This window comes from Lissotriton helveticus, chromosome 7 (assembly GCF_964261635.1).
Source record: "Lissotriton helveticus chromosome 7, aLisHel1.1, whole genome shotgun sequence".
Taxonomy (NCBI): Eukaryota; Metazoa; Chordata; class Amphibia; order Caudata; family Salamandridae; genus Lissotriton; species Lissotriton helveticus.
The window spans coordinates 1,146,781,842-1,147,070,199 of NC_136068.1; the positions used below are offsets into that span (position 1 = coordinate 1,146,781,842).

Here is a 288,358-nt window from a genome sequence, read left to right on the forward strand (position 1 = left end):
ACAGTCTAAGCGCCAGGATGCCCGGCGGGTGACAGTGATAGCGCTTTACAAGAACGTCTATACATACAACAGTCTTTCACCTCATATGCTCGACCACTGGTGTCAACTGCATGCACTAAACATTCTCCTGGAAGTAACTCTCCTCATTGAAAAATGGCTCACAACTTGAACTGTGCATCCATTCTCCAGAAAAAACTTTACAAAAATTAGTCCGATTAATTACTCTTTTCCATCTACTGTTTTATTTGAAAACATCAATTGTCTTGTTAAGTGTCCTAATTCTATTGATTATTAAAATAAATATTTTTTTCTTAACTTCAAAAGCCTGATCAACAATCTTCTCTATATTTTTCTTTTTCTTATAAAAAGCAGATCTCTGTTTACCTTTTTTAATATTTTTTAACAAATTTAAAACCACCCTATTGCGAAACATTTGTTTACGAATGTCCCTAAATTGGTTTTGCCTTCTATTCCTATACATATTATTCTCTCCTGCTCCAGTAGTAACATTTTTGGGGGGCCTCTCCTTCCTTTTCAAATTTGCTCTCTCCTTCTCTTTTTCTACATTCTGTCCAACATTTTTTTTTTATCTACATATGTTCCGTAAGAAAGACTTAGTTGTCTTACCAGGAGCTTTTTTCCTGTTTTTTGAAGCATTTGTTGTAGAGGAGTACTGTAATTCCGTTGCTGTTTTTGATTTTTTCCGCTTCGCATCTTTTCTTCTCCTCTGCCTTGAGGGCATATTTCCTTACTATTGAAATCTTGATTTCAAGCTGTGGTAAAGAAACAAATAACACATTATAGACCACTATTACCAAACAACAAAGCAATGACAATAAGCAAACGGTCTATTCAGGGTTACACATGAGGTGAGGATTGTCCAGGGGTGCAGAGGAGGTGAGGTCTGTATTGAAAAGCGTAGTGTAAGAGAGATCTGTCTAGGGGTACAAAGGAGGTGAGGCCTGTGTCTAAGAGTGCAGTGGGGGATAGGCTTCATGAAGTCTAGTCCACTGCACTCTTAGACACAGGCCTCACCACCTATGCTCCCCAGGAAAGGCCTCTCTCCCACTACAGTCTTGAACACAGGCCTCACCTCCTCTGTACCTCTGGACATGCCTCACCTCATCTGCACAATCTACTTCCTAATCTGACATAACACAGGTGACATCATTGTGAAAGGTTGAAATATATTTATTTAATCATGCAGACACTATTTATTCCTTCTCAAAAATCTAAAAGCCATTGATTTGCCCCAAAATCGTTTTTTAAATAACATTTTAGACACAGAGCACAGGTCCTATGTACAAGCATTCAGTGTCCAGGAGTACAGTGGAGAGGACTAACCTCCTCTGACCCTTGGACAAGCCTTACCTCATCTGTGTCCTCTGGACAGGCCTCACTGTATTGAGTATAATTCATGGTAACTGGGTGCAGATGAGGTGACGCATGTCCAGGGGTGTAAATAAGCTGAGGCCTGTCTAAGGATGCAGATGAGTTGAGGTCTATTCAGGGTTGCAGATGAGGTGAGGATTGTCCACGGGTGCAAAGGAGGTGAGGCCTGTATTGAAGAGTGTAGTGGAAGAGATGTTTGTCCAGGGGTACAAAGGAGGTGAGGCCTGTGTCTAAGACTACAGTGGGGGATAGGCTTCATGAAGTCTAGTCCACTACACTCTTGGACACAGTACTCACCACCTATGTTCCCCAGGAAAGGCCTCTCTCCCACTACAGTCTTCAACACAGGCATCACCTCCTCTGTACCTCTGGACATGCCTCACCTCATCTGCACAATCTACTTCCTAATCTGACATAACACAGGTGACATCATTGTGAAAGGTTCAAATATATTTATTTAATCATGCAGACACTATTTATTCCTTTTTCAAAAATCTAAAAGCCATTGATTTTCCTCAAAATCGTTTTTCAAATCAAATTTAAGAAACAGAACGCAGGTCCTATATACAAGCATTCCATTTCAGTACTGAAAACTCACTATTTTACAAAATACATTTCCTCTCTCTTGCAAACATTCCTACCAAGCATTACCAAAAAAATGACACAAACCAACAGCAAAGAAGCTCAGTCTGCTTCCTAATCTGAGGTGACATGATTGTGAAAGGTTTAAATATTTTTATGTAATCATGCACACACTATTTATTCCTTCTCAAAAATGTAAAAGCCATTGATTTGCCCCAAAATCGTTTTGTGAATAACATTTTAGAAACAGAACACAGGTCCTATGTACAAGCATTCCATTTCAGTACTGAAAACTCACTATTTTACAAAATACATTTCCTCTCTCTTGCAAATATTCCTACCAAGCATTACCAAAAAAATGACACAAACCAACAGCAAAGAAGCTCAGTCTGCTTCCTAATCTGAGGTAACACAGGTGACATGATTGTGAAAGGTTCAAATATTTTTATGTAATCATGCACACACTATTTATTCCTTCTCAAAAATGTAAAAGCCATTGATTTGCCCCAAAATCGTTTTTTGAATAACATTTTAGAAACAGAACGCAGGTCCTATTTACAAGCATTCCATTTCAGTACTAAATACTCACTATTTTACAAAATACATTTCCTCTCTCTTGCAAACATTCCTACCAAGCATTACTAAAAAAATGACACAAACCAACAGCAAAGAAGCTCAGTCTGCTTCCTAATCTGAGGTAACACAGGTGACATGATTGTGAAAGGTTTAAATATTTTTATGTAATCATGCACACACTATTTATTCCTTCTCAAAAATGTAAAAGCCATTGATTTGCCCCAAAATCGTTTTTTGAATAACATTTTAGAAACAGAACACAGGTCCTATGTACAAGCATTCCATTTCAGTACTGAAAACTCACTATTTTACAAAATACATTTCCTCTCTCTTGCAAACATTCCTACCAAGCATTACCAAAAAAATGACACAAACCAACAGCAAAGACACTCAGTCTGCTTCCTAATCTGAGGTAACACAGGTGACATGATTGTGAAAGGTTCAAATATTTTTATGTAATCATGCACACACTATTTATTCCTTCTTCAAAAATCTAAAAGCCATTGATTTGCCCCAAAATCGTTTTTTCAATAACATTTTAGAAACAGAACGCAGGTCCTATTTACAAGCATTCCATTTCAGTACTAAATACTCACTATTTTACAAAATACATTTCCTCTCTCTTGCAAACATTCCTACCAAGCATTACCAAAAAAATGACACAAACCAACAGCAATCTGCAGTCTGCTTCCTAATCTGAGGTAAAATAGGTGACATGATTGTGAAAGGTTCAAATATTGCATTTTCAAAAAGCATCTCACAAACCAACAGCAAGAAGCTCAATGTGCTTCCTAATCTAAACTCTCTATCTATATTGAATGAATCATAACTCACCTTTACAAATGCTTTGGGAGATTGAGAACAGTGTCAGATACACACACCAATATTTCTTTAGCAGAGCAAAAGGTATGTACGGCAGGCACTGCAACCATGAATGGCACAGAAACCCTCTAATTCTATACACATATTCCTCATGGTAACCAATCAAAACTCTTCCCTCTCTATTTTCAAACCAACACCCTTCCCCCCCCCCCCTCAGCCCTTTCTACCTGTTACCATAGCAACTCCCTCCTCACTGAGCTCTCAGGGTTAAAAGGTTATTCTACAATGTTGCAAATGAACTCAGCAAGGATGTTTGACCTCTCAATACACCAGCTTATCAGGTGCAATCTTTCTTTTAATGACTTTTTCTTAACCATTCAAATTACTTCTTTTACAGAACAGAAACATGTACCCTAACTTTCAGTTTTCAACTATCTGAATCCACCAATCATTGCTTGCAGCACTGAAACTCCACAGTTTTTTTTTGCAAACTCCTACTGTTCCAACTGCCATTTTATTCCTACACTTCATCTGACTGCACCAGAACGTCCTCTCACCATGTATTCTGTCTGGATTATTGGACATAGCTACATCCACTGGGCTCAAAGGTATGCAGCTCTCAGAAATGTTCACAACCTTGATTTACCAAATGTGCACATCAAATGGATTGGCCAAAGAGGATTGAGATGACATCAATTGATACCATTGGGGAAAACCTTTCACCATCTGCCACACCCTGACCGTATAATTTTGCACTGTGGTGGAAATGACCTAGGCACTTTGACTGGGGTAGGTCTGGAAATGGTTTTAAAGGACACCTTTGGGCAATTGATGACACTTTTTCCACTAACTGCCTTGGTATATTCCAATATATGCCAAAGACAGAAATGGAAGTGGTCCAACCAATTTTGTCCACAATTTGAGAAAGCACGGAAACATGTGAATAAATCTGTTTCTGCTTACATGAGAGACTATGGAATGGGTTCAATATACAACAATAACTTGCGTTACAACATGCAAGATATCTACAGAGGAGATGGTGTGCACTTCTCAGATGAGGGGAATAGAATATTCCTTCTGAATTTAAGACTGTGCATTGGAACCTACTTGTAGGTACCTAAATCATCCACAGAACCCAAAAGCTCTTTTCAGGGCTACCCTACCTCTGATCACTCAAAATGATTACTTTTCTCTAACTTTTTTCACTGTTTTTCACCAAAGTACGCTCCCCGGTACGCGTACCGCTGCTCCCCCTGCGAAAAATAAATTATTTTTTTTTTGGGCCTATATGGGCCTCCTAAGCCCCACTCAGAAAACGTAGGGGTCAGGGGGTGTCTACCGTGCCCCCTTTTACCCATTCCCGCGCCCCGGTAAGCGCTCCCAATTTTTTTTTTAAGTTACATTACATGAAAACCACTGAAGAGACTTTCACCAAATATAGCATAGGTCCTACTACATACCAGTCCCTACCATTTTCCCAAATTTGATGGAATACCATTGAGCCATTTGGGCTGTAGCCCTGTCTAAATATCCTGAGGTAAATTACATGACAAAAACACATATGAAGTGTTAGAATTTACAACCAATTAAAATGTTACTTTCATTTTCTACTTTTATTTCCTGACATTTGATTGGTTATGTACATGAATATAAATGAAAAAAAGAGAGGGAAACACGGCCATTTTGGTTACAACTACCTGAGGTACATCTTGAAAAAATGTTCTCCATTTATCTTCATCACCTTTTAATAAGGTAAGTTGTTAATTTGTAAGGGGCACTTTAAGATAATTTGTAAAAACGTTTTCTGATAGTTATTTACTGTCCCTCTGTTATAGTTATAGATTGAGATAGGCTTCTCTGTTATAGTTATGGATTGAGTTAGGCTTCTCTGGTATAATTATGAAATTAATTAGGCTTCTTCACATACACTTTTTTGATATTTCTACTTCCTGCCTGATACCATACACTACCCAAAGATAACTTCACTGTTAAAAACTCAGAAGTACCTGTCTAAACTTAAACCCAACACTGCCCTAACTCTACTGATATATTTATTTTTAATGCAATTTACAGCAAGAAAATGGAAGGAGAAGCAAATATTTCTTTCGAAATAGTTCTTCAAAACAATCCTGAGGAAGACTTTTACTTTATGGATTAGTCTCTAGACGAAGAGTTAGTTAATTGTGTGGAAGAAATGGAATCATGGACTGAAAATGTGGACATTCCTGACGATATAATGTTGGAAGTTTTATTAAATTTTGAAAAATCAGAGCAATACATTTTTATTTAATAATTAAAAATTGTTCGAGACATTATTCATGTTTATATGTAATTCATGAAATAGTACCAAAATGAATATAATATAAAGTGAGACTTACAGTATACTGTCCAACTTTTTTGTGTTACATAGTAATTCTGCTCATAGTTACTTCCTTTCTCCCACTATATTATCTCCAATGTGTATTTGACATCTCTTTTTCATCTCCTGCCTCCATGTTGTTTCTGCTTTCCTGACAGACTATGCTATGGATTCCATATACCACAATAACTTCTGTAACAACATGCAAGATATCTACAGAGCAGACGGTGTACATTAAATTTAAGACTCTGTATTGGTACCTACATGCTGGTACTTAAACCACCCACACAACACAACAACTCTATGCAAAGCTACCCTACCTCTAAGCACTTTAAATTAATATTTTACTGTTTCACTGGGTTTTCCCCTTGGTACGCTCCCCGGTACGCTCCCCGGTGCGCGTACCGGGCGCTCCCCCCGCGAAAATCTGATTATTTTTTTTTTTTTGCCCCACGGGGCCCTTTTATGGCCCCCACTCCAAACCTAGGGGGTCAGGGGGCTCTACCCTGCCCCCTTTTGGTAATTTCCCCCTTTGTTTTTGCCACCTCTTGTGTCTCGATCCTACCGAGACACAAGATGGTGGCCGCTCCGGACTGTTTGGAATGTTGACAGACACCCGAAAGCCAATCAGCTTTCCGCGCGCGAACTCGTGGTGCGCGCCCTGTGTGCTCCCCGGTGCGCGTACCGGGGCGCACTTATAGATATATATATTTTTTTAACCTAAATTACTCAAAATCCACTGGAGCACATATCTTGAGACATAGCAAAGGCACATCGGGCTACCAGTCCCTACAATTTTGCCAAGTTTGGTGGAAATCCATTCAGCCGTTCGGGCTAAAAGTGAGTCCAACCGCCCTTATGGAAATTAACATGGGAAAAACACGTTTTGGGACCCCCCTTTTATCTCGGCCCCCGCTTGACGAATCCCCCCCAAACTTTCAGGAAAGGAGCGGAGCGCAGTGAGGCAAATGCGAGGAAAATTACAGGCAGATCCCTCAATCTGCGCCAAAGTTATTCCCAATAGAATGTTGCGGAATTCCTATGGAAAACAATCCTAACTATAACTACCTACTGGCGACCGCCAGTAGGTTATATATATATATATATTGGGACGTTAAAGTTAGGAAATAGAATTTTAAAAAAAGATATTCGCTGAAAAAAACAAAGGTAACAATGACAGTATACTTAAGAGATAGAATTTGAAAACCTTAGCAACCTTAGAAATTGAATGACCATGGCATGAGTGATGTGATATGTTGATATGTGAGGTCATAAGCAGTGCATTACGGGTGTAAGTTATAGTTAGCTCAAATAACTATAACTGCTGAATTTTCATGGTTTTATGTGAGTGAAATATGAGCCTAAATATAATGTCCCAGTAATTATAACTTCCCTGTAATCGTTGTTTGTTTCAGTGAATTTCTAAGGATTTTTAAATTCTGTTTCTAATCTAGAACATCCCTGTATCTTTTGATTTTCTAAGTATTTTTTCAAGTTTTAGTTACAAACGATAACATGTAACATTTGTGAGTGGCTGTATGGAGAGCTGAGTAGCTGTGTGGATCTGTGAGTGGATGTCACAGTGGAAGGATGGATGGATATGTGGTTCTCTCAGTGTCTGAGTGTGTGTATAAATGTTATGTTATGTTAAAAACACTTATTGAGCGCGCGTACACCAAACGGTTTCATGGCGCTAGAGTCACAGCGAGGCAGCGGCAGGGAGCTAGCTTAGTCATCATATGCCTGGGAGAACAACCAGGTCTTAAGCTGTTTTCTGAACTGTGCAAGAGTGGTCAAAGACCTCATCTCCACTGGGAGGGACTTCCAGAATTCTAGGGCCAAAACTGCAATCCTTAAGCCACCTTGCTTCTTACGTGTAAAGGAGGGGGTTGCCAATAGATTCAGGTGCGAGGACCTAAGGTCTCGAGAAGGATTGTAGCGTTGAAGTCTAGCTGATATAAAAGCTGGCCTATTGCCATGAAGAGGTTTAAAAAATGGTGCATCCCTGCTTAAAAGCACAGCGCTTGATCACTGGAAGCCAGTGGAGGCTTTTCATTAGTGGTCTAACGTGATGCCACTTTGGTTGATAAAAAAGTCAACCTAGCAGCTTGGTTCTGACCCAATTGAAGGCGTCTCAGATGTACGCAGGGATGCCAACATACAATGAGTTGGCATAGTCCAGTCTGGAGATTACCAAGGCTAAAGGGGCAAGGATCATGGCTTCCCTACTCAAGAATCTACTAATCTTCTTTATTTTCATCAGTTGGAAGAAACCGGCAGAGACAACTGAACTGATCTGTGCTTTCATGGACAAATCATTACTGATTATTACACCCAGGCTTACAGTGGAAACAGCTGGCACAGGGGGATTGCTCAGTTGGGGGGGCCAAAAGTTGGAGTGCCATGGATTGGCTGACCCACCTGTGAAAATCAGTTCAGTTTTGTCAGGATTCAGATTCAATTGGTTATTATTCATCCAGTCGCTTATAAAAATCACAGTGGCTTGAAAGTTAGACACTGATGATGCTGATGAGTTAGTGTCAAACACCAGTTGAAGGTCGTCGGCATAGTTAAAGATTCCAACCTTTCTTTCTCTCATGGAACAGATTAGAGGAAGAAGATACAGGTTAAAGAGAAGCGGAGAGAGAGAGGAGCCCTGGGAAACCCCACAGGTTATTTCTCTCTTGTTGGATGAGAAGTTGGCAAGACGCACCCCTTGAAACTGGTTGCTAAGAAAAGAGGAAAGCCACTTTAATGCCAGACCCTGGATTCCGGCATTGCTGACACTGTCAATCAAGATGTCTTGATCGATCGTGTCAAATGCTGCTGACATGTTCAGGAGAACTAGGACCTGGGTGATGCACTTATCAGCCCCCCCTCTAAGTACGTCCGTGACAGTAAGAATAACAGACTCCGTGGAATGTGCGGGTCTAAAACCGGCCTGATGGGAGACCAAAACCTCGGAGTGTTCAACTAAAGAACTGAGGCAATTTGCTACATAAAACTCTAAAACTTTACCCAGGTCAGGCAGTAGAGAAATGGGGCGGTAATTACTAAGGACCAATGGGTCTGCACCCGGTTTCTTCAGGATTGGAATCATTTCTGCCCTTTTAAATGAGTCAGGGACAATACCAAGCTTAAGCGAGTTGTTGAGAAATGAGAGGGGAGGGTCCAGGCAAGTAGGGAAGGCTTCTCGGAGTATGTGAGGGGGACAGCAGTCAGTGGGGGAACCAGAGCCAACCTTTTTTAGTAGATCCAGAAAGATCTCCGCAGGGATCGGTTGAATTTGATCGAGACAATGTGGATTCTTACCAATATTCAAATCCTGTATGGGAAAGGCAAGGGGAGGGATACTAGCCTTAATGACTACAATGAAATATGAATTGAGGGAATCACATAAGGACTGTGATGGAGCAGGTTTCTTCATAACTCTATCTGGTTTAGAGAGTTCATTGACTAAAGAGAAGATCTCTTTAGACTTATTTGATGAGTTAATAATTTTTTGGGAAAAGTAGATCGCATTAGTTTGAATAATCAAGTTTTTATATTCTTTCAACAAGGTTAAGTAAGGGACCTTTTTATCTGGGAGATAATGGTGTCGCCATCAGCGTTCTGCTTGTCTTAATGCAAGTTTCTTCATTTTTAAATTGTCAGAGAACCACCGTTGGGCATCGTGGGGTCTCATGATCTTTGTTTTTTTGAGAGGAGCAACGCAGTCGCTGGCCGATTTAAGCCATGTCTTAATACTCTCTGCCTGAGACTCGAATGCTTCCAGTGTGGACGGGGATGTGCTAGTTAAAAGTGAACCAAGTGGTTGATGTCCTCATTTCTACAATTTCTTGTCATTTGATTCTTTATTGGTTGAGATTTGGAGAAAGGAGCACATGAGAGAGTGCATCTAATCAGATGGTTGCCCGACCAGACACACAGAGCTATCAGGGGAGTGGAAATCTTCAAATTTGATGTCTAAACTTGATCTAAAATATGCCCTTTTATGTGGGTAGCTTCACTCACATACTGGGCACAGTTCATCCCAGAAAGAAGGTCAACAAATTCCCTTGAGCTAGCGCTCTCCCGTTCATCATTAGGCCAGTAGTTGAAATCCCCAATTACAAGAATTCTTGCATGATTGATGACAAGGTGGGATATCATCTCACCCAGGGCCTGGGGAAATGTAGGCATATTACAGGGAGGTCTATAGAAGAGGGCGAAGATGAACGACAACTGAGGAGATTACAATTTTAAGACTAGGTTATCAACTGAGGACAAAGGGGGGGCGTGGCTAGCAGGCCATGATGGCGGACGGAGTCTGCTAGAGCTCCGGTGCCGCCGGGAGAAAGAAATCCTGAAAGCCGCGCCTGGGGGGCAACAAACACCAACACCGGAAGAACGCTGGCTCTGTAGAGCCCCCCGACGACTCGGCAAAAATTTGGAGGTCCTGAGAGCCCGGAATACCGAGCAGACGGGAGACGGAAGCCTGAGGCCTAGCCCCACGCTACAAGCCGGGACCTCGAGTGGCGGACGTGTCCGGATCGCTGGGCGCTGCCCAGCGCTGCTGCCTGGAGCTGTCCCGGAGAGATCGCCTGAGACACAGCCCTTAACGACGCCGGAGGCAGGGACAGATACGACGGTGCCCACCTGCGTCTCTGGGGAGGGATTGAGACGGTCTGCGGGCTGAGACTTCGGGAAGAGATCCGGGCTGCTGAGGTAGGCTCTGACCGGAGGAGGCCTGACTGCCGCACCAGCTCTACGATCCTGACCGGAGGCCTGGTGGAGTGCCGGGAGGTGAGGGGGCACAGGGGGTGCTGCGGAGGGGCGAGCCTGCTTTTCCCTTCTTCCCCCCTTGAGGCAACTTGAGGTGAAGGCCGCGGCGGGCCGGGGGACCGAGGGTCGCCAGACCGAGTGTAAGGCCCGGGGGCATGGAGGAACATCATTGCCGCCCTGTGCCAGAAGAAGACCGCCAAAATCACGGCTCTGCTGTGCTGCGGGGGACGGGGAAGAGACGGCCAGTTATACACCTTGCGGGTGAGCCCCCCCGTGACTCCTCGGGACGACGAACAGTAAGTGCTGGTCGCGGTCCACCAAGAGAAGACCTGCGCAGACCCTACTCTGTGGGACATCTACCCACCGACGACACAGAGGGACACGAGACTAGGGCGGGGACCCGAGTGGGAGTGACATAGCGGTTGAGGGGCGCCTGCCCCGGGTCCCGGCCCTGGATACTGATCGTGATCGGAGACGATAACCATGGTCCGGAAAGGGGTGAAAGCAATGGACGGCAAGGATGGAGCACCGGCGGGACACATTCTAGAAGCTGGTCAGGGGGGTTCTGCACAGCTACAGCCGAACTCTGCCCTTCCTGATGACCAACAAATGGACAAGCTGGACCTGATAATCAAAGAAATCAGGGACTCCAGAACCGCAATGGAGGCACAGATGGGTACCCTTGCCACTAATCTTTCGCTGTTAAAGGCCGATCACGACAAATTGGCAGACAGAGTTAAAGATCAAGGAGCAACACTGACGGACCTCGCCCCGACGGTGGCGGAGCACACCGGCTCCATCCAACAAATACAACAACAAGTGAAGTCCCTCATGGAGCGGGTGGAGGATGCGGAAGGCCGCAATCGACGCAACAATATCCGCGTCATTGGGCTTCCGGAACGGAGCGAGGGAGCCCATGCAACGGAATTCATGGAGCAGTGGTTCCGGATCACGTGGCCGCGGAAGGCCTGTCGCCGTTCTTCTGCGTGGAGAGGGCTCACCGGATTCCCACTGGGCAACCGAGACCAGGACAGCCACCACGACCACTGATAGTTAAAATCCTCAATTACCGGGACAGAGACATACTGCTTCAAAAGGCCCGGGTAAAGTCCCTCATTGAATATTGTTGGAAGGGGCGATGTCCGAGGGCCAGGTTGGGCTCACCCGGTCACCCCAAGATCCACCTCTCCCACAGAACTTGCCGAGTCTTGATTGGGGAGGTCCCCCACCGGGGAGGACTTCGGGTCTAGGATCGTACACACTGAGCGCACACCACACTACAAACAGACACCACACCGTTGGATTCTAGTAACAAGTTCTTTATATAGCAAATAACGAAGGAAGCACTCTTATATACACAGTGGTCAAGGGACCCCAAAGTCTTGGAGGATTCGGGAAGGGGGAAGCGGGACAGTCTTTTAGTCTCTGGGTCAGTACGCGGCGTACCCTACGCACAGCTCTCAATCCTCGAGCCGGGGGGAACGGGATGATGGTCGTACTGGCTGCCTCACCTCCGTCGAGTCGGCTCGGTCGGGATGGTGGTCTCGATGGTCCAGCCGGACCAGAGTACTCCTCGAGCCGCGACAAGGTCAGCAGGGCTCGATCTGGAGAGGTTCGTGAGAGCCGCGACAGCGTCAGCAGGGCTCAGGTGGTCTTAGAGGTCGAGCCGCGACAGCGTCAGCAGGGCTCCGATGGTTGCAGGTTCAGCTTGAGCCGCGACAGCGTCAGCAGGGCTCCGATGGTTGCAGGTTCCGCTTGAGCCGCGACAGCGTCAACAGGGCTCCGATGGTTGCAGGTTCAGCTTGGGCCGCGACAGCGTCAGCAGGGCTCAGATGGTTACAAGTTCAGCTTGAGCCGCGACAGCGTCAGCAGGGCTCCTAGGTTCCGGATGAGTCTTCTTAGGGTCAGCCGCGATCAGATCAGCAGGGCTTCAGGTCCAAGATACAACTGCCCGCTAGTTGTCGGGCAGGCCCAGTTATAGTCCTTTTGCTCTTTGATCTCCGGACCCTCGCAGGCAGAGGTCTCTGGCCCTGGGGGCTGGTCGTTGGCGAGGTCCGGCGGTTGGCTCTTTGATCCCTTTGAAAGATGGGTCTGGGAATTCCCAGACGCCCAGCGGGTCTGGAGCCAGCCCTCGGGGAGGCCAGAGGGGTGATCGAAACTGGCCCACAGGGGAGGGCCAAAGGTGTGACAGAAACCAGCCCCTCAGGGGAGGCCGGAGGTGCCATCGAAACTCCCTGGCTTATCTCACTCGGGGAGCCCTTTACCCCACAGCCGGGACTGGCGCGCCTTTGGAGTCTGGGTTTCGCTGGGGCCGGGGTCACGCTCAGCCCAGGGAGACAGGGATGTCGGGAAGGGAAGATGGCGTCCGGGCCTTGTGGGGCATGCAAGGTTAGGCGCTCGGAGCTGGGCGTGGAGCGGGAAAGGCAGGCCTGGTCGAGGTTCTAGGGGGATCTAGGTTTAACTGGAGTAGGACGACCAGGCTCGGGGTGCAGGCTACACTAACGGGGAGGCTGCGCAGGGGACTCGGGGCACAGGCCTACGCTCACAGGGTGTGGAGGGACAGAGGCGAACCACGCCACGAGGCCGGGTCCAACAAATATGAAAACAAGCGTATCTCACTATACCCGGACTATACCAACCTGGTGCAGAAACAACGGTCCTCCTACTACGAGGTAAAAAAGAGACTCCAAAAAGCCAAACTCCGCTATGCCCTGCTGTTTCCAGCCCGCCTTAAGGTGATACATGACAATAAAACTCACTTTTTTGAGAGCCCCACCGATGTGGAGGAATGGCTAGAGGTGATGGACATCGAGGAGAATTCAGGACAGACTCAAAGATCGACAGCCAGCGGCTCCAAGGACGACTCAGACCACACAGGAGATATGTCCACCACGCAGATTAAGGAATCGAAACGGCGTAAACCTACTAAATTCCAGCAGAAAGAAGGCCAGAAAGACGCTGTTGCGATGGTGGGCTCTTTTCAGGACGAGCGAGAGACACTCAATACAGACACTGAGGACAGTACACTGCACTCGGACTCGGAACACAGTATGGTATTGTTCCCGACTGTGACACCAAGAGCAGCGGATGAACTTCTAGACAATGCCCAGGAGTAACTGTTGGAACGGATAGGGCCAGAGACCCTGAGACCTACTGATATCCTTTCTATTGTATACTGATTGAAAAGCTGAGTTAAGGAGAGGGGAAGGGGACCTGATGCAGGAGAAACTGAATTTGTTACAATATCTGTATGTTGAGGTTCGGTTTGACCATGATCTGTTTACCACATAATAGCTACGATTGAGGGACCACACAACTTACACTCCTGCGGAGAAGTGAGGCACAGTGTTATTGACGTGGAGCAAATTCCCCCCCCCCCAGGGGCTATCAGTAATAGATGTTTGTAGAATAACTTTCCTGGCGGCGCCGTTGAGCCGGCAGCGCAGACAGGTATGACTTTCTGGACACGGCACATGCTTAGTCGACCCCCCAAAGGCGTATGCACCGTAGATTGTTTGGTTATGTTTTACACTTTTTGGTTCGGCACAGCAACGTTCCTATGCTGCGCCTATAGAGTTCGAGTTTGGGGAGGGGTGGGAAACGTCTTCTGGCTAGCATTGATAATACACACATCAAGACACGAGGTGATACCCGTTGTGACACTTGTACTTGGGTATGGCTGATACGAAAGGGAAATATAGACTGGCTACCTGGAATGTACAGGGGCTTGGAACAGTACAAAAACGACATAGAATACATGCCTTTTTACTTCGCCAACAGGCTCAAATAGTATTCCTACAGGAATCCCACCTAACACTGTCTGAGGCACACACTTTGCGGAAAAACTGGAGGGGGACTATATTCTCCACAACGTACTCTGCCTTCTCCAGGGCGGCCACCATATGGGTGCGACACAGCACCCCTTTTGTGGAACTTGAGAGGAAGGTAGACAACCAGGGACGGTATATACTGGTGAAGGGCACATTGGACGGTACGATGATGGTTCTGGGCAGCATCTATGCCCCGAACTTTGATCAAGACAGATTCCTTACAAATGTAGGCCGGGCTTTAACTGACTGGATAGACATTCCCTGGATTTTGGGGGGATTGGAACATGGTTCTGGATGTTGACCTGGACAGATCGCACCCCCCCTCCAGACGACAGGAGTACACAAGATAGCCGACTCCTTTGGAACCTGGCTTCAGGGATGGGGACTGACAGACGTATGGCGTACCCTACATCCAACACACAAAGAATACTCATACTACTCCCCAATGCATAACCTGCATACTCGCCTAGACAGATTCTTGTGTACCAACTCCCTGATGTCTAAATGTACGTCCTCAGACTACCTTGCTAAAACCTTTTCGGACCATAGACCATTGACACTCGATCTACATTGGGGGAGGGTGCCATCACCAGTGCCCACCTGGAGGCTCAACCCCTTGCTCTTAGAGGATGCCCCGTTCCTCAAGCACCTATCAGACACTCTAACTAATTACTTCAGCGAAAACTGGGACTCTACGTCCTCGAACCTATTGGTGTGGGATGCCATGAAGGTTGTGATAAGAGGGGACGCGATCGGCCAGCTGGTGGGGGCAAGACAGGAAATACACAGAAAACTCTGTGAGGTCGAGGACCGCCTGAAAGATCTAGATACGGCAGCGGGAGTAGACCCGGGGCGTAAGGGAGACTTACAGTTATGCAACATAGAACATGCGGAACTCCTGGAAACACTGAGGGTCATTGATTACAAGGACTATTTGAGGCGCCAACAGGTGGAAGCGGATAGATCTGGGGCCCTGCTGGCTCGCCTGGTCCGAGACAATCCCGAAGTCCCTGTGATTACGAGCATCAGAGACGAAACGGGTAGAGAAGTGGCCACACAGTCGTAGATTAATACTGCATTTAGGGTTCATTTGGAGAGGCTATATGCCCCTCCCCCCGAGGGCGATGGAGTCGGTATGATAGAATTCCTACGAGACCTGCCGTTCCCAACCCTGACCCGGGAGGTACGGACTGAGTTGGACGGACCGATAACACAACAAGAAATAAAAATAGCCATCCACTCCCTTAATCGAGGCAAGACCCCTGGTATGGACGGGCTGCCTGCGGAATTTTATCAGACTTACTCTGAAACGCTAGTACCCGTTTTAGAGAAAATTTACAAGACAGCCTACGAGGTCGGTCATCTACCTGCCACGACAATGCAAGCTTCTGTGATATCCATACCAAAACCCGGGAGGGATACCCTTGACTTGAATAACTACAGACCCCTCTCAATGCTCCCCACGGAGTATAAAATACTTAGCAAAGCTATCGCTATGCGCATACAGGCCCACCTCCCTGCCCTAATCCACCCAGACCAATGCGGCTTCCTACCAGGGAGGAGGACCTCCCAGAATACGAGACGGCTCCACGCCCTCATGTCAGCCACACCAGGGGACCTACCTCGGGCCGGCTGCATCGCCCTGGACCTCCGACAGGCATTCGACTCCCTAACATGGGGTTTTATGTTTGAGGTCATGAGACGCTTCGGCTTCCCTGACACCCTGATAAAGTGGATTCGCCTACTGTATACGAATCCGACGGCTAGAGCACGTACAGGCAGGTATACCTCGGATAGCTACGATATCTACAGGGGCACCTGACAAGGCTGGCCGCTATCACCATTGCTGTTCGTACTGACACTCGAGCCTCTGGCAATCGCGCTCCGGGCCCGAGCGGCTGAGGTGGGCATTTCCATTGGGGGTACACATAATTTGATATCAATATACGCTGACGATATTTTAGTGTACCTTCGGGATTTGAATGGGAACCACTCACAATTGGCAGTCATCTTTGACCGTTTTGAGACCGTCTCTGGCCTGGCCATTAACCCGACGAAATCCCTAGGCTTCTATTTCCGAGAAGGGCAACGACCTTCTCATATACAATTTGGTGATTACTGGATACAAATAGCGCCAACCACATTTAAGTACCTGGGCATTAATGTTTATAGAAGACAGGAAGACCAGATTGAGGGTAATGTATGGAGGGCAATCAATGGTCTCCGAGGTAGTGTGAACTTTTGGACATCCCTGCCCCTATCTGTCATGGGTAGGGTAGCGATTTCAGAGATGGTCATGCTCCCCCGTTCTCCTTCCACAACACATATTTGCCACGCTGAACACGCTCCTGATTACTCTCATATGGGGTCCTGGGAGACGGCGAATAAGCCTCAAGAAACTACAGTTGAGCACCAGACAAGGAGGCCTGGGTGTGCCAGACCTGCGAAGTTACTATTACGCAAGACAATTACAATGGCTGACAAGATGGTTGGCGGGTAAGAATTTACACGAGATTGCTTTTACACAGGACCGACTAGCACGTGGAGAATTGCACTCCCTTCTGTTGCCCGAAGCCAAGATTCCCCGAGATTGCCTCCCCCTGCTGCACACTGCTTCGCGTTGCTGGCGAAAGGCACTGGCATACCCAGCGGGGACCACTCCCTATGCGGATAACATCCCCCTGTTGGTGCTCCCACCACCGCAGGGACGTCTGACACAAAGCAGGTTACAGCCTTGGGCGGAGGTGGGAGTAGTTAGAGTGGGTGACCTGTTTGGGGACGACACACTGCTAGATCACGCCTCCTTTGCACAGTCCACAGGAGCCCCACTGCGATTGTACCTCTTACACACCTCAGTGATACACTACGTACGACGTACATGGGCTCCACAGCGCACCAAACCAGAACAACATGAACTAGTACATCTCCTCCACTATATGGGGTCGGGAGGACACCTGGTATGATGGCTCTATGTGGGCATTAGGGAACACGCTGCTCTGCCCCTCACCACACTCAGAGTCGCCTGGGCTCTGGACACGGGAGAGGCTATGGCGGACAGAGAATGGAAGATTGTCCTAGAACATCACAGGAGAGTGTCCAGAAACGTCAAATTCAAATTCATACAGGCTATGATACTACACAGGGCGTATCTCACCCCGAAAAAAATTCCATAGGATGTTCACCGCTTCCTCCCACAGTTGTCCCCGGTGTCAGGGGGATGAGGCCGATATCCTCCATATGCTGTGGACATGCCCGAGAATACGCAATTACTGGGGGCCAGTCCGCCATACACTACACACTGTCACAGCCCTGCAGATTCCGGAGGGGGCACTGCCTTGCCTGATAGGGCACTGAAAGAGACCCAAGACCCATAAAGCACAGTTGAAGTTCGTAGATCTAGCACTCTTGTTGACACTCAGAGTCATAACTATGAGGTGGAAGTCGGCCAGACCCCCGGGTGTAGAGGTACGGCGATCTGATTTGCTAAAATGGGGCAGAGCAGAAAGTGTGGTCCTGCGTAGGGAGGAGGAGAAAGGGCTCCGAAAACAACCCATTGCGCAAGACTGGGAGCGGATGCTGATAGAGATAGAGGGTGTGGACCTAGAGCTCTCACAGGGGAATAACGCATGATCAACCATACAGGGTGGAGAGCAATGGAAATCGGGGGCGGGGATGGAAACGCCGACTATACAGGTTAAGCCAGCCAAACGCTAACACAATCTCTGGACAGGATAAGGTCATTATGCCAAGGAATGCAGTGTGTACACAATGGAGAAGCTGGGAGACGGGAAGGGGTGGGGGGAGTTGGGTGGGACGAGGTTTAGTCATAAGGCGACAATGTAATGCGAATGTAACATGATTACTGATGTACTAGAATGGAACACCTGGGATTTCAGGGACAATCGGACAGATTACATGTTAATTAGCCGACAGTTAATGGAAGAAAACGAGAAAAGGCTGATGGAGGATAATGTATTCAAATGCAAAATGTAATATCTGATACAGTCATGAATAAAAAGTTTTTAAAAAAAAGAAAAATCAACTGAGGGCAAACCAGTGACCCCTTAAACTGATGTTCCTTAAACATCTTGTGGGTAATAGCTGCAACCCCGCCTCTTGCTTTCCCTGAGGATCAGGACCGGTTAGCCTGAAGGATGTAATAGCTATCCGGAACTGCTGCTAAAATATCCGGGACAGATTCTTCAGGAAGCCTTGTTTCGGTGAGAAGGAGTATATAAGGGTTTTCAGATTGTAGGAGCAGGAAGATTTCAAGCTGGTGTTTCACCATTGAGCGGGTATTCAGATAGCAGACTGTAAGTCCCATTAATTCTTGAGCCTTGCGAGTATCAAAGGTGGAGGAGAACGTGTTGTTGGGAGAGGGGATTTTAAGATAGATTTCAGGGAGGGTATGTTTATATGTTAAGATTCCTGCCTTGTCTAGGTTGACTTGGGTATGAGCATTAATTTGAAAGTTACCCTGCAACAATTTCAACTCGGTGGAAGTGTAGCGAGAAAATTGGGCATAAGGGGTGGCTCCAGGCCAGTTCGGCCGTGGACGGGCGCAGATGGGCTTGCCTTTGGCGCGCCGGCAGCATGCCCGCTGCGCGCGATCACTGCGCGTCCGGGAGGGCATCTTGTCTTTATCCCTTCTGAGATCCCGCCACCAGCCCGACAACCAGCCGGAAGTGGGGGTAGGCTGGGTGCGTAGGGGGTATGGTCTAAAGAGTTTCTCCGTACAATCAACACGGGGATGCCACGACAGACCGGAAACACTGACAATTACAAGTAAATAGGTGAGCAGTGCAAGGAGTAGAAAGACACTAGTATGAGTGATTTAAAAGTTAAAAAAATATCCAGACACAATTAAAAGATTTCTCAAACATAACCCAGCCCTGCCAAGCAGACCTCGATCCGCTCGATCAATAGCTCAAAGTGATTGGAGGAGAATGAAAGCTTACCTGTTCCTTTATTCAGGAAGAGTCTACAGCTTTGCACAAACTGTGTACCCAACTGGAGTACTTGCAACTGGTTAATTAGTAATTGCTATCTGGTAGGGTAAGTATGTAATGCATATGTTACAGTACAGCTGTGTAATGGACTAGGATAAAATGTCTCCAGTGACATGGTGTGCATTCCATCGAAGTGATTGTTGTTCATACATCTTTATCCTGAAACGCATGATAACATCAATTTTCCTATAGAGAAGACAATGAGAGTACAAACAGGGGTTTCACCCTCAGACATGGGTATCTCGTCTCAACTACATAATCTAAGTGCATCTCTGTTTGGTGGATATGTCATCATATTCTTTGGCATCAAATAAACAACAAAAAGTAAAGAAAATGTGCTGAAAAGTCATTTGTTTAGCTGTTCATTATCATGGGAAAAAGTTGGAAGAACCTTCTTTGCTACTAAGGTAGATGGGGCACGGCCAAACGGCCGATGCCTTCTGGGGTTTTTCAGTATCTATATACTTGTATAAATATTAAGGGTTAAACAGTTATTCTCTTCTCATTAGACGAGGACAATAAACAATGTACTTGTCATGGTCACTACAATTTGCACTCTGATAAATGAATGATTTTGTTCATATCGATCCTACTACTTGAAATCATTTTTCAATGTAGAATTTTGACATAAAACACACTTACTTTGCCATCATTAAGCCCAATATGTCAAGACCACAGGAATACTCGGGACCTGGGCGATGCTCAAAGGGGTCCACCTCCTGACATCCCCAACTCTGACTGAAACATATCCAGAGTATTGAGGCGATCAAACGAGGGATAGGGAAGGTGCAGCGTGGGAATAGGGATACCTGTAACAAAATAAACATAGAATTAATAATAATAAACAAGTCTAACTACACTCAGTATTTTCTCGCTAACGTCATTTCCATACCTTCATCACTTCTTCACTTGACTATCAAGAAGCCTCAATGTCAGCAAGATACCTCTCTCATCACAGGACAAAAATGGATAGGCATCTAGGAATCAAGCACATGCCCAATAATACTTTGTCAACCTTAGGATACCTGAATACCTCAAAATCATCTAGTTCTCATACATACCCTATTCCATGCACCCAAAAGAATAGAAGAAGAAAAGATAGCAACTCCAGAGAACAAATAAAAGTCACGGCTGTAGGCAAAGGGAAGGTCCCTTTTCTGAGCGATCCTGTAGACTTCACAAAGATCACTCTTCTCGATAAGATATCTAGCAGGAACCAAAACAAACTAATATTCCAAAGAACACAACCCTCTTGTGATCATCAGAGGATTCCACAAAGTCAGGAAACAACAAGAGAATGGTAACTCATAGTCCAGCACTTCTCTGTTAGTATGTCTTCCTGCACCTGTAAGATTATCCCCCAGCCGGAGAACTTCACAGATCCTTGAGACTTCAGGAACCCTGTGAACCTAATCCAGTATTGATGGAGTGTTTCCCTCTGTATCTGCAGACAGGGAAAACCTGCCTGGGAAGTCAGCGACTGACTGCGCAGTGAAAATCCCCAAGAATAGAGGATTGGAAAAGCAGTGTTTCCCTCTGTGCCCGCAGACAGGGAAACGCGAGTGAGAAGCTAGCGCTCGTCTGCGCTACGGCTCCTCTGATCACAGCAGTCTGTAGAGGTTTCTCCTGTCGCAGCCGCAGGCGGGAGAAACGGAGTCCTTCTTGCAGGAGAACGGGTCCCACAATTGCCAAGCAGAACAGTCCGTGCCTCGGGCGGAGGCGCGGAAACAAATCCTTTGGAAACAGATCCCGTCAGATGCAGAGCAGCCACTCTGTTTCAGTACTTCCGGGTACTGACTCAAATCACGTATAACGTTGTCTGCGCTGTGCATGGTTAAATAGGCCTCCCTTCTCCCAGAAGGACGGCCTTCTGGGAGTTGTAGTTTTTACCTCAGGTAGGCTCTCTTCGTATGTCAGGACCTGACACAATAGGTTAGAATCAGTTATGTTTTACTGAAATATTCTGTCTTGGAAGAAGCAGATGTACCTAGAAGGCTTTTTTTTTTTTTCCTAATTTTTTTAATCTTCATGAATTTGTCACAATAACGTCTGATACATATATTCTGGTATCGTAGTTATTCACGAAATCGGTGTGATTTTTAGAAAGTATAAAAAACATATATACATATATTGTAATTAATGATTGTGGTCAGCAGTGTTGGAAAACGAGGCAGCATATGTGAGGCCTGCACAAATAACATGACTACATTTGTCCTTCACTGGGAACTAAACACCCAATTGTAGCGCCTGACTCTCAGAGGATAGCGTTGCAGAGCAGTCTGAGGCTTACTCAAGGGAGGTGGTGTGGGCTAGTAATCGCCATTTGCAGGTGCGCAAAAATAACACTCAATAATTGATTGTCCAGTCTGTACTTTGCTTTATAAAAGTAAGAGTCCATTTATTAAACACACACACTACTCGATACTATGCACCAATTTACAATTATACATAAGCTGTTGGAATTACTTTATGCCACTGCCGAACATCTCCACCCCTCCTGTGGGGGGTGGGGTCTAGTACCACCACTCCCATGTATGCACATCATGTATGCACATCATCTTGCCCCCAATGCAGTGAATTAGACTTAACCTGGAGCGAGGGCCCTGCGCACTGGCATCATCCCTGTGGTGACCCCCCATTACCTCAACAAGCCTTAAACAGGGGTACACCTGCCTAGGTGACACATGACCCTGACTGAGCATCTCCTACTGACCATACAGTATGCACTTATTCATCGCAAGGGCCAACAATCTGGGGTTTTCACCTAAGCGTAGCAGTAAGAATACAGGTTTACTCACACTTTAGAATGACAGTATTCAACACATTTGGATATCATTAAAAATGCAGTGCAATTACAGCCCCTAAAGGCATCACAGATGATCACAGGATTAAGTTATAAATACATTCAGAAACCCTAGCAGGAGTGTCTAGCCACTTAAATCCACTTTACTTATGACATCACCTCACACCAATACTTCACATTGAAGTCAGTCCCTCTAAAAGAATGTTAGTAAAAGCATTTGTGGTGCAATTACACCTCTTCACCTCCAAGGGATGCCTTCTTCCAGACATCCACCACCTCAGCCTTTCACTTCCACAAGCACATTTCAATCACGCTCAGCTGAAGAACAAAAGTTCCAGGCCAGACAGTTTAAAATGCATGCTGAGCACTTGAGGGGTTATTCTCTCCATTTCCCCAAGACACTTAGGGTGGGACTTTTCTTCTTTGGGCTGGGGGAGGCTGCGTTGCTACTGCAGCTCCCCCTGCCCCTCTTTCAACAAATGAGGGTGACCCCCCTCCTCTGGGGGCCACCAGCACCAGAACAGCAGACTTCCAAATGCCTGGCAAGGCAGTATGGGCCGATTGTGCTCCTATTTCTGCATAATAGATGAGCAGCTCTCCTGCTGTGCCTAGGAGAGCCGTGATATGTGCCCCACGCTGCTGCGGACATTGGTGGGAGGGTTCAGCCCCACCTGGACCCTCAAGTGAGTCATTCGGCTCGGGGAGCCCACCCCCAGCCAATCCGCCGATTTTCAGGGGCACGGTCCCGCCCAGGCCCCTGGCACCTCTCTCACTCCTCTTGGGGTGGGGCCCGTTCCCCTCCGAGACACCCGCATGCCCAATCATTGGGGGGCAACCTGGGGAGCCCACCCCGGCTGCCCTCGCCGGCTCCCTGCCCGGCCAGCACCCTCATGTGCTGCTGCGGGAGCCGGCCACTCAGTTCTGGTCTCTTCTTCTGCGCACTGGTCCTGGGCTCTTCTTCTGGCATGGTTAGGGGCCTGGGGGGCAGTCAGGGGTGTCCTCCTTCCAACTGGCCATTGCGCCAGGCTCTAGCACCTTTCACCTCAGCAGACCACACCCCAGAGAGAGCTTCTCTTCCTGTGCAAGTACTTTTTAAAAGTTGAATAGGGGGCTGGCAGGAAGTCTCTGTGTGTCCTATCAAACAGCGACACATCACATCCCTGCCCCTGCTTCCTCCTTCTTGTCCAGCCCCTGGGTTTGTTCAAAATGGCGGCGGCCCGTGTCTCTGGCCACATGGCCTCTGAAACCCAACTCCTTTCCCCTCACTGCCCTCACTGTGGTTAAGGTTGGTGCCTGGCACCCAGCGACAGCAGTTGATGGATTGGCTTGTAGCTCCACCTATCTTTTTTCTCCTTGGAGGGAAGATCTTTGCTCTTGGAATTAATCTAACCTACCAGTGCCAGACCCCAGCCAGGGACTCAGAGAAATATGACATTTCTGGACGACCCAAAAGCAGTACAAATATAACTTTGCAGACTACTCATTTTCACATCCGCTACACTGGACATTAGTGCGTGTCTGGAATCTGTAGGCTTTGTGGAAGTCATTTTAGCCATGGGCCCCACATCCCCATAGGGGAATAATGAAGTGAAAACACAGTAAAACACACTGACTATCCCTGGCTTGTTCCTTCCCAGGGTATAAAGCCTATTCCATGTCACCACCCAATACTGCATAAGTCCTGCCGCACCATTCAATTTGTACCCGCTCCTGGACTGCGCATGCTAGGAATCTCCCCTGCGCAGCCCCTACACGTGTGCACACGCATGTACACCTGTGTCTGCATGTAACCAGCACGGTGTCCCATACTCCAGCTGCTGCGCAGCGGCCTAGTCAAGCCAAGGGTACACTAGTAAAATCTCCATGCAGTCTCCTTCATTATGAGTTCACTGTGGGTGAGGCCCAGATTATGAGGCTCCCCCACAGTAAAAGCTCAACAATTAAGTGCTCAAAAAGCGAAAAATCCGGGCGGCCCATAGTGTCAGAACCACCTTCTAACAAGTAGTTTACTAATATATCATATAAAGTGAGATTTTTATAAGTAATTTTATGGTTCAACACTGTTTTATTCTATTTCCTGTTTTCGCACATACGTTGGCATTTGCGACAACGCCGCATTCACGAATATCGCACGACTACAGAAGAAATGTCTTTCATTGAACAAGACACTTTTTATTAGTCTAGTAAAGAAGTCCCCACCCAGTTTCTATTTGTTTTACACTTCCAGTGCTCATATTCCAGCACCTGCTGTTTTCCAATATTGAAAAATCATTATGGAGTTTTTTAGGTTTCCTTTTAAAATAAAATGGCATCTGGTTGTAGTGGAGAAAGGGAGCCTCACCCAGCAGAGGGAAATTTATCAGAGGAGGAACCCCTGGTGAAGTGCCAATCCATCGCATTGAAAATTTTGACCATCCCCTCTGGGGAAAAGAAAATGGTGACAAAGCACTTGAAGACACTCTCCAAAGTTACATCAAAAAAATAATTGCGGGCACAAGTATACTGACCCACCTGAAGACATGACATACCATTCCGAGCTGTTACAATTCGAGCTTCTTTTGCCCTGAACTGGTGTAACTGTCTCTCCAAAACTACAGGTCCCACAATGCATCTCATTTAGAATACTAAGCACAGCAAGTCAAATCCATTTATCCTTCTTTTTGTTATCGCCACTAGGCTCATATGCTTGCAATTAATGCTGGATTGGCTTGTATATAAGCCCTGGTAATTGGACCGGGCCCCTGCTTAGTTTCTTGCTGAAAAGAAATCAACCTGTTTATACTACAGAGCCTCCACAACGCTTGGATACATCTTTTGCACTCTGAGACTTGGAGCGCAGGAGGTCTCATCAGACTATACACGTCAGTTTCCTTTATAGAAACTAACATTGATTTTCCTTTCTCCCTGGCATTCCAAGGAGCCCAACTTTGTTTCAACAATTGGATTCCCCTCTTTAAATCAACCCAGCTCTCCTGGAGCACTGGCAGCTGCTCTCCATGGGGATACTTTGTATCAAGTTGTAAACACTAGTCTGAAACTGACAGACATTTCCAGTTACATGTCTTTGCTTAGTTTACACCTGGGACCGGACTCGATCAGTTTCCTGTAACACCAGTTCCCTTCAAGAAAGAGGATACTTTGTTATCAATTGAATTGTGGCAGACAAATGTCACACTTCTCTTCACGGAAAGAAGGCTTATGTTTATTTAGGGTCATTACCTGGACTGACAATTAAGTCTTTGGATTTAAACAGTAAAGAAAGTTCCTACTTGTTGGGAGTATCGTTAACCTACTCCTGAAGACCAGGCATGACGCAATACCTTTATTTAATCTTGTGAGTATATGGTGACACATGATTTAAGTTTTTTTTTAACGTTTATTTTTAAGTTTTTTTTTTTCATAGTTAATTAAAACCATTACTTTCAGTAAAACCAAATCAAATACACAAGATAAAAGATATAAAAGGTAAAATTATGAACGTCTCAGTCTGGCTCTAAAGTCCTTAGCTTTTTTTAACATTTTTCGGTGTGTTTCTAGGTTTGTGCAAAAGATCCTGCGATTAAAAGACTTATACAAAAAAAAGGTTCTGTACAGTCGGTCTTAAAGTTATTGTATGTTCTTTAGAGGTAGCCCACAGTGGCCTTCGCATCATAGCACATCGGCCAGAACCCAGATCTTAATCATAGTTTAATTTAAGGTGCGTTTACATACAGCATGTATGGTCCCAGTGCGATTAGAGATGAATCCGAGAGGATGGTCTTTTTTGAAAATTGTTCCCAGAGATAGGTAGAATGAGAAGGCTTAGCCTTGTTTGTCTTACATGTTCTTAAGCAGTTTTTGTTTGGCTATCGTTAGGAATTTTACTAGACGGCAATTTAGCTGGATATTTTCTGTATTTAGACAGGCTAACACAGCTTGCCTCCTGGTGCGAATGCTTTTTTCATTGAATAGTTTTTTTAGGAAATTGCACTGTGCTTGAAGCATTTCTTTGCATAGGCAGATTAAATGTAGTATGTCGCCTGATTTAGCGTTGCACAGACTGCAGGTGTTTTGTGATGCTTGCCTTTGCCATGGTGGAAGGTGCTGAGCACAAGGCAGAATTCCCAGTCTGTGCCTCATAAATCTCATTTGTGTTGCCTTGGGGTACCCCTGATTGAAGTATGTTTGAGGACCGAATGCTTTATATGTGTTGAGGGTCATCCATGCATGAGCTCTGTTTGAAAAGGTTGCCTTGTCTTTCACCAATGAGGTTTGTTTGATGGTCTTCCAGACCAGTTTTTTGAAGTTATGATAGCCAATTTGAGCATCTTATAGCCCCTTGAGTTTGTTACGTTCCAGGGCTATATGGAGATAATCTCTGGCTTGGGAAACCTCCCTATGCTGTACATCATGCCACAGCAGATGGTTAAGCAAGTGAGTGGGGGCGCTTTTGATCTTGAACTAGCAGATGATATATACCCCATGCCTTGCAAGATCTTGTCGTAGAAGCCCAAACTCCAGCCTTATTTGGGCTGGGGAGGTGTAATTCGGAAGGCAGAGCATTTGTCTGTAGGCTTTAACCTGTGTATTGTCCAATTCCTTTGCATCTCTGCCCCGCATGGCTTCGCTACCATATGCAATTGAAGGCAGTAGTTTGGCCTGGACTACCTTTAGTAGAGGAGTCAGAGTCAGCCCGGTTAGTTTGTTGGCAAGATTTTTCATTGTTAGAGCCATTAACACACCCTTTCTTCTTGTTTCCTCCATCTGGGATTTGAACGTCCCTTCGTTGTCCAATGTGACTCCTAGGTACTTATATTCCTCAGCTGACTCGATTTTTGTGTCACCAAGGAACCCGTTTCTCTGACATTTCTTTTTGTTGTTGTGTATTGACATTGTGCGTGTCTTCTGTAGATTTATTTTTAAATTGTTTTCTGTGGCGTAGTTCTGCATTGCCGTCAGTAGATGCTGTAGGCCGACGTAAGTATGACTTAGCAGAACTACGTCGTCTGCGTACATAAGATTGGTCAGTGTTTTACTGCCTATCCTTGGTGAGTGTGAGTTGCAAGCATCCAGTACCTTTGGGAGGTCGGCCATATACAGATTAAACAGGGTTGGTGCAAGCACACAACCCTGTTTTAAGCCTTTTGTCGTAGGTATTTTCATGGACACGTGGGTGCCTCCTCCTAGTTTCACCTGCACCCAGGCGTTTGTATGTAGTAGCTTCAGCAGGTTTAGGATGGGCTGTGGTATTCCCCATTGTGCCAGTTTCCCCCACTGTCTGCCTCTATCCACATTATCGAAAGCAGCACTAAAGTCAATGTAGCATAGGTGTACAGGTAGCTTGGAGACTTTGGCTGCATCGATTATTAAGGACATTGTGAGGATGTTAGTGGTTGTACTAGTTGGTTTGCGAAACCCAGTCTGATTCCATGGTATAATAAAACTCGCCTCAGCCCAGGTTGTAAGTATTGTGCCTGCAAAGTATTTTGCCTCATTGTCTATCAATGCTATTAGGCAGTAGTTGTTGGGATCTGCTTTGTCCCCTTTTTTATGGATTGGGGCTATTATCAAACCCTTCCAGGAATCAGGTATTATGTTCAGCCGCCTGACATCCAGAAATAGGGAGTGCAAAATTTCCGCCCAATCTTCACTCAGTGCCTTAAATAGCGCAGGATGAATGCCGTTTGGACCCAGGGCCCCTCGGTTCCTCCCTTTTGCGATCTGTTTTTTAGTTGTTGAAAGTGAGGTGTAACTAGCGACACCCAATAATCTGTTTTTATTGGATGAAAATCCCTGATCGCTCTTCTCAGTTGGGCTTTGTCTTGTGTGTGACCCAATTCCTGTGTGATGTGGGCGAATGATTCAGTTGACTGTAATCCAAAAGCGACTACTGTTATTGCAATTTATGTCGCTTAGCAATTTTGCCCAGCGATCGTTCTCCCATTCTCTGGTGATGTGCCATTTCAACTTTTTAATTTCGCCCTTTGTTTTTTCAAGGTCGCTCGCTCAGTGACGTTCCCGGGGAATCTCCTTAGGTTGCGGAGAGCTAGGTTTATTCTTTTTTTGAGAGTCTTTATCTGTGCTCGGTGATCTTTCGTGATTTTATTCTTTTTCCGAGTTTTCTGTATCCTGTGTTTTTTGTCGATGGGGTCTGCATATTGTTCTATTAATTAGTCTGTCAATTGTTCCCAGATTTTAATTTTGTTATCGAGACTGTCAGCTGACTGGTTGAAAAGTTGAATTGCTGTTTCGGCTTTGGTAATTGTATTATTAGTAGGGCATCTAATTCTCCTGAGGTTCAGAGTATGTATAGACCCCAGAGATACGTCAGGCCTGATCGTTCTTGTTGCCTTAGCTGTTATGTGGAATTCTTGGGGACGGTGATCGCTGTCACCTTTGTCCCCCATTCTGTATCCACCAATATGTTGGAAGAGGCCAAGACTTACGAATGTGTAGTCCAAGATTGAACTAGTTCTTATAGAGTAGTGCGAATCGACTGGTGGAATGTCATCCAGGAATCTACCATTTAATGCTCAGAGATTTAAATGTTCCAGGTCTTCTAGTAGTCGGTTGATCCGGCATTTCTTCTTCTTGTGCTGAGGGGCGTACTATGTCGGAATGTTGTAGATTCCCGTTTGTACCCCTGCGTCTTCTCCCTGGGACGAGCCAATGAGGTATTGATTTAAGTCCCCTGACAAGATTAGCAGCGGACTTTCCAGCTCCTTAGCAGTGTTTAGCACTTGGTTGACAAGCTCTGTGGCGTCTTTTGTTTTTCGTTTGGGATGAATGTATGAGTTAAACAGGGACACCTCTGTTTCTTCGTCCTCAATGATGATCGAGATTTTAACTGCTAGTGTTACATTTGATTTTGGGCCCATCAGGGTTGCTGCTGCTATGCTTGTAGTTGAGACGAAAGTTGCCAGCCCCCCACTACTGTGGCCGAATCTGCCAGTCCTTATATCTGATGTGGCAAAGCACATGTAACTTTCAATTTGTATCAGGTCCGTGAGCCAAGTTTCCTGAAGAAGGATTATGTTGTGGGCTGAGATGTAGTTTAGGAAGTCTGGGTCGTCTAGTTTGGCTGCTAGACCATTTATGTTCCATGAGCAGACTCTAAGGAGGGACTTTATCGGTCTGCCTTCAATGATGACTTTTGGATCGGGTCACTCCTGCTCTATGCGTCTGATTATGGTGCGTGTTATTACTTCTTTGTTGTGACCCTGATTTACTATGACGGATGAACGTGCTGTTAATTCTTGTTGTTCCCAGCAGTTGTCGGATCTCCTTTCACAAGATCTGCCACGTGCTCCTTTGAGGATGCATTTTTTTACCTTTGTTTTCGTTGATTAGTAGTGGGGATGGGTAAGCTAGATTTTGATATGGGGATATTTCAATACCCCATTTTTGGAAAGTGCTCAGTTCTCCCAGGATTGATTTTGCAATTCTGCTAGAGCTCCACGCGGTTTTTTGTGGCCTCGGGGTTGTTGGTAGGTTTGAACTCTATTGATATGAGTTCTGATGATCTTATTTCTGCAAGTTTGGGATGACTTTTATCAGCTTTAGGATGTTACCACGGTTGAGTATGTCCTGGGGGCCCGGGAAACATATGTAGGATGAAATACCAGGACCAGTGATTATTGCTTTATTGTTCGTGTTTCCAAGTGCTGGAGATTTGTTGTCTCTTGTTTCTGTTTGAGACTGACCACTTGGTGTTTCTTTACACTGTGTATCCCCATTTGAGCTTGGTACCGCTGCCTTGTAATGGACTACAGTAAACTTGGGAGTTCTTACCGTGGGGACAGTCTGTAATTGTGCTTGCCCCCCAGAATATGCCTTGTTGGCCGGAGGCCTGGGACTAGTTCTATCATTTATTGGTATTTCAGAGCAGTCGAGTTCTCTGGATTGTGACTCCTTAATTGGCCTTTCAGACCTGGCTACGGATTCCCTGACTTCCTTTCTTTGCCCAGGGTTTGGTGTCAGGTTAAGTGTATTTAGGTTTGTATTGACCTGCTTGCGTGCCTCAGAGGTGCATGCGTATCCTTTCTCTTTGTTTACATATACAGATTTGTTTGGTGTAGCTCGGAGTGTTTTGCTTTGTTCGTGGTTCTGTGATTGTTGTTGATTTAGTCTGGTCGCCAAGTTTGATATTGTTCGTTGATCAGTTATTTGTCTTGTTAGTTGATCAGTTGTTGTTTTCCCTTCATCCTGTTGTGGTTTTAATGTGGTTGGGTTTTTATTTCGGTTTGACTCTTCTTTCTCCTCGTGTGCCCTAGTTGGTAACAACTGGTTTTGGGCACGTTCAAGGTCCGGACAGTACTTGGAGGTTGTTGGTGGAGAACATTTTTGAGTTGGTGGGGTTCTTGTGATCCCTGGATGGATTTCTTGAGTGTTGTGAACATTTGTGAAGATGAGAAAATAAGATGTTGTATTGGTGTAGGGCTTTTGGTTGCGACCTTTCCTTTTTTGTTGGCGGCGTTGCTTTGCATTGAGTTTTGGTATTTCGCCATTGCCAGGGACTCTCGTAGCCACTATGGCTTTGTTCAGACTGCCTGTCTTGGGAGTGTGTGCAGGGGAATTACTCGATATGCCCTCTACTGTCTTTGGGATTTGTTGTCCTGTTGGCGTTGTCTGTGTTTTAAATTTAAATTTGTTTTATTGATTTCAAAAGCAAAGACAGGCAATACATTGCAATAGGAAGGCATCATGTAAAGGAAGCGTCCGAGACAGACATATAAGGCTTCCCCACAAATCGAAATGCAAGCAAGGTACATGAGCCAGGCTATGAGCGCGGTACAAGAATCATATTTGCCGAGCTTAGCCGAAAAGCAAAACTTCAAGAATGAAACCCCAAAACTCCCATCCCCCAACCCCCCCCACCCAGCCAGTGTGCCATAACAGAAAAGCAATCGCCAAGCCACTCGTAATGGATATAGTGCGCCCTGCCAAGAGGTCATGGAGGATCATGAGGGACCTCTGTGAGGCGTAGTAAGCGGAGATACCTGGGGCATGTGATCTCATTGAATTCAGTGGAGAGGAGGGACAGCAGTGGTAACCATACTTTCCGAAACGTGGCTGCGGACTGTGTGAGTGTAGCCTGAATGAGCTCCATGCCCAATGTAAACCAGAGCTTGTGCAGCCATCCCGTATGGGTGGGTTTGGTGGAGGATCCCCAGAGTGACAAAATGTGTTGTGTCGCCGCCTGTATAGCAATCCCCATTTGACACCCTCGGACTGATTTCAGGGGGAAGGTAAGCACATTGGGAAGGCCTAAGATAGCATAGGCAGGGAACCGTGGGATTTCAGTGTGGAAAGTTTTATCTATATCATCTAAGACCGCTGTCCAATAGTCCTTGACTTCCCGACAGTCCCAGAGGAGATGAGTCATGGTGCCCTGTTCCCCGCAGCCTCTCCAACAGAGTGCACTACGAGCCGGATTCCCTTTGTTGAGCCTAACAGGGGTAAGATGCCAGTAAAGGGCCAGTTTCACCGCTGCCTCCCTACCCGCTGTGTTGCGTGTAGTGTGGGAAGCCCTAAAGTATATGGAGCCCCATTCCCGGGTCGTCAAGGTCCTCCCCAGCTCTGCCTCCCAACGCCTCTGTCCCGCCGCTCGACCTGGGGCACTTGGGGGTGTGAGCATTTTGTAAAGGTCCGAGATAAGATGCTTGTCCGATTCCTTTGTCACCAGCCACCGCTCAAAATTTGTCATACGTCTGCTCACCAAGGGAGCATAATCTGGGTGCGTGAGCCAGTGCCGGAATTGAAAGTATTGGAACCGGTGGGGGGAGACAACATCATAACCTTCTGACAGATCGGGGAGAGAGAGAAAGCCCTGCATGTCAAAAAGATGGCCCGCCAACCTGCAGCTTGTGCCGCGCCACTGCGAGAAGGCGTGGGGGGCAGTAACCGGTGGGAATTCAGGGTTGTCCAGGAGGGGGGTGAGCGGGGAGGGGTAGGTTGTCAGTTCTCTCTTAACAGCAACCGTGTCCCAAACGCGTAGGATGGTGCGAGTGATGGGAGATTTCTGGAGATATTTCAGTCGATCATGGCGGCGAAGGAACGGGATTTTCCAAAGAGATGTCTGGGCCATCGCCCTGTCTATAATAACCATCTCTTTTCGAATTCCGGTCTATACCACTCCACCAGATAACGGAGTTGGGAAGCCTGGAAATATTGCTGGAGATTGGGGATCCCGAGGCCACCCTCGTCTAAGCTGCGATATGCCAGTTGTTTTCCCCCCCAGATGAAATGGTGAAGGGCAATCTGCAGACCTGTGAGAGCACCAGCCGGGGGAGTTACCGGAATGGTTTGGAACATGTACAAAATCCTAGGCAGGGCCGACATTTTCACTGCTGCGACGTGGCCCAGCAAAGAGAGCGGTTGTTTAGACCACCGCACAAGGTTGGCTCGAATCCGGGAGGCGAGGGTCGCGTAGTTGAGGGTGACCATCGAATCTGTGTAGGAGGTGAGCGTGATGCCCAAGTAAGGGAGTTGTGTTGTCGTCTGTAGGCCTCCGCCATCCTGTGGCGCGCCTTCCAGAGCTTGGGCATTCCTGCCTAAGGGCAGTAACAACAACTTCCCCCTGTTAATTTTGAAGCCAGATATGGCGCTAAAGGTGTCAATCTCCTCCAAAAAAGCAGGGATCGAGCGGTCCGGGTAGTCGAGAGCAGCTATAATGTCGTCAGCATAAAGGCCGATCGCATGGGGCTCCCCGCCAAAAGTGATGCCGTGGATGTTGGGGTTGTCGCAATTTTTTTGCGCCAACGGCTCAACATACAGAGCAAATAAAAGGGGCGAAAGTGGACACCCTTGCCTCGTGCCCCGTTGGATTTGGAAGGGGCTGGAGTGGAAGCCGCCTAAACGGACCCGCGCTAAAGGACGATGGTAACAGCTCGCGGTCCAAGATTGAAAGTGATCCCAGAGCCGGAACCGAGCCAGGAACCGCTGCAAAAAGGTCCAATCGACGTGGTCAAACGTTTTTTCAGCGTCGATGGCAACGAGAGCCGAGTCTGATTGTTGGAAGTGGGCCTTATCCACCAGGTGGAGGATCCGCTTGGTGTTATCGCTACACTGGCGGCTCGGGACAAAAACAGATTGGTCGGGTTCTAGAATCCCAGGCAGGCACGGCCCGAGGCGAGTGGCCAATACTCCGGTAAAAAGCTTCAGGTCTAAATTGAGGAGAGAGATGGGGCGGAATGCCGAGCAGTGTGTGGGGTCTTTGCCAGGTTTAGGCAGCACCACGATTTCAGCCACCAACATATCTGGGGGATGGAGCCTGGACCAGTGAATGAGTTGAAGAGCCGAGTGAGGATAGGAGCGAGAAGTGAGCTGAAAGTCTTATAAAAACCGGCTGAGAAGCCATCAGGCCCCGGGGACTTAAGAGGGCGGAGGCGTGAGATAGCTGCCAACACCTCCTCCAAACGGATGGGAGCTTCCAGGGAGTCTGCCGTAACTGGGGAGAGTGCGGTAATCTCCGCTGTCTCCAGATAGCTATCGATATCCCCGCTCGGGACAGTGTCAGCGCGGTATAATGAGGTGTAGAAGTCCCTGAACGTTTCCGCGATCCTCGTCTCCCCCTCAACGGTAACGCCATTGTCATCCCGAAGGCCGGAAATCTTCGAGCGCTGGGATTTGGCTTTCAGCGCGCTGGCCAGGAGGCGGCCAGTTCTATTCCCCCCGACTTAGTACGAATGGCGCAGTCGGAGAGCAGCGAACTCTGCCCTGTCTGTGTCTAGGCTGGCCAATTGGGCCATGGCGGCCTTCAACTGCTTCCACACCCGTGGAGCCCCAGTGCGGCTGTAAACTCTCTCGAGCTCAGAAACCTGGGCGGAGCCCACTGGTGGTGCATCCTCTACCATCTCTATGCCCAGTAGTGCACAAGTGTCCTTGAGTGAACGCAGCTGTTGTAGGGCTCCGTTCCATTTGAATATCAGGCAGAACGGGTGTCCCCAAGAGTAGGGAATCTCTTGTTTACGCAGGAAGTCCGTAGCCACCTTGAATGCCTTCCTCCTCTGGAGAGTGATAGCCGAAAGATCTTGATACAAGGCAATGGGATGACCGCGGAATTGAAGGAGCTGGTTCCGCCGGGCTTCACGGAGAATCCTCTCTTTGAGCGGGAAGTCAGGGGGGAACGCTAAAATGTCCGGTGGTGGGGCAGGTGAACGCCTAGGAAGCCCCACTCTATGTGCCCTGTCTATCCTGATGACAAAGTCGGAGGGTTCTCCCAGGATCTCACGGAAAAGATCTTGTAGATAGCCAGTAACGTCTGTCCCCTCGATTTTCTAAGTCCTCCGCATGGGCCTGGAGGTCTACCTGTTGATCTTTGAGCCGTAGGACCTCCTGCTGAAGTTGCTGGACCTCCTCGCTTCTCGCTTGATCGGCGTCCTCAATGGCGACCACGCGCTCTCCAAAGCCCTCCTTATCTCTCCTGAGCTCTCGAACCTCCCCGGCAACCTCCTGCTTCAGCGATTTGAAGTCGTCTCTAAGAGAGTTAAACAAGGACTCCAAAAAAGATTTAGTGATGGGCACATGGTCGTCGGAGGGCACTGGTTGTGATTTTGTGATCTCGGGGGAGGGTGGCCCTTTGTCGGGTCTAGTGTGACTTTTCGCAAGCATCTCAGGAAGCATGCGGTCCCCTTTCTTCTTGAGGCTCGCCATGTTGTCCACTGCGCCTCTTCCAGGCCTACGTCCTAGACTGTCATGGCTCTGGGGCAATGTTGTGCATTTGTGTAGCCCCAAGCGTAGTCTTCCCTGGCATCGCGGTGGGTATCAGCGCTGCCCAAGTATGGGGTCTTTGTATCTCTAACCCCAGTGGCCGGTGAAGGGTGGCCCCGACTTGAGGCCACCGACACAGGGTTACAGCTACCTCTGCTTCGTGTACGCAACTATCCTCTGGCCAGGGGGCGGCAGCAGTCGGGTAGGGCTCCGATATAGATGTGGCCCCCCAGGCCCTGCCACGAGAAGTTTTGCGAGGGGCTGATTGCGCACACCAGGGCAGACGGTCACTTTGTCATGGGCAGATTCCTCAGTGTGGCGCCCAGGGCCCTCCCACTTCGCCTCCGTGGTCGCCTGGCAGTCGTTTGTTGGGGCCCCGCCGTCTACGGCCCCTGTGCCTCCGTGCAGTGACCCCGCTCTCAGGTGTGTGTCCCCTTCGCTCCGCCAAATCCGCGCCGGAAGAGTGTGGCCTGTGGGTCCTGCTAGGCCTGACACCGGGGGCTCGATTATGCCCCCCGAGCCTTCTGCTCCCACCAGCCCCAAGTCGCTCTCCTCACCTCTGTGTGGGCCCCAAGGGCCGTTGCTCAACCGGCTCTTCTAGGGGCCACCAGAAGCCATGCGTGGTTCTCTTCCCGCCTTCCGGTGCCTCAGAGGGCTCCTACTTCGGCTCCCGTATAGGCCCGGAGCTGGGACCTCGATTACCGCTCCTCCCGGCCGGCTCTGCCTCACGCCGCCGGGAGTGTCGCGATGGTGGGTGCTCGCTCCGTTCGCTGCTTACACTCTCCTCTGGCCCCAAGCAGGCGGGCTGGGAGCACAGCCGGCGTCTTGCTGCGGGAAGACCTGGCCGACAGCCGGGAGTCAGATTGGCCGCAATTACTCGGGGGGACCAGCCGCCATTTCGTTCACCTGCGAGCCGGCAAGTGTCTCACGGCTTGGAGGGAGCTCGGGGGCCACACGGGCCAGGTCGCGGGCACACCGGAGCAGCTGCAAGGTGCCCCCACGAGGCAGTCAGGTTTTGAAGTGCTTGGGGGGGGTTAAACTGCGATATAAAAGGCGTTAATGGGGATCGGGACGGGGAGCCACAGAAATCACCGTCTTCTCAGGCCGCCATCTTGGCCACGCACCCATTGTCTGTGTTTTGATCGTTACATTTGTGTTCTCCTTTAGGATGCCGCTAAGCATGTGAGGCAGGGTGAACAATTCATCAACGACCTGATCGCAGCTGCATTTTGGTTTTGAGTGTGCTTAAGCTCTTGATATCAGGCCGTTCAGGTTTCCCAATTTTTCATCTATTCCGGCAGTGAAAACTGCCAAGGTGTTCAATAACATTATCTGAATTTCCATCTTTTCTGATTGGAATTGCAAGGCGTTAACGGCCAGTTGGATTGTGTTGAGGAGAGAGGGCCAAACGCCAGTACTTTGATCCACTGTTAGCTCGCTGTTGGTAGGGCTATTGTTAGGCTGATCTGAAGGGATTGATTGATTGAAGGGTGCTTAGGGGCTAAGCACCCTGTGTTCTTGCGCCATTTTTTGTTCTTTATCATGGTCTTGATCTTGTAAGTAGACTTCCAGCATTTCCTCCCAATCTTGGATGTCTAATTGTGACGTAGTTGCCCTCATTTTGCCTTTCTCGCCTACGTCCGTTGTACCTGGATCCTCTGTTCTACCTCTTTGGTGTGAGGAGAGATTCCCTTGAGTATGTAGTGGGAGGGCTTTTATTGCGTCGTCGTTTCTTAATTCGATTCCCTTATTAAGATTATTCTTGTGGTGGTTGTTGTGGTAGCCGTTATACATGCTGTTGTTTGCACTGATGGAATTGTCGGCACTAATTTGTTCTTCAGCCGAGGACCTGGTGTGTTCTTTAATAGGGCTCTCAGTGGTGCTTTTGTTGTTAATGAAACCTCTGTCACTGGCTTCATATTGCGGTAGTAATTCAGAAGTTTCTGGAATTTCTGAGAGATCTTGTGGCATGCGCTCTATGGGCTGACTTCCTGGAGACCTGCCTTGTTGGCTGGATGTCGCTGGGGAGGATCCTGAACTCCCAGACATGGCTACAGTTATTATTCCTATCATAGGCCCGCCTCGGGTTTGAGGGGTGTTTAGGGATTTGTGTTTTTCCTGCTTCTCCAATTTGGCATCCCTAATTTCTCCGGTTAGAGCGAATACGTGTGGCTGTAAAGGCGACATTGGAGATTATAGGCCTGATAGAGCAGCATTACTTGAGTAGAGAGCCGACCCAATATTCTTTAGGAAATGGAATTTTGTGTAGATCTTGGGCTGGTTGGAACACATGGCACTGATTGGTCCTGTCCGCACTACAGTCTCACTGTGATCCTGGTCAGTGGAAATGAGATCTGGTTCCGGACTGTGCTGAGCATCGGAAATTTGCTTTATTGATTTTCTCCGCTTTGGCCTGGGCGGCATGGGCTCTCTTATTCTCCCAGATCTCATTTGGTGCTTTGCCTCTCTGGTGTGGTTTTATGACGGGCTATTGAGCCTGTTAGGCCACTCCTTAATACAGCTGAGGCCACGTTCTGACCACGTTATACTTGGGTGGAGGGTGATGGTTCAATCTGGTTCAGTCCGGTCCCTTGCTTCCTCTACTTGCTTCCTCTACATCTTTCCTCGGCTGCAACCAGCTCTAGTTCCTTAGTAAGGGGTTATGAGGGATTATTATGAGGGGTTTGCAGCTCCCCGCTGCTGGTGTGGCTTGTCTCCCTCTGGATCCGCTGTGCGCCATGCCCTTCTGATGTCCCCCGCTAACCTCTGCCAAGCGGCGTCAGGGAAGAGCATGACAGGCAAAATCACCTCGGGAGTCACCACAGGAGCCACAGGAATAACAAGGGCAGGAATCTAGAGGTTTTGGTTCTGGTAATGTGAGCAGGTTGCAAGCTGTGAGGAGGCTGTGTAAGTCTGTAAAGGCTGTAAGGCTGGGTAAGTCTATAAGTCTGTAAGGCTTGGGGGGTCTGTGGGAGGGGCCAGGAAAGGCAAGTTCTGGGGCCTCTCTTGCGTCGCTTGCCTCTCTTGCGTCCAGCACTCCTCTGCTCCCACCGCCGCTGCGAACCCAGCCATACAGGGGATAAGGGGACAAGGGGCAGAGGAGCAGAGACGAGGTGGAGATGGTCAGAGAGCCTGCAGCAGCTCTGCGCCGCTAGATGCACCCTCGCTCACCTCCTCTGATGCCCCGCTCCGTTCGCCTGGTCGGCCCAGGTGTTGGCAAGACTCCCGCTGCTCCCCTACCAAAATCCTCGGGGGCACGAGGGGCACGAATGCAGACGCTCAAGGCTCAGGATTTGTTTGCATCTCTTGGTGGCGTCTCGCAGTGTCTCTGCTGTGCTTTCCCTCCCGCTCCTACTCTGCTCTGGCTACTGCAATCGGTGGGTTGCGGCAAGATTGGAAACCCGAACTGGATTCGCTTCCAAACGAGTCAACGGATGGTGACACATGGAGAAATGCTAAAATGAACTTGCTAATCCCTTAGTTAAGACTTTGTTAGTTATTTTTCCTGGAGATAGTTGAAGTAATCTTATCTTTTCTCTCCTCTTTTTGTTATTTTTTCTGTTTATGCAGTGTGGGAGAAACAGGATTAGGGAAACCCTTGCTGTCCAGAGAGATCACTTTGCCTTCATTCCCTGGTTGTCCATTCCGTGGTCCCTTCACCCCCTAGAGGGAGTAGCCATTACTAGAGTAATACTAAATACTCAGTTTGGTACTCCCTAGGGGTGGAGTAGGGGTACATCTTTGCTCCTGTGAATGCAAGCTCTTCTGTAAGTCTAAGTTAAGTCTTGACACAATACATGACCTGAGAGCAGAGGAAGGGCTGTCCAGCAGATGCATCAACATCAGGTGCAACACCCGCTGCACCAGGGGACCCCACACCTACCAAGGTCAAGCAACGTCTTCCTGAGAAGTCCCCAAAGCTGCTAAGAATCAGGACATTGTATATGGACTACAAAAAAGTCTTCACTGTAGGGGAAAAATTGGTTCAAACAGTTCTGGAGGCAGCAAAACACCACAAGTGTTAATTTATTATTACAATTTTTTTCATATATAATGACACTTTTATTCCCAGTTCTGAGTTTTTTTAGTTAATACTTTTTCCAGTTGCCATTTTATCAAAATGTTAGAACCGCTTTTCTTGGTTTGAAAAAGACAAACTGTATGGGTTTGTATCTTTAAGAAAGTACAGGTGAGTGAGTTTCTGTGTTAGTGAGTGAGTGGGTGGGTGGATGCATGATTGAGTAACTGGATGTGTAAGTGTTTGAGTGAGTGGGTGAGTAAGTGGGTGTGACAGTGGCTGTTTGGTCTAATGAATGAATGTGTAGTGTTTGTATGGGTAAGTGAGTGGGTCCATGAGGGACTGTATGATGAGTGAGTGGATACATGAGTGGCTGAATGGGTAATTAAGTGGGTATGTGAGTATATGTCTGAGTGCCTGAATGGGAGTATGGGTGGCTTTATGGGCGATGTTTGAATGTTTGTATAGGTAAGTGAGTTGGTGTATGAATGGCTGTAAATGGTGAAAGAGTGGGTATATGAGTAGTTGTATGAATGGGTGAATGGGTTGTTAGTAGTTGTATGAGTAAGTGATTGGGTTTGTCAGTGGTTACATGGGAGTGTGGCTGGGTGTGTTAGTGATTGTATAGGTGACTGAGTAGATGCATGAATTAATGTATGGGAGAGTGAATGGTTGTGTGAGGGTCTGTATAGGTGAGTGGGTGTGTGAGTACCGGAACAGGTGGGTGAGTGACTGTATCAGTGACTGGATGAGAAACTGAGTGTGTGTGTGTGTGTGTGTGTGTGTGTGTGTGTGTGTGTGTGTGTGTGTGTGTCACTAGCTGTATTAGAGACTGACTGGGTGTGTTAATAGCTGAATAGGTGATTGAGTAGGTGTATGAGTGACTGTTTGGGTGAATGAGTTTGTAACTGTATGGGTGAGTGATTGGGTGTGTCAGTAGTTACATGGGGGAGTGACTAGGTGTGTTAGTGATTGTATGGGTGACTGAGTGGATGTATCACTGACTGTATGGGAGAGTGAGTGATTGGGTGGATATCTGTATGGGTGAGTGAGTGAGTGAGTGGGTGTGTGTGTGAGTGCCTTTACGGGCGAATGAGTAACTGTGTCAGTGACTGGATGAGAGACCAAGTGTGTATGTCACCAGCTATATGGGTGATTGACTGGCTGGGTAAGTAGCTGTATAGGTGACTGAGTGGGTGTATGAGTGACTGTTTCAGTGTGTGAGTAGATTTGTTTGTATCTGTATAGGTGAGTGATTGGGTGTGTCAGTGGTTATATGGGAGAGTGACTGGGTGTGTTAGTGACTGTATAGGCAACTGAAAGGATGTATGAGTGTCTGTATGGGTGAGTGAATTGGTATATGAGTGCCTGTACAGGTGAGTGAGAGACTGTGTCAGTGACTGTATAAGAGACTGGGTGTGTATGTCACTAGCTGTATGCATGACTGATTGGCTATATTGGTAGTTATATTAGTTACATACTAACTGGGTATATGAGTGACTATTTGGGTGAGTGAGTGGATGCGTTTGTAACTGTATGGGTGAGTGATTAGGTGTGTCAGTGGATAAATGGAGAAGTGACTGGGTGTGTTAGTGATTGTATAGGTGTTTGGCTGGATATCTCAGTGGCTGTAGCAGGCTCCCCTTGGTGTGTACATTGACAAAGTAAGTTTGTTGAACTACACAAAAAGAAGTAATTAGGAAATTAATTTACTTTAATGAATGGTGTCATTCATCTGTTTAAAAAAATATATTGCGGTATTACTTTTTACAAAATTTCTCAATTAAGTTTAGTTTCTGCAATGCATAAATTCATATTAACAAAACAGTAAATATTTTTATTGCAGTAGTAATATTTCACATTATATAATAAAGCATTTCCTTTTCCCTTTTGTACTGTTCTCAGATTTTGTACTCGTACATCATAAATAACACACTGTATAAAATTCATCCTAGAACAGTGGGGAACAAACATTGTTGAAAAAACACTGTTCTCAATTCAGAAACTGCTGTTTTCTTCTTCCAAACTGAAATTTGGTGTTTTTGTTTATAATAATTTGGAAATCAAAGTGGATTATGTGGCAGGGAGGATCAGCAGACACGCCCTGTTGAACACAGTTCTTCAGAGGTGCAACTCCAAGCAAAAGGTATAACCCCCGGCAAAGTGGCAATTAATTACAGGAAGATTTTCACCATCCCTTCTGGTTAAAAGAAAGTGGTGGCAAAGCATGTCAAGTATGTTGATATATCTAAAGAGGTATAACTCCAGCCACTGTTGAAAAAGAAAAAATAATTATATTTAAAAAATCCTGAAACAAAACCGTACATATTGCTTATGCTGTAACAGTATATCACATTATCGTAAAACATTGAATTTTCACGTTCTTTTGTTCTCAGCTTTTATACTTGTACACCATAAACATTGTACTGTTTCTTCATCATTGAACAGTGGGGATAAAACAATTGCATTGATGGTAGGAAAATAACTGCATAGTACATCACTACAAATAAGTAACACTGTGCATTGGACACACTACAATTAATTAATTGATTTTTTTACCTACAGTTTTGAACTAATCTAAACAAACATTTGGTAAAAATAACTGTTTTGTTACCATATAACTGGTACTATACTACTAATAGATATAAAGCACACTTGAATTTTGGAGATCCTTTTGAAACCATTACCCCTGATAGGCCAAAAGATGTCTTAAACACTGGCGATCCACATTGAAGAAATAACGTACACCACTTTTTTAATCAGAATTCCTCCTTAGAATGTTGGTTGAAGAAACAAGAGGTAAGAATTTAGAACTTTGAAAGGCAGTTTTGTTTGAATTCAAGGTTGCTGTCGTAGCATTCTGTCCATCCAGTCTCACTCTTTACATAGACTGTATAGTGTCCAGATGTTACATTAAGTCCTTTGTGAAAGATGATAGCCAAAGTATTATAAGTTCTTACAGAAACTGATATTTGTCCAGCTTTGAAGTTTGTAAATTTGGTTTCCAATTTAGATCCATATGCTCTGTATAGTTGTAACATTAATATAATGTATTTCCCACTTCTCCATACATGCAATGTAGACAATGAGAGGAGATCCCTCTGTCAATCTGAAAGAATCTGGAGACAGCAACCCTCTGCCACTCACCTAAAACTTCTCCGCCAGGCCAGAAATACATACAACAGGAACATCCTCAACTCAAAAAAAAATTCTTCAGATCAGAACTGGGGAACGCCCAGAATAGACCCTGCAAACTCTTCAAACTGGTCAAACACCAATCCAACAAACTGGCCAAAATATCGAAAGAAAACCCCAAGTCTCTAATTTCATCCGAGGAATTCTCGTTTTTCGCGGGCAAAATCAAAGCCTTAGACAACAAACTTAGTTCCGCCTCATACTCTCTATCCCCCTTGACTTGCCTCCTCCCCCATGCCGCCCCTACAGGCTTCACCTAAGAATCAAGCACACTGGACCGACTTCACACTCTACGACGAAGACTCCGTTTCCAAAATCTTATCTACCTTAAACCCCAACAACCATTTTAACGACCCGCTCCCCTCTAACTGCCATTATTCCTCGCTGGACTGCAATAATTAACGCCTCTCTCCGGCAGGGATCAATTCCTGACTCTCTAAAAGTGGGTCAAGTCTCCCCATTTTGAAAAAGCCATCGCTGGATCCAGCCGCCCCTGACAACTTCGGACCTATTTCCAACATCCCTCTCTTTGCTAAATTGCTGGAGAAGTGTGTGCAACTGCAGTTAAGTCATCACATCAACAACTTCCACCTACTCCATGACTTCCAATCTGGATTCAGACCGGGACACAGCACTGAAACTACCATGCTCCACATCATCGATGATGCCCTCCAAGCCCTTGACCAAAGCAAAACTTGTCTTCGGCCTTCGACACGGCCAACCATGGGAAGCTACTCGAACGTCTCAAAATCAGGATGGGATTAGATGGCTCTGTCCTAGAATGGTGAGATCCTTCCTCCAAAACCGATTTCTAATTAACGTCAACCTGTCCGCTCCCTCTTCGGTCACAGTTGGAGTCCCTCAAGGATCAACGCTGTCCCCCACCCTCTTCAAACTTTATTTAGAACTTTTGCCAAAGTCCTTTGCACAGAAAATATCTCCTACCATGTGTACGCTGACCACACTCAGATCTACATCAAAATCTCATCTCTCGAAGAGATTCTCTCTCTGAATGAGGCCCCGAAGCTGATCGTCCAATGGCTCTCCTCCAATCAACTCAAACTCAATGCAAAGAAAACAGAATTTCTTCTAATTTCCCCTCCAAAAACCGACCCTGAGATTCAGATATGGATTAAGGCCATCACAGCCTTAAATTGTCCACCGACCATTGTTTACTCGGCCAAATCACTGGGAATAACCTTGGATTGCAACTTGTACATGCGGGACCACATCAACTCGATGGCCAAATCTTCCAGATTCCACCTGAGCTACCTATGGAAACTGAAACCCTTCCTTGACGCTCCAGACCGAAAAAACCTGACAGTCCAAGCAATAGTCATTTCTAGACTTGAATAAGGCTGTTCCACCCCCTCTGGTTTACCCAAGATCTCCCTAGCACCTTTAAAAGTCTGCCTCAATGCGAAAGGAAATTTGATCACATTTCTTCACACCTGAAAGAGCTGAACTGGCTTCTTCTCGAGGCCAGAATACAGCTTAAGCTGGCATGCATCACACACAAGGACTTATACTCAAACTCCCCTGCATATCTTGCACGGAAACTTGTGGTATCTAGAGGAGTCAGGAACTCACGGTGCGCCAGAGACCTCCTGCTCCAGCCTGCACGCTTTCGGGAAAAAAAACGTATAATCGGGTGTTTGCTGGGGCTGCGCCAAGAATATAGAACTCCCTCCCACCCGCCATTAGAAGAATCCCCTCTCTTACACGTTTCAAAAAGGAGGCCAAATCCTTCTTTATGGGTAAATCCCTTGTCTAAACCATTAACTTCAACCGCCACAGAGACTATTGCCTCCCTCGGATGACCTTTCACCCCACCATGGAACCTGGGGCCTGTCTTCAGCAACTGTAATGTAAAATGTACTTTGTGTCCCTCCATCCCTCTTTTTCCTCCGCACCCCCCTCCCAATTCATGGTATACTCTTGTGATTCCATGCCTCTTGTACAACTCTATGACACTGTAAAGCGCTCTGATACCCTAATGGGTCAAGTTCGTGTTCTATAAAAAACAAATAAATAAATAAATATTCTACAATTTGGGAAGGTCGTATTTTGGACAGCCTATTTGATCAATCTGTCAAAAGACACGCTTTCGAAATCTGGTAGGGTTAAGTACTGAAATCGCTCACAGTTGATTTGATTGATAGATCAAAAAGAGCAGTTTTCACACTCATGGTTCCATGTGTAACTGAGTCCAAATAAGTCAGAAATACTTATGTCTTCTTCTTCGGATTACCTTTATAAATATAAATTCCTGAGCATCTTGTTGACTGTTGTGAGTAAATAAATACTACTGTTCTACTACATATCTAGATCTCAAATGCCTGATGCACAATGTATTACAGACCTATCACTATGTAAATGTGGCAGCAAGCCATATATTGCACAATGTAATCTCTTCTGTGGTTTCTGCTCTATTGCATTTCTAAGATGTGAGAAATGTAAGAGTACATTCAGAACAACAATAACATAGCAGTTGACACCCGTAGGATTTGACAACTGGTAACCTACAATATCTCACTCATTCCCCAGTTTTTTCTTCACAATACCTTCCTTGTACTTGTTTTCCTTCTTTGCAGCAGCATCGGTCGGTTCTTTATTAAGTTTCTGCTTTGGATAGATTATCCATTTTTCATAAGTGGGTAACTTTCCTAAATGAGGAGCGTATACGCGTCTTAACCAATTGTAGGCTCAAGGTTCAAGAAAAGCTTTATTTGGCTGCTATTTAGAGTCAATCATTTTTATTATGCGGGAAGGCATCTTGATACACAGCCCAGCTGCCTACATCAACTCGCCGGCAGGGCGTATTTGCATAGCAATGACACAGCATCTGGGCCTACACCCCGGAGGGCAACCCTGCGTAAATAAAGCAGCTCTGCCGCCCCGCCTGAGCTATAACCACCGCTTTTATAAGGTACAACCATGGAAAGCAAAACATGAAATCCAAAACCCCCCTGACCCACCACCCTCCCGTATCAACCCACCACCCAATCCCACCCCGCTCCGCATCAGCTTCTACCTATACCCTCCACCCTCCAGGGTCCACCAGCTCTACCCAATAGCAGTCAAACAGCAGGCGTAGCCCCCGCAGGTTCCAGAGGGATAAGTTGTAATATTTGCAAGTATTTCGGGCATGGCACTTCTCGAAGGTCCTTGGACAGGAGCTGTAGGAACGGGCCCCAGAGCTTAGCATACTCAGAGCCTTTCCCGTCCATGCCTAACGAGAGCCGTTCCATGGCTAGGATGTGCCAAAGCCGCTGGATCCAATCTCGGGGGTCAGGCACCGCCGGGGAGCCCCATTGCGCCAAGAGGACCTGCCTCGCAGCTAACAAAGCCAATGCAATCTGTCTGCCCCTCAGCGAGCGCATAGGAAAGAACTTAGGATTGGGAAGCCCCAACAGCACATGCTCAGGCATCCGTGGGAATGTAATCTGAAATGCAGCATCTAGCTCATCTAAGATCATGTTCCAGTAACGCTCCAGTTTCGGGAAATGCATCAGCAAGTGCACCAGTGACCCTGAAAGCCCACACCCACGCCAGCAGAGGCCTGACTTCATGACATCCCAAGCCTTGACGCGCGCAGGGGTATAGTACCAGTACACCGCTACTTTATAGGCTGACTCGGTCCCCGCAGTGTTAGAGGCCGTGTGCTATGCTCGATAGAAAACATGCTCCCACTCTTTTCTCGTCAGGAGGCGTCCCAGCTCTGTTGCTCAGCGAATTTGCGCTTTCTTGCGCAGCTTCCGTGGATGGCGTATTATCATCGCATACAGCTCTGAAATGAGCCTCCGGTCGTCCTTTTTACAGACCAACCATCTTTCAAAGACTGTCAGCGGCCGAGACATGAGGGCCACGTTGGCTGGGTGGGTCACCCAATGCGCCACCTGTGCATGATGAAAGGCGTCAGCCCTGGGCAGCTGGAAGTATACTGCACACAATCTAGGGAACAGAATCAGAACCTCCAGATCAAAGAGAGAGCCCACCCTCTTACAGCCTTCCTCTCGCCAGCGATGGAAGACTGAGGACGCGCATCCCGGCCGGATGTCCGGGTTAGCCACGATAGGGGTCATTGGAGAGGGGAAGGTGGTACACCCCTTACCCTGCACCAGTTGGTCCCATGCTTTTAGTGTCAGAAGTCACTGGGGAGGAATACAAACACCATGCCCTGCGCTTGTGCGGTAACCACAACTCCCGCAATATGTTACACCCCGCCACCGTCTGGTCCATAAAGTTCCAATGTTTACTAGACAGCGGTCTATTCCACTCTACGATGTATCTAAGGAAGACGCTTGAAAGTATGCTGTAAGTAGGGGTAAGCCTAACCCGCCTGCCGCTTTCAGGATAGTAGCTACGGCTAACGCGAGTCGCGGCCTTTTATTTATTCCATAAGAACCTATTGAGAAGCCCCTGAAGCTTATGCAGCGTACCCAGTGGGGGACTCAAGGGCAGCATTTAAAAGAGATACAATATATGGGGGAGTAAGAAAGAACTTAGGATGGGGAAGCCCAACAGCACATGCTCAGGCATCCGTGGGAATGTAATCTGAAATGCAGCATTTAGCTCATCTAAGATCATGTTCCAATAACGCTCCAGTTTCGGGCAACGCCACAGCAAGTGCACCAGTGTCTCTGAAAGCCGACACCCCCGCCAGCAGAGGCCTGACTTCGTGACATCCCAAGCCTTGATGCGCGCCGGGGTATAGTACCAGTACTCCGCTACTTTATAGGCCGACTCGGTCCCCGCAGTGTTAGAGGCCGTGTTCTGTGCTCGATAGAAAACATGCTCCCACTCTTTTCTCGTCGGGGGGCGTCCCAGCTCTGTTTCCCAGCGAATTTGCGCTTTCGTGCGCTGCTTCCGCGGATGGCGTATTATCATCGCATACAGCTCCGAAATGAGCCTCCAGCCGTCCTTTTTACAGACCAACCATCTTTCAAAGACCGTCAGCGGCCGAGACATAAGGGCCACTTTGGCTGACTGGGTCACCCAATGCGCCACCTGTGCATGATGAAAGGCGTCAGCCCTGGGCAGCTGGAAGTATTCTGCACACAATCTAGGGAACTGAATCAGATCCTCCAGATCAAAGAGAGAGCCCACCCTCTTACAGCCTTCCTCTCACCAGCGATGGAAGACTTAGGATGCACATCCCGGCCGGAAGTCCGGGTTATCCACGATAGGGGTCATTGGAGAGGGGAAAAAGCAACAGGGAGAGGGGGCAACCCTGTTGCGTTACCTTGGTGATGGGAAAAAGAGCAGACCTACAACCATTCACCATGTAGGAAATTGTCCCCCACCCCGAAAGCTCTCAGCACCTCAAACAGGTAGCCCCAATCTACGCGGTCAAAGGCTTTCTCCGCGTCAATAGAAAGCAAGAAGGCCTGCATCCTAGAGCGGTGCAATAGATCCATAAGATGGAGAAGCCGCTTAGTATTGTCCCCCCTTACCGCGTTGGAATAAATCCCGCTTGATCGAGCTCAATCACTCCATCCATTAGGGGGCTAAGCCTCGCAGCCAACACTCCTGCGAATAATTTGGCGTCAATGTTGAGGAGCGAGATAGTCCTATACGAGCCACACTCTGCAGGATCCTTCCCGGGCTTCAGAATGACTGTGATTGCTGCCTCTGTCATGGACGGAGACACCACTCCCGTATCAAGAAAGGAATTAAAAAGGCGCGTTTAACGAGGAGCCAGCTCCATGCAGTACGTTTTATAAAACATGGCTGAGAAGCCGTCTGGCCCAGGTGATTTAGCTAATTTCAGACGCACAATAGCAGATATAACCTCCTCGACGCGTATCGCTGAATCCAAAGCTTCCGCCGACTCCCGAAAGAGGGGCGCGATACCACACGACGCAAGATACTCACTATCCCTCCCCGGAGCCGCCTCCTCCCTCGTATATAGAGTTTGATAGAATTGGCGAAAAGCGCCAACAATGGCAGCATCAGTGGTGTGCTCCGCTGCCTGAGGGTCCCTGATGGATTGGATAGTGGTTAAATGAGTGCGCGCCCGTAACCTGTGTGCAAGCATCCTACCCTATTTATCCCCGCAGAGGTAAAACATGTGCCGCAGGCGCAATAAGGAATGCGCCGCCCTGTCGAGGTCAAGGTGTTTGAGCATGCGCCTTTTCGTTTCCAGCTCCCTCCATACCCTCGGGCCCCAGTCCGCTTATAGATCGCCTCCAGGCCACTAACCTCCCTCTCCAGCTCAGCGCGCTTCTCTTTGCGCAGGTGAGAATATGTTGCTGCCAGCGCTATCAATTCTCCTCGCACCACCAGTCTCAAGGCCTCCCAGATCGATGCCAGGGGAGTCTCCCCCACCTTATTTTCAGTTAGGTAGTGGGTAATAGTGTCACGTATCTTCGTAACCACTGAATCCGTGTGGAGCATGGAATAGCGCAGGCGCCAACCGGCCGGTGGCGGCCGAGCGCCGCTGGAGGTAATTAGCACAGAGATAAGAGCATGATCTGATAGGGAGCGGTGCACAATGTCCGCCGCTGACAAATGAGGCAAGAAGGAGGACGTGGCCAGGAAGTGGTCTAAATGCGCATATGTCTTGTGGGCTGCCGAGTAGTAGGTGTAGTCGCGCTCCTGGGGATGCTGAACATGTCATACATCGTGCAACCCACCCTCTAGAAGCCACTGTTCCCACCTTGTGACATTGCCCTCGCCTGATGTGATCTCTGTTCCGACCTGTCCACTCCACCATCCATCACTATATTCAGGTCTCCCCCCACCAGAATCTGGGCATCCGGCGACGCCAATACCTGCAAGAGGGCTGCCCATAAGAAGGGCTCCTGCTTGACATTGGGGGCATAAATGGACCCTATTGTGAATGGAATCTCCCCCATTGCACGGGCACAGCCAAGAATCTGCCCTTAATGTCCACCACCTGAGAGATGACCTTGCAATGCGCGCGTGCGCACTAAATAGAATAGCCATCCCATGTTTCTTGTTTGGGCATGAGGACCAAAGCTGAAGCGGAAAGCGCTTGTCTGCCGTACGCTTGACATCTTTAGAGAGGAGGTGCGTCTCCTGCAAGAGGCACACACCACCCTCTGCATTCTCCAGGAGGGAGAGAATAGCAGCACGCTTCACCGGGCTATTTAGGCCCCTAACATTGAGGCTCACCACCTTCAGGTCTCTACCCACCATACCAAGGAAGGAGACAGGTAGCTGATGCACGACCCGTCACCAAGGCCCCTAAAAGATTGCATTGCCCCAACGAATCCCTGGATCCTCACCTAATGCCCCCGAAAGCTGATGTGGAGCCCCCAGAACAAGCCCCGACCCCAAACCCTGCCCCAAACCCCCCTCCTCCATCCCAGTCACTTGAAACCCCAAACAAGTAAAAGGCACAAAGTTCACAGTAGAGAAGCAAAAAACAACAGTCTGTTAAACAGGCCCCCATAGCAGGGGAACATGGCCCCAACATCACACTTTGCCAATTCCTGATACAGGACACAGGACACACCACCGCCCAAGGACATAGGAGATTTACCACACTGCAACGGAGAACCGTCCGCCTCCGGCACCAGCTACAGGCCCAGCCAGTGCCATGCCGCTGAGTCTCAGGCAACCCCAGAAGTGTCCGTGACCAAGGCCACAGAGGTCACCACATCCCCCCTCTCCAGCAGGCTCATTGAGAGATCAGGTTTTGCCACGGAGGAAAGCTTCCCAACCCACTGCCACTCCGCAGAACGTCTACACTGCCTGGTAGGCGACCCGCCTTGTCTAAGAGTGGAAGCAGGTTGCTCAGCCCAAAATATCAAAGGCCGATTCCAAGGAGCGAACCTGGACTAGCTTGCCCTTGAACTTATAGATGAGCCAGAACGGGTGCCCCCAGGAATAGGGAATTCCCTGCTCCCTCAAGTGATTAGTGATGGGCTTGAATTCCCTGCACTTGACAAGAGTGGAGGCCACCAAGTCCTGGAAGAGCGCCGGGTGGTGGTCACGGAATTGAAGGGGATTGAGATCCTCCCCTTGAGCTGAAAATCATGCACACACACCAATATGTCTGAGGGAGTGGCACTGGCCCCCGGAGGCAGCCCCACACGATGTACACGGTCCAGTTGAATATCTTGTAGGTCCTCCTCATCTAGGATCTGGTGGAAAAGGGCTCCTACATACTCACGCAGATCATCCCCCTCTCCTTTCCACAGAATCGCCCTAATCCGAATATTATTACTCCGAGATCTGTTCTTTAAGTCCTAGGCGTGTGCCTGAAGGTCCAGGTTCTGTTCCGTGAGGCGAATCACATCTTGTTGGAGTTGATGGATGTCCTCCACCGTGCCCAGGTCATGTTCCTCAAGGGTCACCACCCTCTCCTCCACAGCGCCCACATCGCGCCTCATCTCCCTTAAGTCTGACGTAAGTTGTGAGCGAAGCTCTAAAATGTCCTCTTTGATGGCAGAGAACAATTCTAGCATGAAGGCCTTGGTTGGTCGGCGCCTCGTCATGGTCAGAGCGCGGGGATTTGTCAGCCGCCGGTGAGGTAGGTTGCCAAGCCACCTTCTGGGGCATATCTTTCAGGGGTTTACCTTTTCGATTTCTGGCCGCAGTCATCTTGCCCCTTGAGGGGGCCGTGCCCCAACACACCAAGCTATGAAGGGGTCGCTGCCAACAAACAAGGGCTCAACCAAGAGCCTATGCTTTCGCCCCAAGACAAAAGCTCAGCGCCACCAGAGATCTCCAGAAAGGGGGGGCGGAAGAAGGCTGGACCACCCCGTGCCCGGAAGATCGGTCAGTGTCCCAAAGGCCCAGCGGTCCACCCAGGCTGCAGTGTCCTGTCGCTGGGGGGGGGGTAGCACAGCCCAGGCCAGCTCACTAGCAATCCTCCATCACAAAGGTACAAGCTATGGGTGGGCCCTCTGCACCCCGCCGCTCAAAGCTGCCGTCCCCGGGCCAAAAGCAAGGGCGAGGAGTACACTGCTGCTGGGATCTGACCAAAGCTAAATAACGGTGATGGATCAAGCCCTGATCTTTGGACTGGGTAAGAGTGGTCTGCTTAATTCAGACACTCTGTTCATCACCACCCCCTTTTCTGAATCGTTTTTGGCCACTATAGGTGTGGCAGGGTATACTCAGACATGAGTCCCTTGCTCACTGCTCCATCAGGATTCAAGCAAGCCGGGCCGACGAGACTGAAATGCCAGAAACCGGTCCCCGGTAGCTTGTATCCTTTCTGGTGAAAAATTGGCTTGGTAGTTTGGTCTGGCCTGTTCCCATGATGCACTGGGCCAGGGACAGACTAATTGGCATATAGCCAGGTTCTGAGCTGGGATGGGGCAGTGAGCTAAATAACGGTGATGGATCAAGCCCTGATCTTTGGACTGGGTAAGAGTGGTCTGCTTAATTCAGACACTCTGTTCATCACCACCCCCTTTTCTGAATCGGATCTGACCAAAAGCAGGCCCCAATCTCACTGCCCGACAGCCGGTCACTCCAAAGGGCTAAAGCTTGTCCTCCGCCTGCACTAGCGCTCTCCTGATGCACCACAGCTCCGAGGGCCAAGCTGTTACGAGACTCCCGAGTGGCACCCAGGCCCATGCACCGGAGCAGCCGCTCCCAAAGCCGCCAAGAGACAAGGCCCCCGCCGAAACGCGAATCGATAAGCGGGTGATCGGCCCAACAACCCCTGGCAGGGCCTCTCCCAGACTCCCAGAGATTCACAGTGCACAGGCGCCCAGGGGGGGAAGGAATAGCCGTCCGCTGCTAGTCGGGCCTGCCACCAACCTCCAAAGCAGCCAACCTCCTCCAGGCAACAAAGCACTGAGTCCAATGGCAGCCTGGATCGCTAATGACAGGCCGCAATACCGGGGTCTCAGCGCCTAGCCCACTCACGCAGGCCCGCACCGTCCTCCGGCATGCGGACCGAGCCTCAATTCTCCCGGAGGCCGCCCCCTTGCTCCTCACCTCACTCGATGTGGGTCGGGATGGAAGGCGCCGTCAGCCTCTGCTTGGGGCCTCGCAGAGCGGGAGCACTCGCCCGCCCTGCGGGGTCCCAACTGCTGCTGCCGCAATGGACGTCCAGGCCGCCCTCGTTCCTCCCGGTCAGGCTGCAGCCCCACTCTCCTGCGGGCGCTGCTCCCAGTTCAGCTGCGGCCGCCCGTCTCCTCTGCTGCAATAGCCTCAGCGCCACTCTCCGCATCTCTTGCATGGGGCCAGCAGCACGGGGCCAGCAGCGCGCGGCCACTGCAGCGCTGCTCCGGAAGACACAGGCTGCCACTCTCCTCCCACCACAAGCAGCGCAATGCCCGCACAGCTTACCAAAATAGGGGCCCCAGTGGCGTCAGGACAGCTTGGGGACACAGGAGCGTACCGTTGCCAGCGCAGATGGGCACTAGTCAGGGTGATATACAAAGCGCAATGTCAGGGGGCGCCGGAAGGACAAAGAAGCACGTCCTACTCCGCCGCCATCTTGGCCACGCCCCCGGCTGCTATTTAAAACAGACATAAAAGCACAGAACAATTATATACAAATTTCAATACAAATTCTATACAAAAGTTTAAAAAACACACTCCATTTACTGTTAAAAGTAGAAGAAACCAATTGCAGCCATTAGCATTCCACAATATTTCCTTTCCTGATATAAAACACAGCTTTCAAAAATTGCGCTAGTCTCCATGCTATATGTTCATTATCTAATAGCTGAAGTACAAACATAGCTTGGCGGCATTGTCTGAGCCCTACATTTTTTTTAAGTGGAATAATCCTAACTTTCCTCTGTTCCAGGTAAAATTTACAAAACAATACTACATGCATAGTAGACTGATCAGACATTTTATCGCAATGGCACAATATTAAATCACGTGACCAATCATTTGGTTTTGGAAAGGACAGGAGTCTATGTATGATTCCCAGTCTGAACTTAGTTAAAAGGAATCTATGAAAAGTGCCTGGTACAAATGTTAAGTAGGGCTCCATCCCCATAGTGGTTCCTATTAACAGGTGAAGTCTCACTGTGATTTTTCCTGAGATTTCCTCCACCAATCTATTTGTTTCCAGATGCTGGAGACCAGCTTTCTTTAAGGCCTTTCTTGAGATCTCCATCATGGATATGGGCTTTAGAAAGTATTCTGGGTGGCCCAGATCGTTTCACAAAATCGTGAACAAATTTGAGCCAGGGTATTGTAAGTGCCCTCTCAAATTTCAGAATATCTTTTAAAATTGCCCTATTTAGCTTTGTCTGGTACTTGCACCAGACTCTATGAAATGAAATGAATTTGTACTTGTAAAGCACACTGCTGCCCCAGCAAAGGGGCGTCCTGGCGCTGTACTCATACCGCTGTGGAACCCTTCCTGGCTTTTCCTTGTGAAATGTCCACTCCTGGGCACCCCCAAGGCATCACAGCACTGTTGGGGCCGTTGTGGAGATTAAGCAAGCTATTGCCCAGAGTTGCAGAGTGGGACCCATGATTAGAATAGTCACCGAGGCGAGAATTATCAGGTCTGAGGAAATTGAGCCCAAGACCCGCCGAGGCGGGAATTGAACCCTGGTCCCGGGCCAGACCTCTGCATCAGGGTCTGCCGCTCTAACCATTGAGCCACACTTCTCCACACTATGCCACAATAATATAGGCTCAATGTTTACAATATCCGCAATGTAATGTTGCGCTACCTCATCATGAAAAATAAAAGAAGTACTAGGTGGTACGGAAAGAATGTGCCTTAAAAAAATATTTTCGACTGTTCGTATGGCGGTAGAATCTGGGAAGCCCCACTCCCCTACCCCGTAAGTGTCCATGGTCACGCATTTTGCTTTTTATATATGTAGCAACTCCGGGGGAGGTTTCCTACCTAATTGTTTAGCAAACGATAAAGTCGTTGTGGATCTAGAGAATGCCCATTTTTTGGCAGATACAGCTGCCGCCCACGAGTCGTGCTAATTAAAAAGTATGCCTAGATAGGATTTTTTTTTATAGATGATAGCCTCTCGCCATCAATATACATTTCACGAGTCCTCTGGGTCCCTTGCCTACATCTCATGCCATAGGTCTTGGCTATATTAGTTTTGAGACCTAGATCCCTCATGAACATACAAAAATCATCCAGGGCGCATTGAAGGCCGTTTTGAGTACCTGCCATCAAAACAGCATCATCCGCATATAATAATGCGGGGATAGGGCGGCCCTCTACCTGGGGGTAGTCTTTACCCTGGAGAAGGAGTGCATCTTCAAGGCCGTTGATATAGAGCTTAAACAACCTTGTCTGACCCCTCTCCTGACTGGGAAGGCTTGAGTGCATTCACCCTTCTGACCAAACCGGACACTTGCGGAAGCCCCGCTGTACAGCCGCCTTAAAAACAATAATTTTATGGTCGACCCCTATCCTTTCAAGGACCTCCCACAGCCTATGGTGTCTGACTGAGTCGTACGCTGCGGTGAGGTCGACAAAGGTCAAGTATAAGCTGCCTTTTTTTGCTCTTGTATACTTGCCTATCAATAATGAAAGGTTAAGGGACTGATCAATGGTTCCAAGACCATTGCAAAAACCATATTGGAGGTCAGATAGTATCTGCTGTCCTGTGCCCAATCAGAAAGGCGGGCCAAGGATGACCCTCCCTATCACTTTAACTGTGGCATCCAGAAGGGAGATGAGTCTATAACACTCTGGATCTTCACAGTCTCCCTTTTTGTAGATTGGAATTATTATAGATTGTGCCCTGGTCTGGGGAAGGGGAGATTTTATATTAGCATTATTAGCCTGGGTTAATATAGGCCCCCACAAAAGAACATTATGTTTAAACATATCGACCGGGACCCCGTCGGGTCCAGGGGCTTTACCGCCCAGACTTTGTGCCAAAGCCCTTGTCACTTCCTCCAGGGTAATTTCTACATCAATTTGTTCAGCTATGTTGGTGTTTTCAGCTATGGGGTACCTAACAGGATTCCCCTGCTCATTGTAAAACTTTGCGAAATGGGTAATCCAAGTTTCCTCTGTGATTGCTGTTTCCACAGAGGGGTCATTACAAGGAGAAAGGAAAGGGGTCCTCAGTACCTTCCAGAATGTAATATTATCTTTCTGCTGTGCAGCACTATGTAGAGAATCCCAGGCTTCATTACGCAGGGTTCGTTTCCTATCTTTTATTGCCCCATTATAATCTATTCTTGCTTGTCTTATTTTGGCCGGTGATCTGGGTTGTGTATGCAAAACCTTTTTCAGGTTGGTGTAGGCCCTAGTGCATTTAGCGTTAAACCAACCAGAGGATTTCACCTTATTACTAAATTGAACAAATTCAGCAAATTTTTTATCTCCCTCGTGATATCTATAAAGGAGTTCACAATGACTTCATCCGAGGCGGCCTCGCTCAGGCAGATGTCCAGCATGGGCCTACATTTACCTATAACTTTTTCTATTAACAAATCTGGTTCCACTTTATCCAACTTTAGTGAATAGCCATTGGTTTTGCTCAGTACTACATCCCCCGTTATTCGAGTAGATTTCTCTATTTAATTAAAACTGAAGGAAGGTAGTTTAAGTTTTAAGAGAAGGGGGAAATGGTCACCTAGGGCTATTTCACCCGCCTCAAATAATGAAACCAAATGCGAGTGAGAGCGTGAGATCCAAATAAAATCAATGATAGTAGCGTGTCCTCTTCCATTGAAGGTGGGGGGCGTATAAGATGGATTAGTTATTAATTCATTGGCTAATCCAAGGTCCAGTTTAAAAATGAGCTAATTGAAGAGTTCTCCCATCTTTGAATGATTAACATGGCTACTATTGTCTGCTTCATTAAACAGGCCGCACAATTGCATGTCCATATGGCTACATAAACCAAAGTTAAAGTCACCCAACAACAGAATTGACATATCTTTAGTTTTCCAGTTGCATATTTTCGTAACCACCTCCATTATGCTCTTAACCAGTAAGTATAGCTCATTTTGGGTGGCATTATTATAAACATTAATCAAAATAATGCGATACTTAGCGCTGAAGGTTAATTCTACTAACTGGTAAAAGGTGCCCCCCTCATGGAACACTGTGTTACTTAAAGGCAGCTGGTTTGAAAAGTAAGTGGAAATACCACCTTTGGGTCTACCTCCCAAACCCTTAACTTAACTACTTTGGTGTGGTAGGTCTTATAACCATTTATGGTGATAGGTTCAATTGCCCATGTCTCCTGCAAGCCAAGAATGTCCATGTTCTCAACAAAGGCTTCCCAAACTGGATTTTGTAGCTTGGTTCTTAAGCCCGAAATATTCCAGGATGCCACAGAAGATATATTAGGATCAATTAGCCTTGAGGTTTGGTAGGGGTCGATCTCTCAGCCTTGTGGGGGTCAAAAATGGGTGTCATGGGTGGCCCCGACATGGGCTCATGTTGCTCCAGAGAGACTGCTGGAACCCCGCGGGGACTATTCCTGCTTATGTATTCCTCTAAACTCTCCGGGATTAAAACTTCGAGTGGAACCTCATTTGGAATTGTGCCTATTTGCGGAGTAGGGTGCGGAGTGCTGGTAACTCTTTGCGCTCCTCTGCTACTTAGGGTATCAAAAGGTAGCCGCAGTCAATCAACCCCATCTAGGCTGTAAAGAGGATCATAGAAATTAAAAGTTGGAATAGTGTAGCTACGTGGTGCAGAGTTACAGGTGTTACTGAATACAGGGGCCTGTTGTAAGACTGAGGTAGGTTGATAGAAAAAGCTTAAAGGTATAACGCTTACACCCCTTTTACTGACCGGACGGTAACCAGCCATTTCCAAAATGCTTCTAACCAAACCCGTGGACCTAAATGTGATCACTACGCAATCACCTGCTACTGTTTTCAGAGAGCAACCAATCCAGGAAATCCGACGGACCATCTTAAATTCAGTAAACAGATCATTAGTGTAACCTGACTTATTAGACAATGTGTGAAGTGCATTGTTTTTCTGGGAGGACCAGTGTTCAAGTTCTCTATTTGAAAGTGTGGGTACATTAGTTAAAACAATAGTATAAGGCGTAGCCTCTGGGGGAGATGTATAAACCTTGGCTCTGGTATATTACTGCCATACTGCCTTCCGCCGTTCAACCTGGCTGACTCCCTATGTAAGGATACCCGTTTGGCCTGTGTTGGGGCATATGCAGGATGCACTTCCCCTCTGTTATCACAGCTGTCATTAGCTAAGGGTGCCTGGTGTGACTGACGGGGGCCGAGTACTGCAGGCCGGGGTCTCTGTACCCCAATGTGGATTAACTATTGTATTGCGTGTGGACTGGGTGTCTAGCATTTGCGTATAGGCTGAAGAGCATAAACTAGTTACACCCTGGGAGTTATTATCCGGATGCTCTCCTCTAGAGCTCGTCACTCCCTCCCCACCCCTTTTCTGGGAAGAAATTTGCGGGGGCATGAGGGAGTGATGGACTGCCCCTTCCAGCCCTAATAGCTTTTCTTCAATGGAGGACAACTTAGTTAGTACAGGTCTAATAAGGGCTAATATGGCCCCCTTTAATTTTTCCCAGAATTCCGATTGGTTAATGATAGATAGTCCCCCATTTACAGGAGTATCGGCTGTTGACTTAGAGTTCTCCTGTTAAGTGACCACGCTTCCATTTTCCATGTCCTCCCTTGTTGATTCTGCCGGGGGAGTGACGCCCTATGTGTGGGCGCCCCCTGTCCTCGCCTTTTTTTAGGTGGAGGGACTGATCCTTTGCACTGGCTCATCTTCATTTTTTAGCCCCTTGTCTGGACATTCGGTTTGGTAGCAATTTTTGGGCGTGGTAATCCCTGTGAGTCTGATGATATAGACAGGGGGGGTCAACAATACTTCTCTCTCCATGGGGGGTCTTGGCAAGGGGGTCCCATCGGGTATCAGAGTGTTGGATATTTCTGCTGCAGTGGGGTTTGATAACTCTGGGACTTGTTTATGTGTTCGTGATACCCCGGGTAGCGGCTCAAGTGATAATCTTCGCTCGGCAATAGCAATTTCATGCATCAAGACTGATTCTGCCCTCAAGAGGAAGGCATCCAGGGTCCCCACCACCCCCTGCCCTGTTAAGGATTTTTTCTTATTCATCGTGCCCACCTTCTATAGTTGTTAGCAGAAAATTATGCGGCAATTATCAAGTCTCTGGGAGTCTGTTGGAAAGAGAATTAAAAAGTAGTATAAAGCAAATATAACAAAATGTCAATACTGTGGCCCAGCCCAGCCTCCGACAGGCTCAGTCAGGCCCGCCCTTGGTCTGGGCTTCTTCCGGGCTGTGTCACACGCATGTCCCGAACCACGGGTGGAGAGGCAGCCTTATATGCGCGGTAACCACGCCTCCCCCTCACTGGCGGCAGCTGGACCAGAGAAGTGGCACTCTGGGAGTTGGAGTCCTCTCTCAGAGTGATGACAGAAGCGGTGGAGCAAACGGAGTGAAAAGGGAGCCCTGGGACCTCGTCCCACCAGGGTGCCTCGCCCAGCAAGGAAATGAAGAAATGCAGTCAACAGGATGCAGGGCACAGCAGCACACGATTTGGTAGCAAAGAAACCAATTGTACTCTCTGACACAACTTTCATCGCCACTAACTTTCCTGTCATAAAAATCAACCAAAAACAAACTGGACAATTATCTAACTCAAGGCAATGCTACATATGACATATCTTCTTTAAATACAGTGCTAACAATATTAATAAAAGCTGCATGTACACTTAAACCATGTGGTTTATGGATAGTTTCAGCATACGCTAGGGAGAGTGGTAGCTACTGCTGTCAGACAGATACTCTGTACAAGCAAAAAACGTTGCCCAATCTGCTTCATGCCATCAATCTGATCGAATTTTATAGATAGTATTCAGCCTGATCCCTATTTGGAAAATGAATGAAATCAATCACTTTACCCATTGTCCCATTTACTAACCCTTCCTCAACATCTAAATTACCCCGCAAAATTACTCTAAAGGTATTTGCATACGTGTAAACACTTTTCTAATCATGCAGTCCAAGATACAGATTTTTCCAATGAATCTAATTTTGCTTGTAGTTTTCCACTTAGCAGTACTGTCACCCCACGGTGTTCCGTTTTTTCAGTTTCTGTAATTTACAAAATGTGTTCTGCCTTCAGTTTTAGTAAACTGGAGCATTCCTGAAGTGCAGGCAATAAACAGACTATGGATTTCCCTTTTTCAATGAAATTTAACATTAGCTGTGCTACTGTGTTGTTAGTGGAAAATAGTTTCTTGATAAGAAGACTTACTAAGGAACGTTTCCCCTCCTTTGTTAGAACTCCTACTCTAATGTCTTTCAGAATATTTCCGTATTGCACGTCAGATGCTTGATGCATTTTTTTAAGTAGTGCCTTGTACTGGAAGTTTAGGTAAATGTTTACATTTCCAACACTTTCCAAAGAATTCCGTGGTTTCCTATTGGAGAAGAACCTTGAAAACAGGGTGTGTTTTGACGGGCGTAAGTTGCAGTAGGTCACCGAAGACAATTTAATGGTTCCCCCAAACACCAAGTCAAACTGTTATTAAAATCTGTTTCATTGTCATGTGTATGAAGGCGAGCATTACGTTTGAGACCATGCTCAACTCATCGATAATCAAAAGGTTCAGTTTCTTCAGTACTCTTGAGACTTCATAACAAGCCTCATCAGATAACCTCTGGTATTCCAGTATATTGTCATGTTCAACAGGTAACATAAGTAGTCAATGTAAAGTAGGTCCTTTAATGTTGTGTGCAGCTAATACAGTTGATGCTGTTACTACACACAATAAATTTGATTCTGTATTCCTCTGTAAGTAAACGTTGAGAACTTTAACAAAAAAGCTTTTCCCACTGCCAGCTTTAACACTGATGTACATTTACATTATTTCTTCTTGTGGAGAAATCCATGCTATATTTTCTCTTTTACCTCCATATACAATTCTTTCTGTTCATTGTTCACTTGTCAAACTAACTGTTCCAAATTAATACTTTCCATTTCACTTTCCACCTCTTACATGGCTATTGCAGCTTCCTTTTCAATAATTGGTTATCCAAGAGGATTGACTCAGGGGCCCAGAGCTTTGGCTGCTTTGTGAACTCTCCGTAGCTATCTCAGAAATAATTGTTTCTTCCTCTTCAGTTCCATCATCTAACATTTGAAAATAGTTTGGAAATACTGTCTTTCACAGCATTGAAAGAACCTTCGTAGCATTCATAGTCTCTGAGTAAATCTGATTCAGCATGCCAAGGATTGAAGATTTTTAGAAGTGGCAAATAGGAAAACTCTCTTTTGTCTGGAGTTTGGCAACTACGCTTTCTGTGGTTAATGCGATTTCCTTTTGCATGTCTGATCAAACAACCATTACATCCAACTAATGTATATTTCCCTTCTTTTTTCTATTACATTGCTTCTATATCTGTATTTTTTAAGTACTTCATGAAGGAACCTGTTTTCTATATGTGGACTCCTTCTTGGATAGTATATATCTAGCATATTTGATTTCACAATGTCTGTACTTTCTGTGTCAAACTCTGCTAGGTTCTGCAATTTCCGGGAAAGAATTCAATACTCTATTTCACGTGTTTGCTAGGCCTAGACCTACCTAAACAATTCCCTGTGACTTCAAGAACAAACTGGCCGACCGCAACCGATCACAGTACTCTTCAGACTCTAACTCTCAATGGGAAAGCATTTCCAAGCTGAAGCTCTACAATTTCTTGGTTAGAAATCTACTCCCACATCTCCTTCATCTCAGTCTTCTCTAATTTATAGTATGTGAAGTGACGAAGCGAGCAACAATGGTGGAGGTGTCTGCAACAAATTGTATATCATTACTAGCATTCCACATTTTGAGAATCGCAGCTTCACAGTCATTAATATACTTGGAGGCCTCTGCTCTTCTGAGGATGTAGGAGTTCCTCTGTGATTTCTGTGTCAGTGTATATCTAACTGCAGATAAAAAGCTGTTCCCTCTTCCTTGGGAAATGACTGGTCGTGGAAATCCAGACCGACATCATCCAGACCGACATCTTGTGTAAAATGTTTCCTTTGCATCTGCATTTTCAACAACTGTACATCCACATCTATGTGTTTGAAAGTGCAGAACTTGGTGTCTCAGGCCTTTTTCACCTCTATCTTTTGGGATGGTGCATGTCACATATTGTTCTATGTAAGACAGTACAGACTCATCACTGTTTGCCCCAGTACATATTTTATCCATAACAGCATGTGAATATGAGATGGACCTCTTGCTTGACATTCTTTACGGCACAAGAAATCAGTTGCTTCACCAAAATGAGGATTTGTTTTGCTGCAAATGAAAGACAGCATGGCTTGAAACCTGTGGTTAAAATATCTACAAACATTAGCAGTATCCAAAGAGCAAAGGTTGCTATGTTCATACTTGATGTCCTTAAAGTTTGAGCTCAGTTCTCTCAGAAAATTCAAGCAGGTCATCCTACACATACTCAGCACAACTGATTGTCAGAAACCAAGTAGGTGCATCTAGGTTTCTCAGCAAACATTTCAGTTCTCCGTGGCAATGATACCAATATTCAGTGCCACGTTGGCATGCCATCAAATTAATCAAGTTGTATTCTAGATTTTCATCCTTTCCATGAACTTTGTCAACAGATTCCTTTGCAGAGAGATTTTGAAGATTAACTCCTGTCTTCAGTATGTGGTTTAGAGCATTTGATAGTCCAGACAAGTCACTCTCAAACAGAAGATGGAATATGTATGGAATAAACTAGCAAAATCTAGGATCCTATTAATATAATCTGGTTGACCGGTATTCAGCTGCTGGTATTTGTACGAGGCATGATCATAGCCGCCAACTGCTCAAGTGGGAAACAGTTGTGGAAAACAGCGATCCCAGGCAAGTGTACCAAGCAAACCTACTGAAGAGGCTAGGGGGTGGGGAGGTTTAATGGAGGCGTACTGAAAAAGGGAGGGGTGGGTAAAAGGGGGCCACAGCTGTAAATAGTTCCCCACACCTTTTTCCCTCACGCGGGTGACAACGCAAGCTGGTGAAGGTAGCACCCTTAGAGAAAAGCCCATACAGCAACCTGACATTTGTTTTCTTCTTGTGTTTTCTCCTCTCCCCTGTGACGGCAATACCACACCTACACCCCAGAAAAGAAACCCCGGGATGAAGGGCACCAGAGAGCTTAAAAAGACAATCTCCCACTGTGTATAAACCCTCTTCCCCAGGACTGCTTTTGAGTTTTCCTGATATAAATAATTATTTTCATGACCTTGGACACCTGTAATTGTCTGAATAAAAGACTGGCAGGTGTGACCTGCCTCCTAAGAAAGTGAACCTAGGTAGTCTCCTTTTTGGGAACCTCTATGCAATACCCCTCCCCCCCCCACCCCCCAAGACCCCGGCCCTTCCATAGACAATACTACAGAAATGTACATAGGAAAACTCTCAATATATCAATTGATTACTGCCGAACACTGAAAATACTACTACAGTTTCATTTGCATACAGGGGCCTGTCTAGGCCTTCCCTGTTCCTCTTCAGCTATCACTTCTTCAACATTCCTAGGAACCATCTCCTCTTTTGGAATGGGAGTACCATCCTTCACCTCATAACATTGAGCAGTTGTTTCAACTGCATACACTAATGTGTTCACTTTAAAGTAGGTTTCTTCATTAAAGAAAGGCTCAGTACTGGAATTATGCTTCCATTCACCACTGAAAGGTTTACAGAAATTACTTCTATGCACTATTCTTTTCTTTTGGCTTCTTCTTCTAATATACAACATTGTTTTATCCAGTGTTCTCATTATGCTCAAAATAAAAATAAATAGCTTCCTCTTCGGGGAAAATGCCTCATGAACTATAGCATCAACACGTTCCTTTTGTTTGACTGCTTCTCTTCTCCTTTAAACTACTTCATAGTTCTTATGAGATTCAGAATTACCCTACTATTAAACATTCTGACTCTAGTTTCTTTGAACTGCCTCTGAATCTTGTTAAATTATCTGCTTTATACTCTTAGTACTCTTAATGGCACTTACTTTTTGTCCTTTCTTAGCTGATTTGAAGCCTTGCTTTTGCTTACTTTGCCTTTTTTCATATACTATTTTAAGAAACCTCTAGGTTTTCTTACCAGCAGCTGTTTTTTCTTCAACCACATTCAGTCCCTTTTGTTTTTCTGTTGTAAGGAGATACTATACTTTCTTCTGTTTCTTTTTTCATTCTTTTTTTGGGCAGTGTAACTCACTGTCCATAAGTAGAACTAGTGTCTGGGAAAAAAACAAATTAATACATTTAGCCTTTCCTTATAATGTAATACATTACATATTCGACGCATTTAGTTGCTGACATAAAAAGTTGTCTTACTACATTATAACCACTCTAGGTCTATTAATTTTCAAGTTTATATTTGTGTATCTTTGCCTGTGTACGAGTATGCATCAGTGTGTGCCTGGGTATATCACTGTATACATCAGGTTACTGTATGGAGAAGTGTATGACTGGGTCTGTCAGTGTATGCGTAAGTGTGTCATTTGGTGTGTTATTGTATGCATGTGTACCTGGATATACAAGTGTATCCATCATTCTCTGCTTGGGTGTGTATGTGTATATACCACTGTGCGCCTGGGAGTGCCATTGCATGCATCAGAGTGTACATGGGTCTGTCAGGCTCTTCATCAGTCTCTACCTGGATTTCTTACTGAATTGGTTAGTGTGTCACAGGTGTGTTAGTGAGAGTACCAGTATGTACCTGGCTGTCTTATTGCATACATGAGAGTGAGTGTGGCTGGGTGTTACAGTGCATGCATCAGTGTGTCAGCATATGCATCAGTGTGTGCTTGGGTGTCTCAGCATATAAATCAGTGTGTGCCCGACTGTATCACTGTGTGTGTGTGTAAGTGTCTGCTAGGGTGCTTTAGTGTATGGGTCAGTGTATGCAAAAGTGTGTAATTTGGTATGTTAGTGTATGCATGAGTGCATACCTGGATATCTCCATCACTGTCTGCTTGGGTGTGTATGTATATATATCAGTGTCTGCCTGGGTGTGCTACTCTATACATCAGAATGTATATGGGTGTGTCAGCATATGCGTCACTGATTGACTGGGCATGTAAGTGTAGGGATCAGTGTGTGCCTAGGTATCTTAGTGCATGGGTCAGTGTGTGCCTGGATGTGTCAGTGTATGCATTCATGTATGTTTAGCTGTGTCACTATATATATATCAGAGTGTATCTGGGTGTGTTAGTGTGTGTGTGCCGGGTGTCTTAATGTATGGGTCAGTGTATGACTGGGTGTGTTAGTATGTGCATCAGTGTATGCCTGGGTGTGTCAGTGTATGCATTAGGGTACATGCGGCTGCGTCACTATATGCATCATAGTGTACCTGGGTGTGTTAGTGTATGCATCAGTGTGTGCCTAGGTGTGTCAGTGTATGCATAAGTGTGTGCCTGGGTGTGTTTGTGTATGGATCAGTGCGTTCTTGGGTGCATCTGTGTATGCATCAGTGTGTGCCTGGGTGTGTCAGTGTATGCATAAATATGTCCCTGGATGTGTTACTGTATGCATCAGTGTGTGGCTGGGTGTGTTAGTGTACCCATAAGTGTGTGTTTCAGCGTGTTAGTGTATGCATCAGTCTGTACCTGGGTGTTCTACTAAATGCATTAGAGTGTTTCTGGGTATGTGAGTGTATGCATCAGTGCAAGTCTGCCTACATTAGAGGTCACTTATATGTAGAAAAAGGAAGGTTTATGTCTAGGCATGGGGTTTTAAATGCCTACTCAACCTGGCAGTAAAATTACACACACAGGCTGTGCAATAGCAGTCCTCACACATGTTTAAAGAGCTACTTGTCTGGATGAGTGACGTAGAAAGTAAAAACATCGACCAAAATTACGTTATGTATGTTTTTATGTATTCTTTTTTTCTCAATGTAAAATTTTTGAAAACAAATGTATGAAATAACCAAAGAAAGAAGAAAAAAATAATGTACAAAACAATAATTTTCTTATAAAAAAAATACATCAATAATAAATTATATTTCAAATTCATATTGTACTTATCATGTGTTCTATTTAAACGTCATCTGTTATATGTAAATGATACATGGATCACATTAGGGCAGTAGATATTTTAGTGCTTGCTAATTAAGTTCTTTACTTACCTGTTTAATTAGTCCCTACAATTAGCAAACTTAATAATACGTAGGGGTCCCCTGTTTATAAAACAGTAGAAAGTCACTACTTCAGTACTAAATACATCAGTACCTCTCTGAGTGCGTCAATGGATGTGTAAGTAAACATGTCGCTATATGACTAGCTGTCTTAGTATCTCTATAGGTCTGAATATGTGCATGTAACTGGTTGTATTATTTACTGGCTCTGTTTCTGAGTATTGGGGTATATAACTGTGTGTGCAACTGACTCTGTTACTACTGGATACTTAAGTACAGTATAGGCTTGTGACTTAATATTTCAGTGTCTCCATCTCTGTCTGACTGGGTAGAACAGTGCCTATATGCTTTTGGAAATATGTATATGGCTTGCAGTAAGGGGAAGACTGGATCTATAACTGGGTGTATGAGACTGTAAGTTCATGTCACTCAGTGAAAGTTAAAAGTACAGGTTTTACGTTTTAAGTACATAGCATCCTGCCCTATGGACAATCTATGGCCTACCTTAGGGATGACCTACATATAGTAGAAGGGACGTTTAAGGCTTAGCAAGTAGTTTTAAATGTCAGCTCAACCTACCAGCAAAACTGCACACTCCGATTCTGCAGTATCAGGCCCAAAACATGTTTAAAGGTATTTTCTATATTAAAAGATTTAAACCATAAGTTATTTTCTGGATGGGTAACTAGGAGTGTGAAACGTTTAGTACATATGTAAATAAGTGTGTTAGTCCCTCTCTAGGTGTGTCACTGGATGTGTAAGTAACTATCTTGCTATATGACTGCCTGTCTTACTATCTGTTTAGGTCTCTATATTTGTGTATAAGTGGCTGTATATATTAATTACTCGCTCTATTACTGAGTGTTGGGGTTTCTGATCATGTATACAATTGGCTGTTACTGCTGAACACATAATTGCTGTGTGGGCATGTGACTAAATGTGTAAGTGCTTCTGTCTCTGTCTGAGTGGATGGGTGAGTGAGTGCCTCTATGCTTTTTTTAACAGGTATGTGAATTGCAGTATGGGTAGAAGACTGAATGTATAACTGGGCATATGGATCTGGGAGTGCATGTTTGACTCACTGAGACTTCAAAGTATGTCTTAACTTCTAAGCACATATTGCCCTGGCCAATTACATACATATACCCTACACTAGGAGGACTTTTATGTAGTAGAAGGAAAGAAGAAACCTTGACAAGGAGTTTTAAATGTCAACTTAATTTGGCAGTAAAACGCCACACAGTAGTAGTAGCAAGCAGACCACATCTTTAAAGGACTACTAGTCTAGATGAGTGACTAGGAGTATCACTACTTCAGTACCAGTCGTCAGTCTTCTCAGAGCCACCTTATTTCACTAACACTGGTTCATTTCCATATTAAAATCTCATCTCTTAAAGTTATTTTTCAAATTTGCAAATGTTTTGCAGATTCATAAAACAAAAGCAGACATTAAATAGACACCAGCACATTTAAAATTTGTAACTACATAAGTGACTCCCAGCATCTGACTGGGTGAGTTAATGTCGGACTAGGTCTGGGACTTTGTGTAATAGTGTCTGAGTGAGTCTGTGAGTGGGTTTGTGACTGTCTGAGTGGGTCTGTGAGTGAGTGCATGAGTCTTTGAGTGGATCTGTGAGTAGATGCATGAATCTCTGAGTGGTTTTTTTAGGGGGTGCATGAGTCTCTAAGTCACCCTGTGAATAGATATCTAAGTGTTTATGTGGGTCTGAAAGTGAGTACTTGTGAGTGGATGCGGGAGTATCGGAGTGGGTTTCTGAGTGTTTGTATGAATATATGAGTGGATGCATGAGTGTCTGAGTGGACCTGTGAGTAGGTGCATGAGTGTCTGAGTGGGTCTGTGAGTGGGTGTGTGAGTAGGTCTGTGAGTGGGTACATGAGGGTCTGAGTGGGTCAGTCACTGGGTGCATGAGTGTCTGAGTGGATTAGTGAGTGGGTGCATGAGGGTCTGGGTCTGTGAGCCGGTGCAGGAGTCTCAGTGGGTCTGTGAGTAGGAGTGGGAGTCTCTGGGTCTGTCACAGAGAGTGACAGACCCACTGAGTATCTGAGTGGGTCTGTGAGTGCGTAGGTAAATGAGTGTATGAGTGTTAGATCCCAAGCATCATGCACAGTTAGTTAGTGCCCTTAAGATTACAATTGCCTGTTCTGTTGAAAGAAAGAGCTCTTTTTAGAGATCCCCTCACCGGCTGAGGGAGACGTGGAATTCATAAGCGCTCCCTTTACTTTAAATACAGGCCAACCGATGAAGCCATTGCTTGGCTTTCGGTTCATGACCTGACTCCACGCCTCTTTCTTCCTGGCATCCTAAGGCATCCGCTCAAGCGTTTCTGAAGAGAAGATTGAGACGCTTCTTGCCCTGCCTCGCTGTTCTCCGAACAGCTGATTTCCGAAGAATCTGACTCGTGGCCACGTTTGCTTTGGTTACACTTCGCGGCCGCGTTCAATCTCAAATGCCCCTACCCCATTCTCCTCACCTTGCTCAGTCTCCTTGTGTGTCCAAGGAGGCTCGCATTGATTTCCTCGCTGCCTTTCCAGTCATTGCATTAACACTGACGAAATTGACTTGCGGGCACGTTCTATTCTCCTGACATACGTGGCTGCGTTTATACTCGATCCCTGATTAAACGCCTCTAGATGCATTGTAGCAATGCACACGCACGGTGCGCGTTTAACCCATTTGTTTAACTTATACGTGCAGTGCGCGTTTAACCAGTTTATTTATATTTCACACGTGGTGCGCGTTTGAGTGCCTTGAGCTCCAGGATTTGGGCGACAGCAGTATTTCCTTTTGTTTTCTTTCATTTATGACCACACACACGCAATTAGGGGACTGTTTATTAAGCTGCCCTTCCCCAGTTCTTACTTGTATTTCTTCCTGGAAATCAACCTCAACTGCTGGTGCTTGTAAACACATTATCACACCCAAGGACAGGCGAAAAAATTCCACTCTACCATACGTCTGATTGCAACACTGAGTCTATTGTCTACTCCATTAAATGTCCTAGTGGACTTTTGTATGTAGGTAAGACTATAAGGAAATTCAAAACAAGACTATCTGAACATAAAAGTCGTATACGCAATCAAAACAGTACATCACCATTGGCAGTACATTGGAGTGACAAAAAACATACGGTGGCGCAAATCAAATGTCAGATCATTGAAGTAATACCCAGGCATGAAGGCAGAGACAATGATCAGACCCTTCTCCGGAGAGAGGCTTTCTGGATTAAAAAACTTCAGACCTTGACCCCATCAGGGTTAAATGACAAATTTGAAATTAGTTGTTTTCTATAAACACAGCTCAGCTGGCTTAGATGACAGTGTCAGCATACCTCTACGAATCCTTCTAAAATACACTAGAAGTGACATATACTATATCACACCAATTGTTCATAGCACAATAAACAGGTGTTTATTCACACTTGGGAAAGCTTCATGTTTGTATATACAGTAGGTGTAAATAGCAGGCAGGCGCAATTGTTTTGATGCTTTACAATGAATGATAAGGTGTAAATAGCAGGCAGGCTATTTATTATGATTTATTGTTGAGTTTAGTATGATTTTACAGACTGTTCCGTTATTCCGCAACAACTTAGTTCAAATAACTGTGATATTCACAGTATTCCTTCATAAAGCTGTCACTAAGATTACTAGTTACGCAACTGGGGAAATCACATTGTCCAGTTCGGATGTTGTTCGTTGCATAAAGTTGTTTTTGTGCCGCTTGATGACGCTCGATTTTCCTTTTTTTAGTAACGCTTTTTTCGTCTTAAATACACGTGTTAAATAAAAAGAGAGACATGATTTATGTTTTATAAATACGCCAATAGTTAGAGGCGTGAGTTTACAATCAGATATAGTCTGTTTTCGATTGCGAGGAACCACCCGGAAGCGTTGTATATAACCTGAGTACGATGACACGGAAGTGCATCGTTGACACAGCCGGGCGGGTTAGTACGGAGTTGTTTGGATTGAGAGCAGGTAAGCGTGGGCGCAAGTGGTTTTGCGTTTATTTTGGCCATTCGTTAGTTATTTCTCTTTCGACAGTCACTGATATCATCGTTATTTTTCGCTGGCACAGATGAATATTAAACCTCATATAGACGCGTTATAAACATCCGTCTAAAGAGAGGTAAGCTTTGAAAGCATTTGGCCATACGCTTTGTCTCCCTCGTAATTATACTGGTTTTGACTAGAGGTACTTGTTCCTTAACAGAGTCGTCTACAATCCATAAGTATTTGGTTGTTGAACCACGACGTTCGTTCTTTTCCTTGACTAAGGTGAGCACGTGTTAAGTTAACGTGTATATTCTTTCCACAATCACTAAGTATTGGGATTGTCTCATTTTTCGTACGTTCCTTTTTTCAGACAGCGTCATTCATATCCTGAAGAGGTATGTTATGTTGGCATCAGATTAGCAGTGATATTAGTCAAATAATTATGTACTTGTCACATATTATTGTTTTGCCTGTTTTAAATGCTTTTACTTATCGTGAATCGGTTTTCTCACTTGAAGCTTTTGAATAGGAGTATGAAAATATACACTGTTGCAAGAACGTTGTAAAACTGTGAATCCATTGTAAACATATAGTGAGGCATTGTTTTATTTTATTTCCTTGTTCTTTACAGTTGTCAACCGGAACCCCTGACGAAGGGACAATTTGGTCCCGAAATGCATTGGGTGGTGGTTCATGAATTTTTCAACAAAAAACAATATTGAAAGTTGAACATGAATTGATGTATTGAATATTTAATTTAAGTGATGGCCTAAATATATGAACATGTATTAAATACATAGTTGATTAAATTGAAAAGTTTTGTTTGAATGTTTAAAAATTTACACAGTAGTGCGCACTGTAGTCCTAACAGCCCTGGTGGGGTTAGGCCTTATTCCTAAATTTCAAGTCAATGCTTGGCAGGCATTAATACAGAGCAGCACACATACCAGAGTATCCAAGTATATCCTGTGTACATAGAGTGCGACATTCATCCACATTCATTTGGTGCTTGTAAAGAGGCATTTACCTGCACTTCAATACAGCAGTTTGGAGCCCCCCGAAGGCATCAAGAGATAGCCAGCCGGTATGTGATTTCTTTGTTTCTATGAAACAGGCACTAGCTGAATTCTATGTTTGTAGTGTTGTCACCAGGGGGAGGGGAGTTTTTTTTATAGCTGTTTGTTTTCTTCTCCCTGTAGGTTCCAGTCTTCCTGTTTTCTGCCCTACCCTGACTCTGTGGGAATCGGCTGGGGGATGGGGAAGTGGTTACTTCTTGGTATCTAATCCCCACATCTCCTTGGGTCAGTTTCCTTGTATGATAGTTTTCTCATCTTCATATTGTTACTGTCTTAGGGAGTGTGGGGAACTCCTCTTCGTTCCTGTGGAATGAGCCTTGTACCAGGTGAGTGGCATCAACAACAATGAGTGGGTCTGTTAGTGGGTGCATGAGTGTCTGAGTGGGTCTGTGAGTGGGAACATGAGTGTCTCAGTGGGTCTGTGAGTGGGTGCATGACTCTCTCAGTGGATCTGTGAGTTGGCACATGAGTGTCTGAGTGGGTCTGTGAATGGGTTTATGACTGTCTGTGAATAGGTGTGTAAGTCTCTGAGTGGATGTGTGAGTCTCTTAGTGGGCCTGTGTGTGAGTATCTAAGTGGGTCTGTGAGTGAGTGCATGCATCTATGAGCCTCTTCAACAGTATGAATGGGTCTCTGAGTGAGTAAATTGGTGTCTGGGTGATCATCTGAATGCATTTCTTTTCAATGTTGTCAATATTTAAATTTTTCAACTTTAAATCTCAATAATGGGGTGGCACTTGTGGCCCCCTGCAGCCCTGGGGACCACCACCTCCCTGAGACTTTCTTCAAAATGCATTTTTAGAAGCTTCCCAGGTCTCAAAGCAGAGGGCGGGGAGCCGGAAGGGACCATGGGGCCTTCAGGCTCCCCCCAGAGTCCTCAACAAATATAAGTGGGTGCCCTAGGTGGGACCAGGGCATCCACACTACAGGCTGGGCCCTGGGGAATGGGGTCCTCGGGCCGTAACCAGCCAGGGAAGGGGACTGCACAGCCCCACTCCCACATTTTATAAAAAATAAAAATAAAGGACAGACCCCGATGAATGAGGTCCCCGGGGCCAAAATGGGATGGCCCCATTTCTTTATTTAAAAATAATAAGGAAAAAGAAGAAAGGCTGTGCCCCAGGGGATGTGGTCCCTGTGACTGAAATCGGCCCGGTAAAAGGATCCCTCCCTTTTTAAAAAAAGAAAATGAATCAAAAAAGTTACAGGCCCTGGGAAAAGGGGTCCCCGGGGACAAAACTGGCAGGGGAGGGGGCCCGCAGCCCCTGTCACCCATTAAAAAAAGGCCTGGCCCAGGAGATGGGGCTGTGAAAGGCTATGTAGGTGAGTGATGGGGTATGTGAGTAACTGTAAGGGTGAGTGAGTGAATGTGAGAGTGTCTGTATGGGTGAGAATGTGCTTGTGTCAGAGACTGCTTAGGTGAGTGGTACATGTTAGTATCTGTATGTGTGAGTGTGTGTGTAACTACATGGGTAAGTAAGTGGCTATGTGACTGACTGTATGGGTGAGTGAGTACGTGTGTGGATAGCTCTACAGGTGACTGATTCAGTGTATGAGTGGATATGCAGGCATACAAGTGGATAGGTCAATGGCTGAATGAGTTGGTGCATGCGCGGCTGAAAGGGTGAGTGACCGCATGTGTGTGTTGATCTATGAATCAATAAGTGGCTGTGTAAGGACTGGTATGGGTGTGTGAATGGGTTTGAGAATGGTAGTGTGGAAGTTGGAGTGGGTGTATGAAAGGTTATATGGTGGAGTGAGATTATATGGATGATGTCATCAGTGATGTCATTTGAGATGTCAGTATATATGAGGTCATAAGTAGTGAATAGTGAGGGCGCAAGTTATGGTTAGCTCAGAGTGCACGGGTAGGGCCTCGGTGATTGAATGAGTGCATGGGTAGTGCCTAAGTGATTGGATGAGTGCATGGGTAGTGCCTGTGTGATTTGATGAGTGTATGGAAATGCCTGGGTGATTAGATGAGTGTATGGGTAGTGCCTGAGTGAATGGAGGAGTGCATGCTTAGTGGCTGAGTGAGTGGATGAGTGCAAGGATAGTGACTGGGTGATTGGATGCATGCATGGAGAGTACCTGGGTGAATGGATGAGTGCATGGGTAGTGTCCGAGTGAATGTATGAGTGCAAGGGTAATGCCTGGGTGATTGGATGAGTAAATGGATAGTGCCTGGGTGATTGGAAGAGTGCATGGGTGATTGGAAGAGTGCTTGGGTAGTGCCTGGGTGATTGAATGAGTGCATGGGAGTGCTGGGTGATTCGATTAGTGTATGGGTAGTGCCTGAGTGAATGGATGAGTGAATGGGTAGTGTGTAAGTGAATGGATGAGTTCAAGGTAGTGCCTGGGTGATTGGCTGAATGCACGGGTAGTCCCTGAGTAAATGGGTGAGTGCAAGGGTAGTTCCATGGGTGATTTAATTAGTGCATGTGGGGAGTGCATGGTTAGTAAGCATGGGCGGATTTTGCGGATTGGCAATCCGCGAACTTGCGTATTTACGGATTCGCAATCCGCGAAGATCCGCGAACTCTAGCGGACTTGCGGATTTTTCCGTTTTTTGTGTTGGCGCGTGTTCGCGCCGATTTTGGGACAAGTTCGCAATTGCGAACTTACTTTTCGGCTTGCAACGGCCGCGACTATGTTGTTTCTACGTCTGGTTTATCATCACAGGTTCACAGCACCCTCTGTTTCACCACTGCCACCCTCTGGGACACCCATGCCACCCTCTAGTACATCCTCACAGGCACCTATTAGGTTTATTTATTACTGTAGATTATGGTGGTTGAAAAAAGCTAGCACACCTGCCCTTCTTCAACTGCCATCAATTAATTTGTGTTTCATTAATGTGTCAGTAATTTTGAAAGTTCCAGTCTGGCTGGCACCTGCTTCCTTCCTTATCTGTAATTTGCTTTTTGTTGCAGTGAAATTTTTTTTTTACAGGACCTTTATGGTGCTATTCTATGAGCCTGCTGTTTGGGTCATAGCAGGGTCATAGAATTGTTGCAAACTCTGGAGGGGCCCATCAGGAAGCACTACCTTGAATGTTACTAATGTTAAGTTTGAACTTTTGCACCTGCTCATTGCTTTCATTTTAGCTAAAATCGTTTTTTTTGCAATTTCGCGCGTTATTTGGGGCGCGAATCCGTGCGAGATCGATTTCGGAAGCCGCGAATACGTGCGAATACAAAATTGTTTTTGTTGCGACGTGTATGTTCGCGTGATCTTGCGCGTGTTCGCGAGGCGCTTCTAGCTATTCGTTTGCCAAGTTACCCTATCGGTCGTACACGGGCGCGGCCATCTTGTTGGCGTGACGTAATTCCGTTTCCGCCCGCTATGTGTAATCTCGCAAAGTGTGCTGCTCACGAGTACAAGTTCGCGCGTACTCGCAAGGAAAATCTCGCGCGAACTTACCCACGCGGTCGTGAACGGGCGCGGCCATCTTGTTTCTCATTCATTGCTATGGTTCTGGGCATGCTTTCTCTATCCTCTCTCAATCTCTGCCATCCTTTGCTTGTTTGAAGTTTTTTTGATCTAATTTTACTTATTATCTAACCCTCTATTTTTCTAGCTCTATATTTTTGTGTTTTCTGCAGCTTTTAGTTACTTTTAAACTACTTTTTTAAACTCTTTTATTTTCTTCTTCACTATTCTATTTCTTCTTTATCATTTAAGTTTATTTCTGCCCAGACCATGGTAAAGGGAGCCGGGAAGCACCCTGAGAAGGGGAAGGGTCCCGCACCCCGTGCCCGGCTCCCGTGCGGGCGTTTAAGGGGGGAGCAAGTGGTCCCGAGGGAGATCTTTAGCGCGGAGGAAGTGGCGGCACTGATCTTCCATGTCCAGCGCCGCCTCCCCAAGACGATCCTGGGAGGCGGCAAGATCGCGACCGGCTATGGCATCCGGGAGCGCCGCCAGCGGTGGGAGAAGGTGTGCCGGGCCATGTACAAGATCTCTGGGGTCCGGCGCACATATAACCAGGCCACCCACCGCTGGACCGATGTCATGGACCGGGAGCGGGACTTGCTGGACGCGCTCGGCGTAGAGGTCCCCGGGCTTGGTGAGTAGTAGTAGTAGTACATTTACTACTCTGTTTTATCCTGCTCTGTTATTTGCAAATCTTTGTTCTTTACCAAGAGCAACAATGCTGCCGATTACATTGAGGTAAATTATATTTCAAAATCTTCTATGCATTTCATTTTCAGGTGCACTGCTCTCCTTCTCAGTAGCCTTGCTTGCTACTATGCTTCTTTGTTTTGTATGTTGTGTTCAGAAGCATTTCATTGGCCTGAGAAATTATGTATCAGTGTACTGTAAAGAAAAGAACTGCGTAATGCTAGACAGTAAGGGTCATATTTTCAATTACCGGCGCATCCCTGCAAAGTAGCAGGGATGCGGCAGTAATTGTGTGCCATGCCACCACCACCCATTGGCCCAAAACGTCACAGAAGCCTTACGCATCTGTGCCGTAAAGGCAGCGCATTGCTGGAGTTGCGTGCCAACGATGGCGCAGCTCCAGCAATGCTCTGGGGTACCCTATCTCCCCAATGCTGCATCAAGCCGTACGTCGGCTTCAAGCGCGCAGGGTTTGAGTCATGCATCATTGTCATAAAAATGACTGATTGACATCTTGTAGATTTCCCTCAGCCACTTTTAGGATTCGTTCCTGCGCAGGTACGCCCTCCCTTGCGCCGGAACGCCCCCTGATGGCGCAGGGCTTTACAACGTGATGCATCGCCCATATGCCCATATGTGTTTTTTTTTTTAATATATACGCCGCACCAACACCATGGCGAGTCTTTTGTTCTGCCGCTGCGTCAGAAAAGGCACGCAACAATGGAGGAAAATCAGCCGCAACTTCCGCAAGGGACTTATAAATCAGCCCCAACAGACTGAAGTCCAGTGTCCTTCCTTTAGACAGTCACATGGCTATCAGAAGAAATAGTGGCGGTGGTGGCGGGTGGATTGATAGTTTGAGTATTCACTGATCTGCAAGCAGGATGGACTTTGTCTGTCACGTGTTGTGCACTACTGCCTGCAGTGCCAGGCCTAGGCAAACCTCTTTAGTAGTCTGTTTATTGAGTTACATAGGAACTTTCTAAGTCAACGTTCCGCAAATCAGGCAATACGAATAACGTAGTATACCACATGAGATAGATCCCGTGGAATAGTTGTCTATCTATTTGCTATTTTTCCAAAATATGTTGTTATTGTTCTTTTGAAATGTTTGATTTGGTTGAAAAATCTCATCCATGTTTTATGGTTTTTCTTTCTTTCATGTTGTACATCAGCTCCCCCCAAGGGCAAGAGGACACAGGAGGAGGGTGCTGAGGATGCAGGCCAGGATCGGGCAGGCGAGGGCTCCTTTGCTGGCCCCAGTAAGTTTACATTTTACTAAACAGTACCTATTTTTTCCTAGCGTTCCTCATTCGATTTTTTCTAAATCGTCTTTGATCTTCTTGTAGACTGGATATAAATTCTTATCCTGCCTCGAATATGACTCCCTGTGGTATTACTAGACTATTCTTATTAGTCTGTCTGTGTAGCTAACTAAGATTGGACATTTGGCAATTCCATTGGACTCCCATTATATTCAGCAATACCTCTATGCACTGTCTCCTTACTGACTAGATAGTGTGGCAGAGTCATTCAGCTCCCGAAGTCACCGATTATAGATCCCCAATGATCTCTAGATTATCGTACGCAGGACAAGAGAGTAGTACGGAGTCACAGCACAGTCAAGAAGTGTCAGAGGCACTCATGCTTGCAAAAATTCCAAAACCTTTAGCTCATCCACTCTAGTCTAGAGGAACAAAAACCACAGAGTCTATTTAAGTGTAAAAGCTTTATTAAAAGTAAACACATTTATTGAAATCTACTTTGTCATAAAACTATTTAACTGTAAACGGAAAAGTGGTTAGTGCTGATGATTAATTGGACACATTTCTTGTGGTCGAGCCGAACTCTCACCTACTTTGAACTTGATCCTGGTCGTGTTCTTAGGACTCAGGAGTCAAGCTTCTGTCTGTTAGGAGAAAAAGTGGTGCGTGTTAAAAATCAAAAGCAAGCATTCATCAGTTGTGCATAAAAGTGCAGCAAGACAACAGCCTTCCCTGGAAAATGGGACATTTTTACTATGGAGTAGACAGTCACAAATTATTACATTGTATTCTGTTTTTTTAACATTTCTCCTAGACCAAATATTATATAGTAGTGAGTGGTGTATTCTAACTTTCTTAAATGTACTTTGTAGGTGTAACATCTGGTGACGGGGCCAGCGCGGAGGTGGCTGATGTGTTGGACTTGGACTCGGAGGCCTCTGGGGAGGATGCGGCGGTAGAAGAGCTGGTGGCCGTTCCTGTGGGGGATCAAACGGTGGTGGCGGAAACAGGTAAGCTATATATTCCTTACTTATTGAGATTGAAGACTGCATAGTGTGCTTTCTGCACGGGTGTATTACAATTACAAATCAACCAGGTAGTAGCCTCCTCGAAATGTACTTCGACTTAGCTGTGAAGTTTTTGGTGAGAAGAATCCCAATAAGTTCTTAGACGAACGTGATGGATGGGATGAACGAAAAGCGAAAGAAGGGTGTAAGTAAGTGGGACGCGAACTTGTATGATGGCTGGCAAAGAAGAACGATATGTGTTTGCTTGGACCCAGAGGTGGCTGGGAAGGAAAGAATATGGTATGGTGCATGGCTGGGTCAATGATGAAGCAAGGATGGGTGGAAGGACAGCAGCCTGGGTGGGTGAAACAGAAACTGTATGTGTGCGTATACTTTGAATGAATGGATGCCTGGAGCATGGTATTCTCTGACTCTTACATAGCAAATGTGTATCTAGAGAGAGTAGATGGTCGCCAGGTGAAGTAAGTGTTACCTTGAAGAGCATGTACCACCGCACCCGCACGTCCGTCCCAGTGCAGGGAAGGCAAGGAAAAGAAATTGTAAATGTGTCCAATACTACCATGAATAGTAGCAGTACTTTGTATTGCGTTTGCATTCACAGCATATATCTGGTTATTACGGTGGACACTCCGTACCTCTCTTAATAACTTTAGTTTACTTGTAGTACGTCATTCATGTGTGGGTGTATCACTGTGTTCACTCAATATTAAGCAAAGCACCTAAAGTCATCTCATCTGTCATTAAATACGTCCCATGTGAAGTGATAGATAATCAAATTAGTTAGCTTCTTCAGTTTCCTTTTCTAGTACTCATTTGCACTGTAGGGTGAAAGGTAAATTAATTAAGCAGTAGCCCTTGTAACAGAGTATTCTCAGTGCCACCCGTAATAGAAAAGTAATAGCTTCACCACCTGCATGTACTGGACCGGTACAGTAACGCAAGTCTGTCTCCATCATCATGGTGTGCAACTTTTTTTCTCGGGTGCAACTTCACTGTGCTGTGTCCATGTCATTCTGCCGGCTTGCATAAGATAACGTACCCATTTCCCTAAACAAGAGAGAAGAAGAAGAATAAGACTGGTGTACTGTCATAGTCGACTGTAATGGAAGTCCATAGTGGTCGTAGAATTAGTTCATTAAACTACCACTACTGTTAGAGCAAGGATGCAGAAGTGGGAGGGTTACATAGATACTGTCCTCAATAGTTATGTACTGTGCTTTCAATTTGCTACTTGTACTCTGTGACCCAACTTTCGGCTCAATCACTTTGTGTTATTAATAAGGAGCATTGGTTACAGACTATGTCTTTCTTTCTTCATATAGTTGCTCCTTCCAAATCAACAACAAGGAGGGAGCAGGCTAGATTGGCCCGGCAACGGAGGCTGGAGGCCACAGTCGCCGAGTATCGGCGGCTGGTGGCCCTGGAGGAGGAGGAGGACACGCAGTCGAGCGGGGCAACATCTTCGACTGTGACCACTGCATCCTCCTCCGTGACTAAACCAGCGGGACCGAGCCGGGCTAAGAAAGCCGACCGCCACCGCCAAGCACCCGAAACACCAGCTGCCCCCCACAGGAGCTGCAAGGAACGCCAACACCGCCTACGAGTCCGCATGTCCAACCTGGAGCAGGAGGTCCTGAGGTATAAGACCTTGGTTAAGGGCCTCCGCTCCGAGCTTGCCACCCTCCGCAAGGAGTATGATGCCCATGCCGCATCATGCACCAGCACCAGCACCCTCCATTAGTGGAGTGTCCCTTGCCCTTTTTTTATAGACTTTTGGGGGGTGGGATTTGGGAGTTGGGATCGTTTTGGGACGTTTCAGAGACAATCGTTGGGGTTAGGGTGGGTGAGGGAGATTATTTTGTTAGGGATAAATAAATATATTTTTCAACTACTTTATCTGACCATACCTGTTTTTTACTGCTTTTCAGTCTGGTGGGTGGGGGGCGGGGGTGTAACAGTAACTTTGTTTTCCTGAACAGTCGTAGGACTTTAGTAGTACAACCGTCAAACTCTTGTCTACTCCGAAATAATACTCCATTATACTACCTCCCACCAAACGCTTATCTTACCTGTAATTTGTGTTAGAAATTAGGGCTAGGCCCAGGGCTGGCTCCAGGTGAAATGGGGATTAACGTTGTCATTCCTGGGCGGGTGACATTTCCTCATTGCGGTGTTACTAGTGGTGTGACACAGTGGCAGTTGCATGCCTATGGAAAAAAAGAAAACGAAACCTTGTTTGTACTCCTTACTGTAGCATTACAACGGTTACGGTACGATCGAGAAAATAGCAGGTGACAGTACACTAGAACAGTGCCATAATGTAGCCTAACAAATGGTAAAGTATTGCAAGTATAACTAGTACTTGCGTTGAATTTATTTGACATTGGCTACTACTACTAGAAGATATAGTACTGAAGCTGAGTAAGTCTAGAAGATATCCTCGTATTCCTTCACCAGCCTGTTGCTGCTATCACCTTATCCTCCCCAGCAAGTGTGTGGAATTATTGATGTCATTTTAGTCAGACATCAAGCAAAACAACACAGCCCGGGGGAAGAGGGTTAGGGTTTGTAAAATGGATGGGAATGGGGGTTTCTTTTTGGGTAGGTTTTGTTGAGAGAAGAAAAAAAAAGCAGAGCATGGACAAACAATAATTGAAGATACAGAGTTTACAGACAATCTTTGGTTACAAAGTAAAGGTAAGCACATGCAGTCACACTCATAGAATAAAAGACAACAATGGATACTGTATCTGTATTGCGTATGTTGTTGGAGTTGTCCTGTTGAAATTGGTAAGTAAGTTGCATGCAGCAAACAATTCCTCTTATTGGCGGCACTCCTCCATTCCAGCTGACGCTTCGTCCATCAATGTGGTGGTGACCACTGACAGAAGAGACACCCTGTCCACTGCCTGCCTGGCGGATGTTGACTGAAACCCGGCCTGTAATTATTGAACGGAAAACAGGAAGTGCTATTACAATACCACTGATAAATAAATAAAAGGTATGTACGCTGTGTGGTTCAAAAAGTCACACTTTGATTTCCCTAATAGACAGTACAATATTTTTGAAATTGCGTGCTCTGTCTGAGTCACCTTTTTAAGGATCAATAAGTATGGCCAAAATATTATAGCGGATCTTTCCCCTCAAGGTGGGTGTACTACTGTGTTTTAGAACAAAATTTGACCTTCCCAGCAATGCTCCCACCAAGACCCTTACTAAAGCCAGTCGCAAAAATGTAGAAGAACCCAATCATATCTCCAAAAACGATGCCTAGCAGAAAAATGGTTACAAAACGTACTTTGAAAGTAACAGTAGACCCAAATACAGACCGTGGATTGTATTCAAACCACTTGCCTGCAAGCAAAAGTATCCATAGCCAGCATCGCTCCAACAGTGCTCTACAACAACAGAACCGCGTTGCAATAGAACCCCCCTAAACACATGCAATCCTGCTGCTAGGGCTAACCCTAACGAACCCTAACTTACAAAAAGTGCCAAAACTGGTGTTTCCTTATGGATTTTGTCCAACTAACTTCTAGCCGGTATTAGACCTTCCCAGGAATGCCCCAGGCAAGACCCGCCAACCCACCCGCAAAAAAACACCCGACACAACACCACCAAACAGCGAAAAAGCTAAATCTCATACTTACAATGTCTCTCGGCCTTCGGTCCAAACGCGGCGCTGTGCAGCTAGGTCGTCATCATCATCATCAATCATCATAACTCCTGTTTTCCACCACGGATTTCCTGAAAAGCAAATGCAATCAAGATTAGACTGTCGCAGCAGTGCTTCGACAGAGACCCCGGCCGCAACCCACCCACGAACAGCAGGAAGCCCCCCAAAACGCTACATTGAGCAAGATGTCTGAAGAAATGGCAAAAAAAAGGCTGTTCCTTATGGATTTTGTCCAAAACACTTGTATCCGGTATTAGACCTTCCCAGGAATGCCCCAGGCAAGACCCGCCGGCGCCAACCCACCCGCAAAAAAACACGCGACACAACACCACCAAACAGCGAAAAAGCTAAATCTCATACTTACAATGTCTCTCGGCCTTCGGTCCAAACGCGGCGCTGTGCAGCTAGGTCGTCATCATCATCAATCATCATAACTCCTGTTTTCCACCACGGATTTCCTGAAAAGCAAATGCAATCAAGATTAGACTGTCGCAGCAGTGCTTCGACAGAGACCCCGGCCGCAACCCACCCACGAACAGCAGGAAGCCCCCCAAAAGGCTACATTGAGCAAGATGTCTGAAGAAATGGCAAAAAAAAGGCTGTTCCTTATGGATTTTGTCCAAAACACTTGTATCCGGTATTAGACCTTCCCAGGAATGCCCCAGGCAAGACCCGCCGGCGCCAACCCACCCGCAAAAAAACACCCGACAACACCCCCAAACAGCGAAAAAGCTAAATCTCATACTTACAATATCTCTCGGCCTTCGGTCCAAAGTAACGCGCTGTGCAGCTAGGTCATCATCAATCATCATAACTCCTGTTTTCCACCACGGATTTCCTGAAAAGCAAATGCAATCAAGATTAGACTGTCGCAGCAGTGCTTCGACAGACACCAAAAATTACACACAAACCCCCGGAACCCCCCCAAAGAGCACCTCAAAGGCAAGCAAGTCAGCAAAAACGGCAAGAAATTTCCACCTCATATTTGGTCCAAAACACTTTTGTCCATTATTAGAGCTTCACAGCAATGGGCCCAAAACCGTCAACTCACCCGCAAAGAAGTACAACACCCCCACAAGTGCTGAGTCTTTCTTCATTGTGCGTAATCCAGCACTCTGCTTGGAGGGAAATCGCAGTCTGGAGGAGGAGGATAGAGGAGCATGTTCTTCAGAACTTGTGAACCTGAGGAATGTAGACTGCGGCACCTTCAAATCAATAAGCAAACAAGTGAAGACAGTTCTGATGATGGTCTTGTTTTTGGGATTAGGTGATTAAAGTTTGAATTAAATTAACTGTGCAAAACAAAGAAAGAGAGACACAAAGCACACAGGAATAAAAGTGAATAAGGACGAAAAAGAAAGTTCTTGATTGATTGTCTCATTTTCAGGGCTCGGTGTCAGGGAATAAGAACAAGATTTCGTCATCATACTCTGCGAATTCAGGCTGGATGAGGTCAGTGGCACCGAACAGAGAAAAAATCCCCTCATCTACGTTGCTGTCCTCATCGTCTTCATGTGGCGTGCTTTCTCGCACTTTGTAATCTGGTGGTATGAGGTGCTGATTCATCTTGATCATTGTCAGCCGCTCCACATTTTTGGGCGATAGGCGGCTCCGTTTGGCAGTTACAATGCCACCAGCAGCACTGAAAACACGTTCAGAAGACACACTTGCGAGTGGGCAAGACAAATAGTTTATAGCCAGGTTGTAGAGCTGTGGCCACAATTGTTTTTTGCCATGCCAATACTGCAATGGCTCCTCATTAAGAAAGACCACTGTTGAGTCATTCAGATAGTCCTGCACCATCGACTCAAGGTCATCAACTGTTCCTCCACTTTGCTTACTTTTTGCTGTGCCTGTGACATTTTTTAGAGAACCATACCCCATCAAACTTAGCCAATCCTCCTCCCCAGCCACTGTTAGTGTTGTCATTGTGTGTGGTGCAGATGATCCAGTTGCCGGTGTCTTTAACGGCTGAGAGGTCACTTGTGCCCCAGCCACAGGTGCAGAAGTGGATTCTTGTGACTGCGGATGGCCTGCTGATGCTGATGCTGATGTACTGGCTTCTCCTTCAATAACCTGCCGTTCTTTTTCAAACCTCTTGGCTGACCAGGCTAACCAATGTTTGTACTTTTGAACATCTGCATCAGCGAAAGGAAAGAATGCGTTGTCTGCCAGCGCCTTTTTGTAGCGTGGATCCAGAATAGTAGCACAAATGTAATGCTGATCTGAGTTGATGTTTTTAAGACGTTCATCACCACGTAGGCGATGTAATAATTTCTCAGACAAAATGAAATGGTTTTTTTTTTTTTCATCTTTTTCAAACTCAGAAGAAACCGCCATCAGTTGGTGCTCCAGTATGCACAACAATGGGATAGCTTTTCCCAAATTACAGTCCTCCTGGCTGACTGCACGCGTGAAGAACTCAAAAGGACGAAGCATGTCTGTCAGGCTTTTAACTATGGCCCATTGCGCCTTACTCATCCGCAGGTCCTCCTTCTGAGATGTAGCCTCTGTCAAGAAATAGTGATCGAGTACCGTATACTGCTCATGCAGACGCTCAAGCATGTAGAAGGTTGAGTTCCAACGTGTTGCCACCTCCTGGATGAGTGCTTTCACTGGCATTCCACGTTGAAGTAGCAGTCTCCGCAGATGCTTCCGGGCCTTAAAAGAATGGCTGAAATGGTTGCACATTTTGCGGCAGGTGGCCATTACCTCGAACGCTGGACTCTCTTTATCACTCAAGAATTTTTGAACTACCAGGTTGATACAGTGCGCCAAACACGGCACTCTAACATGGTGACCCTGTGACATGGCCTTAACTACATTGGCGCCATTATCCGTGGAAACATAACCAATCTTGCGTTTTAGGGGGGATAGCATTGACAACACCTTTTTGTCAAACTCTTCCAAAAGGTTTTCTGCTGTGTGACTTTTCTCCAAGGCAAACATGGCTAGTGTTGCATGTTTCCGAGCAGCTTTGAAAACTTGGTCCGGGTCAACACCTGCGTTTAGCTTTGCTATAACACCTGAAAAAGAGACCCAGTGTGCAGTGATGCACATGTAATCATCGCCTGGGCCACTGGTCCACATGTCTGTTGTCAGATGTATTGTGTGAACAGCACTCTTCTGCAAAGCTGCCCCAATCGCCTGCAGCACATCTTCATGTAGTGCTGGAACCGCAACTCTGGCAAAATAGAACCGGCTCGGAACCTTCCATTTAGGGCAGAGCGTTGCAACTAATTCAAGAAAACCTACCGCTTCTACAAAAGAAAAAGGTAGAAGGTCCACAGCTAGCATTTTAGCCTGCTTAGTGTTATACAGACGCGTCAGTGGGTGGTTGCGTTCATATGGCACGTCTGAAGTAAGCATTGTTCTAATGTTGGCCTGGACCAAGCATTTACGGGCTGATAATGACTTCGTTGACCCAATTTTGCTCGCTGGTGAACTTTTGTGCGTTGGTGTCTCACTCGCTCCAACACTCTTAGTGTGCCTCACATTGGGTGTGCTGCTGAGAGGGGTACTGGGTGTAAGGGAAGTGTTTGACACGTCTTCTTCCTGCTCGTCAACATCAGATGAAACATCAACGTTTCCTTGATTTTGGCCTTTCTTGATCGCAGCTAGGTGCGCAAACCATTGGACACCGTGCTTTCTGTCAAGATGACCACTCTGGCCGCCGGTACCATAGTTGCTACCTGGCTTACCACGACTAACTGCAAGCTTACAAAGGGTACAAATGGCAAACCTTGGATTTTTGGGACAAACAGTAAAGAAGTCCCAAACTGGGGACTTGAAGTGTCTGTGGGACCTGGAGGAGGCGGCGATACTGGTGGTGGTGGTGGTCATGAAGCTAATGCCAGATGAAGTGGAGGATCTGGATTGGCCAACTTTTGTACGTTTTCCACTTTCACCGCCACTAATTAAGGTCGAGGTTGACGCAGGTCTCTTCTTGCCAGAAAGAAATATGGAAGCGGGACGAGTTGGTGTACTACTTAACTCCAATGATTGTGGTGTTTCCACTGCCTCCTCATCGACAACATCATCATCATCATCATCACGCGCAGCAGCTCTTCGGGCTAGGGTCAAAATGTCTTTTTGCTGCATGCCCGCTGGGGCTGCAGTGACCTTTATGATGACTGGGTCGTCGTTGGCAGAGTCTTCATCAGCAGCAGTATCCGCCACTTCTTGTTGAGCCTCATCACACTCCATAAGTCTGAGACTTTGGACGAGCTTCCTTTTACGCTTAAGTACCTTTGTTGGATCATGGTGTGCCTCACTCTCAGACGGCTGTGGTGCTGGTTCCCAAGTTTGATCCGTATCATCAGAAGGAGGTGTGCTTGAAGAGGATGTAGACACCACCCTTGATCTCTTCCTTGCTAGGGTTGTGGAAGACAATGAAGGATCATCAGGAGGAGTGGCTTCCTCAAATGATACCTCGCCTTGATTGTCGATTTCCTGATGTGCCCCTACTTCGGGAGGAACAACTATTGTGGGCACTTGTTGTGACCCTCCATGCACCTCTGCATGCGCATCTCCTTGCGCTGCCTCTCCTTCCACATGTACTTGGGCTTGTACTTGCACATGTGATTGTTGTTGCCGCTGTGGTTGTTCAACACTCGTCAGATGAGCTACAACAACCTGTGTTGATTGAGGGACATTGCTGCTGCTTTCTTGCGATGAGCCAACATCACTGGTCGATGGTGATTGAAGAAGTATACTGGCTGCCTCTGCAGCACTCAAGGGCTTGGACTTAAGTTGGCGTGGTGGTGGTGGTGGCACTGAGCCCAATGGAGCGGGGGTGCTGCTGCCAGCTTGGTCCCCAGCAGATCCCGCTGCAGCTGCTGCAGGCATACTTTTTTTTTTACTCACAAAAAAAGGGGCGGGCGGCACACCAGTGGCCTTGGTAACTTGCTTCTTCTGCTCCTTACTGGCACCTTTCTTGCTAGAGGAGCTACGGGTTACTTTTTTTGGGGCCATCTTCTTCAGAGCAGGTCAGCAGGCAGCAGTTGCACGAGTTGCAGAGGGTTCTGTGTCCAGACGTGACGTCGCGTGACGTTATGCTGCACACACCGCTGCAGGACTTCTTCCTGGCACTGGTGGTTCTATTGAGTCTTCTTGTGCACCTAAAAGCAATGGAAGACAGAGGAACATCAGTTCAGTTATACACCCCAAAAAATCGACAAAACACAGAAAAATGAGCACAATCCCATGCCATCCATGATGTTTACATTGAAGACACCCCACAGAAAGACTAGGGACATGCAAGTATGCAACACTCACTACCCCTGGGCATAAGGGATGAAAAGTAGGCAAAATAAGTGCAGGCCTCAGACACTGCCTCTCCTCAAAATGGCCCCCTTACACCCCAAGCACATGTTGCCTGTACCAGCCAGCACTCAAGATGGCCACCACCACCACCCACATGGCCAGTCCACATCAACAGTACACCCCCAAAAAACAGAAAAACAGCCAGAAATCACCACAATCCAATGCCATCCATGATGTTTACATCAAAGAGAGTGAGACAACACCACAGGCACACTCAGTCCATGCACCACCACCACCCCTGGGCAAGCAAAAGGCCACACCAGCAGCCCCCCAAAAACGACAAAAAACAATAAAATAAGCACAATCCCAGCCCATCCATGGCCTCAATTATGTTTAAATTCAAGAAGACACCCCACAGAAAGACTAGGCCCATGCAACACTCACCACCCCTGGGCAAAGGGCCACACCAGCAGGCCCAAAAAAACGACAAAAAACAATAAAATCTGCACAATCCCAGCCCATCCATGGCCTCAATGGTGTTTAAATTCAAGAAGACACCCCACAGAAAGACTAGGCCCATGCAACACTCACCACCCCTGGGCAAAGGGCCACACCAGCAGGCCCAAAAAAACGACAAAAAACAATAAAATCTGCACAATCCCAGCCCATCCATGGCCTCAATGGTGTTTAAATTCAAGAAGACACCCCTCAGAAACACTAGGCCCATGCAACACTCACTACCCCTGGGCATAAGGGATGAAAAGTAGGCAAAATAAGTGCAGGCCTCAGACACTGCCTCTCCTCAAAATGGCCCCCTTACACCCCAAGCACATGTTGCCTGTACCAGCCAGCACTCAAGATGGCCACCACCACCACCCACATGGCCAGTCCACATCAACAGTACACCCCCAAAAAACAGAAAAACAGCCAGAAATCACCACAATCCAATGCCATCCATGATGTTTACATCAAAGAGAGTGAGACAACACCACAGGCACACTCAGTCCATGCACCACCACCACCCCTGGGCAAGCAAAAGGCCACACCAGCAGCCCCCCAAAAACGACAAAAAACAATAAAATAAGCACAATCCCAGCCCATCCATGGCCTCAATTATGTTTAAATTCAAGAAGACACCCCACAGAAAGACTAGGCCCATGCAACACTCACCACCCCTGGGCAAAGGGCCACACCAGCAGGCCCAAAAAAACGACAAAAAACAATAAAATCTGCACAATCCCAGCCCATCCATGGCCTCAATGGTGTTTAAATTCAACAAAACAGTTGTATCATGCACCCATAACCAACCCTGGTCCTACTGGATACTGTGGCTACCCACAATATAATTTATTTAATTTTCTGAAAAAGTTCCAAAATTGTACTTGCAGCAACTGTAATGCCCCAAACAAACTTACTTGTGAAAGTTGATTTCTAATCCAAAAGTGATCCAAAGACAGTCAAAAAGGCCTCAAATCCAAATATCCAGCAGCACCCACAAAAAGTAATCCTTCCAGCTCCAGATCCAAATGAAAGTGACCAGGAGATGGACAAAGCACTGGGAGGAGCCTGCTGGACAGGAACAGGAAGTTGGAGACTGTGGGGCACTTCCTTCCTCCCCCCCCCCCCCAAAATGGACTCCTTGCAAAAAAAAAGGCCATGCAAATGTCAACCTGAGGAGTGATTCTGATAAAAATCATAATTTTCTGAAGGTTTATCCTGTTTGCTGGTGATTTTCTTGTGCGAAATTGCAAAATCTCTATTTCGCAAGTGCGAGATTGTTCTTTTCCGCCGCAACTACATGTTCGCAATTGCGAACTCTCGCGAGGTGTGCTGTGCAAGGTGGCAAGCCGCGAGTACGTATTCGCGGGCGACAAACTCCCGCGGGAACACGCAGCAAGATCTAAAATGGCGCGTCACTCGCAAAGAAAAACAACTCGGCAAACGCTAAAATGACGGAAAGTGAACGCCGTGCACCACGCCGCGCGCCGCAACCAAGCAAAAAATCCGCCGCGAGCGGATTCACGGATTTTCGACAAATTCGCGAGCGTTCGCGGATTGCGGATTTGCCGAAAATCCGAAAAATCCGCGAGCGGAGCGGATTTTACGCCCATGCTTAATGGTTAGTGCATGAGAGACTGGATGAGTGCAAGGATAGTGCCTGGGCCATTGGATGAGTACATGGATAGTGCCTGAGTGAATGGATGAGTAAAAGGGTGGTGCCTGAGTGAATGGATGAGTAAAAGGGTAGTGTGTAAGTGAATGGATGAGTTCAAGTGTAGTCCCTTGGTGATTGGATGAGTGCAGGGGTAGTCTTTTAGGGAATGGATGAGTGCATGGGTAGTGCAGGAGTGACTGGGTGAGTGCAAGGGTAGTGCCTGGATCATTGGATGAGTACATGGATAGTGCCTGAGTGAATGGATGAGTGCAAGGGTGGTGCTTGAGTGATTGGATGTGTGCATGGGTAGTGCCTGCATGAATGGATGACTGCATGGGAAATATCTGAGTGAATGGATGAGCGCAAGGGTGGTGGCTGAGTGAATGGATTACTCCATGGGTACTGCCTGGGTGATTGGATGACTCCAAGTATAGTGACTGGGTGTGTAGTGTTTTATCTAGGAACCTGAATCGATATTCCTATTTTATGCCCTTGTCCGGTTATAATCAATAATATCCATACAACGGCATAATAATCATATCCATAATTCAGTTGTAGCACATGCTGTCACATTAAGCAAGGCTACTTCTCCGGCCCCCTAGTAAGCACACCGAGTTCTCTAAACAAAACCAAACCTTCAGCAACCTGGGAAATCCCCCTTGCTTTTGTTTTGATTTCGTCCTAGAACTCCTGTAAAGTCTTATGTCCAACCTTACATCAAACCCAGGCACCTTTCAGGTATAAATATACCAACGTTGCCTTAAGCAAACACACGGTGGTGATTCTGGAGCAGAGCAGCTATCTACTTGCCCGAGAGCCCAGCTGATGCGAGAGCCCACGGACGCTGCCCCTTCTCCCTGACGCACTGAGAGAGACGATGTCTTTTCTCCTGCCGAGAAATCCAGCTCCGGTGTTTCCAGATACCTTCGCGGGTTACTGGGATATCGAGTGCTTGAAAGAGATACAAGACCTCCTGCTTTCTATTACCCAGGTACGGAACTGACTAAACCCTTACAGAGAATTCTTGAGTCAGATTCTTGGCAAAACAAACTTAACTTAAACTGCTACTTACTTACTCCCTCCCACGTATTAGGCTTAGGTCAGGTACACCGGGGTAGGCGTATTTAGAAGCACCAGTTGAGTATGATTAGTCAATGTATATATGTATGTATATATTTTATCTATTTTAAAGTATCATATGGCTAAGAAACCATATCAATGCTTTTACAGTATTATTTTATAATCCTCCTTTTACTGTACGCACTTTACTTTACCATGAGTATTACAATCATGGCAATTCATTTCTCTTGTATGAGGAAGAAGACTGCTCAATAAATAACACCTTTTATTGAAAACGCCCGTCTGTCTTTTCTCTGCATTCTGGTGAAACTAAGTACGCACATTTGACTGAGTGAAATAGCTGTCTATTGTTTTCACATGACTCTAGAGATACACTCTTATTCAGGGAGAGCAAAGTTGTCATTATTTTTTATGGTTGTCAGAAGCTAATCCCTTCTTGTCTATCCAGGGAGGTTGAACTCCTCCTCGTTTATTCGAGAAAGTTTCTAGTGACCTCTGAGCTAGCTGGCAAACCTTAAGTCTAATATAGTCAGTAGAGACCTAGATAACCTCAGTCCTACGTCTACACTGCTGAATATATTATTCCAATGCGCAGAGCCTATTGGGAATATAGGAACTACACTACATGGCGCCCAACGTTTGGTAAGGCGATAAATCTAACGCAAGACGTTAGAGTAACTCATTCGTGCTTTTTCACACAGACCATCTTTCCCGTAAATACTCCAAAAGACGTCTGGAGTGGGGAAAAGGTTAAAAATCCACCGGAACTAAGTAGGAAGAGATTTCTATGTATAGTTTTTGGTTTAGTCAACGTTAAAGGATACAGTGTTCCAAAAATATTGTGCACCTAATCTTTGTTTCCTTGAAACTTGATCTGCAACAAAAATCTTTTCTGTCAGTAAAAATGACAGAAAGTGAAGAAGAGAAGAAAGGGAGACAGCTAGAATAGCAGCTCAACTCCTAGAAGATGACACTAGTCTCCTGCAGACTGACCCGAATGCTCTACTCATTCCGGTCAACATAAGAAAAACTATAACTCTTAAACTTATAGAGAATGGACTAACATCGAGAGGTGGTATAGTCGTATTCGTAATTGAGGCACATGAATATCGGCAGACAGAGGTATTATATTCATGGATAAACTTTCCAGCAGCAAACGCTGTCACACACAAATTCCACTATTACAAAATAGAGGAACCTCCGGATGAATACACTCCTTTCGAGGAGGTGGAAATCCCATTAAAATACCAAGAGCACCTGCTCTGGCTTAAAGGCGCCCTAAAACATAATAATCACATCACCAGGCTCGGTCCACTAGGTAGACCAGGAGCAACGTGGCCGGTTCTAGCCAGCTACACACCACATCCATACATTGAAAAAATGTCAAGTGAAGAACTCTTAGTTAAAATAAAAGAATTAACACAGGCATATAGAGAGTTGGTTCAATTGGCAACGGAGGATATAACAATCCTCCAGAAATTGAAAGAAACAGATATAGCAGAACAACCATTTGAACTTGCCAGAATCATAGAGAAATCCTATGAAGAACTAGGAAGAGATAGTTTGGGTGGGAAACCAGTAAAACCCCAACTTACTGAAAATCTTGAAAAAATATTCATTACAAATAATCTAAACACTCCAAAAAAGAGCTGGGATGGAAATAAACAATCCACTCCCAAAGAAAAAAGATACCAGTCCAGAGGAAGGTCTCCACGGTGGAGAGAAAGATCTCCGGACCAAGGACACAAGTCTCCCTAGAGGGAGCCCTCTGAGAAAAGATACAACCTTAGAAATAGGGATAATCTAAAGAAACCTGATAGATATCAAGATATTGATACACGTCCCTCTCGATCTTTTCAGACTTCCTCGCAGAAATCGGGAAGAAGAGGATGGTCAGAACACAGGGAAGAGCACGTCAAGGCCAAAGACAAAGAACCTGCTCATCAAAGTAAAAAATTACAATTTCCAAGAAAGAAGGTAGCCAGCATTAAAATAATCAAACATGCCGAGGATACTGAGGACACAGCTGAAAAACGGAGAGTGGGCCCAGACAGTGCTAGACAGCGCAGCAGAAGTGACCATAGCTCGCAAGATCCTGATGAATCATCTGTAGACAGTGGACACGAATGAATACATTCAAGTGGAAACTGCAGACAACAGAGTTAGCAAACCTCATAAAATATACGAGATAACAATACGTATAGAGGGAGATAAGACTAGGAAAATAAGGGGTCTATTTTGGGATAACCTTTCTAAAGGCTATGACATCCTTTTAGCTGAAAAGGACTGGCCACCAGAGTTTGTCCGGGAGTGCCCTCTTGGCGAAGAAATGATTATGCCTGCCTTCTCAAATCACATTCCAATTCATAAAAAATATACACTTGCAAGAAAGTGGGCAGTAGCCCAAGCTCCTGCATTATATAAAAATCATGTAGGATGGGATGAGGACTGTCCTCCTCACAAAATCCAATTAAAATGTCAACCAACTGCACAAAGGCAGTACCCAATTAAGCAAGAAGCTAAAAAAACAGGTCAGGGAGATCTTAGATCAACTTGAATACCAGGGGGTGATTGAAACATGCACCTCACAAATGAACAATCCTTTGTTTCCTGTCTCCAAGCCAGACGATTCATATCGTCTAGTTTTGGACTACAGACACCTTAACTTATGTTGCAAGACATTTGCAATACAAAACTCACACAGTGCAGCACTAATGAATAACATCGTGCGCAAAAAATACAAAACAACATTAGACATCTCTAATGGATTCTTTTGTCAAAACATTGCACCTGAAAGCAGGTATTTGACCACTTTCTCAATAATGGGCTCCCAGAAAAAATTTCTGGCGACTCCCACAGGGGTTCAAGAATAACCCAGGATTATTCTCACCAAGAGTAACAGAGTTACTAAAAATGTATGATGATGAGGCATTATCTTATGTCGATGACATCTATCTGACAGATGATGACTTGGATACTCACTTGAAAAGAGTGAACACCATAATACTTGGGTTCGCAGCAGAGGGTTACAAATTCAACTTTAAAAAGTCACGAATTGCCCATCTAACTGTCCTGTTTTTAGGATATGAATTATCAAGTGAAGGCAAAAGCCTAGCAGACAATGTGCTGTACTCCAAGCATCAAAAACACTGAGGAACTTACAATCAATACTAGGTTTCCTGAATTTTGGAAGAACATACATTCTAAATTATGCAGAGAGGGTTAAACCTCTCTATGAATTAATAAAACCAGATTTTAAACCAATCAATTGGACTCAAAAACACACAGAAAGTTTGAGATCATTGCAAACAGACATGTTAGCAAAAACAAAATTGCAAACTCGCGATAATACACGCACCCTGGTAATCCGAGTCATCCCAGGAAGATGCGGATTCATGTACCTGACCTCTAATGAGGGAGAAAAGGTACCAATAGCATACAAATCACACTTGTACTCACAAGCTGAAAAAACATTCAGTCTCGCGAAAAAATGTTGTAAATGCGGTTCAAACAGCTGTAGCAAAAGAAAGAGCCCAGGCCCAAGGCAGACAGATTACTGTTTTAACAGCAGAATCAGTCTTCGAGTCATTAACAAGCCCACGTAATTTAACTACCGTGGCATTAGGTCCAAAATGGATACAATGGGAGAATTCTCTTGCTACAGAAAAAGTCAAATACTATTTTGACCCGGAAATGAAAAAATTGAAATATCTAACGTATGAAAAAGAATATCCTCTGCCTAACGACATTCTGCTCCTACAACAGTACGCCTGTGTAATATACACAAACAGATATGCAGAACCCTCAGTTTGGGGAAAACAAGCTTATAACGCTATGTGCGAGGTTGTCAAATGCCGGTGGCACGGAGGTAAATTGAGACCACTGGTAACAATGTCACAATCTGTAAAAGACAATTCAGGTCAACAAACTGAATTAATAGCTTTAAAAATGGCGCTCGACATTGCCGATCGCGAATTCCCGACACTAATAGTGTGCGATTCGCATTCCTGCGTCAAATCATACAATAATGACTTGCAGAAATGGGTTCAAAATGGTTACAAAGATGACACAGGTGCCACAATCAAGCAAAAATCGCTTTGGGAACAAGTAGTTCTTTTGAAGAAAGAACTACAAAAGACTCACGTGATACATACACTGAGTCATCAGCGTGATGGCGTTCACGCTGCAGGGAATTCATTGGCTGAGACAGCCACAGCAGAAGCAACTAATCCGGCTTCCGTAGCCACAAAAAAGCATTCAGAAAAAGACATAGACGGGGAAACCGTGCTGGTGGTAAAAACGTCTTCAAAAGGCAACTGTGCAGCATTACCCGTAAACTATCCACTCAATTATACATACATAATCGATGCAAACTCCGTTCCTTTTGCTCGAATCCCTGGAGTGGGGGATAGAGTAATTCCAAACACGAACAGGAGAATCTTCTTAATACAAGAAGCACATATGGGATTAGGTCTAAGGCATCAGATGATCAAAGAATCTCTGACAGAATTACAATCAGAATACTGGTGGCCGGGAATGAGCGTGGATAATCACAAATTTGCAAAAAATTTTGAAAATTGCAACAGAGATCGCAGTGGCGAACCGGCCAAAGTAGTGCCAGAACACCTAATAGAAAGCATAAGGCGATCTATACGCATGATTAAACAGGAAACATGCGTCCCAATGTATATTATTTAAGACTAGATTCACTTAAAATGTAGGCACAAGCGCTCGGCTGACGCCAGAACTGTTATAAAAGATTTGCGAGTCTATACGACACATACGCAATTGGCATGCTACTTTCTGACCAGGTCCTGCTTTTAGCTCTCGAGCTTATAAGGAGGCCATGACCACCATGGGCATTGCATTGCGGTACTCTTGTCCCTTCCATCCTGAGGGAAACGGGATTGTGGAAAGAAAAAACAGAGACACAAAGCAATCTATAACGGCGAGGGTATTAGGTACGGGTGATGGGTGGGTCCAACATTTAACAAGTGTCCAACGTATTCTTAACAATCTGCCAAGAAATTCTCTAAATGGTTTCAGTCCGTATGAACTATTGTTCGGGACTAGAATGCACATTCAGGACCTCGATAGTCAGACTTCAGTGGTAGAAGAAAAATGCTTTAATATCAAAGATCGTTTGGCTATTTTACAGGACTTAAATGAAACAAGAAAAGACCTGAGCAACGTAAAGCTAAAACAGCAGCCAACAGCCACTGAAGAGAAACCACCTGTCCCAGCAAGCCCTGTCTGGATTCCAAAGATTGGGGATCTGGTCAGAGAGAAGATCGCGGTGAAGAATGAATTTGGGCCTTCTTACAGAAAAGCAGTACCTGTCTTAGCTGTCAACGGAACAAGATCAGTTGTACTACTGCCCCTTGCTGGTAAAATAGAGAACCGAGTTGTAGCCATCAACCTGGTAAAACCACAATCATGTGGCCGATAATAAGTAGTAGGCCCAGTGGACTCCCAAGAAATAGCAGAAGACGAAATCTTGCTACAATCCAAGAGATTCAAACTGAGAGACTAATCACATTTGATAAACCTGCAGTGATTAAAAAGGGACTATGCAATAATGCCATGGAACTTGTGCCTCTTGAAGCCCAAATTGAAACAGTTCATCAAGAAACACCTGTCTACAACGATGTAGCCACAGACTATGCTAATGAAACAAAGAAAATTCCAAAAGCAAATAACTATCTGGAAGCGATTCCAACAATTGACAGAATTGCATCTGGCTACTTCATCAATTTCGATGACTTTTCTGAGGATCCAAGCGAGCCTGAAGAACAGCCAACAACGAAATCTTTCAAGAACAAAGTAACAGAACTCTTTCATCAACTTAAAGAAACCTATCTGATTTCTCCATGGATTGAATTTTGGATGGCGTTAGGTGTACTTTTCCTCCTGCTTTGGCTCATCATGGTTCTTTATTTGGGAAAATTAATTGAGGGAAAATATAGTACAATGGACAAAACAAGTAAGAACATCGACTTGGTCCTAAAGCCACACAAGTCATCTCACATCGAGAAAAGTGAACTATCATTCGTGAATGTCACAGCCAATCCAATACCTGGTGGGGTAGCTTGGGACAAAACAGATTACGAAATGTATGGCCCGGTCGAGCTCTTGGAAGTATCCACACCAGTTTAAGATTTCATTGAGTGACTTTGTAAAACCGAGCACATTCTCTGATGATTGGGACTTTGAAAGTATTAATGATATGATGTCAGATTTAGTAATGTCAGTAAAATTTACAGAACATGATTACTTGCAGGGTTCATCTAATTATGAAGAAATGTACTGCTACAACCATTTTGCACATCACTATTTGCATACATCTGCTCAACCTAGAAATGTTTTAAAGTATAATCAATGGGAACATTGTGCAACTCCACCAAAAGGCAGTTCAAAAACATTTTATGAGAAAATTCCCATACTTCTCAGAAGCCTTTTATTTCAAAATGTTAAATAAGACAGGAATGAAAACAATGCTGACAAACACTAAATTAATCTATTCAGAAGCATTTTATGAACAAATGACTACATTTGGTTTTGATTTCTGGAAAAACAATATTGAAACAAAAACCATCTGGGGTACCAAAGATTGGCAGGTCCAAGGTATAGAATCATTATTTAGAGCCTGCATGATCCCAGAACAAATTATATTCTTGAATGATACCATCCAACAGACAACCTGTCTTGGCCTAGCCAAAATTAAAGACTTAAACAAACCGTCTATTCCAAAGCCAACACCTGACAGTAATAGCACTACAGATGTTGAGATAGACGTATCCCATATTTTTTACCAAAACAGAACACATCCTGATTGGAAAAAATGGTTGATCTGGCCCACAGACACAAATAACTGTCAAGACAGATTCCTGAACAAAATACAGGGGTTCAAATTGACCAGGCCAGACCCTAGATACTCCCAGAGACAACATCCAGGGATAGTTACTACATACAGTGTAGGAAAACTCTGCCTCGAATGGCTACAGAAATCCACACTGGCAGAAATTAAGCAACACTTGACTTTACTTAAAGACGGTGCTGACTTGCGTGATTTCCTAATGGGACCACGCAAACAGCGTCAAAAACGTTTCATAGCGGCCGGTATATATGCAGCTTACAACGAAGCTTGGAAAGAAACGCAAATTGAAACAGCAGAAAAAATACGGGAAATTGACCGTATTAATTTGGAAAAATCACTTTCTGTTGTGGACAATGGGTTAATGACTCTGTCTTCCAGAATATATTCACTGGACAGTATTGTATCATCGGCTATAGATATAATAGAGCAGGACTTGCTAATGTTACAACATGGCCAGTCCCAATTACGTTCTATTGTACAGCTTGGCTGGACGTTACAAAATCTGCGGTCAGGCTATGTGCCTTGGCGTTTAATCAACACAACGTCATTATTCTCTATCTTTAACCTTACTGATATACTAATCAGCTTGGCACAGAAAGGAGCAGAATATACAATTCTATGCATTGAAAAACTTGAGAGATTACCATTGACAATGTCAGAACGACCTGTCATTGAATGGATAATACACGGAATAATAAATATTCCGATAACAACTTTCAAATTTAAATTCTGTCAAGAGTATATACCAGCAGGCCAGTATGAAAGGTTGGGTAAAGGGTACATTAAGTCATCATGGAAATTACCTTAAACACACACGTTATAGTGAAAAGGAACAGAATGTATTTCTTAGTGGTAATAATTGTAATGGATCACTAAGTGGTATACTTCTGTGTCAAGGTATTAACCTGCATGGGGCCTGTGAGGGGACTTCAAATAACCTTTCATGTCACCAGCATGGCACACCTGCAACTTGAATAGAGCCATTCTTTAGACGGCTTTCTAACGGGAGCTATATTCTAATAGTGGACCACAGATGTTGTGGCATGGTGCCAGGAAAAGCTTATCTCGTGAGCGTTAGGTCCATGGTCACTTGCTGTATGCAAGTATTGTTTCCAAACAGCACTCCAGACAGGGAGGAAAAAATGTGTCCCTTTTTTAATATCTCTTCTATTCGAATTGATACTTTAAGCAGAATGAAGTCTGTCCTTTTGCACACAACTGTGCCCTTGACGTCAGCAAAAGAAACGTATGATCTACAAGTTGCAAGGACAACGGCAGAGATACATACAATTTTATCAAGAAATTGCCCCCTACATGTCGCAGAAATGTTAAGCCAAATCCTAAATATGTCTGATACGAGCGGTATCCCACATGTATTTAAGAGAATTTTTTCGGGACTGTTAATACCCTTCACAACAGTTCTGGGCATGTTTCCGAATTTTGTCCATTCTGTCTTTGGCGGCCTACCACTCCTGTTGGGACTCGTAGCAGGCATTTTATTTTTGATAATTCTGCTTCGTTATGGCAAGCCAAAACGCAGACAAGACTCCAGCAATGATGGAAGAAACGATCCTAGCTATACGCTATCGGGACCGCATAACTAAAGTCCTTGGATTAGCCCGGCTAAGAGATCTGAATATGACCTGGTTTCTTTCATTCAGACCCATCTGGCAGAATTGTATCTTACCTGTGCTTCGATGTATGCTATGCGGAGAAGAATGCGTGTTGGACGTCTGTCTTACACTACAATCAGCAGTACCATTGGATACAGATACTTTGCTAAGTCCGGTAACGGCTCATGCATCGTGTTGTCCCCAGCGGTTACCAATCCTGATGACGGCATTTGTTGAGACTTCACCACTGCGAATAAAGGGTAGTGAAGTACGAGATGAGAGCAACATCACCCAGGTACGACCTTCTGTGAGCACTGCTGATCCTGTCATCGATGATAGCAATCATGCTCACGACTGCACAGTTGCGGCATTTTCCAACTTGGTCGAACTTTCACCTGAAGCGGTAAACCACTTTTTTGAAAGTCTGTCTGAAATGATGTTTTCCCCCCGAACAAAAAGAATAACTTTAAAGCAAACTAGTACACAGCGTTCCCTGAACTCTGAATTCGGCCTTCGGCTTTGATAAACAAATGCCACTGGAACTATATTTTTTTTCTCTCTCCCCTCAAAGCGAAATTATTTTTGTTTCCGATTCCAAAATATTTACCTTTTTTCTGGCACATGTACTCTGCTTGAAGTAGAACTATTCTTATAGAACAGAGCTTCTATTTTAGGAACTCTAAAGACAATATATCACGTCAGCCTCTAGCACATTTACAGCAACTGTATTTATATGTGATGGAATGGTGTCGACCCTTTTTTCTGTATTAAGAGCCATTTCATGTGTAAATTTCGCAAATCATTCATGCCGATATATATATATATGCATCCTTTTTAATGAATGATTACACTGCTTGAAAAGCGTACAGTACCTATAATCATTTTCATGTATTTCGCATACACCATTTCAAATGCAAAAATGTATTTTGGGGTGGGTTGGTATACACATGCACCTTTTATGTTTACTATTGCTTAAGTTTTAGTAATGATGGACATTAATTCGTGGAGTGGGTGTAGTGTTTTATCTAGGAACCTGAATCGATATTCCTATTTTCTGCCCTTGTCCGGTTATAATCAATAATATCCATACAACGGCATAATAATCATATCCATAATTCAGTCGTAGCACATGCTGTCACATTAAGCAAGGCTACTTCTCCGGTCCCCTAGTAAGCACACCGAGTTCTCTAAACAAAACCAAGCCTCCAGCAACTTGGGAAATTCCCCTTGCTTTTGTTTTGATTTCGTCCTAGAACTCCTGTAAAGCACTGTAAGAACGGCCAGTTCTTAGTGACATCTTTGACGTCTTATGTCCAACCTTACGTCAAACCCAGGCACCTTTCAGGTATAAATATACCAACGTTGCCTTAAGCAAACACATGGTGGTGATTCTGGAGCAGAGCAGCTATCTACTTGCCCGAGAGCCCAGCTGATGCGAGAGCCCACGGACGCTGCCCCTCCTCCCTGACGCACTGAGAGAGACGCTGTCTTTTCTCCTGCCGAGAAATCCAGCTCCGGTGTTTCCAGATACCTTCGCGGGTTACTGGGATATCGAGTCCTGAGAAAGAGATACACGACCTCCTGCTTTCTATTACCCAGGTACGGAACTGACTAAACCCTTACAGAGAATTCTTGAGTCAGATTCTTGGCAAAACAAACTTAACTTAAACTGCTACTTACTTACTCCCTCCCACGTATTAGGCTTAGGTCAGGTACACCGGGGTATGCGTATTTAGAAGCACCAGTTGAGTACGATTAGTCAATGTATATATGTATGTATATATTTTATCTATTATAAAGTATCATATGGCTAAGAAACCATACCAATGCTTTTACAGTATTATTTTATAATCCTCCTTTTACTGTACGCACTTTACTTTACCATGAGTATTACAATCATGGCAATTCATTTCTATTGTATGAGGAAGAAGACTGCTCAATAAATAACACCTTTTATTGAAAACGCTCGTCTCTCTTTTCTCTGCATTCTGGTGAAACTAAGTACGCACATTTGACTGAGTGAAATAGCTGTCTATTGTTTTCACACGACTCTAGAGATACACTCTTATTCAGGGAGAGCAAAGTTGTCATGTTTTATGGTTGTCAGAAGCTAATCCCTTCTTGTCTATCCAGGGAGGTTAAACTCCTCCTCGTTTATTCGAGAAAGTTTCTAGTGACCTCTGAGCTAGCTGGCAAACCTTAAGTCTAATATAGTCAGTAGAGACCTAGATAACCTTAGTCCTACGTCTACACTGCTGAATATATTATTCCAATACGCAGAGCCTATTGGGAATATAGGAACTACACTACAGATGAATGGATAAGTGCAAATGGAGTGCCTGGATGAATGAAAGAGTCCAAGTGTAGTACCTAGGGGATTCCATAACTGCATTAGTAGTGACTAAGTGAAGGCATTACTCCATGGGTACCGCCTGGGTGATTGGATGAGTGCCCGAGTAGTGGCTAGAAGATTGGGTGAATGCAAGGGCAGTACCTGAGTCATTGGATGACGGACTAGGTAGTGGCTGGGTGATTGGACGAGTGGGACTGTAGTGCCTGGGAGATGGGATGAGTATATGAGTAGTGACTCAAATACATCAGTAGATTAGTGATTTAACACACGTAATATATCCTGACACCCACTGTGAAAAAATATAAACAGAGACAAATGTATTAGAATTTCATTTTGAACATTAGGCAAAAAAAAAAATGCACAATATTTTTTTCTCCAAAATCGACAAATGTTTTACTGTTTTTCTCTGTTTTCAGCTTTCATACTGCTTCACTTTCAACAGTGCCCTGTAAAAAGCATCATCATCAAACAGTGGGAAAAACCATCATTGGATTGTCAAAAAAAAATAAGAACAGTACATCATTCCAAATATGTCATACTGTGCACTGCACTCACTGCATGTTTTTTATGAGTGGCTTGCTGATGGGTTAGTACCTTAATGTAAGCAACTATCAGGTAGATGCATCAAGCATTTTTGCAAGCGCAAACGGTGCGAATCGCAAAATTCGGCCTTTTGCGCCAGCAAAAATGGCATTTGAGATGCATCAAGGGTTCATGCACTCGCAATTTAAGAATTCGCAAATAATTGCGAGTTCTCAAATTGCAATTGCATTTAAGGAATCGCAATTTGCGATTCCTTGAATGCAATGCATGAACCATTCCAAGATTGCGAATTCCCAATCTGGGGTCGCTATTTACCGCAAATCCAAACCATGTGGTAAATAGCAAAAACTTAGAAATATGCACTTTAGTGCATTTTTCTAAGTTGTACATTACACACACACATGTCCTTGGGACATGTGTGTGCGCCACACCAGTGAACATTACCATTTCAGGGGTGCAACACGGTGTCCTTTGGACACCCTGGCACCCTTGAAATTGCGGCACATTTGCGATTCGCTAATTGCTAATCGCAAATAAGGAATGACTCCCCATTCATTAGGAATGAATGGGAAGCCATTCTTTATTTGCGATTCGCAATTAGCGAATCGCAAATAAGGAATCAGTAGGAATCCCAAATAACATTGCGATTCCTACATGCACCCCGTTTTGCGAGTCTTTAATAGCGAATCCTTAAAATTCGCTATTAAGGACTCACAAAACGGTATACAACGGTAACCACGCATTTTTTACAACGCGGTACCGTTACCACGCTACTTTTACCACGCAAGTCGTTACCACGACTTGCGCTGGGGGGCGCTCCAGGATAGTAAATAGATTAATTTACTATCCAACTCCTTTCCCTAGAGTCCACGGGGACTGGAGTTGGAATAGTAAATTAAAAAATTTACTATCCAGCGCCCCTCCACGCAAGTCGTTGTAACGACTTGCGTGGTAAAAGTAGCGTTGTAACGGTACGCGTTGTAAAAGTACGGGTGGTACCGTCATATATCCCTCACAAAACATAACTTTGATGCATCTGGGGGTTAATGTTAAAACTGTTTCTGATATTTTTATTCCTGGTACAAAATGTCCAACAATTATGAAGAAGTCTTAATTTTTGGGATTTCCTTTTGTAAACATCATCCCTGTTAGGCAAAATGATGTCTAATGTACAAAAAACAGAACACACAGTACTATGTATAAGTTGCTCCAGCAGAAACAAAAGGGGATATTCTTTTAGTGGTGAAGAGACTTTTCAGATGCTACTTAAGACTACTGGTATTATAATACCTACATTTAGTTTTTATCTGTAGTAACATAATGTAGCCCTCAATCGTTTTATAAATTCCTTTCCCGCAATTAAGAAGAGTCTTTCATTTCTAACAGCTTGCAATAGACAATACTCCTAATAGGCCAAATAATGTCTCAGAAACACATAATCCATATATGTCAACACAATACCACATTTTCTTATCCTAAATTCTCCTTAGAACTTTGAATCTAGAAATAGCAGATATGCGTTTGGTAACTTTTTAGGTAGTCTTGATTTGAATGTCACTTTTATGTCACTTCACTCTGTCCATCCTGTTTGACATCTTAAATATATTTGGTAGTGTCCAGAGGTTATATTAACTCATTCATGAAATATGAATCGTATTGTTTCTATTGCCTGCCACTGCCTCTGCCTCTGCCATAACCGGGGTCAGGATTGGACCATAGGATCCAGGTCGCAACGCAGGCTGTAGCCGTCCACTTGACCAGCGGCATCAGGAGGCGCCTGCAAAACCATTGTGGGCTCCCACAGTGCAGGGCGCGCACGTGCTTGCCCGGGCCCATCTGCCCCCGTCAGCGGCCAGAATAGGCTGGGCCATGTCCCTAAAGTCGGCTAATAAGACCCCCTGATTTATGGTAAGAGTGGCAAAAACCACTTTATATGAACATATCCATCCTATCTATCCTTTTGTGCCCCTTTTATTGGTCTCCGTTGTTGTTCACAATCATGGGAAAACGCAAGCTTGCAGGTGTTGCATCAGGCAGTAAAAATAAGAATGCAAGATTGAGTGCACCAATTAAAAATTAGTTAAATACTGTGATGGGATTGATTAATAGTGAGATTGTCAATGTCGAGGAGAGTTTAGCAGCCACAAAGATTGCACTAACTAATGTGGTTGATGATACTACCCTGGACGCAACTGAATTGGAGACAAATAATAAAACTCAACAAAAGAGTATAATATCCTTAATACACAATACCTGTTTAGCACCCTGTGTCTCAACGATGCCACTGGAAATATCAGCCTTAACAGAAGGTACAGACGTAATTACCCCCTTGTAACTAAAGGCAAACCACTACCGAAGGAAAAAATGTAAGAATCTACTGAACAACCACAGGCATTGCCTAAGAAGCAGAGTGGGGGTTTGAGGGCTACCATAAGTCATGACGGTCCCTACAACTTGGACTTACTATTTTAAAAGTCACATCGAAAGATTAACTCAATTGAGAAAAACTTGTTTTCTGAAATTTCTCAAATCAAGAGCGATGTAGCCCATATTTCCAAACTAATTGAGGAGTGGTTACCACTAGAAAAACGTTAAAAGGAAAATATCCTGATCGAGACATCTGACATAACAGCAATGACCAATAACCATCGAACTGTTAAAAATGACACCTTACGTGGTTCACGGGGATCAGTAATATTGTGTAAAGGGAAGAACACCCTGGGGCCCATGGATAAGGATGAGACCAACATTAGGTCACACCCCACGCCGTCAGCCCACCGTGTGACAAAAATAATAAGATCTAACACCAAAAATGCGGATAAATATGAGCACAAACTGCCACCCACAAGGCCCCAGAGACCCATTCACTTACCTCCCGAGGCTACACCTTATACGATCATTCTGAAAGATGTACCAGAATTAAAGGATGGTGTAAATGAGGACTGGCTAGAATTGAAAAATAAGGTTGTGTTTTGGTTCACTAATCACTGCCATCATAATTCAAATTTCCTTGCCCAAAATATCACTATGGTAAGAAGAGTACCTTGGGTGGGGAAATCACCAAAAGCTTGAGAAGGGGATGGTGTCATCGTTTCCTTTCGACACTCAGATGTTGTTAAAACCCTGCTAGAAGAGATAACAGATGGGAGATGCCAACTAAATACCAGAACAAGATCATCACTGGGGTACCATTAAGGGTTTTTTATAAGCCAGGTATGAATTATTCTAGCCAGTTTGGAAATGGTCCAACAATAGTGGAAAAGTACAGACCACTTGCCTTGTCTAATAGATTTCTACCACTTAGAAGATGTAGTGACGTGGACTGACTACACCAGGATGTTGTACAAGATATTTTCCCAATTGAGACATTACCTCCAACTCAAAATCTGAAATCTAAAAACCTGATCCTAGTAACATGGAATATCGCGGGTATTACTAAGAAACTGAATGATAATGCATGGCCTGACTTTTTAAACAACTGTGAAATGATCTGCATGCAAGAGACCTGGCATACGGAACCCTTTTACATAGATGGTTTCTCAATAGTTGACACCCAAGCGACCGGAATGGAAGGGCAAAGGGAGGCTTAGCAGTTCTACTTTCAGTTACTTGCCAATTGATTCTGAAGAAAGCTTATATTGACTCTCCTTATTTTCAATTTGTGTGGTTTCATTCTGTTGATTACCAGTGTTTTGTAGTAATTAAGTTTTATAACAATGTCTTTGATAACACTAGAAACCAAGTTATACAGGCACATGAGAGGGAACTTGACTTGTTTTTAAAACAGATTAGAAGTGATTATTTTCTGATCTGGGTTGGAGATTTTAACAGTAAAAAATGCAGTATTTTAGAAGGAAAACATTGTGTATACGGGAATGAGTATGGGGAAAGTTCTTATCATTTCCCACATAATCTCTATGGTGAATCCATCAATGAGGCAATGTATAAATATAATTTAGAATTACTGGATCAGTCTATATCTGATGAACAATCCCAGCTACCGAAAAATGGAGGTAAAAACAAGCTGTGTTAGTTATCATCATCCACTTTTTTTTTTTAACAGTCTGATTAAATTATACCCTCCAGGCTGGGACCCGTTTAGCACCCATGGAGAAAACGGTATCTCTATTAAATGGTCTGGAATAAACCCAAATGAATTTATAGATAGCCTAGTGAGTGATTGTAAAAATGATATAGAAAATTGTAATGGGGGATTCTATTGGCAACCAGATTAGTAGGGCTTTTTGTAACATCACCGCCGAAATCTCTAGGGGATTAAAAATTAAGCGCAAGAAGAAAGCTAAGAGAAACGTTTATTGGTTTGATTCTCAATGCACAAAGGCAAACCAGTCATTAACAAATGCTTTAAAAATTAGACCCAGAGTTAGAGAACTTAATAAAAAACAGAGGTCGTTATATAAACAGTCCCTAGCAAAACAGAAGAGAGAAATTCAAGATAATGCATGGGAAAAACTCTCCCTGGCTGACAACACAAAGGATTCATCCCTATTTTCGAAGACGATAATTCACTCGTATTTTAAAGTTAATTGAGCCATTAAAATTGAGAGTTTGGTGCAGCCACAAGAGTGGATATGTCATTTTGGTCAGGTTTTTAATTCAGAAAATGAAACGCTTGTACCAGCAGAAAACAGTGACCCAGATGGTATTTTAGAATTACTAGGTTTGCCGGTGAGCCAGATCGATTGGGGGACTGCAGTATTGCAGCACTTAAGGAGGGGATACAGACCTCTTATCCATCAGAGTAACTAACCTGATAAGCAAAACATTTACCGGTCTTCAGGAACAGATCAATCAGTCTACTGAAGATCAAGAAACATAGAGCCACCGGATCTACTGGTTACCTACAGACACAGAGTACCAGTCAGTAAACCATCCTGTTAAGGACAAATACAGGAAGATCATCTCACCAACATGACAGCATAAATCTCAAACTTGCTTCAATTAAAGATTGAAGAGCATGACGATAAAGTCCCATGGGATTTTTATATCCACCAGAGTTTTTATGCCGTTGAAAATATCTCGCACCGATCATCTTGAGCGGATTAGTTAATTTATAAAAAAAGATTCAGAGAAAGAGTGATTTCTGGTCGACTGGTTATCCTTGTATCCGAGTTGTACATAGTATTTATTCCAGTCAAGACCAAATACACCTAAATGAAAACCACTGGTACAGAAAATCCTGAGGAAGGCAACTTGCCGAAATGCGTTGGTGATAGTCAACAAACATCATTACCAGTGATGACAGCTATGAACCTATGTATTGTGTTATAATCTTTATGTAATAGCGGCTGTAATTAGTGCACAAAATCTGCATTATATGTATCGGCATCAGTCAGGACAGGCTCTGAAAGAAACATAGTGGTGGTTTTTGATTAATATATGATTAATTACAAACGTTTATTCTAACAGGAGAAAATTGATTATGTAAATACATGTGACATAACGCCTTTTTATCCAAATACTTATACAAAAAGAATTTACAAAAAAATATTGACAAAGAGAATAATAAAATAATCTATTTTTCATAATATTGTTTCCCTAATTGTTTTATATAACCGGTGGTCTTTAGTTTTTTCATGAACAATGTGTTTTTGGATTAACCCCTAGCCTGGTGTAACCAACCCTCCCCCCTTTTCCCATTAGAAACATTACTTGGAAACAGATTTTTCATCAGACTGGTTTGTAATTCTCTCTTTCAGTCTTTTGTGAGAATTCCCACTCAAATGTCCTTTAGTATATCTCCGTATTGCATATCATGCTTGGTAAACAGTCTAAATATCTAAAGAAAATGTCAACCTACAAGAATTTCGAGCTGAAAATATCAGAGGGACAGAATATCGAAATCAAGAATATCAACAACCAGAATATCGACCTCCAGGTAAGAAATATTGTTTTTGTTAATATCGAAGTTAGTAATATCGAAAGGAAAAAATATTGATGTTACTAATATCGATATTAATATTAGTGTTATGTATTTAATATTTTAGTTAATTATTGTACTAGTTTTAATATATATGTATTACATTTTTAGAAGTTAGTAATAATTTTTTTAAGTGAATTATGCATTTTAGTACTTTAGCGGGTTGTGGGTTTATAGGGGAATAGGGTGGGAAGTAATTTAATTATAGTAAATTAATTAAATATTTATTTGCAATTATTAAATACTTTTAAATAAATGTTGCGTTTTAGTTCTGTAGTGGGCTGTGGGTTTATAGGGGAATAGGGTGGGAAGTAATTTAATTGTAATTAAGTAATTATTTGTTTTTTATTTATTGGTAATGATAATTAATGTAATGTTAAATAATTATTAATTGGTAATTAATTTGTATTAATTGGTAATTAATTTTTAGTAATTGTTTAATATTTTTATTAATTGATTAATTTGTAATTATATTAAGTGTATTAATTTATTATTGAAGTGTGTTGTGAGGTTACAGGGCAATAGGGTAGGAATTAATTTAATTGTAATTAAGTAATTATTTATGGAGTATTGATAATTCAATTATTGTTAATCAATTATTAATTGGTAATGACATTTTAATAATTAATAAAAAAATTACATGAAATTATTGTCCATGTATTATTAATTGGCAATTGAATTTGAATATTTATAGTTTATTGGTATTCATCAATTTCTTATTGTTAATTAATTATTAATTGCTAAATTTGTTTTAATAATTATTGTTTTTTGGTATTGGAAATTATTATTTTATTATTATTTGGTAATACATTTGTAATATTTATTATTTAATTGTATTTATTTTAATTGTAAATACATTTTTAATTGGTGATTATTTGGTATTGTTAATTAATTATTATTTTTTACAAAATAACTATTTAAATTATTAGTAAGTTATTTTGACCCCTATGCTCTCCAAAACATTCCCTACTGTTGCACCCTCTGGCGTTGAAATAGTAATTTTAACCCCTACGCTATCCAATACTTTCCCTACTGTTGAACCCTCTGGAGTTGGAATAGTAATTTTAATCCTTACGCTATCCAACACTTTCCCTACTGTGTCACCCTCTGGAGTTGGAATAGTAATTTTAACCCCTACGCCATCCAACACTTTCCCTACTGTTGCACTCTCTGGAGTTGGAAGAGTAATTTTAACCCCTACGCTATCCAACACTTTCCCTACTGTTGCACTCTCTGGAGTTGGAATAGTAATTTTTACCCCTACGCTATCCAATATTTACTGTTTTAGTTAATGTAGTGTATGATTTATTTAACATTATTTTGTATAATTTGTTATATATAGTTTTGATATTTTTATTCATATTATTGTTGCATGTGTATGTATGTATTTATAATTTATAAAATATTTAACCATTTATAAGTTATTAGAGTCATTAATTGTAAATATTATTAAGTTAGTATATATTATATTTATATGTATATGTTTAGTTTTTTTTACATTATATGTATTATCATTTAAAAAATATGTTTAAGTATGTTTATTTTAATTATATGTATTATTTATTTAATTTTACATTATTTTTAAACATTAAAAAAACAATATTTTTTACGACAATATTTTTTTCCGATATTTTTGTTCTTACCTTAATGTAGATAGGACTTCGACATTTTTTACATCGATATTCCACCTCCGATATTTTTGACGTCGATATTTTTTGACGTCAATATTATGTCAGACATTCCTGATGCTTGGCACATATTTCTGATTAACTCTTTGTATTCAAAGTTTTCCCAAATGTCTACATTTCCAATACTTCCTTGTGAATTCCTAGTTTCAGTATGTAATAGTGTCTTGAAGACAGGCTGTCCTTTGACTGGAGTTAGTTGTAGCAGGTCTCCAAAGACTATTAAGTGTTTTCCTCCAACAAGCTTGTCTTGATTTTTAATATATGCTGCATTCTTAAATGAATACAAGGTAGCATTAGCTTAGATACCATGCTGACTTCATCAATAATTAGTAGCTTTAATTTCTTTAATACTCTTCCCACCTAATGACAAGCATCACCAGATAATTTGTTGTATTCTAATTCGTTATCATGTTCAACAGGAAGCATTACTAAACGATGAAGGGTAAAACCCTTTAATATTATGTGCAGATAACCCTGTTGGTGCTGTAACTACACATGACACATTGGAATCTGTTACCTTCTGTAGATAACTTGTCAGTACTTTAATCAAGAAGCTTTGTCCAGTTCCAGCTTGACCACTTATTTACAATAGAACTGGTTTATATGTAGAACAGGTACACTCTTTTTTTCTCTGACCTGTATTCAATTGCTGCATTAGTAGTTCTAGATCCAGAGTTTCCTGTCTTGCTTGCTGTATTGCATTCTATACTTAATCCATGGTAATTGCTTTTTCATTTTTAATGATTGGCGGCTGTCCAGAAGGATCTTGACTTCCAGGTGCTGAATTTCAACTGCTCTGAGAACTCACTCTTGTTATCTTGTCAGCAAGTGTTTCCTCTTGTTTAATCTCTTCTCTCAACATTTGAAGATAGACTGGAAACACAGACCACTCAATGCTGTTTTTCACAGCGTTGAATGAGTCTTCATAAAAGTCAAATTCTTGAAGCAGCTTGCTTTTAGTTTGCCATGGGTTTAACGACTGTAACAAGGCTAAATAGAAATTCTATCCCACCTTGGTCCTTTACTACATTGACACAGGATCCCCCAGCTATATTAGGGCTCCTTTGATCTACTCTATTTCTTTAATTAGGGCCCAACAAAGCCACTAGTTGACATCACACCAGTACCATTCTGCCATTATCAAGAGAGCAGTGTGACCAATTAGTCACCCTTGTCACCGCCATCATTTCAATTTCTTCTAGTTTTCCTTAAGTACCAACCCAACTCTATGCACCTCGAGTATTGGACCGCAAATTATGCAGCTACACCGACAATCTCGTTCCTGACGCTGTCACCTTCAAAACCAATAAAATTCACTCTTAAGATATGTGCCCCGGTCAGCATTCTAAAGTTTGACGCTATAATGTGCCACGAGGAAGTTACTTAGTCCCCAGACCCAGAAGCATTCAGCACGGGGCCCGGAGTAAGGGTAGGATAAAAGCCAACAGCTCTGTAGACCTACCGTAAGTATGGATCTACACCGCACCGCTGCTATACCCCAGAGTGACATCCTATACATTCCTGTAAGATTAACACAGCATAATTAATGATAGCCAATTTTACGTTGCTGATCAGAGATTTGCTCTGCCATCCCCGTCGGCCTATAACCATAATCGGTTGGGGTGAGTTTCCCTTATTCATGGCGGTGCTTTTAACATCATCAGCGCACACCTGCACTGGTCTTGATACTGTTATACTTCACGCCATTATACCTTTAGGCACTTCCCTCCATTATAGATGGTGCATGACCAATTTTTACATAATTATGTGGCATGCACTGTTATTGCTACTTCCAAGATGTACTAATGTCAGTATGTATGAGTGTTGGCACGTTTGTATGGAAATGAGCCGCGGCATACCCAGCTCACCATGGGACCGTGAGCTTCACTTTAATGCTGCATCTTAGTCTTGATCACGCACATGAGCCTCAACAGTAGTTTAGAGGCACCATGAATATGAATCAAAAACTTTCTTTCGTTGCCACTGATATCCTGCACCTCGGTCTTACTGAGAACCAAAGGCATTGTGAGGGACGACGTGAATTTGCTGCCATTAGCCTCTTTTTATTGTTGCACTCGAATTACATTGACCTGCCTAGTTGACGCACTTGGGCACCATGTTTTTTAATAATATTGCTTCCACATTCGCTGACACTTCTCAAGTATGGTCAACTTCAGTAATATTTCGCCCACGTACTTGTAGATAATTTCACTGGTCACACTACACCTACTGCTGATTACAGCTGTATTTAACCTCCTTGTCTAACCTCTTCCATGCGTCAGGCGGCCCCGGGCCGTCCAATGTCACAGTGGGTGTGTGCATAGGACGGCCGGTGGCCTTCTGAACCATGCACGTGTCATTTTTTTCAGCACCGCAGCGGAATGTCTGCCACGGCGAAGAGGCTAATTAGATTATGTTTCTCTTCCTGTTTTTATCCTTTTTTTTTCTCCCACCCTTTAGGTTTTCCACCTCGAGATATATTTACTCCGGGGTATTATCTGCATCTGGATATTATTTGGCCAAATGGTAAACCAGTAATGCTATAGTACTTTTTCTATTCACTTTGGGCCTGATGAAGTGCCACTTGACAGGATAGGGGCTACTAGGCACAAAACATGTTGACCTTATACACCACATCATCCCTATGGGATCATAATTTCCAGTTAGGGCCCATAGTTTTAGTTAGGCTAGGGTCCCGTGATAATAAACACAATATGTTAGGGTTCTCCTAGACCAATTTTACTCTCCACTCTCACTAAACTACACAGCCTCACACCTGCACTCACCCACTGGCTTCATCACCAAAGTCTCCGCTAAAGAGCCCCTTTGCAAGTGCCCATCGGGCATTGCAGCGCCGGCCCGACTAAAAAAGCACACCCATTGATGAAGCATGACATCCTTCGGGGTGCGTGAGGGCACTATTGGAAAAGACCTCTCCTTCCCCGCTCCTAGGAACTGCACACCTCTGTGATTAATCAAGTTACTCTGGAGCACAGGTGCAGGACCTGTTTAAATATTAGCTCCAGGTCCCCTCAGTTTATTATTGAAATAATGCCACCAAGAGACTTACTCACACAATTGATAAAAATATACAGAAACTTGACACAATTAACCATGAGGACATGAACAGTCCATCCAGCAATGGTTGCAAAAAATGGAATTCAATCTCAGAGTACAGCAACTAAAATCACACCGCTCACATTACACGCAGTGATGGGTAAAATTCACATTACACGCAGTGATGGGTAAAATGCCCACAAAACGTGAACAAATGCCATTCTGGGTAGCTCAGAAAATAACACAGCTAAAGGCAGTATTCACGAATACTAACCCAAATAGAAGATTGTACCACTTGAGATACAGTCTTTGCTGCCATTTATACCAGAACTCATGGTATTTGTCATTAGCAGTGATACCAGATGTATTGAGGCAAATACAAAACGAGTACGGAGCAGAGCCTGCTCTGAACTTAGGGATGAAGTTACTAGGTAACTATGCCCAGGTATCAGCCATAATATTACCTAATATTAAAGGCGAAGCAGCTTCAGTGGCTATCCACCAATGCCTAAGGGAGTTCAGCCCTTTAGAACAGGAACACAAACTACCAAAAATAATTGAAACTGCATATGCAGAATGAGGCAAAGACAGTTTGTGGCAAAGCTTTAAAACCACAACTGATTGGCAGTCCTGAAAAGGACACTTCCAAGCAGATACCTGCTTCAACTAAGAAGAAGTGGAACAATAAAAAACAGCAAAACTTTAAAGGAAATCCAGAGGTGGATCTCCTCCAGAGGAGTCCTCCGAGAAGAGGTATACCCTCAGGAATAGGGATAATATTAGGAAACCTGACAGGTATCAGGATACTGATACACGTTCCTCTTGTTCCTTTCAGGGTTCAGGATACTGATACACGTTCCTCTTGTTCCTTTCAGGGTTCATCGAAAAACTCAGAGAGGGAACGACGGTCAGACAGAAAAGAAGATCGTACAAAGTCCAGAGACAAGCAGCACGCTCAAGATTACACTTCTAAAAAAGAAGAGAAACCAAAGCAGAAGCCATAGTTCCAAAAGAAGAAGGTTGCAGGTCTAAAGATCAGACATGCCTAGAATTCTGAGGACTCCACTACTGAACGGGGAATGGGCTCTGATGATGCTAGAAAGTGCAGCAGAAGTAACAATAGCTCGCCAGAACCTGATGGAATTTCTGGTGATAGCGGACTTGTATAATTATATCCCGGCAGAAACATCCGATACTAGGGTAAGTGTCCCACATAAAGTATATCAAATAACGCTAAAGATAGAGGGGGACGAATGTAGAAAAGTGAGAGGTCTCTTTTGGGAGAACCTGACGTTTGGCTATGGCATTTTGGTAGCTGAACGAGATTGGCCGCCAGCATTCGTCATGGATTGCCCAAAGGGGAAATGGTAAATTTACCGGCATTCTCAGACCATATTCCCAGGCACTTAAAACACACATATGTATATGAGTGGCCAGTAGCCCAAGCGCAAGTATTATACAAAAACTATGCTGGATGAGATGAGGATTCAACCCCCACATAATTCCTTTAAAGAATACTCCAATTGCACAGACACAGTATCCAATAAAGCAAGAAGCTAAAAAACAGGTTTGGGGGATCTAAGATCAACTTTAGTATCAAGGGATTATCGAAAATTGCATGCATAAACAAAGGTACTCCTTGATTAAAGTTTTGTGGTCTGGGAGAAAAGGGGAAACAAAAACTGCAAATATATGAACCTCCCACTCGACCATTCACTAATTCACTTTGGCCAAGGTTGGCTCTATTGGGCTATCCCTCAATAATGCAAGATTCTAGAATTAGACTTACAATCAATGTATACTTTTCTTTTCTCTTAATAAAAATGTATTATTGTGTTTCTTTTATCTCTTTTTTCATTTGTTTTTACAGTAACATTTCATAAATAGTGAAAGTCATTTTTTCTTTTGCAATCTGTATATACAAAAATTCAGAAAGGCATTGTGATGCCTATAATCAGTTTACAGATCTAAGATAAATATTACAATAAATATTTACAAAACAGCCAAACAATGCAAACATTTCCCCATACCAGAATCACATTCGTACCAACCTCACATACTATCAAAACATACCAACCAGACTCATACACAAATCACAATACAATCATCATTTTCCAGCTATGAAAAGGCTTGCAAATCGAAACACATGGTGAGTGAATCTTCTTAAATGTCCATGGTTGTGCAGCCTGCTGGAAAAAATCAGGCCAACGCACGTTTTGGTGGTGAACTGATTTAGACCACCTTCTTCATGACTGCTCGCTCTTATGTATTTTAATTTAGCAGAGGTAAGGTAGGGGATCTAAAAAATGGAAGAGGGATGCAAATCATTCATGATGCCCTGAGTAAAATGTTTTAATGCTGGCAGCTGTGCACGGCACAGCTGGCAGCATTAAAAGCCTTGATACTGGCCCTGGTAAATACTGATCGAGAATTCCCCACACTAAGGGATCGATTCAGATTCGGGAAAAAAAACGTCCGTACGATTTGTATCCAGAGCCCTCTCCGTACAAATCTTACCCGTCCGTCCGAGTCACGTAGTACAATCCGTATTCCGTGAATCCGTCCGAATCATCGCGATACGTACGTATTGCAAGGCTGAAACAGTGAACCGTACGACTCGTACACATGCCGTACAACCCGACGAGTACGATCCGGACCTGGGTATGAGGACGCGATTCGTACGGTCCACGTCAGGTAAGGGCGAGTCGTACGGAAAAGCACACAAACAAATACACACCGTACGGTCCGTACCCCCATCGTACATGGGGTATGGTGCATACACCCCATGATCGCAGGGGTACGCACCGTACCCCTGCATCATGGGTGGTACACACCGTACCCGGGGGTGGGGGGGGTGTTCCGTACCTGTTTCGGTGCGAACTCTGCTCTTACAGCTGTTTTCAACTCCCACAGAAATAGGGTCGTACGGTGCGTCCCCGACACGTATCGAACTTGCTGGGTCGTAAAAACCAGCCGCGAACCGTATAGATGTTACGTACAGCGGGTGTAGAGGGAGAATCGTACGGAGATTAGAGTCGTACGTTCTATATACGACTCGTACGGAGTACGGCTCCTGGTACGAATCGTACTTCGTCGTACGAACGGGGGACGTTGCAGGGTACGATTCGTACAGGAAAAACGCTCCAATTGGCTATTCGGAGCGGTTTTCCCTGAATCGGAATCGGACCCTAATTGTGTGCAATTCCTTTTACTGTGTGCAGTCATATAAAGAACATTTGCAGCACTGGATTCCAAATGGGTTCAAAGATGCAAAAGTTGGCACAATTAAGCACAAAATGTAATGGGAACAGGTAGTGGAGTTGAAAACCGAACTACCAAGAGCTCACGTGATACACACTGAGTCATCAGCGTGATGGTGTCCACTTTGAAGGCAATTCATTGGCTGATGAAGCCGCAAAGGGGGCTGTACGCACAGCTTCCATAGCTGCAATCACTCGTACTAAAACGAGAATAGAAGGTGAGATTATTGTAGCATCACCAAAACATTTCCACTCAGGTACAGGTACAAGTTAGATGCCAATAACATTCCCTTTGCTCAGATTCCTGGAGTTGGGGATAGAGTAATTCCAAACATTGATCGTAGGTTAGATTTAATTCTAGCAGCACACAAAGGGATAGGTTCTGCACATGCAGGAGTTACAGTGACTGTTTCTTTATTGAAACAACGCTACTGGTGGCCTGGATTAACAATGCAGACTAAATACTATGTCTTGAAATGCTACTGTAACATGTCCAGCGCAGACTCCATTATTAATATCTGACAAACCACTAGCGTGTGTTTATTTGTACCACTGTGGCCCCTTACAAAGAGATAGGGCTTACAGGTATAGCATGGTTGCGGTGGATTCCTGCTCAAGATTCCTGTGGGTATGGCCCCAATGCTCGTCTGATCCTCAAACTATCATAAAAGATTTGTGAGTCTTCATAGGGACATACGCAATTGGCACATAACATTCTGACCAGGGCCCTGTGTTTAGCTCTCGGGCTTACAAGGAGGCCATGCGAGGATTGGTCCAAGTAGGAAGCACAATCCTACTCTGGGAAAGTCAGATACACACTCTAAATTAACCTGTGCTCACCCTCTGGTAGCTTGGCACAAAGCAGTCAAGCTTAACTCAAAAGGCAATGTGTAAGGTATTTGTGCAACACTTCAAACAGTAAAACAGTGAAAACACTACACAAAAAGATATCACACCTTGTTGGAAAAAGAGAGCTTGATTTATGTCAAATAAAATACGAAAATGAAAAACATCCAATAAGTATAACCAGAGTTCTGAACTTTTAGAGAATAAAATGAAATGAACTGCTTAAATGCATAACGCACCGAGCAGGGAATCTGGTTGTGCTGGACAGAGTTAAATCTAAAGTTAAGGTTGACTGCAATGGAGCTCTGGTAGGATACAGGGACAAGCCATGGCCCACTGAAACAATACTTTGTTTTGCAGTTGCGTTGAGGACGAGACGTGAGGAGCAAAGGAGGGGATGCGTCGGCATCAAACCTTAGGATGTAGTCAATTCATCATCTCTGAGCCACACAAAGTCAGAGATACATCGGGAATGGTGGTGATGCGATGTCTTCAATCCTCACAGCAGTGGCAATGCATCGGCATCGATGGAGATGCAATGCACTCAATCCTCACAGCGACGGCAATGCATTAGAACCGTTGGAGATTCGATGCACTCATTCCTCGTAGCAGTGGCGATGTCTCGAAGTTGATAGAGATGCACCGGTTCCGAGTGGTGCAATGGTGTTGATGTATAGATATTAGCTGGAGCAGTCTTTTTGCCCACTTCCAAGGGTCCAGGATTGGATTGAAACCACTTAGCAGAGCAAGACTCTCAGATGGCAGAGTCCAGGGGCTGTAGCAAGGTGAGTTGGAAGTCTTTTATATCCCTGAGCTTCAATCAGGAGGTAAGCCGGCAAGCCCTTGGTCTCACTTTGGTTCTGGGTTGGAGAGATGCAGGTCCAGTCTTTTTCACTCCCAAGTAAGAGGCCAGCAGGCAGCAGGTCAGCACAGCAAAGCAGGAATCAGCAGAGTTGCAGTCCAGCAGAATGGCAGTCATTGTAGCAGCACAGCAGTTCTTCTTCCTGGCAGAAAAACCACAGGTACAGAAGTATACTCAAGTGGTGTTGTCAGAGATCTGGTACCCAGCTGTGCCTTTGAAGTGGGGAGACTTCCAAGGGATGCCTTTGAAGTGCACAGAGTCCCTGCCCTTCATACAATGGCTCTAGACTCACTTTAGGGGATTATGCAGCCCTTTTTGCTGGAACAGGGCACAGCCTATTCAAATGTAAGTCTATACTCCTCCCTCCTAACCTGCCCAGGATGGCCCATCAGGATGTGGATGGCTCATTAGCCACACCTAAGCTTCTTTAGAGTGTGGCTGTCTAGAAGAAATGCACAAAGCTCAGCTGTCACCCACCCCAGATGTGCATTAAAAGACAGGCAGAAGGCACAAAATGTGTTTTTTTTAAAATAAGGATTTTATTGTGGTTTTGATTATACAGGATCTCAAAAGCAGTGCACATATCGCAGAATCACCATATAGTGGTATCGTCCGAAGTCACAAGTACAACCTAAATGGCAATCTGATCATTTACAATTAATTCTAGGAAAAGAAAAAAGAATCATCGTTAGGGCCAAGACAGTCCTGTCAGAGAGGAATACAATAACATAACACTTAAAATCAGAGTTAGTACACCCAGTACTGCATTTGACTGAACTATAAAATTCTAACTAAACTTCCCTTCCCGCCCCCCAGATCACAGACATAAGGTCTGTTCTGTTCCCGCCAAGTGTGAGTAATCTAGTACTGCTGGATCAGGAAATGTACACTGTGCCAGGGCCAGGGCTGCCCACCCCATCACCTCCCTCCTCCGACCCGTCGCTGTTAGGCGAGGTCCCCCCCGACCCTTGGGTGGTGGGGGCTTCCCTCACAGGGCCCTCCAAAATCATTAGGTGCCATGCCTGCGCGTCATCGTCTCATTTTTCGTCTTGTTTCATTCGAATTAGCTCCACTGTTGGATTTTCCCAATTGAGACATTACCTCCAACTCAAAATCTGAAATCTAAAAACCTGATCCTAGTAACATGGAATATCGCGGGTATTACTAAGAAACTGAATGATAATGCATGGCCTGACTTTTTAAACAACTGTGAAATGATCTGCATGCAAGAGACCTGGCATACGGAACCCTTTTACATAGATGGTTTCTCAATAGTTGACACCCAAGCGACCGGAATGGAAGGGCAAAGGGAGGCTTAGCAGTTCTACTTTCAGTTACTTGCCAATTGATTCTGAAGAAAGCTTATATTGACTCTCCTTATTTTCAATTTGTGTGGTTTCATTCTGTTGATTACCAGTGTTTTGTAGTAATTAAGTTTTATAACAATGTCTTTGATAACACTAGAAACCAAGTTATACAGGCACATGAGAGGGAACTTGACTTGTTTTTAAAACAGATTAGAAGTGATTATTTTCTGATCTGGGTTGGAGATTTTAACAGTAAAAAATGCAGTATTTTAGAAGGAAAACATTGTGTATACGGGAATGAGTATGGGGAAAGTTCTTATCATTTCCCACATAATCTCTATGGTGAATCCATCAATGAGGCAATGTATACATATAATTTAGAATTACTGGATCAGTCTATATCTGATGAACAATCCCAGCTACCGAAAAATGGAGGTAAAAACAAGCTGTGTTAGTTATCATCATCCACTTTTTTTTTTTAACAGTCTGATTAAATTATACCCTCCAGGCTGGGACCCGTTTAGCACCCATGGAGAAAACGGTATCTCTATTAAATGGTCTGGAATAAACCCAAATGAATTTATAGATAGCCTAGTGAGTGATTGTAAAAATGATATAGAAATTTGTAATGGGGGGATTCTATTGGCAACCAGATTAGTAGGGCTTTTTGTAACATCACCGCCGAAATCTCTAGGGGATTAAAAATTAAGCGCAAGAAGAAAGCTAAGAGAAACGTTTATTGGTTTGATTCTCAATGCACAAAGGCAAACCAGTCATTAACAAATGCTTTAAAAATTAGACCCAGAGTTAGAGAACTTAATAAAAAACAGAGGTCGTTATATAAACAGTCCCTAGCAAAACAGAAGAGAGAAATTCAAGATAATGCATGGGAAAAACTCTCCCTGGCTGACAACACAAAGGATTCATCCCTATTTTCGAAGACGATAATTCACTCGTATTTTAAAGTTAATTGAGCCATTAAAATTGAGAGTTTGGTGCAGCCACAAGAGTGGATATGTCATTTTGGTCAGGTTTTTAATTCAGAAAATGAAACGCTTGTACCAGCAGAAAACAGTGACCCAGATGGTATTTTAGAATTACTAGGTTTGCCGGTGAGCCAGATCGATTGGGGGACTGCAGTATTGCAGCACTTAAGGAGGGGATACAGACCTCTTATCCATCAGAGTAACTAACCTGATAAGCAAAACATTTACCGGTCTTCAGGAACAGATCAATCAGTCTACTGAAGATCAAGAAACATAGAGCCACCGGATCTACTGGTTACCTACAGACACAGAGTACCAGTCAGTAAACCATCCTGTTAAGGACAAATACAGGAAGATCATCTCACCAACATGACAGCATAAATCTCAAACTTGCTTCAATTAAAGATTGAAGAGCATGACGATAAAGTCCCATGGGATTTTTATATCCACCAGAGTTTTTATGCCGTTGAAAATATCTCGCACCGATCATCTTGAGCGGATTAGTTAATTTATAAAAAAAGATTCAGAGAAAGAGTGATTTCTGGTCGACTGGTTATCCTTGTATCCGAGTTGTACATAGTATTTATTCCAGTCAAGACCAAATACACCTAAATGAAAACCACTGGTACAGAAAATCCTGAGGAAGGCAACTTGCCGAAATGCGTTGGTGATAGTCAACAAACATCATTACCAGTGATGACAGCTATGAACCTATGTATTGTGTTATAATCTTTATGTAATAGCGGCTGTAATTAGTGCACAAAATCTGCATTATATGTATCGGCATCAGTCAGGACAGGCTCTGAAAGAAACATAGTGGTGGTTTTTGATTAATATATGATTAATTACAAACGTTTATTCTAACAGGAGAAAATTGATTATGTAAATACATGTGACATAACGCCTTTTTATCCAAATATTTATACAAAAAGAATTTACAAAAAAATATTGACAAAGAGAATAATAAAATAATCTATTTTTCATAATATTGTTTCCCTAATTGTTTTATATAACCGGTGGTCTTTAGTTTTTTCATGAACAATGTGTTTTTGGATTAACCCCTAGCCTGGTGTAACCAACCCTCCCCCCTTTTCCCATTAGAAACATTACTTGGAAACAGATTTTTCATCAGACTGGTTTGTAATTCTCTCTTTCAGTCTTTTGTGAGAATTCCCACTCAAATGTCCTTTAGTATATCTCCGTATTGCATATCATGCTTGGTAAACAGTCTAAATATCTAAAGAAAATGTCAACCTACAAGAATTTCGAGCTGAAAATATCAGAGGGACAGAATATCGAAATCAAGAATATCAACAACCAGAATATCGACCTCCAGGTAAGAAATATTGTTTTTGTTAATATCGAAGTTAGTAATATCGAAAGGAAAAAATATTGATGTTACTAATATCGATATTAATATTAGTGTTATGTATTTAATATTTTAGTTAATTATTGTACTAGTTTTAATATATATGTATTACATTTTTAGAAGTTAGTAATAATTTTTTTAAGTGAATTATGCATTTTAGTACTTTAGCGGGTTGTGGGTTTATAGGGGAATAGGGTGGGAAGTAATTTAATTATAGTAAATTAATTAAATATTTATTTGCAATTATTAAATACTTTTAAATAAATGTTGCGTTTTAGTTCTGTAGTGGGCTGTGGGTTTATAGGGGAATAGGGTGGGAAGTAATTTAATTGTAATTAAGTAATTATTTGTTTTTTATTTATTGGTAATGATAATTAATGTAATGTTAAATAATTATTAATTGGTAATTAATTTGTATTAATTGGTAATTAATTTTTAGTAATTGTTTAATATTTTTATTAATTGATTAATTTGTAATTATATTAAGTGTATTAATTTATTATTGAAGTGTGTTGTGAGGTTACAGGGCAATAGGGTAGGAATTAATTTAATTGTAATTAAGTAATTATTTATGGAGTATTGATAATTCAATTATTGTTAATCAATTATTAATTGGTAATGACATTTTAATAATTAATAAAAAAATTACATGAAATTATTGTCCATGTATTATTAATTGGCAATTGAATTTGAATATTTATAGTTTATTGGTATTCATCAATTTCTTATTGTTAATTAATTATTAATTGCTAAATTTGTTTTAATAATTATTGTTTTTTGGTATTGGAAATTATTATTTTATTATTATTTGGTAATACATTTGTAATATTTATTATTTAATTGTATTTATTTTAATTGTAAATACATTTTTAATTGGTGATTATTTGGTATTGTTAATTAATTATTATTTTTTACAAAATAACTATTTAAATTATTAGTAAGTTATTTTGACCCCTATGCTCTCCAAAACATTCCCTACTGTTGCACCCTCTGGCGTTGAAATAGTAATTTTAACCCCTACGCTATCCAATACTTTCCCTACTGTTGAACCCTCTGGAGTTGGAATAGTAATTTTAATCCCTACGCTATCCAACACTTTCCCTACTGTGTCACCCTCTGGAGTTGGAATAGTAATTTTAACCCCTACGCCATCCAACACTTTCCCTACTGTTGCACTCTCTGGAGTTGGAAGAGTAATTTTAACCCCTACGCTATCCAACACTTTCCCTACTGTTGCACTCTCTGGAGTTGGAATAGTAATTTTTACCCCTACGCTATCCAATATTTACTGTTTTAGTTAATGTAGTGTATGATTTATTTAACATTATTTTGTATAATTTGTTATATATAGTTTTGATATTTTTATTCATATTATTGTTGCATGTGTATGTATGTATTTATAATTTATAAAATATTTAACCATTTATAAGTTATTAGAGTCATTAATTGTAAATATTATTAAGTTAGTATATATTATATTTATATGTATATGTTTAGTTTTTTTTACATTATATGTATTATCATTTAAAAAATATGTTTAAGTATGTTTATTTTAATTATATGTATTATTTATTTAATTTTACATTATTTTTAAACATTAAAAAAACAATATTTTTTACGACAATATTTTTTTCCGATATTTTTGTTCTTACCTTAATGTAGATAGGACTTCGACATTTTTTACATCGATATTCCACCTCCGATATTTTTGACGTCGATATTTTTTGACGTCAATATTATGTCAGACATTCCTGATGCTTGGCACATATTTCTGATTAACTCTTTGTATTCAAAGTTTTCCCAAATGTCTACATTTCCAATACTTCCTTGTGAATTCCTAGTTTCAGTATGTAATAGTGTCTTGAAGACAGGCTGTCCTTTGACTGGAGTTAGTTGTAGCAGGTCTCCAAAGACTATTAAGTGTTTTCCTCCAACAAGCTTGTCTTGATTTTTAATATATGCTGCATTCTTAAATGAATACAAGGTAGCATTAGCTTAGATACCATGCTGACTTCATCAATAATTAGTAGCTTTAATTTCTTTAATACTCTTCCCACCTAATGACAAGCATCACCAGATAATTTGTTGTATTCTAATTCGTTATCATGTTCAACAGGAAGCATTACTAAACGATGAAGGGTAAAACCCTTTAATATTATGTGCAGATAACCCTGTTGGTGCTGTAACTACACATGACACATTGGAATCTGTTACCTTCTGTAGATAACTTGTCAGTACTTTAATCAAGAAGCTTTGTCCAGTTCCAGCTTGACCACTTATTTACAATAGAACTGGTTTATATGTAGAACAGGTACACTCTTTTTTTCTCTGACCTGTATTCAATTGCTGCATTAGTAGTTCTAGATCCAGAGTTTCCTGTCTTGCTTGCTGTATTGCATTCTATACTTAATCCATGGTAATTGCTTTTTCATTTTTAATGATTGGCGGCTGTCCAGAAGGATCTTGACTTCCAGGTGCTGAATTTCAACTGCTCTGAGAACTCACTCTTGTTATCTTGTCAGCAAGTGTTTCCTCTTGTTTAATCTCTTCTCTCAACATTTGAAGATAGACTGGAAACACAGACCACTCAATGCTGTTTTTCACAGCGTTGAATGAGTCTTCATAAAAGTCAAATTCTTGAAGCAGCTTGCTTTTAGTTTGCCATGGGTTTAACGACTGTAACAAGGCTAAATAGAAATTCTATCCCACCTTGGTCCTTTACTACATTGACACAGGATCCCCCAGCTATATTAGGGCTCCTTTGATCTACTCTATTTCTTTAATTAGGGCCCAACAAAGCCACTAGTTGACATCACACCAGTACCATTCTGCCATTATCAAGAGAGCAGTGTGACCAATTAGTCACCCTTGTCACCGCCATCATTTCAATTTCTTCTAGTTTTCCTTAAGTACCAACCCAACTCTATGCACCTCGAGTATTGGACCGCAAATTATGCAGCTACACCGACAATCTCGTTCCTGACGCTGTCACCTTCAAAACCAATAAAATTCACTCTTAAGATATGTGCCCCGGTCAGCATTCTAAAGTTTGACGCTATAATGTGCCACGAGGAAGTTACTTAGTCCCCAGACCCAGAAGCATTCAGCACGGGGCCCGGAGTAAGGGTAGGATAAAAGCCAACAGCTCTGTAGACCTACCGTAAGTATGGATCTACACCGCACCGCTGCTATACCCCAGAGTGACATCCTATACATTCCTGTAAGATTAACACAGCATAATTAATGATAGCCAATTTTACGTTGCTGATCAGAGATTTGCTCTGCCATCCCCGTCGGCCTATAACCATAATCGGTTGGGGTGAGTTTCCCTTATTCATGGCGGTGCTTTTAACATCATCAGCGCACACCTGCACTGGTCTTGATACTGTTATACTTCACGCCATTATACCTTTAGGCACTTCCCTCCATTATAGATGGTGCATGACCAATTTTTACATAATTATGTGGCATGCACTGTTATTGCTACTTCCAAGATGTACTAATGTCAGTATGTATGAGTGTTGGCACGTTTGTATGGAAATGAGCCGCGGCATACCCAGCTCACCATGGGACCGTGAGCTTCACTTTAATGCTGCATCTTAGTCTTGATCACGCACATGAGCCTCAACAGTAGTTTAGAGGCACCATGAATATGAATCAAAAACTTTCTTTCGTTGCCACTGATATCCTGCACCTCGGTCTTACTGAGAACCAAAGGCATTGTGAGGGACGACGTGAATTTGCTGCCATTAGCCTCTTTTTATTGTTGCACTCGAATTACATTGACCTGCCTAGTTGACGCACTTGGGCACCATGTTTTTTAATAATATTGCTTCCACATTCGCTGACACTTCTCAAGTATGGTCAACTTCAGTAATATTTCGCCCACGTACTTGTAGATAATTTCACTGGTCACACTACACCTACTGCTGATTACAGCTGTATTTAACCTCCTTGTCTAACCTCTTCCATGCGTCAGGCGGCCCCGGGCCGTCCAATGTCACAGTGGGTGTGTGCATAGGACGGCCGGTGGCCTTCTGAACCATGCACGTGTCATTTTTTTCAGCACCGCAGCGGAATGTCTGCCACGGCGAAGAGGCTAATTAGATTATGTTTCTCTTCCTGTTTTTATCCTTTTTTTTTCTCCCACCCTTTAGGTTTTCCACCTCGAGATATATTTACTCCGGGGTATTATCTGCATCTGGATATTATTTGGCCAAATGGTAAACCAGTAATGCTATAGTACTTTTTCTATTCACTTTGGGCCTGATGAAGTGCCACTTGACAGGATAGGGGCTACTAGGCACAAAACATGTTGACCTTATACACCACATCATCCCTATGGGATCATAATTTCCAGTTAGGGCCCATAGTTTTAGTTAGGCTAGGGTCCCGTGATAATAAACACAATATGTTAGGGTTCTCCTAGACCAATTTTACTCTCCACTCTCACTAAACTACACAGCCTCACACCTGCACTCACCCACTGGCTTCATCACCAAAGTCTCCGCTAAAGAGCCCCTTTGCAAGTGCCCATCGGGCATTGCAGCGCCGGCCCGACTAAAAAAGCACACCCATTGATGAAGCATGACATCCTTCGGGGTGCGTGAGGGCACTATTGGAAAAGACCTCTCCTTCCCCGCTCCTAGGAACTGCACACCTCTGTGATTAATCAAGTTACTCTGGAGCACAGGTGCAGGACCTGTTTAAATATTAGCTCCAGGTCCCCTCAGTTTATTATTGAAATAATGCCACCAAGAGACTTACTCACACAATTGATAAAAATATACAGAAACTTGACACAATTAACCACGAGGACATGAACAGTCCATCCAGCAATGGTTGCAAAAAATGGAATTCAATCTCAGAGTACAGCAACTAAAATCACACCGCTCACATTACACGCAGTGATGGGTAAAATTCACATTACACGCAGTGATGGGTAAAATGCCCACAAAACGTGAACAAATGCCATTCTGGGTAGCTCAGAAAATAACACAGCTAAAGGCAGTATTCACGAATACTAACCCAAATAGAAGATTGTACCACTTGAGATACAGTCTTTGCTGCCATTTATACCAGAACTCATGGTATTTGTCATTAGCAGTGATACCAGATGTATTGAGGCAAATACAAAATGAGTACGGAGCAGAGCCTGCTCTGAACTTAGGGATGAAGTTACTAGGTAACTATGCCCAGGTATCAGCCATAATATTACCTAATATTAAAGGCGAAGCAGCTTCAGTGGCTATCCACCAATGCCTAAGGGAGTTCAGCCCTTTAGAACAGGAACACAAACTACCAAAAATAATTGAAACTGCATATGCAGAATGAGGCAAAGACAGTTTGTGGCAAAGCTTTAAAACCACAACTGATTGGCAGTCCTGAAAAGGACACTTCCAAGCAGATACCTGCTTCAACTAAGAAGAAGTGGAACAATAAAAAACAGCAAAACTTTAAAGGAAATCCAGAGATGGATCTCCTCCAGAGGAGTCCTCCGAGAAGAGGTATACCCTCAGGAATAGGGATAATATTAGGAAACCTGACAGGTATCAGGATACTGATACACGTTCCTCTTGTTCCTTTCAGGGTTCAGGATACTGATACACGTTCCTCTTGTTCCTTTCAGGGTTCATCGAAAAACTCAGAGAGGGAACGACGGTCAGACAGAAAAGAAGATCGTACAAAGTCCAGAGACAAGCAGCACGCTCAAGATTACACTTCTAAAAAAGAAGAGAAACCAAAGCAGAAGCCATAGTTCCAAAAGAAGAAGGTTGCAGGTCTAAAGATCAGACATGCCTAGAATTCTGAGGACTCCACTACTGAACGGGGAATGGGCTCTGATGATGCTAGAAAGTGCAGCAGAAGTAACAATAGCTCGCCAGAACCTGATGGAATTTCTGGTGATAGCGGACTTGTATAATTATATCCCGGCAGAAACATCCGATACTAGGGTAAGTGTCCCACATAAAGTATATCAAATAACGCTAAAGATAGAGGGGGACGAATGTAGAAAAGTGAGAGGTCTCTTTTGGGAGAACCTGACGTTTGGCTATGGCATTTTGGTAGCTGAACGAGATTGGCCGCCAGCATTCGTCATGGATTGCCCAAAGGGGAAATGGTAAATTTACCGGCATTCTCAGACCATATTCCCAGGCACTTAAAACACACATATGTATATGAGTGGCCAGTAGCCCAAGCGCAAGTATTATACAAAAACTATGCTGGATGAGATGAGGATTCAACCCCCACATAATTCCTTTAAAGAATACTCCAATTGCACAGACACAGTATCCAATAAAGCAAGAAGCTAAAAAACAGGTTTGGGGGATCTAAGATCAACTTTAGTATCAAGGGATTATCGAAAATTGCATGCATAAACAAAGGTACTCCTTGATTAAAGTTTTGTGGTCTGGGAGAAAAGGGGAAACAAAAACTGCAAATATATGAACCTCCCACTCGACCATTCACTAATTCACTTTGGCCAAGGTTGGCTCTATTGGGCTATCCCTCAATAATGCAAGATTCTAGAATTAGACTTACAATCAATGTATACTTTTCTTTTCTCTTAATAAAAATGTATTATTGTGTTTCTTTTATCTCTTTTTTCATTTGTTTTTACAGTAACATTTCATAAATAGTGAAAGTCATTTTTTCTTTTGCAATCTGTATATACAAAAATTCAGAAAGGCATTGTGATGCCTATAATCAGTTTACAGATCTAAGATAAATATTACAATAAATATTTACAAAACAGCCAAACAATGCAAACATTTCCCCATACCAGAATCACATTCGTACCAACCTCACATACTATCAAAACATACCAACCAGACTCATACACAAATCACAATACAATCATCATTTTCCAGCTATGAAAAGGCTTGCAAATCGAAACACATGGTGAGTGAATCTTCTTAAATGTCCATGGTTGTGCAGCCTGCTGGAAAAAATCAGGCCAACGCACGTTTTGGTGGTGAACTGATTTAGACCACCTTCTTCATGACTGCTCGCTCTTATGTATTTTAATTTAGCAGAGGTAAGGTAGGGGATCTAAAAAATGGAAGAGGGATGCAAATCATTCATGATGCCCCGAGTAAAATGTTTTAATGCTGGCAGCTGTGCACGGCACAGCTGGCAGCATTAAAAGCCTTGATACTGGCCCTGGTAAATACTGATCGAGAATTCCCCACACTAAGGGATCGATTCAGATTCGGGAAAAAAAACGTCCGTACGATTTGTATCCAGAGCCCTCTCCGTACAAATCTTACCCGTCCGTCCGAGTCACGTAGTACAATCCGTATTCCGTGAATCCGTCCGAATCATCGCGATACGTACGTATTGCAAGGCTGAAACAGTGAACCGTACGACTCGTACACATGCCGTACAACCCGACGAGTACGATCCGGACCTGGGTATGAGGACGCGATTCGTACGGTCCACGTCAGGTAAGGGCGAGTCGTACGGAAAAGCACACAAACAAATACACACCGTACGGTCCGTACCCCCATCGTACATGGGGTATGGTGCATACACCCCATGATCGCAGGGGTACGCACCGTACCCCTGCATCATGGGTGGTACACACCGTACCCGGGGGTGGGGGGGGTGTTCCGTACCTGTTTCGGTGCGAACTCTGCTCTTACAGCTGTTTTCAACTCCCACAGAAATAGGGTCGTACGGTGCGTCCCCGACACGTATCGAACTTGCTGGGTCGTAAAAACCAGCCGCGAACCGTATAGATGTTACGTACAGCGGGTGTAGAGGGAGAATCGTACGGAGATTAGAGTCGTACGTTCTCTATACGACTCGTACGGAGTACGGCTCCTGGTACGAATCGTACTTCGTCGTACGAACGGGGGACGTTGCAGGGTACGATTCGTACAGGAAAAACGCTCCAATTGGCTATTCGGAGCGGTTTTCCCTGAATCGGAATCGGACCCTAATTGTGTGCAATTCCTTTTACTGTGTGCAGTCATATAAAGAACATTTGCAGCACTGGATTCCAAATGGGTTCAAAGATGCAAAAGTTGGCACAATTAAGCACAAAATGTAATGGGAACAGGTAGTGGAGTTGAAAACCGAACTACCAAGAGCTCACGTGATACACACTGAGTCATCAGCGTGATGGTGTCCACTTTGAAGGCAATTCATTGGCTGATGAAGCCGCAAAGGGGGCTGTACGCACAGCTTCCATAGCTGCAATCACTCGTACTAAAACGAGAATAGAAGGTGAGATTATTGTAGCATCACCAAAACATTTCCACTCAGGTACAGGTACAAGTTAGATGCCAATAACATTCCCTTTGCTCAGATTCCTGGAGTTGGGGATAGAGTAATTCCAAACATTGATCGTAGGTTAGATTTAATTCTAGCAGCACACAAAGGGATAGGTTCTGCACATGCAGGAGTTACAGTGACTGTTTCTTTATTGAAACAACGCTACTGGTGGCCTGGATTAACAATGCAGACTAAATACTATGTCTTGAAATGCTACTGTAACATGTCCAGCGCAGACTCCATTATTAATATCTGACAAACCACTAGCGTGTGTTTATTTGTACCACTGTGGCCCCTTACAAAGAGATAGGGCTTACAGGTATAGCATGGTTGCGGTGGATTCCTGCTCAAGATTCCTGTGGGTATGGCCCCAATGCTCGTCTGATCCTCAAACTATCATAAAAGATTTGTGAGTCTTCATAGGGACATACGCAATTGGCACATAACATTCTGACCAGGGCCCTGTGTTTAGCTCTCGGGCTTACAAGGAGGCCATGCGAGGATTGGTCCAAGTAGGAAGCACAATCCTACTCTGGGAAAGTCAGATACACACTCTAAATTAACCTGTGCTCACCCTCTGGTAGCTTGGCACAAAGCAGTCAAGCTTAACTCAAAAGGCAATGTGTAAGGTATTTGTGCAACACTTCAAACAGTAAAACAGTGAAAACACTACACAAAAAGATATCACACCTTGTTGGAAAAAGAGAGCTTGATTTATGTCAAATAAAATACGAAAATGAAAAACATCCAATAAGTATAACCAGAGTTCTGAACTTTTAGAGAATAAAATGAAATGAACTGCTTAAATGCATAACGCACCGAGCAGGGAATCTGGTTGTGCTGGACAGAGTTAAATCTAAAGTTAAGGTTGACTGCAATGGAGCTCTGGTAGGATACAGGGACAAGCCATGGCCCACTGAAACAATACTTTGTTTTGCAGTTGCGTTGAGGACGAGACGTGAGGAGCAAAGGAGGGGATGCGTCGGCATCAAACCTTAGGATGTAGTCAATTCATCATCTCTGAGCCACACAAAGTCAGAGATACATCGGGAATGGTGGTGATGCGATGTCCTCAATCCTCACAGCAGTGGCAATGCATCGGCATCGATGGAGATGCAATGCACTCAATCCTCACAGCGACGGCAATGCATTAGAACCGTTGGAGATTCGATGCACTCATTCCTCGTAGCAGTGGCGATGTCTCGAAGTTGATAGAGATGCACCGGTTCCGAGTGGTGCAATGGTGTTGATGTATAGATATTAGCTGGAGCAGTCTTTTTGCCCACTTCCAAGGGTCCAGGATTGGATTGAAACCACTTAGCAGAGCAAGACTCTCAGATGGCAGAGTCCAGGGGCTGTAGCAAGGTGAGTTGGAAGTCTTTTATATCCCTGAGCTTCAATCAGGAGGTAAGCCGGCAAGCCCTTGGTCTCACTTTGGTTCTGGGTTGGAGAGATGCAGGTCCAGTCTTTTTCACTCCCAAGTAAGAGGCCAGCAGGCAGCAGGTCAGCACAGCAAAGCAGGAATCAGCAGAGTTGCAGTCCAGCAGAATGGCAGTCATTGTAGCAGCACAGCAGTTCTTCTTCCTGGCAGAAAAACCACAGGTACAGAAGTATACTCAAGTGGTGTTGTCAGAGATCTGGTACCCAGCTGTGCCTTTGAAGTGGGGAGACTTCCAAGGGATGCCTTTGAAGTGCACAGAGTCCCTGCCCTTCATACAATGGCTCTAGACTCACTTTAGGGGATTATGCAGCCCTTTTTGCTGGAACAGGGCACAGCCTATTCAAATGTAAGTCTATACTCCTCCCTCCTAACCTGCCCAGGATGGCCCATCAGGATGTGGATGGCTCATTAGCCACACCTAAGCTTCTTTAGAGTGTGGCTGTCTAGAAGAAATGCACAAAGCTCAGCTGTCACCCACCCCAGATGTGCATTAAAAGACAGGCAGAAGGCACAAAATGTGTTTTTTTTAAAATAAGGATTTTATTGTGGTTTTGATTATACAGGATCTCAAAAGCAGTGCACATATCGCAGAATCACCATATAGTGGTATCGTCCGAAGTCACAAGTACAACCTAAATGGCAATCTGATCATTTACAATTAATTCTAGGAAAAGAAAAAAGAATCATCGTTAGGGCCAAGACAGTCCTGTCAGAGAGGAATACAATAACATAACACTTAAAATCAGAGTTAGTACACCCAGTACTGCATTTGACTGAACTATAAATTCTAACTAAACTTCCCTTCCCGCCCCCCAGATCACAGACATAAGGTCTGTTCTGTTCCCGCCAAGTGTGAGTAATCTAGTACTGCTGGATCAGGAAATGTACACTGTGCCAGGGCCAGGGCTGCCCACCCCATCACCTCCCTCCTCCGACCCGTCGCTGTTAGGCGAGGTCCCCCCCGACCCTTGGGTGGTGGGGGCTTCCCTCACAGGGCCCTCCAAAATCATTAGGTGCCATGCCTGCGCGTCATCGTCTCATTTTTCGTCTTGTTTCATTCGAATTAGCTCCACTGTTGGATTTTCCCAATTGAGACATTACCTCCAACTCAAAATCTGAAATCTAAAAACCTGATCCTAGTAACATGGAATATCGCGGGTATTACTAAGAAACTGAATGATAATGCATGGCCTGACTTTTTAAACAACTGTGAAATGATCTGCATGCAAGAGACCTGGCATACGGAACCCTTTTACATAGATGGTTTCTCAATAGTTGACACCCAAGCGACCGGAATGGAAGGGCAAAGGGAGGCTTAGCAGTTCTACTTTCAGTTACTTGCCAATTGATTCTGAAGAAAGCTTATATTGACTCTCCTTATTTTCAATTTGTGTGGTTTCATTCTGTTGATTACCAGTGTTTTGTAGTAATTAAGTTTTATAACAATGTCTTTGATAACACTAGAAACCAAGTTATACAGGCACATGAGAGGGAACTTGACTTGTTTTTAAAACAGATTAGAAGTGATTATTTTCTGATCTGGGTTGGAGATTTTAACAGTAAAAAATGCAGTATTTTAGAAGGAAAACATTGTGTATACGGGAATGAGTATGGGGAAAGTTCTTATCATTTCCCACATAATCTCTATGGTGAATCCATCAATGAGGCAATGTATACATATAATTTAGAATTACTGGATCAGTCTATATCTGATGAACAATCCCAGCTACCGAAAAATGGAGGTAAAAACAAGCTGTGTTAGTTATCATCATCCACTTTTTTTTTTAACAGTCTGATTAAATTATACCCTCCAGGCTGGGACCCGTTTAGCACCCATGGAGAAAACGGTATCTCTATTAAATGGTCTGGAATAAACCCAAATGAATTTATAGATAGCCTAGTGAGTGATTGTAAAAATGATATAGAAATTTGTAATGGGGGGATTCTATTGGCAACCAGATTAGTAGGGCTTTTTGTAACATCACCGCCGAAATCTCTAGGGGATTAAAAATTAAGCGCAAGAAGAAAGCTAAGAGAAACGTTTATTGGTTTGATTCTCAATGCACAAAGGCAAACCAGTCATTAACAAATGCTTTAAAAATTAGACCCAGAGTTAGAGAACTTAATAAAAAACAGAGGTCGTTATATAAACAGTCCCTAGCAAAACAGAAGAGAGAAATTCAAGATAATGCATGGGAAAAACTCTCCCTGGCTGACAACACAAAGGATTCATCCCTATTTTCGAAGACGATAATTCACTCGTATTTTAAAGTTAATTGAGCCATTAAAATTGAGAGTTTGGTGCAGCCACAAGAGTGGATATGTCATTTTGGTCAGGTTTTTAATTCAGAAAATGAAACGCTTGTACCAGCAGAAAACAGTGACCCAGATGGTATTTTAGAATTACTAGGTTTGCCGGTGAGCCAGATCGATTGGGGGACTGCAGTATTGCAGCACTTAAGGAGGGGATACAGACCTCTTATCCATCAGAGTAACTAACCTGATAAGCAAAACATTTACCGGTCTTCAGGAACAGATCAATCAGTCTACTGAAGATCAAGAAACATAGAGCCACCGGATCTACTGGTTACCTACAGACACAGAGTACCAGTCAGTAAACCATCCTGTTAAGGACAAATACAGGAAGATCATCTCACCAACATGACAGCATAAATCTCAAACTTGCTTCAATTAAAGATTGAAGAGCATGACGATAAAGTCCCATGGGATTTTTATATCCACCAGAGTTTTTATGCCGTTGAAAATATCTCGCACCGATCATCTTGAGCGGATTAGTTAATTTATAAAAAAAGATTCAGAGAAAGAGTGATTTCTGGTCGACTGGTTATCCTTGTATCCGAGTTGTACATAGTATTTATTCCAGTCAAGACCAAATACACCTAAATGAAAACCACTGGTACAGAAAATCCTGAGGAAGGCAACTTGCCGAAATGCGTTGGTGATAGTCAACAAACATCATTACCAGTGATGACAGCTATGAACCTATGTATTGTGTTATAATCTTTATGTAATAGCGGCTGTAATTAGTGCACAAAATCTGCATTATATGTATCGGCATCAGTCAGGACAGGCTCTGAAAGAAACATAGTGGTGGTTTTTGATTAATGTATGATTAATTACAAACGTTTATTCTAACAGGAGAAAATTGATTATGTAAATACATGTGACATAACGCCTTTTTATCCAAATATTTATACAAAAAGAATTTACAAAAAAATATTGACAAAGAGAATAATAAAATAATCTATTTTTCATAATATTGTTTCCCTAATTGTTTTATATAACCGGTGGTCTTTAGTTTTTTCATGAACAATGTGTTTTTGGATTAACCCCTAGCCTGGTGTAACCAACCCTCCCCCCTTTTCCCATTAGAAACATTACTTGGAAACAGATTTTTCATCAGACTGGTTTGTAATTCTCTCTTTCAGTCTTTTGTGAGAATTCCCACTCAAATGTCCTTTAGTATATCTCCGTATTGCATATCATGCTTGGTAAACAGTCTAAATATCTAAAGAAAATGTCAACCTACAAGAATTTCGAGCTGAAAATATCAGAGGGACAGAATATCGAAATCAAGAATATCAACAACCAGAATATCGACCTCCAGGTAAGAAATATTGTTTTTGTTAATATCGAAGTTAGTAATATCGAAAGGAAAAAATATTGATGTTACTAATATCGATATTAATATTAGTGTTATGTATTTAATATTTTAGTTAATTATTGTACTAGTTTTAATATATATGTATTACATTTTTAGAAGTTAGTAATAATTTTTTTAAGTGAATTATGCATTTTAGTACTTTAGCGGGTTGTGGGTTTATAGGGGAATAGGGTGGGAAGTAATTTAATTATAGTAAATTAATTAAATATTTATTTGCAATTATTAAATACTTTTAAATAAATGTTGCGTTTTAGTTCTGTAGTGGGCTGTGGGTTTATAGGGGAATAGGGTGGGAAGTAATTTAATTGTAATTAAGTAATTATTTGTTTTTTATTTATTGGTAATGATAATTAATGTAATGTTAAATAATTATTAATTGGTAATTAATTTGTATTAATTGGTAATTAATTTTTAGTAATTGTTTAATATTTTTATTAATTGATTAATTTGTAATTATATTAAGTGTATTAATTTATTATTGAAGTGTGTTGTGAGGTTACAGGGCAATAGGGTAGGAATTAATTTAATTGTAATTAAGTAATTATTTATGGAGTATTGATAATTCAATTATTGTTAATCAATTATTAATTGGTAATGACATTTTAATAATTAATAAAAAAATTACATGAAATTATTGTCCATGTATTATTAATTGGCAATTGAATATTTATAGTTTATTGGTATTCATCAATTTCTTATTGTTAATTAATTATTAATTGCTAGATTTGTTTTAATAATTATTGTTTTTTGGTATTGGAAATTATTATTTTATTATTATTTGGTAATACATTTGTAATATTTATTATTTAATTGTATTTATTTTAATTGTAAATACATTTTTAATTGGTGATTATTTGGTATTGTTAATTAATTATTATTTTTTACAAAATAACTATTTAAATTATTAGTAAGTTATTTTGACCCCTATGCTCTCCAAAACATTCCCTACTGTTGCACCCTCTGGCGTTGAAATAGTAATTTTAACCCCTACGCTATCCAATACTTTCCCTACTGTTGAACCCTCTGGAGTTGGAATAGTAATTTTAATCCCTACGCTATCCAACACTTTCCCTACTGTGTCACCCTCTGGAGTTGGAATAGTAATTTTAACCCCTACGCCATCCAACACTTTCCCTACTGTTGCACTCTCTGGAGTTGGAAGAGTAATTTTAACCCCTACGCTATCCAACACTTTCCCTACTGTTGCACTCTCTGGAGTTGGAATAGTAATTTTTACCCCTACGCTATCCAATATTTACTGTTTTAGTTAATGTAGTGTATGATTTATTTAACATTATTTTGTATAATTTGTTATATATAGTTTTGATATTTTTATTCATATTATTGTTGCATGTGTATGTATGTATTTATAATTTATAAAATATTTAACCATTTATAAGTTATTAGAGTCATTAATTGTAAATATTATTAAGTTAGTATATATTATATTTATATGTTTAGTTTTTTTTACATTATATGTATTATCATTTAAAAAATATGTTTAAGTATGTTTATTTTAATTATATGTATTATTTATTTAATTTTACATTATTTTTAAACATTAAAAAAACAATATTTTTTACGACAATATTTTTTTCCGATATTTTTGTTCTTACCTTAATGTAGATAGGACTTCGACATTTTTTACATCGATATTCCACCTCCGATATTTTTGACGTCGATATTTTTTGACGTCAATATTATGACAGACATTCCTGATGCTTGGCACATATTTCTGATTAACTCTTTGTATTCAAAGTTTTCCCAAATGTCTACATTTCCAATACTTCCTTGTGAATTCCTAGTTTCAGTATGTAATAGTGTCTTGAAGACAGGCTGTCCTTTGACTGGAGTTAGTTGTAGCAGGTCTCCAAAGACTATTAAGTGTTTTCCTCCAACAAGCTTGTCTTGATTTTTAATATATGCTGCATTCTTAAATGAATACAAGGTAGCATTAGCTTAGATACCATGCTGACTTCATCAATAATTAGTAGCTTTAATTTCTTTAATACTCTTCCCACCTAATGACAAGCATCACCAGATAATTTGTTGTATTCTAATTCGTTATCATGTTCAACAGGAAGCATTACTAAACGATGAAGGGTAAAACCCTTTAATATTATGTGCAGATAACCCTGTTGGTGCTGTAACTACACATGACACATTGGAATCTGTTACCTTCTGTAGATAACTTGTCAGTACTTTAATCAAGAAGCTTTGTCCAGTTCCAGCTTGACCACTTATTTACAATAGAACTGGTTTATATGTAGAACAGGTACACTCTTTTTTTCTCTGACCTGTATTCAATTGCTGCATTAGTAGTTCTAGATCCAGAGTTTCCTGTCTTGCTTGCTGTATTGCATTCTATACTTAATCCATGGTAATTGCTTTTTCATTTTTAATGATTGGCGGCTGTCCAGAAGGATCTTGACTTCCAGGTGCTGAATTTCAACTGCTCTGAGAACTCACTCTTGTTATCTTGTCAGCAAGTGTTTCCTCTTGTTTAATCTCTTCTCTCAACATTTGAAGATAGACTGGAAACACAGACCACTCAATGCTGTTTTTCACAGCGTTGAATGAGTCTTCATAAAAGTCAAATTCTTGAAGCAGCTTGCTTTTAGTTTGCCATGGGTTTAACGACTGTAACAAGGCTAAATAGAAATTCTATCCCACCTTGGTCCTTTACTACATTGACACAGGATCCCCCAGCTATATTAGGGCTCCTTTGATCTACTCTATTTCTTTAATTAGGGCCCAACAAAGCCACTAGTTGACATCACACCAGTACCATTCTGCCATTATCAAGAGAGCAGTGTGACCAATTAGTCACCCTTGTCACCGCCATCATTTCAATTTCTTCTAGTTTTCCTTAAGTACCAACCCAACTCTATGCACCTCGAGTATTGGACCGCAAATTATGCAGCTACACCGACAATCTCGTTCCTGACGCTGTCACCTTCAAAACCAATAAAATTCACTCTTAAGATATGTGCCCCGGTCAGCATTCTAAAGTTTGACGCTATAATGTGCCACGAGGAAGTTACTTAGTCCCCAGACCCAGAAGCATTCAGCACGGGGCCCGGAGTAAGGGTAGGATAAAAGCCAACAGCTCTGTAGACCTACCGTAAGTATGGATCTACACCGCACCGCTGCTATACCCCAGAGTGACATCCTATACATTCCTGTAAGATTAACACAGCATAATTAATGATAGCCAATTTTACGTTGCTGATCAGAGATTTGCTCTGCCATCCCCGTCGGCCTATAACCATAATCGGTTGGGGTGAGTTTCCCTTATTCATGGCGGTGCTTTTAACATCATCAGCGCACACCTGCACTGGTCTTGATACTGTTATACTTCACGCCATTATACCTTTAGGCACTTCCCTCCATTATAGATGGTGCATGACCAATTTTTACATAATTATGTGGCATGCACTGTTATTGCTACTTCCAAGATGTACTAATGTCAGTATGTATGAGTGTTAGCACGTTTGTATGGAAATGAGCCGTGGCATACCCAGCTCACCATGGGACCGTGAGCTTCACTTTAATGCTGCATCTTAGTCTTGATCACGCACATGAGCCTCAACAGTAGTTTAGAGGCACCATGAATATGAATCAAAAACTTTCTTTCGTTGCCACTGATATCCTGCACCTCGGTCTTACTGAGAACCAAAGGCATTGTGAGGGACGACGTGAATTTGCTGCCATTAGCCTCTTTTTATTGTTGCACTCGAATTACATTGACCTGCCTAGTTGACGCACTTGGGCACCATGTTTTTTAATAATATTGCTTCCACATTCGCTGACACTTCTCAAGTATGGTCAACTTCAGTAATATTTCGCCCACGTACTTGTAGATAATTTCACTGGTCACACTACACCTACTGCTGATTACAGCTGTATTTAACCTCCTTGTCTAACCTCTTCCATGCGTCAGGCGGCCCCGGGCCGTCCAATGTCACAGTGGGTGTGTGCATAGGACGGCCGGTGGCCTTCTGAACCATGCACGTGTCATTTTTTTCAGCACCGCAGCGGAATGTCTGCCACGGCGAAGAGGCTAATTAGATTATGTTTCTCTTCCTGTTTTTATCCTTTTTTTTTTCTCCCACCCTTTAGGTTTTCCACCTCGAGATATATTTACTCCGGGGTATTATCTGCATCTGGATATTATTTGGCCAAATGGTAAACCAGTAATGCTATAGTACTTTTTCTATTCACTTTGGGCCTGATGAAGTGCCACTTGACAGGATAGGGGCTACTAGGCACAAAACATGTTGACCTTATACACCACATCATCCCTATGGGATCATAATTTCCAGTTAGGGCCCATAGTTTTAGTTAGGCTAGGGTCCCGTGATAATAAACACAATATGTTAGGGTTCTCCTAGACCAATTTTACTCTCCACTCTCACTAAACTACACAGCCTCACACCTGCACTCACCCACTGGCTTCATCACCAAAGTCTCCGCTAAAGAGCCCCTTTGCAAGTGCCCATCGGGCATTGCAGCGCCGGCCCGACTAAAAAAGCACACCCATTGATGAAGCATGACATCCTTCGGGGTGCGTGAGGGCACTATTGGAAAAGACCTCTCCTTCCCCGCTCCTAGGAACTGCACACCTCTGTGATTAATCAAGTTACTCTGGAGCACAGGTGCAGGACCTGTTTAAATATTAGCTCCAGGTCCCCTCAGTTTATTATTGAAATAATGCCACCAAGAGACTTACTCACACAATTGATAAAAATATACAGAAACTTGACACAATTAACCATGAGGACATGAACAGTCCATCCAGCAATGGTTGCAAAAAATGGAATTCAATCTCAGAGTACAGCAACTAAAATCACACCGCTCACATTACACGCAGTGATGGGTAAAATTCACATTACACGCAGTGATGGGTAAAATGCCCACAAAACGTGAACAAATGCCATTCTGGGTAGCTCAGAAAATAACACAGCTAAAGGCAGTATTCACGAATACTAACCCAAATAGAAGATTGTACCACTTGAGATACAGTCTTTGCTGCCATTTATACCAGAACTCATGGTATTTGTCATTAGCAGTGATACCAGATGTATTGAGGCAAATACAAAACGAGTACGGAGCAGAGCCTGCTCTGAACTTAGGGATGAAGTTACTAGGTAACTATGCCCAGGTATCAGCCATAATATTACCTAATATTAAAGGCGAAGCAGCTTCAGTGGCTATCCACCAATGCCTAAGGGAGTTCAGCCCTTTAGAACAGGAACACAAACTACCAAAAATAATTGAAACTGCATATGCAGAATGAGGCAAAGACAGTTTGTGGCAAAGCTTTAAAACCACAACTGATTGGCAGTCCTGAAAAGGACACTTCCAAGCAGATACCTGCTTCAACTAAGAAGAAGTGGAACAATAAAAAACAGCAAAACTTTAAAGGAAATCCAGAGGTGGATCTCCTCCAGAGGAGTCCTCCGAGAAGAGGTATACCCTCAGGAATACGGATAATATTAGGAAACCTGACAGGTATCAGGATACTGATACACGTTCCTCTTGTTCCTTTCAGGGTTCAGGATACTGATACACGTTCCTCTTGTTCCTTTCAGGGTTCATCGAAAAACTCAGAGAGGGAACGACGGTCAGACAGAAAAGAAGATCGTACAAAGTCCAGAGACAAGCAGCACGCTCAAGATTACACTTCTAAAAAAGAAGAGAAACCAAAGCAGAAGCCATAGTTCCAAAAGAAGAAGGTTGCAGGTCTAAAGATCAGACATGCCTAGAATTCTGAGGACTCCACTACTGAACGGGGAATGGGCTCTGATGATGCTAGAAAGTGCAGCAGAAGTAACAATAGCTCGCCAGAACCTGATGGAATTTCTGGTGATAGCGGACTTGTATAATTATATCCCGGCAGAAACATCCGATACTAGGGTAAGTGTCCCACATAAAGTATATCAAATAACGCTAAAGATAGAGGGGGACGAATGTAGAAAAGTGAGAGGTCTCTTTTGGGAGAACCTGACGTTTGGCTATGGCATTTTGGTAGCTGAACGAGATTGGCCGCCAGCATTCGTCATGGATTGCCCAAAGGGGAAATGGTAAATTTACCGGCATTCTCAGACCATATTCCCAGGCACTTAAAACACACATATGTATATGAGTGGCCAGTAGCCCAAGCGCAAGTATTATACAAAAACTATGCTGGATGAGATGAGGATTCAACCCCCACATAATTCCTTTAAAGAATACTCCAATTGCACAGACACAGTATCCAATAAAGCAAGAAGCTAAAAAACAGGTTTGGGGGATCTAAGATCAACTTTAGTATCAAGGGATTATCGAAAATTGCATGCATAAACAAAGGTACTCCTTGATTAAAGTTTTGTGGTCTGGGAGAAAAGGGGAAACAAAAACTGCAAATATATGAACCTCCCACTCGACCATTCACTAATTCACTTTGGCCAAGGTTGGCTCTATTGGGCTATCCCTCAATAATGCAAGATTCTAGAATTAGACTTACAATCAATGTATACTTTTCTTTTCTCTTAATAAAAATGTATTATTGTGTTTCTTTTATCTCTTTTTTCATTTGTTTTTACAGTAACATTTCATAAATAGTGAAAGTCATTTTTTCTTTTGCAATCTGTATATACAAAAATTCAGAAAGGCATTGTGATGCCTATAATCAGTTTACAGATCTAAGATAAATATTACAATAAATATTTACAAAACAGCCAAACAATGCAAACATTTCCCCATACCAGAATCACATTCGTACCAACCTCACATACTATCAAACCATACCAACCAGACTCATACACAAATCACAATACAATCATCATTTTCCAGCTATGAAAAGGCTTGCAAATCGAAACACATGGTGAGTGAATCTTCTTAAATGTCCATGGTTGTGCAGCCTGCTGGAAAAAATCAGGCCAACGCACGTTTTGGTGGTGAACTGATTTAGACCACCTTCTTCATGACTGCTCGCTCTTATGTATTTTAATTTAGCAGAGGTAAGGTAGGGGATCTAAAAAATGGAAGAGGGATGCAAATCATTCATGATGCCCTGAGTAAAATGTTTTAATGCTGGCAGCTGTGCACGGCACAGCTGGCAGCATTAAAAGCCTTGATACTGGCCCTGGTAAATACTGATCGAGAATTCCCCACACTAAGGGATCGATTCAGATTCGGGAAAAAAACGTCCGTACGATTTGTATCCAGAGCCCTCTCCGTACAAATCTTACCCGTCCGTCCGAGTCACGTAGTACAATCCGTATTCCGTGAATCCGTCCGAATCATCGCGATACGTACGTATTGCAAGGCTGAAACAGTGAACCGTACGACTCGTACACATGCCGTACAACCCGACGAGTACGATCCGGACCTGGGTATGAGGACGCGATTCGTACGGTCCATGTCAGGTAAGGGCGAGTCGTACGGAAAAGCACACAAACAAATACACACCGTACGGTCCGTACCCCCATCGTACATGGGGTATGGTGCATACACCCCATGATCGCAGGGGTACGCACCGTACCCCTGCATCATGGGTGGTACACACCGTACCCGGGGGTGGGGGGGGTGTTCCGTACCTGTTTCGGTGCGAACTCTGCTCTTACAGCTGTTTTCAACTCCCACAGAAATAGGGTCGTACGGTGCGTCCCCGACACGTATCGAACTTGCTGGGTCGTAAAAACCAGCCGCGAACCGTATAGATGTTACGTACAGCGGGTGTAGAGGGAGAATCGTACGGAGATTAGAGTCGTACGTTCTATATACGACTCGTACGGAGTACGGCTCCTGGTACGAATCGTACTTCGTCGTACGAACGGGGGACGTTGCAGGGTACGATTCGTACAGGAAAAACGCTCCAATTGGCTATTCGGAGCGGTTTTCCCTGAATCGGAATCGGACCCTAATTGTGTGCAATTCCTTTTACTGTGTGCAGTCATATAAAGAACATTTGCAGCACTGGATTCCAAATGGGTTCAAAGATGCAAAAGTTGGCACAATTAAGCACAAAATGTAATGGGAACAGGTAGTGGAGTTGAAAACCGAACTACCAAGAGCTCACGTGATACACACTGAGTCATCAGCGTGATGGTGTCCACTTTGAAGGCAATTCATTGGCTGATGAAGCCGCAAAGGGGGCTGTACGCACAGCTTCCATAGCTGCAATCACTCGTACTAAAACGAGAATAGAAGGTGAGATTATTGTAGCATCACCAAAACATTTCCACTCAGGTACAGGTACAAGTTAGATGCCAATAACATTCCCTTTGCTCAGATTCCTGGAGTTGGGGATAGAGTAATTCCAAACATTGATCGTAGGTTAGATTTAATTCTAGCAGCACACAAAGGGATAGGTTCTGCACATGCAGGAGTTACAGTGACTGTTTCTTTATTGAAACAACGCTACTGGTGGCCTGGATTAACAATGCAGACTAAATACTATGTCTTGAAATGCTACTGTAACATGTCCAGCGCAGACTCCATTATTAATATCTGACAAACCACTAGCGTGTGTTTATTTGTACCACTGTGGCCCCTTACAAAGAGATAGGGCTTACAGGTATAGCATGGTTGCGGTGGATTCCTGCTCAAGATTCCTGTGGGTATGGCCCCAATGCTCGTCTGATCCTCAAACTATCATAAAAGATTTGTGAGTCTTCATAGGGACATACGCAATTGGCACATAACATTCTGACCAGGGCCCTGTGTTTAGCTCTCGGGCTTACAAGGAGGCCATGCGAGGATTGGTCCAAGTAGGAAGCACAATCCTACTCTGGGAAAGTCAGATACACACTCTAAATTAACCTGTGCTCACCCTCTGGTAGCTTGGCACAAAGCAGTCAAGCTTAACTCAAAAGGCAATGTGTAAGGTATTTGTGCAACACTTCAAACAGTAAAACAGTGAAAACACTACACAAAAAGATATCACACCTTGTTGGAAAAAGAGAGCTTGATTTATGTCAAATAAAATACGAAAATGAAAAACATCCAATAAGTATAACCAGAGTTCTGAACTTTTAGAGAATAAAATGAAATGAACTGCTTAAATGCATAACGCACCGAGCAGGGAATCTGGTTGTGCTGGACAGAGTTAAATCTAAAGTTAAGGTTGACTGCAATGGAGCTCTGGTAGGATACAGGGACAAGCCATGGCCCACTGAAACAATACTTTGTTTTGCAGTTGCGTTGAGGACGAGACGTGAGGAGCAAAGGAGGGGATGCGTCGGCATCAAACCTTAGGATGTAGTCAATTCATCATCTCTGAGCCACACAAAGTCAGAGATACATCGGGAATGGTGGTGATGCGATGTCCTCAATCCTCACAGCAGTGGCAATGCATCGGCATCGATGGAGATGCAATGCACTCAATCCTCACAGCGACGGCAATGCATTAGAACCGTTGGAGATTCGATGCACTCATTCCTCGTAGCAGTGGCGATGTCTCGAAGTTGATAGAGATGCACCGGTTCCGAGTGGTGCAATGGTGTTGATGTATAGATATTAGCTGGAGCAGTCTTTTTGCCCACTTCCAAGGGTCCAGGATTGGATTGAAACCACTTAGCAGAGCAAGACTCTCAGATGGCAGAGTCCAGGGGCTGTAGCAAGGTGAGTTGGAAGTCTTTTATATCCCTGAGCTTCAATCAGGAGGTAAGCCGGCAAGCCCTTGGTCTCACTTTGGTTCTGGGTTGGAGAGATGCAGGTCCAGTCTTTTTCACTCCCAAGTAAGAGGCCAGCAGGCAGCAGGTCAGCACAGCAAAGCAGGAATCAGCAGAGTTGCAGTCCAGCAGAATGGCAGTCATTGTAGCAGCACAGCAGTTCTTCTTCCTGGCAGAAAAACCACAGGTACAGAAGTATACTCAAGTGGTGTTGTCAGAGATCTGGTACCCAGCTGTGCCTTTGAAGTGGGGAGACTTCCAAGGGATGCCTTTGAAGTGCACAGAGTCCCTGCCCTTCATACAATGGCTCTAGACTCACTTTAGGGGATTATGCAGCCCTTTTTGCTGGAACAGGGCACAGCCTATTCAAATGTAAGTCTATACTCCTCCCTCCTAACCTGCCCAGGATGGCCCATCAGGATGTGGATGGCTCATTAGCCACACCTAAGCTTCTTTAGAGTGTGGCTGTCTAGAAGAAATGCACAAAGCTCAGCTGTCACCCACCCCAGATGTGCATTAAAAGACAGGCAGAAGGCACAAAATGTGTTTTTTTTAAAATAAGGATTTTATTGTGGTTTTGATTATACAGGATCTCAAAAGCAGTGCACATATCGCAGAATCACCATATAGTGGTATCGTCCGAAGTCACAAGTACAACCTAAATGGCAATCTGATCATTTACAATTAATTCTAGGAAAAGAAAAAAGAATCATCGTTAGGGCCAAGACAGTCCTGTCAGAGAGGAATACAATAACATAACACTTAAAATCAGAGTTAGTACACCCAGTACTGCATTTGACTGAACTATAAAATTCTAACTAAACTTCCCTTCCCGCCCCCCAGATCACAGACATAAGGTCTGTTCTGTTCCCGCCAAGTGTGAGTAATCTAGTACTGCTGGATCAGGAAATGTACACTGTGCCAGGGCCAGGGCTGCCCACCCCATCACCTCCCTCCTCCGACCCGTCGCTGTTAGGCGAGGTCCCCCCCGACCCTTGGGTGGTGGGGGCTTCCCTCACAGGGCCCTCCAAAATCATTAGGTGCCATGCCTGCGCGTCATCGTCTCATTTTTCGTCTTGTTTCATTCGCTCCACTGTTGCCCATTCCCTCAAGTCCCTTGCCCAGCATTCCACCGTGGGGGGTCTGGACCCCATCCAGCTGATTGCAATCAGCGGTTCGCTGAGCACTAATCCTAGCTGGAGGAATCTACGCATGAGTTTTTTGCCCTTGGGGCGGGGTAGGATACCCAAGATTATTTCTATGATAGACTGAGGAAGCGTCCACCCCATTACTACTCATAAACGCTCCAATATCGACCCCCAGAATGATCTTATCTTCGGACAATTCCAAATCATATGCAAGAATTGTGCCTCATCAGAGCCATACTTAGGGCAACGTGTGGAGCGATCCCGATATATCTTATGGAGGCACCAAATGGTTACGGTAAGAAAATGGCAACTTTCTAAAAGTGCCTTTTTCAGAATTGCAATTTAAAACACAACTTCACCATAAGTTGTAATTTTAAATTGTGATTTCAGAGACACCAAACTTGGGGGTCCATACTTTTCCCAATTTATAATGACACTTATGAAATGTAATAAGATATTCCCAATGTTATCCTATGTGAGAGATTGTCCTTGCAGTAGTGAAAAACTATTTTGAGAGTTTTTCACTACCAAGACAAGTAAAACCTAAATACACTGCACCCTGTCCTTGGGCTGTTCAGGGCCTAGTTTACGGATGACTTATATGTATTAAAAAGGAAGGTTTGCGCCTCGCAAGTGGGTTAACTTGCCAGGTCGACATGGCAGTTTAAAACTGCCAATAATATTCACTCAGTATTTGTTGATAGTTTCACTATCGCTTGTAAGTATTCTTCTGTGTGCGTACCGGTATGCAATGCAATGTCTGTTGTTGCGCTGTACTGGAAAACTGAGAACAGTCTGTTAGAGGCAGATGCCCACCTGCTGACTCCGGTCGCACTTAGCTTAAAAGTGCAATTTTTTTTAATCAAAATATCAAAAATTCAAACTTGAGTTCCTTATGATGTATAGATTAAGTAATCAATATTTATTCACACCAATTTCATCATTGGCTGATGTAGTTCCTTCATGAGAAGACATTGAAGACAGTGATTGACAATTTGTCTATTAAGAACACCTGACCCCAAAGTCTTGCCCAATGCATTTCGGGTCATAGACGTTTCTTCAGGGGCATTGAAGTAAAACATCTGCAAACTAACAGTACTGACATGTTGAAGCGTGCTAAAAAGCAGTCTGCTATGACTGCTTTCAACTGTAGATGTATACCAGCCCCATAATCAACTCATCATTAACGTGTACACAAATGGTTACTTACTTAGCATGCTGGTTATCACCGCGCATCTCGTACCGTGCACAGCGAATGGTGAATCTGTTTGGACCGCCGTGTGTGGGGTTGCATCAAGCTTCAAACATGCGCATCGTGTTAGCGTGACTCATAAGTTGCTTTCTCTTAAAGGCATATTAGCTACGGAGTGATGATCATGTTATTTAAAGAAATGGTGTTAAGCACTAATGTTAGAATTGCATCCTTCACCATGTAAACTAATAAAGGGTGATACTATGTCGCATGAAATAAAGACAGGAATATATGTAGATGCCAAAATGACCTGAGGTTAAAACAACAGAAATAAACATGAATAACCATAAACACACATAATGGAAATAGTGATTGCAGACGAAAGCTGCTAATGTGCCAATACTTATAAGGTTGTGAAAAAGCAGTATCAAGGTAAGATATAGTCAAATTATGAATGAGAATATGCATCTCATAAGAAACACGAATATTCCAATCTGCCATTCACCGCAAACAGCTACAAGGATCCCAGTTTTTTAATCCAAAGCAATTCGGCTCTTGCAAGTTGTTTATGCGGATCCATCAGTAGTAGCCCGTGGTGGGAGTGCTGCTGGGCGCTGATGTGGGGAGGGGCAAGATGGGGGATAGTAAACAACAGATTACGGCCGAATAGAGGTAAGTAAACATAAAAATAAATAAAACAAATTTTGTTGCACGCGTTGCATCGCCAAATGCGATGCAGCGCGCAACAAACTTAGTTTCATGTTCCAACCATATTTTGTGAGTCGATAACCTATTAGCAACTCACAAAATATGGTTTGCGACTCGCTGTTAGGAAGGGGTGTGCCAAGGGCGTCCTGACGCAGAGAGCTGTCCTTCTCTCATATGGTTATAATCACCCAGTATATGTCAGAGGACCTGGGTATCGATCGGTATAGAAAACAGTGGTCCTAGACAATTTTTATATAAAAATATCACTTTGTATAGATAAATGCGTATAAATAATATACAAAAACAGGCACACATGAAAAATATAAGGCTATCGGCCACTTCAATTTGACAAATTATATTTTTATTTATTTAAGCATAGTAAAAATGCAAAACAAACAACTATTCTCAATTCGAAATGGGGGGTTCAAGCGCATGATATACAGTTATACATGTACTTGACGGTTGTCATTAAGAGGGAAAGAAAAAGGTGTGAGAGAATTGTGCTCTAGTGAAGAAAATAAAGGGAAAGAAATGGATTCCACTGGGGGTAAAATTCTAATAAATTCATGTAGAAGGGACACATCGGTATGTCAAACAGAAAACGGTCTCCCTTTTAGAACTTCCAGCCTACCCCTATACATTCAATACAGTACATTTGTTGTCACAGTGTAGCCACATCTGTGAATTTAGTATGGGGGATCACGGTGGGGTGTAGGCCTATTTGGGGGTTCGTCGACGTTTCGACCCTGGCGCAAAAGGGTTAGTGGGATCTTCTGCTATGGGTCTTCATCAGGACAGGGAACGGGGGGTATCTGAAAAAAGGTCAAAACTCAGAATAGTGGCCAAGTGTACTTTAAAAAAAAGCCTAATTAAATAATGAATGTGCCTACAAGTATATATTAGCTCACCAAAAGTGCTCAGTGCGTGAGGTAACCAGGAGTAAACTTCAAGGTTTAATGATTCTCATCAAGTCATCAATGACCTCAACGCTAAAATATAATGAACATACAGTGTACATTAAAGTGAGAAAACGGGGGCTGACTGATGAAAACAGGCAATTGCAAAGTGGTAGGCGACTCACCTGCCTCATTACAAGGCTGCGCATAGGCGTAATGGTATGCGTTGTAATGGCATGCGTTATAGTGACATGCATTGTAATGGCATGCGTTGTAATGGCATGCATTGTAATGGCATGCATTGTAATGGCATGCAATGTAAAGGCATGCAATGTAAAGGCAGTTGCATTGTAACAGCTGCTTTGTAAAAGTAGTCCACTGTAATGACTGCGTTGTAATGGTTGCTCCCACATAAAAGCAATGTCCACCGGCGACTGGTGACCACTTCAGAGCCTGGCACCCTTCCGGACAAAAACAGAGCAATCACTCCTTTGAGCGCTCTACCACTCCCGACAGTCACTGGTGAAGGATGTGTTCTGCAAAGTCAACGTCTAGTGATTCCCGAAAGCCCGTCGCAGAGAGCTGTCCTTCTCTCATATGGGGCACAACAAGGCATTGTAAAAACAGCTCAGAAGTAAAGTCTGGTTTACTGGACTGGACCAGAAATTTGAAGCAGTAGTGCGAGAGTGCCCAGCCTCCTTCGCAGCAAGCCAGCCTGACCCGCCTACCCCGGTCATCACTGAGGCTGGTCCCATGGCCCCTAGGAAGCGAGGCAGCGCAGATTTTGGCAGCCTTCCCAATGGTGACACATGCTGTTAGTAGTGGATGACTACTCTCATTATCCCAAGGTGAAACTACTGGCTACCACATCTGCCGCTGGGTCATCCCGAAGCTAGAAAAAAAAGGTAATGGCCACGCCTGGCCTATTTACAGAGATCTTGACTGACAATGGACCCCCTTCAATGCCTCAGAGCTGGCTGACTATCTACACTCCTGAAACGTCAAACACTGGTGCATAACTCCCTGGCGGCTCCAAGCTAACGGGGAAGTAAATGTCTGATGAGGACTCTCACCAAATTAATCCGGATCGCAGTAGCAGAGGACACTAGCGCCCTGTATCAGTTACTGCAGGAGTAAAGACTTACCCCCATTCTACTACTACTGTGTCTCCCATCAAGATGGGTGTTCGGCAGGTTCATGGTAGACACAATTGCTCACCATCCCACCTGGGAGGGTGTGACTAATCCTCTGCACCAGTCTCCATCCCAAAGACACCACAACACAACAACAACAAGTACACCTCCTGGAAACAAAGAGTGAGGGAGAGCCCCATTAAAGTAGGTGACCACGTACTGGTAAGGGTCAGTCATCCTGGAGGAATGTTCAGGCTGCCTTTTAAACTCAACCAGTGGGTCACCAACATCAATGGCATGAAGGTGGCTGCCCAGAAAGGCCAAGAGTGTGTAACCCGTAACATGTCTCCTTTCAAAAAAGTTCAAGGAGGTCCACACCAAGACCAACATTCACTGACCCAGTGGACATGGCGGAAGATCACCCAGACCTGGCGAGAGACTGTGTTTCAGACCCAGCAATGGGTAGTCACTAAGAAGACCTATTTGAGACACCTTCCACTGCTGACCCAGCAAACGAACCAAGCAGCTCTCCAAGAGCGATCAGCACAAACCGGAGATCAGCTGAGGTCTTGGGTCAAGAGAGCCCATTGCCCGAGTCCTTTTCCAGGAGTGGTCTAGGATGGTACCAGTTGCGACCACAACCTGAACTATTCCAGAAATACAAGGACTTTGTGGCTGAGTCGTGGTGGATGAAGATGCAGAGGATTTGAGCAGCCTTAAAGTGGGAGATTGGGGTATCTAAAGATAATTATTGACTAGAGTTTAAAATGTTTGTTGTTCTTTACATGTTATTGTGTTGTTTCCCATGGTGTGGGAGGAATGTATTTTTCGATAACCAAGGCGACTCCTCACACACAGGGGTTTTGTTAGCTTAGAACCCATATATGTGTGTAAATTGGCACCATCTGTCCTACAGCCAGACATAGTTAATAAATAGCCCATTGGGCCGGGCATGGCCAATTATTAGGATGACTACGAGAGCAAGTACTGTCTCTGTATGGTTACTGTCCTCACCACTCCAGCCCGCCAGCAACACTACACTGCCTAGGATGGCGTCTGGGTAGGTCGGGTCGCTGAGTAGGTCACAAATGAGGCCCCTATGTCCTTTGGTCTACTAGCAGCAGGTCTCAGCAGTCAGTACTCCTCCAGCTGTTCCTGACAGTGCATTATGTCTTTGATCTAACATTCGGTCTGAGGAGCAGCAGTTCATCCCCATTGTATGAGCACACACCTCTTCACCAGCACTAACATAATGGTAGTGCGAGTGTGGACACTGGGCAGCTTACCCCCACATACCCCAGCAAAGAGATAATTGTTTTCTAGGTATTGCATTGAATGTTATCTACACAATTAAACTCTCAATCCCAGTATGCCGCTATACTTAGGCACTGCCCTACCAAGTGCATACATCCAGTGCTGCTTGAGCTACATCACTTACAGCGCATGGCATCAGCGATGCACATTTGATTTAATTTGAGGGACGTGTTCCTTAGTACATGTAGGAACTTGAAATGTATAAGGAGGAGCCTGTAGTTAGGGGATCTGCGCTCAGCAGTGGCACCATATTGAGTCCGCAATATCAATACAGAGCTCCCTCTCCCACTTCAAGCACAATCTCAGCCAAATAACAGTGGCTGTGGACTGCCTAGTAGTGTAAGTTATACCGTTAAGCAGTCCCGCTTTTCTATCGTAAAGAGCAGGGCTGGATCCTGTGCCAGGCGCAGGTCAGGCTGGCCCGATGAAGGAGCCCAATCCATGCATGCATCCTAATCCCCACCATGCCAATCTCAGCCCTCGGGCTCTTTGGAGCAGGCAGCAACAGTGCCAAGAGGGCAAGGGCCTGCACTGTCTGTCTCAACTACAGTATGTGGTAGGAAGAGGACAGATGAAACCAGTGGTGCGCAGAGTGCGCATGCACACAATAATAGTAGCCTGGGGCACATGTGCCTCCCTCCTCAAATGGGAGTGTCAGCACTGAAATTTGGGCAAGACTACCATCTTGGAAATCGCAACCATTCCAGCAATAGACAGAGGCAGTCTTGTACAGCCCAGGGCACGCTCCTCCAGCCACAGAGTAGCAGACGTTAGAGGGAGTATTATAGATTTGGCCCAGTTTATTGTAATCCCAATCACACTGCTAACCCTATTGAATTCCCGTTGAACGGGCATCAAATTGGCCTCAGGCTGCCTGACATAGACAGCTACATCATTGGCATACATTAAGAACAAAAGCCACCATGGAGTGAAGTTCAACCCACACTCAGCGTGCTGCTGTCACAACCGAGTTGCCAAGGGCTCCATAGCCATACTGTATAGCGGCGGGGGCAATGGACATCCCTGTTGGGTGCCCCTACAATTGGAAAGACTGATGACATCATGCTGCACACTCATACGCCACCCTTTGGCTGAGCTTAGAGCAACCCAATCCACTAGGGGAAACCAGGGCTGAGGTTCATCTGCTTGAGCAGAGAGAATAGATACAGCCATTTCAGTGAATCAAAGGCTTTGGTGGCATCAAGGAGGACAGCTACAGCAAAAAGGTTAGGCAAGTGAATGCAACACAGCAAACAAGGTGTGCAGGTTATGCATAGTAAATCTGCCTGGCACCAATTCCGAAGGATCCAATTGGAAAATATTGGGGAGGAGAGGAAGCATTCTGTCTGTGATCAATCTGGCTAAGGTTTTATTGTCAAAGTTAATCGTTGACAGTGGGCAGTATGAATCACAGTGGTGAGCTGGTTTATCAAGTATGAGTACAGTGACTAACAGCACCTCGCACACCGATGGGGAGAGTATTCCAGTATTCCTCAAACATGGCCTTCAGCTGTGGGGCTAGGATTTCAGCATAATCTTTGTAAAACTGAATGGGGAGGGCATCTATACCTGGAGTCTTGTCTCTAGGCATGCTTCAGATGACATGAACAATGTCCTTCTTGCCAAATGGCACATCCATATACTGTCTGTGGGCCTCATTTAGCCAGAAGAGTTGCACTATACCTAAGTGTGCCTATACTTGGAGTGACTGCAAAGCTAGATTTATTCAGTGCAGCATAATAAGTTATCATAATATGCATGATGTCAGTCATGGAATGACAGTGCAGCCCCCCTCATTCAAAAAATCAACAACAAACAAGCTGCACTGGTTTCTCTTAAGCAGAGTTTCAAGGGTCCTCCCCACCCTGTCTTCCTCCCTGCACCACTGCATGGTAGCTTCATTGTACAAGTAGGGGGTTTCCCTTTTGGTATCCTCCTAATACTCGGACAGTTTGCAATGAAACTAGGTCAGCACCTCCACATCACCACACATATCTAGCCTCTAACTCCCTCAACTCCCTATCTAATCAGGAGAGGCTGGCCCGCAGGTCCCACAGAACTCCCAGCTGTTTTGGCAAATTACTCCATGAATGCGACCTTTAAGGCCTCCAACAGCAGTCCTGGGAACAGGACAGATGTGGCACTGAGTCTGAAAAAATTTACGATTTCCGTGTGGATTTATATTCTAAATAATGGATGTCTAAGTTCCTTCTGCAGGAGCCTCCAGGTGAAAGCACGTTCACTTGCCTCTATCTGCCACAGATCCAGCACAACAGGAGCATGAGTTGAGAGCTTCCAGGTGTGGTTCTGAAAATCTGGACCCTGTTGTTGTTCCGATATCGAGGTCCAATACCCGTGTCACAAAATATCAACGTACCATGACGAATTTGGTGTCAGCGAACCGATAATGATTAGGACACCATTTCTATGCATTTGCGTCAGAATCGAGGGTCGCCAACACCCCCAAATCGTAGTTTCCGTCCCAACCCCTTAGACTCCATTTTGTGAACGACATCCATCTTACGTCTTGCCCTCATGATAAGTCAATTAAAGGTCGAGCTTGATCTGAAAGGACACGTCCTCCGTACCTGACTTCCCCCTGACCTGTCCCAACTGACTCCATTGCCTTTAGCCAAACCTGTTTGGGCAACCCCTCGCCCAGTGGCCAAATGCGATAGCATCGATGCATAGCATTCCTCAAACCATTTCACTACATACAAACCATGCTTTCTACAAACACACACCTGTCCTGTTCCCTGTTTATGGCCAGTTTTATGACTAGGAGGTGCCTTCCTTTATTGGGGTTTCATCGATATCTGATGGGAGTTCCGGGCTTAGCTGGGTAATCTATCACGAATTGGACGTCTAAAATACGGGCTTGCCTACATGACTTCGCTCTTTTGTATTATTGTAGAAATATGTGTATAGCCATATCATAAACTCAAGAATTCTTGCTTGCAGCTATTATTTTTGTATATAAGGAGAAGGCTGGTTCTGTAAAAACGAACAGTCTCCTGAGAACACATGACCCGTGTTTGTCGTGCTTCTAGGACACCTGTTACTTGGTAGCTATCAATAAAACTTGATCTCTGACTCGACTAGAAGACTCCGTGTTTCTGTGGTCCGGAACAGGGAGAACTCAGAGGTCTTCGGGTGTTATCCCCTGGCACCAAACGGGTTCCTAAAAACCCGTTACCTCAGTTGGCGCCCAACTCGGGGCGGTATCAAGCGGCGACGGTCCAAGCCAGATGTTCGTGAGGAGCTTCGTGTGAAAATTCCGGAGGACGGCCAGCCACTTCAGCGACCCCTGTATGTCGACGTGGTTCCGAAGGTCTTTGCTGCGAGGTTCCCCGCGTCCCGACGGCTACAAAGGACTGCTGCCCTGACTATCGCCTTGTTTTGGACCCAGTGATCCTTGGTAGAGCGAAACGATAGACGAGTCTTCTAGCGACGTAACCGATCTTCAAATACTTCAGTTAAGTATAAGTGGAGCGTCTCCCAGTCCTTAGTTTGTCCTTAGTTTTTGGTATCCTTGAGATACGCTTTGATTTGGTACTTGCAAGCCCCAAAGCCGAAGGACTTGTGTTTTCACAAGAAATATCGTAACCGATAATCCTTTGAAGTTTGAAGCTAGACTAGTGAGCAAAGATGCCTGGTTTTAGCAGACTTGGAAACTTGTTTTGTCTTGGTTGTAGTAAGGACTCCCGATTAGAGGATTCCTGTCCGGTTCCTCCGATTGGAACTCCGACATACGAGCTCTACGTAAAGCACGGCGTAGGTCCTATCACATATAATGAAGTGTGGATAAAATACACCCGCAAGGATGGTGTTTTAAAATGGCCCCAATATGGTAGTTTCGACTCAGAAATATTAGATAACCTAGAGGTCAAATTATTTAAGAGAAAAGCCCGGCCGGCGATGTTTGACTCTTTTCGCTTATGGCGCAAAGAAGCCAAACAGAAGGAAATAAAGTTAGCAAAAAGGAATAAAAGAGGTATGTCAATGGTGCAAGCTGCCGTTGCATACAGGGATAACGAGGAAGAGCAAGAAAGCAAACGAATACTTCGGAGCAAGAAACTAGCAGTAGATAAATGTTACCCGATGTTACCAAATAAGGGACAAGGTCAAGAGGAAAGTTCCGAGAAAGACCCATTAATGTCCCACTTATTAAGCTCACCTCCACCGTATGCGTTAGACGCTACTAGTGGAGGAGTGTGGCTCACTGATTAGAGCGGCAGACCCTGATGCAGAGGTCTGGCCCGGGACCAGGGTTCAATTCCTGACGCGGCAGGGTCCTGAGCCCAAAATGTCCACGGACTCGATAATTCTCGCCTCGGTGCCTATTCTAATCATGGGGTCCCACGCTGCAACTCTGGGCAATAGTTGCTTAATCTCCACTACGGCGGCCCACCCGCTGCGGGATGCCTGGCTTTCACCCTGGGGATACCCAGTAGGGGTTATCTCACAGGGAAAAGCCAGGATGGGTTCCCAAGGCAAGCGCCTTGATGCCTTCGGGTGATACGTGCGCTATATAAGTCGCAATACATTTACTACAACGCCAAAGCGTTTTTCTATACCACGCCCCGGCGCACGAAACGCAGCTCTTGCACACACGCCAGCTACTCTTCAGCTGGTTCCTACTTCTCCGGCGCAGCCTTCTCAAGGGCCGCCATCTTTGCCACCTACTCCATCTACTTCTACCACTTTGCCTACAGCTCCAACTGTTCCCTATGATACTACGTCTGTCACTGTTTCGACTTCCTCTACTATTGCCTCTACTTCTTCTTTGCCTCAGCCTGTTTTTTCCGATGCACTTGCTCCTCCGCAAGCTTCTCCTTCTATTAGACAAAGAGTGACAGGTACCGTCACTGGTCTGCTTTCACCTTTCTTCGGGTCGCCTAAAACGACCCCTAAAACAGAAGATAGACAGTTACGTAGTCAACTGCCTGATTACGAGGAAAGAAAAGTGCTAGATGAACTAGCCCGTAAATGGATTACGGATACTGTTAGATATGATGTTCAGTCTGTTATGGAAGTCTTCCGTCAATGGAATGCACCCACTCAGAGATACGTATTCGAAGAAATGTGTGTATATTTGGGCGAAGATTTGGAGACAAATGATCCGACATACACAATGAACGAACTATGGCGTACACGCTTTAAGTTCCACGAAGGTATGATTATAGGCAGAGATGTTGAGAAAGCGATAGAGTTATTACTCTCTTATAGGAGTAAGGGAAACGTCTCTAGATCATTGTACGAAGACGACGTATCAGGTAGGAAAAGAGCGAGACAGTAGCCCATGAGAGAGGTTCCCCCGGTTTGGAGGGAAGGCGATGCGAATGTAGTACCGCCAATTCTGCCTCATTTCCAGCGTGTATGGGTACATGTCCCCTGGAAACGATCCGAAGTCTTAGCACTCAAGCAGACATTGCCTGATCCTCGTAAAAACCCGACTGGGTATTATAAGGAGTTATCGCAAACTGCGAGCTCATGTATAATGAATTTAGCGGAGATAGACATGCTGTTTGGGAACGTTGTTCCACATCCTCTATGGAGCAAAATACGTCATACGAACCATGACCAAGAACTAGGTGACTCATGGGCGAACATTGCCGCTATAGATGCTAGACAAATTGGTGGTTCTAAACCTGAGCCGTTAATAGCTGAACTTCCCGGTCGAATTATCGCGTACATGAAAACGATAATGCCCGAGGTACGCGTAAACTGGGACAAGCTATCTGCGTGCAAGCAGAAGAAAGATGAGAATGTGTCTGACTTTTTCACACGATTTGAGGAGACTTTCACCGATCATAGTGGTCAGGATATGGCTACCGAGGGTGGTCAAAGATTGTTTGTAGACAAGTTCGTACATAATTTAATCCCTGAACTGTGTAATAAACTAAAAGATTCAGAGAGTGCTTGGGCTGTCTCTACGTCAGCTCAAATTTTAGCTACAGCCCAGTACTATGAAAATAGGCGCAAAGACGAGCTAGATAAAGTCGACAAAAAGACGAAAGATTTAAAAACTAAAGTTCTTCTCCAGCAAGCTTATCCGCCTCGTACGGCTAGTCAGCCCAATTATCAACCACAACAGCAGTATTCGAGAAACGCGCAAGGAAACGAGTTTTCCCACCAGCGTATTGCTTATGGCCCGAATCAATGTGCGTATTGCAAGGAAGAGGGTCACTTTAAAAGTAATTGTCCGGCTCTTGCGCGACGTCTGAACGGTGCTTCAGGTGTAAGGGGAAGAGGTGTTCAACATGCCCCTAGAGGTAGGGGCCGTGGAAATTTCACGCAGAATACAACTTCTTTTCCGCATCAGAATTCGATGAACAGCTTCGACCAACAGAATAATGCATCGACCAGGTCAGCTCAGTACTATGCTGACGACTATTACGCCGAACATGAATATGAGGGTAACGATTGCTAGGACAGCCATGGGCAAAGAGAGGGAGTCGTTTCAGTTCCAGTAGATCAGAATGGACCTTATGTCGAGGTGATCGCCTCAGGAGTGTCAGAGCCATTTCTGCTGGATACTGGTGCTACGAAAAGTTCTATCATGCACTCAAAACTTCCTGGCGCACCTTTGTCCGGCAAAATGAATGTTTCAGTAGGTTTCTCTGGCGCCCCTGTTAGAAACCCGATCTCCAGTCCTGTATCTCTTTCTATTGGCCCATGCGAATTAGAGGCGCCCCTCATTCTTACCACAGGTTGCGGGGAAAATTTGTTAGGTTTGGATTTACTAAAAAGGTTATATGCGACTTTGTACTGTTCACCATTGGGAGTACAACTTACTTTAGGTAAGAAAGTCATTTCTCCAATGTATGTGTCAAAAGAAAATATTGCAACTGAATTGTCGAGTCTTCCTGATGTACTCTGGGCTAATGGTTCTAATGATGTAGGTCGTTTGGAGATAGCACCGTATGTCATAACGTTGAAAGCCAACGTTAGGTTACCACGTATTCCCCAATACAAAATATCCAGCGAATGTGAAAAGGCGTTATTGACGATTGTTTATGACCTAATTGATAAAGACGTCATCGAAGAAACAACAGGAAATGTTTGTAACAGTCCAGTTTTACCGGTCTTAAAACGTACCGATCCTTCACAGCCCCCTGTGTATAGGTTCGTGATCGACCTCAGAGAAGTGAACAAGATAGTTTTCCCACAGTTTCCAGTTGTCCCTGATATTACTGCCTTATTGACAATGGTTCCAGCTTCAGCAAATTGGTTCTCGGTGATCGACCTGAAGAACGCTTTTTTCAGCATCCCGATTGCTGAGGAGAGTAGAGATATTTTCGGATTTAATTTAGGAGGACGAAGCTTCCGCTTCAAGTGCGCTCCTCAAGGCTACTGCGAAAGCCCATCAATATTCAGTCAGGCCCTGAAAACACAACTAGACACGATTGTTCTACCGAATGGTTCAACTTTGATTCAGTACGTAGACGATCTACTGATCGCTGCAGACACTGAAGAGATTTGCAAGAAAGCTACGTTATCATTATTGCATCACTTATGTGACATGAAGCACAAAGTCTCTCTCTCCAAACTACAATTTTGCCGACAAGAAGTAACCTACTTAGGTCACATCTTGTCGAAGGAGGGAAGGAGACTGACACCAGAAAGAATACAGGCAATTGCGGAACTGAGTACCCCAAGAACACAGAGAGAGGTTCGAGCCTTCTTGGGCATTACATCGTACTGTAGACAATGGATACCGAATTTTTCACTACTAGCTAAACCCTTGCTGGCACTACTCTGCAAAGACACGCCAAATCCTATGCCTTGGTCTGAAGATTGCCAGACGAGTTTCCACGAGTTGCGCGATGCATTATGTTCGGCTCCTGTGTTGGGAAACCCCAACTACAGTAAGCCTTTTACATTATATGTCCATGAGAAGGAAGGTTGTGCATTATCAGTTTTAACACAACATTTTGGGGACAGACAGCGCCCATGCGCGTATTTTTCGGCAACTCTAGACCCTGTGGCTAAAGCCCTACCAAGTTGTCTGAGGGCTACCGCCGCAGCAGCTGTCTGCATCCGACAATCCGCTGGATTAGTCATGAATAATACTCTGATCGTTATGGTTCCGCATGCAGTAGACATTTTACTAAACAGGACGAAGACACAACACCTTACTAGCGCTCGACTATCCAGTTACGAACTTACACTGCTAGCAAGTCACATCCACATAAAGAGGTGTGATACACTGAACCTCGCAACGTTATTACCCATTCCGACAGGAACAGACGAGATTGATAGGCATGACTGCTGTTTTAGGACAGAAGAAGAGACAAAAGGGAGAGTAGACTTACAGGACACTCCCCTTCCTGAATGCAACGATACTTTATGGGTTGATGGTTCATGTTTCAAGCTGCCGAATGGTGATACGACTGCAGCATATGCCGTAACGACATTACACACCATTATAGAGACTGTGCGAATTTCCCATAATTCTGCACAAGCTGCAGAGCTAATTGCGCTTACCAGAGCATGTGTGTTAGCGAAAGGAAAGCGAGTGAATGTGTACACTGACAGCCAATACGCCTTTGGTGTGGCTCACAGTTTTGGGAGATTGTGGCGTGAACGTGGGTTTCTTACGTCACATGGTGCAAAGATACAACATGGTCAGCTAGTTAATGAGCTCCTCCAGTCACTGACCTTGCCACTACAAGTTGCCATTATAAAATGTAGTGCACACAAAAAGATTCAGGATGATGTTGGCCGCGGGAATGCATTTGCAGACGAGGTTGCGAAAGAGACTGCAAGGAACACAATGAGTCGGATGTATGTTGTAGGTCCCGCTAGATGGATTACTGATGTAGGAATGTGTGAGGACACCATTGAGAGCGTGAAATCTATACAAGCCGAGGCAACTGAGAAAGAGGTGAATGAATGGAGAGAAAGTAAGGGTAGGTTAGATGCGAATGGTTGTTGGGTCAAATTGTCAGAACACCAGCGATGGTTATTGCCTAACGCATATGTACTCGCAGTAGTAACAATGGCTCACGGATTTGCACACATCAGTTCGAGAGGAATCTGTAAAGTATTGGCCCCAGTATGGCAAAATAGCAATATCCCGAAATATGCAGAGAATGTGGTCAGAAACTGTATGGTGTGTTTGAAGTACAATCCCGGTAGGGGAACCCCAACTCCAGCTGGTCATTTTGCGCCTCCAACGTATCCGTTTGAGGTTTTGCAGCTCGATTTCATTCACATGGAGAGATGCAACAATCTGAAGTATGTGCTCGTTGTTGTTTGCGCTTTCTCCAGGTGGGTGGAAGCGTACCCCCTTAAGGACAATACAGCCTTGTCAACTGCCAAAGCCCTTGTCAAAGAGTTCTTCCCGAGATTTGGCATGCCTAGAATCGTCTGGAGTGATAATGGAAGTGAATTCGTAGGACGCGTGATGAAGAGAGTGTGTGAGTGTTTGGGCATCCAACAAAAATTCCACTCTGCGAATCACCCCCAATCAGCTGGATTAGTAGAGTGCTACAATGGCACTTTGAAGCTCAAATTAGCCAAAATCCAAGCCAGCACAGGTCTTAAATGGCCTGACGCCTTGCCTCTAGCACTCTTGTCAACGAGAATGACAGTCCATTCCAGATTAGGACTTAGCCCCCATGAGATAGTGTTTGGCCGCCCAGCCAACGTCTGGGGCGTGCCAAGACCAAAGAAACTTAGCGAAATAGAGCACCCCGTACTGCTTGATTATTTGTGCGAATTGACAACTAAATTGCGTGTTTTACACCAACAGGTTCACAGTTCCTCTCCGCCAGCCTCTGACGATCCAGGTCACTCCATCGCACCCGGCTCGTGGGTCTTGGTGCGGAATTTTCAGCGCACAAACAACGGACAGCCGAGGTGGACCGGACCTTACCTGGTACTTCTTTCCACGAGATCAGCGGTTCGGGTGGAAGGCAAAAAGAACTGGGTGCACGGGACCCACTGTAAACGGGTCCCTCTGCCCCTTCCATACGACCGGTGGGTCAACGAAGGAATTGCCGACTCTGAGACAGAATCCATACCTCGTTTCATCCCTTTCAGCGATGCACGTCTAAAAGAAACTGGTACCGAAAAAGAGAGTGATAATATTTTACAAGGATTTGTGCCACAGTCTACACAGTTGGACACTACCGAACCTGAGACATTGTTTGAAGACCACACCGTGCCAGGAAAACGACGGTACAATTTAAGGACTAAACGAAGAAACTAGATAAAAACGAACTAATGTGATTTCCCTTCCCCCAAGAACTATTTTTTGATTTTTTTCAGCTCTCTCGTCCCAGGGAACTAGCTCATTTTTGATTTTCGAACCGCCATCCGGTTCTGCTGCTAGGGTCGCGGTTGAAGTCTGGGGAGTGCAACTGGGGACGTTTAGGTCAACGGTTCTGGTTGGTCCAAGGGAGTTACCCCAGACTGAACAGAGCGCACTCCCTGGGAGAACCAACCTACCACCGCGGGCAGCAACTAGAGGATGGAGTTTCCTAGGGTGAAGAGACCTACCAGACTCCCAAACTTTGAAAGACAATTATGCACTGTACTGGCTAAAAGAAAGTTTTTGATAACATGTATTTTAATGTTGTGTAGCATAACGATGTTTTTGACTGGTTATACTCTATTCGTATTCCAAGTTACTTTTTCAAATGACACCCGGCCACAGCCTCCTCCTACTATCTCTCCACACTACTTTCACCCTCTACCTGAACACGAATCTGCCAGAAGACTCGAATTTGTAAATAACTCATTCATTCAACTCCTACACCAACACCAGTCCATCATGAACACATCGAACTGTTGGATATGTGGACTCATGCCACACACGACTGATAAGGGTATCCCATACTTCATCCTGCCATTCAGCTATTATGGTTCTCTGTGGGCTTTCCAGACCATGTTCCTATTCGCCCTAGAACCATACCCGACACGTTCTACTGAAAGTGATTCCAGTAACAAGGCACCAATAGCAGGGATAAGAAATATGAGTAGAGAGTTCGACACCTATCTTACGATTCCTAAGGATGAACTCCCTCCGTACACTCGTTGGAACGTAACTAAATATGGGGTTTACCGGAGTAAGAGCCAGACAGCAAAGAAATCCCGCCCAGTTTGGATAGTACCCAACCGAGGTCACTTATGTTTACAAGGTATCGGCAGGGATCCCAAAGCACAATTAGGAAAGAGTATGTGCACGGAAACCTATGTGTTCGCTTCTCGAACTTCCCCCATACTCTTAGCAGCCAAAGGCACGTATTTCGTCTGCCATGACCAAGCTTACACCTGGTTGCCCCCTGACTTTTCAGGTACATGCTTTATCGCATTTCTGCTGCCTCCCACCTACACGGCCAGAGCAGATTACCATCGGACAAGGACAGCTAGAGGTGTCGTGAGTAGAGACGACACCGCGGGTCAGGAATTCACTGACTTCGCAAAGGGTTTTCTGCCATTTTGGGGGCCTATGGTGAACAGCAGGAATATTCGCCAGTTTTCGAGGATAGTTGAATCCACCGTGAGTACAACGGCCGGAGCTCTTGGCAACTTGACGACCGAACTTCAGTCGGATCGACTTATGACCCTTCAGAACCGAGTTGCCTTAGATATCATACTCGCCGATCGTGGTGGTGTGTGTAGAGTGATCCAATCCAGTTGCTACATTTTCATCCCTGATAACGCACCGACAGTGTACCAGGCCATCTCCAAGTTACACGAGATATCTGGTTCCCTTCACGTAGAAAAAGGGGACTGGTCCTTATTAGGGTGGTTCTGGGGACTGATCGCCACCTGGGGATGGAAAACACTGATCTTCATTGGGATGATCTTAACACTTCTGTTTATGTTCTGCCTATGTGTGCAGTGCACTCCGGCACTATGTGGCCTCTGTGCTACCTCATGTGTACGGAAGCCTGTGTCAAGGGACGAACTGAGCAACAGAATGATGTTACAGCAGCATCTCCACGAATTCCTTCATACGGATTTGGACTCAGATTAACATGAATTATTGCCTTATATAAGGGCAAAAGGAGGGTCTGTGGTTCTGAAAATCTGGACCCTGTTGTTGTTCCGATATCGAGGTCCAATACCCGTGTCACAAAATATCAACGTACCATGACGAATTTGGTGTCAGCGAACCGATAATGATTAGGACACCATTTCTATGCATTTGCGTCAGAATCGAGGGTCGCCAACACCCCCAAATCGTAGTTTCCGTCCCAACCCCTTAGACTCCATTTTGTGAACGACATCCATCTTACGTCTTGCCCTCATGATAAGTCAATTAAAGGTCAAGCTTGATCTGAAAGGACACGTCCTCCGTCCCTGACTTCCCCCTGACCTGTCCCAACTGACTCCATTGCCTTTAGCCAAACCTGTTTGGGCAACCCCTCGCCCAGTGGCCAAATGCGATAGCATCGATGCATAGCATTCCTCAAACCATTTCACTACATACAAACCATGCTTTCTACAAACACACACCTGTCCTGTTCCCTGTTTATGGCCAGTTTTATGACTAGGAGGTGCCTTCCTTTATTGGGGTTTCATCGATATCTGATAGGAGTTCCGGGCTTAGCTGCGTAATCTTTCACGAATTGGACGTCTAAAATACGGGCTTGCCTACATGACTTCGCTCTTTTGTATTATTGTAGAAATATGTGTATAGCCATATCATAAACTCAAGAATTCTTGCTTGCAGCTATTATTTTTGTATATAAGGAGAAGGCTGGTTCTGTAAAAACGAACAGTCTCCTGAGAACACATGACCCGTGTTTGTCGTGCTTCTAGGACACCTGTTACTTGGTAGCTATCAATAAAACTTGATCTCTGACTCGACTAGAAGACTCCGTGTTTCTGTGGTCCGGAACAGGGAGAACTCAGAGGTCTTCGGGTGTTATCCCCTGGCACCAAACGGGTTCCTAAAAACCCGTTACCTCACAGGGAAGATGGCTCAGCCCTTGGACCCAGGCTCCACATCTTTGAAATCAGCCATTAGTCTATGCGTGACCGCTCATTAGATGCAATTGTGCAACATGTGCCCTCTATTATCTTGCTATGTCCATCTCGTCAGATGTCAACTAAGTGATGGTAACACAATAGCAAGCAACTGCGCTGCTGGCCAGGGGTGTCTCCTTCACTCCTCCCGAGATTTGTCCAGCTCAGGGTGCAGCACACATTAAAGTCACCCCATATGATCGGGAGTAGCCTAGGCTCAAGGTCCTGTACAAAAGGGAGATCAGCTCAGGGAAAATTCTGTTGATTCTTTCAATATTCAACAAAAATCTAAGGCCCTCATGAAGATGATGGAAAGATGTGTCTGCTGTCGTGTTTTCGGGGGTTGGACCGCCGCCTCCTCGACGGTCTAACCAACCGGATTACAACTAATTATGACTTGTGCGGTGAGACCGTCGCAAAATGAAGGGGACCCCTGGAACTAGTGAGAAGTACACCTAGACAGGGAAAATACAATCATGTAAACATTCTAGGGCTACTTCAAATTAACACAACCCTTATATCATAATAAAGGGAAGCCCAATAGTGAAACTAAAAAGCTAGAGAAATATAAAATATTTCTTTATTCATTAGTATTATCTAATTCTTGGATTTATAAAAACATATATTCACAATAGAGAGAGTAACAAACATTTCCTACAGAGACTTTCACAGGTGCACAACATTCTCACCACTTACACGAAAAAACATACACACTATACCCACATAAACCTAATTAATATATACAACTTTTGCAGCATATATGATACAGATGATACATGATATATCATGACCAAACAATAACAATATTTTGGTAAATCGTTAGGTCTTTTTTTTGGGATGGGTGCAAAGCTGACTCAATGCGCGTTTCGACAGAAACACTGTCTTCATCAGGAGTGTCACCTCTGAAAGTTGTGCTCTGAAAAGGATAATATATACATATATATCATATATATTAGCAATAAAAGTGTCACTATTGCAATGTAATTACATTTGATACAAAAATTGGCATAAGCCTATGGGTACAAAGGATAAGACAATATCTCACATTCTCGTTATAGGAGGGAGAAGAGCCAGGAAAACAGAAGGTTACATAGTCATAACAATACTTATTATAAACATGTAACATTACAGATACCTCTAAGGACACTGATACCAGTGGTGTACATTGCTAAAGCAGATATAAATGACAAAAATGTCAAGAAAAGAGCCCCCTTACCACAAAACGAATGATTGACGTCTCTGAAGATAAAAGGAAAGCGCTAAATGATCTTCGGCATGGAGATTTCTATTTGAGAACAATAACAACACAATAATGTGGATCAGAGCTAGTTAATTCAACAAAACACTAGCAGCCTGATTCATCAAGCTAAATTGCACTCGCAAAGGGCAAGATTCTCAGAATCTTGCCTTTTGCGAGTGCAATTTTTGCATTTGGGATTCATCATCCCAAATGCAAAAATCGGTATTTAAGAATTCGCATATTTGCGAGGAATTGGATTTAAGGAATCTCTAATAGAGATTCCTTAAATGCAATTCATCAACCAATTAGAAATTGCGAAATTGCAATATTTGGTCGCAATTTACCACCAAGTCTGACTTGGTGGTAAATTGCGAAAATAGTGTAAAAAGCACTTAAGTGCATTTTTTTCTTTTGCATGTTACACACACACATGTCTGTGCGCAACACCTGTTCAAATGTGCATTTAAGGGGTGCTACAGGGTGTCCTTTGGACACCCCTGGCACCCTTTAAATCGCTATCTTATTTGCGAGTAGCAAATTGCTACTCGCAAATAAGGGATACTCCCCATTCATTCCTATGGGCCTTTTGGCCCATAGGAATGCATGGGGAGTTATTCCTTATTTGCGAGTAGCAAATTGCTACTCGCAAATAAGGAATATGTAGGAATCGCTATTTATTTAGCAATTCCTACATGAATACCGTTTTGCAAGTCCTTAATAGCGATTCGCTATGAATCGCTATTAGGGGCTCGCAAAACGGCCCCTTGATGAATCAGGCTGTAGATGCCAAGAAATGATTCAGGGAATAAGTGAAGAAGAATATTACCAAAAATCTCTAGGAAGATATGTGGAGAGGAGCTTTGTCCTTAACGATATGAGTCCGGAGAAACACGATGTAAAAACAATGAGAGGTCACACACAGACCTCTTTATTATGGCTCTGAAAAATATTTGAAAAAAACGGCAAGAAAAAGACCATTTTTTACCATATCAAATTGCAGTAAAAGTTTTCCAAAAACAACACACATATATATATAGAAAGTAGAAAATAGAAGCTATGGATCTGAGATGCTAAGCATTTACCTCATGCACGGATAACCTATCTCAAGCTTGAGAAATGTCCAAGAAGTCCAACAATTTGAGGAGGAGACGATTCTAGAAAGACCAAACGATAAGGTCATGACCCTAAATAGTAAGTTCAGGAGATTACGACATCCACAAAAGGAGTCTGTCTATGGGGAAGACTTCCACTAAAGAATACATACCCCCACTGGAAGGCGATGATAATAACGTGGACGAGCTGCTAGTCCTGAAGGAGGCGAGACTTGATACTAAATATAAACCACAAAGGGGTATATATGAGTGGCAAGTTATTTTGTAACAGAAAACCAACTAATAAGCGGCAGACTAAGTAGCCGCAGAGTGTCTGAAATAGAATCCAACCCGAACACGATATTGGGAAAAGAAAACATACACACGTGTCAAGCGGAATATTGTAAAATGATTGTGGCAAGCGACATTACTATATTAAAAATAGAGCTAGATATCCGACTAGCTTAAACTGTGATATGTTGTTGAAAACAGCCTGCAATGTTTATAAAAAACCGATATATCTAAGCTCCCACCACAGTGTAGTATTACAAAATATGGAATGAAAATATTTAAAAGCGTTAAAGACTCTTGTGCATACAGAGGCCAGACCGCTTACCAAATTAGATGATGCAGACAGACATTGCAGCTCTGTGCTAATTACCGGCAAAACGACTGTTGTAGACCGTGAATGTTCCAAACTGCGCGAAAACAGCCAGAAGTTTAAATGCTAATGAAAGAAGGTCACAAGACCAATCACACGGTACAACGGGGCGGAGCTAAGCCCGGCCAAAAAATAACAACCAGTTTATACAGGCTAAGGATTGCCATGATAGATAGCGAGAAGAGCGCAAATTGCTTATAACCACAAAAGGATGGGTACAGTGATATGTGGCCAAACGGTGCAGAATCAAGATAAATAGCGAAAAGGTAGGTATACACATACGTTGGTAAAAACACATATAATGTGATAAAAAACTGATATATCTATCTCAAGAGGGCAAGAATAAATGAAAACAAACGTGTGAAAGAATCGCATTGAACTGCTAGGTGTGGATTATCACCAAGAAGAGGAGAGGAGAGGAGTTTACCTAACGGCTAAGGCGCTCGACCTCGGACCTGGGGATCTGGGTTCGAGTCTCGGTAACGACGCCAAAACCTCCTGTGATTCTGGGCAAATCACTTCATCTCCCCGTACCTAAAAATGAAAGTGTGTCTCCTCATGTTAAAAAAAAAAAAAAAAAAAAAAAGTAACGTGCTATGTAAAGCGCTCTGATACCTGATTCGGTTCGGGTCTAGTTCGCGCTATATAAAACTCTTAAAAAAAAAAGATGATGCATATAATAGGGAAATGGAAACTTTATGGAGAACCGCTGTCATTTCTGATATTTTGGTGGCAGAGGCGGCCCATGGAGGTGGTCCTGTGCAGCTCACTGCCAGCTCAATTATGACCTGCTTTTCCACCAACCTGTTCCTGGTGGGAACACCGCCTTGTGAGAGTCGGTGGAAAGGCAGATAATAAGCCGAAGGAATGGCTCACGGGTGAATGTTGTAATCAAAAAGAGAGAGGAGAACTACAGAGGCTAGTCCGTTTCCCCAGTTTATATGTTAGCAATCAATGAGAACTTGCTCTGGTTTAAATTGTTTGTATGTCTGCGGGTGGAGGAAAACCATTAGGTTTTATGAAGGCCCTCACCCACCAACTTATTTGGTGGCATGCTTCGTCATCGGGCCCCACTCGAAGTACCGAGTCTACCTCAGGTGTGCTTCGACGCCAGATTACTGCGGAGAGGGTTTTTTTTGTTTGTGGGGATGCTGTGATGTGCTCTAAATGAGGTTTAAAATACTGTCCTGGGTACCCAAAGACTGTTTTAATGGTGGGCCCCAGGCAGTAAATAAAAACAAAGGCTTTTGGACGTGCACGGTAGGGTTATGGCCTCCGACGTCCTGTGCGGTCAACTAGTTTCAGCCAGGCCTTTTCTTCTACTGGCTTTCGTCAGGACCTTAAATGTGTAGGGTGTTACAGGGGTTTGTATGAGTTTGTCAGTGCCCTGTGTGTAAAGCACACGCTACAGTGCTTATATGTGCAAGAGGTGTTTCCTCTCGAGTTGTACCTGTGGGGGGTAAAAAAGGACAGACATAACATTTAAGTCAAGGCTCCTTGTAGCGGGTTAAAAGCATTCAGTGAGGCCGCGCTGGCTGTCTAGAGGTGACCACGGACAAGGCGATAGTGTTGGCGTTAGTGGCGGGCAGTGAAAGTGTGGCCGGTCTCACAATATGCGTAATTATATGTGAAATTAGGCCTAAACACCGTAACCGGAGTTGGCGTAAACAGTGGTGAAGGAATAAAAAACATTAAAATGGAGTTGCTTACACCTGATTTTAGCGAACAACTCAGCATGGAGCTCAGCCCGGGGCCAGGACCATGTGCACTCTAAATTGGGGGGAAAAAAGGAAAAAGGCTGTGAATGTGCCATGTGTAATATAGCTGGTGCTATTTTAGTGCCCTCCAATCCATTCAAATCGTGTGCATGCACTGTTTCACTTGCACAACAGAATACAAGGTAACAGTGCTATCGACTGGCAGGGGGCACAGCAGTATGCCTGGCATTGGCTCCCGGGTCATTTCCAGACCCAAAGCGTGCCACTGCCATGACTCCACCACCCACACACTGCCAGCCCTGCGGGAAACTTGTAATACGGCTCAGCAGTAATTTTGGGACTGACACCACGGCGATTTGGCGGTGGTACCGCCAAAGTCATAATCATCCCCTAAGTCTCTCTCTGGGAGGTAATTAAAAATCTATGTTCATCTACATAGGATTATTTACCATATGTGTACTTGGGCTCAATTTTCTATCAAACATTATCTGCAGTTTCTAAATGATTGAGCTAATTATCTTACCTCAGCTTCTAAAATAAATGAATGAATTTCTGACTGCAATCTAGCTAGCATTGAAAAGCGCAGATAAGATTGGGAAAATAGGTATTGATAAAGGCAATAGATCTACACTTTTGTATACCTGTGGTGATTTAAAAAGTAATAATGGGCAGTAAATTTCTTAATGCAGGCTATAGTACCTAAGTCGAGCGGTCTCTCAGGTCAGAGACAAGAGCTTGCAGTAGCAGGTAACAGTACTGTAAACTGTCACAGAAGGTCCCATAGGATTCCAATACTGCCCAACAACGTTTGGTAGTTAGCATGTTACAAAAACCCAAGATAATATAATTATCATTTGTTACAGTAGGTTGCTCTGATAAGTGTGTCGTTTCACATGTACAGAAATATAATCCAATTAGAGATGAGAACACAATAACCTAAGTGGACATTCTACTGGCATATAGGGGAGGGCTCTCTGTCATTGATGCAGAAATAAATTGGGGTATGTCTTGAGAACTCAAAATCAGCTCACCTTTGTAAATAACCTGAGTCTCTTCACCAGCAGAGTTGATGTGATGGCCAAGCAAATCATGATGAACATAATGAAAGCATATTTCTAAAACACATCGCCATGAAATGATTTCTTGCTTGAGCAGTAGGTGAAGATAATGATCACATAAATCTGTGTTGTAGAGCAGTGGTTCTTAAGTTGAGGTTTAGGGACCCCTGGGGGACTGAGAAGTCTATTGAGGGGGTCTGTGCGAGTGCTAAGGAAATTAAATATTATTAACAAACAAAATGTAAAACTGAAAATTGTAAAACATTCTGTAATGTGAAGGATTTTGAAACTGGAGGCAAAAGATTATGGGTCTGATTTAGATCTTGGCAGATCCAGTCCCCCCATTACTTTTTCGAATGTCTTCCTGCCCGCCAGCTTGGCAGTCTGTCTACTCTATTTAGATTTTAGCAGACCTAGGGAGGGAAGACTATCCGAATCCCACCGTCTCCCTCAGAATCTTGCTCCCGCGTCGACAGCGTCAGAGGCAGAAGCAGCTGTCAGAGGGAGTCCAGGAAAGATTCCTGCCATCCCAATTACGATGTGCCTTTCCTTCGAGGCAACTGCGGCAGGAATGCCTCCTACTTTGAGTAGATGGAATAAAAGGAAATGAGGTAGTAGCTTACCTTTTTTACTGTTTCCCACTTCCGTTTCTGTCTTGAACCCCATCCTACAGGTTGCCCCTTTGCTGCTTTAACTGTACCACAATGTCAAATGACTCCATTGTCACCAGGATCTAAGGTAAGCTACTTTTTCAATTGCATTACTATGAATGGTTGACAATTGCTGTAGTCTCATGTATTTTTGCATTACTATTACATGCAATTTATTCCCATGTGCAATGCAGTAGTGTTAATTTTAAAACCCATCAATGTAAAAGGAACACACCTTTATTGACACTTATACAATATATCATTGTTATGGTGCTTGGTGGTGTTGTGCTTGTGTTGCACATGGGTGTACATTCAATAGGGTTTTCATGTTGTTAGAGTGCAATGCTAAGTGTACAAAAAGGGCATTACACATTACTTACAAATACACTATGACACATTCACAACGTATATGTGTAGTAAGGTAATGATGAGTAGTACTTACCTGTCTCCACACCACCATGGCCTGACCCTGTCAGGACTCTGCCGCCAGCATAACAGTAATATCTAAAGAGGCTTGACGCAAACCCGCTGGCATGACTACTGTTAGCTAGCATAGAAGACCGTTGCTGTGGCGGTCAACTGTCTATTGACTCAACATCTAAATACGTCGGGCGGCCAGCCATCAGCTTGATGGAGTACTTGGAACCACCACCATGATGGACGGCAGTACTCCCAACAAGATCTAAATCAGGCCCTCAGTTAGGGGGTCATTAGGTTAGCGGGCGGATCGCCACCGCCCGTATGGCGGTGGCAATCCGCCCGCTAAAAACCACCACCCGCTTTGAAATCACCCCCTACCACATTACCATGGCGGGGGACCCCGGCGGACGGAAAGACCGTCCGCCGTTTTTTCACCCGGTCGAAGAGTCGACCGGGCGGAAAAGCTGTTAACATGGTGGCGGTGTCTGGGAGACACCGCCATCCATATTAGCATTTCAGCGGGGACATTGCCGCCATGGAAAGGCAGGCATTTTTCACCATTGGGGGCCCGTAGCGGGCCCCCAGGGAATCTGGGGGGTGCACATGGAGTCCCATGCACAACATGGCAGGCACAGCACGGTGCCTGCCACGTTGTGCATGGAAGTGCATGACATGCCTTCTTGCCATTACAGCGGTCGTTGCTGAAAGCACCGCCCGCCGCAATGTCAAAAATGCAGGATGCGCCAGCCAGTGTGGCCGGCGCATCCTAATGTCACCAACGGGACCCCCACACCAATGGCGGGCGGTCCCATTCCACGGCAGGATGGCGGTCAGACAAAATACGTCCACCATCCTAATCGTCCACCATCCTAATGAACCCCTTAGTACCCGCAAATTGATTCCTGGAAGCACTGCAAGTGCATCAAACAAAAAAATAACATGGACAGTAATAGACCTCAGTTGAATGTAGAAAAGCTTCAACTTTTCAATACAAATTTTAATTTTGATATTTATATGTTTTGTGAAATAAAACATTTTATCTTTCGTGTATTTTTTTGACCAATTCTCGTTTATATATTTTTTGTGTATTGATTTTGAAGATCAAATCATTAAAATGCCTAGGCCATGTCCGCCGGCTTCCAGACATGACTCAGTGGGGTTCCTCAGATTCCACTAATGATTCAGTTGGGGTCCCCGGGTTCCAGTAATGATAAGCGGGGTTCTGTTCTAGAGTAAAAAGGCAGGATTTCAACAATGTGTAGGATCTCAAACAGTGGTTACGAAGGCGATACTCGACAGATATTTGATTCCAGAAAAGAGAAAGTACTGAAAAGATTGTCGCCCCTTCCTAGCTACCAAAATAGGGGACAACAAGAAGTGAAACAAATGCAGGACGAAGTAAAAGGGGGTGTGCACAGTGCTCTCTGATACTGAGTACCTGCACATCTTTAGTTTGAAGGGTCTTCCTTAAAATGAAAGCTAGTTTAAGGTATTGTAAATTTCTTTTAATGGCAGAGTACCAGCACTTTCCAGTAGCAAAGAGGTACACTGAGATGGTGAGTAGCAGCAATTTTGTATTTCCATTTTAAGCATTAAATGTTGCAAAATAATTTTGGCTTTAATAAATTGTGAAGTATTGACAGGAGTTGTGTGATGGATGAAGCAAATAATGTTTAATTGAGCTCTCTTTTACCACAGGCAACCGGTAGATATGAGTTAGAAGAGGAAGATAAATGATGCAAAGAATGAGGGCTTTGGCGTTTTGAATAAGCTGAAGATCTTCCATCCGCTAATGTAAGATCTCCATATAAAATAAGATCCCATGATCAACATAGATAGTTATAGTAGAGGTATGCCATTAGTAGTGGCAACATTTATCTTAAACACGAAGATTGGAGAAACATGGCTATAACTGGGCACTAAGTAGGGATGGAAGCAAAATGGAAAGCCCGGCAGTCCGGAAAAGGAAAACAAATAAATAATCTCCATTCGCTTGGAGAAAACTTGCAGCATGCCAGGGGCATTTATGTTTTAGTTTTTCAAAAACAAACTCTCACTTTAGAATTCGTTTTCAAAACTCCTAGTAGTCTGCTAGGGATGCAGAATACATTCCTCTGCTCCCATGGTGGAATGGAGTACAGCCCACCAAGGGCTATATAAGACCAAAAGTCCTCAAATATTTTACCCTGAGCATATTCTTCGCCAATGCTTTGATGGAAGAAGAAAAATAACTAGTACCAAGTCAAAAATAAAACAAACATATTTTTCACAACAGTAGGCTTTTATCTTGACAGGACATAATATTTTTCCTGTTTGATGAAATCTTATTTTGACAGTAACATTGTAGTCTTCTAACCTGTCCAGATTACAATTATATCTAAGGCTGAACTACAACGCTCTGGAAGTATTTGCAGTTGAATTCTTTTGTTATAGATTGACTTATTTACCATCAGGGCCGTCTTTGTAATGCAATATGAACTTTAATAACAGCCTCAAAGAAACATTTGCAAGGGTCAAATTACGGATTCAATATTGCAAATGCATGATTTGTTTGTAAACCGAGTATGCAGGGCTGTACAAAGATCCACCAAAATGCTGTGTCTTGGTAGGGACCAAGATGGAAAATAAGCATTGACTGAGCCAGGATGCTTAACTTATAGGTGCGAACCCATGCAAAGAAACACATGCATAAATTTGCTAGCAAATTAAAGCCAGGCTTATTGGTTTAATAGTATGTAAAAGTACTTTTTGCCATGTCTCTGAAATCAGCGGAGACACTGAAACACATCTGTTAGAAGCCGTTGCATCAGCTGAAAACACTGAAGATTATATTTTTGAGCATGGAAATATCAGTGAATGCGATGTCAATGTACACTATGGTATGTGCAGGCACAACAGCGGCAATACAAGTAAATGCAATGTCGAGTTACGCTATAACAGCTGTATGCATAATAATGAGAATGTCAGTCAATGACCGCTATGTTCTATGCACACGCAATAATGAGGTGACATCATTGCTGTCGAATTTACACAAGATGACCTTCCCATCAACCCTGAGTCAGACATACGGGGTCAGACAAGCCCTCAACCCAAATCCAGGCCTAATGATCAATAGGTCACAGGTGGGGTTACACTCAGCCCGAAGACAAACGTCACAGCCAGGGAAAACCCTGATTGATCCCACAAATAGGCAGCTGCACCCCAAACAGGTCCGAGGAAACTGGCTCTCGGACAAGTTTGGTCAAAAGATCACGTTCCCAAAATACCACAAAGTTAGTTGTCACATGTAGTTAGGAACACTCTGCCAATCAGGTTACAGCATGCACACCGCACATAGTGATCACACGCTTCCCATGAGGGACATCTGGATACATACACACTGGCCCAAACTAACTCTCTCCAAGGTCGAGAGTGAACTGTGTCCCCATTATCAGGTGGTAGTATTTATAATTATGACTAGGCTCGGATACATATGTTCTCCGAGAATGTGAAATCAGTTTATTGTACCTCATGAACTGTGTATATAATCGGCCAAAATTCTGCACATTGAGACTGTCTTCAGACACTGCTCTGTCAATGCTCTCCCAGCTGCTGCATTTATTTAAACCAACTTGTTTCTGTTTTGTCAAACGCCATTTGTCTTTTCATTTTTTTAAGGTAAATTCATACCCAAGCAACAAGCAGTTACAGTAGAGCAGCAAAGAGCAGTATAAAATCAATTGGGCAGTTGGATTCTAGGACTTCTGAAGCTCTGCCTTTTTCCAAATAACACGATAATCGCCTTCCCTTGCTCCTCAACTTACATTATTATAAGAAAACAATGGTTCATACAGGGCCAGATTGGTCCCAACCAAACAAGAACAATTGAGTTTAAAACAGTATTAACAAATATGCCTGTACCAAAGGAGACATATATAGGCAGTTAATGCGCAGTGGAGCAACAGTGGGTAGCTATTTCATTGTAAGCAGGGACAGAAAAAAGGGGCTTTTGTAACGCGTAGTATTTATTTGGCAACAATATTGCAACGTATTTTCTGACATTATAGTTCTAGTGCTCACAAAAAAGTAATAACAAGTGTGATGTGGCGAGTGAGGGTGACTTTTTAAAATATATGCATCAAATTGACAACAAAGACAAACTCCCAAGTGTAATTTTAAACAATAAAAGGAGTTTCTAGTTGTATAAGGTTGACAGCGTTTCAATCTCACTGATTTGAGATCATCATCAGGACATAAAGAAGTAAGCATGAAGAATAAGGCAACCGGTAAAAAGTCGGAGCAAAGGTATGCCCTGTATTGATTAGGGTCAATGGACAGGGGTATTAATGGCACGTAATTTGTCATTAGTTTAAAGCAACGTGCCGGCATACATAATAAAGGTGGCCACACCAATGGAAAAGATCATTGTGTCGGAGGTATCACCGCCTAATTGGTGTTGGCAGGGTTAATTTTAAAACTGCAGACCGGGTAGATTGCCACAATAAGAGACGGGCAGTTGCTCCGTCTGAACCCTTACTCTGTGGAAGATAAGAGTATTTCAGTAGAGTGCCGTCATAGAATTTGGCCGCACCTCTAGAATCGATCAGTTTAAAGAAGGTAGTCACCGCATTGTCGGTGTTGCCATGGTACTACAGACCGCTTCTGTCATTCTTTTTTTTTTCTTTTTTTTTATTGCACAAATTCAGTTGACACAGCTTCAGGCCTACAACCTCTCGGGCCGGCCGTGTCTCAATCATATCAGGCAAAACTGGATCTCGTGTTACACAGCCCGTCGGCCGACAACCCGGGGGTCTGGCGGCGTACCTCAAAGGATAGTTGAGCAACAAACATTTGCAATCCCCAGCATTGCCGGTCGCATTGTATGTGTGCATTTTATCTTTTCTCCCTCTGTGTCCCCCGCTGCATCTCCACTGTGTCCTCTATCTGACTACTAACAATACCTGAAGGTTCGTGTCAAAACAGGCTAATGTAAACCCAATAGTACCGGCATCTTCCCTCCCCCCCCTGCCCCTGCCTCGGGGAGACCTCCTCGCTACTCCTAATTATCCAATAGTGTGATAGCCTAACCTATCTCCCGCTCCCTCACGCTTCTACACTTGAATCCCCTAGGAAATCAGACCCCTGTCACGTTCCGGCTATCTATTCTTCTAGCCTTATGCTATGTCTTAAGCTTGGCTACGCCCGTCGTGTGTTACCTATAGTATCCCCTCGCCGCTTCGCCCCTCGCTCTGTATGCACCCTCTCCTCTATCCTCTCCCGTGGTAGCCCGCCCCCTATCCATTCCCGTCTCATCACTTCGTCCCTGGCCCACAGTGTAGTGTCATTCGTGGCTGTCATCTCTTATCCCTGGGGATCAGTATCCGCAGTGCCTCCGCTCACACTCTGCTGTCTTTGTAGGTAAGTCTGGTACAAAGCCCAGAAGTTTTTCGGGCGACTTTTCGGGGGTAGCAGTTCGCTATACGTCTCCGTCTGTGTGCTACAGTATAGCATATCCCGCGCCCATTTAGCCTTGGTCGGTAAAGGCCCCCTCATCCAGCACTGGGCCACTACTCTCCTGGCCATTAGCATACCCATGTCCGTGAGCCGGCGTATCGCACCAGGAAGCCTCCTGGAGTTGCCAATGAGAGCCATGCCCGGATCTATGTCCAAGTCAACTTCCAGTATTTTGCTCATTTCCGCGAACTCCTCGCGCCAGAACGTCTGTATGCCCGGGCAACCCCACGCCAAGTGTAAGAAGTCGGCGTCCGCCGCCTGACACCTCTCGCAGTTCGCCTCGGTTCGTAGCCCATATCTGTGGAGCCTCTCCGGGGTGTAGTACACCCTTTGAAGAAACTTGTAGTGTATGAGCCGATGCTTCCCGTTCAGAGATATGCGCCGCGTGCTCTCACAGCAGTAGCTCCATGTCGCATCATCTAACGTGATTTCTAGGTCCCTCTGCCATTCCAACCTGGCTTTCATGAGTTGGTGCACACCATGTGACCTGGCTATACTGTAGATGTTTGTCAGAAGTTTTTTAGGCTCCTTGCGTTTGATTACAAACGTCAGTTCCGGGACATCCGGAGGTTTCGCCATGTCTGGGCCCAGTATCTCCATAAGGGCACTCCGGGTTCTATGAAAGTGAAATTGTTCTAGCAGCGAAGGTTCGCCTCCCTCTCCCCGCACTTGTTCCCAGGTTTTGACTACCCCTTCCTGGAATAGGTCGCCCGCTCTTGCTAGCCCCAGTTTCGCTAGTTCCTGTATGGCTGCTCTTTCCGTCATGGGCGGGAGCCACAGCATCCATTCCAGCGGCATTTCCGGCGAGTATAGCGTGGCTCCCCCTTGGCGGAGCAGGAGAGATTGCCAAGCATGATTGGTGGATGAGATGGAATCCAGTATTCCCGTTCGGCAGTCCAGCGGCTTGCATATCGTGGCTGGGAGCTGCAGCGGGTGCGCAAATAGGCGGTCCATCCGGACATGAGGGATCCTGCAGTCGCCATGCACCCAGGTATGTAGATTGGATGCCTGGGCCGCCCTGTAGTACAATTCAAGGTCCGGCGCCACCAGGCCCCCCATACTGTACGGTAGGGGGAGCATCGTCCATTTAACCCTCAGCTGTTTTCCTGCCCATGCCAATTTTATCATAAGGCTCGTCAGGCGCTGAAAGAAGGCCTTGGAGAGCACGATAGGCAGAGCGTTAAAAAGGAATAAGAACCTCGGCAGAACCACCATCTTTATTATGGCTATACGGCCCATTAAGGTAAGAGGTAGTTTGCTCCAAATCTCTACATCGTCCTCAAGCCTACTGACCGCTTTCCCGTAGTTCTGGCTGATGAGCAGTTCCGAATCTGTATGAATCTGAATCCCCGGATACCTGATAGGGTCCTCAGTCCACCGGACAGGGAACTCAGTCTCCACTTGTTTGGTCACCGGAGTTAGGGGCAGCACTACCGATTTTGCCCAGTTGACCTTGAGACCCGATAACGCGCCAAAGCGCACCACCTCACGCAGAAGTGGGGGAAGCGTGGTGGCAGGGTCATGAGCGTACAATAACGTATCATCCGCGTACATGGACACAACTATTCTATACGTGGGGAAGCGTATGCCTTGGTGGCTGTGATACTCTCGCAGCGCACAGGCCAGAGCCTCAGCTGCTAGAGCATATAACAATGGGGATAATGGGCATCCCTGACGGGTGCCCCTGCCTATGTATAGTGGTTGAGAGATCGCGTTCCCCACACGCACCCTGGCTGAAGGGCCTTCATAAAGCGCGCCCACCATTTGAATGAAGGGTTCGCCAAGTCCCATACGCCGTAGTACCAGAAGGAGGAACGGCCATTCCACGGAGTCGAACGCCTTCTCCATATCCAGGAATAGCGCCACCGCCGGTACGTCCTGCTTGACGTGCGGGATAGTCCCTAACACTGTCCTGATGTTGTAAGTCAGATTTCTGCACGGCATGAATCCCACCTGTTCCGGGGCCACTAAGTCAGTTGCCAACAACGCTAGTTGCCAGGACCTTAGCGTATAATTTGGTGTCCACATTAAGCAATGAGACAGGGCGGTATGAACCACAGTCGTCATGCGCCTTACCTGGTTTTAGAATAGTAACAATCATCGCCTCCCTCATAGAGCTAGGCATGCTGCCCTGGTCGCAGACGTCGTCCAGAAGCGTAAGCATGTGCGGCAGAATTTGGTCCTGGAAAGTTTTATAAAAATCGACCGTTAACCCATGTAAACCCAGGGCGCGGCCCAACCTCATGGTGGCCAGAGCATCTCTAAGTTCGTCCAGTTGCATGGGGCACATGAGGAATTCCCGGTCGGAATTTGGGAGGAACGGGAGCTTTATGTGTTCCAGATAATCTAGAATCTCAGCTGACATGTCGCCACTTTTGGAAGAGTACAGCTCCGAGTAGTAGTCCCTGAAGACCGCAGCTATGTCCGCCTCGTCCGTCACTCCATCTCCGTCTGCGTTTCTTAGTTCCGAAATTTGCACCTTACCCCTGCGGCCCTTGATAATATTAGCCAACACTGACCCTGGCCGCTCTCCCTCACCGTATGTTCTGGCCGTGGCATATTTACCTAGATACTGGACCTCCCTGTCGGCTGTCTCGTGGTATTCCACCAGAAGGCGCTTAATCTCTCCCTCTACTGCCTCGTCTGGTCCAGAGCGTCTTTGTCCCTCAAGCGCCTGCAGCTGTTGTTCCAGCTCAGCCAGTCTGATTCTTGTCGCCTTCAGGACACTAGAGTGCTTAGACATCGCGATGCCCCGTATGTAGACCTTAAATGCCTCCCAAATTGTTTGAAAGTCTTCCACTGAACCCACATTCTTCTCAAAGAACACATCAATCGCCTCCGCCAGCTCCCCACGGAAGATCGGGTCCAGAAGGGAGTAAGGCGGGAAGCGCCACGTGAAGGGAGCGATCTTTTTCGCCGGGGTTTCCAAGGTTATTAATACCGGGGAGTGATCCGAGAGTGTGCGCGGAAGCACCCTGCACTGCTTGACTGTGCGGTTGATTCCCGCAGTGGCAAACCAGTAGTCTATTCTCGTGTGTATTTAGTGGAATGCGGAATAGTGTGTGAACCCGCCCCTCCCTACGTTTCTGTTCCTCCATACGTCATCCATATCTAACATTATTAACTTTGCTGTCAGTGATTGCGCGGCTGCCGATGGTCTACGGGGGGGCCCGACGATCTATCTATGTCCGGGTTAAGCGTTAAATTAAAGTCCCCTCCCCACAGTACACGTGGGTGACCGTGCCTAGCTATCTCACTGGCCAGTGTGTCAAAAAATTCAGGGGAGTCCTAGTTGGGGCCATAAGTATTAACCACTAGCAGGTCCATCCCCAGCCCCTTACAGGATGCTATAACATACCTGCTCTCGGTGTCCGCTCCCAAAGTCTGTATCTGGATGTTTGTTTTTGGGTTCACCCACCTGATAACCCCCCTCGCATGTGTGTTGAATCCCGCTGCTGCTATACGCCCTGTGAGGCCCTTAGTGTGCAACATTCTACTTGCAAGTGGTAAGTGCGTCTCCTGCAAGAGCGCTATATCGATATTGTGGCGTCTAAGGTAGCCTAACACTTTTCTAAGTTTTCTATAGTCATTCAGACCCCTTACATTCCATGTGAGGGCACTTAGCAAAAAGGGCCGTTTGTTGGTCTGCGTTCTAGTTACATCAGCCATGAGGGTGTGTCCTGAATTCTATGCGTGTAGACAGGAATACAAGGTCGGCTATATCTTGAACATTCAGTAGACCGTAGCAAGCACTTTGTGTCCCCCGAGGCAGTGTGTGTCATGATGAAACAACCAAACAATAACTTCCCCCTTGTCCCATGAGTCCCCCTCCCGCCACCCACAGCAGACCAACCCCAACTTGGCCTAGCATGGTATCCAATTCTCTCCCCCCTCCCACATCAGATCATAAGCAAAACACCCCTCCCACACAACCTCCCCCCTCCCACAGTCGACCACCCCCAACCTGGCCTGACAGAGTCCCAGCCCCCCCCCTCCCTTCTCCCGCCGCAATCATGCAAAAAACAATCCCAACAGGTCCCACAAAGGACCATCAGTGCGAAAAGCGCTAGGGCAGAGGTTGCCATGTATGCGAGTCCCAGCACTCCAATGAAGTGCACTACAATCATCACCCCAGCGCCATCACCCCTTAGGAGCTGTCAACAAGAGCCTGCTTCACATCCCAGTGTGCCTCTTAAGAGGAGCCCCCACCTCCCACCGCTATCACGATGAGTGTCAGAGTCAAAAATCGATATACAGTGCATCGTGCGTGGAAAGCCATCCCCGCTCAGCGCAGGGCGACATCCCCCCACCCGCAAAATAGGCTATGTGGTAATGAAATGATCTCACCCAGTGTTGGTGCAACGGTGCACGCACAGGACTCCTAGTTCCCCATATGCCAGTACTGCTCTGCACACCAAGTTAGGTGCACCTACAACACTATACAGCCCCCAGTGGGAGCGCCACAGAGAGGCCTACACTGCGACAGTTATTCTATTCCTGCTCATCCAGGCGGCTGGCATCGTCTTGTCCGTCGTCTTGATTCCTCGGGCTGTTCCTCTCCTCCTTAGCCCACACCTTCTAAGACTTCTTGAGTTCAGCAGGGTCCGTGAAAAAGTGCGAATGTCTTGGTCTGTTGATCCGCAGTTTCGCTGGATACAACATGGCGTAATCCAGCCCGAGGTCTCGTAGCTGCTTTTTATATGGTGCGAAGTGCCGCCGCTCCTCATGCACCTTCGCAGTGAAATCAGGGAATAGGGAGATATCCATACCCTCAGGGAATAGGGAGATATCCATACCCTCAAACTGTAGCTTCCCCTTTTCTCTTGCAACGCGCAACGCTGTGTCCCTATCCCTATAGTTCAAAAGCTTTGCAATTATCGGCCTCGGGGGAGCCCCTGTGCGCTGGCGAGGTCCCAATGTACGATGCGCTCTTTCCACAATGAACATCGGAGAGAAGATGTCGTCTCCGAGCAGGGTGACCAGAAGCTTCTCCACAAAGAGTTCCATCTTTCCAGTTTGGGTTGTCTCCGCAAACCCGGTAATACGGTATACACCCGTTACAACGGATCTTTTACTCCGCACTACCATTACAACGCGACCATTACTCCGCATACCATTACAACGCATTGCGCTGGGGGGCGCTCTAGGATAGGGAATAAGTATAATTTACTATCCAATACCTTCCCTAGGGTCCACGGGGACTGGAGTTAGAATAGTAAATTATACTTACCACTATCCAGCGCCCCAAGGCGCTATGCGTTGTAACGGTATGCGGAGTAAAAGTCGCGTTGTAATGGTCTGCGGAGTAATAGTATGCGTTATAACGTCATACATCCCGGTAATACGTATGTTCGATCTCCTCGAGCGGGCTTCCAAATCTTCCGACTTGTCTTGTATGACCTGGAGTAGCCTACCCATCTGCTTGCGTTCTTTGTCTAATTCAGTCTGCGCTTCTTCGACTTCGGTCAGCCGCCTCTCCGACATGTCGAGACGTTCCGCGTGTTTGTCCACTCTCTCCGACATTCGGTCCATGCGGTACGTGAGGGCGTCAATCTGGGACCCAATATTCGTCATGCTTTCCTGCAGACCTTTCTCCATTGACACCAGCATATCTTTGATGTCTGAATACAATGCGCCCTCCGGTCTCCTGTCCTGCTGTGGCAAGGCCAGCGCTTGAGGGTCAGGCGCCCTCGTCTTGCGCTGCTCGAATGCCAGCTTGGTCTGTGTCCTGTCACCCTTGCCCATGGCAGCCGGTCAGGTAGCAGCGCCGGCAGGCCCCGCCGCACGTTAGGAACAGCTGTTCCAGATGTAATTATCCAGCCACCTGTTACAAGTCAGACAGTTCCGATGTACTTAATGGGTTCGCTGGCCCTCCTTACGTTTAGAGTGCGCACTCTACGTAGGGCGTCCTTCGGTGCGCAGCTCGGCTTGATACAGTGGAGTGCGAGGGCTCCAGTGCCCCCACTCAATAGCGCAGGGACTCCTTCCCGCCTGCCTCCCCGATCGAGGGTAGCTAAGCGTGTCCTGAGTACGACTGTGCAGTACGTCTAACTTTTTTTTCTCTCACGTCTTGAACAGCCATGATCTTCCGGTGCAGGTATGTGTGGCAAAGCCAGTCCAGGGGCCCCTCCACAGCGTTTCACCTAAGCTTTAATCGGATCCAGCATTGCCCCCTCCCTGCTGCGCTCCAGGGACACACTTTTCGTCTGGCGACGCGTCACTGATCGCAAAGTCCGGCTGTCCCACGGTGGGAGAGGGGGGCTTCAGGTGACCAGCAGCTACCGATCACTCTGCGTCCCTCCAAGCCGCCCTCCGCACCCCCGACCGCCCGCCAGTCCGAGCAGGACACTGGACCCCTGCACCAGGCTCAACCCAGCCCCAGCAAGGAAGGATCCGGTATTCTCAAGGGTAGCCTTGTGTGGCCCAGCCCAAATCGCAGGGCTCCGAGGCAGCACCGCAAAGCCCCGCACCCCAGTTGCACTCCGCTGATCTGGTCTCACGGCCAGCCACTGACTCCGGGGCGGCGCGAATGGGGAGCTCGCGGCCCCGCAGCCTGATGTTCGGCGTACCTCAGTCTCGCTCCTTCTCTTCTCCAATCGTCTGGGTCAGCGGCGCTTCCTGCCTCCGCTCAGCAGCTGCGCCGCCCGGATTCACCCTCCGCTGCCGTTCTTCCGATCCGCACCGCCCAGGGGTTCCGGTTCCCAGCAAGGATTCTGTGGGCCCGAGGGGCCGATTACTACACCCAAGCCGCACGTAAGCTTACGCACGCCGGGCAGCTACCCAGGAAAGCCCGGCGTCCAGGGCCCAGTCCGCACGCTCGCCGCCACCTACTCTGGCTCCGTCCGTCGGCACCGGATTTTCCGTGCAGCGCTTCCGATGAGCCCAAACAGCAACAGGGTGCTATCCCACACCCCGATGTTCCGCAGGCTCCGTGAATTAAGGATTTTGAACAGGATAGTGCTGGTGACGGCGCGGAGCTCAACGCTTAAGCGTCCTCCATCGTTGCCGGCAAGCTCCGCCCCCCGCTTCTATCATTCTTTGCTGTACGAGACGGGCAGCCACTCCGCCTGGATTCCTTGGCAAATTGAATTAACTTTGCCAAGGAATCCAGATGGAGCAGCTTCCCGTCTTGTGCAGCGACGACCACTTACTGTGGCAATCTATCTGGTCTGCAGTTTTAAAATTAACTCTGGCCCCGTGGAACTCCGCGAAGAGCATAAACATCTCCGGCGCACTACGCTGAGCTCTGCGAGCAGCGGAGTGCGTTATATAAATGCAATTTTCAGTGCCAGGGGCTTGTCTGGACTGTGCAATCATCGCAAACGGCACCATGCACAGCGCAAGCGGGCGCTGCTTCCTTTCTGCTGTTCGAGTAGATATATACTCGAGCGGCAGCTTTCTCAACACGAATGGACGGCTTCTCAACACGAGTGATCGCGAGTATGCACGACCACTCGCAATGAGAAATCTGACCGCCTGCGTTGAGAAATCTCACCCGGAGGTTGATTTTCCAAGCTCGCGGTCGCCAACTTGAGGTTGGCGATCGTAAAAGAGGAAAAATCTCACTGGGAGGTGGATTTTCCTCACTTGCGCTTGCCAACTTGAAGTTGACGAACATGAGCGAGGAAATAAACTCTGCTCCTCGAAGCGGAGTTTTTCGGAACTCCATGAGCTCCGCATAATGCGGAGTGCGGAAAACTCTGCAAACTCCACGAGTGGAGTGGCGTTCACTGCTCAGACTTAGTCATAACATAAGGAACTGAGGTTTCTAGAAATCTCTCTTCAGGTTGATTAAAGGTATGAAGGACAGGGAATCTTGGTGCTCAGACAGGAGCTCGCCTGTGAAATGGACACGTGACCGGGGCCTTTTTGTGAGCCCGATCAAGACTCCGTCCTAACTGAACTGAGGGCTCCCCAGTCATGGTGGCCAGGATGTTGTCTGCAACTCAATCAGTGATGTATTCCAAGTCTTAAGTTTTCTCTGCGTGTACATATTTTCCTATGCATGCTTTTTCAATTTCATATTTGAGAAACTAAACTGCCTTAATAAAAACAGCCATGATAAATGTATTTACCTTACATTAAGTGTGTTGAGTCTTCTGAGGTGTGTTTTATTGTTTCCAGTGTGAAGCAAATCAGCCGATTATCATAAAGAAGCTAGCAGGGAGGGAGTTTAGCCACTAAGCAGATAGGTCCATGGTGCATGGTGCAAGACTTGAAAGGCATGCATATGATGTAAAGGTAGGACTATGAGCAACCAAGGAACAAAAAAGGGACTACACATACACCAACATCAAACATAGAGGGATGATTAAAATCTGAAGCCTGTCTGGGTTAAAAAATGGCACCAAAAATGAGTATTCAGAAAGCGCAGACAGCAGTGAAATCTCAGTAGAAAGGTCGATTCAACATGACTGAACGGGGAAGGAAAAGGAGTGAAAGAATATCATGTTAATTTGCTTTATTGGTGTATCTTTTCCTTTGCAACACTTTTGAGATGTTTGCTACAACATTACTTCTCGTCTCTTATGAATGGCAAAACTGAGTCAAGCGGAAGGTGAGAGAAGATACACCTCACACAGGTTTGCCCCCAGAGGTGTGGAGATACGAATACTTGAGCCTGGCAAAGACTGAAAAGATAGGCAGCTGGCTAATGAAGTCTTTCATTTTATATGCCGACCGCAGACACTTAGAGGAACCACCAGCATAAATTAAGATCTGATAGAGACATGACCTCAACCATAACCAACTACCCATCTACTAAACTTTCTGTGGGCCAGGCTCTGCCTTCCTCTGCACCAAGACTCATCCTCACAGATTAATATGAAATGTTATTTGAGCACCCATCATCAAACTTGACCATTGGATAATGGAAATGTTATCACTTCCCCTATTGGAAAAGGCCATAATTCCCTGAATCTTGGAACAGAAAGATTACAATATGTGCAACTATTACCTGGAAATCATTCTGCTTTCTACTATCAGATGCAATTTTGATTCTCTGATTTGCATATTTTTTTTGCTTCATGTTATAACTTACATATTTCTTTTTTTGTCTTCTATTATTTTGATTCATAATAGCTTATTTAACTGTAAATTTGATATTAAAGTGATGACTTCCCTCTTGTTTTGGATTTGGGCTATGGGGCAACTTGGGAAAAGGCACCGAGAATTGTTCCAGATCCTGTAGTGCGTGTAGTCGCTAACTCTAGGAGGGGACTAAAGAAGAATGCTTTTGCTACCTCCGAAGATGCCATCTCAAAAATATATGACATTTTACCAATCTTTGGTTCAACTCTCCATGCAAGGAAGATAGGCATGCTTTATCAAAAGCCAGCAAAGGGGGTGATAGTGATCCAACTAGCTAGAGCACAATATAAAACTGCAATGATGATATATGGGCTGAACTTTTAAATGCAACAACTAGTAAAGACACTAATACATTTTGGCATATTATTAAACGTGGAGCTTCACACTCAGCAATGCGCCCAGAAATCCACATTCAGGGTGTAGTGTGGGAGGATCACTTGAAATGCCTGTATGGAAACAGCGCCCCCTTGATTTCTAAACCAAGCATAGTTGTAGCCACTACCACCAGGGCTCCGGCCGAGTGTAGCAACTGCCGCCCTAAATCACTTTTATATTTGTGTCCAATTGATATCGAAAGGGCTGTGGTCATGCAAAAAAGGGTTTAGCTAAGCACTTGTGGATCTTTTCTGATCGGATCTGGCTGTTTGGGTCCCTTACATTAACACAATTAACAAAACGCTCCTATACCTCATACTTGGAAAGGTGTAAAGATTGTCCCTATATATAAAAAAGGATCCAGAGATCTGCCGCTGAATTATCACCCAGCGGTAGAAGTGGGGGGGGACGGAAGGGCACGGCGTGCCCCTACTTCTAAAAAATTGTTCAGCCCGTTCCCCTACTTCTTGCTTTCAAAAAAGCGTCCCGGGAGGCAAGAATAGTCCAACTTTAAAACGATAACTTTTTCCATTCCGCTTCCATGGGCTGCTTACACTTCTCTGTTGAACTCCGGAGGCTGCAGCAGCCCCTCCCTGAGTTCGCACAGACCGAGGAGGCCCATTGTCATTCGATTGAGGCTGATTATCCCCTTTTGAATGACAATGCGCCCACCCTCTGGCTTTAGCATATCAAGTGCCCATGAGATCGGAGTTGGTGATAAGAGAGGAGCTTTCCCCAAGCAGAGTACTGTGGGGAATTTGACACCTTTGTCAATGTTTTACAGGGAGTGAAGTGAAGTAGGCAGGAGCAGTGACCGCAGTGACCGGACAGAAGAGGCAACAGGAAAGGAGAGGTACTAGGTCAGGAGAAGTGACGGGGCAGGAGAGATGACGGGGCAGGAGAGGTGACGGGGTAGGAGAAGTGATGGGGCAGGAGAGGTGACGGGGCAGGAGAGGTGACGGGGCAGGGGAGGTGACGGGGTAGGGGAGGTGACGGGGCAGGGGAGGTGACGGGGCAGGGGAGGTGACGGGGCAGGGGAGGTGACGGGGCAGGGGAGGTGACGGGGCAGGGGAGGTGACGGGGCAGGAGAGGTGACGGGGCAGGGGAGGTGACGGGGCAGGGGAGGTGACGGGGCAGGGGAGGTGACGGGGCAGAGGAGGTGACGGGGCAGGGGAGGTGACGGGGCAGGGGAGGTGACGGGGCAGGGGAGGTGACGGGGCAGGGGAGGTGACGCGGCATGAGCTAGAGCAGTAACCGGGCGTGAGTAGTGAAAGGACAGGAGCAGTGAAAGGACAGGAGCGGTGAACGGGGCAGGAGCTGTGAACAGGGCAGAAGCAGTGAACAGGGCAGGAGCAGTGAACGGGGCAGGAGCAGTGAACGGGGCAGGAGCAGTGAACGGGGCAGGAGCAGTGAACGGGGCAGGAGCAGTGAACGGGGCAGGAGCAGTGAACGGGGCAGGAGCAGTGAACGGGCAGGAGAAGTGACTGGGAGGGAGAAGTGATGGCGCAGGAGAGGTGGTGGGGCAGGAGAGGCGACAGGGCAGGAGAGGAGACGTGGAAGGAGAGGCAACAGGGCAGGAGAGGCAATTGGGCAGGGGAGGTGACTGGGCAGGGGAGTTGACAGGGCAGGAGAGGTGATGCGGCATGAGCTAGAGCAGTAACCGGGCGTGAGCAGTGAAAGGACAGGAGCGGTGAAAGGACAGGAGCGGTGAAAGGGCAGGAGCGGTGAAAGGGCAGGAGCGGTGAAAGGGCAGGAGCGGTGAAAGGGCAGGAGCGGTGAAAGGGCAGGAGCGGTGAAAGGGCAGGAGCGGTGAAGGGGCAGGAGCGGTGAAGGGGCAGGAGCAGTGACGGGGCAGGAGCAGTGACGGGGCAGGAGCAGCGACGGGGCAGGATAGGCGACAGGGCATGATAGGCGACAGGGCATGATAGGCGACAGGGCATGATAGGCGACGGGGCATGATAGACGACGGGGCAGGAGAGGTGACGGGGCAGGAGAGGTGACGGGGCAGGAGAGGTGACGGGGCAGGAGAGGTGACGGGGCAGGAGAGGTGACGGGGCAGGAGCGGTGAACAGGGCAGGAGCGGTGAACAGGGCAGGAGTGGTGAACAGGGCAGGAGCGGTGAACAGGCCAGTAGAAGTGACGGGCCAGTAGAAGTGACGGGCCAGTAGAAGTGACGGGCCAGTAGAATGGAGGGGGCAGGGGAATTGACGAAGGAGGAGTGTTGATCGAGCAGGAGTACTGACTGGACAGGAGCAGTGAAAGGGCAGGAGCAGGCGTTTCCCAGGGCGACTGGAAAGGTAGGGGGCCAGTTTAGTTTGGGGGGACCGGTTTTGTACAAGTGCAGGAGTTTTAAAAACACTGCAAAGTTCTTTGTATATTCAGCAGGTTTCGGTCAACAATACAAGTGCCAAGATAACTTTGGTGATCAATGTACCTGCTGGAGAGAGATGGGAGCATGTTTTGTCTAGTGGCTGTTTTACTCATCTAAGGTAGTGCAGAGGGGTAATATGCCTGCTGCAAAGAACATGTACCATGCATATCAAAGAGCAATATGTTATGTGCATAGTTCAGTGGGTACTGCTTTGTGTTCACTTCCCGAATGAAAGGACACTTGAATACATATGGTCTGGCAGTTCGGACTGGACTGTTCACATTGGGCGCAGGATCAAGACTGATTTGCATATGGCTGGGTCCAAACTGGAATGGCATGGTGAGCAAAAAACGATGGATTTAAGCCCAGATCTCTGAACTGGGGTGAATGTATGACATTGTTCTGCATTCTGTCCATCAATTGTTCTTTTTGCATTTGTCACCCCGAGTGGGACAGGTATGCTCAGACATGAGTCCCGTGCTCTCCATGCCACTGGAATCAAGCTATCCTGGCTGATGAGGGCTGAAAGCCCGAAACCGGTCCTAGGATGCTTGTTTCCAGACCAGGGAGGACCTGAGCCGTGCAGCTGCCGAGTTCTGCCGCGCTCTGACCGCCCGCAGGGCAGGAGCTCCCTCAGTGCCTCCAGCAATTATCTACAGGGCTTCCGCAGCTGGCGGTTGATCTTGTCAGCGGCTCCGGTATTAATGCCCTCTTCGCTTCCGCCATGGCCGGAGGCTCGATGCAGGACCCCAGCCCTTCCAGACATCGGAGCTCAGGTCCGGAGGCCCGATGCAGGACCCCCTAGCTCTCTCAGACATCGGCATAGGAGGCTCTCAGCTCCGGCTACGAACCGGGCAAAGAGGGACAGCAGTGGATGCAAGAGACAACTTCTCTCCTCCACCACCAACAGCTCAGCGCCCGGGTGGGCGCCATTTTCTGCAGAGAAGCTCCGGGGCTCACCGGGTCAGTTCGCGGGCAGACTGCGGGTCCCGCGGAACACCGAGAGCCTGCTTTTAGCTGCCGCTGAGCCCCCCATGCACAACGCCACCACCCACAGCGTGTTTAACTGGACTCTGGTGAGAGGCCCCCTCCTCCTTCCCTTTAAACTTTGTTTTAGACTTTGCTGCCTCTCGCTCTGCGATCAGCTGCCTTGGCGCCTGTGGTCTTTCTTCCCTGACCCCTGGTCTCCAGATTGAACTCCTCTGCCCCAGCTCCTCATGGACGATGAGGCTGTGACTTTGCTGCGGACTGCCTTTCTCCCCCCAGACGTGCTGGCTATGGCAGCCCTCTTCCTGGACTTTCGGACTTGGACTTTTATGCTCCCCGCCATTTTCTTTTTATGACTCGCTTCTTCTTCTAACTTTCTCCTCCGCCATTTTAGCGATCTCTGACCTCCACCTCTGTCCCAGCTACCTTTCTTTTGTCTCTCCTGTTGCCTCTGACACACTCCTCACTGTCTTACTCATTACTATCTGCTTCCCTCTCTCGTTTGTCTCACTTTCCTGCCCTTCTCTGTCCCTCCCTTGGTGCTGTGACTGCATCCCCCCTCCGACCCCACTTAATGGAACTCTGCTTTTCTGTATATAGAGATAACTCTAATCACTAGTATATGCAGTAGACTTTTGTACTCTCTACCATTCCTATGTGACTCTTAGAGTATATCCATTCGTATCCCTAACCTATGTATATAGAGATAACTCTAATCACTAGTATATGCAGTAGACCATTGTACTCTCTACCATTCCTATGTGACTCTTAGAGTATATCCATTCATATCCCTTCCCTATGTATAAAGAGATAATTATAATCACCAGTCTCTTCTTTGTGTGACTTTACATCTTGTACATTTGCAATTTTTTTCTGTGTGTTTCTTTTATGTAACACATGTAATCCTAAGTCCTTATGTTTTACAACTGGTACTTATGTAAAGCGCTCTGACACCTTCGGGTAAAGTTCGCGCTATATAAAATCGCATTAAATAAATAAATTAATAAGGATCAAGACTGATTTGCATATGGCTGGGTCCAAACTGGAATGGCATGGTGTGCAAAGAAACAATGGATTTAGGCCCAGATCTCTGCACTGGGGTGAATGTATGATATTGTTCTGCATTCTGCCCACCAGTTGTTCTTTTTGCTATATTATGATTGAGCAGCTAGCTGGCTGACATGAATATGAAGGAGCCTTTGTGGGTTTCCGTGAGTCTAGATTCTCCTGAAGACTCCCTTTCTCTTCTGAGCCCTGCTTAACACATGTGTATAGGAGGAGCCCTGCATTCATGACCTCAATGTTTGAGACAAAAAATAATCATGGATTTCTGAACAGGAGAGTAAAAGCATTAAGGTAACATGTTGTTCCTGCTTATATTTCACATGCTTTACATAAACCTGTATTCCCTATGAGTGTTTGCTTTTTCCTGAATTAAACCTCAAATAAACATATCCATTCTTTTAATTAAATAACGTTATAAGCTGTAACTGGTCAGTGAAATGCTAAACGTACAAAAAATTGGTATGTTTTGCTATTTCTAGCCACACCCCTGACTCCGCCCACTGATTCAATCTTCGGTTATTCCCGCCCCCTGATTCTCCACCCACAGTTCCCCTACTTTTATTTTCCCACTTCGACCACTGCTATCACCCCATTAGTTTGATAAAATCAATTAAAAAAATCTTCTGTAGACAAATTCTCAATAAACTAAGGGGGTGGTTAGCCGACAGCAAAGTAATAACCCACTTTCAAGCTCGCTTCCAAGATAATGTGGGCACTGTAATATAGTGGTTATCTTAAATAGTTTATATTTATGTTTGTATTCAATCTGTATTTTCCTTGTACACATGTTACTCTTTGATTAGCACCATGGAGATGGAATGTTCATGGTGAGTGTTGTGTCAGTTGCACCTGACTCCTGGTTGCTGATGGATGGGACATTTTATGCTCTGGATTAAACTTCATTTTATCTACAACTGGTCATCTCCATGGATTCATTTATCTAATTTTACACTGGCGACGACGTGGTGAAGGTAACCCTCTGCCCAGATGCAAGTGATTTGTCTCAACATCAACATATTTAAAATCAAGAGTTTTACCTCAGCCCTTCAGCAGCTGTTCATGTGAGTTTATATTCTTTCTTCATTAATAAGTGAGCATTCGCCACATGCCTCACCTTATTGTTTCAAACACATATTGTAAAGGTTGGGAGGCTTCGATGTGGGCTCATCATAAAAGGGAGAATTTATTTTATTACATAGAAATGTATTTATAATATATTAGGGCCCTCGCCGCACATCTCACCTTGCTATTTCAAATCCTGGGAGGTTGGGAGACTTCTGTGCGAGCCCCTATTCTATTTTATTCCATGAACTGTGCACAGTGGGCTTTTCTTTGAACCTGTTTAAAAAATATTGCTGTGATTTGAAACCAAGAACCACCGTATTCAAATTCCTAGTTACAAAAGAGTGATTGAAGAAGGTATGAAAACACTCTTCAATTTTGATATACAGGTTAGTATATCATTAGTTTTCTTTGGATTGTTTGATAATTATGATGAACTCTCTCAAGATACTAATAAACTGTCTCTTTATTTAATAATTCTTGCTCGCAGAGAAATATGTAAACTTTGGGTGAGTGATAAATCACCTTTGTATATTGATTGGATTAGAGCAATCAGACATACACTTAATTTAGATAAGGTTGTTTGGAAGAGAAGAAAGCATTTCTGGAACCCATGTATTAATTGGTTGGATAGGATGTGAACAATCTCGTCCAATGATTATGCCTTTTTGCAGACGGAGTTACCCTAAGATCAGTTCATGGGCCTGGATACTCGGAAGAACTGAATTGAATGGATACTGTGCAGTTCTGTTTTGGACGCACTTGGGTATCTGCAGAAAGCGCATCCATAAAGATCGTCAGAGTTTAAGAAGGGGCCCCTCTGCATTTCTGCAGAGGGTGGTAGGAATCACTGACTCTGAGAATATCCTTATAGCATATGAGGACAAAGAAAAAAAAATTAGAGTGTGACATGCTGTTGGAAGTTGCATTTGCCAAGGATTGATGTTGCACTTGCCAAGGATTGATGTTTTGGAAGTGTCCACTCTGAAGGTTTCACTTATTTAAGATGTTCCGGTAGAAAAAACATAAGCATCTCTTAAGGAGGCTTGATTAACAGTTTCTTTTGTGCTTTACTTTCTAATAGCGCTGAAATCCTAGCACTAGATATTGCGCGTCGTGTGGTTAAATATTCTCAATAATTGTTGTTTATGTGGTTACAGCTTTGATGTACACTCGCTAAGCTTAAAAAAACACCAACACACGAATTTGCATCATTTGAAACCAGTGTGTGTCTTTAAAGTCAGCTCGTGCATTTGACATTCACTAAAACCCCCAGAACATCGCTTTTGCATCTTTCAAAAATCTGCGTGCTGTCCTTTTCCTTTGAACGCTTACTGTTCAACTCGCACTTCCTGAGGGTTCCATTCATCATTTCTTCTTCATTCTTTGGAACTTCTTCCTATGAGCACCTCACCACCTTCAACATCATTGCGTTACGTTACGCAACGCATTCCTTTAGCGTAACGTGACGGACATTTTTTTTACTTGTGGAAACATTTTTTTTATCTTTATTGCCACTGTCACTCACAACTAGGAACATCTCCACGAACACCTCACTCTCCATGTCATGAACATGAACATTGAAACGATCATCGCATCAAGGACAACAAGTGATCTTTTATTTGACTCCACTGCCATCTAGTGGACTTAGACACAATTGCATGTTCCTTTATTATTTTTCATTTGTTTCAACAGATTGGGATATACAGTTTGTATATGCTTTGTATAAGCTTGTTCTAAGCAGGAAGTATAGGCATGAAAGGACTAGTTTAACAAGTTATTACCTTCTAAACTGTTATTTTTTTTAAGTTTTCACATTATCTAGGTTGGATAAGCTCATAGGTCATTTTGTCCTTATCACACAGGGAAATCTTTGGTACTCATTTATTTCTGTTTCCTCAGGACAAATTTCAAGTTCAAATTCAAAATTATAACATAACTTGAGGACATTTACTAAGGAGGAAAGTTCAAGTTCCAATTAAAATTTTTAACATAACTTGAGGAAATTTACAAAGTTGATCTTTTCTAAACCTCTTTCTTGTATTTCAATTTAAGTCTAGTGTACTAGTGTACTTTGTCACATATTGAACATGCAGAACGTTGCCACACCACCTTTCTTTTTGTCATCGCCGGGTGATTCTCCCATAAAATTGCAAAAATGGAAGAAGGTGTTCAAAAGGTATGCTAAGGTATGTGGTACTAACCTGAGTGCAGAAAGGAGAACTGCACTACTGTTGCATTGTCTAGGATGTGAAGGTCAGGAAGTCTTCAATCACCTTCCTGAAATTGATGATACTACCTTAAACGAATATGAAATATGCATTGCAAAGTTAGATAAACACTATTTACCCAAGGTAAGCACGATCCTTGAGAGGTACCATTTTGGGAGAAGAAATCAAAATGAGGGTGAAAGTGTTGAGAATTATATCACTGCCTTGAGAAAATTAGGGTCTTCTTGTAAGTTCGGTGCCTTAATTGAAGAGAGGATTAGAGATCAGTTCATGCTTGGCTGCAACATACAAAAGGTTAGAGATGATATTTGGCAAAAGGATGAGCCATCACTTGACGAAGTAGTTTCTATTGCCATACAGATAGAACATTCTGTGAAATGTGTTGCGATCTTACAAAACACGAAAAAAATAATAGTACAGTTGTACATGAAGTGAAAGTGAACGCTAAAGAGAATTTTGTAAAGAGAAATGTTAAACATAATTCAGAAAGTAATAGTTCTCGTACTTCACAGAACAAAACTTTTCAACCGAAGTGCTTTCGTTGTGGGATTATTGGTCATTTAACAAATAACAAAAAGTGTCCCACGTTGAAGAGTATAAGTACAAAATGTAGAAAGGTTGGTCATTTTACTAATGCTTGTCGCTTAAAAAAGTTTAAGAGCAAAGTTAATCTGGTTGACCAAAGTAGGTGCACAGAAGATGATTCTGATTTTGATTGTGGACAAATAGTCTCACAAATTTCTGATAAAAAAGGGACCTTTTGATACAGTCATGATTGAAGGGAAAGGTACTCGCATGCTTTTCGATTCTGGTGCAAAGATTTCTATTAAATCTAAACAATTTTACTCTCAATGCTTAAAAGACAAAGTACAGATAATGAGTGCGGACATCAGTCCATTTGCCTATGGTGGTGAACCCATCAAGCTTAGAGGATATTTTGAAGGATCAATAGAATATAAAGGTAGACTCACTGCTGGCAAGGGTTATCTCTCTCACAAAGGTGATAGCATATTAAGTTGGTTTCACCAAGAAGACCTTGGAGTCATGTTAGATCCTAACAATGATCCACCAATCTTATTAAAAGAAAACTTCAAGGTAAACTTAGTTGACTCTAGTGGTGACAATATGAATTACATTGATAATCTCAAAACTTTCTTCCCAAGTGTCTTTAGGGGCGAACTGGGTTGTCTTCGTGGGTACACCCATAAAATCAAATTAGTTTTAGGGGCTGTCCCCGTTGCGAGTAAAGTTCGCAGCGTGCCTTTTTCAGTAAAGGATGAAATGAAGGAGCAGATAGAGAAGTTAAAGTCTGAAGGGATTATAGAGGAAGTTGAAGGGACCCAATGGTTGGCGCCAGTAGTCGCAGCACGAAAATCTGACGGAAGTTTACGCCTATGCATCGACTTGAGGGCCTTAAACAAACAGGTAATTGTTGATAAGTATCCTCTACCTAAAATCTCTGAAATGCTCATGTTGCTTAAAGGTGCTAAGGTTTTCTCCATGGTAGATCTTAAGTCTGCATACCATCAGATTTTGTTGGATGAGAGTTCTAAAGATTACACCGCGTTTATCACTCCATTTGGAACTTTCATGTTTGTCAGACTGCATTTTGGTTTCGTATCCACGGCGTCCATTTTTCAGAGGGCATTGGAGAAAGTTCTGAAAGATCTGGTTGGAGTTGAGATCTATCAGGATGACGTGTTAATTTTCAGAGGCATTGATCAGGAACATGATTTTAGACTAAAGCAAGTGTTTCAAAGGTTTAGTCAATTTAATCTTACTGTCAGACTGGATAAATGTAAGTTTAAGAAATCTTCAATTAACTACCTGGGACACACTATTTCTGAGAAAGTAGTGGAACCTAAACAAGATTTGGTTGAAGCCATACAGAAGTTAGTTTCCCCAGCCAATAAAGAAGAGTTGATGACATTTCTGGGTATGGCGGAATACTACAGCAAATTTGTACCAAGGTTTGCTGAGCAAAGCATTAATATGAGAACATTACTATGAAAAGGAGTTGATTTTGTGTGGTCTCCAAAATGTGAAGAGGAATTTATCAACCTTAAAACAGATTTAGGAAAAACACCAAAATTGCGGAGTTTTGATCCCTCTTTGAGGTCTGTTTTGGTCACAGACGCCAGCATGAAAGGTCTTGGAGCTGCTCTCCAGCAAGAGAAGGAGATCAAGTTAATGTAATTGTATTCCTCTCTAGGAGTTTAAAAGGTGCAGAACTCAGGTATTCTGTAATAGAGAGAGTAGCATTAGCCGTACATTGGGCTATGAAGAAGTTGAAAAATTTACTATGGGGAACAAAGTTTACTGTGAGAACAGACCATAAACCCTTATATGAGGTCTTTAACAAGAAAGGTTTTGATTACATTTTCAGCCGTATATCTAAATGGGTTGTGGCACTTCAGGCCTACTACTTTAATGTAGAGTATTTACCTGGTGTGAGAAACTGTATTGCAGACACTCTATCAAGACATGTGTGTAGAAATATTGATGACTCAGTTGTTGAGGATGACAGTTCTGATGAATGGGTTTGTAACATAGAAGATGATGGCATTAAAGAAGATAAGTGGAGAGATGAGTGCAAAAATGATGTAGTCCTAAGAGAATTGTGTGTTCTAATTAAAAAGGGGTGGTTTAAAAAGACTGATGGAGAATTGGACACGTTTTGAAATGTAAGAGATGAATTGTCTGAACTTGATGGTATTGTGTTCAGGGGGTCGAAATGTATTCCTCCTTCGACATTGCGAGGAGAATTGATTGATCTGGCTCACAAAGGTCATCAGGGCATGTCCAAAACAAAAGAGAGGTTGAGACTAAGCTATTGGTGGCCAGGGATTGATCTGCAGGTTGAGCGATCCATTAGGGAGTGTGTGCCCTGCACCCTTAGTGAAAAATGCCTTAAGCCTAGGGTCCAACCTATGATCATCAGAGAACGCCCTGAGGGTCCTTGGCATGAGCTGGCTTTAGATATGTTAGGTCCAGTCAAAAGTGAAGGAGAAGATATGTATGTTTTTGTCTTAATTTACATGTATTCAAGATGCACTGTGGGTCAAACCTTTAGATTCTTGGTCACCAGGTGGAAGACAGTGGACATCAGTTGTGACAGCTTGTTTGTCGCCTTCATAGATCTCCGCCTTTGACTTGGTCCTGAGACAGTAACTGTGGTCCATAATGAGGGAGCAGGTGATGCCCCATGAAATGTTTGACACTGTAATTAGATTGAATGAGGAAACTTATGCCTTGCCTTGTTGTTTGCTGACAGCACCATCTTACTGTCAAAGACTGCTAGGGTGTTATCAACCTAGTTGTAGCAATTTTCCCCTCTTTTGTGTTCAGCGTGGTCTTGAGCTGAACACAGCGAAGACCAAGTGTATGATCTTTAACTCACACAAAAACTTTCGAGGGAGCATGTCGCTGCATGGAGTCTTCCTTGATATAGTGAGGGATTTCGATTATCTTGGCATTCTGATATCAGACTCCAGCTTGTGGGAGGCACATGGAGGATATGTTGCAACCCTTCATGATGGTGCATGCAGTGGGAAAAAGTAAACATGTCAGAGATGACAGCTAACATGATTCTGATAACAGAGAAAAATATATGAAAGCAATCTTATGCATTTTTAAATGTGAGATTATTCTGACAGCAGAATAGTAAATCAGCCTGGAATAATCCATCTATCAAAATAAGTGAGGCAATAATAGAATGAAATGAATAGCAATGCTGAAATAAGTTGATGCTGTCTGAACTAAAATGAAAGCGAATTCTTAAGTCTTTTGAAGCACCAAGAAAGAAAGTTGGGATAGGTAAAGATAGATTCTGCAAATATCTACAATTTAAGGATTGTCTCTTGGTGTTATAAACAGAAGCCAAGTAAAACTATTAACCACAAATGTGGTATCATATATTAAATCTTTAGGAAGTGAAGCGGGAAGCAGGATGACACTATTCTATTCACAATGGGGCTAAGCACTCAGATACCCCAATGCAGACTTTGTGAGAAAATTAATTATGGGTAATACTAAGGCTGAAGGAATGGGTTTCAAGTTTGATCATCTAGAAGGCAGATGATAGGCAACCCAAGTTTTGGCCGATCCGACATGGGCAAAACCATACTCAAGAGGAAACAACAATGTGTAAAGTTTTTGTGCAACACTTCAAACTGTAATGAAATGACAATAAACCACAAACAAGATCCCATAGCAGATTAGAAAAACAGAGTAGATTTTGATAAATAGAGCAAGACCAAAACTGGAAAAATCCAATCAGTACCATCAGAGATATCCAATTTTAAAGATTTCATCAAAAACAGCCCCAAAAAGAACAAAGCCACAACAGTGGATGTATGGTCACGCCGGACTGGGATAAAGTCACAAGTTCAGGAAGACTGCAGCCCAGCTACAGGGACCCAGTTAAGCCCTCTGAACAATATTACCTTAAATCCTGGTTGCAGAGCATTGTGAGGTCCCGTGTCGAAGATGGTCCACGCAACCGAGGAGTTGTGTAGGTTACAAGGATCCGCAATGCTGCAATTCGAGGACCTGCATCATTATCCAGGATCCTGTTGACAAGGGCTTGCTATAGGAAGTCCGGCGGCAAGGATGAGTTGCACAGCCGAGGCAATGCACCAATTCCAAGGAGCTGCAAGGCTGCGATGTGAGAACCTGCATTGTTGTTGAGGCTGCCATCGACAAGAGATTTGTGATGCAAGCGCCTATGTCGGGAAGTCATTGTGTAAGGCTGCGAGGTCGATGCTGAGTCTTTGCTCTGGGAGAATCCTCCCAGCACAGGTGATAAATCGGTTCTGCGCAGCAGTAGAGATGCATAGGATCTGCTAGATCTACAGATGGCCCTACTTCCAAGGATCCATGACTGAGGTGGCACCACTTGGCAGGGCAAGACTCACAGATGGCAGAGTCCAGGTGCTGGGTTCAAGGTGGTTGGTGTCTTTTGTCGATGAGGCTCTTATCAGGAGGCCAGACAATTTGCCCTTGAAGTCACTCTGGGATCAACAGATGGAGGTCCAAACCTTTTCACTCAGGAAAGAGGGAAGCAGGGAAAAGGTCAGCAGGGCAGTAGTCCTTCAGTGCAGCAGTTGAGCAGAGTGGCAGGACTTTCAGCAGCACAGTGGTCCTTCTTTCTGGCAAAGTCCACAGATCCAGAAGTGTACTGAAAAGTTGCTGCCTGAGGTCCACATGCCTCTTTCAAGTGGGAGAAGCTTCTAGAGTTTTCCCTCTGAAGTTCACAGGTATCTTGCTTCCCCTGCCATGTCTCCAGACTAACTATAAGGTGTATGCAGCACTTTGTGTGGAGGCACAGGACACAGTCAGCTCAGCCCTCCCATCCTGCAAGTAATGGCCCATCCAGGCACACCGTAGCTCTCTATTCTGTGTGACTGTCTGGGAGGAATACACAAAGCCCACCTGTCAGCTATACCCAGAGACAGGTTGCAGGCACTAAAAGGCTAATGCAAAATTTTAATTTTAAACCTGTTGTTACAATAAAAGAAGACACCAACGTGCACTAGTTACCTGTTCCCATTTGGAAGCTACAGCTTATTAAATGCAATAAGGCAACTTCAATGTTATTCTTTGGGAGAGATTGGCCTTGCAGTAGTAAAATATAAGAGGAGTTTTCAATTCCAGTACAAGTAAAACTTAAAAGTACATGTTCAACGTTTTAAATACAATGCACTCTGCCATCTGGGCTGTCCAGGGCTTACCCTTAAGGCACTTTATAGGTATCATAAAGGAAGGTTTGGGTCTGACAAAAGTTTTATTTTGCCAGGTGGAAATGGCAGTTTACAAACTGGACACACAGGCTGCAAAGGCAGTCCTGAGATATGTTCAAAGGAGTACTCAAGGAAGTGGCACAATAAGTAATGCTGGACTACTAGTAGCTTTTCATTTACGGGTCCTTGGTACATTCAGTACCACTTTACTAAGGGCTTACAATTAAACTAAATGTGCCAATTGGGTTTAAGGCAATTCAACTAGGTACTTACAAGTAAGTAAAATGTGCCAATTAGGCATACGCCAATTCCACCACGTTTTAGAGAGAGAGCACATGCACTTTAGCAATGTTTAGCAGTGATAAATTGCTTAGAATCTTATGGCCAGGAAATATTAGGAGGGGTGAAGGCAAAATGTTTGAGGGAAGATCACCCTAAGGCTGACAGGTCTAACATGGTTGATCTAGAACATTCTGAATTTTATGGCACATGCTCTTGTAGACACTTCACAACTCGAGGCACACCTGATCCCATATCTTTCACAGAGGACTTGAAAGCAGGATGGGCAGAATGAGAAAATAAGATGGGGAAAGAAAGACCATGCAAAAAGGAACAACTCATCTCACAAGAAGAGTTATGCACATAACTATGTTAGGAAAGCAGGGGAAGGGAAACCAGGCTATTAGGAGAAAAAGGAGGGGATTTGCAACAGTAATGTCCCAATGTCATGTGTGTTGCCAAGAGGTTACAGTTAAGAAATGGCAGTGATGCTTAACAAGATGCCAATCTACTTTTTTGCACTTCATGCAATGACTGAAGCTCCTTTCTGCATTGTCATCTGAAGACAAGCTAACAAACACTGAGGAGGCAGATTGGCATATATATGTTACACAAGAATGTAGATTACCTGCATGCACAGCCCATTCACTGTAATTTACCTTGGAACAGAAATCGTTTACTTCTAACTTTGAGGACAGAGCAGCAGGACCTGATGATTTCAGAGCTCTAGGCACAAAATGATAGTGAAGAGTTCGCTGTAGATTTTTACATCGCTTAGTAGTAAAGATTTAGGAAATACAATTAGCATGCTGGGCCAAATGGTGAGCTGGTTCAGCTCACATTGCTTAAACATAGAAACACTGAGGGAGGCCGAGAGGCCTTCAGGCAGACTCAGGTCAACTCATGTTACTCTCACACAAACAATCAGCTCTTCTGGACTGTCCCTCTTCGCAGCTTTGTAGCTGGGCCTCTACTTCCACAGCACCTGCGGGGGAAGACATGTTTCTCCCCATCTTAACCTTGCAGGCAGGATCCCATTTCACCGGCAGACCCACAGCTCTTCTAGCAAAATGCAGAGACTTCAGGGGATGTCCTGTAACCTCTCGGGGACTGGCTGTCCAGCAGACACAAGCTCTGGAGTTCGGTTGTTCTTTGGATACTCAGTGAAGCACTACCTTCCTTTATCATGAAGAACTGATACCATGGTGGGCAGTTTTTAGCGCTGCTTTCATACACACTTCGCACACGTGTAATTTAAGTCTTGTAATGCCCAGGAATCAAGCATCATTTGGAAAAGGTAATGGTACTCACAGCAGGTCGTGACTATGCTGGCCCGCAGTAGGATTACCAACAAAAAGGTCCTCATGGAATTTCTAAATGCAACTCTGTCTCCATCCTCCCACACTTCAGAACCTAGGGTTATACATTCCAGCTCAGGAATGCAAGCAATACACTTACACTGGAGAGGCTGTACCATAGCCTCCATCTTTTGCTATGTGAAAACAGGGGCAACCCAAAACGATTGCTTCCAGTCTCAGCAATTTTACACTCACTTCCACAGGGAGTCCTGCTACCATGCATGCTTTACATAACACACATTCAAGCACATGGGATGTCAGTGCTAGAATCTGCGTGTCTCATACATGGGGAACTGCGCATAAGTGGGGCCAATACATGCCACCCTCGTTTTGAATCAGAAAAAAGGTATGCTCAGTGCTCAGATTATGAAAATCACAATGCTGCTACACATGGACTTGTGAATGTATGAGACTCATGATGCCTTAGAATGGAGGGTAAGAAGAGGGAAGTAATCTATTGAGATTAACTCTAATCCCATTTACTATGGCCCCCTCCCACCTCCATTTGTTCCTGCTATTTCGGCTGATGTCTTGTTCATTTTGAATCATATGTGTAACTAAACTCAGCCCATTAGTGCCGTCAGCAATGTTTGATTAGTGCCCAGTGAAAATCCACTAATTGTACACATTGGAATTCCAAACTGCGACCTTCTCTACTCTAACACTATATTTTCTGTGCTCTGTTATTTTTCTTGGGGTAATGTATTTTTAGAGTCCTCGTGATGATCCTTCTATCTGTCTAAAGGATCGAAATGTTGTCGACCTAATTTGAATGTACATAAGAATCAAATGGTCTGTGTTCTTACTGGATAAACACTCTTGATCATTTGATGAATTTCCAGATTGATTATGATATCTATAGTCTTGGGACCATTTAAAGAATATCAAGCACTCAAAACTCATGGGTCACTTGCTCACTGAGCCAGTGGAAACAAGCTACACGCAACTAGAGTTTCTTGTGTTCCAGGGGCGTCTCCTCCATTAAGGTGGAGGAGCATCACTCTCCTTGCTGAAAGCCAGCAGAGGACAAAAATAAAATGATAATAAAACATTGTTATTATCATTTTATTTTTAGCCCTGCAGGCTGTGAGCCAAGGGAGGGCATGGCCTCCCATGCTTATGTGCATGAGGAGTGGTGGGGACTGCGAAGTGCGCATGATTTGGCCAGCTCCCTGAGGCTGGCCAAACCGTCATGCACACTTAGCCTTTCTCCACCCGAGCTACGTTGGTTGAAGGAACAAATACAGGCTCCCAGTGTCTGCCTGGGCAGTGAACCGAGGAACTCAGACCAATTCCAGCGCTGCTCACATGCTGGGATTTGCATGTTTCTTTGTGCACTTTATTTATTTTTTATTTATTTATAAAACTTGTAAAGCGCTCTGTCGCCTAGCAGGCATCCTGGCGCTGGAGCTCCATGAACATGACCGAAGGACAGCTGTAGAACAACACTCAAACCCTAGGGAACAGCCAGGTCTTCACAGATTTTCTGAACGGGAGAAGTTCATCTAGTTGCCTAATCTCCCAAGGTAGGCTGTTCCAGAGCTTTGCCGCAGCCACCCTGAAAGATCTTCCCCCTGCCCTGACTTTTTTAAAACTAGGGACTCTCACTAGACGGGCAGACGAGGAGCGCAGCACCCTGGCGGGTACCTGTCACTGCACCCGGCACGGTTTAGGAACACTGGCTGCATTAGAGGTGTTTTCCTGACACTAGTTGCTATTGTTTCAACACATGGCTGAGTTTGGTCACTGTTAAATTCCATTGCTCGACTCAGTATTGTACTCTTTTTAACTAATGAAGCTTCAGTTCCTCATTTTTTTATTCAATGGCTCTACGTTTTGATGCGATTTTAAACTAGTGTTTCCTCTGTCTTGACCCTATATTGGGATACCATGTTAAGCCAGGGGCTGATACTGGGCCTGAATTGTTTGCTATTTTAAAATGATGGTTGGCTTTGCATTATATTGCTGCTAATTTAAAGCAATGGCTGCTCTTGGTGCCGAGATGCTTACTCTTTTAATACAGCGGGTACTCTAGGTGCTACATGACTCTTTTGAGCCAGTGGCCATGATGGGCACCGTGTTGGGAGCTGTATGATTCAGCATCTGCTCTCGGCACTGCTTCCAGCAATTTTAATTGCTTGTGACTTCCTCTGGCATAGTGCGACAAAAGCAAAAGGAACAATTGTTGGACAGAATGCTGAACAATGCAAACATTCTCCCCCAGTCATAAGGATCTGGGTTTAATCCATCGTTCTTTTTCTCACCATGCCACTCCAGTTTGGACTCAGCCATATTCAAATCAGTCTTGACCCTGTTCCCATGGGAACAGTCCAGCCCAAACTGCGAAGCCAGCTCCTCCCTGGACCAGAAAAGGAATCCGGGGACTAGTTTTCGGGCATCACCCCTCATCAGCCAGGCTTGCTTGAATCCAGTGACGCAGTGAGCACGGGACCCAAGCCTGAGCATACCCTTCTCACTTAGGGTGACAAAAGCAAAAGGAACATTTGATTGATGGAATGCTGAACAATGCAAACATTCACCCCAGTCACAAGGATCTGGGTTTAATCCATCATTCTTTTGCTCACCATTCCACCCCAGTTTGGACCCAGCCATATACAAATCAGTCTTGACCCTGTTCCTCATGAGAACAGTGCAGCAATACTGCCAAGCGAGGTCCTTCCGGGACCAGAAACAGGCATCCAGGGACTGGTTTTGGGGCATCACCCCTCATCAGCCAGGATAGCTTGAAACCAGTGATGCAGTAAGCACAGGACCCACATCTGGGCATTCCCTTCCCACTTAGGACGACCAAAGCTAAAGGAACAATTGATGGACAGAATGCTGAACAATGCAAACATTTACCCCCCCCCGTCACAAGTCTTTTGCTTACCACCCCACCCAAGTTTGGACCCAGCCATATGCAAATCAGTCTTGACCCTGTATTGTATTTTATTACTACCCCTGACGAGGTGTTAAAGCGGTTTTTCGGTGAGTAGCACGCTACTCAGAACCCCATAAAGGATTAGTTGTGAATTAGTATAGTGAAATATGAAAGCAATTTCAGTGGTGGATATGTTAGTCAGTAATTTGGATTGTGAAGGCTAGTGGAGGGATAGAAAAAGGAAAAAGGTTTGCATTTGTATAGCGCTTGCTACCCCTGATGGGGTGTTGAAGCACCTTTTTGGCGAGTAGCACAATACTCCAGAACCCATAACGGATAAGTGGTGAATTAGTATAGTGAACTATGAAAGTAATTTGAGTGGTGGATATGTTAGTCAGTTATTTCGAGTGTGAAGGATAGTGGAGGGATAGAAGAGGGAAAAAGGTTTGCATTTATATAGCGCTCGCTTCCACTGATGGCGTGCTGAAGCGTTTCTTTTGGCAAGTAGCAGACTACTCCGGAACCCATTAAGGATTAGTGGTGAATAAGTACAGTGAAATATGAAAATAATTTGAGTGGTGGGCATAGTAGTCTGTTATTTTGATTGAAAAGGATAGTGGATGGATAGAAGAGGGAGGATTTAGAAATCTGTTTTGTTTGTTTTTAGAGCTCATTGCAGTAGGAGGAGGCTTGGGATCAGGAAAAGGGAGGTGGAAGGGGAAGAGTCAGAGGGAAGGGTTTAGAAAGGCTTGTTTTGGGGAACAGGAATAGTAAAAGAAATGATGCAAGGAGGGTTAGAGTAGGGAAGAGTCTAGAAAGGGCTATTTTGGGGATCACAGTAGTGGTATGGGGTTTGGGATGAATGTGAGAGTGGCGGTAGAGGATATATAGACAGAGATATAGGGTGAGAAATATGTTAGTGTACCGGAAAGAGTAGTAAAAAGAGGTTTGAGATGAGTCAGAGAGTTGAGGTCGGGGATATATCGAGAGCGGTATAGGGTGAGAAATAGGGTAGTGCATTGGATATGTTGAATTAGAAGAAAAGTAATAAATATATAGATCCATAAGAACATGGAAGGTATATATATCCATAAAGGTAGTATATGTAGATTAAAGATGCATTAAATAAACTCCGGCTTTCAAGTGTTTTGTAATTCAATAGCGAAGCAATTGCAGATAAATAGTTATGATAAAAGATTTACTTATTTATGCAGTCACTTATATACATGTTAAAAACATAGAATAATGTAACTATCAGTAATATGTACATTTGCTAAGGAGAACTAATGAATATCTATGTTTTATGAAAACATAATTATTCTACATATTTATACAAAGCAATACACATATAGGTACATATCTATATTGGGAACAGTCATACTAGGACCGGTTTCAGTGCATCACCCCTCATCAGCCAGGCTAGCTTGAATCCAGTGGCTCAGTGAGCACTAGGCCCATGTCTGAGCATACCCACTCCACTTAGGATGACAAAAGCAAATAAACAAATAATGGATGGAATGCCATCCATCATTTGTTTCTTTTGCTTGTCCATGTTGGACTTGGCCCTTTTTGACAGGTTCACCCCTAAACGTTTTGTCTTAAGCTCTGACATGGTGGTAGTGATTTTAGGCCTCTGCGCACTTTAGCACTGTGGCCCAGTGTAAAGTGCTTGCGCTCTCTGAGTGCGTGTGGTGAGATTGGCCTGCCCTCCCATAGGAATGCATGGGGGATATGTGTGTCCATGGTAGTTCCTGGTATGAGGTGAGTCCACGTTAAGTTTAGTATGCGCGAACTCGTGAGGATAAATGCTGCGCAATAGTGTGCGCAGATTTATTGCGGTTATTTTTTAAATGCCACTTTTAGAAGTTGGCATTTCTGTGTGCTGTGTGTCTACCTGCATGATGTGAATTGCATGTGAGTTCCATGTGTGGGTCGTGCTGGTCTTTGTCCAGCACTGTATGGCAGTGACACCTTAGGTGCCGGAGGTGGAATGTCTGCCGCACTGTGTGGAGCTGACACTTCAGGGGCCGGAGATGTGGATGTAGTGGTAGCAGCAGGATGCATCAGTGCCAGGCCTTGTGGCAGCAATGCCATGAGGATGGTTTTGAAGTCATTGAGGAACCCAGCTGCCACTCGCTGGTGTGCAGCCGTGGCAGCCGCTCTTTCCGCATTGGCCCGCTCCATGAGCCTCCGCATATTTCCCACCTCCTGGTTGAGCTCGCGGAGCCTTCTAACTAGACAGTCATTCTTATCTCTAAGTCAGGACTCTGGCGATGTCAGCCATGGTTCATTGGAGAGCATGGATCGGACTGTGGGTGTCCATTAGGGCCTATGAGTGGTCCCTGATGGGACATAGACACCCATGTATGGCATCTAACTTGTCTGCCATGCGGTCGAAGCCACCCGCACCTGTTCAGTAAGCTGCTCCTTGCAGCCCAACACACAGTGTTGGAAAGCCATGTGTTCTTCGTGGGGGTCCTGGGAGGCAGCCGTGGTGGTGGGTGCTGCCTGCTGTGTGGTCTGTGCAGGGGGTGGTGTGTCCTCGTTGCAGCTGGGCTGCCCTGCTCCTGGAGGTGGGCTGCAGAGACTGTCAATGAACTCTTGGAGGGCATCGGAGTCGAAGCTGTGGTGGTCCTCTTTGTCATCAGAGAAGAGAGGTTCGGGCTGCTCTGCAGGAGGTGTTGATTGTCCCTCTGCAATGTGAAGGGGAAATGCAGTTTAACAATGTGTTCACATGTGTGTTGCCGCATTGTACATGTTTACATACAGACTGCATGACTGTGTACATCATGGCTGTTTGGGAGGAGCTGCCTATTTGATGGGGGACAGTGGACATTTCGACAACAGACGTATGTGTGTTTGTACTTGTACATTATCATCTCACATTTCCCTGCAATGCCACTTGTGATTGACCAATGTCTACACCCAGTTGGTACCAGTTGTGTCCTGTGTTCTGTTGTGGATGTGTTGTGGTTTGTGCCACATTGTTGTCATTGTTGGTGTGCTCTGCATGTTATGTGTGTGTGCTGCATTTTGGGGAGGAGGCCCCTGCTGCTTTGTTTTGCTGCCCTTTATTCTTTTTCTGCGATGTGCCTTTGACTTCTGTGCTTATACAGTGCTGAGATGTTGCATACTTGGGTACATTGGTCTCTTGGTGGGAGTTGGGGTCTGGGGCATGGTTTGTCCGCAGATGTGCTCAGCTCAATTGTGCATGTGTGCCATTGTTGTTGCCATCTCCCACCGTTCCCCCAGTCCCTGGTCGTTACTCAACCTGGTGCTGTTGTGTCCGGTCATGTTGAGCAATATCCGGTCCCCTGACTCCAGACACCGTCTCCCCACTGATGACTGTGGACACCATAATCATAATAGTAATAATAATACTGAAATGTATTAAGCGCGACAGCTACCCCCAAACACAGGGGTGTTCCGGCGCTAGAAACAAACTAGGTGAAAAACGTCAGGCGCAAGAATGCGACTTATTAGTTCTGTGCCACTGCTGTCTTGAAGAGCCATGTCTTCAAGGCCTTTTTAAAACAGAATTCCGACTCGGCGCTTCGAAGTGAGGCCGGGAGGTTGTTAAACAGTACAGCTGTTTTCACTGAGAAAGCTCTTCCCCCCAGTCGTGCTTTCTTAAAGCGCGGAGTTTGCAGCCAATTGAAAGAGTTAGAGCTCAACGCTCTGTTTTGTTGGTAGGGGCAAAGTCTTTCCTTCAGATACTTCAGGCAGTTTCTATTTAGAGCCCGATAGGCCATTGTCATGGCCTTAAATATGATTTTTTTTTCCACTGGTAGCCAGTGGAGTTTGTATAAATGCAGAGAGACATGTTGTCGGAAAGGGATCCGGCAGACCAGTCTCGCAGCCGCATTTTGAATCATTTGAAGGCGATGGATAGCATATTTAGGAAAGCCAAGGTACAGCGCATTGGCATAATCTAGCCTTGATGTGACTGTGGCGTGTACGACTGTTTTGCGGCAATCTTCCGGTAGCAGGTGCAGCTTTTTTCGCAGATTTTTTAGCTCACTAAAACAGATAGCAGAGACTGGTTGTATTTGGGCTGAAAAGGTCAGATTTGCTTCCCATTTCACTCCCAAATTTCGAATAAAGGCGGCCGGGGATGTAGGAGTGCCCATTTCTGCTGGCCACCATAGTCCTTACTCGGGCACCCTACCTTGCCCAAAAAACATAACCTCTGTTTTTTCTGCGTTAAGCTTTACCCTTAAAAATTTTTAAGCCATCCACCGCCTGCTCTCTACAGGAGAAAACCAGCTGGGTGTCTCAGCATAAGAAATAGCCTTCACCCCCCAGTGGGCAATCAGAGTGAACAGAGGAGCAAGGTAGATGTTAAAAAGCAACGGGCTCAATGCTGAGCCCTGAGGTACCCTGCACCAGAGTTGCTTCGGTTGGGATTCACATGGCGTGAGGGCGACTTTCTGAGAGCGTCCACTCAAGTAGGAAGTCAGCCATGTGAGAACAATTCCCTCCAGTCCAGCTTCTTTTAGGCGCTCACCAAGGATAGTGTGGTCAACAGTATCAAAAGCTGCTGACAGTTCCAGGAGCACCAGCAATACTGGTGCTCCTGAATCCAGTGACCACCTAATCGATTCTGCCACCTCCAGTAGAGCAGACTCTGTACTAAACCTTGCCCGAAAGCCTGATTGAGTGTTGTGCAGAGTCCCATTTTGCTCAATGAAGTACGTCAATTGCCGTTGAACCAATTGTTCCAGCATTTTTCCTGGGGCGGGGAGGAGAGAGATAGGGCACAAGTTTTTTAAAATCACCCGAGTCTCAATTTTGTTTTGTCTTCAGTGGGAGAAGCGTCGCATGCTTCCATTTATCTGGAAAGGTGCCAGTTTTCAGGGAGGAATTCCAGATATGTAGCAGCCCATCAACCAAAGAGGGTGCAAGCACCTTCCATAATTTAGTCGGGCATGGATCATCTGGGGCTCCTGAGTGGCATCTCAGAATTTCCATTAGGGCATCCTGTGGCATGATAGGAGAAAATTCACACAGCCTAGGTAGCTCCCCATGGCGTGGAGATTTATCCTCTTTCACAGTGGCCTCAGGGGCTCGAAATGACTAGTAGACCTTTACGATCTTGTTGTTAAAATAGTTTGCAGTCCATTCGCACAGGGCTGGGGATGGAGTTACTTCTATCTCCAGTGCCCGGGGCTTAAAAAAGGATTGAACAACCTTAAAGACCTCGCTGCTCGACTGCTTTGCATTTCGATTGCTTGACGCAATATAATTTCATCTAGCTGATTTTAACTCCTTATGAGGTTTCTTTATAGTTTGCTTTTATTTTTTCACAATACCCCAGTCTCCATTTGCGTTCCAACTTCTTGCACCTACTCTTGTGCTCCCTGAGGGCTTCAGAGAACCAAGGGGCAGTGGGAGATGACCTACTTGATTTCCCCACTCTTCCTGGTGCTACCGACTCCACAGCTGAAGCAATCCGATGATGTAACGAAATTGCATCAGTATCTGGATCGGCTGATAGATAGAGAGGGTTGTCTCGCAAGATGCGGTTGAGTGTTGTTTCAGTTAAGTTCTTTCAATCCACCATATGCCCCATGTCGTCCAGCTCCTCCTGTGGTGCAGGACTCCCACCTTCAGTCTGCATTTCTGCCTTCCTGTTGTTGGCAAGTTTCAGCTTGGTTTTGCACTTAACTGCATTCCAGCGCCTCTTGACTTCTTCCATTCCAACTGCATTCACCTTGTCCACGATGGACTGCCATAGTCCATTTTTTGTTGCCAATGACACAGTGGAGGTGACGAACATTTGTTGATGGTGTTCAACCACCTCCGTTATCAGGATCCTGTTTTCCTGCGGACTGGAGCGCTTCTTCCTACTCTTCTTCTCCTTGGCCTTACCTGACCTCGAGGTCCCAGGCAGGTCTTCCGGGGGGCTTGTGGGGTTCTGGTTCTCCTCCGTACTTGCTCCGGCAACATCCATTGTGCTTTGCTGTTGTTTGGCATTTGTTTGTCAGTTTTCTACTTTTATGGTGAATTTTCCCGCCTGACGCGTGTGAATTGCAGCCCTGTAGCTGGTTTTCACAGATTTTTGTATTGCGATTGGCCTCATCTCAGCTTTTCTTGCGTTTGCGTTTCACATTTTTGCGGCGTGGTGTTGATTTTAACAAGGTCAGTTTATGCGTTATGTGGGGATAATCGCATGGTGCAGCTGTATTGAGAATGCTTTGGTAACACAGCGTTATTTTCCCGCGATAGACTACGATGTTGGAAGTTGCGTTAAGTTACTTTTGCGATTGTTATCACACGTTCTTGAGAATATGCCCCATTGTGTTCATGTTTTGTGTGGAGTAAACCAAAATGATGCTTTACAATCTGGTTGAGAGTTGCACAATATCCTTTAATAAGAAATACAGTAACCTTGGGCCATATGTATCAACAACCTGATTTGCGATTCTCAAATAGCGATTTTTTAGAAATCGCTATTTGAGAATTGCAAATAGGGATGTATGTACAAAATCGCAATTTTTTCGCGATTTCTTAGTATTCCTTAATTGCAATTAGCAAATTGTGAATCGCAATTAAGGAATACTTTCCCATTCATTTCTATGGGCCAGGAGGCTTATAAGAATGAATGGAAAGTTATTCTCAATTTGCCATTCGCAATTTGAGAATCGCAAATTGAGAATAATTTCAAGGGTGCAGGGGTGTCCAAAGAACACCCTGTTGCACCCCTGAAATAAGCATGGGTGAACTTGTGGCGCACATACATGCCCTAAGGGCACGTATGTGCTTCACATTGCACTTTGAAAAATGCAAAAAAGTGAATTTTTCAAGGAATTCGCAAATTACCACCAACTTGAAGTTGGTGGTAATTTGCGATTCCTTAGGGCCAATTTGCATTTTTTTTATGCTTCTTACATTGCATTTAAGGAATCACAAAATTTGCAATGCCTTAAATGCAATCGCAAAATAAGGAATCGCAAAATTTGCACGCAGATTTCTTTGATACATACCATTTAGCACTAATGCGTTCGCAAACGTCGAAATTCGGCTAATTTCAGCGTTTGCGAATGCATTAGTGCTTGATACATATGGCCCCTTGTGTGTTGCTAGACGCCATAGCAGCATGCCTGAAAAGATTTGTTATTCGAGAGAACAGGGGTAAAGTGCTCGCCAGCCCCCAGAGCTTGCCTTATGTGGTGCAGTGGGCTGGATCTGTCATCAGAAAGCGGTTGCGGTTCTCAAGTCTTGTTATACTTGCCTCAAACTGAAGAGTACACTGGCAATATGTAAATCCAAATGTACAATATCTGGTGCCAATAGAATGGTATAGTAGATACAATAAAAATGCTCTCTCAATCCCACCCGCAAAGTCCTTCGAAACAGATCAGGTTTAACAAAGCATCAAACCAAACTGTTGTAAACCTGTTGTAAGTATGTAAAGCTAAGATCAATACTGACTTAATTTTGGGAGGGCAAGGTATCCTTCTGCCTTAAAATAAAAGGAAATATAGGAAAGTCAGCTAAGGATCAAGTGCATAGGAAAAACAAGCATTTGCAATGCAATAGGTCTCCCATTTCCGAAAGTTTGAGCTAATGGCATTGTAAATGACAATACCTTTTATTTATGTGTTTTGAAAGCCTGCAAGCGGTGGGTAAACATGCACTTTGTACTTATAGTCCTTGCTTACGAGAAGCAAGTCTGTCAGTCAGTAGCAGCTGGTGGTGGGAGTGCTGCGGTACAGTGAGGAGGGGCGGGGGTGGAGTAGAGTAGGTGGTAGTAAACTACGGACACAGCCCTATGGAGGTAAGTAAACAAATAAATAGATAAAACTAATTTCGTTGAGCGTACTGCATTGCATTTGGCAATGCAGTGCTCACATTGAAAATCGTTTTATTTATTTATAAGTTTACTTACCTCTGTTCGGCCGTATGCCGTAGTTTACTACCCCCAACCCTGCTCCTCCCCGCCTCACCGCCCCGAAGCACTCCCACCACCAGCGGCTACTGCTGTCAGTAACTGCGCCTCTTTTACTTCTAGCCTTGCTTCTGGTAAGCAAGGACTATAAATACAAAGCGCATGTTTATACACCACTCGCAAGTTTTCAAAACTCGTAAATAAAAGACATTTTGATTTTCAATACCAACAGCTCAAACTCTCGCAAATGCGAGACCAATTGCATTCCAAATGCCTGTTCCTTTAACTGTGTATCTCTGGTTAGTGTCATAGCTCCACCTAGTGGCTATTTTAATTGCTGCTTCGTGATACTTCTATCTATACAGTTACAAAACGTTTCATTGATACTGATATTCTAATGATACTTAACAGACCAAAATCCTGAACATAAATAGACAACAAAATGCGAAAATACTTCAGCAAAAAATATTCGACTTCGTAATGGTGCAGTCTGTAAAAAAGACTGTCTCGTCTTCCATTATAACCATAGCACTCTCTTCAGCAATTAAAGTCCTTGTAAATAAAGAAGCCACTCACAGTGATTTGTAGCAGAGCAAATTCAAGCCACTGTGATTGATGTTCTGACTCCAATTTAAAAAAATGTTCCGAAAGATCAGAAAAGATCCTTGGAACATTGAACGGTCCATGCTGTTTTACTGCTAGCGTGAAGGAATCCAATAACAACGACACAGGGTCGTGACTCCTAACCGGTGAGGCTGAGTCCAAACTATTAAATAACAAAACAGATGCCAATACCAGGTATTGTTCAATCACTTTAAATTTGACCTATCTGAAAGAAGCAAGAAGGTCTGTTTTTTACTAGTTTATTTTTTGATTTCAACACTAGTGGAAACGAATTATTTTTCTGTAACTTATTAAATAACTGTTTTTTTGGTCAACCCTATTTTATTTGGACCTATTTAAAGGAAGAAATTCTAATTTCTGACAAGATGACCACACAACCGACGCGTTTCGAACTCCTCAGTACGGAGTTCTCCTCAGGACCAACAATCTACAATGACAAACAAATGGGATTTAACACTTATGTCCTTCAGGTTTTATTTACAATATCACAGATGAGCCTCCCAAGAATCGCTCTGTTCATACCTTAGTTTGGTGAATAAAACACTCCCAAAATGTTGTTTGTTTCACACGATGGACAGCTGTAAATATAGAGACATAACATACATTTAACACAAGTTCCTGGCGTCATCACTACAAATATGGGTTAGAATTTCTTCCTTTAAATAGGTCCAAATAAAATAGGGTTGATCATTATTGTATTTTAAAAAAGAAAAATACTCTAAAATGTGAAAATTGTATATATGTATATTGACACAGTTATATATACTTTTGTGTGTTTGACATTTGACCTTTAGGATTCGTACTGTTTGTGTTGGATGAATGTAGATGGATGAATGTTATTGGCCAGTGTGCAAGCCTGAATGTGTTTAAAATTGATGGGAACTGTCTTTTGTGTACTTTTGAATTATTTGTATATACGTTAATGTATTAGTGTTTTTGTATACACACCAAAAAAACTGTTATTTAATAAGTTACAGAAAAATAATTCGTTTCCACTAGTGTTGAAATAAAAAAATAAACTAGTGACGTAAACTAAAAAACGGACCTTCTTGCTTCTTTCAGATAGGTCAAATTTAAAGTGATTGAACAATACCTGGTATTGGCATCTGTTTTGTTATTTAAAAGCGTGAAGGAGTGGCATTGTGTTTCATTCCACATTTCCATGCATATAATTAAACTAACAATTAATTTGGTAATTTGAGGTGACAGCTAGCCCATAAATATTTCCAACCCTCTTCTGCATACTATGCTATATGTAAAAATTGGACATCAATCTAACATTTATAGAGAGACCGTAATCCAAGGCTGCCTGCTCTTTCAGGTTTGCAAAGAAATTCTGGCATACTTGACATCTTAAAGAAATGGGTGAATTTATTTTAATACTCCATATATTCAGAAAGCAGCATGTCACAAAGAAACAGCTCTGTAAAAGCTTAGGACATACATTTTAATAATGAGTTTCAACTTTAGCCTCTATGCAATCTGGTATTGACATTTGCTAATCTATAACATTTGCTGTAAAACAGAGGGTGTTCATGGATCACTGGCATAGAGATTAACATACGTTAGTAGGTATTTATACATGCTACTTGGTAGTGTGATAATATACTTCCACTCACTGTCAGTCACATTCACTGTCAGTTACATGCATTGAGGCAGATTTATCAAACCTTTACACCACCACAAAGTCAAAGTCTTGAAAATGGAGCGGGTCTTCTAAAGCTAGAGAGGGGAAGAACCCAGTCACCCGAGAGCACGGGAAACGCAGAATATAACTCAAAGTCGAAAGATTGATGCCCTGAACACTGCCCTGTTTCTGCTGTTTTCGCCCATGCTGGGGGTTAAGGAAGGAGGAGGCGGACGGGAGAGCAGTGCAACCACACCTCCCAGCCTCCCAAGCGGCTCCCAGCGCCTTCGCTCAGCCGCCAACATGCACATCGCACCAACCGGCGCTTTAAATTCCTGACGGAGCTCCCGCGGCGCTGGACACGCGTGGGCATGCCCAGGCCTCGCCTAGGCGGAGCCTGGGCCAAGGGCGGGCCGTCTGCTCCCATCAGCGACCGGAGAAAGCCGGGCTGGGCCACCCCCTTGATAAGAGGGCTACATCTTCGGGCTGCGCTACTTGAACAGCAGTTATAATTTTACAGTAAATCACTCTTCCCTTTTTCTTTTGGGTGATTACTCTTCACTATTTGCATCAGACTATAGTATTGTGTGGTGTTGTCGAACTGTTGGGGCTTTGATCAATTGTGAGTAAGACAATGACCAAGCGTAGAGAAGTGGCAGGTACCCTAGACGCTTTTATAGTCAGGGCAGAATCGCTTCTAACTCAGGAAATAGAGATAACAGAGCGGTGACTTTCATTAGATCCAGCAATATTGCAGAGACGTTCATCACTGGGGCTATCAAACCCGGGGGACTCCTTACAACCACCACTGCCAACTACACACAAGTGACACCTCCTGTGCCTTCTTTGGATATATCACCAACACCACTAACTACAACGTTGAATGGGGCAAGAACAAGGGCTTCTAAGTTATCTGAGGAGACTAAGATGAGACAATTACCAATTAAACAAAGGCGGGTGACCCTCAAAAGGGGGGTGGCCCCCAAAAGAAGCAGAGGAGTACAAAAGGAACTAGCTCCATTGATCATGCAATAACCCATACAGTCCATTAATTTGACCCAGCAGCTCCCTTGAAGAATTGCGTTGGCACGCAGATGGATTTAGACACGTTCTCATCTTCTTTACCACCATTAAGGCGAGAGTGTAATGGGGATTCTATTACTTCCTCTACAATGGAATCAGTCTTGGGAACTGTATTAGCTCATATTAATGAACTATTTGATAAGAATTTTAATCATTTAAGAGAAATATTGGAACAGGTGAATGCTGTCATGGTCAAATTGAGTGGTAAAACTATGAATCCTAATATAAATGTCGCTTAGGGGGAAAACTCTTTAGTAACAGTTCCTGTAACAGTAAATATGAACATATCTGATCATTCGTGTAATACAAGTTATAAAACGAAAGAACCCCATATACTTAAATCTAGATTGAAACCAAGGTTGGGAGAAGGAAACATACAGGGAAACATACAGGGAGTGGTCCCAGACTTAAATATAAGGCAAGGAGATGTATCTGAACGTCTACCCCTGGGAACAACACTGGGCAACCCGAGTAGTAATATCATAGATGGTCCAACGATAAGTACCCTAAAACCCAACACTGATATCTTGAGTCTACCTCCAGATTTGTGCCCTTATGTATTGATTCTGTCCGGTGTTCCTGTAATTAAAAGCAACCAGAAGGGATCCTGGGTTAATCTGAGTAACAAGACAGTAGATTGGTTAGTAAAATATAAAAGATTCTGCCCATCTGACATGAAAGAGGTTATTATGGTTCGTAGAGTTGGGTGGGTGTTGTATGGTTATTTCTCTATCTTCTTACTTCCCCTGCTCTCTGGTCAGTCTGTGTGGAATGTTGTACATGTCATAGAATGTTGGATGGGTGAACTGATTCAGTTGGTGACTGAAGGCTGAGCTGCCAGGAGGACAGCTCCTGGTGGGGCGTATTTACAGAGATACTAACTGCCTTACTTTACATCCTGGCTTCAACATCATTCCTCTGTAAACTTATACTACAATAAATACTTACCTGAAACTACCACCTCTGGACCCTTTTATCATTGTAACATTGGCGACGATTTGGATTACAAAACCTGGGTGGATTCTATTTCAAAGACTTTCTTCTACAGCAAATGTATATTTTTAAAAGACTGCAACTACTTAAAAGAACCCAAGCTTGTACCTACTCAGCAATATCCCTTGGCAGCCCCAGCCCCACCAGTGACAAAGATACCGTCAGCCTCAACTCGGGCATGCCAATTTTCTACACAAGCTTGGTGAGTTCTCTTAGATATTCGTTTCTGCCTTGCCTTCACTATTTTTTTTTTTAAAACAAGTGATTGCTGTGTGTTAGCCGATTTCTTGCTCATCAAGTGCTCTGCCTTATGATACCACCCTGTCTCTTAAGTCATACTTTTCACAGTTACAGTTGGCCTGATCACCCTTCTGTATTTTTCTGCGTAATCTATAACAGAGTCAGTGACTGTCAACATCGCAAAGAGTTTGTTTTCTTCAATTCTTCAAGATAAGTGGCATTTTTACGAGCATATTTATGTGTGCACAGACCCAGATTCATTCTACTTTTCAAGTAACGTCCGCTTCGCTTCCATGAAAAAACTAACATTTTACTTGTGTTTCTTGGTTCCCTGCTTCCTTTATACAGCGTTACACAAGATACTTTTAACCCTGATGGAAATTACTGACCCCGTTATACTCTATTCGACATAATTAAAGCATTTCCGTTTTAAAATGAGTTTAGTCAGGAAATGGGTGTTTCATGACTTTTACACTATATTTATATTTCCCATACTTGCCTTTCTGACTCGGCAGTTTAACCATCATGATTCCACTCAAATTCGGCTCGAGCGTGCAGTCAGCGCATTCATAAAGCGCGTGCAGCCTCACAGTAGCCGGATGTTCTCTCTTGTCTTCGTGGGTAATGATGCCAATTCATTGCGCAGTAGCTTTGGGGTGCATTTGCGTGCCTTCAACCACCCGGCACAACGTAATAAAATGTGCTGCCATCTTTGTTGGGCACACTTCTTTAAAGTGTTTTTAACTAGTCTGCACGATTTTCCATCTCTTCTGGATGCTGCCTTTGCTTCAATCTTCGGAGTTACAATTTTTTTTTTTCAAGAATAAATAAAAGTCAGAGGGTGCCTGATATGATCTTCGTATTTCAATGCAGCGCTTCTTTTTCACAGATTTGCTTCACGAGATACAAAAAAAAAAGTTCAAGAGAGGTCTCTTATGATCTTCGGATTTTGGTGCAGGTACTGTTTTCATATTTTTACACTTCGTGTTTCAACTGTACCTGAACTACAACGGCAAGCATGTCTTCCAGCTTTCGGGTACTTTGCACACCATTCATTTCAGTATTTAAAGTAACAGCGTGTTTTTTCCTGCTGCAAGTCATGGATTATTATTAGCCTGCGGTTTCTGCCTTTTAATTGCAATGACAACGGTGACAACTTTATTTCTTTTAGTTCTTTATTTTCCTACATTTGACAGCGGTGACTACTTTACTGATTTTAGTTAGTTGTTTTATTATTGCTTGTAATAATAATATTATTTGTTGATGATGTACATTACATGTATGCCTTTTACAATTTTATTGCAATTTAATGTTAGATTGCAGCAGGTATTACTATTAATATGGTTTAATATGTGAGTACAATTTCATTTATAATACAGCACTGATTATTTCCTTTTAGCATTATCCACAAGAGTACTATGTGTTCTAGAGATAAATGGTACCAGTTCTTATGTTATTCTAGTTAAATTTTTAATGACACATTCTAAGTGCTATTTTCATTTGACGATGCATGATGCAGTTATGATTGATAGTGTTTTTTAAGTATTCAAATTTATGCATGCTTTATGAGTGGACATTAGTTGTCTACGGTTACCGTTTTAAAATGATATAAATGATATTTAAGTAATTCAAACTTATGCATGCTTTATGAGTGGACATTATTTGTCTACGGTTATCGGTTTAAAATTATATAAATGATATTTAAGTTTTTCAAATTTATGCATGCTTTATGAGTGGACATTATTTGTCTACGTTTACCGGTTTAAATTATTTTTTTTTTTTACGTCATTCTTTGAAATCATTACTGTTTTATGATAGTTATTTTAGAGCTCTAATGATATTATTCTCTTCCTTTTGCGCAAAAGTTTCCTGTACATTTCCTGAGTTTTTCATTCTCTGTGGTTCAGTGCACGGAACCCTGTATTTAAATTCTTTATGCGTTTGATTTCTTATTACTGGCAAATTTATTCATGTTTTTGTTTTGCTTGATCGTACTCCTGTTCAATGTACATATTCTCTTCTCTTTTCTCACTTTGTGATGGAGTTTTCTCATGAATTCTCCTGTTGGGAGTACTTCTCTTATTTTTTCTCATCTTAGTGCTTTTGTTCGTTGGTTACTCTCCACCCTGGTCTGGCCAACTGGTGTGTGTTGTTGTGTCCGAGAACTCTTCACTAACTTTCCTTCATTTCTTATTTTTCTCTATTTCTTGTAAGTGTTTTACTCGTTCTTTTACCATTAAAGGGAGAAGATGTGTGCTCTCTTATATTCAAGCTTCATAGTTCTTTCATTCAACTTTATTCTCATTCTTCTATTCTATTCTGTTTACATTCTGCTTTCATTTGTTTACTGTTCATTACATTTAGCATGTTTTATTCATTCTTTGATTCTTCATTTCTGCTTTCATTGGTTTACTGTTTATTACATTTAGCATGTTTTATTCATTCTTTGATTCTTCTTTTGTTTTTGTTTCAAGTGTAAAGAAGGGGGATATGTTGTATGGTTATTTCTCTATCTTCTTACTTCCCCTGCTCTATGGTCAGTCTGTGTGGAATGTTGTACATGTCATAGAATGTTGGATGGGTGAACTGATTCAGTTGGTGACTGAAGGCTGAGCTGCCAGGAGGACAGCTCCTGGTGGGGCGTATTTACAGAGATACTAACTGCCTTACTTTACATCCTGGCTTCAACATCATTCCTCTGTAAACTTATACTACAATAAATACTTACCTGAAACTACCACCTCTGGACCCTTTTATCATTGTAACAGTGGGAGGCCAATCTCCCAAGATCATGGAGGTTGACTAGGTAGTGGTTAACGTTCGTAGGCTACAGACAGTTCAATGTTTACTAAGTTTAAACAAACAAACCTTTAGTCAAACCACCAGTATCTGTGCTTTGCCGTTATTTTTACAAACCTCCACTTAGGGTTGGTGGACATGACGGTGCTCCTGCTTTTTTATCAAATAGGTTTCAGGCCCTATCAGATTTAGATACTCAAGACTGACAATCAGTCATAGTAGAAATTGAATCACATTGTTTTAATAATCCCCAAGCTACTCTACCATTATCTTCTAATAATATATTAGATGATAATATCATCCCATCCAACAATAAGATAAGCTCAGATGTAAGTACCCTGAGTGAGAGTCTAGAAGAATTACAAGGCATAGTAGAGCTTAAAGAAACACGAAGCATTTCATTGGTGGTTGGACCTAGTAAAAAGGTGGTGACATCTGAACCTAATTTGACCCTAAACAAAAATTCTATACTTCCCCTTGAGTTGGTAATGGAAGCCCAAGCAGTTCACCAGACCGGAATAGAGTTCACCCAGGCCCTCGTCAGCAGCAGGCTGGACTACGGAAACGCCCTCTACGCAGGAACGTCAACCAAGCTCCTGAGACGGCTGCAACGCATCCAGAATGCCTCGCGCGACTGTTCCTCGACATACCCCGCCGCAGCCACACCACACCCCACCTAAGAGACCTACAATGGCTCCCCGTCAACAAGAGGATAACCTTCAAGCTCCTCATCCATGCACACAAGGCCCTCCACAACGCCGGCCCAGCCTACCTCAACAGACAACTCAGCTTCTACACCCCTACCCGCAAGCTCCGCTCCGCCGGCCTCGCCCTCGCCAAAGTCCCCCGCATCCGAAGAACGACCGCCGGCGGCAGATCCTTCTCCCACATTGCCGCCAAGACCTCAAACGCCCTCCCCACCAGCCAACGGCAGACCCAAGATCTACTGGCCTTCAGAAGATTTCTCAAGACCTGGCACTTCGATCAGTAGCAGCACCCCCAACCCCCTCCCAGCGCCTTGAGACCCTCACGGGTAGCGCGCTTAACAAATGTCTTGATTGATTGATTGATTGATTGATTGATTGATTGATTGATTGATTGATTGAATACAGTCGTGAATCTAGGAATGAGGAAAAAGGAGTTATTGGAAATACGGCTGATGTCATGGTATATTGCGGGGTTAAAAAGGAATTTGCAGGCTGCGGAATGGCAGGAGTATATAGACCATAGTGACATATGCTTCTTTCAAGAGACATGGGCTCTAGAAACCCCCCATAAGGTTGGTTATAGAGCCTGTAGCTTTAACCCCTTCGCTGCGGTGGCAATTCCGCCGCAGCGCAAGGGGGGAGGGGGCCACGCGGCGCTCCATGCTCGTGACGGAACCGCTCCGTCACGAGCCTCGGGCGCGCTGTGCTTGTGACGGAGCCGTTCCGTCACGTCCCCGCCTGCTCAATAGAACACGCCGCGCAGGCGCGAAATCAGTGCCGCGCAGGCACACCGAGCAAGCCGTGACGGAACCGCTCCGTCACCAGCACAGCGCGACCAAGCATGGGAGGGGTTAATGCTATTCCCTGGGTTAGAGGTAGGCCCTCAGGCGGCCTTGTTATATGGGTAAAAGTCACCGTAGGTACTGATATATCTCAGTTCAACTTCCCTTCAACAGACATACTTAGTGTGAAGATTCGAGCATGGGATAAAACTGAGATATATTTAATAAATCTATATCACAGACCAAGCCCGCCTAATAAGGAATCTATGGTGATAGACCAGCTCAACCACTTTTTAACAACAATTGATTCAAGGGCTATGATAATAGTGGGAGGAGATTTAAATCGCAAATTTGAGCCAGTGGTGGGCCTCGAAACAATCTTCGAAGATGAAGACATGGCAAATAATATCCCCCCCTTAGAAAGTAGTACAGTAGTACCTTATTCAGTGGCAGTTGCTAAAATTATGAGACTGGTGGCAGGACACGAGCTTTGAGCTTGTAATGGTAGACTACCATCAGACACCCAAATGCCCCGACATTTAATAGGGGTAATCGGATTCTGGCTGAATGTAAAAGATCTGGTAGTTGACGCTAGAATTGATAGTGATCATTACCCTCTGCACCTGACACTGGCTGCTGATATATTCAAAATAACTCCAGGGGACAATGAAGATATAAATAATACTTTCTTTAATGAGCCATTAGTAAGTAATAACTGTAGAGCGCTAAAATGGCCAGTTATAGTGGGCAATATGGAGGCTATGACGCAAATCTATTTTATGTTTTCAGACATCATTGCCCCATATATTGATTTACCTGCTACAGATTTCCCTGTAACGACTGTACACCAAGCAATGGTAGAAGCGTTAAAACCTATTTTGAGTAAAATCTCTAAAGCGAGAGGAGGGAAAACTTAAACAAGCAGTTTGATAAATCCCTTGGTATAACAAGTAGTGCCGTGAGGCAAGAAAAGAGCTCATACTGGCAGCAAAAAAAAATTACATCATGGCCTTAAGGGAAAAAAGGACTAATTACAAGAGACTACTGGTACAAACTAGGAAAAACTGGGATGAAAATATTTGGTTAGAATTAATTAGTGCAGTAAAAAGTAGAGATTATGTTGGATTCTAGCGGTTGATAGCAAAAGATAATAAAACAGGAAGATGCAGTAAAGACCTCTTCTTGGATGCAAACACATGGGTTAACCATTTCTCCCGCTTTTACTCTGTATCAACAATTGAAATAACATATCACCAACAAAATTGTGTATCAGACTCTAGCACAGTTTGCTTGCACTTTAGTTTGGAGGAAACACTGGCAGCAGTTGACTCAGTGAAACCAGGGGAAGCACCAGGCCCGACAAGATACCAGGAGACCTACTGAGACACGACAAAACTGTCTGGGGCCTTACATTACCCTTCTTTGCAATTCAGTAGCAGCAGGTGCACCGATCCCCGAATCATCGAAGGGGCGGATATTACTACTATTTTAAAAAAGTGTAATCGTTACAACCCCTCAAATTATCGACCGATCAGCCTAATTGATATTTTACAAAAAAATGTTGCTAGGCAAGTTTCAATGAAACTAAATAACTGGATTGAGGATAACTGTATTCTTTCCAAATTTCAGGCCAGATTTAGGACCAGAACAAGCAAAATTAATCAAGTTTTTAGATTTCTTTGTATAAATTGGAAGTATATAATTAAAAAAAAATGTCACCTATATATTACCTTTGTCGAACTAAAGGCCGCATTTGACCTTATTCTCCGAAAGTTACTATGGAAATCATTATAAGACCAAGGGGTACCAGGTGAACTCCTCCTACAAATAATACAGTTGCACAAGGATAATTATGCAAAGGTTAAATGGGGTCATAGGGGCGAACTTACAGAGGTCTGACCAGTAAAAAGAGGTGTCAGGCAAGGATGTGTGCTGGCTCCTACCCTATTTTGGTTATATGTTAACGATTTTCCAGAATATCTAATGGTTTGTCCACACGATTCACCAAGGCTAGGAGGGGGGCCAGTACCAGCCCTTTTATTCGCAGATGATACTATATTAATATCTCAAACCCCAAAGGGCCAACAATGTTTAATAAATACCTTTTGCGCATACTGCGATATCAAGGGCCTAGAAATCAATCCTAGCAAAACCAACTATATGGCAATAAACCCACACAGATCTTTTAAAAAGAATCTTTTGGTCAAAAGCTAAAAGTTAGAATATGTGCACAATTTTAACTACTTAGGTATAACTTTAGATTTTTAGAAAGTTATTATGCCTTCCAGTGCGTACACCTTTAATCCCCATTGTTATGGACCTAAACATTAAACGTTTAGATCACCAAGCCACACTGAGACCGCTTTTTTTTTGGTGCGATTGTGGTCCACACCAGAACTTGTACATTACTAAAATGGCTTAAAAGAAATACTACAGTTTGATCATAGTGCGAATCTCCAGTGGATTAAGCATATATTATACACTGGTTTGGTAAATTGGTGTTTCAACACTTTTGGGACGAACCATTAACCCTGACACTGGCTTCGAAGAAATTATTAAAGTCCACCTTTTGGACTTATATCCAAAATAGTGTGTCCCACAATTCTAAAACTGGCACACTAACCACCCAATTTTTACTAATGAAGCCAATAGTGAGTTTCAAACCATTTTTGGATGAAGTGCAGCCACTGATAGGGAAGTCAATATATCTGAAATTCCGATATGGTATTTTACAATCTCACTTTAATACATCGAAATGAGTCAGTATCTCTGGGGAGGAGAATAGTGAGTGTTGCGCACTTAACCAAGTTGACACTTTAGAAGATGATTTACATATACTATTCTTCTGCCCTGCTTACGACAAACCCAGGAGGAAATGGATTAAACCCATATGCAGAAACATGGGAATTAGGGTTTGTCGGAAAACAGAAAGGATATTGAAAACTGGTGGTCCTCAAAAAATTGTTTTCAGTGTTAGTAGGTATTTGTTTAGTTGGCATAATAAGAGCAAAAGTAGATCTGAAACTCTAACTTCTAAATGTTTGTGTATTTGTGTATCCGAAAATATGCCTTTAGATAGTAATGCACTTGCACTTTTAAAAAAAAACAGACAGACTACAAAGGCTAAATTGCTAGTTGTTTGACTGCACTTAAATACCTGCACTTTTCGTTATGGAGCACTAACCTGGAAGTTATATCAAAGGAATGAATGCATAGATAATTGTACCCTATTCTAGCCTAAAGGAAGGAGTATTCTGTCAAAATAGATCTCTTTTGGGAAACTCTATTAATAGGAAGCATACACAGTCATTTATAGTGCTTCGTCAGAATAGGGTCAATCATTGATTTACGTTATCCCTCAAATATTTTTAGATACTAATCATGTCCAGTTTTTAATGTATTTATTTATTTATATTTATATTTATATATTTTTTCAATTAGTAAAATGGACGATCGGTCTTATCTTTACCTTGATAATGAGCTACCTGTTTCTGAAAATTGACAAAAGTGGACCCTCCTTGGTGTAAATGTGTATGACTGTATTTAAAAAAAAATGAATGTGCTACTTTTTGCATCTTTTATGGCTTAAACTAAAACCGAAATAAAGAATTAATGAAATGAAAATATATTTACTTTCCCGCACAGAACTATTTTTAGCTGGATACCAGCTCTTTTTGTAGCACTTTGTGCCGCTTCACACCACCTTACATCCATGAGGTATTACATGCGTGATACTTGGGTATTCCAGTGGAAGTACCAATGATTTTTGATGCAAAGCCCTATCCAATAAAATTGCCAGACTGGATTTTGTGCAAAAAAATAAAACGAGTTGATGCAGGCACAAAGTAGTAGAATATATACATTTGTTCAAACAGTTAGTACACCACAGATCCAATATGGCAAATGTTTTTTTTTTAAATGTCTAGGCAGAGAATTTTGTATTGAAAGGGCACATTTTTTGTACAAAATGTATGCTAGATCATGCACACATCTCTGCACCATGGTGCAAAGATGGGTGCTAGGCAGTATGTTTGTGCCCGAGTGCATGCAAAGTAATCAGCAGCAAGCCATACTTTGTAAAAAAGCTATGCATTGCAGTATTTTACAAAATTGTTCTCATTCTGCTCACTGTTAAGTTAGGGGCATTGTGTTAGAACAATTCTATTCACTGTTCACAGATGTGCATGCTTCGCATGTAGATTAACTGAGTCACAGACGCACATAGTGGTGAGACATTGGTCTAGCCCATAAGGTTGCTGCGACTTCTCTAAATCGATCCATGTACTACCTCACCCTTTCATCAAACATCCCATCCATCGGTGCACTCTTTACTCAAATATGAATGCATCAGCAGTAACATAGCCATGCCACGCAATCATTAATTAATTAATTCATCCATCCATCAATTCACTCCTCACTCACTTCCCCAACCATTGACTTCTTTTCAAAATCATTCAATCATACATCCACACTATCAACACACAAACACACCAATCAATGGAGAAACACGTTGGCCTTTAACATGTCAATGCTTGTTTTAACCATGATGTTTCGAGACATAGAGATGTTTTGCTGTGTAGTGCTTTTTGCCTATTAAAGATGATCAGTTTATGCGAGTAATCTCAGTACAAGCACCATATGCTCAGTGTATGTATATGGATGGTATGTCTCACTGCTTCATGAAGTATTGCCTTTGGAGGAGCTAGACAAATGATTGGGAGGTTTGATAGGAAAACTCACATAATCCGAACAGGAGGTGACAAATGTTCATACAGCAGGCTTGAAATCTGCCTTTAGGAGGCAAGTTTTGGTGGGTATGAGTAGTCTCAATGGGTAATATGCCCTTTTAATTATAACTTTTATAGTTATAAATTTATAGGTGAGTCCATGTAGCGTGTTGTTACGCGTGATGACCAGAGACTTAGTTTTCATAATATCAAGGGAGAGACCTGCTTGCTGTACTCTAGTTATAAATCACAGTTGCCAAAACATTGCAGTTGACTGCCAGATGTAACTGTGGCTTTAGAGGATGTGATACAATATATTGCATTTCTTACTAAATTGGATGTGACTGAATTTTGGACCAACCGAAACCCGACATTGTTGATGAACCTCTACCTGAATCTAATCAAGTTCTTTTTGTGATGGTTCATGCTTAAGAGACAATGAGGGTTACTTGAGAGCATCTTTTGCGATTTGTACAATTTCTGGAGTTGTGGAAACTGCTTGTCTCCACGGAGTATACTTCGCACAAGTAGCTGAAAACATATCTTTAACCGATGCATGTCTTGTTTCCGATAAAATCTGAGTTACCTTCTATACTGATAGCCAGTACGGTTTCAGTGTGGTTCATGACTTCAGGCATCTATGGTCACAGAGGGGGTTCTTAATGTCATCAGAATTAAAGAATATTTGAGACAACTGTTGAAAGCCTTACAGCGACTGAAGGAAGTGTCAGTTGTGAAATGCGCTGCCCATGGGAAGAAGGAGGATTTTGTAACAGTAGGGATGCTGATGAAGTCGCTCCATTTTGTGCAATTCATGGATGCATCTGTAATGGGGATTAATCAGGCGAGAGCACAGAAGGAACTGAGCTCAGCATGATGGTATCTACAGCAGATAACTGGGATGAAGTCAGGCGACTGCAGGGAGAAGTGTCAGATCAAGAACAAGCGGGTTGGATCAAAGCAGGTTGTGAGAAGAGAGACAATGGCATTTGTGTTTCAAATGATGGTGAGGCAGTGTTGCCAGATTGTTTACTAAATCCTATGGCAAGACAAATTCATGGAGCAGTTCACATTGGGAAAGATGCAATGGTGTGAGTGTTAAGACATGCGTGGTTTAACCTGGGGTTTTATGTCATTGCTGATGCAGTATGTCATCGATGTGTCAACAGATGAATGCTGGGGAGTCGCATTGGAAGGTCGGAGGTCCTTTTAATCAAATACAACTGGATTTCTTTGAGATGCTCAAGTTCAATGGGCTGAGGTACTTTCCAGTTGTAGTGTGCATCTTTGCGCAGTGGGTGGAAACATATTTGTCTATAAGATGTGATAGCCTTAACATAGCCAGGTTATTGTTAAGAGAGCTGATTCCAAGGTTCAGGTTTCCAATTTCATTGGAATCGGATAGAGGAACCCACTTCCACAGTCAAATCATGAAGCTGTTGTGCATTACCTGGAATGTAGATCAAAGATTACACTGTATCTACAGGCCGGAGGTGTCTGGCATAGTGGAGCAAATAAATAGGACTTTAAAGATGAGAATGACAAAGGTGTGCTCTTCGACGTCTATGAATTGGCCTGATGCATTGCCTTTGGTGCTGATGAGTTTGTGCAGTACCCCAGACAAGAGAACCGGACTTTCTCCACATGAGATTCTCAAGGGAAGGGTGATGCGCTTGCCAACAGTGCCATCCTCAGCCTCGATAAACATCACCAATGATTTGGTTCTTGACTATTGCAAAGGACTGGCTGATGTGGTTCGTTCACCAGGTTGAAGCTGGAACTGCACCAAATTTGAAAGACCTATGTCATTACCTGAGTCTGGGGGACTGGGTCCTAGTCCGGAAACATGTGAGGAAGAATTGTCTTGATACCTGTTGGCGAGGTCCATTCCCAGGTGATCTTGGTGGTGAACACTGCTGCGAAATGTGGAGGTTTGCTGAACTGGATTCACACCTTCCAAACCCGCAGATTTTTAGGACCCTCGGAAGAAACAGCTCCTCTCCCTGAAGTGACTCCAGCCATGTTTGCAAAACCACTCGAGAGGGGATGCCAAGCTGTGGGACAGCCTCTCGAGGCTGGATACCCATTAGGTTGAGCTGAGGGGGGTCACGCTACACAATGCCCAGATACAGGCTCTAAGGGGGGTGGCAACGTTGCGCGTTGTATAGGGTTGGGCTCAGCTGAAGAGACTGGTGTGGAGAGTGGAGGATGTTGTGAAAGAAACCTGAGGTTGTAGGAGAGTCATGGCCTGTGAGATAGAAAAGGCAGAACCTTGGTATCAGCATTAATCAGAGTTATGGGTCTATTTGAACCTCTTTCTTTTGGTGGTTTGTCTTTCTTTATGAACACTACCAGGTTTGTCTTGCCCTAAGTGGCAGGAGCATCCCCCCATTTACCATGTGACTGCATAGCTCATTGAATTCCGGTATTAGAATATCTTTGAACACCTTATAGAATCCGAGTGGTATTGCATCATCCCCATCGACCATACCAACCGCGAGATCATTAATAGCCTCTTCTATCTCATCAGGTGTTATATCTCATTGAAGTAGCCCTTCCTGCAAGCTATCTAAACAAGGTAGATTCCTCCTGGTCAGATAATTAGGGTTGTATGACGTTACAACGCATACTTTTACAATGCATACCTTTACAACGCATTTTTTACAACGCAACATCCATTACAACGGATTTCATTACAACTCATGCCATTACAACGAATATTGTTAAACTACCTTTACAACGCATTCCATTACAAGTCGCATACTACCTTTACAACGCATACCATTACAACACATACCATGAATTGCATGTTTGGTAAGTATTGGATAGTGTAGGGGTAAAAATTACTATTCTAACTCCAGGGGGTGCAACAGTAGGGTAAGTGTTGGATAGTGTAGGGGTAAAAATCACTATTCTAACTCCAGGGGGTGCAACAGTAGGGTAAGTGTTGAATAGTGTAGGGGTAAAAAGTACTATTCTAACACCAGGGGGTGCAACAGAAGGGTAAGTGTTGGATGGTAATGTTATGCGTTGTAATGGTATGTGTTGTAATGACTGCGTTGTAATGACATTCGTTGTAGTGGTATGCGTTGTAGTGTCATGCGTTGTAATGGTTGCGTTGTAAAGACATGCGTTGTAATGGATGTTGTGTTGTAAAAGTTTAGTTGTAATGGTAGTGCGTTGTAAAAGTTGCGTTGTAAAGGTTGTTCCCCGATAATTAGTCACCATGTCCGAATTAAAGTCAGAGAACTGTCCACATAGTTCTTGATAAAACAGGCTAAATTGCTCCACTATATCAAGAGGATACGTAAAAAGCATATAATCATTGCCCCATATATGCTCAATACAGTTCTGTGCCATTTTGTCGACAATCTGTTGTGCTAAAAGACCTTGCCGCCACATTCATATTGGTATATTCTATTCATCTGATAGTAAGCAGCTACTTGCTAATCCTGGCCCCTATTAACCTTTAGTCGCTTTTCTATCAAGCTATAATAAACCTCCTGTTCCCTTTACCTATGAGTTAGGATTGCCACAGCATGAAGTTTCCCAGGTTCCAGACATTCTTCCCCCAACTGCTTTGTCTGTTGGTGTGTAGCACTATTCATCTTTGCAGCAAACTGTAATTTTATTCCTCTGACATTTGTCCTCATGCATTCCCAGACCACCATCACCGAGGTGGACCCTTTATTAATATGAAGAAATTCTCTTATACTCAATGTCGGTTAACAAATATCGCTGAAAAGTTAATCAATGGCAGTTCGCATCCCAATCCTTTGTACCAAAAACACTGAGCATAATAGGGTTAGGGTCAGAGGTAATCTTCAGACAGACCTCGATCTGGGCTTACTTGACCCATTGCATTTGAGCAAACATATCAATATGAGAGTAATGTTTATGGGGATTTGAATAATACGTATACCCGAGTTCAGCTGGATGCAGAGTTCTCCACACATCTACTAATCTATGTAAAAGTATACGTTCAAGAATGAAAGCACGATTTTGAACCACACGCACCTGCACTCTAGGATTAGTAGTATCAATCTTATATTCCATTATATAATTAAAATCGCCCATAACTATTGCCTGCCCCATATAGTCGAGTAAATTGATCAACAATTTTGGGATCATCTCTATTAGGGCCATATACTATGCAGAAAGTAGCCTCATAACCCATGAATATCAGCTGAGCAATAACACACCTGCCCTTGGTGTTAGCTGTACTTTTCACTAAATTAACTTTCAGGCTTTTAGACTTCATTAGAGCTACTCCCCGAATTGAAATCGATTGTGAAGAGCAAACAATGACATCATACCTCAACTGTTTGAGCAAAGCCCAGTCTTTATAAGCAAGATGAGTTTCGGTTAGCCCCAATATATGTGGTTTCAGTGCTTTTAATTCCTCTTTGACTAATAATCTTTTCTTACCCTGATTAAGACCTGCTACATTCTAGCACATCATTTTTACCACAGTCATATTGAATAACACCTATTTACTGCAATCAACTGCCCCCCCCCCCACCATTTGGATCGCCCCCAAAAATTCCCAATATGATTTCCTACTGGATCAAATTCTAATAGCTTGCTGTTTCTAACTCCGATTAATGCTAATACTAAGGTTTACTCCAAACGACTAGTGATTGACTCCTTTTCAACATACGTTGGCATCTACACAACAACATGGTTTTGTTCCTGGTAGAGATACAGTCTCTCATATTAACACAGCTATAACAGCATTTGATGTAGCAGGGAAATTGAAAAACCAAATTGGCATGATAATGCTAGACGCTGAAAAGGCCTTTGATTGGGTTAACTGGGAAACACTATGGGCAACATTGGCTACTTTGAGGCTTGGTACTCGTTATATTATGATGATTCAGAAGCTATACAAAAATCCTAGGACAATGGTCATTGTTGGTGGCATCACTTGTTTGCAATTTTCTATTTACAGAAGTACACGTAAGGGGTGCCCTCTATCCCCCATACTATTTGCTTTATACCTCAAACCATATATCAGACATCTTTTAGGTATACAACCAGTAAAGATTAACCAAATTGAGTTAAAACTCACGGCTTATGATGATGACATTGCAATATTCACTACAAATCCATTGGCATCATTACAGAGCATATCAAAGGAAGCAGAATTATTCGGCTTTTCTCCGGATATAAGTTTAATCTATCTTAAACACAATTTATATCAAACTTTCAACCAAACTGTCAGTCATCAATGGTTGTTAAGATGGCCACTTACTTGGGACTTCACTTGAGTGGAAGCTTGGAAGAGATTAACCCACTCAACTACGAGCCACTATTGAAAAATTTAGCTACGAAATGATGAGCCTGGCACCAATTACCTCTTAGCATCTTGGGGCGGAGTAATGTCATGAAGATGATTATATTACCAACATTTTTATATCTATTTCATGCTATTCCACTTTGTGTCCATGATTCTTTTTTAAAAAGGCTTGAAGGTATAATTGGTAGTTTTATTTGGGGACACAGGAGGGCAAGGCGTGCCATAAAGGTTCTTAAATTACAGTATATGCAAGGGGGTTTTAACCTACCAGACTTTAAACTATACTTTTGGGAGGCGTTTGTCAGTAAAATATGAAGGCTTTTGACAGGAATGGAGGCTGGCAAAATCATGCATGGATAGCAATTAGCAATTGGCCCAGATATTAGATATGAACTCTACCGAATGACGGACCCTAACTACTTTCAAAGAGTTAGGTTCAAGGCAGTCAGAGATGTAGTTCGAATTTGGTGAGAGATAAGCCTTAGGTTCTCGCTCCCCATTCTACACATGCATACTCCTCTATGCTCTAATCCTCTATTTCCAGATATTTTCCAGGATTCTGTAATAAAGGTGTGGTTTCAGAAGGGGTTAAATAAGCTTGGCCAACTGAATGATTCAAAGAGGTTTAGGACTTTCACGTCACTGCAGGAAGAATTTAGGCTTGCATATAACTCCTTTTTTAAGTATCTTCAAGTCAGATACTACTTTACTCAGGGCTCAAACGTGACTGTTGAATATGACCTACCAGAAATTCTTACATATGTATACTCTTTGTCAAATACAGTAACTATTTGCTTATTTTATCAGAAATTACTTCTGGATGCTTCAGATGATAGCATAAGAACGGCCTCAAAGTGGACACAACTTCTGGCAATGTTAAGGAGATCAAGGATGCTCTAGAGATAACAGATCAATCAGTGGTATCAATCAACCTCAAATTACATCAATTTAAAATTATCTTTATGATCTATCACACACCTAGTCACATTACAAAAAAAATTACAGACTAGTCAAGTCAAGTCAAAACAAATTGTATAGCGCACTACTCCCCCAGAGGGTCTCAAGGCGCTTGAGGGAGGGGGGGGGGGGGGTGTTCGTTACTTATCAAATAGCCAAGTTTTGAGTTGTTTTCTGAAGGAGAGGTGGTTCTGTGTAAGGCGGAGGTGGGTGGGGAGAGAGTTCCAGGTTTTGGCGACTAAGTAGGAGAAGGATCTTCCTCCCATGGTAGCTCTTCGGATGCGTGGCATCGCGGCGAGGGCTTGATTGGACAATCGAAGTTGGCGGGTGGAGATGTAAAAGGTCAGGCGCGTCTTGAGGTATTTGGGTCCCAGGTCGTAAAGGGCTTTGTGTGCGTGGGTGAGGAGACGGAACGTTATTCTCTTGTTGACTGGGAGCCAGTGAAGGTCTCTTAGGTGACCGGATATGTGGTTGTGACGGGGTATGTATAGGATAAGTCGGGCGGAGGCGTTCTGAATGCGTTGGAGTTTATTCTGTAATTTGGCTGTTGTTCCGGCGTAGAGGGTGTTTACGTAGTCCAGTCGGCTTGTGACAAGTGCTTGGGTGACCGTCTTTCTTGTTTCGGTGGGAATCCAGCGGAAGATCTTTCTGAGCATACGTAAGATGTTAAAGCATGATGATGAGACGGCGTTGACTTGTCTGGTCATCGAGAGGGAGGAGTCTAGAATGAATCCCAGGTTGCGAGCATGGTCTGTTGGTTTGGGTGTGCTGCCCAGGGCCGGTGGCCACCATGAGTCGTCCCATGCAGAGGGTGATGATCCTAGGATGAGGACTTCCGTCTTATCGGAATTCAGTTTTAAGCGGCTGTTCTTCATCCACTCGGCAACGTCTTTCATCCCTTCGTGTAGGTTAGTTTTAGCGGTGTTTGGATCTTTGGTGAGGGAGAGGATCAGCTGGGTGTCGTCGGCGTAGGTGATGATGTTGAGGTTGTGCTGGCGTGCGATGGATGCGAGGGGGCTCATGTAGACGTTGAAGAGGGTGGGACTGAGCGATGATCCTTGTGGTACGCCGCAGATGACTTTGGTGGCCTCTGACCTGAAAGGGGGAGGCGTACTCTCTGGGTTCTTCCGGCGAGAAACGAGACGATCCAGTCCAGTGCTTTTCCTTGTATCCCGACGTTTTTGAGGCGTTGTACAAGGGTGCTATGACAGACCGTGTCAAACGCTGCGGAGAGGTACAGGAGGATGAGGGCCGCTGTTTCCCCGTTGTCGAGAAGTGTTCGGATATCGTCTGTGGCTGCGATGAGGGCGGTCTCGGTGCTGTGTTTGGCTCAGAAGCCGGACTGTGAGGGGTCGAGGGAGCCGTTAGATTCGAGGAAGGCTGCGAGCTGATTGTTGACGGTCTTCTCTATGACCTTGGCAGGGAAAGGGAGGAGCGAGATGGGGCGGTAGTTTTTAAGTTCAGTCGGGTCTGCTGTGGGTTTCTTCAGTAGAGCACTGAGTTCGGCATGTTTCCAGCTTTCTGGGAAGATAGCGGTGTTGAGGGAGCAGTTGATGATATCCCGGAGATGGGGTGCGATGATGGAATTGGCCTTGTTGAAGATGTGGTGGGGGCATGGGTCGGTTGGTGATCCGGAGTGAATGGAGTTCATCAAGCGGATGGTGTCTTCGGTGCTGATTGGGTCCCAGGCGTCAAGGGTGGTGACTATACAAAACGCCGCAGCCAGAATGCTCTCTGGCACCCCCAAATTTCAACCCATCGCCCAAGTCATCAAAGGGTATCACTGGCTTGCAGTCAAAAACAGAATAAAGTTCAAAGCCCTTTGCATTGCTTATAAAGTCGCTCACAACCAAGGACCTCGTTTTCTTTTGAATCCTCTTGCTTTCCATGTCCCCAATCGATCACTACGATCTATGAACGATTTTCTTATGACAGTGCCACGAACCAGGACCGCCTCCTGGGGCGACTGCCGATTCACTGTGTCAACAGCCAAATTCTGGAACTCCCTGGACCTGCACATTAGATCTTCTCCAACCCTGACCATCTTCAGGAAAAAAATCAAAACATGGCTGTTTAACCAATAATCTTTTCGTTTTTCTCTTTTCTGCCCCGTCCACAGCGCCGAGACGCCTTCGGGCATTTGTTCGTGCTCTATAAATTTCATAAATAAATAAATAATACATTTTTAAATAGACACAGACTCAAGCTACAGAGAAATAATTATGTCCAAAGTGTCATCTCCTAGTTGTTGATCTCAGCCATTTGTTTGTTGAGTACCCGAAGCTTAATATTACTGGAAGGAGGTGATCTTAATATTGACATCTCAGCTCAGGTGTGATCTCCAATTAGAGGCAAAAGATTGGCATTTGGGATATAAAGGTGGTTTGAAGAGACATCTTAGCGCCCTAATTGCAATCACAATTCTGTGTGCCCGACTATATATTGCTCGTGCCTGGTACGATCCATATCCACCAAAGGTTAGCGACCGGTGGGAGTTTCTGTGACAAATATATGAGTGTGAAAGAGCAGTGGCTAAAGTTAGGGGCTGTTGCTCAGTCAAGAAATTTGAGAAGATCTGGATTAGATTTCAGTGGAATGATTAAGTCCCGTTGTAATTCTAAATTGTATTAGTTTTGGTTTTATTTTTCTAATACTGTCATTGATGTTTCGATTCCCGCCCCCCTTTTCTCCATTCCCTCTGTAGAATTGAAATTATGTTATGTTTTGTCATTTTTCCCTTTTGGTCACTATTTATATATTATGAATCTGATTTCTGCAAACATAAAATTAAAAAAAACTGGAAAGAAAGGCAGAACCTGAGACAAGCACCAGAAAAAGATCTTGCTTCTATCTCTAATCATCTAAGTCGGATCAAAGTGACACTGAACGAGCGCAGGGGAGTCTGAGAAGATTGAGGAGAGTGAGAGTACCGTGCCAGAAATACGCTTCCCCGGAGTTGACTTATCTGGTTACAGATGCTGGGGATAGTGAAATCCAGGAGAGTTAGGTCCAGACGAAGCGTAACATCAGTATTGATAAATGAAATTGAACTATTAGTCTCTGGAGTAGAAGCTAATGGAGTTCTTACACTGACTGTACTAGATCCACCAAGGATGAGTAGCTTACAGAGCTTGAATTTTGGAAGATCTCATGTTTTTAACCTTTCGGTATCAGCCACCAGCTCAGGAAATTGCAGCATTTTGTATTGAACTTTTGCAGCATGTCATTGAAGAGATTGGCTCTGATCTCATAAGAGATATAAATTGAACTGTGAACTGCATATCGTAAAAATATTTACTCAAAAGAAGATATTCTTGGCCCAAGTGGAAGATGAATAAAATGAGGGACTTGTCTGTAAAAGAAGGAAAAGGGCTTGGGAAGTCTTCCATCTGTGTAAATAATTGTGCCACGAACTAAGTAAGAACTGTTTCCAAGATTTTAAGAAACTGTGTATAAACTTTGTTGTGAAACAGTGAGCGGCAGCACAAGAGACTTTGCATTGTTCCTCTTACAGTTCCAATTTGAACCGAGTGAAAATGGACTCTGGAAATTCAAACCGTAGGCAGAGATGTATAATAGGTACACTTATAGTAGGAGTGATTGTATTATAGCCGTCGTCGTTACTATGTCTGTTGTAAGTTCACATGAAGCTGAATTTAATGGAGTGGGAGTACATGGGACATCAACCCCTACCACTTCTAGCACAAAAAAGGGTACATTAGGAGCTGACAGTGCATTTATAGAACAGACTAGTTGCTTGTTGCACGTGGATGTCTACAGGTAGTTATACGTTGAATGCTTATGCGAAGTTGCTGTATGAGTAAGTAAATACGATGGATGTGAGAGAATGCTATGTGTATATGTAGTTACCTGCGTATGTTGAGGAGGGTATCAGATACCACCACCTGCCTTTGATGTATGGTTTTACTTGTAGCTTATTGCTTAGCATGTTCTATGTTAAGGGTCACTACAAGAACTATTTCTCAAATTAAGATGTGGTGCTTTCAGAGGGTCCAGCATACAAGCTTCCGAACACGTATGGTTATTACAAACAAGAAGAGAGAATGGGAAAGAATTTCATACCTACCATTACATTAGACACAGCTTATGCACATAGACATAATTTGACATGCATGCTAACTGATATAGAAAAGACATTTGTAGATATAGTAGAAGATAGACATAGGTCATTAGTAGTTAAGCTTAACAATAGAAAAATAAAGTTTGAATGGACCAAGGAAGAGTTAGCTCACAAGGCTTGGGGAAGTTATGGTCCAATAGCTTTGTATTAGGAACAGCGGGGAAAGCTTTGCATCAGGCAAGTACAAACATACTATGATAAGGTATTCGTGGGACTGAGTGCGTGTGATCACATCTTCACCATTGAGGCTTCTGCAAAGAAGTTCTTACAAGATGCAGTACAAGTGGTGCAAAATGTGTATTTTGTGTTTGGGAAAACTTTGTATGTTCGGTTGCCACTGAATTGGTACAGCACATGTTATGTGGCTGTTGTGTTTCCTAAGATATACCATGTGGAGGATTTGAAGGGTTTGGAAGGGAAGCCGCCACATAGAAAGAGACATGGTACCAGTACAAGAGAGATTGTAGAAGACGAGTTTGGAGCGATGATACCAAGTTTGGGAGTGGTATTAAATTATGTCAAGATTAGAAGGTTGTCAACCATAGTGGATAAGTTGTCAGTCAATTCAGCTCAGTCATTGTTCCTCTTAGATCTAAAGATTGTCTTGGGAGAGTATGTAGCCTTGCGGCTAGAGCGGTCAACCTCGAAGCTGGGGAACCGGGTTTGAGTCTCGGCAACGAAGCTCAACATCCTGTGATTCTGGGCAAATCACTTAATCTCCCTGTGCCTAAAAAAAAAAAAAAAAACAATTTATGTGTCGATCTCTAACAAAACTGGTGCTCATGTAAAGCGCTCTGATATCCGATGTCTCGGGTCTAGTTTGCGCTACATAAAACTAAAAAAAATAATAATAAATGGGAGCCATGGGGATGCAAAACCATCTTGCTTTAGACGCGCTGTTAGCAAAAGGGATTACTGAAACAATATCGGTCAAGAATATCGATTTACAAAAATATCGAGGAAAAAATATAGAATACCAAAATATCGACCTGCTATCTCCAAACAGGTAAGTACAAAAATATCGAATCAAAAATATCGATGTAAAAAATATAGTTAGTCAAAATATCGAATTTTTTAAAATGCTTTAAATTAATTAAAAAACAATGAAATAATAAATATAATTACCTTAAACATACCTAAAATACTGAAATAACCTTAAAAATATTAAATAATTAATGTAGGTAAAAAAACATACAAATTGATTTGTTAATACATATATATATATATATATATATATATATATATATATATATATATATATATATATATATATAAAAACGTAATATTAATAAAAAAATTACAATATTTTTACCGTAGGATAGCGGAAAGGTTAAAATGTACTATTACCACTCCAGTGAGTGCAACAGTAGGTAAAGCGTTGTATAGCGTAGGGGTAAATATTACTATTCCCACTCAGAGAGTGCAAAAGTAGGGAAAGCGTTGGATAGCGTAGGGGTAAAAATTACTATTCCCACTCCAGAGAGTGCAACAGTAGGGAAAGCGTTGGATAGCGTAGGGGTAAAAATGACTATTCCAACTCCAGAAAGTGCAACAGTAGGGAAAGCGTTGGATACCGTAGGTGTAAAAATTACTATTCCCACTCCAGAGAGTGCAACAGTAGGGAAAGCGTTGGATAGCGTAGGGGTAAAAATTACTATTCCCACTCCAGAGAGTGCAACAGTAGGGAAAGCGTTGGATAGCGTAGGGGTAAAAATTACTATTCCAACTCCAGAGAGTGCAACAGTAGGGAAAGCGTTGGATAGCGGGAGGGTAAAAATTACTAATCCAACTCCAGAGAGTGCAACAGTAGGGAAAGCGTTGGATAGCGTAGGGGTAAAAATTACTATTCCAACTCCAGAGAGTGCAACAGTAGGGAAAGCGTTGGATAGCGTAGGGGTAAAACTTACTATTCTCACTCCAGAGAGTGCAACTGTATGGAAAGTAAATACTTCATATATAAATAAAAATACATTAAATATTAATACCAAGTACAAATTAATTAAAAGTAATTACATTTTTTATATAATATAATAATTAATCAATTTAAAATACAAATACAAATTAATTATTAAAAATTATTACCTATTAATACAAATTATTTACCAAAAACAATTAATTAATTAACAAGTATAAAATAATTAAAAATTAGAACAAAAAAATGAATTAAAATATTTAATTAATTACAATTAAATTACTTCCCACCCTATTCCCCTATAAAAACACAACCCACAACAGAAAATAAAGTAATAACATTAACATAATTATCAATTAATTAAAATTAATTACCAATTATATTTTAATTAATTACCAATTAAAAATTTAAATAACAATTAATTCAAAATAAATACCAATAAATAAATAAAAAAATTAAATTATTTATAATTAAATTACTTCCCACCCTATTCCCCTATTAACCCATAACCCGCTACAGAAAATAAATTAATAAAATTAACATAATTATCAATTAATCAATCAATTAAATGTATTCACCTATTATATTTTAATTAATTACCAATTAACAATTAATCAACAATTAATTCAAATTAAATACCAATAAATCAATAAAAAAATGTAATTAATTATAATTAAATTACTTCCGACCCTATTCCCCTATAAACGACACCCTGCTACAGAATTATATTACGCAAAAATGAAATACCATAAAATTAATTACTTAAAATAAATTATAAAATAAATATACACTTTTCACACATATACTAACATAAAAAATCACTTTAACAAATTGGATATTATTAAAAAATTAAAATTAACTTACTTACCTCAAATTCGATATTTTTGTTGTCTATATTCTGTCCATTCTATATTTTTGTTGTCTATATTCTGTCCATTCTATATTTTTGTTGTCTATATTCTGTCCATTCAATATTTTGTCCATTCTATATTTTGAATTCGATATTAATGCTATTCTATTCGATATTTTTGTTGTATTTATTCTGTCCGTTCGATATTGTGTCCATTCTATATTTTTAATTCGATATTAATGCTAATCGATATTAAAAACTCAATATTTTGAGTGTATACCTAGCAAAAGGGGCAGAGTCTGTATAACGCTGAGGGTTCAAAGCAAACACAAAGAGATGATGGACGGTGTGCTGAAACTTTTCAAATACTAACCCCCAGTCACTGAACTGGGTTGAATCCATCATCGTTCTTTCGCTCACTTCGCCACCCCAGCTCAGACTCAGGTATATGCACATCAGTCTTGACCCTGTGCCTCTTGGGAACAGTCCAGCCCGAACTGCCAAGCCACATCTTACCTGGACCGGAAACAAGCATCCTGGTACCGGTTTCGGGGTACCACCCCTCATCAGCCTGGCTAGTTTTAATCCAGTGGCAAAGTGTGCAAGGGAGCCACTTCTGGATATACCCTGCCAACTTAGGGTGAGCAAAGCAAACATGAGGAGATGATGGACGGAATGCTGAAACTTTTCAAACACTTACTCCCAGTCACAGATCTGGGTTGAATCCATCATCGTTCTTTGGCTCACTTCACCACCCCAGTTCAGACACAGCTATATGAAAATCGATCCTGACCCTGTGCCTCATGGGAACAGTCCAGCCTGAACTGCCAAGCCATGTATTACCTAGACAGGAAACAAGCATCCCGGGACCGGTTTCGGGGTAACACCCATCCTCAGCCAGGCTAGCTTGAATCCAGTGACAAAGTGAGCAAGGGACCCACTTCTGGGCATACCCTGCCAACTTAATGCTGCGGGTTCAACAGTGATGTACTTATATCCAGACCATAGTAAAGATCTGAGGAAGTATATAAGTAACATCACTGAGATACATCGTGAGGTATGTGATTTTGCAACTGAGGGAGTTTGGATCCAAGCTGGTAAAAAACCTGGAAAAGTATGGGAGTTGGATTGCAAGCCTTGGGAAGGAAATTCTTGGTTATATCTAGAAACCATTAGTAATAGTTATGGTTTGTGTCATCTTGTTGATGGGAATCGTGAGAGCTTACACTTGGCATTGGTCTAAACAAGTTGAGAATTCTCCTAGACAGTGAGAGAGGAGATTGGAGAGACTGCAGGATGTGGTAAATGAGTCCATCAATCCAGGGTAGGTAAATGTAGAGTTCTTTATTATAGAATAAGTAGTGGAGTAAGAGCAGACTCTCCACAGCAGCAGCAACTAACCAACTGCCACAGTGAAGAACCCAACGAACAAACCTCACAGGAATACAGAATGTAGAACATCAGTCAATAAGTATTCTAAATAGACTAGAGAGACAACTTACATGTACTACACATCTTCTCCCTTTCTGTTGTGAAAAAAAAAAACCTTAACAGATGAAATCTTGCAAATAAACAGGAGGTCGCCTAGACCTAAGTGAACGCGTACAGACAAGATCATTGTGAGTGGAGGGAAGAACCTGTGAAGGAACAGGAGCATCACCACCCCCAGAGCTAGTAACTTCACTATGTAATGGAGACTCAAAGGACATACGATCAGCCAACATGTAACCACTCATGGAAGGAGCACTAGCATCAGGCGCAAGTGAAGTGGAATCACTATTAGGCAGAGAAACAGACGACAAGATAGATTTCACTCTCTTATAGAGAGCAACTCGCCTGAAGTTCCAACACTCTCCATTGTTAAGAATAACACAATGATTTAATACTTTTTTAACTTTGAAAGGCCCCTTGAATTTAGACAAACCTTTTTGCAGTCTACCTAACTTAACTTTAACTAAATCTCCTACAGAAAAAGGAGAAGAAACAGGAACATAGGAAGAGGAGGGACTAACCTTTTCCCTTTCAAAAGTGCTAGACTGAGTCTGCAACGTAACAACATCTCTCATCCACGAAGGAAACAACTTCAAACCAGGATCACATCCTCTCATCAATTGAAATGGTGACAAATCCCCAACAACTAAGGGTGTAGTGCGGTAAGCCCATAACATTTCATCAACCATCTTTCTGACAATACACCCACCACTGGAAGCCATCTGAATAATGCCCTTGACTACCTTGTTCGCCCTCTCACATATCGCATTGCCCTGGGGATTATACAATGACGTGCGATGATGAGAGATGCCACAATCTTTCAAAAATATCTGCATGTCTCTGGAAGTGAGCTGAGGTCCATTATCAGTAATAATGACAGAAGGTAGACCTTCTTCCTTAAAAAGATTACCTAAAAATCTGATGGTATTCGGTGTAGTGATATCATTGGTAAAGTGGACAACCAACCACTTGGTGAAAACATCGACTACCACTACAGCAAATCTGTCCCTCTCATTTAACTCACCCATGGGACCAATGAAGTCCAGGCAAATTGTGTGCCAAGGCAGACTAGGACTCTGAATGTGTGCATCTGGAGCCACCCTTGGACCAGTTTTCAAGCGTTTCTCACCCTCTCTGCACATTGGACAATTTTCAACCCACTCAACCACTTGCGAATCGATGCCTGGCCACCAAAAGTGGTCCTTAATGCGTCTTTGAGTGAGTGTTTGACCCATGTGCCCCTCATGTGCCAAAGCTAGTAACTTGTTTCTCAACCCAAAGGGTGGTATAAATTTCTCGCCTTTAAGAAGAATGTCATTCACTATCGAAAGTTCATCCAAAACCTCAATATAGGGTCTCACGCCTTGATCCTAATTTAATGAGTTTGATGACTTCTTGAAGGGTTACATCAGCAGCCATCTCCTTCAACCAATCGCTAGAAGAAAACACACCTTCACCAACAAAAACAGCATCTTCAACTGAAGCAACAGCAATATCATCACTATCTAAGGACACTTCGGAATTATGGTAAGAACGCCAGTCTAACGACAACCTCGAAAGGCAATCGGCCTGAACATTCTTCCAACCTTGAATATATTCTACAGAATACTGAAACTCTTGTAATCTGGCTGCCAGTTTCATAAGTCGGGCTGAACCTTTGCCTGCTCCTCCAGGTGAAAGAATTTTGAAAAGGGGTTTGTGATCAGACCTTAATATGAATTTCATGCCCCAAAGATACGTACGGAAGTATTCAACAGCCCAAGAGGCAGCTAATGCATCCCTTTCAATGACTGAGTAATTTTTCTCAGTATCTGTGAGAGTCCTTGATGCGAAAGCTATGGTAACCTCTAATGACCCTTTCATTTGTGAAAGCATGGCACCCAAACCATGTGCACTGGCATCCACAGTGACAATAGATGTGTTATGTATATCAAAAGGGAACAATACTTTGGCATCACAAATCTCTCTCTTAATGTTTTCAAAACACTCTTGTTGTTGGACTCCCCAGGTAAAACTCACACCACGTTTAAGTAAAGATCTGATACCAACAGTTTTATCAGAGAAATTTTTAACAAATTTCGAATAATATTCGATCAGTCCCATAAAGGAACGTAGCTGATCTTTATCACATGGTTGAGGTGCAGAACGGATGGCTTCACACAAGTCTTTTTTTGGTTTAATGCCTGATGAAGTGATGGTGTAACCCAAATAATCCACTTGATCTACTCCAAACAAACATTTATCCTTACGCAAGGTAAGACCAGCAGTGGATAACTTTTCCAAAACAGTTTTGAGTGTGGTATTATGTTGATCTTCAGTTTGACCATAGATCAGAATGTCATTCTGAAAATAAACGACTTTTGGTACACCTTCAAAAATGCTAGAAACCATTCGTTGGAAAACGCTCGCTGCTGAAATGAGACCAAAAGGGAGTCGAGTGAACTGATAGGTACCCCGTAGAGTGATAAATGCAGTCAAACATTTAGAATCCTTATGTAAATCAATTTGGTGATATGCACTCCTAAGATCTAGTTTGGAAAAAGACTTTGCGCCATTAAGAGTGGTAACAACCTCAGTTATGTTGGGTAATGGAAAAGTATCAGCTATAACACACTGATTGAGGGACCTGAGGTCGACACAGAAACGGAGCTTGCCATCCGATTTCTTCGTGACGACTATTGGCGAAACCCAAGGAGAAGCTTCTATCGGTTCAATTACTCCAGAAGCCAACATGTCATCTAAAAGACTTTTAACATCATCCCTAATAATAATAGGAATACGTCTAACTTTTTGTTGGACAGGAATTGCATATTTTTTAAGTAATATTTTATGTGAGTAACTCTTAAGATGGCCTACGTTTTCACTGAAGACAGATTTGAAATTTGAGAGTATGGAATATAACTCTATGTCATCTACAACCATGACTTGGGGATCTGCACGGGGATTGACAATGATAGAAAGATCGTACTGGTGAACCCACCCCAGGATAGCAGGACCAGACTCAGAGACATAAACTTTTCCATGAATTTGTCTCGTGGAAAACTTGATGGTAGCTTGAAAATACCCTAGGATGTCTAAAGGTTCACCCTGATAGCCACCTGGAGAAATGTCCTTTGGGAGAAGGGGACCCATGCCCCACACCTCTACATAAACACATTTGGGAATGATAGTGTAGCGTGAACCAGTGTCTACCATTAATTGTACATCTTTCTCGTTTATAGTAAACAACGCTTTAGGTCTGTTTTTTCGTTTGTGTTCTTCGTGTTGAAAATTATCATCACCCTCAACTACTAAAATTTTGTTAGAGTCTTCATTCGATTCTGGTATATCATTTACACAAGATACAGAAGAACGAGGTCTGCTTTTACACACTCTAGCATAGTGCCCTAATTTGCCACATTTCATACATTCTTGTTTAGCAGCAAAGCAAAATTTGGAATCTGAGGCATGACCATAACTACCACATCTCAAACATTGTTTAGAAGTAATTGGTTTAAATGTGTTCTGACTTTTCATATTCCCCGTTTTCTTGTTAAAGAACTTCTTCGGTTTAATGAGAGCAACGTCGTCTTGATCATCGTCTTTGTGTGGACAATACATGTGAGAATGACCAGACACTTCACTGACGTCACTTGAGATTGCTCTCTTTTCTAGTTCTTTCATACAACCCTCCGATTGTTCAACAATCTTGGCTAAATCAATTGCAGTTTGAAGATTGGGATTCTTCGCTGCCCATAAACGCTCCTGAATTTTCTTATTGTTACATTGTACTATGAGCTAGTCTCTAATTAATTCATCAGTCATGTTGCCGAATTTACATTTGACGGACATTTCTCTCAGTCTTGATACAAAGTCATCTATAGTTTCACCCACTTTTTGACTTTTGGTGTAAAATTTGTATCTGTTCATCACTAGATTTTCTTCTTTGGCATATCTTACTTCCAATCGCGAAACAGCCTCCTTATACTCATCTAAAGAAGCTTGTGCACCTGCTTGTAGGACCTGTGGTAAGTATTTAAAACACGCTGGCCCTCTTTACCTAGTGAACTCAAAAGTAGAGCTTTTTTCCGTTTAGCTGAGTACTCCTGAGCATCTAATGCATCCAGATAGTTTTCAAACATTGGAAACCAATCTTCCCATGATATACTTGGTTGACCTGGCATAGGAAGAAAGCTAGGTGGTAGAACTACAGTACCACTTTGTAAAGCAACCTGTTCAGACATAGTTGATTAAAGGTAAATTGGCTAAATGTGTAAAGACACTGGATGTAATAACGTTAAAACAGTTGTGGTGATTGTTCGTAGTTCCTAAAACAAATGAAGCAGGCACAATGTTGTGTGAAGATAGAAGAAAATCCATAAAACATTACTAATAGTGCAGAACAATTCAAATTACACGATGGTGAATATCACAAAAGATAAATATTTACTTAAAATGAATGCGCAAAAGACGTGCGCATCGTCGTTGCATTGCTGGAGGTGAATCGGGTGAAGCGATCCCTTCGGTTTCCTTGGCAACACAAAATGGCTGCCTATTGCGTGCTGACGTATCAAAAACGCTGCTCACGTCGTATCGTGGCTTAGAGGTTTCCTGCGTGGCGTCAGTTTGACGTTGGACGTTCGACAAGGAGACAGACGTCAGGCAATCTTTCACCAACTCCCCACGAGTATTCCATCACATCATCATTCTCTGAGAGGAGGAGACGAGTGCAGAAGACGGAGAGAGATAGATGCGGTGGAGTGGGGTAGGTGAAAGAAGGAAAGAACAGCACACAAATTGCTTGTTACTTGCCAGTGGTCGGAAGGTTAAAATTGTTCTTGTAGGATTCCTCTGTATACACCTTGTCGAGTAGTGGCAGTGTTGCGCAAATTAATGCGATATCGGGTTCACCTCAACTTAGTCCGCTCTTACTTCTTAGGCCAGATGACGGGTTCGAATTATCGTCGCCAAAATATTGTGGTAAATGAGTCCATCAATCCAGAGTAGGTAAATGTAGAGTTCTTTATTATAGAATAAGTAGTGGAGTAAGAGCAGACTCTCCACAGCAGCAGCAACTAACCAACTGCCACAGTGAAGAACCCAACGAACAAACCTCACAGGAATACAGAATGTAGAACATCAGTCAATAAGTATTCTAAATAGACTAGAGAGACAACTTACATGTACTACACAGGACAGTGTGTAGTATGTAGTTAATGTGCTGTGTATATCTCTTTAAGTATATTCTTTTATTGTGGAATTATAGCACTATCTAGACTGTCTCTTGTTGCCAAGGGACATTAGAATGTGTTGAGTTGAATGCTTCAAGCTGTGTCTGGTGGAGCTGTTTTGTTATCTGCTGGCTCCACATCTATTTAGCCATGAAATAAACGTCTTCAACTTTATCCGGTTTCCTGCCTCCTGATTACAACACTTTGGCAACGATCTTGGGTTCATGGTTTAAAGCTGCATGCTTTTCTACTGATAAGGCTACTGAAAACATTTACTCATTGCTGTTTACCCAGAGATTCTTCTCAACAAGTAAAGAACTTCCCCTACATTCATTTTTTCCACTTGTATCTTATCTTCAAGTAGCATGCGCATATTTAAATTTAAACTGCCAGCTGCTGCACATTAATTTCTTAACCGGCACCACCCTTATTCACTCGCTGTTTGCTCACGATGCTTATGTAAAACTGCTCACCAACTACGAGTTGACAACTTTCCTGCTGATTCTACGTCACACGCTTTACTCAAACCATTGGCCATTCCAAATCATTGTGTTCACAGAACCCAGGATTTGGCTGACGTAAGGTGCTCCACAGCACGCCGACGTAGCAACCATTTTGACACTTTGGGCTCATGTGCATTAACTTCAACTCGTTCCATGCTGTTAAATGAACTAAACACAGAAAAATTGAAAGAAACGATCCGGTTACCACATTGCAAGAATACATCTCCTTCTATGCTCATCAACCCTTTTCAACAATGCGGTGATGCGCACACCTGGACCGCGTTCCTCGTAAAGAATTATTCAAGCATTTACATCGTTCCTCAATTACCCTCCGTATGTCATTTGGTGATACACACATCCCAAGTTTGACTCTCTTCGTTTTTCTCGGTCATTGTGTGCTTATACCTAAGTGTGTCGTTCAGTGATACACACCACAGTTAGTTAACTGGTAATTTCTTTTGTTTGTTCTTTTTTTCGTTTTGTTGTTCTTGATAATCCAGCAGTGCATGTAGGGAGAGTATCACCTTGACAAAATATTATTTGCATGCAATCTGTCAGCTCACATTATATCACATTATTTTAGCCTACACCTCATAATATGTGTACCTTGGAAGCTGTAAATCCTCCCCCGCATTCTTAGATACTTCAGAAGAACCACCAATTAAATGGGAAGTATGGCATGATGCTTTTAAAACTTATTTAAGAGCAATTGGTGCCTCAAGATTTAGCGCAGACAGGAAGAAATGTTCATTATTACATTCTTTAGGGCTTGAGGGTAGGTCCATCTTCAAACATTTACCTAATTTATCACAAGAAGTAAGCGAAGGAATGGATGAATATCGAGAAACTTTGCTTAAACTGATACTCAGGTTTGACAAGCAACCTAGTCTCATGGTACTCAGGCATAAGTTCTTTAAGAGGAAGAAGAGAGAAGTGGAGGTTGTTGACTCGTACATCTCGGTGTTGCACAGATTAGCAGCTTATTGCAGATTTGAAAACTTTACGTACAAACTAATACGAGATCAGTTTGTATGCCATTGCAAGGACAAGAATATAAGAAAAAAATTGTTAAGCAGGGTGACTCATTGTTAGATGAAACGATTAAGCTGGCCAAGAGCATAGACATCTCGATATTTGTTTGCATCCACGAAAGGATGCAAGTTTTTTTTCACCTGGTTAGTGCATACCATCAGTTGGAACTGCATCCTGATTCTCGTCATCTGACTGCATTTGTATCACCTCTGAGTACTTTCCAATATCATCAGATGCCATTCAGTTTAGCATCAGTTGCATCAATATTTCAGAGAGTCATGGGCAACATTCTGGTGGAGTTGATGGCATCCTTGTGTATCAAGATGACGTCCTCATTTTCACTGAAGATACCAGTTCTCATGATTGTATTCTTCACAAGGTGATGAAGCTATTTCTGGAACATGGAGTGGTATTATCGGCAGAGAAGTGTACGTTTTTTTGCACGGAGGTAGAGTATTTAGGACATATGATTACACAAGATGAAGTTAGTCCCAGACCAGGTTTGCTGGAGACTATTGTCAATGCTCCTGCACCCATGGACAAGACTGCTGTTAAATCACAACTGGGTTTGTGTGAGTATTACTCCAGGTTTGTTCCAAATTTTTCAACCATAGTGTGACCTATCAGCAACCTTCTTAAAAAAGGTGTGAGATTTGAGTGGTGCAACGATTGTGTGCTGGCTTTTTATCAGGTCAAGTTGCTATCTGGGAAGATTACTGTTCTCAAGCCTTTTGACCCCAGTCTCTCCTGTTGTGTTACAGTGGATGCAAGTCAAGTGGGACTTTGACGCAGGTAGAGGATGGTGTTGAGAGCTGCTGAACTGCAATACTCTGTAATTGACAAGGAGCTTTTGGCCTCTTCTTGGGCATTTGAAAAATGTTGTCTGTATATTTGAGGAAAACGTTTTATTCTTCAGACTGATCACAAACAACTCCTGAGTATTCAGGGTAGCGGAATGAGCAAGTGCTGCAAGGCCAGGATATTGAGGATGGTCACCAAACTTTTACAGTACCAATTTGATGTGAGACAAATTTCAGGAGGTAAAAATGAGAGAGCAGTTTTTCTTTCCCATTTTCCCACTGAGGTTAATCAGCATGATGAGATTAAATTTGGTGATCTCATCGACGAAGATTGTGAGGACTGTTTAGCTGTGTCTATGGAAATACCAGAGTTTTTTGTTTTAGAATCTGGAGATAGAGGTTCTGATCTGGATGACAGGCGTCCTCCGCAAGTTAGTCTAAGGAGGAGTGCCTGAGTCACTGTTAAGCCGGCTAAATATAGAGTGTGAGCCTTTTTATGAAGTTTATTTATGCATATGTTCTTGCTTTTTTTGGAGGAAGGGAAGATGTGTAGTATTTAGTTAATGTATTGTGTATATCTCTTTAAGCATATCTTTTTATTGTGGTTGAATGCTTGAGGCTGTGTCTGGTGGAGCTGTTTTGTTCTCTGCTGGCTCCACATCCATGTAGCCATGAAATAAACGTCTTCAAATGTATCTGGTTTCCTGCCTCTTCGCTACAGAATCACTATGAGAATTTGAAGAACTTAGAGAAATTTCATCAGGGAAGACTGGTTACAACCTCTGTTTAGGTTGGTTCCTTATACAGGGAGTTGCAAAATGGGCGTGATGACACCAGTCATCAGATGGGGGGCTAATAGAGCACCAATGTTGTTCTTTCATTTGTAGGGGTACATTATACTTATGGGTAGTTTGCGCCCACATATAATCCGTTGTGGTGCTAACATTTGGTCAGTAGAACGTGTATTTTAATAACGTGTGGAGTGAAGTTTTAGGGATATTTCAATGTAAACGTGAAGAAATGAATGTTCACTACATGTGATTAGACAAAAACATTAACGTGTAGAATTCGTACATGTAGCTAACGAGAATTTATACAATTGATGTCAGTAATAATGTTAATTTTATTCGTGTGATTTCACGAGACTATGTGCCATTTCTCATTTTAGCCAATTTCTGTAGGTCTGAATTGTACTTTCCCCGGGAAGCTCTTGCATTGTTGGCTTCTTCGTAACGATTAAACTACGACAACTTGCTAGTAAATTTCATGTGTATGTGGAACTTGTTCTTTCTCACGTTTCTGTTGCAGTTGTAAGAATCCATCCTTGTTAGTTAGAATAATGTCTTTGTTTTAGGAGTTAGGCTTAGGGAGGAGAGGATACATTGAATGGTGATGCTGGTAATAAAGGATATATGGACTTTCTCATCGGAGTGAACTTGGGAATCAAGGTCATCTAGCCGAGATCGGGGAGCATTGATGCTGCGTGGAAAGTTTCCTACAAGGACGTAGCTTGCTTGGATAGGGATGATGCCGAAATGGATTTTGGGATACCCCCTGCAATTTCATGTGTTGGAATTAGGGACAGAGTCCGGAGACTTCTGCTTTGCCTTGGGAAAGAGAGCATCTTAGAGCGAGCCTGTAGCTTTATGCTTCTTGACTAACCCTGGGCGTAGGACTACGATACGCTCGCGTAGTTTGTGTAGTTTGCGCAACTCCGTGCTACGCGAATTGCACATAGCACAGTGCAAAAACGCGTAACGGGTATTTTTAGCTTGCCCGCTCCTCAACATCAAGTTGGTGACCGTGAGCGTGGAAAATAAACCTCCCGGTGAGATTCTCAATGCGGGGAGGTCAAGTTTCTCATTGCGAGTGGTCACGTATGCTGATGCTCGCGACCACTCGCAATGAGAAACTACCAGTCCCGTGTTGAGAAAGCTGCCGTTCGAGTACAAAGCTACTCGAGCGGCAGAAAACGACCGCTTGCACTGTGCAAGATGCGGTTTGCAATGATTCCACAGTGCGGACAAGCATCCGGCACTGTGCAATCAGTGCGAACAGAATTTTGTACAGTGCACTACGCAGTACGCGTATCTACATGGAGCTTGCGTAGTGCAAAGTGCACTTTGCGTAGCTACGCGTAGCGCTATTACACAAACTACGCCCAGGGTTATTCTTTTTTTTTTTTTTTTTTTAAACCTTTATTGCACAGTATCAAGAAACAAATACGGGCCTACAACCACCTGGCCGGCCGAGACACATTTACGAGCATTATAGCAAGCTATATCGCAACCCAGTAGCACAGAGTACAGAAGAACAATCAAACTAGATTACACCGGATATGCAAATACTACCGGGAAAACAGGAGAATGCAAGGTTCATTTTTAAAGGTTTTCATAAGTAAATTATAGGAAAGCATACGAAACAGGAAGGATCAGAGTACATATAAGCCACCAACGACATGAGTGGGCAACGTACCTCAGAAGAATTGCGAGCAAGCAATGAGAGATAATCAAAATGGCGGCATAAGAACAGAACAAAAGGATAAACCGGCACAAAATACATAGCACGCCAAGCGCTACCCACCTAATCCCAACCGAGCCCACTGACCCAGAAAAGGCAAAAAAGAAGAGAAGGAAGAACGCAAAAAGAAAGAAGGCCCATAGAAACAAAAACGGACAAAAGAAAGCCCCCCCCCACCCTACACACATGCAGAGGCTATGGCCTACCCCCCCCTAACAGTGTGTCTGTCGCCCCAAAAAGATTACCCGAAATATAGAAAAGACAGTAAAGCGAGAAGAAAAAAGGGAGGAAACATATCGAACCGGAGGAGGGCCAAACGAATATACTCAGAATAAACAACTTGTGTAATCATGGCCGCCATCCCCGGACCCCCAACCCGACATTAAAAGCAATGTGTAACTACCCCGTGCGTACAGTACAGTCCCCACAATACAAGCGTGAGCAAGCAAAAGGAGAAAACTTCATCAACCCTGCCCCTTACGGTCCGATGCGTCGACAAGGTCCAGCTGGATAATGGCCATCATGAACAGAGCGAGCGGACGGGAGGAGTACAACAGAAGAAGAGACTGTCCACCAAAGTCTGCACAACTCAAAAGCAAGTGTGTCACGTTAACACAGAAGGAAAAAACACAGCGCAACAATCCTCCGAGAGAGGCCGGACAAAGCAATATTGGCAGTTCCAGGAGAAGATAATGAGTCATGCGAACAGACCACAAAGGAGCCGCCGAACAGGATGTCCAGAGACGATTCCGTAGCCAGCGCAGAAGTCCACGGACCTCAGGGCTCGCCCCAGCCACAACAGGCAATTCCGCGGTGAAGTCAGGCTCTTGTACCATCAATGCCTCCGTGGACATCTGGGTGGGCAACTCACGGCATGTAATCATAGGGTGTGGCGCAGTGTCCCGCACCCGACAGCAAACACGGCCAGTCGAGGGCATAGCGGACAAAAGGGCGTCCAATCGGTCCCCCAGTTTATGGGCATTGACACATAGGACAGCACACAATTCGCCCAGCGCCCCTAGAACGTCGCCAGTCCGCAGCGGTTCACCAGGAAAAGGGGATGCGGCAGCTCCCTGCACGCCAGGCACACAAACATGGAGGCAACCTCGAGACCGGCCGCCGACTTCCCCTGCGGACAGCCGAGCCTCTCGTGGCCACTCCGCACAGTAGAGCCGGGCCGGGGGCACAGGGGCAGCAGGTACCATACCAACACCCACACGAGTCCCGCGAAGAAACGGGGCACGCTCGTATACTCGGAAGCAGTCCGGGGCCGTCACTTGCAAGTGCCAAGTGGCCGATACAAAATGGCACCCACCACAGCACTGGGCAGCAAGAAAGCTGGGAAGATCTCCTACAAGCCGTGGGAGAGGATACTTTGTAGCACTCACGGCCGTCTGAATCTCGGAGCATGGAGCGCTGCGGAGCAAGCAGGATAAGTGCAGCGGACAGCACAGTGTAGCAGCTACGATCCACCGTTCGGCTCCGCTCCAGCCACAATGGCCGCTGGCGTTGTATCAGGGTCGACCGTCCCCGAGGAAGAGGGACCCGGTCGCCGCCATGAAACGCAAAGGAGGAGGTAAGGGTGCCGTTTCGCTTCCCCCGCTGAGAACACACCGGGAAGCACAGCGTTGAAATCAGGGTCACCTCCCGGATCCGAAAAGTCGGTGCAGAAGCAGGATAGCGTGCAGGATAGGTAGCAACACGGGAGGAAAGCGAGAGGGTCGGCGGAGCCGAGGGTTCAGGCGGCCATCATGGTTGCGGGCTCCCCCCCCCCCCCCCAGGGTTATTCTTGACCCATTTAACGCAAGTGGCCTTCTTAGGATGCCCTTACGTGCTGACACCTTTACAGAACTTACCTTTGGGACAAGCTAATGAGGAATGGAAGATTAGTGGTAGTGTAAGGACAGACTACCTACGAACCGCCAATTAAAGGGAATCTTGACGTTGGACCCATCATTTTCTGTATTCATATTCTGAAACTGGCTATTCTGTGCATATTTCACCGCCTTAATTTCACTCATAGGTTTGGCTTTGTATTAGTTCCAATGTACTTCTACACCCTCATTTTGAGGTGCTTGTATGTTCAACTGTTCTTGGCCTTGCAATAAATTAACTAAACTCAATTGGGAGCCTGTGATTCTTCTGAGTCATAGTTCATTGGATCTTAAAGATTGATTGACTAATGATTTTCCTCCCCTCCACACTTTCATGCAGAGAAAAATAGACATCGGCCTGAGGTTCAAGAGTAAATCTAGAACGTGGAACCTGGCTCCTTCAGAAACATTTAGGGGCATATTATCAAGAACAGCGTTAAAAGTATCGCCACTTTATGCCGCTAAAGCGGCGATAATGGGCTTGATAATATGCCCTTGTGAATTCCCATAGAAGCCCAGGTTCTGGTGTGAACATGGGCTTCTATGGGAATTTACAAGAGCATATTATCAAGCCCATTATCACCAATTTAGTGTCAGTTTCCTGCTGCTAAAGCGGCGATAATTTTAACGTTGTGCTTGATAATATGCCCCATACTGTAGTATACCAACGAGAACTCCAAACAGATCTAGAAATGTCAACGTTCGAAAGTGCAGCCTGTGCCACCCACAGACTGACACTTTTCACAAAAATAGATAATAACTGTGGTCTAAAGTCAATTTCGAAGCTAATGGCTGCCTAATGTTCCCAGCGGTCGCTCAAAGACTGCAAAATAGCCAGCAAGTAGCCAGGGCAATAAAAGTCACACAATATTTGTCGGTAACTATGAGAACAGCTGTGCATGAATACTAAGCTGTTCGCAAAATCAGGTTTGGCAGCGAGCCAAACGATAGCCCTTGGTTCCAGTTTAAAATAAGGATCCACTTTGCTTTTATTTTCTGCTGGTTGGTGGCTGTCTGTCCGTCCTGAGTCCAACCCATACTGTCTGGGCAGGCGCGCAACGCCCATTGGACTCAAAGGGCTTCAGCTCCCCCCCTCGTGTGTGGCAGCCCGGGATGAGACAAGACAACTTCCCGGGCACACACACAGCCACACCGAGTACTTCACAGGGCTTTTAAAGACCTTTTGCTTGTTAATGAGGCTTTGATGTCCCCCCCTTCCCCTGCTTAGAGCCCCTGCAGCTCAACCTTGTCTTTTGCTTGAAGCATCACCGTCCCCCACGAGGTGCTCCTCGCCAGACTTTATGACATCGGTCTGAGGGGGACGGTGTTCAATTGGTTTACCTCTTTTCTTGAGGGCCGCCGACAAACGGTCTGGGCCTCTCCGAGCTCCGCCGAGATGCCGCCTTTGGGAGTCGGTGTTCCGCAGGGTTCTGTGTTGAGCCCGACTCTTTTTAACATCTTTATGACACCTTTGGCGGCACTGGTGGAGTCTTTTGGGGCCCGGATCGTGTCCTACGCGGATGACACGCAATTGCTTTTTGCGTGTGGAAAGGATCAGGCCTTCGATGGAGAGAATATCCGGGGGTGTTTGGAGCTGGTCTTTAGCTGGTTTCAGTCGAACAGCCTCAAGGCCAACTCCAACAAATCGGAGGTGTTGTTCTTCGGCTGCTCCTCTGACCCCGACTGGCGGGCGTGGTGGCCCATGGATATGTGTCCCCCTGCCCAGGCATCGTTGGTGGCCAAAAACCTGGGAGTAAAGATGGACAATAGTCTGTCACTGATCTCACATATTCAGGGCCTGACGGGCACCTGCTATGGGATACTTAAGATGCTCCGGAAGTTCCTACCTTTGCTCACAGAAGAGCACAGGAAGATCACTGTGCAAGCTTTAGTGGGCTCTAGACTGGACTATGCGAACGTCCTGTATATAGGTCTTCCGGAGTATCTTGTCCAGCGGCTGCAGGGTGTGCAGAACTCCGCGGCCCGCGCCATTTTTGGCCTTCAGAGGCGAGTGAGAGCTTCCGGTTTGGTGCAGTCACTTCACTGGCTGCCCATCCGGAAGCGGATCATGTTTAAGGTTTTGACCCTGGCGCATAAAGCGCTATTTGGCGTAGGAGCAAAGTACCTCCAACGCAGGTTGGCCTTTTATCGTCCCACTAGATCGCTGCGGTCAGAGTCTTTGTTTCTGGCGGTGGTGCCACGTGTGAGGAAGGCACGTACTGGGGGACGCTCTTTTAGCATGAGGGCTCCCCAATTGTGGAACACCTTGCCTCTGGCTCTACGGTCCTCCCTGAACCTGCTCCTGTTTAGGAAAAGCCTGAAGACTTGGCTTTTTAAACTCTAGGTTTCGTGTCTTTTTTCTTTCCCTTGTTTGCTGTCTGCTGAATGGTGTTATGTTTTTATTCTGAGCTGCCTTGATAAAGCGCCGGGACACTCCTCTGGAGTAGCCGTGCGCTATAGAAATAAATATATAACATAACATACCTGTCACGGGGCGGGGGCTACTGACCCCGTGGACGCTGAGCCGATGACCCCTTGGTGGACCACCGCACCTGGTTTACGTTCTTCCCTTGCCCCCATGCAGCCCCAGGACGAGCAGGACCCCGAAGACTGGAGGACGGGTGACCCGGAATACTGGTGGCCTATGAACCCGGAGGCTGAACACGTCTCCTTTAAGGCCTGGGAGACCGGCGCGGTAGCCCCGCCCCCTGCACAGGAAGAGGCAACTTCAAAAGAGCCCTGGACTGAGGAAGAGGCGGAGAACGCGAGCCCCGAGTCGAGAGGACGCGAGGCGTTTCCCAGGAGTAAGCCCGGCGGAGGAGAACCACGGACGAGCCCAGCTGTACCTTCCCTGACGAGCCCACAAGACGAGTCCTCGAGGAGCCCAGGAGAAGCAAGCCAGCGGCCAGGAGAGCCGAGGAAATACGTTCCGCCCTGCCACACGCCCACGGGAGGAGTGTGGCTTAAACAGGTACGGGGGCGTATGGCGGGTTGGTTGGGACAGAGTCCGCTACCCCCTAGCAAGTAAAGCCTCCTGCACGCGTGTCCCTGTTCCCGCATCCCCTAACCCCGACCTCACGAGCACCGACTGAACACTGGTCTGCCTTTTGTAAATAAAACACGAGTGCACTGGTGTCCCTCACCCCTGGTCCTTGCATTGCCTAAAGGAAGCAGTCACTAACCTCCGGTTTCCTTTCCTTCCACGCTGCGGCCGGAGCTGCCTTCTGGGGACGACCGGACCACCGGCCCTGACACCCTGGATCCTGCCCGGACCACCTACGACCCTGCCGCCTTCGCGAGGGAAAGGCTAACCAGCCGCCAACGGAAAACATATACTGTGCCAATTAAAATAAAACCCTCTTTGAAACGGATTCCTGCCTATGTCGACTCTGCTTCCCTAGATACCCTCTTGGGCCCTCTAGTTGCACCTGTGTCTGACCCGGCTCCACCGCCCACCCCCTTACAAGTGGTGTCAGAAGTGGGATCGGTAGACCAGTCCATCTGTGACACCGAGATGGACGCCCTCATCCAACATCTCATCAAGGGACAAGAAAAATTGGAATGGGCAGTGGAGAGGCAGCTGACCTCCGCACAGGCAGACAGAGACCTGTTTAAGTCCACCTTCTCAGCCCAGCTGGAGAGCATGAAGAGCGGGCCCCCCCCTTCTTTGACCCCTACGAGCGAACCAAGGATCCATAGTCCCCACCCCTCGGGTATCGCCCTACAGAAATACCTGCAGGGGGAAGACCCTGATGCCTTCCTAATGAATTTTGAAAGGGCCGCGAGGGCGTTGGGATGGCCCGAAGACAAATGGCCGTTTTTTCTAGCCCCTTTGCTGACTGGGGAGGCACAGTCCGCCTACCAGGCCGCGAATCCCTTGGGGAACACTCCCTATGCGGCTATTAAGGGGGTGATCTTGGACCATTTGGGGCTGGACCAGGAGGCCTACCGAGTCAAATTCAGGAAAGAGCGTGGCATCCCGGGAGAAAACCCAAAGACCCTGTTCTACCGCCTCAAGATGGCTGCAGACAAGTGGCTCACCCCCGACACTTGCACCAAAGAGGAGATCCTACACAAAGTGTACTTGGAGCAGTTCATGGAAGCTCTCCCATATGCCTCACAAAGGTGGCTGAGGCAACATTCCGGACTGGGGATAGAACAGGCCATCAACATGGCCGCCAACTTCGCTAGAGCCCAACCCAAGGCTCTACCGTGGGAACACGAGAAGGCCCTGAAAACACCCTTGGCGGGGAAGATGGAGAAGAAACCGAAAACCGGTGGGGAGTATGGTCGGATGAAACCACCGGGACCGATAGCCCCCCTGTTGAGAGGACCTCAGTGTTACGACTGCGGCGAGTGGGGCCATATCGCTAGGCTGTGTCCCCGAAAACGTCCGCCCCCGGAAGAACCGATGGAGGTCGGATACTTGCCCAGAGCGGTGCTCTATTCCTCGGAGATGGGCTCCTCATTTTATGTGAGTATGTGGATGAATGGCTTGCGCATAAGGGCCCTGTTAGACTCCGGGTGCAGACAGTCCGTAGTGCAGAAACACCTGGTCACTCCACGGCAATACATCCCCGACGCAGTAGTCCACATCAGGTGTGTTCACGGCGACGTCAAGCCCTACCCCCTGGCCACCATCACCCTCACCCCCAAGGGGAAAGCCCCCTGCACTGTAAGGGTGGGAGTAGTGGACACCCTACCCGAAGACGTGATTGTGGGAGTGGATAACCCCGACTTCCTCTCAATGTTCAGGGACTCTCTAAACCGGTCCCCTGGGTCAGGGACTAACCCCCTTTCGCATTACATAGCTCCTGAGCCCTGGACCACGGACCACAGTTTCCGTTTCGCGCAAGCCGAAGACAGGACCCTGTTCAACGCCTGGGAAAGCGCTCACGCTCCCCGAAGCCCAGACCGCCCCGAGTACCCGACTTTCAGCATACGGAACGGGCTCCTGTACCGACTTCCCCGGGATGACTGCCAACCACAGTTGGTCGTACCCCGCTCCTTCCGGGAACAAGTACTTTTTTATGCGCACACCCACCTCACGGCAGGACACACGGGCAAGGAGAAAACCACAGAGACCATCCTGAGGTATTTCTTCTGGCCCGGCATATACAAGGAGGTCCAGGAATACTGCTCCCACTGCGAAGTGTGCCAGAGAAGGAACACCAACCGCCCGAGTGCAGCGCCCCTTAGACCCTTGCCCGTTGTGGGCACTCCCTTTGAGAGAGTCGGCATGGACCTCATAGGGCCCCTGCCCAAAACAGCAAAAGGACACGTCTACGCCTTGGTCATCGTGGATTATGCCACTAGGTTCGTGGAGGCGTTTCCCCTGAGGGCACCCACCACCGCAGCCATCTCGGATCGGTTTGTGGAGTTGTTTGCTAGAGTGGGTTTCCCGAAAGAGGTGCTGACCGACCAAGGGACACCCTTCACCTCCAAGCTTATGAGGGAAGTCTGCAAGGCCTTAAACATTAAACATCTGAAAACGTCGGTTTATCACCCCAGACCGACGGACTGGTGGAGCGATATAACCAGTCCCTAAAGAACGTCTTAAAGAAGATGATGACAGCAGAAGGACCGGATTGGGATCGCCTGCTACCCTTGGCCCTGTATGTCTTACGGTCCCAAAAACAGAGCAGTTTGGGGTGTTCTTCGTTTGAACTGTTGTATGGAAGGCACCCCAGAACCTTATTGGAGATCACAAAGGACCTTTGGGAAGCCGAGGAAATACAGGAACAGCAATCCGTCCTCGAATACACCAGGCACCTAAAGAGCAGACTGGGGAAACTACGCGGCCTTGCCTCCTCGAACCTCGAACAGAAACAACACGAGCAAAAAAGGTACTACGATCGGGGAAAAAGACTGAGAAGCATAGCGGTGGGGAAATGGGCCCTGGTCCTGATGCCATCCTTGAGCGGGAAATCCAAGGGGGAGTGGCAGGGTCCCTACAAAGTGGTGGAAGCCCTCGGCGACACCACGTATCGCCTACAACTGACCCCCAGGAAGACCCAGAGCTACCACATCAACATGCTGAAGGAGTGGTTAGGACCGGCTCCCCGGGGAGTCCTCCATGCGGAGACGTCGACCATTCCCCAACTAGTGGTGAACCCCGCATTGACCAAAGAAGAGGAAGTCTCGCTGAGGCAAGCCCTACATTCTTATTCGGGCGTATTTTCGGACCTCCCCGGTAAAACCTCGCTGGTAGAGCATCAGATCAATACTGAACCCGGGAAGACGGTAAAACAGAGACCCTACAGGATCCCCGAGGCCAGAAGAACAGCGGTGAACAAGGAAGTCCAAGCCATGCTAGACTTGGGGGTGATTCGGCCTTCGACCAGCGAGTGGTCCTCGCCCATCGTGATGATACCCAAACCGGACGGGACGAAGAGGTTCTGCATGGACTTTCGGGCCTTGAACACCATATCCACCTTCGACACATACCCCATACCAAGGGTGGACGAGCTGATCGAGAAGATCGGGGACGCCGTCTATATAACCACCCTGGACCTCACGAAAGGGTATTGGCAGGTGCCCCTCCGTGAGGAAGACCGGAAGAAGACGGCGTTCGTAACGGATCAGGGGTTGTATGAGTTCACCGTACTACCCTTCGGCCTCCACGGGGCCCCCGCAACCTTCCAGCGCCTGATGAACCAAGTTCTGAGGCCCCACCTTCGTTACTGTTCCGCCTATCTGGATGATATAGTGATCTTCAGTGGTAGTTGGGAAGAGCACCTTGAACATCTAGGAGCAGTATTAGCGGCTCTACAGAAAGCAGGACTACATGTCAACTCCCGGAAATCCAGAGTGGCATTCACTAAGGTGAACTATCTGGGATACGTTCTGGGTGACGGCCAGATAGCCCCCCAAGATGCCAAGGTACAAGCCATAACAGCGGTGACCTACCCAACCACAAAAAGGGAGTTGAGAGCCTTTTTAGGGCTCATAGGGTATTACAGGCGGTTCATACCCAACTTCGCGGAAGTGGCCGCTCCGCTTACCGATTTGCTAAGGAAGGACGTCAGGCCCAGGGACATAGCCTCTCCCTCCCCTGAGGCACAACAGGCCTTCCACAGGCTCAAAAGAGCCATGACCACTGCCCCCCTCTTGATATCCCCTAAGTTCGACAAACCTTTTTCATTGGCCACAGATGCCTCTAACACCGGAGTGGGAGCAGTATTGTCACAGACAGGAGCCGACGGGAGGGAACATCCGGTAGTGTACATCAGCCGCAAGCTATTCCCCAGGGAGACAAAATATTCCACCATTGAAAGGGAATGTCTCGCCATCAAGTGGGCGATAGAGAAGCTAAGATATTACCTTGAGGGACGGCCATTCATCCTGCATACTGACCATGCCCCTCTCCGTTGGATGCACCAACAAGGTAGTCACAACCCCAGGGTCCTCAGATGGTTCCTCTCGCTCCAGCCCTATGCTTTTACAGTGGTACACCGCAAGGGGACGGACAATGGGAATGCGGACTTCTTGTCAAGGGTTCAGCCTCTCCCCGATCGGGAGAGTCCAGGGGGGGAGGTGTGTCACGGGGCGGGGGCTACTGACCCCGTGGACGCTGAGCCGATGACCCCTTGGTGGACCACCGCACCTGGTTTACGTTCTTCCCTTGCCCCCATGCAGCCCCAGGACGAGCAGGACCCCGAAGACTGGAGGACGGGTGACCCGGAATACTGGTGGCCTATGAACCCGGAGGCTGAACACGTCTCCTTTAAGGCCTGGGAGACCGGCGCGGTAGCCCCGCCCCCTGCACAGGAAGAGGCAACTTCAAAAGAGCCCTGGACTGAGGAAGAGGCGGAGAACGCGAGCCCCGAGTCGAGAGGACGCGAGGCGTTTCCCAGGAGTAAGCCCGGCGGAGGAGAACCACGGACGAGCCCAGCTGTACCTTCCCTGACGAGCCCACAAGACGAGTCCTCGAGGAGCCCAGGAGAAGCAAGCCAGCGGCCAGGAGAGCCGAGGAAATACGTTCCGCCCTGCCACACGCCCACGGGAGGAGTGTGGCTTAAACAGGTACGGGGGCGTATGGCGGGTTGGTTGGGACAGAGTCCGCTACCCCCTAGCAAGTAAAGCCTCCTGCACGCGTGTCCCTGTTCCCGCATCCCCTAACCCCGACCTCACGAGCACCGACTGAACACTGGTCTGCCTTTTGTAAATAAAACACGAGTGCACTGGTGTCCCTCACCCCTGGTCCTTGCATTGCCTAAAGGAAGCAGTCACTAACCTCCGGTTTCCTTTCCTTCCACGCTGCGGCCGGAGCTGCCTTCTGGGGACGACCGGACCACCGGCCCTGACACCCTGGATCCTGCCCGGACCACCTACGACCCTGCCGCCTTCGCGAGGGAAAGGCTAACCAGCCGCCAACGGAAAACATATACTGTGCCAATTAAAATAAAACCCTCTTTGAAACGGATTCCTGCCTATGTCGACTCTGCTTCCCTAGATACCCTCTTGGGCCCTCTAGTTGCACCTGTGTCTGACCCGGCTCCACCGCCCACCCCCTTACAATACCATAACATAACATCAGCCCCCCTCCCGAAATTGTTTCTTAGTCCCTCCTCCCCCCCCTCCCCCGAGATTTGACTCTAGTTGTGCCTCTGTGCCTGGGCACCTTCATTATAATCTACGCGGCCTTGACTGTCGTAAAGCCTTGCAGCATAATGCCGCCCTTGTGTTTCAGTGCAAGGATCCTATCGGTTACTGGGACAAGCTGCATTGAGCGTGGTTCGAATGTCAACCAATGAACATCAACCGTGGTCTATGCACTGGTTAAGACGGACCTGACAGCTTAGTGGATGCATGCAAATTGTATATTAAATACAGACACATAAATTCAGCGTGGGTCCTTGCAGTTCCGATCTTTATGAAGAGATTATTGTTCTGCGCGCGATATATGCGCGGATTATATTGTTGTCCTTCTCTAATTGATTCTAGGACACTAACTTGGCGCAGGGCCGGCTCTAGGCTCACGGAGGCCCTGAGCAGGGAGTGTAGGTAGGGGGCCCGAGGCCGCCAAATCCCTGCCAGGGGCCGCCACGCAAATATGTATCTAAGGATATATATTACCGTGGCGGCCCCTGGGGTTTGGCGGCCCTGTGCAGGGGCACAGCTTGCACATGCCTTAGGCCGGCCCTGCTTGGCGCTCCATTTACATCACTGTGAAAACAAAGCGACTACACCGAAATATGAGGTGTAGAGTCGATTTTAATGCATTGCTGAGACGTTCCTTGTAAAAGCCTTCTAGCTTTTAACTGCTCCTACTATTTCACCCTATACAACGCTTTCACAAAGGGGTTATGAAGACATCTCCGTAAGCGCTGCACTTGCAGCAACTCAGCACAACAGAAGCACGAGTGTATGATACACGAAACTTTCGGAATCTCCACAGCAAGAGGCAATTTATCGGATCGTGAATGTGGGTAAACACGCACAAACGTTCACCAGAGAGGGCTTAGTGGCAGAAAAGACAGCACACTTGAGCACTTGATGAACGGGCGTTAGTCTTTATAGCAATGTTGTACCTGAAGTAAACCTAGGCCATAAAATGGCACTCTGGGTGATACACAAAGCATGCAATGTTATCTGTGAAAGGAGAATTGTAAAGAAGGTACCCGATTTGTCTTAGGGTATGCCCCACTACGAAGTTGTACATTAATACACATAAGACTGACACATTTGGCATTAAACACGTTAGGACCATACACATTTTCCTGCGTACTATGACGAGGTATGTTTTTACCCTGATTCATTCCTAAGATTAGTCCCTAGGGGCCTTTCTTCATCTAACAATAGTTTCTACAATTTTCCTCAGACTCCAACCAGATGGTGGATGTCTCTAGTTAAGCAATAGTTGTCTTACTCACTTCCAGGATTTACTGATTGTCCAGAGGATTTCTGGTAAGCCTAGTTTCTTTACATTAAATCATTAGGACCTCGAGTGGAACTATTCACCTCTTTCTGCATGAATCTGAATGGAATTAGTCTCCACCCTTCCAGATTGATTAATAATAATTGGTTTGATATACATAATGAGAACACACCCTGACTCCTCTCTCATTAATGTCATAGGCTGTCCATTTCATCCTTCACAGTCCTGAGGAAGGCCCGCTCTTGACGTACCACATTTGCGCTGTTACTAGGGTTGAAACATTGACGTTATCATCATACCTGTCCATACGGACTCCTTGACTCCAACACAAAGTCGTAAGTGGGTCTAGGACCCACCTAATAAATAGAGCACAGTATATGTATAGAAGAATTGTTTCGGAATTTAATCTATCTCTTTCACATATGTCATCTTGTATATAGTGCACCACTACATCACCAATCACCAAACGTCACTTATTCTCACTATTGTCACAATCTTTTATTCATAATTCAGCTTATCTGCGACAACCTTTCTTGAAAATAAGAAAAATATATTAGAAAGTAACAATAATAAGTAAAAAGACTTTATCTTTGCAATCCTCCTTTCTCTGGTGTGTTCTTATCGCAAAGCTGAATGTGTTTATCTGTTTTGAAATAACTCATATTAGTTGAAAGGTCTATTGAGATACCTTGTTTTTGTGAACAATAATATAATTTGATCAAAGCAATTGTATTACCCGACAGGACCAATTTTTCTATATTGTCAATACCCAAGTCCTGAGGGACACAGGGTCACCCCATTAGTTTAATGGCATACACAGTTTTGGGCAGGACTTCTAGTTTAGCGAGGTTACATGAGGTAACCGGAGCAGAGTGTCCCACAGCATAAAATTAGGTGCCAGATCGTCATCTGACATTCGCTGCCCCAGATTGGTGGTGTTCCTTTTTGGGCCTGTCCAGCAAGAAACACTGCATCCACTTATCAAGCCTGACTATTCTTCCTGCTTGCCAATTCATTCTGTTACTAATTTTCACTATTGTTGTAAAATGGCTCTCTTTGAAGGGTCAGCCCAAACGTTTTGCCTTCCTCCGCCTCTTTTTCTGACCTCGTTTTTGTTCGCTTTAGGACTCTGAGCACTTTACCACTGCTAGCTCATGCGAAGGTGCTTGTGCTCCCTCCTCTAAACAAAGTAACATTGGATTACGCCCTATTGGCATATGTAATTTACTCATAAATCCCTAGTAAAGTGGCACTACATGTGCCCAGAGTCTGTAAATTAATTACTACTAGTAGGCCTGCAACAGTGATTGTGCTACCCACTTAAGTAGCCACTTAACCATGGCTCAGGCCGGCCGCTGTAGAGCCTGTCTGCGCAGTTTAAACTGCCATGTCGATCTGGCAAGTTAATCCTTTTGCCAGATCTAAACCTTCCTTTTTAGATTTCGCCTTGTGAAATCTATTGTTTTTTTATATAAACTTAAAAGGGACTTACAGCCCACCCCGTCTCCTTCCTGGCTTTTCATTGATTGCTGTGTGTGCCACTTACTTTTCCTCCATTTCTATTGGATGTAGCATATTTTTCTGTGTTTACCAATGCTTGTTCCTCTTCTACTTCTCTTATAAGTTTCCTGTCACCAAAATACTGTTAACATCCACATTGGTGAAAAAAAAATCCATAACGTTTTACCTTTAAATGCTTTTTCGTCTTGCAGCAGATTTATATAGCGCAACTTATCACCAGGAGATTGATCTGTCAGTATATATTGTAAGTTTGAAATTCTTCTACAATGTACCTAGACAAATATTTTGTGATAGATATAGACCTTTGAAAAACCAAAAAGAATCCACCCTAGTAAACAGAATAATAGTATTCTTCCTCGGTCAGTTCAACACTGTCAAGAACTGTGTGTCCCCTAAAGATGTATAGGGAAACACAATGTTTTGTTAAAATAACCCTCACCCACCAAAAGGTCCCTTGGTGGCATGCTTCATCATCAGGTTCTTCCCGCCCCGCTGCGGGACAGGATGTGCTACAACTGACAGATACGTGGGAGCACTTAGAAGGGAAATTATGCTATATGTAATGTGAGAGTGGAGGGGTCAGAGTGAATAAAGTGGGAATAAAAAATACCTGGCAGCTGTGGAAACTGAAATGTAATACTCCCTCTAGCTGGTATTGCTAAAAATGGGAGTGGAGGATGTATGGTGTAATCGGCTAGTACCTCCTTAGTCTACATGTTTCGAAGACATCCCCCAGGCTTCTCATCAGGACCAAGAGAATGATCCCTACACAACTCTGAACAGAAAACAACAATGTGGTCTGCCTAATCAATCTCGCAGAATACAGTGCACATTCATAATATGCACTTAATACTGTACCCAGTTGGTATAGTCTCTTAAGTTAATCTGGAAGGATAAACAAACAACATGGTTAAATGCGGCAATATAATAATTGCAGGACCACATCACCAGACTTGTGTTAGGCCTCAGTAGTGTATATTTTTCACTAAGTGCACGACCGTTTATAAATTAAGTGGGTGCCGTGCTGCCCTTGAAAGTGACCAACAATACAATACTAGACACAACAACATAAAAGATAAAACACACACTCTATATTCATTTGTTTGGCTGGTTTTCAGATCCATATCTTAGAATCTTGTGAACTCTTCGATGTTGTTAATATATGCGGGTGAAGCACATTGCGATATCTCTACAAAATAAGGTGTTTGAAAGAGTAATATAGAAAAGCCAATATTTTGACGACTGTATACCTCCTTCACACACATTTGCACAGAATCAAAGTTGCAACTGGGACCCGTGACCATTTCTCTGTGCGCTCTTTAGAGAATTAAGGATTAGATGACCATGTATTCTGAACACCTTTTTGATCCACTGATAGACATACACTGTGAGAAATTCACAGTACCTCTAGCCTCCGCTCTGCTTATATGGTCTGTTATGAACAACTGGAGGCGACTCAGTTCACAGTATGCACTATACAAGAGATAAATGCGACATGAAAAAATACAGTAACACAACATCCTGGAAATAGCTAACACTCTTAGGGAATACACGATTAAGTAAAACATCAGAAATATAAACAGGATCTAAATTACTGACATGGATTTCCTTAAAGTTTTGATCAATCTAATGTTTTTGCCATTTAAGTTAAGAACATGAATATAGGGACCCATTGCAATGTCCGTTTTTTTAGAACTGCCTGAGCCGAGACCCAGAGGGAGTGGCCCACTTTGCATTACTGCCTAAAACCCATAGTTATGATCTAGTCTCTGACCTGCTGCTCTACACCTTGATGCAAAGTTCTCCTGTGTGACTTCTGTGGAGTCAACGCCTTGTGGCAGTTCCGAATCAGCTTTCACCTGAAACAAACTTATTTTGGCTTTTCCTTAGACAATTAGTGTTAACCCTCACTGGCCTTTGTCTGACCTTTACCCTAATTGTATCTTATGGTATGTACTATGGAGATTGATTTATTATTCGTCACATAGGCGAAAGCAATGCGTTACCAATGCTTGTTTTTCTTCTGGTTGCTAAAAGCATTACAATTGATATGACTATGGCACAGAATAGAGGTGACTTTTGGAGCACTATACTACAAAGAAACCAATATTATGTAATGCGTAAATTGATTCCCTATTTTATTTCCTTCCCATTTCGCTTCCCTTTTTCTGGAACTTAGGGCCATATGTATCATACTTCTGTTTTGCGAATTCCAAATAGCAAATTTTAAGGAATCGCTATTTGGAATTCGCAAAACGGTATGTATGTACAAAATCGCTTTTTAATAGCGATTCCTTACCATTCCTAATTTGCGATTAGCAAATTGCTAATCGCAAATTACCCATTAATTTCTATGGGCCAGGAGGCCCATAGGAATGAAGGGGCAGTTTGCGATTAGCAATTTGCTAATCGCAAATTAGGAATTTCTTCAAGGGTGCAGGGGTGTCTCAAGAACACCCTGCTGCACCCCTGAAAAAGACATTTGGGGGCATGTATGGGCGTCATATGGCACCTTTTGTTTTTTGGAAAAAAGCTTTTTGAAAAGAATTCGCAAATTACCACCAACTAGAAGTTGGTGGTAATTTGCGCATCCTTAATGGCATTTTTTGAATATTTTTTGTTTGATACATTGCATTTAAGGAATCGCAAAATTTGCGATTCCTTAAGTGCAATCGCAAAATAAGGAATAGCAAATTTTGCTATTCCTTATTTTGCATCAAACATGCTTGATACATACCATTTGTCAAATTAGCATTCGCAAAGAATTTCGGCCTTTGCGAATGCTAATTAGCTTGATACATATGGCCCTTAGTGGTGATTCACAAAGGACTACAGCGCTCTTGGCGAAAGCCCCAAAGTCGTGGTGGAGACCCCGCAATGGGTGACTGAGGGGCCTCCACCACGAGTGTGGAGGCCCTTTGTGAACTGGGCCCTTCATTTTTACCATGTTTTCTATGAAATGTTATCTTTGTGTGTTTGCTATGGATTATTGCTTAAAAACGATGAAGTTAATGTGATATATCTGAATCCAGGAGCGGAACTAGATATTCAAGAGCAGATTTACTAATATTTCACATTACTGAACACAGCAAAGCAACTTGCTGCATTGCGTTACGTGAAATAGAGAGAGCAGAAATGCACCATATCAACTATGATATGGCCCACTTCTGCTCTCTCGCAGAGCTGGAGCACTGTGTGCTGCCTGGCACCCACACAGACACTCTTTCACTATGCTGTAAGGGTGCCTACATTTCAAGCAGGTTTGTTTTAGTGCAGGAAGGATTACCTTCCTGCACAAAAAGAATCGTAGGAAGCAATTTCCTTTTACTATGCATGATGCAAAATGCATTATGCATAGAAAGAGGAAGAGGAAGTAAGGAAGAAAAATAAAGATTTTTTTTTGTTAGCCTCTCTGTGGTAGAAGCACCATTTTGGCACAATCCCAGGTTTACTGCCTTTGTACATCTAGTATTGCGTTAAATTTCATATGTAGAAGCACATGAACGCTTATGCTCCACCCAAGGAGCACCTACCCGATGCAAAGTAATGCAAGGCTGTGCCATGCACTGTGATGCATTACTTTGTATTTCCGAAACCACACAAAGCCACGCAAATTGACTATAAGGCTTAGTAATTGCCAAAATGCATGTTGTTGCGGGACTGTGCCACAAAAGTGACGCAAACCTAATGCAAAATCGTGCATTTTTGCAGGGCTTTATGACTGGGGTTGAGAAATAACAGCTGTGTTTTCTAGGAGTTCAATGGCGTTTCCTTTAATGTATACTAGAATGTGTTTTGTCAAAGCTACTTTTATGGTGTATGGCCAAATGCGGTTTTGATTTTTCAGCAGAACTAGTCCTTAATTCTGATCTTTTGGTAGTCATCTAATCAGATCCAATGTGTTAAAAATAGATACAGTGGTCCAACACTGTGGATAAGTTTAACAGGATCTAAAAGCAAGCATCGCTCACGTACATCACCTGCACAGAATCCTCTGCAACTTTTAATTTAAGGGCTTTGGTCCAGACTTTCTTTAAGCCAGTCTGATTTATATTTAATAGGTATTTTCCGTGTAGTATTGTATTTGCTCTGCTACTTATTTTTTATTAAGAAAGAGATGCTTAATAGAGGATGGTAGCTCTCATAAGGGCTTATATCTCCTAATGAATGTTTTCGGATGGGTCTCACTATCTCTGCCTTTTTAGTTACAATGTCTTAGCTACAAGATGAGTTTCTGTTTCTGAGCCAGTGGGACTCCTAGTATATTCAACTCAGATTTAGATTTTCTAGGTGAAGAGAATGGAGGTGCAATGGGTAGTCGGATATTTCAATGGAGGTTACAAATTTCAATGGCAGAATTGCCCTTCATTCCAAAGAACAGGTAATCCACTCGCAGCCGTTTTCTTTGCTGTCACTTTCCTGTTACCTTTGCTGGGAATCACTGCCACAAACTCGGATTCTACAACGAGGATACTGGGCATCAGGAGGCTAATCCAGGCAGCCGGGAATTGTAGAGGGGGAAACCAACAACAGCAGCATCAGGGGCCGGGACTGCGAGATCCAGCATTCCAAGCGCTTTCACAACTCAGCGCAGCTGGTGTCTCTTCCCGCCCTTGCCCCTTCCCAGGCAATTTACGGCTCGCGGCCCCCGCTCTGCGGGAGCCGCTCGCAGCCGTTTTCTTTGCTGTCACTTTCCTGTTACCTTTGCTGGGAATCACTGCCACAAACTCGGATTCTACAACGAGGATACTGGGCATCAGGAGGCTAATCCAGGCAGCCGGGAATTGCAGAGGGGGAAACCAACAACAGCAGCATCAGGGGCCGGGACTGCGAGATCCAGCATTCCAAGCGCTTTCACAACTCAGTGCAGCTGGTGTCTCTTCCCGCCCCTGCCCCTCCCCAGGCCATTTACGGCTCGCGGCCCCCGCTCCGCGGGAGCCGCTCGCAGCCGTTTTCTTTGCTGTCACTTTCCTGTTACCTTTGCTGGGAATCACTGCCACAAACTCGGATTCTACAACGAGGATACTGGGCATCAGGAGGCTAATCCAGGCAGCCGGGAATTGCAGAGGGGGAAACCAACAACAGCAGCATCAGGGGCCGGGACTGCGAGATCCAGCATTCCAAGCGCTTTCACAACTCAGCGCAGCTGGTGTCTCTTCCCGCCCCTGCCCCTCCCCAGGCCATTTACGGCTCGCGGCCCCCGCTCCGCGGGAGCCGCTCGCAGCCGTTTTCTTTGCTGTCACTTTCCTGTTACCTTTGCTGGGAATCACTGCCACAAACTCGGATTCTACAACGAGGATACTGGGCATCAGGAGGCTAATCCAGGCAGCCGGGAATTGCAGAGGGGGAAACCAACAACAGCAGCATCAGGGGCCGGGACTGCGAGATCCAGCATTCCAAGCGCTTTCACAACTCATGTGGTTCTGAAAATTCTGGACTCGTGTAATAAACTTTGTCGTAGTATGACGATTTTGGTATCAAAAGACCGAAAATGGCTAGTACACTATGCACAAGCATTTTCGTCATATTCGAGTGACGATTTCACCTTGAAATCATCATTTTCGTCCTGAACCCTTGGCTTCCATTTTGTGTACAGCAGCCATTGTGTGAGTTGCCCTCACATAGGCTTATAATACAGCTACATTCGATTCCAAAGGACACGTACACCTTAATTGACTTCTCTGTGACCTGGGCAAGCTGAAACCCTTGCCCCAGGCCGAACCTGCCCGGCCAGTTTCTTTCCCAGTGGCTGAGCGAGATAGCATCAAGGCACAACATGCCATAAACCTTTTCATCGCACACACACCCTGCCTAACCTTGCTCACACCTGTCCCTGATTCTTTACATATGTCTTGTTTTATGAGGAGGAGGTGCCCGTTTTTATTGGGGGTACACCGATATCTGATGAAAATGTTGGGCCTTGCCGGGTAATTTGTTGTGGGCTGGACGAACTGAAATGTGGGCTTGTCATCATGACTCTGCTTTTTCTTTGTAGTGAAAATATGTGAATAGTCTACTGTAAATCTAAGAATGTTTGCCTGAAGCATAATATTATGTATAAAAAGAGAAGACTGGCTTTGTAAGATTGAGCAGTCTCCTGAGAATATACACACCGTGTTGTTGTACTTCTAGGACGCCTGTTACTTGGTTGCAGCCAACAAATTCGATCTTTGACTTCACCTAGAAGACTCTGAGTTTCTGTGGTCTGAATCAGGAAAGTACTCGAGGTGTACCCTGACACCACTGGGTTACTGGTTCGGTACCGGTTCTGAAAAACCCAGTACCTCAGCTGGCGGCCAACGTTGGGCGATACCAACGGTACCGGTCCAAGCCAGAGGTTCGTGAGGAGCTTCGTGTGAAAATTCTGGAGGAAGGCCGCCACTTCATCGACCCCTGCATGTCGACGTGGTCCGAAAGTCTTTGCTGCGAGGTTCCCCGCTTCCCGACGGCTACGAAGGACTGCTGCCCTGGCTATCGCCCTGATTTGGACCCTTGATGTTTGGTAGAGCGAAACGATAGACGAGTCTTCTGGTGATGTCATCGATATCTCAGTTAAGTATAAGTGGAGCGTCTCCCAGTCCTTAGTTGGTTCTTAGTTTGGTATCCCTTTGGGATCTTTGATTTGGAACTTGCAAGTACCAAAGCCGAAGGACTCGTGTATTCACGAGAAAATCGTATTCGATAATCCTTTGAAGTTTGAAGCTAGACTAGTGAGCGAAGATGCCTGGTCTTAGCAGACTTGGAAATTTGTTTTGTCTTGGTTGTAATAGGGATTCCCGATTGGAGGACTCGTGTCCGGTTCCTCCGATTGGAACTCCAACTTATGAATTGTATGTGAAACATGGAGTAGGCCCCATCACATATAATGAAGTGTGGATCCGCTACACCAGAAAAGATGGTGTTTTAAAATGGCCCCAATATGGTAGCTTTGACACGGAAATCCTAGATAATCTAGAAGTTAAACTTTTAAGAAGAAAGCCCGGCCGGCGATGTTTGACTCTTTCCGCCTATGGCGTAAAGAAGCAAAGCAGAAAGTAAGTAAATTAGAGAAGAAAAATAAAAGAGAAAGGGGTATTTCGATAATGCAAGCTGCTATGCAGTATAAAGATAACGAAGAAGAACAGATGAGTGAGCAGTTGCACAGGCAACGTAAAATGGTACACGATAAATGTTATCCAGTTTTGCCGCCTCTTCAGCAAGATGCAGCAAAAGACCTTGAAAAAGATCCGCTAATGTCGCATTTGTTAAGTTCGCCACCCCCTTATGCACAGAATGCTACGGCACCTCCGCAACCTTTAGCTGCGCAACCTTTGGTTGTATTGCTTCCTGCTCCTCCACAACCACCAGCTGTTCTTCAGTTGGCTCCTATTCCTCCGGTGCAGCCTCCTCAAGGGCCACCGGCTTTGACATCTGCTCTGCCTTTACTTCCTACAACTTTGACTACTATATCGACTCCCACTCCTGGTATTCCTCCTGACACTGCCTCTGCGTCTGCCTTGCCTCACCCTGCTTTTCCGCCTGTCCTTTCATCGACTTCTCCCTCTGTTCGCCAGAGAATGACTAGCACTGTTGTTAGCCTTCTATATCCTCTCTTTGGAGCAACAAGTGTAACTCCTGACACAGAGCGTAAGCAGTTGCGTAGCCAACTGCCTGATTCTAGGGAGAAGGAAACGTTGAATTATTTGGCACATAAATGGGTTACCGACCCGACGAGGTAGGGGCTAGAGTCTGTCATGGATGTCTTCCATCAGTGGGAAGAACCGAAGCAGAGATACGTTTTTGACAAAATGTGTACTTTCCTTTGTGAGGATAGAGAGGAAAATGATTTGGAGCCCAATCCGCCTGAGTTGTGTCGTGTACGGTTCGAATTTGGAAAAGGCGCAATTGTGGGTTCAGATGTTAAGAAAGCAGTTGCGACATTGTTGTTGCTTAGGACTGAAGGTGTTTCTAGGTGGTTGTTTGAGTCTGATTCTTCTGTTAAAAAGAAGGGAAGACAATATCCCATGAGAGAAGTTCCTCCAGTATGGAAGGAAGAAGTAGCGGCTGGTCCTGGTAATGTTCCACCAGCTATACCAGCACATTTTCAGCGTGTGTGGGTACATGTTCCATGGAAGCGAGCTGAAGTCTTGGCCCTTAAACAGACATTGCCTGATCCCCGTAAGAATCCTGCAGGGTATTACAAGGAATTGTCACAGACTGCAGGTTCATGCATCATGAATTTAGCTGACATAGACATGTTGTTTGGGAATGTTGTTCCACAGCCTTTATGGGGAAAAATTCGTCATGCAGATCATGATCAAGAGTTAGGTGACTCATGGGCTAATATTACTGCTGCAGATGCCCGACAAGTTGGTGGTGCTAAACCCGAGCCTTTAGTAGCAGATCTCCCTGGTAGGATCATTAATTATATGAAAACTTTAATGCCCGCGATGCGTGTGAATTGGGATAAGCTGTTTGCGTGTATGCAGAAGAAAGATGAAACGGTGTCAGATTTCTTCACCAGGTTTGAAGAAACGTTTGTCGACCACAGTGGTCAGGATATGAGTACAGAAGGTGGCCAACGGTTGTTCGTTGATAAATTTGTGCATAATTTCTTACCCAAGTTGTGTAAGAAGTTAAAAGATTCAGAGAGTTCATGGGCAGTTTCCTCTTCAGCACAGATATTGGCTACTGCACAGTACTACGAAAATAGGGACAAAGATGAGAAAGATAGAGCAGAGAAGAAAACTAAAGAGTTAAAAATGAAGGTTCTGTTCCAGCAAGCGTACCCGCCACGTGGTGGTCAAAATCGTGGTGGTCAGAGTAACTATCAGCAGCCTCAGCAGTTTCAGAGAGACACGCAAAGGACCGAATATCCCCAACAACGTTTTCCTGTAGGCCCTATTCAGTGTGCATATTGTAAAGAGGAGGGTCATTTTAAAAGTAGTTGTCCTGCTTTATTACAGCGCATGAATGGTGTTTCCAGTGCAAGAAGTCGAGGTATTTCACAAGCACCTAGAGGTAGAGGACGTGGAAATTTCCCCCAGAACGCGCGTTCCTTTCCGCCTCAGAATTCAATGAATAGTTTTGATCAACAGAATAATGTGTCTGGTAGGACAGCTCAGTACTATGCTGATGATTACTATGCAGAGGATGAGCATATTGTTAGGGGTGCTACTGGTCGTCTTACGTAGTTTTGAGTGAATCACATTTAATTCATGATTTATTTTTATTATTGGTTCAATTACTTTTTATTTTAATAAAAGAAAGCAAGTTTTGGTATGTAATTTATATTTTATTTCCTTGTTTAAAGCTGATTTAGGAATTGCATTAGCTTATGCTTGATGGAATCTAGTCAGGGTTTTTAGTCCATGAGCCTTGCTGTTAGATGGTGCGCTCTTAGAAGAGACAGGCTCGCGCTGGCTCTTCTGTTTGTTAAAACCTAATTGGTTGTTGAGCTTGCGTTGTCCTCGAGGCAGTGTGAGGCTATAAATAGACTTGGGTCCCAACGGTCGGCGCTTCGTCTCATGTTGCTGTTCCTGACGAGCGCTTCCGTTTTCTGACGCAGGAAAGGATACCGATCCAGTTCTCCACTCGGTATTCTTTTTTGAGCACCCTGTTTCCGACCTTAAACCTTCGAGCCCTTTTTCCCCAGATCAGTTGAGAAAAGAAGCCGGGACTTTATTTATGTAAGAAAACCCGCGTCTTCCTAAAGCCCTGCCAGGTCATCGAGTGTCAATATCCCTTTGTAGCAGCTGGTTCTAGCTTCCAGTTCGCGTCTTCCACAGAGAACTCAGCTGGTTTTACGCGTGTCAGTTTCCTCACGCAGCAGCTGGTTGAGTCTTCAGTCTCCGTCTTCAGCTTCGAGCCCAGCCGGGATATCGAGTGCAGCTTGCTTCACGCGGCAGCTGTTCGAGACTCCTGTCTACAAACCGAGTTGAAGGGACAGTAAGCTTTTACGTTTTAAAAAGGTCAGAGAGAACTGAAGAGCTTTAACGTTTTTTAGTAAAGACTTTTCTGAATTTAAGTAAAAGCTCTTCCTGGTTTCTGGGTTAGAAAAGGTTGTGGGTAAAGACTGTCTTCCAAAAACAAACCTTGGTAAATCCAAGCAAAACTCTGGTGGAACAATTGCAGAGAGGTTTTAAGGTTTTAAGTAGGCAACTAAGTACTTTAAACCCAAGACAAGACTCTAGCTGAGGAAAAAGCCTTGGCAAGACAAGGAACTGTTGCTACTAGAAGTTTCTGAATTTAAGTGTAAATAGGAATTTGTTTAAAGATAGAAAAAGAAGATTCAATGCCTTAAAAAACTTGCTGGTTTAAACTTGTTTAACTGCAGTTTAGATGTAGGCTGTTGTATTCTCTCTCTATCATCCTACTGCAGATTAGTCCTTGAGTGGTGAATTTGCTGAAGTCTCCAGGTATGAATCTTGCATGTTTAAATCAGTTTTTTGTTCACTAATCCAATTAACTATTAACATTTAGTTTGGGGAAATCCTATTCTGACTCATAACTTTATTTTTAAAGGAGCCTTGATTTTGAGACAGAGCAATTCAGTTATTACAGAGTGTGAACAAAGGCCACAAGAATCCTTGGTCAGTAAGAGATGTGTTTAAACAAATTTGAGATTAGAACAATTGTAGTGAAAAGTTATTTATTGTAATTAATTTTAACTGCAGAAATGCATGAAATCTTAAGAACATTCCAAGGAGAAGTCAATGGCCTAGAACACTACAGTGAGAAGCAACAACAACCGAAGGAAAAATCTCTTATATGTTGTTAGTTTCTCTGTCCACTTCCCCTTTCCCTTAGGGAAAAGTTGATTCAGTCAGTGTTGAAAATTCCTGATTGAGTTAATTGATCCTAGAGGGAGTTGGGAGTTTGCAGCTTAAGAGGAAACGTCAGAAGTGACTCACAGGTCTTCTCAACAGTAGACGAAGCCTAATTAATTAAAATCGTTTCCTCTTAAGTCTGTAAATTCGCCCTCATGGATGTCTCTCAGTTGTCGCAATTAGTGCAAAAAATGACAGTGGAAATGGAGAGTTTACGATTGGAGAATCAATCGCTTCGTCAAGAGTTAGATGAGACTAGAGCGGGTTTTTCAGTTTGGAGGGATCCCTCTAGGGTGAAAAAGCCAGTTTTAGCGCCAATAAGATTTGGAACTGAGTTACGTCAGGCACATTCCCCAGAAGGACAGTTAGATAGTCAACCAGTTCAAGTCACTGTAGTCACACCTACACCTGTTCCTTTGGCAAATCCAGAAAGATTTTCTGGAGATACTAGTAGATTTGCAACCTTCATTAGTCAGTGTCAATTACATTTCATGTGTAAACCCCAAATTTTTTCTTCAGACACAGCTAAAGTGGCATTTATAATTTCATATCTTGGTGGGGTGGCTGCAAATTGGGCAATGCCATTGGTTGATAATAATGACCCTCTTCTTCATAATTTGCAAGATTTTAAGGTTGCCATGTCCAATTTGTTTGCTAAGCACACTTTAATTCAGTCTTCTGATAATGAGTTATTGAGTCTTCGTCAAGGGACTAAGGATCTCATTTCTTATATTACTACGTTCAATAGACTTTTGACTGAAACTCATTGGCCAGAGGAGAAGAGAATTTCTTTGTTTTATAGAGGTCTTAAAGATGATTTGAAAGATTCTCTTGCACACATAGTTAATTTGCCTGGTGATTTTAAGGAATTTCAGGATTTAGTAGTCAAACTTGATCACAGGTTAGGTGAACGTAAAAATGAAAAAACAAGAAGCGATTTTAGAAGCTCACAATTTAGAGTTGAGAAAAAAGAGTCAGAAATTAAGAATACTTTTGTTGAACCTGTTTTGCCGGGTGGTTTTAAGGGTCCTTTAACCCCTGAAGAAAAAGAACGGAGACGTAAGGGCAATTTGTGTTTATACTGTGGCAAGCCTGGGCATTTTGCTAAGGATTGTACTGTTAAACCTGCAAAAAAGAAAGTTCTGGCTATTGAAATTCCTTCGTCAAATCTGTCGGAAAACTAGAATTCTCGAGGAAAGCCGAGATCGTTTCCTCGAGTAAATTTTCTTCTAAGATCTCTCAATTTGTCACCAATATAACTACACATATTCCTAAACATTTTACTATTCGGATGGTTTTTTTAACTACTCTTCAGAGACATAGTATTCCTGTACTTTTGGACTCTGGGGCTACTGGAAATTTTTTCGATATTGAGTTTGCCCATAAATTAAATCTAAAATTTGTTGCCAAGGAGGAACCTGAGCCTGTGAGGGCTGTTGATGGTTCAGTTTTGTCTTCTGGGATGATTCATTTTAACACTGAACCATTGACTTTAGTGGCAGATAATGGTCATACTGAAAAGGCGGTCTGTGATCTTATTGATGCTCCAACCTTTGGTGTGATCTTGGGCATTCCTTGGTTGGAATTACATAATCCAAAAATTGATTGGGTTAAGAGAACTGTTACTTTAGAGTCTTCTTTTTGTAAATTGCATTGTTATCAGGAAACCAGAGATCCGGTGATGCCTCTTTTTTGTGCTACTTTAAATCCTGAAGTTAATAAACTTCCAGTCGAATATAGGAATTTTTCTAAGGTTTTTGATCCTGTTGAAGCAACTAAATTACCACCTCACAGGATTTTTGATTGCAGGATTGACTTAATTCCTGGCGCTATTCTACCTTGTAGTAGAATTTACGCCTTAACTGAACCTGAAAATGTTTATTTGAGGAAGTATCTGGATGAACTTTTGGAGTTAGGTTTTATCCGTCATTCAACTTCTCCGGTCTCGTCTCCTCTTTTCTTCGTTGCGAAGAAGTCTGGGGATTTGAGGGCTTGTATTGATTATAGAGCGGTTAATAAAGCGACCATTAAAAATAGGTATCCGTTGCCTTTGATTCCTGTGCTTCTTAATCAAATTAAAGGCTCTAGTATTTATACCAAACTGGACCTTAGAGGAGCATACCATTTGATTAGAGTTAAGGAAGGTGATGAGTGGAAGACCGGTTTTCGTACTAGATTCGGTCTTTTTGAGTATACTGTTATGCCGTTTGGTCTTTGCAACGCTCCGGCGGCTTTTCAATATTTTATCAATGAGGTCTTGCGCGATCTGTTGGATGTCTGTTGCATCGTTTATATTGACGACATTTTAATTTATTCTAAAAATTTGGAAGAACATGTGCAACATGTTCAGTCAGTGCTACAGAGACTGAGAGATCATTCTTTATATGCTAAATTGGAAAAATGTGTTTTTAATGCCTCCAAAGTGGAATTTCTTGGCTATTGTCTGTCACCTGAAGGGATCCATATGGATCCTAAGAAAGTTGAAGCTATTCTAACCTGGCCAATTCCTGTTTCAATTAAAGACACAGAGAATTCTTGGATTTGCTAATTTTTATAGGCGATTCATTTCTAAATTTTCTGAAATTGTTACTCCCATTACCCAGTTATTGAGAAAAGGGAACGCTTTTTCTTGGACTGAGGAAGCTGATCAAGCTTTTTCATTATTAAAAAGGGCTTTTACCTCTGCTCCTATCTTGGTTCATCCTGATCCTGACAGACCATTTTTTGTAGAAGCGGATGCTTCGCAGACAGCCATTGGTGGTGTGTTGCTTCAAAAGGATGCAAATACTGGTCATTTACATCCCATAGCTTTCTTTTCTAGGAAATTACTGTTAGCTGAGCAGAATTATACGATTGCAGAACGAGAATTGTTAGCCATTAAAGATGTGTTTCAGGAATGGAGACATCATCTCTTGGGGGCTAAACATACTATCACTGTATATTCTGATCATAAAAACTTACAATTTTATTCCACTGTTAAGGCTTTTACTCCTAGACAGATGAGGTGGTTACAATTTTTTAGCGAATTTGACTTTCTAATAATGTATCGGCCTGGAAATAAGCAGTTGTTATCAGACACACTTTCTCGATTAGTTTGTGAGAAAGACTTGAATTCTGTTAAAGAATCACCAAGTATTCTACCCTTAGAAAGAATAGCTGCTGAAATTCATTCTGAAAGTTTCTTAGACTCTGTTAAGAAGGAATTGAAAACTTTTAATTTTCATGAATGGTTATCAAAGAAGGGGAATTCTATTAGGGATGGTTTTTTCTATCACAACAATAAATTGTTTATTCCCACAAGAGATTTACAAGATATGGTTATGCAATGGAATCATGATTTGGCAATTGCTGCTCATCCAGGTATTAACAAAACCTTGGATTTGTGTCAGCGTCATTTTTGGTGGGAAAAAATGATTCCTGCTATTCAGCAATTTGTGAAAGCTTGTCCAGTCTGCTCACGTCAAAAGTCCTTACATGTCCCCGCCCCCAACTGATGTTTCTGACGCTGGCCTTAGTAGTAGCGAAACGAGACATTGCAAGGTACTGGGGGGTTGCGCCCGTCCCCACTATGGAGGAATGGAGAAGAGGTTTGGACCTCTACATGGCGGCGGAGCGAGTGACCTATAAATCGAGAGGTTGCCCAAAAAAGTTTACAAGGGTCTGGTCGAAGTGGAGACAGTATCATGGGCTGGAGAGTGGGTCGGGGGAGGCGAACTGGGTGCGGATGCTAGGAGTGGGCCTTGAAGTGTATGTCACGCATTACCTGTTTGAAGGTCTTTGGGCCACTTGAACACTGGGACAGGGGGGGAGGGCTGGGGCTGGCGGGAACTGCGTATACTATTATCATGACTGTACTGATGAATGTTGATTGCGGAGATGTTTTTGTGGATTTCCCTCGCATAGTTCTGTTTGTTATGGGGGGGGGGAGGAATTCAGATAAAACAAAAAAGCAGATGCCCAGATGATTACTATGGACACCCCCTATGCTGAGGCGGTGCGCCGCCGAGACAGACTTGAGGATGCTGATGTACTGACGGTTGCCTTGTGCACTGATGAGAGCTGGGGGATTCTGTGATCTTTATTTCATTCCGTAAATGTTTCTCGACTGTATAACTTTGCTGATGTGGTCCTCTTGGTGTCTGAGTATCTGCAATAAAAATTAATAAAAAATAAAAAAAAAGTCCTTACATGTAGCTCCTATGGGTTTACTTCGTCCGATGACATTACCTCCTCAACCTTGGCACACTATCAGTCTGGATTTTATTACTGATCTCCCTAAATCTAATGGTTTTACTACGGTTCTTGTTGTGGTGGATTTGTTGTCTAAAATGGGACATTTTATTCCTTTACACAAGATTCCATCTGCTGCAGAATTTAGTATGTGTTTTTATCTAATATTGTGAAGCTTCATGGTCTTCCCTCAAAGATTATTTCGGATAGAGGTCCTCAATTCATTTCGAAATTCTGGTCACAACTCAGTAAACAGTTAGGGATTGAGTTAGCTCTGTCTTCTTCTTTTCATCCACAGACTGATGGGCAAACTGAAAAAGTTAATCAGCATGTTGAACAAGGTTTAAGATGTTTGTTAACAACTTTTTCTAGTCCTTGGGATGAAGTTTTACCTTGGGCAGAGTTTTCTTATAATAATACCACTCATTCAGCTTTGGGTTGTTCTCCTTTTTATTTTCTCACTGGTCAGCATCCAAGATCTATCCCTATTCTCTTACCTGATGAACAACTGTCTATGCCTGCAGTTGCTGATAGGTTGACATATCTGATGGATGTTCAAGAAAAGGCTAGAAAACAATGGATTAAAAGTAAATTGACTATGAAAAGGACTGCTGATTCTCATCGTAAACCTTCTCCTTTGTATGAGGAAGGTCAGTTAGTTTGGTTATCTACTAGAAACATCCAGTTAGAGGGTCCTAGAAAGTTGAAAACTAGGTATATAGGGCCTTTTCAAATTAAGAAAATCCTGAATCCTGTGTCTGTAAAATTAGTTTTGCCGGAAGAATATGCTATTCATCCTGTTTTTCATGTTTCCCTTTTGAAACCTTTTGAACCTTCTACTCGACCTGACAATCCTCCCCCCCCAGTGGTTATTGGTGATCATGTTGAGTATGAGGTTAAAGCTATTTTAGATTCTAAAAGGATTCGGGGTACCTTGTTTTATTTGGTTGATTGGAAGGGTTATGATCCTTCTGAGCGGTCTTGGGAGCCTGAAATTTTTTTTCATGCCCCTAGACTTGTTAGGTCTTTTCATGCTTTCCATCCTGATAAACCTCGATCTGTAAGACGACCTTTGGGGGGGAGGAACTGTTAGGGGTGCTACTGGTCGTCTTACGTAGTTTTGAGTGAATCACATTTAATTCATGATTTATTTTTATTATTGGTTCAATTACTTTTTATTTTAATAAAAGAAAGCAAGTTTTGGTATGTAATTTATATTTTATTTCCTTGTTTAAAGCTGATTTAGGAATTGCATTAGCTTATGCTTGATGGAATCTAGTCAGGGTTTTTAGTCCATGAGCCTTGCTGTTAGATTGTGCGCTCTTAGAAGAGACAGGCTCGCGCTGGCTCTTCTGTTTGTTAAAACCTAATTGGTTGTTGAGCTCGCGCTGTCCTCGAGGCAGTGTGAGGCTATACATAGACTTGGGTCCCAACGGTCGGCGCTTCGTCTCATGTTGCTGTTCCTGACGAGCGCTTCCGTTTTCTGACGCAGGAAAGGATACCGATCCAGTTCTCCACTCGGTATTCTTTTTTGAGCACCCTGTTTCCGACCTTAAACCTTCGAGCCCTTTTTCCCCAGATCAGTTGAGAAAAGAAGCCGGGACTTTATTTATGTAAGAAAACCCGCGTCTTCCTAAAGCCCTGCCAGGTCATCGAGTGTCAATATCCCTTTGTAGCAGCTGGTTCTAGCTTCCAGTTCGCATCTTCCACAGAGAACTCAGCTGGTTTTACGCGTGTCAGTTTCCTCACGCAGCAGCTGGTTGAGTCTTCAGTCTCCGTCTTCAGCTTCGAGCCCAGCCGGGCTATCGAGTGCAGCTTGCTTCACGCGGCAGCTGTTCGAGACTCCTGTCTACAAACCGAGTTGAAGGGACAGTAAGCTTTTACGTTTTAAAAAGGTCAGAGAGAACTGAAGAGCTTTAACGTTTCTTAGTAAAGACTTTTCTGAATTTAAGTAAAAGCTCTTCCTGGTTTCTGGGTTAGAAAAGGTTGTGGGTAAAGACTGTCTTCCAAAAACAAACCTTGGTAAATCCAAGCAAAACTCTGGTGGAACAATTGCAGAGTGGTTTTAAGGTTTTAAGTAGGCAACTAAGTACTTTAAACCCAAGACAAGACTCTAGCTGAGGAAAAAGCCTTGGCAAGACAAGGAACTGTTGCTACTAGAAGTTTCTGAATTTAAGTGTAAATAGGAATTTGTTTAAAGATAGAAAAAGATGATTCAATGCCTTAAAAAACTTGCTGGTTTAAACTTGTTTAACTGCAGTTTAGATGTAGGCTGTTGTATTCTCTCTCTATCATCCTACTGCAGATTAGTCCTTGAGTGGTGAATTTGCTGAAGTCTCCAGGTATGAATCTTGCATGTTTAAATCAGTTTTTTGTTCACTAATCCAATTAACTATTAACATTTAGTTTGGGGAAATCCTATTCTGACTCATAACTTTATTTTTAAAGGAGCCTTGATTTTGAGACAGAGCAATTCAGTTATTACAGAGTGTGAACAAAGGCCACAAGAATCCTTGGTCAGTAAGAGATGTGTTTAAACAAATTTGAGATTAGAACAATTGTAGTGAAAAGTTATTTATTGTAATTAATTTTAACTGCAGAATTGCATGAAATCTTAAGAACATTCCAAGGAGAAGTTAATGGCCTAGAACACTACAGTGAGAAGCAACAACAACCGAAGGAAAAATCTCTAATATGTTGTTAGTTTCTCTGTCCACTTCCCCTTTCCCTTAGGGAAAAGTTGATTCAGTCAGTGTTGAAAATTCCTGATTGAGTTAATTGATCCTAGAGGGAGTTGGGAGTTTGCAGCTTAAGAGGAAACGTCAGAAGTGACTCACAGGTCTTCTCAACAGTAGACGAAGCCTAATTAATTAAAATCGTTTCCTCTTAAGTCTGTAAATTCGCCCTCATGGATGTCTCTCAGTTGTCGCAATTAGTGCAAAAAATGACAGTGGAAATGGAGAATTTACGATTGGAGAATCAATCGCTTTGTCAAGAGTTAGATGAGACTAGAGCGGGTTTTTCAGTTTGGAGGGATCCCTCTAGGGAGAAAAAGCCAGTTTTAGCGCCAACAAGATTTGGAACTGAGTTACGTCAGGCACATTCCCCAGAAGGATAGTTAGATAGTCAACCAGTTCAAGTCACTGTAGTCACACCTACACCTATTCCTTTGGCAAATCCAGAAAGATTTTCTGGAGATACTAGTAGATTTGCAACCTTCATTAGTCAGTGTCAATTACATTTCATGTGTAAACCCCAAATTTTTTCTTCAGACACAGCTAAAGTGGCATTTATAATTTCATATCTTGGTGGGGTGGCTGCAAATTGGGCAATGCCATTGGTTGATAATAATGACCCTCTTCTTCATAATTTGCAAGATTTTAAGGTTGCCATGTCCAATTTGTTTGCTAAGCACACTTTAATTCAGTCTTCTGATAATGAGTTATTGAGTCTTCGTCAAGGGACTAAGGATCTCATTTCTTATATTACTACGTTCAATAGACTTTTGACTGAAACTCATTGGCCAGAGGAGAAGAGAATTTCTTTGTTTTATAGAGGTCTTAAAGATGATTTGAAAGATTCTCTTGCACACATAGTTAATTTGCCTGGTGATTTTAAGGAATTTCAGGATTTAGTAGTCAAACTTGATCACAGGTTAGGTGAACGTAAAAATGAAAAAACAAGAAGCGATTTTAGAAGCTCACAATTTAGAGTTGAGAAAAAAGAGTCAGAAATTAAGAATACTTTTGTTGAACCTGTTTTGCCGGGTGGTTTTAAGGGTCCTTTAACCCCTGAAGAAAAAGAACGGAGACGTAAGGGCAATTTGTGTTTATACTGTGGCAAGCCTGGGCATTTTGCTAAGGATTGTACTGTTAAACCTGCAAAAAAGAAAGTTCTGGCTATTGAAATTCCTTCGTCAAATCTGTCGGAAAACTAGAATTCTCGAGGAAAGCCGAGATCGTTTCCTCGAGTAAATTTTCTTCTAAGATCTCTCAATTTGTCACCAATATAACTACACATATTCCTAAACATTTTACTATTCGGATGGTTTTTTTAACTACTCTTCAGAGACATAGTATTCCTGTACTTTTGGACTCTGGGGCTACTGGAAATTTTTTCGATATTGAGTTTGCCCATAAATTAAATCTAAAATTTGTTGCCAAGGAGGAACATGAGCCTGTGAGGGCTGTTGATGGTTCAGTTTTGTCTTCTGGGATGATTCATTTTAACACTGAACCATTGACTTTAGTGGCAGATAATGGTCATACTGAAAAGGTGGTCTGTGATCTTATTGATGCTCCAACCTTTGGTGTGATCTTGGGCATTCCTTGGTTGGAATTACATAATCCAAAAATTGATTGGGTTAAGAGAACTGTTACTTTAGAGTCTTCTTTTTGTAAATTGCATTGTTATCAGGAAACCAGAGATCCGGTGATGCCTCTTTTTTGTGCTACTTTAAATCCTGAAGTTAATAAACTTCCAGTCGAATATAGGAATTTTTCTAAGGTTTTTGATCCTGTTGAAGCAACTAAATTACCACCTCACAGGATTTTTGATTGCAGGATTGACTTAATTCCTGGCGCTATTCTACCTTGTAGTAGAATTTACGCCTTAACTGAACCTGAAAATGTTTATTTGAGGAAGTATCTGGATGAACTTTTGGAGTTAGGTTTTATCCGTCATTCAACTTCTCCGGTCTCGTCTCCTCTTTTCTTCGTTGCGAAGAAGTCTGGGGATTTGAGGGCTTGTATTGATTATAGAGCGGTTAATAAAGCGACCATTAAAAATAGGTATCCGTTGCCTTTGATTCCTGTGCTTCTTAATCAAATTAAAGGCTCTAGTATTTATACCAAACTGGACCTTAGAGGAGCATACCATTTGATTAGAGTTAAGGAAGGTGATGAGTGGAAGACCGGTTTTCGTACTAGATTCGGTCTTTTTGAGTATACTGTTATGCCGTTTGGTCTTTGCAACGCTCCGGCGGCTTTTCAATATTTTATCAATGAGGTCTTGCGCGATCTGTTGGATGTCTGTTGCATCGTTTATATTGACGACATTTTAATTTATTCTAAAAATTTGGAAGAACATGTGCAACATGTTCAGTCAGTGCTACAGAGACTGAGAGATCATTCTTTATATGCTAAATTGGAAAAATGTGTTTTTAATGCCTCCAAAGTGGAATTTCTTGGCTATTGTCTGTCACCTGAAGGGATCCATATGGATCCTAAGAAAGTTGAAGCTATTCTAACCTGGCCAATTCCTGTTTCAATTAAAGACACAGAGAATTCTTGGATTTGCTAATTTTTATAGGCGATTCATTTCTAAATTTTCTGAAATTGTTACTCCCATTACCCAGTTATTGAGAAAAGGGAACGCTTTTTCTTGGACTGAGGAAGCTGATCAAGCTTTTTCATTATTAAAAAGGGCTTTTACCTCTGCTCCTATCTTGGTTCATCCTGATCCTGACAGACCATTTTTTGTAGAAGCTGATGCTTCGCAGACAGCCATTGGTGGTGTGTTGCTTCAAAAGGATGCAAATACTGGTCATTTACATCCCATAGCTTTCTTTTCTAGGAAATTACTGTTAGCTGAGCAGAATTATACGATTGCAGAACGAGAATTGTTAGCCATTAAAGATGTGTTTCAGGAATGGAGACATCATCTCTTGGGGGCTAAACATACTATCACTGTATATTCTGATCATAAAAACTTACAATTTTATTCCACTGTTAAGGCTTTTACTCCTAGACAGATGAGGTGGTTACAATTTTTTAGCGAATTTGACTTTCTAATAATGTATCGGCCTGGAAATAAGCAGTTGTTATCAGACACACTTTCTCGATTAGTTTGTGAGAAAGACTTGAATTCTGTTAAAGAATCGCCAAGTATTCTACCCTTAGAAAGAATAGCTGCTGAAATTCATTCTGAAAGTTTCTTAGACTCTGTTAAGAAGGAATTGAAAACTTTTAATTTTCATGAATGGTTATCAAAGAAGGGGAATTCTATTAGGGATGGTTTTTTCTATCACAACAATAAATTGTTTATTCCCACAAGAGATTTACAAGATATGGTTATGCAATGGAATCATGATTTGGCAATTGCTGCTCATCCAGGTATTAACAAAACCTTGGATTTGTGTCAGCGTCATTTTTGGTGGGAAAAAATGATTCCTGCTATTCAGCAATTTGTGAAAGCTTGTCCAGTCTGCTCACGTCAAAAGTCCTTACATGTCCCCGCCCCCAACTGATGTTTCTGACGCTGGCCTTAGTAGTAGCGAAACGAGACATTGCAAGGTACTGGGGGGTTGCGCCCGTCCCCACTATGGAGGAATGGAGAAGAGGTTTGGACCTCTACATGGCGGCGGAGCGAGTGACCTATAAATCGAGAGGTTGCCCAAAAAAGTTTACAAGGGTCTGGTCGAAGTGGAGACAGTATCATGGGCTGGAGAGTGGGTCGGGGGGAGGCGAACTGGGTGCGGATGCTAGGAGTGGGCCTTGAAGTGTATGTCACGCATTACCTGTTTGAAGGTCTTTGGGCCACTTGCACACTGGGACAGGGGGGGAGGGCTGGGGCTGGCGGGAACTGCGTATACTATTATCATGACTGTACTGATGAATGTTGATTGCGGAGATGTTTTTGTGAATTTCCCTCGCATAGTTCTGTTTGTTATGGGGGGGGGGGAGGAATTCAGATAAAACAAAAAAGCAGATGCCCAGATGATTACTATGGACACCCCCTATGCTGAGGCGGTGCGCCGCCGAGACAGACTTGAGGATGCTGATGTACTGACGGTTGCCTTGTGCACTGATGAGAGCTGGGGGATTCTGTGATCTTTATTTCATTCCGTAAATGTTTCTCGACTGTATAACTTTGCTGATGTGGTCCTCTTGGTGTCTGAGTATCTGCAATAAAAATTAATAAAAAATAAAAAAAAGTCCTTACATGTAGCTCCTATGGGTTTACTTCGTCCGATGACATTACCTCCTCAACCTTGGCACACTATCAGTCTGGATTTTATTACTGATCTCCCTAAATCTAATGGTTTTACTACGGTTCTTGTTGTGGTGGATTTGTTGTCTAAAATGGGACATGTTATTCCTTTACACAAGATTCCATCTGCTGCAGAATTTAGTATGTGTTTTTATCTAATATTGTGAAGCTTCATGGTCTTCCCTCAAAGATTATTTCGGATAGAGGTCCTCAATTCATTTCGAAATTCTGGTCACAACTCAGTAAACAGTTAGGGATTGAGTTAGCTCTGTCTTCTTCTTTTCATCCACAGACTGATGGGCAAACTGAAAAAGTTAATCAGCATGTTGAACAAGGTTTAAGATGTTTGTTAACAACTTTTTCTAGTCCTTGGGATGAAGTTTTACCTTGGGCAGAGTTTTCTTATAATAATACCACTCATTCAGCTTTGGGTTGTTCTCCTTTTTATTTTCTCACTGGTCAGCATCCAAGATCTATCCCTATTCTCTTACCTGATGAACAACTGTCTATGCCTGCAGTTGCTGATAGGTTGACATATCTGATGGATGTTCAAGAAAAGGCTAGAAAACAATGGATTAAAAGTAAATTGACTATGAAAAGGACTGCTGATTCTCATCGTAAACCTTCTCCTTTGTATGAGGAAGGTCAGTTAGTTTGGTTATCTACTAGAAACATCCAGTTAGAGGGTCCTAGAAAGTTGAAAACTAGGTATATAGGGCCTTTTCAAATTAAGAAAATCCTGAACCCTGTGTCTGTAAAATTAGTTTTGCCGGAAGAATATGCTATTCATCCTGTTTTTCATGTTTCCCTTTTGAAACCTTTTGAACCTTCTACTCGACCTGACAATCCTCCCCCGCCAGTGGTTATTGGTGATCATGTTGAGTATGAGGTTAAAGCTATTTTAGATTCTAAAAGGATTCGGGGTACCTTGTTTTATTTGGTTGATTGGAAGGGTTATGATCCTTCTGAGCGGTCTTGGGAGCCTGAAAAAAATGTTCATGCCCCTAGACTTGTTAGGTCTTTTCATGCTTTACATCCTGATAAACCTCGACCTGTAAGACGACCTTTGGGGGGAGGAACTGTTAGGGGTGCTACTGGTCGTCTTACGTAGTTTTGAGTGAATCACATTTAATTCATGATTTATTTTTATTATTGGTTCAATTACTTTTTATTTTAATAAAAGAAAGCAAGTTTTGGTATGTAATTTATATTTTATTTCCTTGTTTAAAGCTGATTTAGGAATTGCATTAGCTTATGCTTGATGGAATCTAGTCAGGGTTTTTAGTCCATGAGCCTTGCTGTTAGATTGTGCGCTCTTAGAAGAGACAGGCTCGCGCTGGCTCTTCTGTTTGTTAAAACCTAATTGGTTGTTGAGCTCGCGCTGTCCTCGAGGCAGTGTGAGGCTATAAATAGACTTGGGTCCCAACGGTCGGCGCTTCGTCTCATGTTGCTGTTCCTGACGAGCGCTTCCGTTTTCTGACGCAGGAAAGGATACCGATCCAGTTCTCCACTCGGTATTCTTTTTTGAGCACCCTGTTTCCGACCTTAAACCTTCGAGCCCTTTTTCCCCAGATCAGTTGAGAAAAGAAGCCGGGACTTTATTTATGTAAGAAAACCCGCGTCTTCCTAAAGCCCTGCCAGGTCATTGAGTGTCAATATCCCTTTGTAGCAGCTGGTTCTAGCTTCCAGTTCGCATCTTCCACAGAGAACTCAGCTGGTTTTACGCGTGTCAGTTTCCTCACGCAGCAGCTGGTTGAGTCTTCAGTCTCCGTCTTCAGCTTCGAGCCCAGCCGGGCTATCGAGTGCAGCTTGCTTCACGCGGCAGCTGTTCGAGACTCCTGTCTACAAACCGAGTTGAAGGGACAGTAAGCTTTTACGTTTTAAAAAGGTCAGAGAGAACTGAAGAGCTTTAACGTTTCTTAGTAAAGACTTTTCTGAATTTAAGTAAAAGCTCTTCCTGGTTTCTGGGTTAGAAAAGGTTGTGGGTAAAGACTGTCTTCCAAAAACAAACCTTGGTAAATCCAAGCAAAACTCTGGTGGAACAATTGCAGAGTGGTTTTAAGGTTTTAAGTAGGCAACTAAGTACTTTAAACCCAAGACAAGACTCTAGCTGAGGAAAAAGCCTTGGCAAGACAAGGAACTGTTGCTACTAGAAGTTTCTGAATTTAAGTGTAAATAGGAATTTGTTTAAAGATAGAAAAAGAAGATTCAATGCCTTAAAAAACCTGCTGGTTTAAACTTGTTTAACTGCAGTTTAGATGTAGGCTGTTGTATTCTCTCTCTATCATCCTACTGCAGATTAGTCCTTGAGTGGTGAATTTGCTGAAGTCTCCAGGTATGAATCTTGCATGTTTAAATCAGTTTTTTGTTCACTAATCCAATTAACTATTAACATTTAGTTTGGGGAAATCCTATTCTGACTCATAACTTTATTTTTAAAGGAGCCTTGATTTTGAGACAGAGCAATTCAGTTATTACAGAGTGTGAACAAAGGCCACAAGAATCCTTGGTCAGTAAGAGATGTGTTTAAACAAATTTGAGATTAGAACAATTGTAGTGAAAAGTTATTTATTGTAATTAATTTTAACTGCAGAATTGCATGAAATCTTAAGAACATTCCAAGGAGAAGTTAATGGCCTAGAACACTACAGTGAGAAGCAACAACAACCGAAGGAAAAATCTCTTATATGTTGTTAGTTTCTCTGTCCACTTCCCCTTTCCCTTAGGGAAAAGTTGATTCAGTCAGTGTTGAAAATTCCTGATTGAGTTAATTGATCCTAGAGGGAGTTGGGAGTTTGCAGCTTAAGAGGAAACGTCAGAAGTGACTCACAGGTCTTCTCAACAGTAGACGAAGCCTAATTAATTAAAATCGTTTCCTCTTAAGTCTGTAAATTCGCCCTCATGGATGTCTCTCAGTTGTCGCAGTTAGTGCAAAAAATGACAGTGGAAATGGAGAATTTACGATTGGAGAATCAATCGCTTTGTCAAGAGTTAGATGAGACTAGAGCGGGTTTTTCAGTTTGGAGGGATCCCTCTAGGGAGAAAAAGCCAGTTTTAGCGCCAACAAGATTTGGAACTGAGTTACGTCAGGCACATTCCCCAGAAGGATAGTTAGATAGTCAACCAGTTCAAGTCACTGTAGTCACACCTACACCTGTTCCTTTGGCAAATCCAGAAAGATTTTCTGGAGATACTAGTAGATTTGCAACCTTCATTAGTCAGTGTCAATTACATTTCATGTGTAAACCCCAAATTTTTTCTTCAGACACAGCTAAAGTGGCATTTATAATTTCATATCTTGGTGGGGTGGCTGCAAATTGGGCAATGCCATTGGTTGATAATAATGACCCTCTTCTTCATAATTTGCAAGATTTTAAGGTTGCCATGTCCAATTTGTTAGCTAAGCACACTTTAATTCAGTCTTCTGATAATGAGTTATTGAGTCTTCGTCAAGGGACTAAGGATCTCATTTCTTATATTACTACGTTCAATAGACTTTTGACTGAAACTCATTGGCCAGAGGAGAAGAGAATTTCTTTGTTTTATAGAGGTCTTAAAGATGATTTGAAAGATTCTCTTGCACACATAGTTAATTTGCCTGGTGATTTTAAGGAATTTCAGGATTTAGTAGTCAAACTTGATCACAGGTTAGGTGAACGTAAAAATGAAAAAACAAGAAGCGATTTTAGAAGCTCACAATTTAGAGTTGAGAAAAAAGAGTCAGAAATTAAGAATACTTTTGTTGAACCTGTTTTGCCGGGTGGTTTTAAGGGTCCTTTAACCCCTGAAGAAAAAGAACGGAGACGTAAGGGCAATTTGTGTTTATACTGTGGCAAGCCTGGGCATTTTGCTAAGGATTGTACTGTTAAACCTGCAAAAAAGAAAGTTCTGGCTATTGAAATTCCTTCGTCAAATCTGTCGGAAAACTAGAATTCTCGAGGAAAGCCGAGATCGTTTCCTCGAGTAAATTTTCTTCTAAGATCTCTCAATTTGTCACCAATATAACTACACATATTCCTAAACATTTTACTATTCGGATGGTTTTTTTAACTACTTTTCAGAGACATAGTATTCCTGTACTTTTGGACTCTGGGGCTACTGGAAATTTTTTCGATATTGAGTTTGCCCATAAATTAAATCTAAAATGTGTTGCCAAGGAGGAACCTGAGCCTGTGAGGGCTGTTGATGGTTCAGTTTTGTCTTCTGGGATGATTCATTTTAACACTGAACCATTGACTTTAGTGGCAGATAATGGTCATACTGAAAAGGTGGTCTGTGATCTTATTGATGCTCCAACCTTTGGTGTGATCTTGGGCATTCCTTGGTTGGAATTACATAATCCAAAAATTGATTGGGTTAAGAGAACTGTTACTTTAGAGTCTTCTTTTTGTAAATTGCATTGTTATCAGGAAACCAGAGATCCGGTGATGCCTCTTTTTTGTGCTACTTTAAATCCTGAAGTTAATAAACTTCCAGTCGAATATAGGAATTTTTCTAAGGTTTTTGATCCTGTTGAAGCAACTAAATTACCACCTCACAGGATTTTTGATTGCAGGATTGACTTAATTCCTGGCGCTATTCTACCTTGTAGTAGAATTTACGCCTTAACTGAACCTGAAAATGTTTATTTGAGGAAGTATCTGGATGAACTTTTGGAGTTAGGTTTTATCCGTCATTCAACTTCTCCGGTCTCGTCTCCTCTTTTCTTCGTTGTGAAGAAGTCTGGGGATTTGAGGGCTTGTATTGATTATAGAGCGGTTAATAAAGCGACCATTAAAAATAGGTATCCGTTGCCTTTGATTCCTGTGCTTCTTAATCAAATTAAAGGCTCTAGTATTTATACCAAACTGGACCTTAGAGGAGCATACCATTTGATTAGAGTTAAGGAAGGTGATGAGTGGAAGACCGGTTTTCGTACTAAATTCGGTCTTTTTAAGTATACTGTTATGCCGTTTGGTCTTTGCAACGCTCCGGCGGCTTTTCAATATTTTATCAATGAGGTCTTGCGCGATCTGTTGGATGTCTGTTGCATCGTTTATATTGACGACATTTTAATTTATTCTAAAAATTTGGAAGAACATGTGCAACATGTTCAGTCAGTGCTACAGAGACTGAGAGATCATTCTTTATATGCTAAATTGGAAACATGTGTTTTTAATGCCTCCAAAGTG

General features: G+C 43.9%; 1 long non-coding RNA gene across 1 annotated transcript; it reads right to left on the reverse strand.

Moving 5' to 3' along the window:
- Positions 1 to 38,829: 38,829 nt before the first annotated feature.
- Positions 38,830 to 164,966, reverse strand: LOC144767279 (uncharacterized). The gene is made up of 3 exons (XR_013598131.1): positions 164,873 to 164,966; positions 63,060 to 63,195; positions 38,830 to 41,116 (listed from the first exon to the last, which is right to left on the reverse strand). It is a non-coding gene; the product is annotated as an uncharacterized LOC144767279 (long non-coding RNA).
- Positions 164,967 to 288,358: the final 123,392 nt, after the last annotated feature.